The sequence below is a fragment of the Argopecten irradians genome, chromosome 9 (assembly GCF_041381155.1).
Source record: "Argopecten irradians isolate NY chromosome 9, Ai_NY, whole genome shotgun sequence".
Lineage (NCBI taxonomy): Eukaryota > Metazoa > Mollusca > Bivalvia > Pectinida > Pectinidae > Argopecten > Argopecten irradians.
Window position 1 is genome coordinate 15,610,657 of NC_091142.1, and position 253,176 is coordinate 15,863,832.

At 35.8% G+C, this 253,176-nt stretch overlaps 7 protein-coding genes and 1 pseudogene across 11 annotated transcripts; 4 read left to right on the forward strand and 4 right to left on the reverse strand.

Moving 5' to 3' along the window:
- The first annotated feature begins 17,470 nt into the window (after positions 1-17,470).
- On the forward strand, positions 17,471-23,946 carry LOC138331602 (fructose-bisphosphate aldolase-like). Its single transcript, XM_069279313.1, has 8 exons — positions 17,471-17,614; positions 19,534-19,652; positions 19,969-20,235; positions 20,922-21,082; positions 21,467-21,550; positions 21,962-22,136; positions 22,771-22,970; positions 23,402-23,946. The coding sequence occupies exons 2-8, from the start codon at positions 19,541-19,543 to the stop codon at positions 23,492-23,494; spliced, it is 1,092 nt and encodes a 363-aa protein (XP_069135414.1). The 5' UTR covers positions 17,471-17,614; positions 19,534-19,540; the 3' UTR covers positions 23,495-23,946.
- A 4,225-nt stretch (positions 23,947-28,171) lies between these two features.
- Positions 28,172-38,062, reverse strand: LOC138330557 (protein CASP-like). The gene is made up of 9 exons (XM_069278120.1): positions 38,005-38,062; positions 33,097-33,306; positions 32,508-32,614; positions 31,979-32,095; positions 30,876-30,968; positions 29,601-29,657; positions 29,215-29,295; positions 28,410-28,474; positions 28,172-28,217 (listed from the first exon to the last, which is right to left on the reverse strand). The coding sequence occupies exons 1-9, from the start codon at positions 38,060-38,062 to the stop codon at positions 28,172-28,174; spliced, it is 834 nt and encodes a 277-aa protein (XP_069134221.1).
- Positions 35,810-128,230, reverse strand: LOC138331600 (homeobox protein cut-like 1). 3 transcript variants are annotated; one of them, XM_069279307.1, is made up of 17 exons: positions 127,999-128,230; positions 98,914-99,024; positions 89,504-89,630; positions 85,871-86,008; positions 80,022-80,089; positions 75,300-75,432; positions 71,114-71,180; positions 59,643-59,691; positions 57,905-58,078; positions 57,539-57,613; positions 55,730-55,836; positions 54,835-54,980; positions 52,943-53,533; positions 51,922-52,136; positions 50,342-51,416; positions 44,877-45,314; positions 35,810-44,028 (listed from the first exon to the last, which is right to left on the reverse strand). In XM_069279307.1, exons 1-17 carry the CDS (start codon positions 128,059-128,061, stop codon positions 43,034-43,036), a joined length of 4,572 nt encoding a protein of 1,523 aa, XP_069135408.1. In that variant the 5' UTR covers positions 128,062-128,230; the 3' UTR covers positions 35,810-43,033. The 3 variants fall into 3 exon arrangements, with proteins under 3 accessions (XP_069135408.1, XP_069135409.1, XP_069135410.1); XM_069279308.1 differs by having other exon boundaries at positions 51,922-52,037; positions 127,999-128,226; XM_069279309.1 differs by lacking the exon at positions 44,877-45,314 and having other exon boundaries at positions 127,999-128,209.
- Positions 116,023-177,533, forward strand: LOC138331601 (nucleoporin 88-like). 2 transcript variants are annotated; one of them, XM_069279312.1, is made up of 15 exons: positions 116,023-116,073; positions 132,355-132,524; positions 133,168-133,293; positions 139,563-139,844; positions 140,848-141,028; positions 142,144-142,300; positions 152,542-152,640; positions 153,129-153,210; positions 153,731-153,835; positions 154,556-154,699; positions 158,794-158,916; positions 166,758-166,904; positions 167,467-167,593; positions 174,824-174,939; positions 176,241-177,533. In XM_069279312.1, exons 1-15 carry the CDS (start codon positions 116,038-116,040, stop codon positions 176,302-176,304), a joined length of 1,959 nt encoding a protein of 652 aa, XP_069135413.1. In that variant the 5' UTR covers positions 116,023-116,037; the 3' UTR covers positions 176,305-177,533. The 2 variants fall into 2 exon arrangements, with proteins under 2 accessions (XP_069135413.1, XP_069135411.1); XM_069279310.1 differs by lacking the exon at positions 116,023-116,073 and adding an exon at positions 128,287-128,543.
- Positions 177,534-178,391: 858 nt separating this feature from the next.
- On the reverse strand, positions 178,392-185,926 carry LOC138331603 (U8 snoRNA-decapping enzyme-like). The gene is made up of 4 exons (XM_069279314.1): positions 185,703-185,926; positions 182,105-182,315; positions 181,019-181,285; positions 178,392-180,415 (listed from the first exon to the last, which is right to left on the reverse strand). The coding sequence occupies exons 2-4, from the start codon at positions 182,306-182,308 to the stop codon at positions 180,200-180,202; spliced, it is 687 nt and encodes a 228-aa protein (XP_069135415.1). The 5' UTR covers positions 182,309-182,315; positions 185,703-185,926; the 3' UTR covers positions 178,392-180,199.
- Positions 185,927-195,072: 9,146 nt separating this feature from the next.
- Positions 195,073-216,008, forward strand: LOC138331604 (uncharacterized). Of its 2 annotated transcripts, none has more exons than XM_069279315.1 (16): positions 195,073-195,225; positions 198,106-198,333; positions 198,833-198,943; positions 199,200-199,322; positions 200,137-200,303; positions 200,848-201,753; positions 202,194-203,639; positions 204,186-205,341; positions 206,047-206,167; positions 206,489-206,642; positions 207,123-207,291; positions 208,095-209,425; positions 210,236-211,720; positions 212,385-213,459; positions 213,748-213,865; positions 214,132-216,008. In XM_069279315.1, exons 2-15 carry the CDS (start codon positions 198,129-198,131, stop codon positions 213,855-213,857), a joined length of 8,559 nt encoding a protein of 2,852 aa, XP_069135416.1. In that variant the 5' UTR covers positions 195,073-195,225; positions 198,106-198,128; the 3' UTR covers positions 213,858-213,865; positions 214,132-216,008. The 2 variants fall into 2 exon arrangements, with proteins under 2 accessions (XP_069135416.1, XP_069135417.1); XM_069279316.1 differs by having other exon boundaries at positions 195,106-195,211.
- Positions 216,009-217,368: 1,360 nt separating this feature from the next.
- LOC138331605 (uncharacterized) lies at positions 217,369-236,361 on the reverse strand. The gene is made up of 9 exons (XM_069279317.1): positions 236,238-236,361; positions 226,593-226,812; positions 225,909-226,009; positions 224,449-224,594; positions 223,743-223,885; positions 222,834-223,340; positions 221,159-221,260; positions 219,116-219,254; positions 217,369-218,463 (listed from the first exon to the last, which is right to left on the reverse strand). The coding sequence occupies exons 2-9, from the start codon at positions 226,678-226,680 to the stop codon at positions 218,322-218,324; spliced, it is 1,368 nt and encodes a 455-aa protein (XP_069135418.1). The 5' UTR covers positions 226,681-226,812; positions 236,238-236,361; the 3' UTR covers positions 217,369-218,321.
- Positions 236,362-246,986: 10,625 nt separating this feature from the next.
- On the forward strand, positions 246,987-248,846 carry LOC138330558 (zinc finger protein 862-like; annotated as a pseudogene).
- The last annotated feature ends 4,330 nt before the right edge of the window (positions 248,847-253,176 follow it).

The following is a 253,176-nucleotide window of genomic DNA, read 5'->3' on the forward strand; positions in this document are numbered from 1 at the left end:
AGAATATGTTTATAACTGACCTATCTCTTGATTTTGATTTTACCTTGAATTTGTTTTGGCCTTTTATTTCGGATTATTAATATACTAGCGATATACCTATCTCTGTCAGTGGGTCTCACGCCCGTCAACCCAAAAGACTCGATCGTAGGACACAGACACAGAGTTAATGTTTACATTTGACATCCATCATTTTTAACAAAAATGAAAGCGCTGCACGTCGCCCCGGTCGGGATATTTTTCCCGTTTCTTTATACAATTGTTAATTTTAAAAATGTTTGTATCATATATAAATATAAAACATATATGTATTGTTTACATTTTCCCCAAATACTATGAAAAACAGCAATATACACGTAATGTTACGTCAAAATGTAAACAAAGCCATGTGTTTCTTTAACAAGAGGCCCATGGGCCTTAACGGTCACCTGAGTTAGAATACATAATGAAACAAATTAAAGACATATAAACACTATATGCTGGGCCTTGGAAGTTGGTCAGTGATCTATAAATTTGACCTTTTTAGACTATGAAGAGTATTTGCTTCCATCAAACATGTGAACTTAGAGGTATTTTTTGAAATCTTAATCAATTTGACCCTGTTTGGTCCTGCCCCTCTGGTCCCCCAGGGGGTCATCGAGAACGGATATGGATGTTAAAATGCTATATCTTAGGCTAATAATTCTAATCAAGTTTGACTAATTTCCTACGAAAATTGGGCAAATAATGTTCACAAATATGTTTTCCTATATAAACTAAAGTAAACTTGACCCCTCCCCAGGGGGTAACGTGAGACCCCAAGATCATATAATTCACAGTTTTTATAAAACACCTGAAGACCTTTCCATCTATAATTATTTGATTCTACTATATCCAGAATTTTAGAAGATTTTTGAAGTTTTAGCCTATTTGACCCCTTTTTAGCCCCCCCCCTGCCCCCAGGGGGTCGGCCAGGACCAATGTGGATATGATATTAAAATGCTATCTCAGGCTAATAATTCTAACCAAGTTTGACTCATTTCCTATGAAAATTGAGCAAAAAATGCTCATTAATGTGTTTTTCCTATATAAACTATAGTAAACTTGACCCCCTCCCCAAGGGGAAACAGGAGACCCCAGGGTCATATAATTTACAATTTTTATAAACAAACTTTAAGACCTTTTCATATCTATAAAGTGTATTTGATTATACCATTTCCAGAATTAAAAAATAATATTTTTGAAGTTTTAGCCTATTTGACCTTTTTTGGCCCCGCCCCTCTGCCCCCAGGGGTCGGCCTGGACCAATATGGATATGATATTAAAATGCTATCTCAGGCTAATAATTCTAACCAAGTTTGACTCGTTTCCAATGAAAATTGAGCAAAAAATGCTCATAAATGTAAACTATAGTAAACTTGACCCCCTCCCCAGGGGAAAACGTGAGACCCCAGGGTCATATAATTCACAATTTTTGGTAAAGGACCTTAAGACCTTTCTATTTATGAAAAGAATTTGTTTCTACCATTTCCAGAATTTCAGAAGAAGATTTTTGAAGTTTTAGCCTATTTGACCCTTTTTTAGCCCCGCCCTTCTGTTCCCAGGGGGTCGGCCAGAACCAATGTGGATATGATATTAAAATGCTATCTCAGGCTAATAATTCTAACCAAGTTTGACTCGTTTCCAATGAAAATTGAGCAAAAAATGCTCATAAATGTGTTTTCCCAATATAAACTATTGTAAACTTGACCCCCTCCCCAGGGGGAAACGTGAGACCCCAGGGTCATATAATTCACAATTTTTGTAAAGGACCTTAAGACCTTTCTATTTATGAAAAGTATTTGATTCTACCATATCCAGAATTTCAGAAGAAGATTTTTGAAGTTTTAGCCTATTTGACCCCTTTTGACCCCGCCCCTAAGGCCCCTGGGGGTCAGTTATAGAAAATTTGTTAATAGGATTAAATGGCCATCTCATACTGATAATTCTTACAACATTCGACTCATTTCCTATTACAAATGACCAAATAATGCGCAAAAATGTGTTTTCTCAACATAAAGTATAGTAAACTTAACCCCCTCCCCAGGGGGAAACTAGAGACCCCAGGGTCATATAATTCACAATTTTTGTAAAGGACATTAAGACCTTTCTATCTATGAAGAGTATTTGATTCTACCACATCTGTGAGTAGAGAAGAAGATCTTTGAAATTTTACTCAATTTTACCCCTTTTGGCCCCTCCCACAGCCCCCTGGGGGTGGGGACCATATAATTCACAATTTTGATTGGCCTTATGCCTTAGAAGGTTTGTGCAAAATTTCATTGAAATTGCTTCAGCAGTTTTGGAGAAGAAGTCGAAAATGTAAATTGTTTACGGACATACGACGCACGACGACGGACCAAAGGCGATTAGAATAGGTCACTTGAGACTTCGTCTCAGGTGACCTAAAAAAAGTAGCCCCTTTACGTTGCATAGAATATTTTCATACGCAAGTTCAAAGTTCAATGTTACCATGCAGTTATGGTAAACAAAATCGGCTAGCACTTACGTATAGTGATCAAGCCTAGCAAGTGTAAATATAGTGTATTGTGACGACACTTTTGTAACGTTATTATTGTAGAATGAATAAACCATGAACTAACACGGCTTTGTCGAGATCTCTCACTACGCACAACAGTTCGTGCGGTGTCTTCTTATATAAAGGAACTGTTGTCCTTTTTATGGTGCTATATCACTGAAACATGCCAAGCAACGCACCCCACCCGGTCACATTAAAAAGGGAAACAGTTCTACTATACAAAGACACAACATGAATATACCGCAGTCTCCCAAGGCACGCACTTCACATGGAAGGATACAACATTCAGTCAGTTTAGTCATGTGACTTTCATCCCCACGCGACTTAATTTAGAGCACATGTGAAACAAATTGGCGGCATATTTAATGATTGAACACGGGTGGAAAATTACATATAATGATAGAACATTTAACATTAATTATCAGAACATATTGTATTAAATTTAATCTAAATATGCACGAAAATTGAATTTAGACACTTCATAGGAAATGACATGTAAATTACGGCATCAAATGGAGCTGTCGCCTAGCAGTTTAAAATAAGCGGTATCTGACGTCTCACTCACAGATATTTCATAACTTACCTTGGTGCTTTTTCCCAAAATTCAATAACAAATAAGAAACACAAAACATAACAGTTTATCTTAGTTCCGTTATCGAGCAAGTATTACCAACTATGACCGTTACCCGGACATTGGTATTCTCTGCCTATAAGTGTCACCGCCATTACGGAACGAGAGATCCCAGAGGGATCTTGGCGCCCACCAAAGAATGATCTATATCTGACAAAGGAAAGATGGATCTTTTCTCTACTTTTTAAATTTTTTCAAACATACTACATATAAAATTTGAGACAGATCGCTTCAGTACCTTTTGAGAAATAGCGGTAACAAACTTCAACTTTCAAAATCCAAGATGACTCCTTGGCGACCATCTTGTTGATCAATCGGTCCCAAATCACAATATGCACAACTAGGGCCCTAGGGGAACCTACATGTGAAATTTGAGAAAGATCCATTCAATACTTTCTGAGAAATAGCGATAACAAACTTTGAATATAACAAGAGATCCCAGAGGGATCTTGGCACCCACCAAAGAATGATCTATGTCTGACAATGGAAAAAGGGATCTTTTCCCTGCTTTTCAAACTTTTTCAAACACACTGCATATAAAATTTGAGACAGATCCCTATAGTACTTTCTAAGAAATAGTGGTAACAAACTTCAACAATGAAATCTAAGATGGCGGCCAGTTTGCCATCTTGTTTACCGATCAGTCCCGAAAGGCATTATGGATCAGTCCTTAAATGTACTATGCACAACTAGGGTACAAGGGGAAACTATGCATGGAATTTGAGAAAGATTCCTTCAGTACTTTCTGAGAAATAGCGATAACAAACTTTAACTATCAAAATCCAAGATGGCCGTCAGTTGGTCATCTTGTTTACCGATCGGTCCCAAAATGCAATATGCACAACTAGGGTCCTAGGGGAACCTGGTATGAAATTTGAGAAAGATCCCTTTAGCACTTTTTGAGAAATAGTGGTAACAAACTTTAACCATTAAAATCCAAGATGGCCGCCTGTCGGCCATCTTGTTAACCGATCCGTCCCAAAATGTAATATGCACAACTAGGGCCCTAGGGGACCCTATTTATGAAATTTGAGAAAGATCCCTTCAGTACTTTTTGAGAAATAGCGGTAACAAACTTTAACTATCAAAATCCAAGATGGCCGCCTGTCGGCCATCTTGTACATCGATCGGTCCCAAAATGTAATATGCACAACTAGGGCCCTAGGGGAACCTGTATATGAAATTTGAGAAAGATCCCTTCAGTACTTTCTGAGAAATAGCGGTAACAAGAATTGTTAACGGACGGACGGACGGACGGACGGACGGACCACGGACCACGGACGAAAGGCGATTTGAATAGCCCACCATCTGATGATGGTGGGCTAAAAATGTGCCCTAAATTTTTCGCGGTCACATGACCAAATCAACGTTTTCTACCTCCTACCCAGAAGAGTTCCTTCTATCCCGGAATCGGCATATTTTACGAAGCGACTTGGAGCAGTATCGATACGGCGGCATCCGGAAAGCTATTCGGAAATGGCAGTACAACTGTACTATCTAACTGCCACCGAAGGCAACCGACAAGAACAGCTTAGAGCGGGTGTCCATATTTCGCCGTTTTTTACCTGGTTTTCCCAGAGTAGATTTGTATTGCTTGTATAAGAGACACAATTAACAGGCTAAATGAAAGTTTCCTCATTTTCTTACAAAATATAATGACTTGCAAAGGTATGAATAATTTATATTTTTGTATGAATAGGATTACAATACCTCCCGATTTCTGGTACAATTTTCCCGTAGGGAGTCCATATTTCACCATTTTGGTAAATTAAGCCGATTCAAATCTAGATACATATATTATCATATTACAAGTAAATTTATGTCCATGCACTGTCATTTGATTATTGAATAACCCATTAATTCAACACTGCATGGAATCCGATACAAGAAACAATATTTAAACGACATTTTCTATCAAGTCAATCTCTTTAATACCTCCATAGGAAGTTGTCGCTCCTCCTAAGAACCATATTGGAAAAAGGGTCTGACTACTAATGTTTAATCGAGTATAATTGTTTGAATATTGTTATGAAGATTATCTTTATTTCTTACTGATACTCTGCTGCTCATTTAATGTTATGATCACCAAATTATCACTTGTTATTATAAAAATCACGAACTTTGGACACCCGCTATACACGCATTCTCAATAAGGAGGTGCAAGTGCTGTCCTCGCATAATTTATTAATATGTACCAGATTCAAAACTCTTTCGAAGATTAAAGATATATGTCCTCATTTAGATTAACCAGTTTTCTATGCGAGACCAACCTTAGTGCAGTTTACGAATATTTTACACAATCTGACAAATCTATTTTTAAAATGTTCGTTACTGTCGCATTTTTCATCGGTGTAAAGGAAAGTATTGTATATTTCATGAGGAATAAAATTACCAGCTCTTATTTTTGTTTTTGTTGATACGAGGTAAAAGACTTTCGTACTTTGTTATATTTGTGACAGATCAGTAATGTATATATTTATTATACGCGTTTGACATGTGTCGCCAGGGTTTAAGAAATGTACGTTACAAAAACACAAATATCGATAAAAAGATATACAAAACCAATTTAAAACCACTAAAACTGTATATTAAGCATTGAGAGTATATATTCTAACAAATGTATGTCAATAAGATTAAAAATTGTTCAATTTATAATAATACACGAACATATTTGATGACTTATAACATACCGCCAGTTGATGTTAGTGTCATTGAAGCGAAATGTTCGTGATTTTGGGTAACGAACATTTCATTATTCATTGGGATGATTTAGAAGTGATTTCTTTAAAAGTAGGCATGTTTGTGTATGATGTAGAATATTTCTGTCATTATCGTTAAACTGTTAAACAGATAAAGTATATATATTTCGAATTTATCAGTTTGTTATGTACATGTGTTTGTTTGAATTTGACATCCAACGTATTTGTTTTTCAATGCTACAACACTTTTATATCTCACAGATTTTAACGTTATACAATGAATACAAATCCTTAGGTTTCGAGATGTTACCATTGTGACAAGTTCGTGTAATTAATTTCATTTACTTTTTCTATTCTAATGCTTTATTGACAAAAGTAATAAGCTTCTTAAAATCAGTAACGTACATTTCAGTCATTGGTAACGTACATTTCAATAAGTATATTATATGTTTCAACAATGATTATATAACTACAACTATACTTACTTTAATCATTTACGTTTTTAGGATGGAAAATGGTCAAATCACGTGCAGAAATACAAAAGCACACAGAGAAAGATTGAGGAAAAGATGCGGAGGGGTATTTAAAAAGGAAAGGGAGAGAAGAAAACAAAACTATGTTCCTTCAGACCAGTTGTCATCTCTTGCGCGAATTAAGCGGAATTGGAAGCAAAATGAAGCATTAAAAAGACACACAGAAAAAAACACCAAGAAATGAAGCTAACCACACTACCGCGGAGGAAACTGCTGCCAGTGGATTAGAAACCAACGCTAACTTAGAAAGGGAAAATGATTCTGCACAGCTTGTAGTACAAATGCCGTTTGTAAATGCTGGGAGACGAAGTGGATCCCGAAAAAGGATAAGACGGGAATTATCAAAAATTGCAAGAGAACATAAAACGCCGAAGAAAAAAAATTAACACCCTTCAAACCAAATATAAAACGGCACAGCGAAAGTTGCAGCGTCTAAGAAAGAAAATTACTCCTAAATCGCCAAATACTCCTCGCAGTAAAGTTGATGCGAAACTCAGGGAAGCTGAAGTGAATTCAGAACAAGGAAAGAAAGTAAGAAAGCAGCTTCTGATGTCACATGTTCTGACAGAAGAAATAAAATCAGAGAATCAGAGAAAAAAGAAGAGAACAACTTGGCTAAACAAAGGATGTTACGTACGGTCATAGCTGGTAAAGTTGTCAAGAAATACAGGTGTTCTAGTATTGTTAGTAAAGCTATCAGTGTGTGCAGAAACCGAATCGGAAAAGTTAGTTCAAAGACCATAGATTTCGATAAGATGAAAAGAGTACAAGAAGTTAGACGGTATACTAAAGATGTCATTGCTTTTCTTGAACGTGATGACAACAGCAGGAGCCTTCCAGGCAAAGCTGACAAAATCAAAATAGCGAAGACAACAACACAAAAGAGAACGCTAACTGATTACCTCTCAAACATTCACTGTAAATTCCTTAGTGAAAACCCTGTGGTAAAGTTGTATTTGGCATCATTTTGCAGGATAAGGCCAAAGTACATTCTACCAACGTCTTTCATTTCCCGCCGTAGCTGCATCTGCACAAAGCATCAGAATATGATACTAATCTTGAAAACTATACTACGTATATATATTGATGTCCCTGTCAATCCGGAGATGTTCATAAAGGATCCAGTCATAGACAGAATAGACGAGGAGATGATAGATCAAGAGATGAAATATGAAGAGTGGAGGCGTGTTGTAGTAGAGGAAAAGGGAAAAAAGAAAATGCTAATGCGGGTTGTCTAAGTTACTGCTTCCAAAACTGATTCCGCCAATCATCTTCGACGTCAGACATCTTATTTCAATGACCACGTGTCAAGAATGAGAACACAGTATGAACAAATTCATTTACTCAAAGATAAACTCCTAGTAAACCATGCTGTTGTACACATGGATTTTGCAGAGAACTACAACTGTAAGTCGGTAGAGGAAATTCAGTCAGCGTACTGGAACCAGACGTCGGTTACTCTCCATCCGACAGTGGTTTATACCAAGAAACCTGAAGGGGACGATATCAAACATCAAAGTTTGGTTTTGGTCTCTGACGAACTTTCTCACAATGCAACTACCGTTGTTGCATTTGTAAAAGATATCGTGAAGTGTGAAAGACATTAACCCTGATGTCAAAATCATCCATTATTGGACAGACAGACCAACCAGCCAATACCGAAATAAAACAATATTCAACATGATTGCAAATCATGAAGATATTTTCGGGATCAAGACCATGTGGAACTTCTTCGAAGCCAGTCATGGAAAAGGGCCATGTGATGGCTTGGGTGGTACTACCAAAAGAATGGCTGATCTTGCAATGAAGTCGGGAAGGGCAATAATTCAGGATGCACATGATTTTTATGCATGGACAAAGTCTGAAACTTGTTCCATGCATAATGTTAAGTTTTCATTCGTCTCAAAGGATACATGTGAACAAACGGGCGACGAGCTGAAGAATTCAAAACCTATAAAAGGCACTATGAAGGTTCATGCCGTAGTTGGACTCGGCTCTAATGTCGTATGTGTCAGAGATGTAAGCTGATATTGTAACGAATGCCTGGAGTGGAATATTTACTCCTCGTGGAGGATTGAATCAACAGCGAATACGACATCACGAATATGTGACAAACCGGATGAAAATCCGACGGAAACTAGTATGAACGTTGATGTTACTGCCGATACCACTGATTCATCCATTGATCGCGTGAGCAACGACCGTAACGGCGAGGACCAGATCAACAACGATGATTTTATGGCAGCTCTGTATGACGGAAAGTTATAAGTCGGGCAAATTGTTGATCACGACCCGGAGGATGAGTAATTTCCGTAACATATTTCTTTCATGCAGAGGAAAAAAATATGTTCCAGTGGTTTGTTTGTTTATTTGTTTGATTAATTAACGTCCTATTAACAGCTAGGGTCATGTAAGGACGGCCTCCCATGCATGCGTTGTGTATTGTGTATGACATGCATGCTGCGTATTTTGGGAGACTACGGTTGTTCGTGCTGTGTCTTGTATAGTGCCCTTTTTATAGTGCTATATCACTTAAGCATGCTGCCGAAGACACCAAGCAACACACCCCACCCGGTCACATTATACTGACAACGGACGAAACAGTCGTCCTACTCCCTGTATGCTGAGCGCTAACCAGAAGCAGAAACTACCACTTTTATAGACTATGGTGTGTCTCGGAAAGGTGACAGAATCAATAGCCTTCCTCACAGGGGCGAGCGCTCTACTCAAGAACAAAAGTGAGGCGGTGTCGAAGGGAGACGATAGGAAGAATAAAGTCAGTTAGGAAGAAGAGAGAAGATAGGATTCTAAATTTAGTCGCCTATTTCTTCATGCAATAGGTGCCTTTTACGATAATCTACCGCCCTTCTTGCAGGGCCAACAACGGGCGAACCAGTCGTCTCACTCACTTTTTTGTGTACTGCTGAGCAGTAGAAGAAACTACCACTTTATAGATAATGGCGATTCCCTGCCTCCAATGCCTTGATATACATTTTTTCTGTTTGTTTTCGTTTTATGGTTTATTTGTTTCTATTAAGTACGCCATGCTATTATTTTAAGCTTCAGCAAATAATAGGCACCTTTGTATATGAATCAATACTGTCTTCTCTTTACTGGCGCAGAAAGGAGGGGCGTCTGGTGTCCGTGGCCATGACAGATAAGTATTATATTTTACAGATATCTGTGTGGTTATCATATGACATGGATGGGTGTCTTTCAGGTTGTGAGGAGTTAAACAGGAAGGTCATGTTTGTCATCGTTGTAAAATATAGCATATATGTAGATATAAAATCAGTCTTCAAAAATGCTCCTATTATATACTTTTAATAACACTTACAGGAATCGAGAAAAATGATTCAACTTCTGTATTTTGAGGGAGTTTGTGGGAAAAGACTCAAGATCTATCATTTTTTCCTTCTCACTATTCTCAAATGTCATCGTAACATTAAATAGTAACATCGATATCAATCGGAACCCCTCCATATACATTGTATGTCTTACTTACGTGATTTGCTACCGCCAATGTCACAAAGGACTAATTTAAACAGGGATGACAGGAATTATGCTGTATATCATAAATACATTGATTAAAATTGTAGTTACAACCACAGGCAAGGGGATGCAACTCTTGTAAATCTCTCAAAGTATAAACTTTCACACACGCTACTTATTACACAGAAGGGACACTGTCCTTCAATGTCCCTTACTATCATTAAGACTTTAAAGCCTGTATAACCAAACTAAGCAGCTCGTAAACATAGTACCCAAAGCCCAGTGGGTGAATAGCGTTAGTATTTTTATGATATGTAAATCGGAACATCAGCCTTTTAAAAACTAGTTAACTAATTTAAAACTTTCATTTTGCTTAAAGATGCTCCGCCGCCGACAGAGCATAAACGATACTAATCATTTGAACAATAATTGATTTTGCTTTTGGTGCATGCGCAATCAGTTAGGTTTTGCTTTTGGTGCATGCGCAATCAGTACTTCATTCCATATAAGACAAAGTGCCAGGGATTTTTTTTCGGGACGCAAAAAAATAAGTTAAACATGTATTTTCATTTCTTAGTAAAATTAGAAGCTCAAACTTTTCAATGGTGGTAATGGTGTAAAAGATTAATTAATCTTCACCTGTTTTTAATAGAGAAAAAAAATCCATTGGTCAGCAGTGAAGCATCTTTAAATCTACCTTTTATACTTCATTTTATAGCATCGATAATAAGCTCACCATCGTGATAGGTTATGTCGTTTGTCCAACCCAACGTCTGTCCTGTCACTCCGTCCGTTAACAATATTTATTTCCGCTGTTTCTCACAGAGTGCAGAAGGGATCGTTCTCTTGTATATACCAGTTTCCCTATTGGGCACGGTGCATATTTGGTCTGATGGTATAACAAGATTACCGACAAGCAGACATCTTGGATGTTTGATAGTTTGTCATCCATATTTATTAGAGTGTACTGGGAGGCTCTATGTCAAATTGTATACATATGTTCTTCTTTGTTCTAGTTGTGAATATATTGCAATTTAGGCAGGCTCCATTCGTCCGTCGACAAGATAGCTAATAGGCAGCCATCTTGGGTTTTGATAGTTTAAGTTTGTTACCACCATTTCTTAAACTGTTCCAAACATTTCGTCGTACTATTAGATTCAATGTAACTTCAGTTGAATAGATGAAATCGATTGAACTCATATGTTTTTATAGGAAACGCGTTGTTTGCATAGGTAGAGGTTAAATAAATATGATATAACCACAGGAAAGTGTGGGCTTTTTGTGTGTGCATTTATTCCAAGTCTACATTTTGTAAATGTACAAATATATATGTGTATACCATCATTCATAGATACAAATTAAAGTAACATCGAGGGTGACGGTGGTGAGGAGGTACAGAAGTCCCTCCCACACACTCTATCTCTCTCTCACTAACTCCTTCCCTCCCCCCCCTCACTTTCCGTCTGACTCATTTCCACACACTCACTCATTTTCACCCTCTCTCTGTCTCACTAACTCACCCCCTCTCTCTCTCTCCCACTCATTCGCTCGATCACACACTGATTGTCTCTCTTTCTCACTCTCTCTCTCTCTCAGTCAGTCATATATTTGGAAAGACAATATAAAGCTAAGGGAGCTATGTTTACACGTTGGTACTTTTCGCACCTGTGTTTGAATTTAAATTAATGGATCCAAAACCTGTAGAATATATCACAAATTTTATCGATCATGTAAACGATTAATATTTTTGATATATATTCATGTGTTCCTATTATACTGTAATTTTTGATAATTTTACTGGAAAGTGATTTCGTATATATGGCACTTTAAGAAATTATTTTTATGTTTTACGATAATATAAAACATTAAAGTTTAAATTAATTTCATTTTATTTTCTGTGTACAACATGGGAGGTAACTTTGACTCCTCTTTGTATACTATGAGTATGTTGATACAGCTTTGTAGACCAATTACAGTTAATCCCCTTCCGAGATTTCTACATGGTACTAATCCCTAAATATATCGTCACCGACGGATACAGTTGACTACACATATATAGGATAATCATAAAAAATGTGTTACGTAACGTGACAATAAAAAACAACTGAAGCTTTTGTTATATTTCTTCTTCCTTATCAACCTATAAAGTCCAATAGTAAAATTTTAGAAACTGATGTAGCGTGTTTCCGTCCATTTTGACCGAACAAGCATTAAATACCAGTTCCGTTGACACTGTATTGTTTTATTCCACGGGATTTTAGTGTGCTTGTCATGGTATTCTCCGCTAAAAAGCACATTTATCACAAGGAACTGTGCAAAGTTTATCTCTAAACCTAATGCATTAAGAAATCACTGAAATATGCGATATGTGTTTGTCTTCACTACTTTAGTATAAAACGTACATATCACACGGGACTGTGACATATTTTTATCTACATATATCAGAGTTAGGGAACTGTCTTAACTATCACATCCCAAACGCAAGGCAACATCAATCGGGTGTCAAGCCTGGTAATTCTACTGTGTTTCAAATTATTTAATTTATCATACTTTAGGTAGAAGTCTAAAAAAATGCTGTCGGTTATTTTTGCTGTGATATTTGTTATTTAGTATATATATAAAACTTCATTGTTGGTTTTAATATGTCCGTTATCGCCGAGAACAAAGTTTTTGTAAGAAATACATGTAGAAGTAGATTTTCCGTCAAAAGTATAAATGGTGGCGTTCTGCAAGGGTCAGTGTTGGTTCCAATACTATTTATTCTGTATCTAATATATAAACGACAAAAATTTGGCCAAAATGGATGGTATAAAACAATAACTAGTTTCCTATATTGAACATGAACATGTTATCGGTTCAGTGTTTAAGATGTTAGTGTAGAATTTGCTGATAGCCATCAAATGTATCCTTCTCCTAAAACAACGATTGGCAGGTGGTAGGAAGGCTGTATGGGTTCTGTCCCCTGGACGAGACACACCAAAGTCTATACAAGTGGTAGTTTCTGTTCCTGTTTAGCGCTCAGTATCTAGGAGTTACTCCTGACGCTACATGGACATGTCAATAAAGCAACCATTTAGACGAAATTTATACAAATGTTGAAGTGCATTTCGTAAAATGAAATGTAGTTTGATAAAGTCAATTTAAAATGTATATGACATAGATGTTGCCATTATCTAAAGTGGTGTTACGTTGTGAATGCATGTATATATATTATAATATCTCTGTGATGCAGATACAGTATACGAAAAATAACGCCATACTACTTTGGCACTTTATATTATCGATACTAGAAGTTTTCAAAGTTTTAGATGCCTCCAGCGGGTCTTACGGTAAAAAAATAATGAATTAAAGACTGAATTAGTATATATCGGTAAAGCTGAAATTTCGGGAAATGAATGTAGGATGTTTCAGTTTCAATCGTTTATAGATGTAATAAACATTATCGGTGTACATATTATTCTTCGTGATCTTGGCCCATATAAAGTATTTGCGTGTAATGAGCTTAATTGCAAAAAAGATTCCATTAATTAATAATTTTTTTACAGTTTTCATTCCCTGCCCAGTATAGAATTTATGCAATGCTCGAGACTAGACAGCCAATCACGACAGAGGACACACAGACACACATGTAGGACAAAACTAACGAGGAATGAAGTATAGATCCATACAAACGTCACAGTATAGGTACACAATACACATTGGGAAACCCTGTCCATATACATGTATACATAAATATTTGCATCCCGATACAATTATATGAAGGCATAACGAATTTTCATTGATGGCCAGGTTCAACCTTTGGGCTAAAAATCCTCCCGGGACGTGGATTTACCTCCAAAGTCGGGAACCACATGGAATTTCATAAATATATTTTTGAATTTACTTTTTGTAGTAAAAACGTAGTAAGACAAGTCACGTGTTTATACCGCATCCATGCCATTGACCGAAATATAGAAACGTAATATGGGTAACTAGTGATCACGTAATTGTGTGTTTACTTCCAAATATAGTGATAGTTTGCTGGCCATTTTTCCGGATAAAATGATTTATTTGAAAATATTCAGACTCCAAAATGTTATTATATATTGCATGCATATCATTTTGACTTGAACATATGTACTGTTTTACAATAAATAATGAACTGAAGTGAGTCATAAAGTTGTCATTTCCACGTTTATCTCTAAATGATATAATGCGAATTGACAAACTCAATCGATCTAACCGTCTAATCTAAGATCAGCGAAGATCGGCTACTCCCGGCTAAATCCGCAGAATTCTAAATTTACATTGTACATTTTTATATCTAATTTACCTCGTTCTGCTTTAGTTTTCAGAACAGATAAATATAACACACAAAAATAAGATCTCCGTAAATAAGTCAAATTATATATATTAAATACGTATACCACCTCAGAGGAATCGCTATATTTGGAAGTAAACACACAATCATGTGATCACTAGGCCTAGTTGCTCGTAACACAATTTAACGCAATTCCATATTTTCGACCAATGGCATGAATGAAGTATAAGCACGTGACTTGTTTTACTACGTTTTACTACAAGGTACCACTCTGTGGAAACCCCCCGCGGATCGTGGTTTCATTTCCAACATTTGAAATTGCGAAGCAATATTATCATATCATTTGCTTGATTAGTGTTATTAAATAGGTTGTGTAAGTCTCATGCACTGATGCCATGTCGAAATTATTACGCCCTTTTTGATGAAAAATGTTTAAAAACAACTTCATGCATTTTTCTTTCACAGAATTCCTCATTTGGGTAACTTATTGATTACTCAAAGTGGTAAATGTTACCCATATGCAGGGTTGTGCCCAACATATTAAAAGGCTAGTATACGCTTGTAGTAACGAGTATCCCGGATGTTACCAACAATTTTGAAGAATATGTGTATTGCATTTTATGGGAAACATATCGCATCCTTTATCGTATAAAATAATTACTGGTTCTCTCAAGATATGCTGTCTGCGTGGTCAGATTGTTGTGATTTTTTAAAAAGATTTTTTATTTATTCGACAAACATATTGCCAATCTATATTTTGGAATCTTTTGGATGCTGAAAACGAAATCTTTATAAATGCTGGCTAAATACAAATAAAATAGAAAATGTAGATACATTTCACCTACCAATATGTTCCGGGGTTCCTGTTCAAATCAGCCATTCTTGAAATAGTCCATGATTTAAATCCAAATATTGAGAGAGGAAAATCTAGTCCATAAAAAAGTTTACCACAATCATGGATTAAACCTGTCGAGAAACAATGCAATCCTATTTCAAATAACGATACAGAACTCTATCCTCACATTAAAACGACACAAGCACGCGACGGTTTGTTCCGTCGAGCACACGTGAAATCTACAAGGCGCTCGTGCGGCGCGCTTTCACTGAACCTGCCATTGGGTATACGTACTTGTCGGGTGTACTTTTCAAATTGTAAATGCAAGTTACTGATATCCAAGAAAGTATGTAGAGTTACATTTAAAATTATTACACAATATCATATCCATAAAAGATAAACTCTTTCGATATAATATTCAAGACTTATTCTGACCGATGTAAGGAACGATCAGGGGATGTTCAAAGTTATAGAGAAATCATGATAATGTGTTTACCCGATTTTTGCGAAGGTTGGTGTTTTGATTCTAAATTTCATAATTATTTTATTGAGAAATAAATGTAGTGCCTTACAACAGAACGACCTTCACCTATCTATATTGGGCTTTCGTCACTGTCAGAACAGTGACATCCAATGGAAGACGCACATGTATACTAAATAATAAACCTACAATGTACATTGTATACCTCTTGTCTAAACCTGTAGTTACCATTATACAGCAGAAAATATTTATCAATACATTGGAAGATAATGAACTTGTATGTCAAGGCACTCAGAAAAATATTATTGAAACAAACACATTTTCACTTTATATTTTCTTATCTCATTCATCATGTGCTTAGATAATCTATACCTATTAATCATGAAATAACTTTCCATTTCCTATGGTGACTCAAACTGAAATAAAATGTGCATACAGCCGGGAGTAGGAAGTGAACAAGTCTAAGGGCATTTGTAGTCTACAGTCTACTGGTATAGTAGGTTTGTTTGTTTGTTTGTTTGTTTGATTGATTAATTAACGTCCTAATAACAGCCAGGGTAATGTAAGGACGGCCTCCCATGTATGCAGTGTGTGTAGTGCGATGTGCGTGTTTTGGGAGATTGCGTGTTGTGTCTTCTTGTAGACTGGAACTGTTGCTCTTTTTATAGTGCTATAACACTGAAGCATGCCGCCGAAGACACCAAGCAACACACCCCACCCGGTCACATTGTCATGCTCCCTGTATGCTGAACTTAAAGCAGGAGTAGAAACTACCACATATGTAGACTTTGGTGTGTCTGGGCCAGGGAACAGAACGTAGACGCTACATATATTGTACCTCACAGGGGCGAACGCTTATCAAAACGCCAAAAGGGAGGCGTTAGGAAGAACAAAATTAGTTAGGAAGAAGAGAAAAGATAATATCCTAAATTTAGTCGCCTTTTACGATCATGCAATGGGGACAGCAGGTACATTTCTAACGCCCTATTGCTACCTGCAGGGCCAAGTATAGTATAATAGGAAGTATGAAATAGGTGGTTAGTGTTATTCTTCTGCTGTTAGTGTCATGCGGTTTATGACAGGTTCCTATTCGGACATTTGTGATGTTATGTGTTTGTTTTAATCTACTCGAACATACTTAATGTTATGTGTTTGTTTTAATCTACTCGAACATACTTAATATTCTATGTTTAGAAGTAAAATACAAAGCTTCATTTTGAATATAGGCCTACACTAGCTGTAGCGCTGTGAAATTAGCATACATGTAGGACATACTGATGTTACTAAATGTTTTTCTTTATTGACAATATATTATTCACATGTACTTGTATTTACATGTACATTTTTGTCCCCTCTCGGGCTGCATACATTGTAGTTCTCTTCTGGAAAGTTTAAAAAATCGTTTTCAGTTTAGTTGTATAATCCGATACGTGAAATAACATCAGAAATTACGTCAGATTAACTTTAAAAAAAAATGTATGATATTGATGTGCAAACTTTAGAGCTCATTGTACATCGATCTGCTTGTCTATGTTATTTATAACATTGCCATTATATCAATAGAAGAACCTCCCATATTAATTTTGACTAACTACAATGTATCTAGCTACAATCACAGGGACCTGCCACGATTAATTTTACCCAACAGTATACAGATATATATCGTAGAATTAGTAGGATACTATAAATTAATATATCTATGCACACTGTAGGTTATTTTTTGTGCCAGGTCTCTGTTGCTACAATGTTGCTTCATTTAATTTAAATCTGTTTTATATGTCTTCTTGTAACTATATAATAATGTACAATGTAAGTGTACTATGCTTTTTAGACAATTGTTTGAGCCATTAACATTTGGGACGAGTATAATTGGCATATAAATGTAAAGAATTACAGAAAATCCATGTGTCCATAAACTGGCATGGGATGACCGAACCTGTGTATTGCCAATATACACACGTGTGTCTATGTGCGCAAAAAAAACCAGAGTGAGTTCCCTTGTATATTGTGACGTCATAATAAACATTCTCGGCTACACACACGGCTGAGACCTTCCCCGCATCCAGACGGATATTCGATACAGTGAAAGGTGAGTCGAATTCTCTACGTTTCTCCTAAATTACAGCGATAACTTCTACACAGTTAAAACTTAAACATTCCCCAGAAGTATTATTTTGTGGTCACAAATGCTGATTTGAAGTTGATTTTGCATAATCGTCGGGAAATACCACCCGATTTAGTCTTGGCTAAGCTAGCAGACGATCACGCATGTACCGGCTTATGCTAGTCGGATGAAGGTCACTGTATGTTGATATGAACGACCTTGGGTAAATGTTTATTTCGTCGATAATCTTCCTTCCGATCATGTGTTGTTAGTTATTTAATAAATCGAGGTTTATTTAAACGAAAATGATAAAATTTAAGACCCATGCAGATCATTGTCACGTCCTGTGTGAGTGGACAGCATCTCGTCGTGCGATCTCCCGTATGTGACCTTGTCCCTGTCGAATGGTGTACATGACCTGGAGCTCATTCCAAATAGGATGTGAATGACAGGAAATATAAATCTAGTATTTAAGGCCTTTAAATTATATTAATGTCTACAATGTAAAACAATTATGATTGTTTAAATTTAAATCAATTAACGTGTAGATCTAATGTAAACAATATCAAATCAAATAAGGAATTCCTCTTTGATGTGAGTTCCTAATATCATAAGAGTCTAGTAATTATGCGTGTACATATGATATTGGATTCTTTCCTCTAAGTTTCATATTGATAGTGTATAGTGTCACATTTTAGTTTGCCCTTTGGCTGGTGGTCAGTGCACTATTTCCTATAATAAAATTAATAATGTGTTAATTAGTAATCTTAGATTAAACAACACAGTGACACTATCATATTTAAAAAAAAAAAAAAAAAAAAAAAAAAAAACCTTTGATCACTATCAAGAACAAAGGTAATAATTCTTAATTCCATGGTAAAGTTTTAATTTTATTTCAAAGATAATTTAACACATTTATCTCCATGAATCAGTCATCTCCAATATGATTCTGGGAAAATAATTGTTTTCGCTCAGGATCCAGCATGCATATTAGGTTAAATTGGTATATGTTGCCTTGATAGTCGACAAAGAGTGAAGGTAACTTTGAGGAATAACCTTGATGGAGACTGACAGATACTGTCTGAAACCTACATGTGTATACATACACAGTTAGGGTACAGATATTATGGTGTAGGAAGTGTTGTCTGGATGATAATGGATATAGCCAGCCTAGCCCTGACCTCAGCCACTGCCAGTAAAAACAATAATTCTACATCAACTACGGTTTTACCAAATAAATGCCCTGTCCCTTTTACCAGAAGACACAACACAAATATGATATACTGCAGCCTCCTAAAACAGACTTGCACATATGCAACACATATTGCACACATGTACATGGGAGGCCGTCCGTAAATGAATGACTGTTAATAAGACATTTATACATTAAAATGTACAATATACCAGACAAAAACAAAAAACAAAACAAAAAGGGAGAGAAAAAAAATGAAAAAGAAAAAAAAAGTTTTATTTACTGTTCACGTTAATTAAGATAAATATATTCTTATTTTATATATATATGCAAAGGGATGATGCATATTTATTATTTTATGTCATCATCTTACCCCAAGGTAGTACCTGTAGCATTGATAACAGTGATATTGAAATTTTGAATTTTACCTAAATCTGAGTGCTAACACTTTTGTTTGAGGACCATTCGATAACATTTTTACTGCTGAGTAACTGCTATGTACATGTACTTCTCCAACAATTTTACGTTACAGGTGTATAAGCTCGACGAGACACTTTTGAAACATTGTAAACGTCATGTCTAACAGTCAGCAAATAACGTCTGATCAAAAAATGGCCGACTAGTCGACTCTCATATATGCATGTTATGGGAGTAAAACATGTACATGTATAGGAAAATATTCCTGATAATGTTAGTTATTTTACCATCACAGAACCAAGATGCCAACCTTTCCACAGTACCTGAGCCCAGAACAGGAGGAGGAGCTCCGCAAAATCGCCAATGCTATAGTAGCACCTGGCAAAGGAATCCTCGCTGCTGATGAGTCTACAGGTAAGTGATTTCTGCTATACTATAAGTTTGTCTAAAGATAAAAAAAAAATCCACAACCAAATCTTCACAAAGTTTGAAATTAATTTTTGAGTTGTTTTTTTTAAGAAGCATCATATATGAAAATTGTCAAAGATAGGTTTTTGGTTGTAAACATATTTTTTCCTCAAGGACTCAAATTTGCAAATAGACATTTGACAATGCCTTACATTAAAGTAAGGAAAAGATTCTCTTTTTTTTTTACATTAAAAAAGAAATCTTTAGTACTAATAGTAGTCTAAAGATCTATTAATTCCTAAATGTGTTTTATATTGTTTAGGCTCAGTAGGGAAGAGGTTCGCCCCAATCAATGTTGAAAACACAGAGGAAAACCGTCGCCGGTACAGAGAACTATTGTTCACCACAGACAATGCTATCTCCGAAAATATCAGTGGCGTCATCATGTTCCACGAGACCTTCTACCAGAAAACAGCAGCGGGCGTACCCTTCACAAAGGTTCTTCAGGACAAAAACATCATTCCAGGCATTAAGGTGGACAAGGGTGTAGTTCCACTGGCCGGCACAGACAACGAATGTACCACACAGGGTCAGTGATTTAGCACATATCCTAACCTATATAATATACCTTTATATAGCCAGGTAGTTCTGCAGGGAGGATATTTGAATTTCGTGCTTCATCACCATGGTCTCAAATTTTTCATTTGTGAAATATTCAGAATTGGTTGAATAAGCTATTCCTCTTTGCATATTACAGAGTAAGCTCCCTGTGGGTAGGTATCGATTGTTACGTCATTATTTTCAAAAATTTTGTGAGCTGAGCACAATTCACATGACGTCACAATCAATACCTACCTGAAAGGGCAGATATCGCCAGATAATTCGTCATCATCAAATTCATGGAATTTTCATCCGTGAAATATTTGAAATTGGTTAAATTTATACGCTTGAAGCCAAACTGTGATAGTTTTATTTGCTAAAAATTGTTTTCTAGTTTTTAAGTCCAAATTGCAAATAAAATGATCAATGAAATATGAAAATAACTGGTGCTATATAGTATATAATCTATAGAATTAGAGGCTATATCTCTAACTATGATGTCTTTTTTGTGATGTTTAGTTATAACTATAAGGTTGCAGGTCATTTTTGTGCCCTTCATCATGATAAAATTTTCTGCAGTTCCAAATCCAATGTCTCATTAATCCAAACTATTAAGATTATCCTACAAGGAAACCTGATTGATTTTAGTATTATTTCCTCATATCCTGTATATAGGTCTGGATGGCTTGAGTGAGCGATGTGCCCAGTACAAAAAAGATGGCGCCCAGTTTGCCAAATGGAGATGTGTGTTGAAGATCCAGAAGGAAACCCCATCTTACCAGGCCATGCTTGAGAACGCCAACGTCCTTGCCCGCTATGCTAGTATCTGCCAGCAGGTATTGAGATTGATGATATAATTTACCATCTGTTTGATAACATTTCTAGTTGGCTACCAAAAATCAGGTTTAATATTAATTATTTTGTTAGTTCATATGAACTGTCCAGCAATATTATAATTTGTTCCATTAATATGCAAGTGTTTTATTTTCAATGTATTCATTGTTTCACTAATATTCGTAAATTATAAAACCAATGAAATATTTTGAATTTCATTGACGTACCAAAAAAGAATAGTTCAAAGAATTAATTATAGAAATTGGTGAGCCGCAAAATATCCACTAATGTATCCCGGATAGGAAACCGTGTGATATTGACCACATGAATTAAAGCTCTAGACAGTATATTATGTATTGGTACCTTATGAATGGTGTTTTATACAGAACGGCCTGGTACCCATTGTTGAACCTGAAGTCCTTCCAGACGGTGAACATGATCTGGCAACAGCAGAAAAGGCTACTGAACAGGTTTGTGGTATTCAGATATTGTAATCTAGTGACATATTGTTAACCTACTGAAGTAAAATTACCAGATCAGAAAATAATAGTCAGTATGTTTAACTGATGCTAATGCATAAATCATGTACTTAAGATTAAGTTTCTCAGGATACTCATTTTGGACATCTCTCCCCCCCCACCCCCCCACCCCCCTTTCCCTCCTCCCACCATACTGCACTAGAAATATGTATCCTACCTACCATTTTCAAAGTTTAAATGTAACTTATTTCTTAAATCTGAACTTTTATCTTAATCTTAACTTGATTACCCATGAAAATTCAAAATGAACTCTGCTAGCCTTTGAATACGAAGAGTTACATGTGGCTTCAGGGGTGAATAATTTACGCAGGTAAATGACATTGTGTTTTAATATTTGTACAGGTGCTTGCATTTACCTACAAGGCTCTGGCCGACCACCACGTTTTCCTCGAGGGTACCCTCCTCAAACCCAACATGATCACAGCTGGTATGTCATGCAGTACAAAGGGAACTCCCGAGCAGAATGCCAGGGCGACCGTTCTGTGTCTAAGTAGGACAGTACCCCCAGCTGTCGCAGGTGAGTTTTACCTACCACTTCAGCTTTCATTATACTAATTAATAATTTAATCATTGTGGAATCTTAATATTTTAATAAATAAGTCATACTGTATAATTGATAATATTTTCAGGGAATTGATATTTTTTTTTTTTAAATTCACGGTTAAGTTAATTTCTGCAAACTTAAATACCCTCAAGCTAAATGGAAATTATATCAAGTGAGATACCTTGGGATGACTTATTGTTATATATTGACAAATGCACGAAAATTTCTCCCCTCAAATTTAAAGAGATCAAAATTTTGAATCCCTGTGAAATTAGATAACTATAAAGTACTGCCATTTTATTCACTTTACCTAAAATAAGCACATAAATTGGTGGGCTATTCAAATTGTCCTCATACATTTGTTTATCTGTAATTTAAACCATTCTTAAATCACCAAAGTTATTAATTTTGATGACTTAAAAGCCATCTTTGATTATGTTTTGATTCCAATGTGTATTTTGTCAGTCAAGTGATAGTACATTCCGTTACTCAAAATGCATTTTAAGTGATGAAAATACATAGAAACAAAGGAATGCAATAGATACAAACAAGTTGTTTGATTGAATGCCTTACTACTAAGTTTGATACCTTGCGTCTATGTTTCTAGGCGTGACATTCCTTTCTGGTGGTCAGTCTGAAGAAGATGCTTCCATCAACCTAAATGCCATAAACACAGACTCCGGCCGCAAACCTTGGCCTCTGACCTTCTCCTTTGGACGTGCTCTCCAGGCTAGTGTGTTGAAGATCTGGCAAGGAAAAGATGAAAATGTGGCCGCCGCACAGAAACAACTCATCACAAGGGCTAAGGTTGGTGTCTTTGGAGTGGCAGTGTCTTGTGTGTTTCCATCTCAGAACAGCTTAACCAGATTAGTTTACATTTGCATTTAGTGTTTGGTGATTTATTTTAGTTAAAGATCAGCACCTTGAATTTTTCATTTTTAATTAAATTATTAAGTTTGACATAAGATGATCAATTTATTGTGGTTCCAGCAATATCATAGAAAAATATTGTCATAAGATTATTGTATTTTAAAATCCTTAGAGCTGAACACTACTGTAAATGAACATATTTTAACGGTGATCATACACTTGAAGCACTAGGAGTTTTGCACTAAAAATTAATATGATTGCCTGAATTTCATTTTCTGTATGACATAATGTCAACTATTGCAAAATGTGAAAGGTATCCTTCAGCTAAACAGGTTCAAAACTAACTGTATTTCTCTGTTCTATTGTAGGCCAATGGCTTGGCAGCAGTGGGTAAATATCAGGGAGACATGCAGAGTGCTGCAGCTGCTGATTCCCTCTTCGTGGCACAGCACGCATACTAGATGTCAAAAACACCTCGCTTATCTCCCCTTGTTTAATAATCCACACAGAAGTGGTGTGTGGTGTAGCCGTTTACTGAACAAAGACAGTTTTTTCACATGTATATTTTAATGAACAATGTTGTTAGATACGTCCACGCGTGCTTTTTAAGGAGATTATGTTTCATTGGAAGTCTTGATCTGCGAGGATGGATATTATGGATATTATACAGTATTTTTTAGAAAGTTTTTAATAGATACAACCATAAAAATCTCAGTTCTAGGCATAATATATATGTATATATATACCGTTTACTTCATGTTGAACTCTGTACTCTCTTTTTGTCACATATTTGTATTGTTGATGTCGGCATTTGTTATTTATTAGCGTGTAGAACCGATTATGCCTAATTGAATTTGCTATACTTTCTGTGATCCCTCTCCTTGATTGATTAAAAACCATATCATGCCTGTAACATATCTCATTGTTTCTGTCATTAATCCATAAACAGTATCAGAAATTTTTCACAAAATATACAATGTACTGGAAGCTTATTATTTTCAAAGGAATGATATTTCCACGATTATTTGCTGGACATTGCTATTGTTTAAAGATGCTCCAGCGCCGACATAGCATAAACGATATTCATCAGTTTAACAATGATTGGTGTTTAACTGTGTAAATATGTCTAATTAACACAAAAAATAATATGAAATAATTTATTTTGCTTTTGGTGCATGCGCAATCAATGCTTCATTACATATAGGACATAGTGCCACAGAATTTTTTCGCCATGCAAATTTGCTTCAATTAATTATTTTCAATATTTTTTCCTTGAAATAAAATTAGAAGCTCAAACTTTTCAATGGAGGTAATGGTGTAAAATAAGCAACTTTTGTAACTGAAGAAAAATACTAATTCATCTTTGATAGCGAAAAATTGCCATTTGTCAGCAGTGGAGCATCATTCAAGGTCACAGGGGTCAAAAAGGCTGAAATCTTTGAACGACTCAAGAACCAAAAGGCCCAGGGCACTGATATTGGGCCTGTAGCATGCTGGGATGAAGGGCTATCAAGTTTGTTCAAATGAATAACCTTGACCTTCATTTAAGGTCACAGGGGTCAAGAAGGCTTAAATCTTTAAACAACTTTTTGTAAATAACTAAGAGGCCTAGAGACCTGATATTGGGCCCTTGACATGTTGGGACGAAGGGCTATCAAGTTTGTTCTAAGGAATGACCTAGATCTTCATTCAAGGTCACAGGGGTCAAAAAAGCTAAAATCTTTTAAACGTCTTATCAAGAACCAGAAGGGCAAGGATACTCATATTGGGCCCGTAGCATGCTGGGATTAAGGGCTACCAAGTTTGTTCAAATGAATGACCTTGACCTTCATTCAATGTCACAAGGGTCAAAAAGGCTAAAATCTTTAAGCAACTTCTTTTCAAGAACCAGAAGGCCCAGTATACTCATATTGGGCCTGCAGCATGCTTGGTTGAAGGACTACCAAGTTTGTTCAAAGGAATGACATTGACCTTCATTCAATGTCACAGAGGTCAAAAAAGCTAAAATCTTTTAAACAACTTCTTCTCAAGAACCAGAAGGCCCAGGATACCCATATTGGGCCTGCAGCATGCTGGGATGAATGGCTACCAAGTTTGTTCAAATGAATGAATATGACCTTCATTCAAGGTCACAGTGGTCAAATAGGCTAAAATCTTAAACCGTCTTCTTCTCAAGGACTGAAAGGCCCAGGGCACTGATATTGGGCCTGCAGAATGCTGGAATGAAGGTCTGCCTAGTTTGTTCAAATGAATGATCTTGACGAAAAAATCTTTAAACGACTTCTTTTCAAGAACCAGAAGGCCCAGGGTACTGATATTGGGCCTGCAGCATGATGGAATGAAAGGCTACTAAGTTTATTCAAATGGGCTAAAATCCTTTAAACAACTTTTTGTCAATAACTAAGAGGCCTAGAGACCTGATATTGGGCCCTTGACATGCTGGGATGAAGGGCTACCAAGTTTGTTCAAAGGAATGACCTTGATCTTTATTCAAAGTCACAGGGGTCAAAAAAGCTAAAGTCTTTTAAATGACTTCTTCTCAAGAACCAGAAGGCCCAGGATACTCGTATTGGGCCATTGACATGCTGGGATGAAGGGCTAGCAAGTTTGTTCAAATGAATTACCTTGACCTTCATTCAAGGTCACAGGGGTCAAAATGGCTGAAATCTTTAAATAACTATGTTGTTTAGTGCCAATAGTCAGATGACCGTTCAGGCCATTGGGTCTCTTGTTTAATTATAACACAAGGATCGTTTTCGTTATTCAGAACAACCGGTTCTACCGTTTGTTATAGTAATTGGGTCTACCAATGGTGACAAAGGGGTCTGTCGGGGAATAAGATTATTTCTGGTATAAATCCTGACGACCTGCAGTTTTTTATACAGGCCTGTGAGGGCTTGGTCAAGGCTTGCCTGAAAACAATGTAAAATCACCAGATCTGTCATTCATTCAAACGAACAACAATGTCCAACCAGTCAAACCGTATCATCGAAAACGGCCAAGAGTTTTCAGAGAAAAAGTTGTCACAATCAATACATACTTACAAGGGAGATAACTCTGTGATATGCAAAGACAGAATAGGCCTGACCAGTACCAGTAATGAAGAGATGTACTTTTATAATGTATCAAAATTAAATAGTTATTAAAGTACATTTAAGAAATATTAATTCCTCACAATAAGAAGTACTGTTATAATCCAACTTATTTTTGAGTGCGTTTGAATTTCACTACCTAGGTATTTTGTAGACAATCAAAATTTATGAAAAGTTATTTAATGGCTGCAAAATTGTTTCAGTTAATCACAATTTTGTGAACAAATCACAAAATTAATTGTCATGAAAATATTTCAAGTAATTGTTGAATTAAATTGCTGCCAAAATAATTAGTTGGTTTATATAACATCCCTATAATTGATAATAATAATAAAAAAACCAAACAACAACAAAGCTTTGTAATCCTCAATATGTTTATTATTAAAAGCATATCAAAATGCAAGTTCATGATTTTTATCCCTTCAATTAAAACCTTAGGTAACTAATTATACCAATTAATTTCCAAACAGGTTTAGATAGGAAATTCTCCCTCCATATATGCTATCCCAAGTACATTTTATATACAAAGTTTATCACATGCATCCCATCATTCTATCATTATAGAGAAAAAATGAAAAAGAAACGTTTTAATATGAATTTCCTTAAAAAAAAAAAAAACATAAAAAAAAATAAGAATATTAAAAGATTATTTCCATGTCTAAAATATTTCTACAAAATAATTTAATAAGTTTAGGCAAAATACAGTATTTTTATTAGGAAAAGTTAATTTTGTCAAAAAAAAAAAATATAAAAAATAATACAATACTACTTTTCTTCAGCAAACTCAATATATACTTAAACTGATTTTCAATCTTAAGAATTGAACCAAAGCATTTATCTTAAATTGCCTAAATGATGAACAAACCTCACAATACACTACCGACAAAATGCAATACCACTACTTCATTATGCGTTTGCTGAAAATCAAATTTTGGGGTATGAAAAAACTTAGGCCTGCATTCGGTGATAATTACGATCTCTCTCCCTTAAAAATCCCAACATATATTTCTAGGAGAAGAATGCTTGCTGTCGGTAGAGTATGGTAACAAGGTTATTTATCATGAAATATCTAACATAATGAGCAGAAGATAAAACCTACGAAAAATTCTGTCTTTGATAAGGTGGGTCAAAAAGTCTAAATGAAAGAGTTGGATACAAAAAGATAAGTTAAAAGTGAATATGTTGTGTTCTGTACTGAATAGATGGGCATTGTTTGTTGGTCCCAGGAAAACAAGTCATCTTTCCAGCAGGTAACTGAATTCCTAAAGGTAGTTACTGTAAATCAATGATAATTCTCTTGTAATTTCATTTATATATAACATTACCCATCCACCTCTGAAGACACATTTAGACTCTTCTAAATCAAAGACTAGACCAGTCTATTATGAAATTTCAGGAGTGAATAAGTTAAGAATATTATCTTGTGGCCTTGTGAGATTTGTAAGAAATATTGAACAAACTAATAAAATAATTAAGTAGTATCAATTTGATTTTCTTTTATAGAATTAATAAATGGTTTATGTTCAATTTCTAACAATGAAAATTCAATTAGCATCTAAACAATATGACAAAATAAATGTAAGAAACATAATGTACTCTCTCTGTTGTTTTCATAAAATATTGAATCTACCTTTTTTTTTTACTATTACTATTCTATATTAGGCACAATTAAAAACCATTGATGACCGATGCAACCAAAATCCCATGTTTCTGAGTCATGGCCAGGTTGTTCAAAAGGTGATTGGCTTTTAATGACTTCCATTTCCCTTGATTTTAAAATTATCATTTAACTGTGATGAACATAACCATCTTTTGAACAACTGGGCCCATATCTGATGAAAATGTCACTTTTAATTTTGATTTTTATCCCATTGAAATATGATTTTTCCATATATACATATTTAGCAAGCTTTCATGGCATTAATGTTGATGCTGAACGCATCGATGGTCAAAAATTCATAACAGATGGTGATAATCTCTGATCTCCATTATCGGATGATGACTGGAGTTGTCTGCCCTTGGTCCAAGCAGGGAGAGAGCTGATTACTAATGGTCATGTTTTCCATGAACATTCAACATGTGTTCGGCAAACCTGCATAAAAAATAAGTCACATTTTTAGTTTCATTGAGTATTTAGTAATGAAAAGGTTAATGTTTGAAAAAATATTATACACAAGTCAGCCAATTTATGGGTGTCAAAATTTTATGATTTTAAGTAAAAAAGTGCAAATTAAATGTAGGTAGTTGTAATTTTTTTTTTGTAAAAGTTGTTGAAAAAGCCTACTTTTGGTGACAGTCGGCAGCAATGTCTCTCTTGCAAGACTCGGTATGAGCCACTTTGTATAGAACCTGTAATGTGATGATAATACAATTATAGAGATTGTTCAATACATGTACATGTATGTACAGCACATTAATAAATCACAGAGGACTAACTCTTTATAACTTCTATCGCTAAATTGCAATATTGAAAATGAAAAAGGTCAAATTTGTTTGGCAATACAAATTACTAGTAATTAATTGGTAAGTTATAAATTAATGTACTGAGACCATCTATCCTAAATAATATTGTGACAATTAAGTCAAACATTTTTGTGACCTCAATTTTATAAATAACCTTGACATTATGATTGCATGACTTTGACTTTATAACTGACCTTGGCTTTGACAGACCTTAACTTTGTCTGTTCTTGACTTTAATACTGACCTTGACTTTATGACAGACCTTGACTTTATGTCTGTTCTTGACTTTATGACTGTCCTTGAATTTGTGTCTGGCCCAATTGATTTTATAACCCGTTTGACATTGTGACACTGACTTTGACTTTGTTTCTTACATGTAGCTTGACTTTTAGACTGACCTTGACTTTTAGTCCGACCTTGACTTTGTGACTTTGACCTTGACTTTGTTTCTTACTGGTACCTTGACTTTTAGACTGACTTTGACTTTGTGAATTTGACATTGACTTTGTGACTTTGACATTGACTTTGTGACTTTGACATTGACTTTGTGACTGACCTTGACATTATAAACGACCTTGACTTTATAAAAGACCTTGACATTCTATCTGACCTTGACCTTTACTTACCAGGAAGACAAGGCTGTGTAGGAGGATGGTATAAAAGAAAGTCACTGTCCTTGCGGTCTTGTTTCCCATGATGAAGCGACCCTATAAAAAAAACCACATCACTTAATAAATATTCCAACATACACAAGCAATATTTCTTCACATAAATTTCTTGTGAAATTCATGTGAAGACATATTGCCTGTGTGTTTTTTATGACAGTTGTCTAGGAGGACATCAAAATAGTTTGGACACTGGTCTAAAGAGACACCAATAGCCAGGGTCATTAATATAAAAAAAAAAGTTTTGCACATGAGATTGACATTAATAAAGAAGAAGATGAATTTAACGTCAAATATTCAGATGTCACATTATTTTTACTAATAAATAAAACTGAAACAGAGGTTACCATGCTGAGAGTAATTTTATCATATGGCTTGAGATTCATGTAGCGTCGTTGTCGCTCCTGAAACAAAGGACAATGTATGTCAACAAGGTAAAAAAACATTTTGTTTAGCACCAGGCACAGGAAAATGCATATGACTTTGTATAACAAGACTGAAATACATGTATTCTATGTAGTCCTGTTCCATTCTGTTCAGGGACACAATAATGCTGTTTGGGAAAAAAATTATTCATCTTTTAGTAATAAGAATTTTAACTAAAATGTAATTGAAATTGATAAGATATATCCTCGATAGGGTTGAACTGATATATGTATCTATGACCATACTTAATGGTTCTGATACATTATAATTATAACTGGGTAAAATAGTTTGGTCCTGTTATTTATCTGTATTTCCAGATCTCAATCAAACTTGAATTATTTATTTACATAATTAATTCTTTCTAATTAAGTAACATTTCAGACAACATAAACTATACTACTGTAATAACATTAAGGAAACCTTTCCTTTTTTGTCGCTCAACCAGTTGAATCTGTCCAGGCCAGACTATTCAAACATATTGAATTTCACTTCTCTTTAAATTTTTCACACCATTTAGTAATCCCATCATGGGGTTGACTTCACAAGAAGCAGCATTTACAATGAATATGTATATATATATATATCAGCTATAAGTAATGTAAAACATAGGCTGATTATATGCTCTAAGTCTTGTATTGAAGGAGGTTAGCAGGGATCTCCATTTTCAGCATTACTATTCCCAGACTAATACAATTACCCCTGAAGGCACATTTGGACTCTTCTACTTCAAGAATCGGAACATTCCATTATGAAATTTCAGGGGTGAATAGGTTAAGGCTGTGTACCCAACACTGATGTCCTTTGGTCAGAAGTTATATTGATGAGGTAAAATTTTGAATAAAACAGGAAAATGAATTAAATTTTGCTGGCTAAAGTGAAAAGATACTGAAAGAATTATATTGAAAGATAATGCAATATATTTTCTAAAATTGAAACCTTAGTTTACATTTGAGGCCTCACAACATATCAATCAACTTTATAATCTCATCATTCCTTTGTAAGGATCCTGTGTTAACCAGAACATACCGATGATATTACTTCTTTGACCTGTAACATTCCATACAACGTATATACCAAGTATGGAAGGGATTTCAATAGGCTTGTGCTGTTAGTCGACCAATTGAAAATGTATCATCATAATTACATGTCAATAAAAAAATTTTAAATGACAGATCTGCATTACGAATATTACCAACCTTTCTGCTGAAGTTAGAAAACGGGTCGAGTTTCTCCTCATACTGAGATGAGTATCTGTTCTCTGTTTCCTCTCCAGAGTAGGGAGTCGACCCCTGTAAATGGGACACAGAAAGTTAAAACAATGTTATGATTAGCTTAATCTCCTTCTTACATCCAAGGTCATTCAAGGACATTCCAGGTTTGGATGGTGGAGGAAAGCCAGAGTACCAGGAGGAAAACAACCAAGCAGCAGTGAATTATACTACATTACTGCACATGGGATTCAATCTCACAGCCCAGAGGTTGTGGGCTTGTGGTAACATGTCGGGACATTTTAACCACTCAACCCCTGCGACCTTTACAACAGTGTTAAGACAAAAACAGATGCTAAATCCACTCAGACCACACATTTGTGACAAAAAAGTTCGTTATAGTCCAGTGGTCTTTATACAAAGGTTAATGTGATATCCAGGAAACAAATCTGATTAAGAAAGTGGTCATTACTCAGAGTTGGTGGCTAAGGCAGGTTTGAATTTATTGAACAAATCAAACATGTTCTAGTAGCAATTACATCATTTCAACTGAGTTTTTAAAATGGGACATGCATGTATACAGGTATCATATATTGATATCAATTATTATCAAACTTAAAGATGCTCCACCGCTGACAAATGGTATTTTTTCACAATCAAAAATAGCAGCAGACGATTTAATATTTTTCTTCAGTTACAAAAGTTACTTACTTTACTTTACACCATTACAATCGTTGAAAAGTTTGAGCTACTAATTTTACTTCAAGTTTAAAATATCGAAAATAATTAATTGCATCCCGAAAAAATTCTGTTGCACTATATCCTATATGAAATGATGTACTGATTGCGCATGCACCAAAGGCAAAATAAATTATTTTATATTATATTTTGTGTTAACTAGACATATATACACGATTAGACACCAATTATTGTTCAAACTATGAATATCATTTATGCTCTGTTGGCGGTGGAGCATCTTTAATTATTGTAAATTATAGAGTTACTGCCCTTTACACAGTAATTGTACATGTTAAAATTGTAAAATAAAGTTTAGAAATTACGAGCGCTTTTCATATTCATAATTAACTAACCTTGGTAGGATAGCTCTGAAGGAATCGGATCTTCTCAAACAACTTGACATTATCTGAGCGCAGTTTATCAATCTCGTTCTGCAGTAGTGTGATTTGTTGTTGTTGTCCGAGTGAATGCTGTAAACATATCAACAATCTATTGTCAAAGAACAAAGCATATTTATCCTTCTTATTCCAATGATCTAAACAAAACAAATTTTATGAGGCAGCAAGCGTAAGGTCATTAAGGCCATTTATAGTACTGTAAACCCAACATTCTTTTGTGGCTACTAAATTTCACGATATCCGTTTCAAACATTTTAACGGATACTAAGTTTCGCAGAATTAGGATTGAATGGAAATATCATTATATTATGCAAGAATTATGGAAGATATCAATTCGCCAAGATAAAAAAGTTTTTCGCAAATTTACCTTGATCACAAATTCGCAAAAATAAATCGCACACAAAAGTTTGTTTACATTCAATGAAGGCAACACAAATATCATGTTGATTTTGAGCTGTTGTATGAGGGTAGATTTTTTACTTACCGCCTCGAGTTCCTGAGCACGAAGTCGGTACCTCTCTCTCTGGCTCTGTACGATGGGTAGGAGCGAGTCAGCGGCAGATTGTCCTCCGGTTTCCATAGGAACGATCACTAAACAGACAAACAGAGGATTCCCAGCATGCTTGATTTACATGGAATAGAGTTTCAAAGGCAAGTAAAAATCACGCCAACAGGGCCACTAAACAGAACGCAATAATTATAATGAACTTGTGTGAATTAACCAGGTTACACTATTGTATGCAGTTTGTTATACATCTATTGGAAACATCTTACAGGAACCTTGACAGGGAATGACTTCGTTATAACTATGATTTCCTTGTAAGCGTGTTCACTATCAATATGTTTCATTCATATACTTTCTGAGAGCAACTGAGATCAGTCTTAAACATCTGTTGAATATATTATTCTGTACCACGATGTGACCCACTGACCTACTAAACTAAAATATCACCTTGACATTTGGAGTAGACTTAAATTTTAAACCATTGATTTATACATATGACCTTAAAACTATTAACATACTGTATTGAAATGACCATGAATTTTGGGGCTGTGATATGACCTTGACCTACCATGTTGTGACACATCCTTGACGACCTCTGCCATAACCTCTCCTTCCCCACTGCTGTGGGAGACTGGCTGCCCCTCAGCCTCGCCTCTGAACATTGAGGAAAGAGCGTTGACCTTTTGAAGGTCATCTTCAAGTTGCTTGATGAGTAATTTCTGTTCCTGGACCGTGCCAACGGCTTCCTCGTACTCCAACTGTAGAGCCTTGTACCTCTCTGTAATACCATGTTAGTCCAGGTTTAATGGAGGTTGTAAGATATACAACTATAATGATGAATACATATACTGTATTTACATATTAAAGAGTTATAATGACTTTGTAGGTAGGTATTGATTGTGACATTATGTGGTCACATCTGAATGCTTTTCAGAGAAAACAATATAAATTTAGCGCACAATATAATGATTTCCATGACAATCGATACCTTCCCCAAAGGGAGAAGACTCTATATTATTGAAAACAGAATTGCCTTGTTAATGTTGATACAAGATGTACTTAGTCTAAAAGCAAATTAAAGTTATTTATCGTGAAAACAGACGGATAATTGTAGCATTTCAAATTGCTCACACCATTAAACAATATAGAAGACACATTGTGTTAGCATGAACAATACAATTGTGCATCAAATTAAAGAAAATCTTACAGTTATTGGAATAAGTTAATAAGTTTAACTGTTTACAAAAGAATTCCTAAGAATTTACCTGTTGTACATTTACCAAAATGTTAAAATGGTATTTGTGGAGATAACAGTAAGGAATATAGCATTTTCATAGAGTATTATTATATTACTGACTGTCTCTATTATTATATTATATATGTTCAATGCAATTAATGTCATTGCGGATGACTTTTTATTTGTGTTGTGTCTCCTTGGGATAGTGGAACTAAATTAACTAATCTAAAGATTTTTTCTTTAGAGTCACAAAGTCTATGTGGTCTTGAGAGTTCCAAGAGTTTATGAATAAGAAGTTTATTTAAAGGTCTCTATACAATAATAGACATTTAAACATCCTACCTTTGTCTGCATTTTGAAATCAAATGGTTAAACAAAATGGCTGATAGGTAGATATTTTTGAGTTTCACAAATGAAGTTTGTTGGTGCTTTTTCTCAGGAGGTATTGTAAGAATCTTTCTCAAATTTCAGATCAGTTTTCTTTTGTTTCACATTTAGGAATATTGCATTTTTAGACAAATTAAAAACCGACATTGCAACTGGTGCATGGCTATCATGGATTTTGACAATCCAAAAGTCTAGTGCTATTTGCAGGAAAGTACAAATGTGATCATAATCAAATACATGTATTACAATCAGGTAATCTTTGGTTTGGCCATTGACAGATCAGTCTTCAAATGCAATACATGTACCAGTATGCATAATTATAGGGCCCACAAGGAGTGAACTCTTTGTATCTCAGTACTATTTGACAAAATTGATCCCAAAATGCAAATGCAATATGCATAACTAAAGGTACCTAGAGGAGTTTAAAACGTTCTGAGAGAAAGCGGTAACAAGCTAGCAAAATCCAAGATGTCTGTCAGCCATCCTGTTCTGATTATGTTACACTCCATACGGCTACAAAGATGGTTGATGGATTGGTTCCAAACTATGCATGACTATGGCCTTAAAGGGGAGTCTGCATACAAAATTTCAGACGATCCTTTCAGTACTTTCTGAGAAATAGTGATAAAAAGGACTGTTTATGAACAGACAATAAGCCATTTACCGTAAATAATTAAACTTATCAGATGATGGTGAACTTAAAAAGTTCTCCTACTGGATGGTCCTATTCAGTAGTGTGTCCAATATTTGGCGTATGATGGACTTTGGACTTTGAATCCATTCACTTATGTTTGAGTTTTTGTGTTTACCTCATTCATCCCTGAAATTTCATAGTGGACTGTTCGAGTTTTTGATTTGGAAGAGTCTAAGAGTGTCTTCAGGGATGAAGGAGTTAAGCCATGACGCCATTCAGTTGTTTACTTTATCCCTTCCTGTTGGTGCATGTACAGCCATATAGGATGTGTACCTGGATACAAATCCCAAGGGAGATATACAATCTAACCTGTCTATAAAGGACACAGCAAAAACATCCTTTGTAGACAGGTGTCCTTTATACATAGGCCAATTATATAGTAAATTGCACCAAATGAGGTTGTTGAGTCAGTCCTTTATATAGAGGTTTCCTTTACAACAGGTTTCAGTGTACTTATACCAGTAACGTGGTCGCTAATGCAGGTTTCGCTGTACTTATACCAGTAACTACATAAAGGTGGTCGCTAACCAAGGTTTCGCTGTACAAACCAGTAACTGCATAAAGGTGGTCGCTAAGGCAGGTACTTCAAATATGTTTAATGGCCCCATCAACTTTTGCTTAACGTGGTTTATTGACATATAGTATTCCAATAGTAACAATTTGGTTTATTATATATATGCCCTATTAACAGCCAGGGTCATTTAAAGACGACCTCTTGTGTATGTGTTATCTTACATGTGTGGAGTGTATGTTTTGGGAGCCTGCCGTATATTCATGTTGGTTTTTTGTAATAGAGGAAATGTTAATTTTTTTAGTGCTGTCCCAACGCAGCATGCCGCCGAAGACACCGAATAACACACCTCGCCGATTCACATAACATGCCACCTTATTCGATGGTAGTGGCATATAAAAAGTAGGTCACTTTTGTAAATTAGCGAGATAAAGAAAACTATAAGACATAAATGATATACAATGTTTTTTTAATTCCAGTGATGAAGCACCTAGAGTATAAATCAACTGTGTAGAAGTTGTAATTACTTATAACATTGAAAAAGTTTAAATGCGCTCATACATCCATTCAATCGGACTAGATATCTACTTAAACTGTTGTCCGATCTCTTCCTGGTATTACCAGGGGGCGCTGTTCTAACAATCAGAACCGATAAAACAAAGAGATGAGGAAAAAAAAGTCATTTCATGCACCGTTTACAAATCAAGCACAGAGCTGGCTAGAGTCAAATAGACAGATATAGAAAAATCAGATTTTGACATCAAATACAGAAAATTGGTTAACAGTATAGTTGCATTAAAAAATTGCTCTCTTATTTATCATACAATCAATAAAATGTTTTATGTTTCATAAAAACCACAATAATATGATAATTATTTCTAAATATAGCACTCCTGGTTTCTGTTGTCAACTTTGTTTTGCTATATATAGTAACAAACACAGACCTTGAAATTCACAGTGAGGCTCCGTAATCATAAAGAGATGGTTTCAATAAAGAACAAATCATGCTATTCTGTATAGATGTCGTACATTCTCCAAATTTAACCGGGTAAAATTTTTGAAGTGTGGTAAAAATATAATGCTCACATAAATTACAACCTTAATTAATCATTCAAGATTTCTCATAAACAACTTTTTAAAAACAACTCAAAAATTAAAATGAAAACAAAAAGACAACTGTTTTCTCTATAAAGTCAAATCAAAATAAGCTAGACAATACCTCATAATGTCTTAACTCTAATTTGCCTTAAAGCATTAGTAGATTTGTGTCACTTTTTCATAATAAAACTTTATGAAAATCTTTTAAAAGTAAAATGGCTATATAAAATTACTTTGTAGCAATCAAGGGTTCAAAGGTTAAAATGATATTTTCCTGTAACTCTGCTTATAGGTGAAGGCTATAGTGATGAGGTCAAATGTCAAAGGAAAACAGGTCAAAGGAAGGAAAGTCAAAGGTCATAGAAAGACTGCCAGCAGAAGATGGTCCATCCTTCTACGGCTCTTCTCATTACAAAGTTAATCTTTCTAATAGACAAGTTTCCACATAGAAGTCACTTAAGGTCTGCTCTGGAAGTATATTTTCCTGGGTTGCAAAAGTTTCAATTTTCTGAGTTTCCCACTTAAATTTTCAGATTTTGTCGCTTACAACAAAATAACTGTATCAAGCCAATTTGCATTGAAAAAAAAGATTAAATCATGGAAAAACAAGGTCATTTCTACCTTAAAATTTTCTATTATTAAGTATTTAATGTTGAAGAGCCATTGCAAGGAATAGAAGAGGAAAAATTATATGTCAGAGCAAAAGAAGTAAGAAATATTTAAGTGGGAAGACGAGCAAGCAGAACTTGATGAAATTAGAAGCAGCAATCTGCAGGCAATGGATAGAGAGAAGGAAAAGGTATGCAAACGGAAGAATAAATGACTTAGCTGGCCAGGGAAAAAGCGAAGAATGGAGGATGGAGAAACAGCTGAGTTAAGAAAGAAATAACAAAGATTCTATATTAAAACAAAAGTTTTTTGTGTCAAAGCACATCTGTAATCAACAGGTAAATTGTACAGGTGCGGGCAAATATAATACTACATTTTGTACTTTGATTATGTAATTAACATGATAGGAATTAATTGTAGAAAAATAATCATTACACAATTTTGTACTTAGTGAGTATAATCATATATATATATCTATCGTATATATACTGTACATTTCTTTGGGTTACTCTATAGATTTGAGCATATATATATAATCATTTATATATTGTTATATGGGAAATCATCAACAAGCGACAATGTTTCTGGGAGTCTTTCCTCCCCTAATCGCTCATTCATTGATTAAACATTAATAATTATAATAATTTTGTGTCTGCTTTTCTGGGATAAAATACACAAGAAATAAAGGATTTAGAAAAGATACACAGAGATTTAACATAGCGGGTCGAGGAATAAACCAAACAAATGCAGCTACATATATGATACATAACAAAAATAACAAAATGCAAATTAAATGATAATAATGAATATTTTTTTTAGTATTATGGCTTTTTTAAGCTTTAAGCTATCAAAACTTGCCTTTGGTCAACAGCATTCAGTGGTATTACTAAACTTACATAACAAGTACAGCGCCCAGATATTGACCAGGGATGGTCAGTACGACTGGACACTGATAATTGAGGGGGTAAAGTGCCCGCCTCCAATGAGGTAGCTTCCATGTAAACATGAAAACCAAAATGGCAGAATATCATTTATGTTACAAGTAAAGTTTCATATATTTTTTGGTATCTATACAATGGTATAATATTTAAAGTTTTAACATTGAAAAGTTTCTGGTTGACATCACAAAAGAACTATATGACAAAGATTACTACACTGGACAAAACCAGAGAAGATTTAAATGAAACAATAGTACCAAGAGCCCAATAGAAGAAAACAACGGGAGAGAATCAAAGGGGAGATAATTTGACATCTCTATAAAAAAACCTGGACCTGTCAGAATGAAACCAGGGAAAAAAGCAAAGGGGGATAACTCATCATCTTGGGATCATTTCACTACGATTGTCAGTAATCATTTAAAATATAGCCAGACTTAATTACACGGATTTCCAGAGTTAGTGTAAAATTAAAGCTTTAACCATTGTAATGTGGAATTAATCTACTGTTCAGCCCAGGAACCAGATCATTAGAACCATATATGGTTGGTCTGGGGTGAAACTGAAATTAGAAACAGGTGAGAGGAAAACAGGTGAGGAAAACAAGAAATCACCACAGGTGAAAATATTCAAAGGTGAAACAACATTTTAAACTGAAATTACAGAAACAAGACAGCCGTACAAAGAATGTACAATAATATACAACCATGTGTCTTAGAAGTAAATTGGATGAAGTTCTCACAAGAAAACTTTTAATAATGGATATTACCCCTGTGGTCAGTAAATATTACACATAAAAATGTACTGCAATTTTACCCAAGAAAGTTGTAGATGTTTTTCATATAACGAAGTAAAAATAACAAAAATTGTGTCGTAAAATTGATTAATTCAAGATATTTGTAAAAGAAAATATCCCATATTCTTAAACCTTGCTACAAGTACCTGACTAAACAGCGTTTGCAGCTTACAAGTCCAGAGGTTAGAATAATAGATACTTCAGCGTATCGAGACTTCTCTATACCAAACAAAACCAACCTTGTAAAGAACTATCAACTAAGAAACAATTTCAATGTTTAGTTACCATATTTAAGATGTAAAGTGTAAAATAGTTTTGTGTCCAGTTCTAACGTTTGGCAACAATGATTATAGAATCTTCTCTAAGGAAACCAAAATAAAATATACATGGCTTGACGATAATTATAAACGTCGATTGCACAAACAAACTAAATCTGACAGACTGCAGAATGATTTCGTGACATCAGGGGAGGTTACTCTACTCAAACTTAACCAAATTGCACTGTTAACATTTGAAAAACAAAATACGCAAAAATCATCAAAATCATCGTACTCAAAATATTGCAGCATAAAGGGAGGCAACTCCCATCAAACTATTTACACATAATTTTATACATATAATATTTGTATATATATATAAACTACTACATTAGACTAAAATTTCTTTGGTTAAAATTCTTATAATTACAAAATGCTAAAGTAACATGATAAAATAGGTTGTAGCTTGATTAAGGAGACGTAGATGGTTTTCCGACACCATCCCCGGACGCTATGCTTATCTAGATTGTTTTCTTCAGGACAGATTGAGGACAAATGTGTTTAATGCTCCATGATATAACAACCTTTGTAGTAAATTATACTTTAAATGTTAAAGTATTCAATTTTTGAAAATAAAATTCAAAGAAGATACAATTATCTGGATGATTTTCACAATTGTTTGAATCAAAATGAACTTGAGATTCTGAACGAAATGCTATTAATATTAACTAAAGAATATGTATAGTTTCCGAGATAACGTCTTTAAATTAGCATAGTGTCAAGGAATGGCGGAGCTCATTAACGTCAAAATTTGCATATTATATTTTAGCACTGAATAAGTGAATGTATAATAATAAGTCATGCAAATGCCTCTCGACATCTACAGACATAGGAAACAGTAAACAAACGGATACCTATTGCACATGGTGATATTTCACCGTCTTAACAAGATCGCTATATGTACAAACTCTGTATATAGGCACTGGAGAAACTCAGAGACTCTGGTTAGGTACAGGGGTGAGGGAGGGGGTCCTGGTCGAGAGAATCCTGAGGGAGGGGATCCTGGGGTAGGGGGACCTGAGGGAGGGGTTGGTGTCACTGGGGATAGGATCTGCTTAAAGGAGCCTGAGAAGGATAATTCTAATGATCAGGATTTCTAAAAACCTTTACTTTGAGAATTTATGGTCAGAAGCAAGGATTAGATCTTTTCAAAATGCTTGAAAAAACTATTCCCCCCTACCTATTTCAACATTTTACTATTAAATTTCAAGCTTATTTTTTCCAAGACTGAAGTGATAAATTTGTTTGAGAATATATCTGGCTGTGAATATGATATATTTCAATTAATTAAATTTTATTTTATTTTCAGCTAAGGTTAATTAGATAGTTATGATAACAGGGCCTGTCCCACAACTGTACCCATCAGAGTCCCCAACCTAACATATCGTCAACAAATATCATAACATTTACATTTTTGATTTATGATTTGTAGATTAACATATATATTTCATAACAGGTCATCTTAATAAAGGATCAACGTTATAATTTCCATAATCAGCTGTACATGTTTGCCTTGTACTTCATTATCTTCTGATGAAAAGAAATAAAATTAAAAGAAAATAATGTGCAGTTATTTTTCTAATCAGCAATTTAAAAAAAAAAAAACAAAAAAAACCAAAGGATTCTATTTGATTGTTTCAAGCACGTCGCATATCTAAACATCAAAAGTAACAAAATTAACAGAAATAAGTGTGCACAGCCATCAAAATTGTGAGCGGACACAGATGACCTCCTGACCTCTGCCAAAGGTCACAGCCTGTGATGACCTCTGACACAGATGGTTGGTTGACCTTAGCAGACTAGGCAGTCCATTTCAATTTGACCTCTGAAAGTGGTCATTTTAATTTGGCTGGCTTTTTAAAGTTTTGCTAATTATTTGATTACGCTCAGTATTTGTATCCATGAAACTGTAAAAATAGAACTGTCCTGATCTAACCTGCAGGCATTATAGACTGGTCCAAAACACCCCTATGGGATATAATGGATTCTTCTCAGTCTATGCAAGCAGTATAACCTAATCCAAAACACCCCAACATGCTGTAGTGGACTGTACTTGCCTGACTTTTAGACATGTTAGACTAATCCAAAACATCCCTGTATGGCATAACTGACTGTTCTTTCAAAACATCCTTACAAAAAGTTATTAGACTTAAAAGGAAGTATCTAAATGGTGAACGAGGGGGTAAAGATAATAAGGTGAAAATCCTGTCCAATACAATTAACATGAACACACTGTCTAATATCTCAATGTTTTAAAAATTACAACAAACTGACCATTAGGCAGAGTGAAATGGAAACTGACCATCGTCCACCGACGTAGGCTAAATACTGAAATTAGAATGAATGGTGACCACATGACTAATCGCCATGGTACCACCGGTAGAGCCACGCATTTACACAGACTTTGGCAAAAAATCCTAATAATATAAAAATATTTAACAAGACTTTCAAATTTTCAAATTCACAAATACATGTAATGGTTAAAATCCACTATCTTAACACAACAACAATAATTGTAAAAAAAAAAAAAAAATGAAGAAGAATATTCCAAAAATGCCTTTTTTCTTAGAAAAATCTGTGGATAAAATGCACAACTTAGCATGAGCAACTTACTATGTACAAACAGATTTTTTCGCTCTCACTCATCGGAAACAACCGAGATGTGTTACCATAGTCACGGCTCTAGCACAGTAATATGTATAAATGGTATAAGCTACTTGCTCCTTTAAATACTTTGGCTATTAGCTACAGAAATGTTGTTTGTGTGTAAGTGACACAAAGCTTGGCACTATAAACAATGGTGTCGCCACGGTAACATGTGTGTATCTCCATAGTAACACATGTACACACATATAGCACCTTCTGACCGCCATCAGCGGCCAGCGTGTAGTCCAAAGTTTCTACTCACACAAATTGAGCAAATTCCTTTTTGTTTGCAATATTGTTTTGTTTTCCATAGTACAATTTGAAACCTGTCACTGCAACCCTGAAATATTGCACTCAATTTACGCAGTTTTTACACATAACATCTGAACACGTCTCGACTAGACAACTACCGTAAACGGTGCTGAACACACTACTTGAGCCAGTCGCGAGACTCTGAACACCCTCGACTGACTGTTCATACCGTCTCAGGCCTATAGAACCAAAACTTCATAGACAACAATAGTATAATAAATGATAACATCTTTGTGTCAAAAAAAAGTAGATATATAAAAAAAGATGTAAAGCAAACAGCGAGCCCCGTATTAGGGCTTGAACACATTGTCTTGTACTGCTGGGAAACATTCCACAGCATTAAAGTGCCTTGCCACCGCAAAATATTTTTCAATATTTCCGTAGTTCTGGATGGTCTCCAGTGTCGTCTCCAACCTGAAAGCACTTCATAGCAACGTTTTCTTCTCTATATTTGCACCAAATGTCGCTGGCTCACACACTTGCACACATGCCAACTATTAAAAAGTCACAATGGGTCGACAACACCAATAAGTAACAAAAACTGTACATATCGATTTTGTAGTGAAAAGGTATAAAAAGTATCTTTGTATAAAAATAGATTAAGCTACCCTTCCGGAAATACTGATGAAGAATCACTGAGATTGGCTATATATAGCTCCATAGCTGTTTGACCTTGGCTGACCTCTATTATCCTCTTGGCTGACATCTACAGCCCTGACATCTTACAGCCCGGTCAGCCCTTTAAATCAATGTAACAAGAGCATACAATGTCTTTGGCATACCCCTGATTTAACTTCCACCCCTCAATATTTTGGGATTGAAACTGTCACTTTGTATTAAAGGTTCAAAACTTGCCGTACCCTATCCACCATTTATGCCCTATTCCATGTTGTGGTTATAACTACGTTTTTGCAACTTGACCACTGGCCAGATAGAGCTGGATGAGATTGTCTATAGTGCCCCTCAGAACTCCCAGCCCCCACCTGGGCTGTGCTGCAGATTGCTTTGGAGTTTTTCTATACTGGCCGACCGGTCAAATTCGTCCCAGTCCTCATCTGGCGATTCAATCGCCTTTTGTAACTTGTCAATTTTTGTGCATCGCTCATAACGTGGTTTTACACCACTCGAGTTGCTAACGTCTTCATTTTCCTTCTCCAAGTCCTCTTCTTCTGTTTCATCGCCATCACTCACTTCTACCCCTTCGTCGCGTGACACACTACTCTGTAGACAAGTCGTATAGCCACTTGTTGGCACTGTAGTTTTCGTTTTGTCCAGTTGTCGTCCCTCTGACACATACTGGGGATTGGAGCGTTTACGTTTGTTTACACCAACCTGGGGCAATGCCTGTAATGCTGCTTGTTTGAACTGAGAATCATCGCCCGAATGCTCCTCCTTTCCTTCGTCAGCGACTGACGACGCCTTCGAGGACAACGGCGAGGCCTTGCCTGATACACGGTCATCCTCTCCGTCTCCTTCGGTTTGCCTTTCACTATCTAGATTGCCTGATTGTTGTGCATGGACAGGTTCGAACTGCGGGAACAGCCACTGTCCTGAACCTTCGTTACCCTGAAAATTTGGGTGAAACTGATTTGCGTCGCCGGACATACTGGAGATATCGCTCTGATCAGAGTTGTCGTCTGTCGGTTCCGACTTCACCATATTTCCTGAGAAATCGTTGAAGCTAGAACCAGACGCTGGACCTACAGTGTTGCCTGCATGCTGCTGCTGTTTCGCCCGCATGCGATGATTGTGGAACCAGTTGATGACAGTCTTGACACCTACATTGAGTTCGTTTGCCAGGCCCTCAATAGTACTCTGGTTAGGGTACGGGTCTTGGTTATAAGCCATTCTTAACTTTTCTTTTTGATCCTCATTGAAGAAGACGCGAGGTCGTTTTGGAGCAGACGGCGAGTCGTAAGACCGATCATCGACACTACTGCTTCGTCTTCTTCTCTGGGCTGTAAACATAGAAACACATTCAATCATAAAGAGGCAGAATCAACAGGGACAAAATAAAACTTACAGATAAGTACATCCTGACGGAAACATCCGGTAAACCTATTCTGTAATTGAATGTCACAGAGTTATCTGTCCATGTGGGTTGCTATTGTGTATTTCTGAACGTAACATCATACTTTTCAAAGAAATATGTGAATTTTGCACACAATATCTAAATAGATACCTACCCACTGGGAAGGCAACTCTGTAATAAGCCAAAATTGCAATGATAATCTCTTTTGGATAAACTTTTGGATAAGGTATTTCACCTTGGTTAAGACTTCTTACAATCCCTAACCATTAAAGGAGTTTATAGCTTACAACAAAAGTTTGTTTACTTTAGCAAAACAGTTTTGTATACATTAAAATGTTTACCTTCATTTTTTTGTATACGATCAGTCCAAAAATATTTGTTTTCACTGATACTTGTATTGCCTATCATACCACTTTTTTTTATTTTATCAACTTTCCCACATTAAGCAACATTACTCTGTCCGATTGTCATGTTGCTCCTTATACACAATGTATAACATGAAATTTTCGTTACACAGAAAATTTTGTTTTTGTAATATTGCTATGAAACTAAGAGTATAAAAACAACAGAGATTGTTCAATACAAAACTGCAGTACGAAGACTAACCATAAATATTTTTACCCATGAAAAAATAAAAGCTCACGAAAAACTGAAATAAAGTACCACAAATATTTCATGTTATACCATATAAAGGCAGACTAGACTAAGAGAAAAATTTAACGATAACTACCCCCGAGCAGAATTCCGTTTTAGTATTTGACGTTAGTTCTGTACCTTTAATTTCGTTCTGGTAGTGCTTGAGGCGCTCTACATTGTGCGGATCACTCAACCATAGATGCATTTTAATGAAAGGCTCGCGCCCCTTGATACTGAGCATGTGCCACGGTTTGGGCTTTGACAGGAGCTCGCTAACTGAGCCCTGAGAGAGCCCAAGCACCGCCTCTCCAAACAGCTTCTGGCCCAAATTGTGAAACTGCAGAACGTCCTTGACCCTAGAGGTCAATTCCAAGGTGTCAATCTCGGAGGTCATGGCCACGACTTCCAACATGGAGGATGGATAGGAGAAGGAAGCCCAGTTGTAGTGCTGGCCAAGGATTTGGGCAGGGGAACTGTGTGCTGGGGCAAACTGGTGACGGTGTTGGTGAAGGGGATGATCGGGAGGAACTTGGGTGCTCGCGACGGCTACAGGGGTCGACTTTTCCGGGGGCGACACTAGCGTGAAGGAGAAACAAAAACTCAAGGTAGGACCATGTGGATTGGTTGACTGGTTTGTTAAACGAATGTTAGCATTAGTAGGACTCGAGGGGCTTACATACACGCAGACAGGGATTAAAGATTAGTTAAGAATATAGGTTGATATGTATAGCCGAACAGTCTGAAGCATTACTGGGGTTAGTTCAAATATTAGACGATCGATGAGGTTAAATTCGCCATCCAAACCAAGCTTTGGACTGGCCATATTGGCAAACAATATGTAGTGTTATGTGTTGTTACAAGTTACTGGTAATGGCATCATCAGTTTTTATGAATATATAACTTTTTTTTTTTTTTGCTCGGCATCTGATGAATGATGAATTTTATTGTTAAATGATATCTGTATTACAAGGACATATTATAGTTTTCACTGTTTTGTTTAGTAGCTGTGTATATTTCTGAATGTTGTGCTTTGCATTTCCTTGTTGAATAAAGACATTTTTTTGAAGAGTGTCCTATGGTTGAAGTGACATTTTATGGGCTTTTTGTCGTGCATTTCCTCTAAAGTTTTGCATTAAATCATTTGAGCTGTTAATGTTTTTGATTGTGAAAATAGGTGAAGAACAGTTCTATATGATGGCATCACTTTGGCATGACAAACATTTTGTTACCTGGCTCTCTATATAAATGTAAATGAAGTAATTTCGCCTATTGACCGGTCAATATTTTGACTGCATCACTTTGGCATGACAATACATTTTGTTCTCTATATAAATGTAAATGAATTAATTTCGCCTATTGACCGGTCAATATTTTGACTGTTGACCGGGGCGGAACGTTTGCATGCGTTTATTGTTGACGTAATATTCACAGGCGCGCCGGATCGACCCAAATACCGGTTTTTTTTCGACGAAAGTCTATCTCACCAGAAGCTCTGGTGAAGAATTAAGATTGTGGTTCAGGTAACAAAACAGTTGTTTCACACCTTTTCAGTCAAGAGTCAAAACTCTTTCCCTCAGTGTTGGGACCAACCATATAAACTGTTTCAACACCTCGGGAAAGAGTTTTGACTGTTGGCTGAAAAGGCATGAAACAACTGTATAATTTATGAATTGAGAATTCTGGAGTAGTGTAGCATCATAAGATTTTTGGAGTGGTGATTTTATGATTTAATTAGTCATTAGTGATGGTTCTAAAGTAATGTTTATATTTAATGAACAAAACTGGACCTTAGAGGTATTATTTACATTTCTGAAGTTGAGTAAATTAGTTAGATATTTTAGATTTTAGATGTTGATTTCTGAGATGCGAGTCACAATTGAAGATTAAATGGCATTGATTAATGTTTTGTAGTTGAGTTGCATCATTTACATTTCTGAAGTTGATGTAAAGGTGTATTTCTTGTTATGGAGTTGCAATCAGGAAACATTTTTTAGTTATACATTTTTGGAGTTGATGTAAGGTATGCTTTATGATTCTGAAGTTAAGAGGCAGTTTTGACATTTTTGGAGTTGATAAAAGGTATGTTTTGTAATTCTGGAGTGGTATTTTTTTGTTGTTGTCATTTTTGGAGTTGGTATTTTAAAGTTGTTGACATTTTTGGAGTTGGTATTTTATTGTTGACATTTTTGGAGTTGTTGTAAGGTATGTTTTGTAATTTTGAAGTGGTATTTTTTGTTGTTGTTGACTTTTTTTGGAGTTGGTATTTTTTGCTGCTGTTGTCATTTTTGGAGTTGGTATTTTTTGACATATTTGGAGTTATTGTAAGGAATTTTTTGTAATTCTGGAGTGGTATTTTTTTTGTTGTTGTTGACAATTTTTGAGTTGGTATTTTTGATGTTGTTGACATTTTTTGAGTTGGTATTTTTGTTGTTGTTGACATTTTTTGAGTTGGTATTTTTTTGACATTTTTTTGAGTTGCTATAAGTTATGTTTTATGATTCTAAAGTGGCAATTAGTGAAGACATATATGAAAGGATGATTGAGAGTTTATTTATATTCTATTATTAGGTGTGCTTCTTTAATATAACTTCCTGTTATGATTATAGCGTACGCTATAAAATATTTACAGCGAAATCTCATTAGCACAACATTGTCTGAATATTGTTAACAGGGAATTTGAGTGTTCGTGAATATAATATTGAAAACATTTGTCAGGACCAACAAAATAATTTGAATTATAGATAAGGTGTTGGCATTAAATTAAGTTCCAGTTCCTGAAATTCAACTTTATGGACACAACTGTATAGAGAAAACTGATGTAAATTTAGTACATTTACAAATTCATTAATGAAGTATATGATTTTCTGGAAGTTTTTCAACACTATTTCTAGGGTACTGAATTTAAAACAAGAAATTTTCATTGAATTGAGTTCCAGTTCATGAAATTCAACTTTATGTTACATAAACTTATAAAGATAAAATTTCATAAATGAAGTATGATTTTTGGGGGCGTTTTCCAAAGTATGGTAATGTAATCATTGTGACCCGTCATCGTTTACTGGCACGTGATCCGACGTTTCTTTAGCCACGAGGGCAGGTAAGTATTAGTATAGGTTGGCATTCAATGGGGGCACGGGACATTGCATACAGGAGAGTATATGATATATAAATATAGGCCTGGGGTTAAAGGGCGCCGTCTGCCATGCATCCATCCTCCATCTTGTTACGATATGTGGATAAATAGGTATATATACATAGATAGAAATGCATTTTTGTTTAATAGGACATGCACATCGTTATATATATTGGATTAGAGGCACGTTACTTTTGGTACACGCGCTGATCGCTGGCCAAAGAACCACGTCAGAGATTTCTAGACAAAGCTGTTAGGAAAACCGGCCGTATTACATGAGCAGATATAGAGAGTTATTCCCCTTTCTTACATTAACATTTAGCTCCCTTTCTTCTTTATTACACCTAAATTGAATAACATCACTAAAATATATTTTTTACTTAACTTACTAAATGTTATCAGAGATCACAATAAAATTGAAGTCTACAGATATCTAAGACTAATTAAAGACGATTAAAGATATTAAATAGATAAAAAAAAACTTAATGCTTCCAGAATAAAAATGAAAAGTGTCCTTCTTTTGTTAGCACTGAAATAACAGGTCTAGATAAAACAACGCCTATTTCCACTTAAACAATAAATCCTATCTGAATAGTGAGTTATCCCCCTTCTCACACAGATATCACATTTCTACATGTTCACATTTTTATTCCTGAATATAATCCAGAGATGAAAATGCAAAATTTTGAAAAAGGCTGAAATATATATTTTTTGGGGAAATTAAAAATATATATTCATTTAGTTTCCTTACATGTTTGGACAGAATACTTCCAGGTACATTACAGGTCAAAAAATAATAGAATGTCCAGGTAAAATAGCAAGCAATAAAGAGTTATGTCCCCTACACCAAATTTAATCACATTCACCTGATCATTTTATAAGTTTCATAAAACATTCATAGACTTATTTCTGAAAATTTCGTATCATTATAGACTACATTAACAACTAGTGGCTTCTGGTACCAATATACAAGCATATTAATGAAATTTATTTAACTTTTTTCTTATTGATTTTCAAACTGAAAAAAATTGTTATTCCATTACTTCTTGTCTCAATTCAATTCAATAAGATTTTAAGAAAGTTATCTCCCCTTTATAGACACAGCTCCGTACCACGGCTTGCTGTGTTAATTAGAGTTAACTCCTCTTTTAATCCACAGTGCAGTTCATTGACTTGCTGTGTTGCTTCCCACCTAGTCTTGCCCTAAGAGAGTTATCCCCACCTTAGTCAGCTGAACCCTAATTAGAGAGTTATCTCCCCTTTTAGTCCACAGCGCGGTACATTGACTTGCTGTGTTGCTTCCCACCTAGTCTTGCCCTAAGAGAGTTATCCCCACCTTAGTCAGCTGAACCCTAATTAGAGAGTTATCTCCCCTTTTAGTCCACAGCGCAGTACATTGACTTGCTGTGTTGCTTCCCACCTAGTCTTGCCCTAAGAGAGTTATCCCCACCTTAGTCAGCTGAACCCTAATTAGAGAGTTATCTCCCCTTTTAGTCCACAGCGCAGTACATTGGCTTGCTGTGTTGCTTCCCACCTAGTCTTGCCCTAAGAGAGTTATCCCCACCTTAGTCAGCTGAACCCTAATTAGAGAGTTATCTCCCCTTTTAGTCCACAGTGCAGTACATTGGCTTGCTGTGTTGCTTCCCACCTAGTCTTGCCCTAAGAGAGTTATCCCCACCTTAGTCAGCTGAACCCTAATTAGAGAGTTATCTCCCCTTTTAGTCCACAGTGCAGTACATTGGCTTGCTGTGTTGCTTCCCACCTAGTCTTGCCCTAAGAGAGTTATCCCCACCTTAGTCAGCTGAACCCTAATTAGAGAGTTATCTCCCCTTTTAGTCCACAGCGCAGTACATTGGCTTGCTGTGTTAGCATCATGCTTGTTAGATGCTTACTTGAGCTGTAAGTCTAGTTATCACTTGGAAAAGGAATCGTCGGCCTCCATTGTTTGTACAACACAGAACTAAATATGATCAGTTCCTAGTGGATCTCTTCTTGTATTTCGTCAATTTAAACACGAAAAATAAGTGAAATTTTTCTCAACACAAACACTGAAAGCCTAACGGTTATTCTTATCCTTGTTTGTTACCATTAAAAGTGTCGGCAATATCAATGCTGACCTGAGGTGAAATACAAAAGATGGAGTCAGGTGAGTTTCACCTCTACATCGGTCAGTTAACTGACCACTTGACCAAACATTCCTCCTCCAAGTAGACGGCCTTTTGTTACTTTCATATGAGTACAACATTATGTAATACCATTCTCATGAGTACAAGATAATTTCTAATTAGAAATAATGATATTGATTTTAACCAGTTAAGCTTATATAGAACTATATCAAAATCATTGACTTTTGAATTTGAGATTCTTTATAGACTCTTGAATTTATATATATATTTTTATTTTAAGATTTTCATGAAATTCAAACAAGTAAACAAATAACAAAACGTTCAAAACAAACAGTAGGACCTACATTGTTCCCCAGGGGCCCGAGGATTGGCCGATCTCATCAGCTTCTCTGGCGGGATGTGATACTGCGACGCCACCAGCTTTGGAATCGCCTCTGTATCCTCTAGAAAAATCTGCATTCTGATGAAGGGTTCTCTCCCTTTTTGCGTAAGCATGTGCCAAGGCTTTGGGCGTGCGAGGAGATCACTAACCGATCCCTGTGACAGGCCTAGCACACTCTCCCCAAACAATCGCTGACTGATCGAATACTGACTTAATGTCTCCTTTACTTGCTTCACTAATTCTTCCGTACCAATGTTGCCGTACTTATCAAACTGTTCCTGTGTTATAGGGGGCAGCACCGCTCTCAAGGGTTTATTTGAGGACACGCCCACATGGGGTCGTGACATCACAGAGTTAGCAATACTTTGCATGCGCTGTAGAGGTGAAATGCATTCGGCTGGGGCGTACGATCCAAATCGAGGTTTTTCAAAACCATTCTCATGACCGTTCATTTTAGGTCTAACTAAGAAAAAGGCACTACCAGCGTGATGTGATGGGTCTGAGGGCGACTTCTCGGAGCTGCCAGAGGTTGGGGTCGTCGGCGCTGAATTACTATGCTTACTCAGATCAATCGGTCCATTGGACTGAAAACCATTAAACTGAGATCCAATATCATCAGACGTACTATCTGGCGGCTCCGTTTTTACTGTTGGGTTTTCTGGTGAACTGTGTGAGCGTCGTATTTCACCCGGCTCCTGATCTTCCTTCTGCGCGTTGACAGCGAGTCTTGCCAGCTCCTGTTGGTACATTGAGCTAGCCGCCAGATTCCCTGCGCTCTCTGCAGCCTTAGCAAGCTTAAGAAGTTCCTGTCTGTAAATACGCTCGACCATTTCTTTGGAGGACACAGAATTTTCGGCGTTATCTCGATGTCGCTCTCCATCAATGCTGAATTTCCGTGAATGTGATGTGTGATGGGCGTGATTGGATGAAGATACAGAAGTTGGACTTCGCAGTGCCACCTGGTGGTCATTGACTTGTGCGAGTCGTGTCATTTCCTGCTGGTAAATACTACTGGCCATAGCCGACGCCACTTGGTGCTGAAACAAAGAATCAAACTGAAGGTCAACCCTGGGACACTATACACATGAATTTATGACTAGTTTTTTTCAGCTAACAAAAATTCACTGCTAAATAAACATACATTAACATGGATTTTTTTCTTTCTTAGAATATAATTAATTTTTTTTTTTTTTTTTAACTTTGTCTAAAACATCTAAATACTGTAATGAGAATCGGACACACATTTTCAAAATGTTACAATTATATTCTTTTAAATGTTTAAATTCTGTAAATTGACCTAAAATTTAAGTTTGACCCATTTTCTCCAAAATGACCTATATTTAACAAGTTTGACACACTTCCAACATTTTACCATTAATCTATAGTCTGGATCAATAATATTTTGAAGTGACCTTTCCCAATTATAATTGGAATAGTTTATTTGACATACACCTCGACCAACATTCCTGCCTCACACTTTCCTACTTTTTCTTTATGACCTACATTTGCTCAATCTTGACCTATATCATTGCATGTCTTTACCTGTTCCATGGCCTTTTTCATGTGCATAGCTTTTTGAGCGTCATTAAGGATTTGAGCAATGCGTTCCTCGGTGTGCGAATCATCGTGCTGTACACTAGGCACGAGGTGTTGAGAGCCTGTGAACAGCCCAGGAAGTAGAGAGTTAAACATTGATGACGAAATCCCATCACTGCCATTCGTTACTGCGGTTACTGCCGCTGTTGCTGCCTTGTTTGCTGCAATATAAATCATTGTCACGGTAACCAGGCACACCAAGTGGATTTGTAACCCATCACCATGGCATCGAGGGACTTTGAAATTCACCAGTGACCTTCAAAATCAGCAAATGACCTTGAGTCTCACATGTGACCTTCAAAGACATCACATGACCTTGAGTCTCACATGTGATCTCTAACGTTATCATCTGACCTTGAGTCTCACATGTGACCTTCAAAATCAGCATGTGACCTTGAGTCTCACATGTGACCTCTGAAGGCATCATGTGATCTTGACTTGCACATGTTACTTCCAAAGGCATCATGTGATATTGGACATCCATGAGAGCATTAGATAGCACCAGGTGACCATAAAATGTCACATTACATGATTACATATTTGGAGAGGCAGCAAACAGCGGGCAGTAAACTCGGCAGTACAACATCAGTCACAGTAATAGACATGCAATACTTACAATTTGATTCTTATATTGTAAATCAATTGATGCAAAACAAAATATTTTGAATCCTAAATGTCATCAAGTACATTAAATTTAAACAAAGAAACTAAAAGGACAGATAAGTATTTGCTTAATTTTAAACTTTTGTAAAACCATAGAATTTTACAAGTTTTAAAATAAATGATTTCAAAGCATCCAAATGTTACCCAAAACATCTTTTGTACATGAAATTCTGGTTAAAATATGCTTAAAATCATCTTAAAAGTATTTCTCTAAGAAATGATTTTTACCAAATGCAAGCATTTAGACAATTGACATTTAAGTCTGCTTTCTATAAAGGAACATGCAGAAAAGAAAACAACTCACTTTTCTTTGGTGAGATCGCCTTCAGACTTAGAATGTTGCGGTCATCTGTTGCCCACTGATACATCTTCCTATAGGACTCTCGTCCCTTCTCGGTCAGTTTGTCCCAAGACTTGGGTTTGGACAGCAGTTCGCTGACCGTGCCCTGTGAAAGCCCTAACACATGTTTGGCGAATAGGCGCTGACCTATATTATGTATGCTTAAAAGTTCACGGATTGTCTTTGCTACAAGAGAAGTGTCTAGGCCCTGTGAGTTATTGGGCTCTGATTTCACTATGCCGCCTAGCCCGTAGTTTGATATTAAAGGCCCATTTCCAAACGGGAAGAATTGTGGCGATGGTGGAGGAATTTGTGACACATCTGAACTTGGAATGCTGGGTACTCTTTCAAAAGTTCGTTTTGGCGAGGATTTTTCAGACTCTGCCCCGCCGCCACTAGAGGGCGTTGATGGGGTTGATATCCGGGAGACTGCTTCCTGTTGCTGCGACTGCTCCCGCTGTTGATCCTTCTGTTGCTGGTACGTTGCTGCAATTTCTTCGCCCAACATTGACGCGAATGCTTCGGCATTTTCGGAGAGAGCGGGGGTGGAATCGCCTGTAAGGAAGGTGAGATGTACATGAAAGCACTGTTGTCAGTTTGCCTTGTTAGAAGGGTAATACAAACATGCAGGCAGCCAGCATACTGCTTCAATGCAGTTATTGGAGGGCATTGTCTTATTTGTATTTTGTGTTTCTGTAGAAGCCAAAATGTTCAATCACTGTTGATTTTTTTCACAGGGGTTTGGTTTGTTCCCGAATTGATCAAATGCCTTTCATGACACTCTGCACCTTTCTTAGCAAGGCAGGGGAGTTCTGGGGCCCCATAAGGGGTTACTCCAGTCAGACGCAAATAGGTCACCTCTTGTGGGTCCTCTATGGAGTCCCTAAAGAGGACAAATGCAAAGGAGCTGTGGAACATTCTACCATGTTCAGGCCAAAGAAAGAAAATTCTTTGTTGATAATGGGGAACATATTCCACATAAGCTGAGAGATACATCATGCATTAATCTCCTTTGTGACCATTTGTTTAACTCAGTCACCCCTGAAGATACATTTGAACTCTTCCAATTAAAAAATTGGAATAGTTCATTATGAATTTTCAGGGATGAGCGAGTTAAAGGAGACTCAGATAGAAAGATCATTCCATTGTAGCTCAAAAGGTCGAAACCAATGAGGCCAATCAGAAGGAAACTTCATTGAGGCTCCAGATGGGGGGGCTTCATGGTTTGGCCAAAAAAGAGATGGTTAAAATGACATGATTTTTAAAATGAATCTTTGAAGAAGAATTAGAATGAGGGATCAGAAAGGGTGATGTGCTTATTTAGTGATTGCAACTCAACAAAATGTTAGTAAACTGATTCAATATGACCTCATTAGTGAACAAAAAGTGAGTGAAAAAGTGTTTTAATTATTTCACTAATAAAAAAAAACAACCTGTTTTCACTTCAGAATCACACATGCTGTTTCTTATCACATTTGTTATTTCCACCAAGTTTGTTAAAAGAAATGTGAGGAAAAAAAGAGAAATCCTTTATTTGGTTCTAAACCTGTTATAATTAGCATGGATTACACATATGCCACTGTATATTAAAGACATTGCACTAAAACTTGACACTATAGAATTTCGATATTTTAATATTTTTTTTATAATTTTTTAATAATCATTTTTCAATATAAAATATAACTTGACCTTTGAAAAATTTAGAAAGTGCTCAACACATATTTAAACAGTTTTTTTTTACAAAAAATCCATATCACTGAGTAAAATGTCAATCTATTAAAAGCATTGAAAAATATTTCTACAAGTGGCATACGAGTGATCCATGTTCCAACCTCTAGTAAAGGGAGATAACCAACCTGACACTTCGCTCTTGGCTAACTTTATGGTCGTGTTTTCCGACTGGAGACTCTTGTTTTTCTCCAATAGAAGCATCTCCAGGGATTTGGACTTGTCCTCCCCAGACTCCTCAGTTGACTGGGAAAACTCGATCGATTTGAGAACTCTGTTGGGGAGGAATAACAGCAGAGATTTATAAAAAAAATTCATAATTCTTTACATTAACATAAGGGTTACAAATACCAGCGCTTTAAAATTTTTCATTTATAATCTAAGCTATTTCATAAATAGAAAACCTAAAACAATATATATCTTTTTAGATTTAAATTTTGGCAAAAGACATTCACAGATGAAGTTTTAGAAGTTACATCTTTGCCATTAAAATGACTCTCATTACCATTAAATTTGCATTTTATGTCTTAACATTACCAATAAACTGAAACATGTCTGCATTAAGAATATTTGGTATATTTTTGTGCCTCTTAGATTTTTCAGTTGCTTTCGGAGAACAGTAATACCATAAGATTTTTTTTCTAAAATTCAGATTTTTTTTTACTTACTGTGTATTGTAAGGTGAAAATTCCTATATTCTAAATAGCACAAACTAAAAAATTAGTTACCGTATTCGACCTAATAGTAATAAGCACCCAGGTCGCTTAAAAAAATTGAAAGAATAAGAGCCGAATAGAACCAAATTTACAAAAGAAATAAGAAAAAGAAACATTGGTTTTCATACTTTCAGCCTGCATTTAATTGTAGGTCAGTGAAAACGAGGCCTCAGAAAGAGAGAACAGCACTTGTAGGGATGGAGGCATGTATTGGATCAAATACCATATGTATCGTGGGTTATAGGAATATGGTAAAGACTAATGGTAGTGGAAATAGGGTAAGAGTGGTTTTTTATGGTGTACGTACAGGAGTTCACGTTTGACCTCCTCGTAGTCCCCTTGTGACCTCATTTTCTCCTCCAACACTCGGAAAGCTTCATTCTTCTGTGTAAGCTCCTCTTCCAACTTTGACACCTGTAAACAAAATGTTATTAAAATAAATACATTCCGTAAACAATCATCCATCTACCATCAATTAAATGTTCTTCTTTCAATTAATTAATTACAAATAAAGTCTACTATTTGCAGATGTTTTTCACGAGAAGCAAATTTTTAAAATATTTTTGAAGATTTTATAAGTGTGTGACTTGTGTTTTTACACATGCGTGCCATATTACGCAGGTGTATGCATGATGTTGACAAATGATTAATGCTAACGAGAGTTTGACTGCTGCCATTTTAACTGAAGCTTAAACGAAAACTAAAAAAGCACTAGGCTTGGAGATATTCTACTGCTATCCAATCTAATTTGAGAGATTTTGAGATTGCAAATGTACGTTTTTACGGCCATTTTGGTTTGTGAACAGCACACGGTCCTAAGGGATCTCCACCTGACTTGTAAGAGCTACGACGACTTTGTCACCCTGCGGTAGCAGTAGTAGCCTATAGCTGTTATCTCTCTCAGTCTTGCCAGATAAAACATCGTGCATCACAACTATAGCAATACTCAAATGATTTCTCAGCTTTTAAAGACAATTGAATACATTGCACTTAATCTTTGGTGTGCTTATAAGTCGCATATAATATAAATCAAATAATTTTCAAAAATCTCCCCGATGAAAAAAGAAACAGGTTTTTGATTGCTATTTGTTAAAACATTGAAAGCAATAAACATTACTATCATATTGATTAGTAATATGATAAGTTTAATATGTTCTCTTATCAAAATAACGATTTCTTCCATATACAGTAACGATATAAGGACAGCTATCTGTTTTAACCATATAGATTATGTACAGTTATGTAATTTGTACTTTAAAATCAATAAATTTGACATATAATTCAGGATTTATAGATGAGTCGGAAAGAATATAAAAATCAATTAAAAATAATCCTGGTAATCTATGGCGCTGAGCAGATATTATTGATTTGCCGAATCGACTGATGCATTGGCACGGCAACAGCTGTCAATAATTGATTGCCATTCATCTCGTTGCCATGGCAACCGCTCACTTGCCAACAAAGCCTGCATCAGAAATCAATGAAGTTTTCAATAGGGAGTCGTTTGTTCGACAGGACTCGGAAATCAATACTAGATATCATTGATTCCCCCTCCTCCTCAGATCAACTTACATTACAAATACAATAAAACATTTTATCAGGGGAAATTCTTCTCGCCTGATTAAAAACAGAATTGATACGAGGCTTTACGTATATCGGGGTTCGTCACCAAACCTTCTCGCCTGCCACTGAGCTACTAGTGTCGTTATATAACAGTGTTACCATCTTTAAGTCACCAAACCTCAGCCCTAAGGTATCGCTGTAATGATGCTACATCTACAAGCCAAGCCATCACATACTTTGTCATTCTCTGTGACATATTTTACACATTTTGTTTCATTCTTTTTAATGTCCTAGCTTTCAAAAGATAAATTTGCGTGAGGATTTCCAAATTTTGTTCATGTAGGTAGGAAGGGTGAACTGCTATTTTTTTTTTTTTTTCATAGCAAACTTTTTATTAAAGCTACACATGAGCTTAACTGTTCTTTCTACTTTAAAAGCACTTTCTTTATAATTTTTGCCTATTTGCAGTAATTACTCATATGTTATCATCACATGACATCAGTTTACTCGCCTGATTGGCTATCTTACTATCACATGACATCAATGTACTCACCTGATTGGCAGAGGACTCCCTCAGTTTGTTTAGTGATGCTTGCAGTCGCTGAACATCATCCACTAACTGAGAAATCTGTAACAATATAATGCTTACATATACATATATGTACTTGTAACATCATCTTTCATTTGATAAATTCCAACTAAGCTCTCTTTTGATTACCTTATTTGACCGAACTTTAAAAAAAAAATTCAACTTGTGCTTCGCTAACTCATTACATGTTCCACAGGTGGTTTATACATAAAGAATGAGTTGTTTATTGATCAATACATTAGTAAACTCAATAAACATCCATGGCTGCAAAAAACATATGATTGGTGCTTTATCGAGGAAATACAGCAGGGATGATTTCTGAAAACCAACCTCCTTCTCCTTAGCGGCGAGTTCCACCTCAAGACTTGAGCGCTGAAGGATGTCCATGGCCTGTTCTACATTGGGCGAGGCCACGCTCTCGGCCGCACTTGTCTGGTCACGCGCCACTGCTTTCGTCAGTTGTTGCTGTAATTGCTCTACCTGTCGTTCCGTTGCTGCTGCTCGCTATAAACAACAGACAGCAACAGTTAACTTCAGAGTCGACGAGTTATAAAAATCATGTAGTGGTATTTGCATAATACAACAGAGACAACGAAGTGAAAATAATGAAATCTTGCATTGTCCCATAATGGCAACAAAACCTCTCGCCATATATGTATTCACTGATCACACTGGATGAGTGGGTTATATTGTGTGCGAGACAAGACTTCCCTAGTCAAGTATCAAACTCCATAAACAACGGCAATCAATAGATTATTGATCTGACTGGGCCTCACACGATCAATAACTGATCAATAATAACATATCATAAAGTATATATACATGTATATTTCAGCAGCTGGCCCTGCAATGAGTTCTTAATATGTCACCACATGCTGGCCCCTACCATGTATACATCACATTTTGGTGGCCCCTACCATGTATACATCACATTTTGGTGGCCTCTACAATGTATATATCACATTTTGATGGCCCCTACAATGTATATATCACATTTTGGTTGCCCCTACCATGTCCATACATTACATTTTGATGGCCCTACCATGTATACATTACATTTTGGCAGCCCCTACGATGTATATGTCACATTTTGGTTGCCCCTACCATGTACACACATTACATTTTGATGGCCCCTACCATGTATACATCACATTTTGGCTGTCCCTACCATGTATATATCACATTTTGATGGCCCCTACCATGTATATATCACATTTTGGTTGCCCCTACCATGTACATACATTACATTTTGATGGCCCCTACCATGTATACATTACATTTCGGTGGCCCCTTCCATGTATACATCACATTTTGGAGGCCCCTACCATGTATACATCACATTTTGCTTGCCCTTACCATGTATACATTACATTTGGTGGCCCTTACCATGTATACATTACATTTTGGTGGCCCCCACCATGTATATATCATATTTGGTGGCCCCTACCATGTGTATATATCACATTTTGGTGGCCCCCACCATGTATATATCATATTTGGTGGCTCCTACCATGTATATATCATATTTGGTGGCCTCTACCATGTACATACATCACATTTTGGTGGCCCCTACCATGGATACGTCATATTTCCATTACCTTTAGTTGAATGCAATAATGCATTGGTTTTACTTTTAATTATTTCCCTTAAGGTCGCATGCTACTTAAACATATTTTACATCTGATGGTTACATCCCTTAGTCAATGTTAATTTGAAGGTTTAGAACACTAGTTAACGATCTTAATTCTTTTATTCCAGTTATTTTCACGTTTTTTTGTTTGTGTTTTTTTTATTAACTTTTTGCGATTGAGCAGTTTTTTTCTCTCTCAAAATTTGTATCAATTATTCAGAACTTAATACTTTTCTTAACATGTAACTGAAGTAGGAAAATATTTATCCTTGACGTAGGAAAACCTTTATCCTTGACCTAAGAATGAATATTTTATAAATTCACCTAAGTAAAGATAAAGGACATGAAAATGAAATCTGTTTCATATTCTAACAATGAAACAGTGATATAGAAGAAACAAAAACAGATCTCTTTTGTGATGAAGGTAATAAAAGTTACCTCATTGGCACGCTCCAGGTCCGCCATCACCATCTCCATTTCATCTGACCTGAAAAATAAAAGGCTTAAATTAAAATAAATTTTGACACAAGATGGTGATTTTAGACCAAATCATTTTCACAATGATTTAAATCTGGAATGCTTGACAATCTTGCACTGTAGTAATTCAGTTATAATAACAAAACTGGTATATATTAATCAGGAGATATGTAATCACTTCATTATATATTTTTTTTTTGTTTCCAATCATTCTACTTGCCTGAGGTATTTTTATTTCTACATCTATAGATTCAATAGATCCTTTTATCTTATACATATCTTTGCAATACAAATAAATTTAAGTTGGTCCCTCTCTAGCTGACCTTGAGAAAGCAACCATCAGCTTTTCGAATTTATTACATGTGCGGAATATAATTATTTCATCGAGCATAATCTTTCCCAGGCTAAACATGGTAAGAGATACTGTTTGAATAAAATGTCACTTCTAATAAATTGTAACAAATTCATTCAATATGAAATTACGCATTAATACTAAACAGTAAAGGTGAGGGGTCAAAGGTTGAACAAAGGCCAGTCCAGGACACATATATATATATATATTGCTTGCTTGGTCGATGTTCCACCTAACATGACACTAATCTATCTGCTGGCATTAATGAATTTATTATTCAAATCGGTCGGAACACTGATTCACCCAAACAGGGCAATAACAAATTAGTCTATCCTAACATCAGGTGTACACAAGTCTTCAAATATTTTTCTGACAGAATTTGTCATTTTTTTCTGTTTGATTAAGTGCGAAAAAGACCTTCAAGGGGAAGAAAACATTTATGGACTTGGTATGAGGTGTAAACACAAATTTATGAACCTTATCGTAAAACATATATCACCCAATGCCAAGGGAAAAATAAAATTGAAAAAAAATAATTGATCAATTTATTGCAGATAAGATATCCATATAATTATTTGATATCATTTATTTCCTTATATATTGAAACGATCAAATGATAATAGCAGACCATTATGGACATAATCAGTTTTCATTAAGTTGATATTTTTTTCTCAACTTCATTTAAAGTGTAAAATTTAAAACTATCAAATATCTCCAATTTACTCTTTGATAATATACACGATTTCTTTTTAGCATTCAAAACCAACAATTATTGTAAAAATTTCTTACAAATGAGCATTGTAAGAATATCTTTTAAAGAAAAACAAAACTTTTGTCCCTACTTATCAGGTCAAGTGAGTAATCATCAAAATTTCTTTAAAAGAAAAGCTTAATTCATCCGTAAGTTTGACAAAGTGACCACCTGAGGCATTTTACTGACCAAGGGAGTGAGGGCATTTTATTTACCTGTGACGATATTGACGTTTATTCCTGATAAGTCTATAAATCAGTTATGCAAATGAGCTATCTCCACACCTGCACAGGTATGACTGTAGGGCTGTCAGAGAGGCCTAATTAATCTTACCGTATACCCTTCAGCAGTGAACATATTACTCACTTGGTTAAAACTAAAATATACACACTGATACGAAGGCTGATTAATATAACGACAGCTCGGCCGACACCGGACCAACTTAATTACATAATCAAGACAGTGAAAAAGTCTTCGCTGAATAAATACACAAAATGATTTTATTAGGACTTAAATATATAAATGGTTTGCTCTTTCATATACAGCTAGAAAATTGCAAATAAACGATATAAAGCGTCATTAAATATTAACCATATCAATGTTAAAATCTCATAAAACTCGACGTAAGATTCCTGAACATAGTACCAGTTGACATCAGTGTATTTGCCAAATAAAAATTCACCTGTTTCAAATTTTTGAAAATTTGAAACTTGTTTTATATGCAGTCAAACATGTCTATAAAGATCACCCAAGGGACAGAGGCAAAATGGTCTTTAAAGCCAGGTGGTCTCTCTACACAGGTTGATTTGTGTTGAAATTGGTCATTTTGGGACCCTAGAAAATTGGTCTTATTGAGCAGGTGGTCTTTACACAGAGGTGGGCACTACGGCATCAAGATGGTGACACAAATGTGTGAAACTGTTTTTTTCTCAGTAGAAATATGTTCAAAGGAAAGGTCTATTTCTTAAAAGCTGATAATGAACAATAAAAACATGAACCAAATTGTACAAAATTACTTTTTTTTATACAGCTCATTACTGCCAACTAACAAATTAAGATTTTTTTTCTTTAAATTCTAAACAGTACACTCCTAACCCCCCGCCCCTCCTCCATTCCTAACCCCCGTTCCATTCCTACCCTCCCCCCTTCCATTCCTAACCCCCTCCCCCTTCCATTCCGAATCCCCCTCCCCCTTGCATTCATCCAAGTTTTTATAAGGCAAATGACAAAATAAAGAAATAAATAAACATGAGAGAAACTTTCTAAAAAGATTTTACAACCTTAAGATTTCTGGCTTTATGGAAGTTAATCTATTGCATATAACAGTTTTCCTCAATGATATGGAATTAAAGGACTTTTTTTATTACATTGAAAGTAAGAAAACTGAAAATTACGTCAAGGTTAGCTGGACAGTATATATTTAAGTTATACCAGTTTATTGACTATTGCAAATTTGAAATATGGCTAGACTTTTGAAATAATTTGAATTGTGAACTGACTATCAGCTTAGGAATATACACCGAACTTCCACAACCCGAAATATCTATAAATAACCCAACAATAGTTATAGCTATCTCTAAAATATATATTTCTTACTCAAAACTTTGGCCTCAGATCAACAAGATTCGATAAGTAGAACTTGCCAATAAAAATTCTAAGACAAAGAAACGACAGTCTTGGACAAGTTAGCAGTATTTTATTCAATTTGTCTAACGACTTACACCGACTAATCACATCTACTTTCCCACCATAAAGGCTTATTAAAGAAAATAAAAGATCACACGAGTTTTTTTCCCTGAGTCGGGCATCGTTACGTTTATCAATGTAGGCATCAGTTAAACAAACGACATGCAGACACATAAATATAATCAAAACTTTGAGTTACGGATCAATGGAGGAAGAAAACGGCATAAAAACACAAGTATGTTTACAATTACTGATCGAGCATAATTGATTACTCATAGCTGATTAGTATCATGATTAGCGGGTGCTTCGACCCCCAGTTCTCTCCCCTCCCATCGTATCGTCAGCCAAAGATCAACCATGTTGATGGCTTTGTACTTGATCTTCCTTGCGTTTGACGCCTATGATTTATAGTAATATAATTTGAAATTTTCAGCCACCTATCAAGAACTGTGTTCTGTAATCATTTGCACATGTCGGTACAGAAGGAGGGGGGATGGGGGAGAACGGGACATATTTGATGAGGGTATTTTTTATAATGCTGAGGGACACATTGATGGGGAAGCTTTCACACTTTAATGCTGGGGATCAAAAATAGTATGTAAATCCCTAGGGACTTAGGCCCAAACCTTAGGGTTCAAAATAGGGGTATGGAAAGAGAGGAGTGCTAAAACTAGAAATGGAGTCCATTGAAAGAAGGCAACTTATACAAGGCCGAGGTCCTGATTTCTCGAAACAAAAATTTTGATTTTTTTGTCAAAGCTTAAGTCAAGAGTAATCTCTTCATGCAACTTAAGAAAAATTTTTAACTAAAGTTAGTATCAAGTCCCAATAAAAGAAGTGAGGAATGGGAATTAATTAACTTAAGTCTACATGGTACAAAACTTGGAAGGATATAATGCAACATAACTTGGAGCTGATAATTACATCTGGTCTAAAAGGACAAAAAGAAGCATCATTTAGGTTGTACTGAAGAAGGCCGAAAACTACAGGAGGTATCTATGTAAGGGAATAACCAAAAAAGATCAAACTAGGTCAAAGGTATAATACTTGCAGTGATAATTATTACAAATTATTCAAAAGTAAATTATGCAATATAAATCAATGCTGTATTAATCAGTGGTCATATAGGAAAGAGTCAGTTTAGATAGGGAGAGAGGAGTCGGTTTAGATAGGGAGAGAGGAGTCAGTTTAGATAGGGAGAGAGGAGTCAGTTTAGATAGAGAGAGAGGAGTCGGTTTAGATAGGGAGATAGATAGGAGAGTGTTTAGGAGAGAGAGTCGTTTAGATAGGGAGAGAGGAGTCGGTTTAGATAGGGAGAGAGGAGTCAGTTTAGATAGGGAGAGAGGAGTCAGTTTAGATAGGGAGAGAGGAGTCGGTTTAGATAGGGAGAGGATAGGAGAGGGCGTTTAGATAGAGAGGAGTCGGTTTAGATAGGGAGAGAGGAGTCGGTTTAGATAGGAGAGAGGAGGTAGATGTTTAGATAGGGAGAAGGAGTGGTTTAGATAGGGAGAGAGTCGGTTAGATAGGAACGTTTCGGTTAAGATAGGATGACGTCAAGCGACACCTGACTTTAGGAACATTATACTAGTGTATTCAGGAATTCAATAACATAATGATGTGACAGGACTCGACAATTAAACGGAGCTGCCAATTTATCACGGCTTCACCCTGCTGACCCCCACGCCGCGTGTCACTATCGGTCGGCATCTACAGGAGATCCGACCCAGGAATTAATTATATGCAAAATACCTTATCTGCTCCAATACCTGATCACTCTCATATATCACCACGCGACACTCATCTCGTCGCCATTTCTTAGAAACTTGATGATCTTAACAAGTCACAAGGTTGTATGTTTGCTACTGTAAGCATTTCAACTCGGCAAGGTTTCTCAGGATTTCCTTTTTTAAATTTATTTTGAACTTTATCAGATTCCCATTTCTAGGAATATCCGTCTTCTATGCTAATTTGTTGAATAAAGTAAATTTTGACTATATGTATAGGAAGGTATTATTTTGTGTTCTATTTATTAATAGGGTTTCATTTTATCTCACTTAATAATTTATGAAATTACTCTTTCTTACACAATTCAATCAAAATAATTAAAAAAAAAAAAACTTTTTAATACTGATGCTTTAAATAAATGGAATATTCAAATGTATTTTAGAATCATCAAAATCATCAAAACTTGAGGTATTTTCACACAAATTTGTTCTTTGAAGAAATTCTCAGAATTTATTCAAGTTTTACATTTACTATCATACATTTAAAGATATTCTATAAATCTAAAAATGTTTTCACTTCTGTAACTTTGATTAATGAGCTTGATATATAAATGCTTTTCCTCAATTATTTAATCAATAAAATGAAATTATCATGTATTCATTAACATAAAGTTTCAGAGCCCCGGGGACTTTACAGGGAACACGACACAAAGTGTATTGCTATTGGTCACATGCCCACTAAAATAGCTATTTATTTGTTTTATGTTGAAACCGAATCATAAACATTAATGTAAGCATTGTCTAATGTTTGTTTGAAATATGCCCACTGTCACGAATTAACGACTCTAGAAGTTTTGCTGGATATAAAGCCATAATTTAAACGGAGCAGTTTGGTTGCCATGGTTATGAGGTCATCCTGTATGTACATTCATCACAAATACAAATATTTCACCCCGAACTCTCCAATGTCAATGGAACCAGTAGAGAACCCTATAAACATGTGTATATATGATTATCAGAGCCATTAATAATCGGCCCCTGGGGACCTACAAGGTCCTTAGTCACAATCTACAAGGTCCTTATTGAAAATACAGACAAACACACAGGAGCTAGCATTTGTAAACTAAAACATTACCACTTTTCTTTACAATAATCAAAACTTTCAAAACTTAAATTCCAAAATCAGTTAGGATGAAAAAATCGGAAAGAAATCAAAACTACTGCAAGTATATCAGAAAATTATTTCCTGAATAGTTGGGAGAATTCAGTGTATGTGCAGAGTTAAAATTTAGACATAATCTCTCGCCTTCCTTCTTTTTGCAGAAGTTATGTAACTACTCAGTGATTTTGTTTAAACATTAGGCAATTTGAAGCCGATAAAGATTAAAGTCATTTTGCCCCCTTCTAGACTGGCCATGAGACCTTAAGATATTGATAAGATTTCTCGGCAAAATTCTTAAACTAGATTATCTCCCCCTTGTTTGATACAGAGAATCAGAAACGTTGTAAAGACAAAAATTGTCAAGTGAAATCTTGATTGTGATATTCTTCAGACTGGTGACAAGTTTAAGTCTTTAATCCAATCTCCTTTCAATTTTCGTCTGCTAGGTGAAGTATAAGTTAAATATCCCTAGCTTACAATGTTAATTTTAGTACTGTAACTTATACCAAGAAAAAACAACCTGATCATTTCCAAGACTATGTCCAAGTATACATCCCCAAACTGACTGATCTGCACCCTGTATAGTGCCCCTTTCGAAAAAACTAAAACGTTTTAACGCAAAAGTTTGTGATTAAATCATGTTAATATACATACAAAGCCTGTATCATTACATTTCAAATGTATTCAGATATCTATTTTAATAGAATATGTATTAAGTCTCGAAACAACGCCGAAACGTTACTCAATTTTATCCAACAGTTTCTGATCTAAAGCTTAATAGGTCCATGTGTTAACTTAACACCCCGCACCTGCGCTGGTGTGATAGAAAAAGGGCCTATAAATTGGTATATATACACTTCTTTTGTTTTACGAGATTTACTGAAAGTGTTTGCTGTGTGATGTTGGCCGTCCCAGCAAAGTTATAGTGTGGATATGAAGTATGAAGTATGAAATGCAAAAGAATGTTGAATCACACTTGTAATTAGACGGAAACGCCTCTCTGCTTCCCCGCAAAATTAACAAACTAATCCAATTCCGAAAACTTGATGCCGTCTTTGAGTGAATCAAATCATCAATGAAACCATGTTCTTTTATCTATACGATATTATATCAGCAAGCCTAACACATTTTGTAGCAGAAGCAATATGAGACAAGAAATCGTGAAGAAATGGTGGAACGTAAATCTTATTTCCACTAATGGCCGAAGGATAAAGTGATCATAATTTTCACAGCTACTTGGCACTAAAGTTGCCGGGGAAAATTAGCAAAACTTTTCTCCCAGTTACCAATGCTATTTCCCTGCCAACAGCCAGAATGAGGCTTGATTATCATCCCATTGTGTGGTTGGGGTGTACAATGTCCTGTGTGTCGTCATAGAAACAGAAAAGTTATAATGTCCAATGTTGTTTCTTTACAGCTTCAAGAAACCAAATAAAACGCCCTATCATCATGGTAATTAGAAGTATCTATTTTTGTGCATGAAAGACTTATTCTAGTTCTCAAGAATATCTCCATAGCCATTGTATAATAATGCAGCAAAATACCAAAAATGTTAAGTGAATGACATCTAGCAATACTTAAAGTATTAGATTTGGTCGTCATATTCTATGAAAATTTGTCAATATTAGCACAAATATTCCATCAAATATCTCAATTTAATATGTTCTACTTCTTTAAATTTTCATTACACATCATTAAAAACCTCCGGAGAGGGGAAATAATTCAAAATTTTGAAAGGATTATAATTACATACTTCTTGGAACTGTAATTTTATTTAGATGATTTTAGCTCTGAAATCTATTCCAATGAATTTCAAAAGGAAAGCTTGCTGTTAATTTATTTTAAATCGTACACAATTATTTTTCTTGTTAATGTTTATTTATTTATTTATTTATTTTTTCTTATTACAGTCAGATCTTGTCTTATCTGAACTTATCATTTTACAAAAATGTATAAATTAGGTTTAGTTTGACCTAGCAGTCAGCTTATTGTCAGTTAAACTATATTTGGTGACACATATTATTATCCATGTATGTTTTATTCATGGAATCTGATATTTATTTGTGCTCATTCGATAATGACGAGAAGTTTTTTTATAATCTGTGACTGATGAAAAGAGCACATATATAGATCTCCGAAGTGGTTTTTTTTTCTGTCTACTTCCTTGATATAACTACAGCTGTTACTTAGAAATGCATTAAGTTTTGATAGTTTAGGAGTATCTTGGAGAAAAACCATCAACCTTGGATTGTCTGTACTCCGTAAATCTGAATCCTGTAACTATTAAAAAGAATTAGATGAAATTGATTTTTTTCTTAATTGATATAAATATATTTTACCAGGCATTGCTAAGTAAATTTTCAAAAGACGCTCCAAACTTTTAAGGATTTTCTTAATGAATAAATAGCAATCTTTAACAGTCTCCGAAAACAATGACATAATATAAGCTAAACTGATTATGATTGTTCTTCTTTGTCTAATTGCATTTTTTGAAAATATTTTTTTACAAACACTGTTGTGTGTCTAGTGATCAGGGTTAACCAGAGTTGAGGTGTATGTTCTTGGCCCGGGGAAAACCTCGTTAGGGTCCAATATACCTGACGAGCTTTAACGTTTGATGAATTAATATGTCGGAACAAAGGTAAGACCAGATGTGTCGAGCCGTCTCGGAGCTTGTAGTGGATTGGAAAACATTTAGCCATACAGACAAGAAATCATTCATAGACGCAAAATTGTTTGATGTGAGTCGAGCAGGTGGGACCCTGGGGGCATCCTTGTCAGAGGGAGGGTGGGGATAGGTCTGGCGAAGATTGGAGATATATCTCTCGCTAATGACCGATTGTCATAGCCGATAGGGCCATGCTTCAATGACCGCTTCCGTAATAAGCATTTATATGTATGTAGGTATTAGCTCTATAAGAGAATAAACCGTTAAAGGGATAAAGGTGACAAAAGTAACAGGATGACAAAAATAGCTCTTTTTAAAAATATTCAGTTTGATGTAAACACTATTAATCATTCAAAATTTGATGAAACTAGAATTGTCTATAAGACTTGATCGCGCCGTCGCCACAAACCAAGTAGAATGGGGCGGGACCGAAGATGGACAAGACACTTTTTGCACAGACAAGATATAATAATCTCTCTCCACCCCCTCCCCCCCCCCAAACTATAGTTTGTACTCAGTCACATTCACTGGACATGCTAAAATTTCTCTAAATATTGTTATTAAAAGTTACTAATTTCTCGGAAAATTCTTCCAATATTTCCATGCTTGACTTTAATCATGATCATTCATGCTTGAATGATTTCCAATTGGACACCATTTATAAGAGGCTAATGTTTTACTGACTTGTAATCAATGACCCTAACAAGACAAGAACGGAATATACTAATCATGCATCACTGAACACTGACCACAGTCTGACGTTTATCAATGACCAAGAGACAGGTATCAATGACCGAGCAATAAATCACTGCAGTAAGCAGCGCCATCTAGTGTTGTTCATCCTAAAATCGCCTCTGTCCCGGAGTTTCTGACAGGGACCAAATGACAGCCGTCATTTTTCAGTACAGAAATAGCTTCATAGGACTGATCAGTTATATCAACCTTCCCTTACGGGCCGTCACCAGTCGATCGGACACGGAAAAAAATCAGGTAGCAAATACGCAGGAGCACGAACGAACAAAGAAAACCTGTCAACAAATGGCTGGAGAACATGTCATAAAAATATTTTGTTGTAAATTGATTAACTGATCTGGCAATCCTTATATACTATTTCTAGGATTTTTTACCCTTGTCATGAACTTCATATACCTTCCAACCAACAAACTCCCCACATATTCATCAAAATATTTTTCAGATCTCAAACATGAAATCAATTTAGGTATTCAAACGTAATTCTTCAAAATATGAATTTGTAAATTCATGGCTATGAAAGTTAAGTTTGTTTTTGTCATTTCAGGTAATTATTTCTTAATATCAACTAAATTTTTCTATTATCATCTTTCCAATACATACATAAATAAGTTCTACAATAAAAAAATATCTAACAAATTTTCACTCTTATTCTAACAAAATCTTTTTCTTCATGATAAAAATAACCCTGAATTTATTTCTCACAAATGCATTTTATACTGAACACAGACAGAAAACGTGCGTTAATATCTATCCTCCTTTTTTAAAAGCAATATTAATTCTCTTTTTTTTTCAAGAGCAATATTAATACTATCATTTCCAATTCAATGAAATGAAACGATGAACCCAGCCTTTTATAACCACTGAGAGTAATTCTTCCTAATCCTAAATTGATTTTACATTTTGTATCATTATTTAAATGTCACCCATCCTCGATCTCAATTGGTCTGAAAAACACTCGAGCAGTGACCTACAGAGTTTGTACCAGGAATTCCTGGACTGCCTGATCGACAGTATCGTCGCTTGTTTTACTGTCATTCTGCGATCGTTCTGACTCGAGGCTAACACAACACAAAGCTTGTGTGTGAATCGTACTAACTGTTTATATGTAAGCCAAAGGGCATGCTTAGCTCGTCATGTCCTTGTCCACACTTACAACAAAGCATCCAAGGTAATCCTTCGCAACAGAAATCTACCACATCACACAAATTTAATTCTTCTTTGATTTTTTTTTTTTTTTTCAGAAAAATATAATTTTAACCGACAATGGCTCAGCCTCCAAAAACAATGAAAAAAAAGCTAACCAAAAAAAAAAAAAAATGAAAAAAAAAATTTGTAGAAAATTTCAAAAAATCACTTTTTAATCTACAAAATATCAGTATTTATGTAAGTTCCAACTGTAATGGAAAGCTTCCCCACTAGGAAAAGGGATCCAAATTTATAGTGAATTACTGTAAACACTATTATTATCATTCTTACTATCTTTCATAAAAACCTTTTTAACAACAAATAGTTTAAGATTAATCATTTCAGATATCTAAAACAGATTTAATTATGCCAAGACTGGGGAAATTCCCGCAAATTTCGTAAATTTGACATGTGAAACTTTTCAATGTAAATGTTCTTATACAGTTAATACCAGTAATGATAAGCTCTATTACAAATGATACAAAATATTCCTTTTATGAGACATAAAGAACTTATATAAGTTGATTGTCTCGGCCAAAAATGATTTTGAGCCACATGAGATCTTACAAATTTTTCCTATATAATTTTGACAAAATGGCTACAAAGCCATCTGGATTTCATTAAGTTGAGTCTCGAGTCAAAGTACATCTGGTAAACATATCTTTGTACAACTTCGGTTTGAAAACGTCAAACATTCCATTGATATAGCTATACTGGAAAAATATATTTTTGTTTCAATGTCAAACAGATTTCTGAAAAAAGACCTCCCTCCAACACACATCACTGCCAAATTTATTGTAAGTCACATTATATTTATAGTAAAGGTAGCTCCTATATCATACCACAACATTCACAATGGTGAATTAGAATCAAAGTCATTTAAAAGATTTTGTCTCCTTTTTACAATTGAATTTTTTTTGTCTGTTTTTTTTTTTTTGTTCGACTATATTTTTATAAGGATGATGATACCAGATGTTATTGGGAAGGGGGTTTAGGGATGGGGGAGTTGGTGGGGCCAATACCAAGCATATCTTTTTAAGATTATGAAGCTTTATTATCTACTAATGTGTTCATGAAACTGATCAACAAAGATAAAGAAGTTTTTATCTGAAAACAACGACAAGATAGACAGTAAATATATTTTTACTTACTTCGCTGTAGTAGACTCATCGTACTTGGACTTAACTTCGAACAATTCCTGCTGCACATGTTCCAAAGCTGCAACGATAAACAACGATGTCTGTCAGACAATGATAAACAACAGGTGAGTGATGGACAATGAAACAGACGATGAAATTGACATCGGAACAGACGATGATATAGACAATGAAACAAACAATGAAACTGACAATAGAACAGACGATGAAACATATGATATTGATGATGAAATAGACATTGAAATTGACAATGAAATAGGTGATGATATAGATAACAGAATTGACGATGAAATTGATGATGACACAGACAATAGACTGACATTACATTCTGATTGTAGACTTCATCGGAGCTGTAGTGATCGGGTCGTCACACTGATATCATGCATGTTCATAATCGGTTCCTGTCGACCTCGCATCAAACTGAACTATTCCGCCATACCGACACAGTCTTGGTGTCACTGTTAATGTAACCAGCACTCGTATATATCCGACAGGGAACGATTCACACACAGACACACACAGTCAAACTACTAAAGCTGATTTTCAGAAATAGCCAAGATCAAAGATTCCTAAAACCCAAGCTCATTACCTCTGAACTAGATAGGCCCTGACGGTTCACAGAGTATCCGGGATGAAAGTTGAGATGAAATCGTAATATTAATCACAATTTTCGGTAGCAGTGTCCCGAGTTTTGATAATTAGCTCCAGTCTATAGATCAGTCCACATCTGCATTTAGGGATGCATTTCTTTACCAAGGCCTGTTGATAATCCAGCCCGACCCGCTGTTATGACGATGTACACACATTAATTCATTGCCCGACCATAAAATTTCTATTAGACTGTCATCGTGTCATGTCGACAGACAGGCAAAGTGACATATATATGTGTAATAAATGATTCTCCATCTCATCGCACATTGACTAGCCTATATCACTCCAAAGCCCCCACCCCAATAGTAATAATGTTCAAAAGGTATACCAGTCCTCACCCCCTAAAAAATATATGTCCCTACCCCCAAGTTTCCCCCTAACAAAACGTATATCAGTCTCCACCTTTCCTAACAAAAATATCCCTATTGTTAGTTTCTCCCGACTAAAAATCAGTCCCCAACCCTGGTCACCTCCCTACAAAATATACCACAGTTGTGACCCCCATGTCCCCTCCCTATAAAACATATCACAGTAGTTCCCACCCTTTGTCACCTCGCCACTAAATATATTACAGCCCCCACCCCCTAGTCCCCTACCCACGAAACATATCACAGTCCTCACCCCTTCAGTCCCCTACCCATAAAACATATTAGTCCCCTCCCTGAAAAATATATGACAGTCCCTACCCCCTCAGCCCCCTCCCTGAAAAATATATAGCAGTCCCCACCTCCTCAGTCCCCTCCCAACAAAACATATCACATTCCTCACCTCTTTGTCCCCTCCTTCATAAAGCATTCACCCTTAATGCCTAACTCGATTATTCCTTTTCCCCAAAACATTGCAGTCCCCTACCCCTTTTTAGTTTCTCCAAAACAAAACATTGGACTTCCTCCCTAACCCCCTTCTTACTGTGGATATAAATAGAGCTAAAATTCTTTTTAAACTCTTCCATGCCAAAAGCATCAATAACTGTCTTTAATTTCCTTAAATCCTTAGTTCTATAATAAACGTTGTTAAACAATGGAAATCCAACAAAGTTACTACAGTAACGGAACTGAATTCACCATAACCACAACAAATGATTTCTCAAGCAAGGTCCAAATATTTTCCTATTTCCTATTTATTCAAGAAATAAATAAAAATCAGGCGCTCGTTTGATTATAGACATATTATGAATGGGGCATAAACAACTAAATCTATATTCTTAAATCTAACAGACGATTATAAAATACTGGAGTCATTTTTCTGAGACAGAGAGTAATGAATTAATGTTGGACTAGAATTGAGGACCAGACAAAAGCTTAATTGTTATCAAATCCTGGGATCTTTATATCAAATAACGTTTTTTTATATGTGAAATATCGTAAACACTTGATAAAAACAACATCAGCAAAGGAACAATGATTTTGATACCATAGCAAGGCAGTCGAGTGGCAGACATAGCAACCATTAAAAGCATTGTTAGCTTAAGGTAACATAATGTAAAATTTCAAATATCTTTACGTCAACAAAAATAATCAAATCTATAAATCAATACGTATTTTTTTTTTTAATAAATACCCATTTTAACCAAAATGTAATAAAAATTATGTCTTAACTTTTAGAACTTTGTGAAACAGATCCAATTTTGTGAGACTTAGAATAAATCATAAAGCTGAATATAGTCAGGAAACGACCACACACTGCAAATTGGAAATAACTTATTTCCCCAACATGATAATGAGCTATGTGAGCCATACTAATGATTCGTTATTGAGATGAGGAAATTCCGACATCCATTTCTAAGTGCAGGTAAATTGAAACATGAAATACTTCCATCAAATCGGATGATTTTTAAAATGATTGTGTAATTTGTTTTCCAATTATCAATTTCGACAAAGGTTTGCAATCATTCAGCCTTGATGTTGTAAGTATATTACAGGAGGAATGGAGGAGCGTTTTAGTTTACCATGATGGGCGATATCGTCACAGATTCAACAGACATAGATCTACAAACTGGAGTAATGATTCGACTGAAATCCAGCTAAATGTCAGGCCCCGGCTATGCACATGATAAGTGATCTAAATTGATTTTCATAATCATCGCTAAAAACAGGCAACAGATGTGATATTGATCTATGCGGAGCAGATAAATCAAAGTCCGTACCACTAACTCTACAAACTTAATTCCTGCTCGGTATCCAGCACATCCGAGATCTCCCTCTAAATGGCCCTGTTTTAAATAGCCCTAAAGAATGCAATCTGTGGTAATTTACTAGTTTTAAGGCAGCAGAGGGCAAAAAAAATTATATTAATTTCCGCAAATCTACAAATGACATTTGATTGGGTTTAATTCTGATATCAATCATTACTGTGCCATTTATCGGAGATAAAAAGCTATCCTCGATTTCAGAAGCTCATATTCGGTGTATTATCTTTTTATTTGACAGTTAAACTGTTGTTAGGGTTTGTAATAGCGGAGTAAAAACTGGAGCACTCTGTGCTAATGTTAACGACAAAAATCAAACGGCAAAATATTCTAAATTTTGTGAAAGGAGGTATTATACACACTAATGCATCCGAAACAAAAATTTTGAGCATTTCAAATCTTTAATTATTAACGATTGATCAATTGACGAAACAAAAATTTTGAGCATTTCAAATCTTTAATCATTAACGATTGATCAATTGACATTTACATTATTATATATTAAGCTTTAAAATTCAAAATAATGCATTGAAAATATTTGTTTCTTTAGACTTAAATTTTATCTAGAATTGGTGCAGTCAGTCAAAATCATATACGGTATATTTTTTTTAAAATTCAAATAACTAATTTTTCTGTTTGCATACTAAATCTGACTTTTTGATTGCCCATTTCTTTTTTCCCAAATCTTTATGAAGAAAAAGAAATATTTGAAAATAACGCAAAAAAAGTGACATTGTTAAAAATTTATTGCAAACGTAGTGGATTTAGTTTTTTTATACCCCTATGAAATTTCAAATTAGTGACATCATCAATTCTTAATTGAAATAAGAAAGATGACTTCAACGCATCATATGCAAAGACAAGACAATTTAATGTCAAAGAAAGAATTAAGATATACAATATATACACCACCATACACAATTCATCAAAATTGAAATGTGACATATATTAGTGACAACATCTGGCATTTTTTGACACAAATTCACCTGGTATAAATATTTTGAAACAAGACACATAACATTAGCCAATTGTGGCTAAAAACTGTAGATTTCCGCAACACCTGAAGAACTCAAAAAGAAATAACTGAAGACACCTGGATGCTTGGCATTAATAATAAATTCTAAGTAGAATTTATTAAATTTAGGCCAGAAACTTTTAAACAATTTTCCATATCAGTCCCTGACCCTGAAGTGGCATTAAGTGCCCATTGACAGCCTTATATAATCTAGCCTAAAATATCACAAATATACACGGACAGACAATTACATTAGGGACCTAAAGGTAGCACCGTTATAGAAGTTATATAATGTCAATGTCTGACCCATGGAAATATTGACTTACATGCATGGAGCGTGGAAACCTTCTGTTCCGCTTCACCGAGCTTGCGTGCCACAGACAGTTGACTCTCTTGAAGTTGACGTTCCTTGTCTGCGAAGCTTCTCTGTAGTTCTCTTTCCTTCTCTTTTGTCCGTGTCTGAAACACAAACCAAATTCTTATCTCATGGCTTCTAATTACTGACATCTTCCTTTTCATCAACAGTCTTGAAACATCTTTTTTTCTTCTTGCTATGTCAATGCAGTTTCAAATCACTGTCATAATTTGCCAGTCAATTTCATCTATCCATATTTTCAATGATTAAAATAAATACCTACATTACCTAAATAACTTGAATTGTTTTTCATCAATCCTTCATCTTTTCATTGTCATCTAATACATCCTTTACACTGTCATCTCATACCATCCTCCATTTTGTCAATGAATACATACTCTATACGACTAAAGAACCAGACAGCTTAATTACTGATCCGCCGATTAACTTACGTGATATGTGTGTGAGGAAAAAAAAGAGACACAGAGGTTAAATTTAATCCCAGAAATCAATCATCACATCATCGCACTGAATGATCAAATAATAAACTAAATCCTCGCAAGAATCATTTACACTGCACTAGTTTAGAAAAGGACATCGTCTGCCACCTCAGTAAACACTGTCGTGATATCTACAATCCAACCGATCATGATCAGAGATCCGTTTAACAGCGACATATAGAGTAGGGGGAGGATGATACGGGGACAAATGTCATACTGGTGAATAGAGATGACCTGAAAACACGGTCTTATCTGAACTATCACCTATGTCATTTATATAGTGATTAAACGCCTATACCCTGTACAAAAATTGTTTAAACAGGCGTGACCATCACCGAAATCATTCAACCATACATGACCGTCACAATTGTTGATTTCATCATGGTAATCAGTTATCATTTATAAATAGACACGTCAGTGTCAGCATTGTGTTTGTTGCGGGGCTTGGCTCACCAGCTGTAAACCAATCTAGTGTTGAACGATTCGAAATAAATATCACTAAAGGGTTTCAACTGAAATTGACATTTTTTTCCCTCTCACTCTCTCTTTTATGTCTTTCTTTTCTTTTTTTCTTTCCAAATCACAAATCCAATTCTCAAATGTTGAAATAACTGTTAACAATTCAACAAATTTTATCAATTTCCAGTTCCAATGTGTGAAAATGCTTTCTAGTTTCATAAATCCATTTCTTAAAAGCTCAAGTATCTTTTAAATTATTCAGCGGTCGTTATCAATTTCCTGCGTTAATTGAGTGAAGAGCATTTTCTATTGGGGCTGTTATTTTGAGAAGTTAATTACATAAATTTGTATGTAATGTGTCTGTATATCACTACCGATTATAGGCATGCTTGAAATCAAACGACAGTGTTGATATTGAATTCGGAACAATAACCAACACCATATTGTAAATCGTGAGAATCTTGAAGCTTCTTAAGGAACAACGCTTGATTGGAAATGGGGAAAAACAGCTCTTTTGATAGTATTGATGGTGATTGGGCTCAGAGTAAAAACAAAAGGGGTGGATCCACGATCACCGAGTATGTAGACGATCGTTAGAAAGGAAGGAATCCTATCTCAGATAGACACTTCTCTACTAGATTAACTTCAAATTCTCAAGATTTACTTACAGATAGTAACAGATAAAATAACATATAAAAAATATAAAGACAATCACATTTAAAAGTACATCAAACTGAAAGCAATTTATAAATCACAATTTTGGAATGTTTGAATTTTTTTTAAGAATTTAGTAATAATAAAATGAAGATGTATAATAATATCTAGTATTTATAGCTACGATTTTCCCTCTCTTCAAACAAAAAAAAATAAAAATTAAAAACAGGAAGAGCATGTAAAATATTGATTTCAAATCATAAGTCTAAAGAAAAATTAGGCACTGTCAACTTCATAGCAACAATTTTTTTTTTAGAATTTCGAACAGCATTTTTTTTCAAAATCACTTTGCAACCAAGTACATCATTACATTGAAAGCAACAATGAAACATTAAGAAAATAGCTGCTGTCGATTTCTCACAAAAGGAATTTCTTTATGTTCCCCTAAAGAGAGCATTACACTACCATGCAACAGTAAATCCAATTTTCTAACCAAATTGATCAAAAATTGCTCTTTTAACAAGTGATAGTAAAATAAGAAACAGCTTTCGTTGCCATATCTTTTCTTTTTATTTCATCTTTATCCCTCCATCGCTTTTGTATCTTTTTTGTTTTTTGTTTTGTTTTTGTTTCAGTATTTATTGATTTTTCTTCTGTCAATCACATCAGACTAATCCTAAAAAGGATCTATTTTATGGCTGGTAAAATATAAGAGTTATCTCCCCTGTTCCACAACCTCTAGCCCAAGCTTGACTTTATGCATTTATTATTCATAATTCTTCCACATATCTCACACACTGGCATGAAAATACTGCCATAAATCTATAGAATTTTTTTAACACTCTTTTGTTTAGCTGAAAAACACAGCTCTGGGCCAATCCATCTAGCTGTTGATATAATTAATTGTTTTTAATTGCTAATCATGCAGATTAACATTTCAGGAGTCCTTCTTGATATTTTATTTTTATAAAGTCATCCAATCTAACGAATTGACCTTCAGATATACTTAATAAAAGTTTACTAATCAAGAATACTAAATATCAAAAGAATTTTTTACTTTAATATATATATATATATATATATATATATAAAAAATTAAACTACAGACAAAGATGGTTTTCTTTCATGAGACTAAAATGATTGAATGGTGTTGAAATGTTTCAAATACTATCCAGAGAGAATATATAACATTCAAACAGTATACATGTCTCTTTCAAGAATTTTCGGCCTCTTGGCCATCTTCAATTACATAGAAACACAAAGGAAAGCTAGGTGAAATTGATGCTGAACCTTTTGATATGATGCCGTAGCAGTTTTTTTGGTGTTAAAAATAACTGTTAAAAATCAGTTTAGAGTAATAACGTACTGTTGGAAACTGAAAGCATTAATCCTATTACTTTTATATGCTTTAAATGCATTCTGAAAGTTTTTCTCAGTAAAAAACATGTTCAAGATGTTTTTCATTACATCTGATACGCAGCAAGTAAATGACTTTATTACGAGAAACGATCGCGAACAATATGATTTCTGAATGTGATGGAGTGACGCCAGTTTGACTCGTCAACTACACCAGCTCCCCCTGGTGGAGACCCACGCTGGCCTCCTAGCCACCGTTTCCATCAGCGGCTTCGGGCTCCAACTTAATCAAACATTTTGATTTCTATTAGGATAAGAAAATCACCTATATACCGATTACATCCAAACCTGACGAGGGTATATTACTGTGAATATTATCGTGCAACATATTCTTAATTTTGTGATGATCACTGCCGGCTGAAATTACATCCAAGCGATTAGTTTCCATCAATATCTGGCGAAGACAATTCTGTAATGTTTCATTCTGGGCTATTTTTAACAAACTCGAAACTTTTAATGTCAATAGATCTTTTTGTCTCAACTACATCTATCAATTATATACAAGTATATATATAGGATAAAGGACAGGCAAAGGATTTAGACCATACCCAATGATTTTGAGGCCCAGAAGTATTTTTTTTTAGTTCTGAATACTCTATGTAATGATATAAACATTTTGGGGTTATATTTTACGACATAACAGCTAAATTATACAATTTACAGATCAGATCCACCAAGCCAGTACTTGACTGCGGAATGTCTCATACTTTTGTTCTACGGACTGTTATCAAACACACAAATATGCGGCGTTTTAATGTAGAATGTTAAGTTAGCGGACACTTGTACAGCTTCCTGTACAGTGATTTTAGCCACTTATTACAAACTGTAATCTTGTCCTAAAACATTGATCATTACATCTGATCATCACTAAAGGGGCTCCCTTAGGGGGAATTTTGTCTAAATATTTCTATCTAAATATAATTATTATATAAAGGGGTGGAATTTTGATTTAATATTTTTTTTGTCTGAATATATCTATTAATATTATTCAAATGGGCTCCCAAATGAAAATTTCATATTACTGTTGGTTTTAAATTTTTTTTTTATTATACATTACATCATAAACTTATGACGTGAGAAAAAGGCTTCTGGGGCCTGACGATAAGTCTAGCAAACATATTTTCAATAATCAGAAGAAAAACAAATTCTATTACATATAATATCTTCTTTTGTTCTATCTCTTATCTGGCAGATTCTTGACCCATTTATACATTATTGACTTTTAATCATAACCTAATTAAATTGCCTAGTTCAGAATTCAATAGGAAATGTTAGGTGATTTGAAAGAATTCACAAAATTTCTCATAAAAAATGTTTTGTTCCTGCAAACTTCTAAAATGTCAGATCCAACACCTAAACCTATGAGGAATCTACCATTAAAAATAAAAGACTATCAGGGGAGCTGTTCAAAGCACTAAAGTACTACAATAGGGATTAGACAAACCAGGATATAATTCTCCGTGTAGGAGATCTCTTTGCACCTAATACCAAAAGAGTACAATAAGGCCATAGGTGACAGTTCATCGACATGTGAAATCTTCTATCTATAGATACCTGGCAGATGTTATCAAAGAGATAAAGAATTTATAAAAGACAAAAGAACATATAACAATTGTATAGGTACCATGCACAATGCTAGAAAGGCATATGTATATTATACACACCTCCGCAGTGGCTTCTATTTTCTCTTCACAATCTCGAAGACGTTCCTTCAGCTGTTTGATAGTCACCTCTGGAAAAGAAACCAAAAACCATCTATTAGCCTTATATCAAAGACAGTAGGAGGAATATTGATGATGAATGTCTGTAAATTGACTCATCGAATGGCCAAACACCCTCATCAGATATATAGGCTCTCAGACTAGGAAACACAGTCACACCTGATAAATCAATTATCAGTATTCGTTTTCCAGTTTGTATACATGTTCTATATAGAAACTTACAAAACTGCCAAACCACAGAGGCGATTGGCTTTTACGATTAATGTTCTTTCATGATCAGAAGTCTAGCTTTCACTAATAATTAGTTCTATTCTCTTATGATCAGAAGATGAGTTTCCACGATGATTTCTGATCTTCTAACGACCAGAAGTATGGCCGAGGTGATTTTTAAACTGATACTTTGTGTTAGAATAGAACTTTATATATAGGTATACCTGTCTGCTGATCTAGGATCAAAGATCAATAGAAATAAAGATCGTTAAGCTCAGGTGAGACACTCTACCTATAATCCATTATAGATTTTTACCTGTCCGTTACCTTTGGATTTCTTGATTGAAAGAGATTTTACATAGTTACTTATCATTAATCAAAAACTTCATAGATTAAAGTGGCATGTTCTTTTTTCTCCCCTTTTTTCTTTTATTTTTCTTTGTTTTGCTTTTTTTGTCGGATGTTGTGTAGTGTTAATCCGTGGAGAAATAATTGCTCCATAGTACTTTAGTTAATCCAGTGTGTAAGCGCATACACAGAGTACCATACAGACAAACAATAGTAACTACTTTGTCTAGGAAGGATGTCTTGGAAAGACTTCTCGTCCTCTGCCATATTGAAATGTCTTTGAAAATAAATTCATGGCATCGGAAAATAATTGATTAATTTCATTAAAACCAGTCTCTTCATGTTATTTCCGATTTGACTACAGAAATGCAGCTACCATTGAAAGCATTTATCGATCTTCGGTAAAATCATACAAAGTAAGAAATGGAGTTTTTGGATGTTTGAAAAATCAGTGTATTAATATTGATTTGTGTAAAGTGATGTAAGAATAGCATGGCTCTTACATGTGACAATCGCTATTCTATACACCTCTATAAAACGCAAGTGCTATTGATTACCGAACCTCTTGTAACGTCGGCGGATGAATGAGGTTCGTATCAGGTCTACTTCCTGCTTTCGGCATCCGTCACCTCAGCTCGAAAACCGGCACTCACCGGGCCAAGGCTCCAAACACCATCAGCATTGATTTCTATCGTTTAGTAAAGATTCTCTAATGGATAATTGATTGGTATAATCGATATCCGAAGAAGTTTTTCTGAATTAATGTATTCATGCACAGGTTTGTTTGTCAAGCCAAATGGACAGTGTGTCAGATATATATATCCCCCGATACCAGGGTTGAACGGTATTGATCGTCGATATGAGGACACCTCGCCCCTCGTTGTTTGCCGATCACTGATTTTAGTGAGTATATTGGGAAGCTTTTTGACTGACTGCTGATATCCGTGACAAAAGTTTGATCAACTAAGCACTCTAAAAAATCAATAGGGTTAAAATCTACTGGGACTCTGTAACTGTCGTCTGCTGATCCACAGGCTTAAGTAGCAGCAGTGGGGGGCTCTATACCAAAAATATTTTCCTATCTTAAAATCAATTGATGAAAAATCAATTACTCAAATAAAACATTGTTAGCATGATAATACAATATATTGTGATTTGAAGTCAGAAATGTCTATAGTTACAATTTCATTATATTAGCTTTGATGTGTCTGATACAGGTTTAAGAAAGAAGTATTTCTATACCCTCTTAATAGCCAAGGTCATACCAGGATATGCCAGTTTGAGATGTGAAGAAAAGTTGGGAGTTCCTGAAGAAAAACTTCCAACCTACAGTCAGTACCTGACAACTGCCTGGTATTTGACACACAAAGCCCTTCAAGCACACATTAGCTACAAAACATACATAACTTAATCACCCTTTGCAATTTCATATTGGACTGGTCTAGTCTTTGATTTAGGAGAGTCTAAATGTGTCTCCAGGGATGAATGAATCACATCTTTGAATATCATAGGTAATTGACAAGGAGCTATTTGAAAAAGAAAATTTCAAAAACGCTGACCATCATATTCTGAGCAACGCATAATAAAGTGAATTGGCTTTAGAACAGCTGAACTTAAAACCTCACGATGATTTTCAGGAATGCAACATCAAATCAATGTCACGGTGAGAGTTTTATTAGAAAAGACAAGATATTGTCCTCCCTAAAATATGAGCTGCGTTACACTACTGCGACTCGACCACATCTACTGCACAAAGATGCTAATGAGAATTCTATAGCGTTATAACTGCACCTGTAAACTTATATCGCTTATATATTTCTTCTGTGTAAAATGACGGTAACATTTGGTGTTTTTATCAGCCCTCGGTAGTATCTGATTTCCCAATAAACTTGGTGACAATGGCCATGTTATTGTACGCTATATGATTACCATGGCGGTCCATTATGTGTAAATATAGACTTGATCAACTTACAATAGGAACCAGGATCGGGATCAGACAATTAATATTCAGACAAGTTTTGTCCGCGCGTGAAATAGAGCGTATCGAAGCATTTATTGGTAAGTGATACTGCCGAGCATCCTTAACTGAATGCACAATCACTATAGGGCTTTAACATCGCGACAAAACTGCTCTGTGATAGTTTCTTATCGGCTGATTGGGATGTATGAAATCAGTTTCCTGATTTGAATATGTGTTGTTCCGTGGAAATGTCACATTCCTTTACACACCATTACCAAGAATTTCTATAAATATCGAGTATTTGTTACATAAGCAGACAGTTTATTTATTTATTTTTTTTTTGAAAAGTCAAAACTTTAAATTAAACACAACTTTCATAAAATGTTTACACAATGAAGAAACATCTGAAGTCTGGTTATATTGGTGAAGATAGAAGATATCGATTCATTCTCATAATTTTTGAATAATTAAAATTCAGTTGAATAACATCCTAGAAAAAAAAAGTTTAATAAAGAAAGTGTCAACCGAGAAATACTGAGAGTACCATGAAGTTTATATTAATTAACTGTAAGTTTAAACAAAGCACAAGACAATTATCTTATTTAACATTTTCAAGTATTTTTAATGGTTCTCTAATCCTATATATGCATAATATTTCAGTATAGGTATATCTTAAGTGTATAAATGAGAAGAAATCACAAAAATTCAATTATAAAAGGATTATATGTTTCTATGTATGCCAACAATATGAATTGTCTTCATTGCTTTTGAGGCAGAAACTTCAATTTCTTCATTCTTTTTCTTTTCTTTATATTTTTTTATGCTTAAAATTAAAGGTGTGACTGGAATTTGATCATTAATTAAAATTTTCATGTCATACTGATATTTCAAATATTTTTTTCAACAGGTTTCCTTATTTCACCTGTTAAAATTCAACCTAACATTTTATTGTCATTTCACGTAGAAAGAGAACGGATGTTTTTTTGGTCCACGAGTTTCCAATTTCTTTTATTCTGAAACCTGACAAATCCGGGAAAGAGATAGTGATGCTTCGATGGGTCACGCCCCGGACACCTGATTCACAGACCGATCAAGAGTGTCGTTTTCACTTGACTGACTGATCAGCGTTAGGTATCCCACGTGGGGGGTGGGGTCAGTCGTGGTAATGGTGAGGGCGAGGCACTGTACAGGTACACCTGTAGACTTATATAATACAGGTCTTACCACACAACAAGTACAAGTCTACAGGTGTAGCCATGTAGGGGAGGGGGATATTTAATGGGGAGGGGATACCATCAAATGTAGGGTTAAGGAATCTTATATATATAGGGAAGAGGAGGAGGGGATATTATTATTTATATAGGGAGAGGAGGAGGGGATATTATTTATATAGGGGAGAGGAGAGGGGATATTATTATATAGGGGATGGAGGAGGGGATATTATTATATATAGGGGAGAGGAGGAGGGGATATTATTTATATAGGGAGGGGAGGAGGAGGGGATATTATTTATATAGGGGAGAGGAGGGAGGAGGGGATATTATTTATATAGGGGAGAGGAGGAGGGGATATTATTTATATAGGGGAGAGGAGGAGGGGATATTATTTATATAGGGGAGAGGAGGAGGGGATATTATTTATATAGGGGAGAGGAGGAGGGGATATTATTTATATAGGGGGAGGAGGAGGAGGGGATATTATTTATATAGGAGGAGGAGGGATATTATTTATATAGGAGAGAGGAGAGGGGATATTATTTATATAGGGGAGAGGAGGAGGGGATATTATTTATATAGGGGAGAGGAGGAGGGGATATTATTTATATAGGGGAGAGGAGGGAGGAGGGGATATTATTTATATAGGGGAGAGGAGGAGGGGATATTATTTATATAGGGGAGAGGAGGAGGGGATATTATTTATATAGGGGGGAGAGGAGGAGGGGATATTATTTATATAGGGGAGAGGAGGAGGAGGGGATATTATTTATATAGGGGAGAGGAGGAGGGGATATTATTTATATAGGGGAGAGGAGGAGGGGATATTATTTATATAGGGGAGAGGAGGGAGGAGGGGATATTATTTATATAGGGGAGAGGAGGAGGGGATATTATTTATATAGGGGAGAGAGGAGGAGGGGATATTATTTATATAGGGGAGAGGAGGAGGGGATATTATTTATATAGGGGAGAGGAGGAGGGGATATTATTTATATAGGGGAGAGGAGGAGGGGATATTATTTATATAGGGGGGAGAGGAGGAGAGGAGGGGATATTATTTATATAGGGGGAGAGGAGAGGAGGAGGGGATATTATTTATATAGGGGAGAGGAGGAGGGGATATTATTTATATAGGGGAGGAGGAGAGGAGGAGGGGGATATTATTTATATAGGGGAGAGGAGGAGGAGGGGATATTATTATTTATATAGGGGGAGAGGAGGAGGGGATATTATTTATATAGGGGAGAGGAGGAGGGGATATTATTTTATATAGGGGGAGAGGAGGAGGGGATATTATTTATATAGGGGAGGAGGAGGAGGGGATATTATTTATATAGGGAGAGAGGAGGAGGAGGAGGGGATATATTTATATAGGGGAGAGGAGGAGGGGATATTATTTATATAGGGGAGAGGGAGGGAGGAGGGGATATTATTTATATAGGGGAGAGGAGGAGGAGGGGATATTATTTATATAGGGGAGAGGAGGAGGGATATATTTATATAGGGAAGGAGGAGGGGATATTATTTTATATAGGGAGGGGGGAAGAGGGGAGATATTATTTAGGGGAAGGGGGATGGGGTATTATCTTTAAAGGGAGAGGAAATATTATCTATATAGGGATGTCAAGGGACACTATAAGCCACAACTGGCCCACATGGGATTCCAACTCTAGACCTAGAGGTGGAAGGTTTGTGGTAGTATGTCTGGGACATCTTCACCACTCGGCCACCACAACCTCTAAGTCTAGTTAACTGATGGCAGGGAAAAAACCAAATGTGACATCTTTCATGTTTATAACACTAGGAAGAGACAAAAGACAAAGAAGTGTTGAAGGGACAGATAATATTGATGGAGTGTAAAAGGGATAAACAAATTTGACAGATCGTAAGAGGGAAGAAGGGCACGGTCACAAAGGAGAGATGCTGTATGTGTGTAAACAAAGACATGACACACATACACATATTTCTACTCCCTTACACACATACACCACACATACATACACGACAAACACACGGCACATGCACCACACATCCTTAAAAGTCTTTAAGATAGTTACCTTGGTTTTTCACTTCAGCGAACTCGTGATTGTATTCTTCAAGTGTCTCCCGAAGCTGTTTGTTTTCGATCTCCAAATCACTGACTCGATGCGCTTTCTTCTGAAGTTGTGAGGCATATTCGAGTGTAGACACTGGATCTATCAAAAGAGGCCCAACGATTAGACTGCCGTCATTAATACATCTCCACAGGCAGACCGAGGAAAAAAATCAGTAATTGATTTTCCTTCAAATACATGTACTAGTCATAAACAAACCCTTAGCTGACGGGGGACCCAAGGGTTCAGCCCCCCTCTTGACGCTGGAGGCCCGTGGCTAATTGATAAGTTTTTTCAGATCTATATAGTTATGTTGGTTTATATGGCGAACATACTCTTATGTTTTGCTATCATCATGAGGTTCAATAAAAGCATTTAATATATATTTTTAGGGCTTACGGGGTGATTTCTTAGTTGCCGTGAGTATGGAGGGTTAATGTGAAGTCCTGTGTGGCAAAATGATAAGATGTGATCAGACACAGTGCCAAGTGGAACAAAAAACTCCTTTCAAAAACGGCAAACATATAAAGCATTAAGATCCCGACTCTGACATTAGTTATCGGAGCCGCATCATAATGCTGCTTCAACATCAAGTACTTCTGAGTTACCTGCATATCTTTGGCTTTATCACGCCATTCTAAAATCACTTGTCTCAATTTAAAACAACAAAAAATATCTGGAAACTACAAATAAGATGTTCAGTCTAAAAACTCTTCTGATGAACAATATTTATCAATACAAGTTCCCTAAGAGACTGGGTACTGTGCCTCTCAATCCATCCCTTCTCAGACACTTAAGAGAAATATCAAATTTCATTTGTCTAATTCTTTCAATCTGTGTATGACATCAAATCCAGCACTTGATCAAGGCTAAATGAGGCACAGTTGGTACTGAGACTGATGTAGTGTGTATAAGTTTTACTGTATAAATATTGAGGCTTGTGTGGTGTGTACAAGTTTTACTATATAAATATTGAGGCTTGTGTGGTGTGTACAAGTTTTACTATATAAATACCAAGGCTGATGTGGTGTAAAAAGTTTTACTATATAAATACTGAGGCTGATGTAGTGTGTACAAGTTTGACTGTATAAATACTGAGGCTGATGTAGTGTGTACAAGTTTTACTATATAAATACTGGGGCTATGCGATGTACAAGTTTTACTTTATAAATACTGAGGCTGATGTGGTGTGTACAAGTTTTACTATATAAATACTGGAGACTGATGTGGTGTACAAGTTTTACTGTATAAATACTGAGGCTGATGTAGTGTGTACAAGTTTTTACTGTATAAATACTGAGACTGATGTGGTGTACAAGTTTTACAGTATAAATACTGAGGCTGATGTGTGTGTGTTCAGTTTTACTATATAAATACTGAGGCTGTGTGGTGTACAAGTTTTACAGTATAAATACTGAGGCTGATGTTGTGTGTTCAAGTTTTACTATATAAACACTGAGGCTGATGTAGTGTGTACAAGTTTTACTGTATAAATACTGAGGCTGATGTAGTGTGTACAAGTTTTACTATATAAATACTGAGGCTATTAAGTTGAATACTGTGATGTGGTGTGTACAAGTTTTACTGTATAAATACTGAGGCTGATGTAGTGTGTACAAGTTTTACTGTATAAATACTGAGGCTGATGTGGTGTGTACAAGTTTTACTGTATAAATACTGAGGCTGATGTGGATGTACAAGTTTTACTGTATAAATACTGAGGACTGATGTGGTGTGTACAAGTTTTACTGTATAAATACTGAGTTTTACTGTATAAATACTGAGGCTGATGTGGTGTGTGTACAAGTTTTACTGTATAAATACTGAGGCTGATGTGTGTGTACAAGTTTTACTGTATAAATACTGAGGCTGATGTGGTGTGTACAAGTTTTACTGTATAAATACTGAGGCTGATGTGGTGTGTACAAGTTTTACTGTATAAATACTGAGACTGATGTGATGATGTGGTATGTACAAGTTTTACTGTATAAATACTGAGGCTGATGTGGTGTATACAAGTTTGACTGTAAAAATACTAAGACTGATATGGTGTACAAGTTTGACTGTATAAATACTGAGGCTGATGTGGTGTGTTCAAGTTTTACTGTATAAATACTGAGACCGATGTGGTGTGTACAAATTTTTCTGTAAAAACACTAAGGCTATAATGGTTTGTAAAGTTTTATTTATAAACGTTGAGGCTTGAATGGTTTGTAACATTGTACTTTTGTATGATTTGTACAAGTTTTTGTATACTAAAGACATTTGTATGGTTTGTTTTGTACAAGCTGTATAATAAAGAGTTTTGTACAAACTATACTATATACAAATTATAACTATAATCATTAAATTATGCATGTTTTTTACACAGAGGACTTTGATGTTTTGTACAAATTTTGCAGTAAACACATAAACACAAGTCGCCAACATTTTTTTCGACATAATGTCAGTCCTATCTGTTACATTAGATCTACAAGCACCACACAATACAGGTAAATAACACATATATCAGCCTCCATTTGGTGTGTAACATTATCAAACAGCTATTACTCGGCAGGAAATTAAAATTCAATCTGCATTAAAGGGTCTATGGAGAAATTCTAGCCTGATCTTTGGGTGGTAATCATAGATACAAATATACCATAACCTGCATGGAAATACGTTAAGATGCGCTCAGACCTTAAAGTAAATTACGGGCACCTGTTGAAGTCAGGTGTAGCCACCTCCGAAGACACAGGTGTAACAAAGCTACTGACCCACAGGTACATCTTCTAAATATCTACAATTACCTTATTTTTACAAATAATACCAATCCCCTGTTTATCCCATTAAAATAGCATCATACATACAAAGCACAGATTTTAATTGTCATTAAAATATTTTACAGCTTAACAGTCATTAAATTCCACACGTTTGACAAGCATGGCTAGATAATGAAAAACATCAAGGATTTTAATGATTCTATAATTTGCAGATTTAAATACTATTAAAATGTAACTTGCAATTAAAATGTTGCGTTTTTTTCAAAGATTTAAGCTTTATTTTAAGTGTACCAGAAAAATTCAGATTTAACTGCCATTAAAATGTTTGAAGATTTAATTGCCTATAAAACATTTTAAATGTTATCTTGCTTTCATATTTAAGATACACTTGAAAACAAGTCGTAATATTTTTTTATTTTTAATATTCTTTGCCATTAAATGGTATTTTTTTTTTATTAAATAATCACTACCATAAACATATAATAATTACCTAACACGAATTCAATACATTTAATGCTTATCAAATTTGTTCATTCATATAACCATGTATACACATTTTTAACTCCTTTCAGAAGGTTTTTTTTAATTCTAAGGTTAAAATCAATTGAGATAAAATTCTGAATTCCTTCTACTCATTATAATAGCAATATTAATACAACAGTAGGTATATTCAGATTTAGACATACAGAATTAAAATAAAATAACCATTTATCATCAAAATTACAAATAAACAATGCACAGGATTGTATTAACTAAAGTCACATTAAGTTGAATTATATTTCATACAATTACACCTGTATGACCTTTTGACCCCGTTTCCACGGTAACTACTTACCTGGTAAGTCTATTATCTTCTTATACACTGACAAAAAAGCTCCTTCTGCCGCCTTGCTCCTTTTGGACAGCGAGTCAACTTCAGCTTGGAAACTTTTTAATAACGGTGCCACCAGTTTACGTAATTCCTGTTGAAAGAAAAATTCATTGATAAAACTACGAAACAGAGGAAAACTACAAAACAGAGGAAAACTACGAAACTTCAATAATTCAATAATTTATGAAGGAAACAAACCACCTTATAAAAAAAATCTGATTTTAGTCATGCAATATCACTTTATACATAACAATCTTAAATTCTATTTCATAACATTGTGTTTTTAACCATTTCATAATCACACAATTACATTAGTTTTTCAACTAATAATTGTTAAATAAACACAAATTCATAAATAAAATTATACAAATCCATTAAAATTTCTACCTTAATGTATTCGACAGACAAAAACTCATTAATATCAAAGTCCATAAAATTTAAGCCACCCTATACTGTACCCCATTAAATTTTTTTACCCAATCAGTCATGTCAATTCAGAGGCCAATTTATACATATGTTTGGTCGAAGCAGCTGGGGAGAGGGTATACAGTTACTGACTTCCCTTGGAGGCAGGGTTGATAAATCAGATCAGTAATAAGACGATGATTTCCAATCGCACAATCCTAAGTAATTCCGATAAACTCGGAGCTTATCTCGGGTCACGTGTTCCTCAAAAACACAAGTTGGGCAACACTGTAAACTTGAGTTAATTAACACTGACGAAATGAGCTCAGAAAGATACTTTTTTTCCGGGGTGATATAAGATCCCCTGCTGATAACGCTGGTCTTATTTATGAGGCCAGCTACATTCTGCCTTTTTTTCACAGCAATCTAAGCTGCCGATCAAACAAATCAATAATGAGGGGAGACAACTGTGCCTCATAGCCGATTCTAACTGGGATGGATCAGCCAAGCGGGGCACCTGTGCCTTCTCCACGGCCATGATAAATACTTGTTTTATTCGGACGGACATTAATAGATGTGATCACTATTTTAGGCATGGAGAGATGTCGAACATAGGCAGTCCCTCAGCTCTCCTTTGTTTGTATGTGGTAGGTCAATATCAATCGTATTTATCTTGGGGATTACAGCCAGGGATACTAGGATTTATCTCTGGAATAACAGGTATAGATACTTGGATTTATCTCTGGGATAACAGGCAGAGTTACTAGGATTTATCTCTGGGATAACAGTCAGGGATACTAGGATTTATCTCTGGGATAACAGGCAGAGATACTAGGATTTATCTCTGGGATAGCAGTCAGGGTTACTAGGATTTATCTCTGGGATAACAGTCAGGGATACTAGGATTTATCTCTGGGATAACAGTCAGGGATACTAGGATTTATCTCTGGGATAACAGGCAGAGATACTAGGATTTATCTCAGGGATAACAGGCAGGAGTTACTAGGATTTATCTCTGGGATAACAGGTATAGATACTTGGATTTATCTCTGGGATAACAGGCAGAGATACTAGGATTTATCTCTTGGATAACAGGCAGGGATACTAGGATTTATCTCTGGGATAACAGGCAGAGATACTAGGATTTATCTCTGGGATAACAGGCAGGGATACTAGGATTTATCTCTGGGATAACAGTCAGGATACTAGGATTTATCTCTGGGATAACAGTCAGGGATACTAGGATTTATCTCTGGGATAACAGGCAGAGATACTAGGATTTATCTCTGGGATAACAGTCAGGGATACTAGGATTTATCTCTGGGATAACAGCAGGGATACTAGGATTTATCTCTGGGATAACAGGCAGAGATACTAGGATTTATCTCTGGGATAACAGTCAGAGTTACTAGGATTTATCTCTGGGATAACAGCCAAGATACTAGGATTTATCTCTGGGATAAACAGTCAGGGATACTAGGATTTATCTCTGGGATAACAGCAGGGATACTAGAATTTATCTCTGGGATAACAGGCAGAGATACTAGGATTTATCTCTGGGATAAACAGCAGAGATACTAGGATTTATCTCTGGGATAACAGGCAGAGATACTAGGATTTATCTCTGGGATAACAGTCAGGGATACTAGGATTTATCTCTGGGATAACAGCAGGGATACTAGGATTTATCTCTGGGATAACAGGCAGAGATACTAGGATTTATCTCTGGGATAACAGTCAGGGAACTAGGATTTATCTCTGGATAACAGTCAGAGATACTAGGATTTATCTCTGGGATAACAGGCAGAGATACTAGGATTTATCTCTGGATAACAGGCAGGGATACTAGGATTTATCTCTGGGATAACAGGCAGGGTACTAGGATTTATCTCTGGGATAACAGTCAGGGATACTAGGATTTATCTCTGGGATAACAGTCAGGGATACTAGGATTTATCTCTGGGATAACAGTCAGGGATACTAGGATTTATCTCTGGGATAACAGGCAGAGATACTAGGATTTATCTCTGGGATAACAGTCAGGGATACTAGGATTTATCTCTGGATAACAGCAGGGATACTAGGATTTATCTCTGGGATAACAGGCAGAGATACTAGGATTTATCTCTGGATAACAGTCAGAGTTACTAGGATTTATCTCTGGGATAACAGTCCAAGATACTAGGATTTATCTCTGGGATAACAGTCAGGATACTAGGATTTATCTCTGGGATAACAGCAGGATACTAGATTTATCTCTGGGATAACAGGCAGAGATACTAGGATTTATCTTGGGATAACAGGCAGAGATACTAGGATTTATCTCTGGGATAACAGGCAGAGATACTAGGATTTATCTCAGGGATAACAGTCAGGGATACTAGGATTTATCTCTGGGATAACAGGCAGGGATACTAGGATTTATCTCTGGGATAACAGTCAGAGATACTAGGATTTATCTCTGGGATAACAGTCAGGGATACTAGGATTTATCTCTGGGATAACAGTCAGGGATACTAGGATTTATCTCTGGGATAACAGGCAGAGATACTAGGATTTATCTCTGGGATAACAGGCAGAGATACTAGGATTTATCTCTGGGATAACAGTCAGGGATACTAGGATTTATCTCTGGGATAACAGTCAGAGATACTAGGATTTATCTCTGGGATAACAGGCAGAGATACTAGGATTTATCTCTGGGATAACAGGCAGAGATACTAGGATTTATCTCTGGGATAACAGTCAGGGATACTAGGATTTATCTCTGGGATAACAGTCAGAGATACTAGGATTTATCTCTGGGATAACAGTCAGGGATACTAGGATTTATCTCTGGGATAACAGTCAGAGATACTAGGATTTATCTCTGGGATAACAGTCAGAGATACTAGGATTTATCTCTCTGGATAACAGGCAGAGATACTAGGATTTATCTCTGGGATAACAGTCAGAGATACTAGGATTTATCTCTGGGATAACAGGCAGAGATACTAGGATTTATCTCTGGGATAACAGGCAGAGATACTAGGATTTTATCTCTGGGATAACAGTCAGAGATACTAGGATTTATCTCTGGGATAACAGGCAGAGATACTAGGATTTATCTCTGGGATAACAGTCAGGGATACTAGGATTTATCTCTGGGATAACAGCAGGGATACTAGGATTTATCTCTGGGATAACAGGTCAGAGATACTAGGATTTATCTCTGGGATAACAGGCAGAGTTACTAGGATTTATCTCTGGGATAACAGGCAGAGATACTAGGATTTATCTTTGGGATATACAGTCAGAGATACTAGGATTTATCTCTGGGATAACAGTCAGGGATACTAGGATTTATCTCTGGGATAACAGGCAGAGATTCTAGGATTTATCTCTGGGATAACAGTCAGGGATACTAGGATTTATCTCTGGGATAACAGTCAGAGTTACTAGGATTTATCTCTGGGATTACAGTCAGGGAAACTAGGATTTATCTCTGGGGTAACAGGCAGAGATACTAGGATTTATCTCAGGGATAACAGGCAGAGATACTAGGATTTATCTCTGGGATAACAGGCAGAGTTACTAGGATTTATCTCTGGGATAACAGTCAGAGATACTAGGATTTATCTCGTGGATAACAGTCAGGGATACTAGGATTTATCTCTGGGATAACAGTCAGGGATACTAGGATTTATCTCTGGGATAACAGGCAGAGATACTAGGATTTATCTCTGGGATAACAGTCAGGGATACTAGGATTTATCTCTGGGATAACAGGAATACTAAGATTTATCTCTAGGAAGGATTCTTTATCTTATGGACACCAGCCTTCGAGATGTCCTTGAGACAACTCTATATTTGATTCCCTAGCCTAGTATTCCAGGGACAATAGTCTTGTTTTCTTTATCCAATGGACAAGCATATATAGACATTCACAGACACTGGTACTGATTTTTAGATGGGTCATGAGAGGGGCATGTTTTTCACATGTAACTCAAAGACCACCCATGTTTTTTTTCTCATATTGAATATCAAACACAGTATGGTATTAATGTACTGAGAAAATCAATTTGGCTGTCGTTGCCCCCCCCCCCCTCCCCTTTCCTCCTCCTCCTCCTCCTCCATACTCCCTTCCCTCTCAACGCTCCCCCACCTCCATTATCCCTAGTCTCCAACACATCATCAACATCATCATCATCAGAAGCTGTAATGAAAGCAAAATTTATCCCTACATCTAAATACCATTACTCCACAGTTTGAATTTTGTCTTAAAATCTCCTCAGTTTAATTGGCTTCTATGTTGCACAGATCCATGAGAATGCTTACCAGTCATGAAATACAATAGCCCATGGCACACTATTACTGTCAAGCTCTATGGCTTCACTGGCAGCCATAATACATAGCTCTCTCTTACCGCCTAAGCTTCATGTTTATATCGTCAGGAAATTACCGATATTATTACCAATAACCATTAAGAAAAGGAATAGCAGTCAGGATTACTATTACATACAACATTTCGTTAAAAAAATATCTCTTAATAATTAGCCGGCTACAAGAAATACCCACAGAAAAAATCGGTCAAAGAGTCTCATTTTGATCTTGATCCTGTAATGACTATAAGCAATTTTTATAAAATTTAAATCGCATCCTCAATGATATGAGATCTAAGAAAATTTCACCAAACTTATAATTACTATCCATATCTTTAGGGTACAGTACATTCAAGTTTTAGTTCCTACCAAGAATTCACAGTAATTTTCATTGAAATATTCATACTATCCATATCTTTAGGGTACAGTACATTCAAGTTTTAGTTCCTACCAAGAATTCACAGTAATTTATTGAAATATTCATAAAGGTATCATGATTAAATCTTAATAGTCTGAATGCTTTTCTAATATTTTTTATAAAGTAGTACTAATTATTCTGAATTCATAGATATAAACATAACTACTATTATTTTTTCCCCTATTTGTTTCTTGTAAAAATTGGAATAATTACACCCTGGAATCCTTATAATTCTAATAATGGTTCAGCTGGACACCATGGGAGATAACTCTACATCAAAGGGAGATAATTTAAGAAAGGTAGCTTACATTCCTTGTTTTGTCTTGGTGTTTTTTTTTAATTTATAATTTCAGTCTAAAAATAACTTTCAGAAAAAAACAATCAGTTTTTTTTTCAAGAAATTATGTAATAATCATTCCACAAGATCAGCGAGTTCAGGAATCAATCTTCCTGACCACTTGAACTTTGATGATAAGTACTTGTACTTTGTGTTTAAAAGGAAACCACTCCCCCTCTAAAATCACTGACTAATTATTTCATTCAAGTGGTGGATCTTAAGTACCAATAATCATATTGTACTGATAATATTGTCAAGTACAAACAATACTTATTTCAATATTATCCTGATTTCAAATAAAAACTTATTGTCAAAATTTATTAAAAATTATCATTATATATCATAATTAATATCCCAATATCACTAAGTAGTAATATTAACATTATGTAAAGAAAACGAAATTGACATTGTGATAATGTATTAACAATTATTATAATATACTGATGATACAAATTATCATAATATAATGATATTATTATAATATGCGATAGTATGGATTTCAATATAATGTAATGAAAATATCATAAAAATTTACCAATGTCAGAATAATTAATACATATAAATAGATTCTATCATACTATTATAATATATTGATATTATCATAATAATAATGTTAATGAAATACAGATTCTATCAAATATTTTGAATATGATAATGAATTTTGTTGATGGACAATTAAAACATCACAAATTAAAACACAGTTTTCTAGGAATTCTAGTCCAAACAATATCATTCTTTCATATTACATACCTATTCACAAAATTAATAGCTTCCATCGAAAGAATGAGGTGTATATTAGTTTTTTTAACAAAGATCTGCGTGGTTTTGTATATTAATTTCGGAGCTAAATCATTTTGACAATACCTAGTGACTGTGAGGATTCCTCTGATATAAATCACAGCGTAACAATTGTGATTGCCGGTTATATAAGTGGAATGCGTTATATTAAATATTTCTGTTTATTGCGATGACATTTTACAGCTTGTTCTAAACCTTACAATGACAGTTTTAGTAGTCTAGATATAAACTATTACTGTAATTAATTAAATTGTCAAGTATTTTTTCTGCTTTGTTTGTACAAAATGAAGGGATGTGTCGTTAGACTACAAGCACAAGGCAACTTCTGTAACCTTTGACCCCTTCATCGCCAAAATAGCTACTTCATCAATTTTGCCTAAAGTGCACAAGCATTCTAAAATGGAGGTCACATGATCAATGATGAATATCCTGTGATGAGATTCACTAAACTTGAACTGGTTTTATGATATAAATGTCAAATTTGAAAAATTTGAATTATTCATTTTGAATTACAAATGTAAAACCAGTTTTCTGGTTCTTTATTTCACTTTCAAATTGGGTCTACAATGGATATAACAATTCTGTTCTGATAAAGCACTGTAATTTCCTTTCTTTTCATAATAACTCAATATAGTTACTTTATTTTATAACCAAATAAGTCAAATTTTCACTCAGAGCAGAAATTTTCTTTTTTTCCTCTAAAATCGTTTGCACCCTCAAACATATCTGTCTACAGTAAATGTCAATATTTGGGTTTTTTTCAAAAGCTAAAAAAAAGTTGTTTCTCTTTATTGTTGTTATCTCCCTTATGCCACAACAGTTGTCTCCCTTTCCTAATAGTAATTATCTCCCTTTTCACTCTTAACGGTAATATTCTCAATAATCACAAAATCTCTCCTAGCCATCTACCCAATGAGTTATCTCTCTTATCTTCTCAAAATTGATAGCCTCGTTAAACGTGAACAAAGAAATACTTAAATGTTCAAATATTGACAGTTGTCTCCCCTGCTACTGATAAACTATTTCCCCTACATTCTGGAAAGCATTTTGTGTATCTTTTTCAACCATACAGGAAACAAATAAATATTTGTTCTGTAGTGTCAGCATGTCACTCAAGGACCCATAACCGCCGTCCAAGCAGAAACCCAGGAGCAAACCTGCAGCCCAGTTCTGATCTCAGACATGTAAGTTTTCACAAATTACAACTATTTACATAAGCTCCCCGGCCGGCTTATGCTCGTAGCTCAATGATTAATACATCATCCCTGCTGGGTCAATTTCCTGCGTGGAACAGAAGTTCTATCACTACAAGTCACCACTGATCATTGGTATCACAGTGGGGGAAAATTATCTTCAACAAACTCCGTCCCAAAACATAAAAGCTGCCGCGGAAATCAGACGCGTAATGAACCGTGTCAGGGCAGAGAATAGCACAATATAGCTGTCCCAGGCTCGGTCTAATAGGAAACACATGTGAATTGTTCCAATAAGTCGTTAAACCAATGATATACACTTGTAGTTTTTGCTGCCTTTTTCAATTTTGCCTTTAATCAATATGGGGCCTGGGTAAGTTTTTGCCAAAGTGTTTCTTGAAGGATCACAAATTTAGTTTTTTTAATTCGTTGGGTCTTTGAGATAGCGTTATAGGGCCGTTATAGCCCATAGTATCATTCTAGTTTTAACTAAATGCACATTTTTGAAAGGAGATCAAAGAATAGCGTCGTCTAATATCGCGGTGTCCCTCTAATTCGTTAATTCCCCCGAAAGTAGCCTAGTGATAATATTGAACTCAGAGACACGGTGGAAGCCAACTGATACAGAAAGAAAAGAAGAAAAACACAACATTACCGTTCCTGTAGCATTCAGTTAATTGTCAATTAGTGATTGCTATTCGGTTCCCAGGGCCCCGCAGATCTAGCTTTCTGTATGTATTGATAGATTTGTGCATCTGGTTTGCGTTATGAAGATCGGGCGATTATTGCAAATTATATAGCAAATTATGTCTTCAGTCAGGGAGAGCTGAGTAAGTGAACTTCAAAATGACTACAGCTCCTGTCTACCAACACAGCACCCACAAGTGGGAACTTCTACAGGGTCCCATACTGTGAAACAGGGGCACAAACAAAAATGGCCGATCACACCGCACATCAATATATATCCACATCAATGGATGGTAAGACTCCCAGGCTCATAAAAAACTAAATCACATAACTTATATACTATGTAATCTTTACGTTTTGTATGTACATATCTCTATAAAAGATCATATAATCTTCAAAATTACTTAATTGTTAGACTATTCTGAAAGAATAAAATCTGAATCATCATTTTCAAATCAGACTTTGATTTCTATAAATAGAAAAGTAAAGAAGACTTTTCATTACATGACAAATCAAGAAACTCCATAAGATATCCAAATAATGTCAGATATCTTTGAGGAACATTTTGTCAGTCTTTTCACTTTTCACTGTTATTGATAATGACCTTGACATTTCTGAGAGGTTACTCTAGATAGCCTGAACCTTTCAAATGCTATTAAAAAACTATTAGAAATTCACCAGACCAAAGCAGACCTTGACCTTTAAGGTGTCATAGAGGTACAACCTTGACCTTTTGAATTTGTTTTTGATATTCAAATAATTTAATTGCAGTTAAGTAGACCATGTCACCTCATTGGTGATATTACAAACAAATATTTCCGATCAACATTTGTTAAATTTTGTCATCATTTGAGCAACCGAAAATGTCTTTGCTATCTCTTACTCAAAGAATTTTATTTTCTTATTTTAGTGATTTTGTCTTTTAAATCTATTATTTTGATTTGCTTATCATATTTGGTTCAAATATTAGTATTTTGATAAAAAATAACTCCTTCATTACTTATACGTCTTAATGTGTAAATGCAAAATTGTCAGTAGCGACTGGACACATCTTAAGTAACTCATCCACCCCTGAAATTCATAATGTACTGGTCTATTCTTTAATTAAGAAAAGCCTAAATGTATCTTCAGGGGTGAATCAGTTAATAATGAATTCTGTGATAATGAAAACTTACCTCAGGGGTATTTTTCTTAAAATCTCTACTTTGCTCTACAAGTCGTTTTCGTGAAGCGTCACTTTCGTCTTGTCTATTGGCTAATTCTGTTGCAGTTGTGTCAAGTTGTTTCTGTAGATAAAAACGAACAAAAGTAAGTTTCAGTATAGCTAAAAACTATAAAAATTTTAACTTAAACTGATCTACTGGTGCAATACAAAACATGGTATTAACACACATGCTTACAACAGATTAATGGTTACAAAACAGTTTTCATTAGTCGTTCAGGTTCCTATAAGATGTACATGTTTGCATCATATATGTGAATAAGGAAATATACTTATAACATTGTTTATCCCCAGAGGTTCATTATATTAATAACAACGTTTTACTGTATGCAAGACTGAAAAGTTTCAAGAAATTGTTTAATGCTAAATACAGGTGACATATATGATTGGGACAACAATTTTTTGTACAAAACAGGTTTTTCAGGTAAAGGAAATGGAAATTGTTGGTCAACCTAATATTTTGCCTTAGATTATGTACTTTTTTATTTACAAAGTTGTTTAATTGTTATTACCCTTATGGCAGTTATAAAGATGAAACTTTATGTGAATTTATCTGAGTTAAAATCATATATGTACAAACACATAGCACATACAACTTATCACCCTTATAATAACCAGTTACCATGTATAATAATTATCTCCCTTTTATTAATCAACAATCATATTATGCATTTAGTCAATATAGCTTTTGAAGATGACATGATCAATTGACTATTAATCAAAATTCAAAATTTGTCAAACACTTCCACTATCTACTAAAATTTTGATAACTTGAATTGTGTGTTAAACTGTTGTACAAAATGAAGAGTACACCGAGATTCAACACTGTGTCACTATAGGTTTTATTTTTAGTCAATCACATCACAAGACAAGTATTTACCAAGTCAGAAAACCTAAACAATTTCTCTGTTATAAGAACAATAACACATACTGATTACTACAGCTCTATTGATACACATGTAACATATTCTTTGTACTCTTTGTTACATCATTGTTTTTTTAAGGCCAGAGGCCATTTCGTTTCCATGACGACTTCTATGAAAACCTGCTGGCCGTTGTTGTGCTGTGTGACAGACACATCTTCCCCTACAAATCTCCCCAAACAGATAATCTACAGCAGACAGTTTAAAGTTGAGGCCAGTCCTTGGTATGCATCGTGATGAGCTTGAATGCACATGGTATATATTCATCATTAGGAGTTAGCACTTATCATTGTCACAATAACATCACCAGGTGTCTAGTCCAGGAGTTCCTCCAACATAGGATTACTGATCTCTGATCTTAGAGTTGATCCAGCTCTGATCTTTAATCATCCTGTCTTGATCTCAGATCTTAGTTTTAGTTTAAAATAAGATCCAGCTCTGATCTTTGATCATCCTGTCTTATTTCAGATTTTAAAGATCATCCAGTCCTGATCTTGGATCTTGATGATCCAGCTCTGATCTTGGATCATCCTGTCCTGTTCTTGGATTGGGTCTTTGAGTAATGATATCGGATCTGGATGATCCAGTCCTGATCTTGGATCTTGATGATCCAGCTCTGATCTTGGATCATCCTGTCCTGTTCTTGGATTGGATCTTTGAGTAATGATATCGGATCTGGATGATCCAGTCCTGATCTTGGATCTTGATGATCCAGCTCTGATCTTGGATCATCCTGTCCTGATCTTGGATTGGATCTTTGAGTAATGATATCGGATCTTGATGATCCAGTCCTGATCTTGGATCTTGATGATCCAGCTCTGATCTTGGATCAACCTATCCTGATCTTAAATCTTAGTTTTAGTTTAAAATAAGATCTTATTAAGCGGGTGTATCTCATCCATTGTGCATTCCATCAACACCATTATATTTCACCTTGCGAGCTCCACACCTTTAATTGTCTCTTTTATTTATATTTATGCACATCCATCAACATGTCAGTGAAGACACTGTAAAGTATATTTGTTTTGTTTATTTGTTTATTGAATTGTTTGTTTGTTGGTTTGGGAGGTTAATTAGCATCTTTGTAGTCCTATCATCTGATCAGAGATTTTTATATTCCACGTTTAAGGAACCTATATCTTTTAAATTAAGAAAATGTTACATTGACTTCATCCTAAAAGTATGTATCTAAGAACACTTTGTGTCAGGTAGTGTAGTAATGATAGTTTGTTTTGAGGACATTTTCCAATTTATTAACTGCATGCATAGTGCAATCCCACTGCAGCATACATATCCCTAAAATTTCATAATCAAAATGTTGTCTCTAACGATTTACAGACATAACATTAAGAGCTGAATATCAAATTCACTATCTTTAAAAGTCAAGATATTCAATATCAGAGTTTTTGTATAATCAACAATTCCAATGAAAATCGCTTTTCTTAGGAGTCAATAATTTATGAGTGATGGTTGAATTTGTACCCCATTAGACGGAGATTTCTTATCTCGTAAACACTTATAGTAAATCATTATCTATAGATGTAGCCCAGTTTGTGTCAATGCATTACCCTCGCCTCGTAAAAGGCGACAAAAAACTCGCCCATAATCATGACAATGGTGTACACTGTTAACAGAACGGCCAACATATCGAGACAATTCAATATCTCCATCGTTATCTGCTGCAGTGCTCGCACATAAAAGACATGACTTAACAAAATCAAATTGCATAAAATATGGCTATTACAATGATTCTTGTATCATTTCACTGAGATGTTTTTTAGAGGTACAGCCTCACGGTTATAAGATGCTAATAAGGTTGAGTTTGATCGCTTTTTTATGCGTATTTGCTTCAGTAATATCACATCAGAAATTCACGGTGATGGAAAAATGATCAGACGCCGCGACGAGTTTCTTTGTTGTCTGTTGATACCAACCTATGATACAGTGCATTTACTCGTATAAAAAAGCGACTAAAATTAATACTTGGTTTTATTATGATAGGATAGATTGAAAATATATACTCTATCATAACATCGTATGTAGAGATGTAATTGTAGAGGAGTTCGGAGACATTATCCGCCTCAATGAGCATGCATTGACAAAGACCCGATCATTGTGTTGATTCATATAGCAGGACGCAATATATACTAGATATCTTGGTATTGATAAGCTCCGCGACCACGGCACATTAACCACAGGCACTGTCTCTTACACAACAACATCATCCTATAGATAAATCTTACATCAGAATATTACCAGGTTAATGGTTGCTGATCAGTTATTCAACATGTGATTTATTGGCCAGCCACCTGTCTAACAACTGTAGTCTACTGTGTCTAGGTGTTATAGAGGACAAAGCCAGTCTAGACTTGAACCCTGAAACTCTGAACTTGAAGCCAGGCTGGACTTGAACCCTGAAACTCTGAACTTGAAGCCAGACTGGACTTGAACCCTGAAACTCTGAACTTGAAGCCAGACTGGACTCGAACCCTGAACCTCTGAACTTGAAGCCAGACTGGACTTGAACCCTGAACCTCTGACATTGAAGCCAGACTGGATTCCAACCCTGAATCTCTGAACTTGAAGCCAGACTGGACTTGAACCCTGAACCTCTGAACTTGAAGCCAGACTGGACTTGAACCCTGAATCTCTGAACTTGAAGCCAGACTGGACTCAAACCCTGAATCTCTGAACTTGAAGCCAGGCTGGACTCGAACCCTGAACCTCTGAACTTGAAGCCAGACTGGACTTGAACCCTGAACCTCTGACATTGAAGCCAGACTGGATTCCAACCCTGAATCTCTGAACTTGAAGCCAGACTGGACTTGAACCCTGAACCTCTGAACTTGAAGCCAGACTGGACTCAAACCCTGAATCTCTGAACTTGAAGCCAGACTGGTCTCAAACCCTGAATCTCTGAACTTGAAGCCAGACTGGACATCATTTAAGGATGTTGCGGGTTTAAATGGTGGAGGAAAACCAGAGTACCTGGAGAAAAACACCTACCAGCGGTCAGTAATTGTCAACTGCCCCATATGGGATTCAAACTCATAACCTAGTGGTGGAAAGCTTGTGGCAATGTCAGGACATCTTAACCACGTCCCTCATAAAGCCACTGTTAGAAATAAACTGGGTTGTAGAATTAATTTAAGTTAGCAGATGCACCATTACATACACATATATATTTGCAAATTTGAATTGTTCTCATTTTAATTGTATACCATATTACAAATTTTTCACCATAGAAATTAGTAATAACACATGAATAATATTCTCTCTTTTGTTATACTGTCATTATGTACATATTTGAGCTGTAATCTGAATTTTGTGCATTCCGCGCCAGAACAATTGTACTTAAACATAATCGCTTTTAAATTGCAATTGTTGATATGGCAGTTACAGTGAAACAGAAAATTCATCATCGCCATAAATTGTTTAACTCAATCACCCCTGAAGACACATTTAGACTCTCCAAAAGGAAAGATTAGAACAGTCCATTATGAAATTTCAGGGGTATATGATTTAACATTGATTTTGTACTTTAATGTTATTGCACCAGAAAATGTACGGTATAACACAATATATTGGTTAAGTAGAAATTTTCCTTGTTTTCTGTGAATGCTGTGGCACCATAAATATCTCTACACATGAAAATGCCACAAACCACCAAAATAAATTACACAAATATTTCATGTAATGCAGAATATCTGTGATGGGGTTTTTGTAAAACGTCTGTAAATCAGTTGAATAAGTAGTAGTCTAAAGACAATAATATGTAACATGTACACATGTATTTGCATTGTTTATTTGCATAAATAATTTGTTATTTATGAAACACCCTAAACCCAAAATAAAGTACTGTTTTCACACCTCAAGGAAATCCTACCGCTACACAAACACTTTATATAATTATCATCTAAATTTGATGTAGGCAACGAAATTACCATTTTACGCATGCACCACTGTTTATTGTTCCGTCGGAGAAATATTCACACACGGTTAATAGCTGCTTAATTGTGTAGTGTTACTGGCAAGATGAATACTGAATTATAGCCGGTATACTTCAAACAGCGACATGATTTTGAAATTGAACTCCTTTTAGCGAATGATGTGTTCAAAGGGTGCAAAGTCTATAAGATTGTTAAAACCCCCAGTAACTAAAGAATCTTCAAATACTCTCTTCTAATACCTAATGTATATTGCATCGTTACTTAACAGCTGTGCCAATATAGAAATGAATCTAATGACTGATTCAGGCGAGTCAGTATCAAACCTAGCTCTCACAAAAGTATTTTGATGTTTTATGATCAAATGATGAGCTCGGCTTCGGTGTGCTAATGTGTTTATTTCAGCGGAATTAAAACAGAAATAATGTGTTTAACAACAAGCTTTGGACATTTTCTTTAACGAAGTTAAGGAGATATGTCAGTGTCTTTAACTGTTGAACACTCCTACAAAGGGCGGATAACTCCCATTGGCCAGCCTTCAAGATGTTATTGACTGGAATAATAAAACAAATTCACATTCCTGGGTTATGATAAAAGGTTGTCTGTTATGCCTGCTCAGAGATTTACACTTAATTTTTTCTTCTACTTTAACTGTCAAGCAGGGTTCATTTCAGAGGAAAAAAATATTAAAAGATAAAGAGCACTGCTAATGAAATTCGGATTTTCATCTGTTAAGGAACATGAAAACTTTGTAGTTTGCGTTAATGCGTACTTGATCAAGTGTGTGAGTCTGCCAGTGTATTAACGGTAATCCCCGTAGATTTCCCATCAATCCATGAACACACAAGCTCGCTATAACACACCAGATTAACTCCTCAACGAAAAGTTTTAAAGGAAAATCGGCTCGGAATCAATAAACTTAGACAGCACACTGATAAATCGGTAAAACTATTACAACAAATCAATTTTGGTATTTTGGAAACGCCTCAAACAGAGGAATTATATACCTAGTATATATATACAGTTAAGAATAACCTAGCGCCTTATCTTGTAACTATAGTATCAATGTCATTTAAGCTTTTATCCAATCACCTGGAGTCTTTATATAAGCTGCCTATCGAAACATTCATCCCAAATTGTTACGATTGAATGAAAATTTCATCTCTTTAACAATTGAAACAATTAAAACATTCTTAATTACATGAACAAAGTCCATCATAACTAATAAATATAACTACCCGGTAATTAAAATCTTCTGATAATCTAGACAATATTCTATTAAAATCTTCTGATCATCTGGATAACATTCTATTAAAATTTTCTGATAATCTGACTGGATAATATTCTATCAATGTGTTTAGCCTTTATCCATTACCAATCAAAAATCTTTATTTAGGTTGAAAATATTACGTGACTGAAAATTTGCATTTTTTAAATACATGGCAGTATAAAGTAAGATTTTTTTTATCATCCTTATATGAAATTTTACTATCCAGTATGTTACATCATAAATACTATTTGAATTTGCTTATTACGAAAAATTTCATAAATTTCAAAATTCTATTCAATTCAGAATTTGAAGCTAGCTGTAAAGAATTTCTACGAGATATAAAATTTTATGAGAGTAGTTTGTCTGGATTCCCATTACGACAACAGTTTCAACATCAGGTATTGTAACAATACAATAGTGATGTAATAAAAGGGATTCCATTTCATATCACTATACCTATCCCGATATATATTGGTGGAGTTACATTTCACAAACGACAACCTGTATTGTATACCCTCTATATTACACCAGTGTAACAATGACTTTGTGCTATTTTCTGCAAATTTAGGTAAAATAGCTTATTTCTCATCTTCAATTCTTCTCTTTATTTTTTCAATGATTTTCTTGAATTTTCATGTCAAACATACTACAAAGTTCTCATCTTATATTCTTTTCTTTCAACGATTTTCTTGCATTATCATTTCATGCGCACCATACAGAAAAGTGACAATCGTATTGTCACAATGGAAAGAACATTTATATTTTTAGCTTCTATCTTACTTTTTTTTTTTTACCTCTAATATTATCATTTAAAATTATTATTTGTTTTATTTTCCCACATAAGCTCTTTCATTTTTATGTTAATTAATATCAAGATCTCTTATGAATGTGACTGCATCATGTAATAGTATTACTTTATATACGATATTTTCAAATTAATTTATAATTATTTTTTTCTCAAAATAATTATACATATGTACATCATTTAATCATTTTAAGCATAATTAATCAATTAAATCTCTACTAAAATTATCAACATGTCTACTTTGACATATTTCTTTAATCAAAACTATTACGCAGGATTTATTCAAAATTACGATGATGTATTCCTGATTGTGTTCAGGGTTGGATAACATTCCCTACACAGCCATGAGGTATTACAATACGAGACCACATCCTCAATCACTTTGTCCTTGGCTGATTTGTTTATTTAACGTTTTCATCAATTACCGGCTTTGATACTGACTCTGTCGAATAACTATGTACCCCGGTGATATCGTCATCTCGTCCGGGACGGGATTAAGACAGACTGATCCCAAAATCACTTGCTGTCTCCAAGCGTTTACTATGACACAGACTTCTAACGCATGATCGAGGGCTATAGATAATGATATATTCAGTAAGTAAAGACTCAGTGATCAAGCTCCATGTTCCCAGTCTTACAAATATTGACTTGGCGGCTTATCTAGGAAAACAGTTAGCTGGTGATGGCCTTGCCTTCGTCAGTGACACACAGTTCCATACAATTGTTTCTGAGTGGAAATATGATACGATTCAAGTGGCCTAATTGTTAAATGAAGAGCCTGGGTCCCTGATTTGATGTTTTATACTGAAATAGTCAATTCTATACACTCTGATCAGCAGAGATAATTGTATCTTGTGTTGCTACTTGGCACAGATTATGGAGAGGGAGGAGAGGGGATGGGGTAATTTGGAAATTGAATTTGAAATGAAACAGAGAATGATACAGTGCTTCTGTCATTGCCAGTTAGTACTTATATAAACCAGATCCGATTGGTATACATTTTATATACCTAGTAAAAAGTCTAAAGTCTGTCCGGTGGCCATGTCAAACTTTAAAACAGCATGTCAGCACAGAGGGAGATGGCTTAATGGTGGTGATTGGTAGGGGTGGGGGTGGGGAGGGGGGACCCAGAGAGTGGATAAAGGAATAAAAGAAGAAAATAATCTAAATGGAAGAGGGGGGATGGAGAAATGATATGATTTCTGATCAAAGTCTAAACAATGAAAATTAGATTCTTCACTTCTATCGATTATGGTTTGGTTTCAAAACTGTTCAAAAATGATCTGATCATATGATATTCTCTTGTCTTCATTCATTCTCGATTGTCCTTCCCTCTTCCCCTCCCTCCCACTTCTCCAGTTCCCCACTTGTCCACCAAAGTCTCCAAGACATCAAGATATGGCCCCAGTAGGGATAAAGACAGATATAAAGTGGAACAGTCATTCAATGTAGAGAATAACTGTTCTCTCAATCCCCCACCAGTCCCCTGTCGAATAATTCACAAAGAAAAGAAAGATATTTAGATGTTTTTACATAAACAGAAATATTAGGCCCATTAAATGAGAAAGAACGTCGGCAATGATATGACGGTTATTTGTTCCCAAGGAAAGCTTAATGTGTGGCAGGGTATAATTGCATGGGAAAACAATATAGTGTAGATAAGTAAATTAACCCTGTACTTAAGGAAATAGGTAGCGGACCTTGCCAAATGCACATATTCATGTATCTAGTGAATATCGGTTACCGCCCGATTGATCTGTCACGGCGGATTCCAACACCAGTGAAAGTTACCAATAGGTCGGCATTTCTCCAACGTGAATCAGAGATAAACTTCTCACATCATAGGGACGATGTTTGGGCAAAGTTAGAAATTGATTGGGCATAATTTATCGTGTTTGATAGTACCGGAGACTGGTGGTGCCGCCCTGGTGATCGGCTATGTCTAATGTCCCGTTACTGTGCAGCATCCTTCAGGCGCCTACCTGATCTTGTCCAGTGGGTGGAGCCCCGACACATTCTACTGTCGAGAATCAAAACCTGGTACCGAAATGACGTGATATGATAGATGATAGCTGGCAAGGTTTGATTGGCTAAAATCTGATTGGTTACCGTCTAGTTTACAAATCAAGCCATTGTTTTATCAGCCGGTATAAATTTGTTTGATTTTTTTTGGCAAGATTTTTCTATGAAGTTGTTCTCCTTAGTCAGAAAGGTGCACCATCATTTCCTTTTACACGGTTGCCATGGTAACGGGTACACATGTTATGTCATGGATTCTATACAGGGGCAATATAATGCTCATCGTTATCTGTCTCACTCATTGGTTTAATTTACACATTACATGAACATGAATGCCTGATTAGAAGTCTAGAAACGAGAATTTTGGTTCTCATTTTCATGAAAGTTTTAGCGACCTTTAGAGTCGAAGAATTTGTGTGAACATCCATTAGTTGATAACCTTGTGGTCAGCACAGTCAGTCAGCCGTGAAACGCGTCCATAATCTGCTGATTTAACTTACTAAATAACCATGACAATCTTTTTTCCCCTTCAATTTCACATTACATGTAGCAGATGTGCGATCACTAAAAGGTCTAATGGGCCTGTTATAACAGATTTTTATAAATTCTGCAAATTTCTGCTTTTCATCTGAAATTTTTAGAACATATATCGTATATCTCAAAACATCTTAATTTTATGTTTTTAAACTAGGACAGACAGAAGATTTGTTTCTGAATAGATATATAACTTTCAACATGACAAAAGTAATTTGATAAATGTTGTTTTTTAACGATTATTTCATGAAAGCTAAGAGCAAATTTTCGAGACATTAGCATTTCACTAAGAATAGAACCATACCTTACGACGATGAGACGAGCCTCATCACACCAGCAACGGAGGAATGCAGATGTGGCAGTATCGTTACTCAGATACATGTAATATAGTTTGGATCTAGCGCGATCGGCTGGAAGTCACTGGCAATTACATGGAACAATCGCAAACTTTCTGACATAAATTCCGACAAACAATCCCAACAATGATTGCCAAGTATCTTCATCGAGACCTCAACGCAGTTGAATATTATTTGTGACATCAACAAAAGTACAGCAAACACCTTGGCGACCAATAGGTCAAAGGTCACATGATCAAGGAATCAGTATGGTCGAGAAATTCTTATATCTCAATGTATTACAATCTGGGTCAATAGATGACAATAATAAACAGCATCTTTAAAAGTAAAAAATTGTCATAAATATAAATATATATATATTGATTTATGTTCTCGAAATATCATAATTTTTTGCAAAATGGAAAGCAGCAACATTTTGTTGAGCTAACGGGAAAGGTTTTTATCGTGTATTGGGGCTGTGAATATGTGAAGAGTAGAAAGGGGGAAATTGGTGTCAGAACGTTTTATGATGTACAGAAAAGGAATATAGCAAATTGAACAGTGATCATTTCAGGTGTTGAAGGCGTCAAGAAACTTAATACCGCGGAGAAAGTTGTTTATACATTTTGGAGATGTGCATAGAAGATTATCTTATTGGACAGAAGATGGCACTGAATCGACGGTTTACTGTGGAGGATCACAGAGAAGAAATGAAAGACGACAGATATGAGTGATTTAGCTGCGTCTGCTAGTTCAGTGCCTTCAGCACAATTGTTGTAGGCGGAAGCAATTGTGACACTAACACCATTCTAACCTGTATATGGTCGGAGCTGATGGAGATCGGGCTCTCACTGCCTACTGATCAGACACATGATAGACTCTACTACACAAATCCCCATGTCATTTTTCAGCAAAATGCAATGTTAATCAGGGTAAGTTATATCAACGATGCCGAGCGGCCACGTCAGCACCGATAGATTTACCGCCGTGTCATGTGTGATGTAAGGCTTGTGTTGGCCTATCGCAGACCAATCTCACCAGTCACCTGATCAAAGATGGAGGACTGTAACCATGGTGATCAGAACCAACAAGACAGAGAACATTTATCAGTGGATTCCTTCATTCTTACTTCATTGATAGGCCCAACAAACTATCCAGAAAATATTTACCGTCTTCCTTTGAGCCTCTCAGATTGTCTCGGCTCATGACAAAGAGAGGAAGTTTATTTTGAAATCCATCGAACATACAGTAAACATACCTATTTTAGAGATGATTACATTTGACTAAAGGAAGGTTGCCAGGTACTGATTGCTGGCAAGTGTTTTTTCTATAGGTACTCCGGATTTCCTTCGCCATCTAAATAGTGTTGGAAATTAGTTGAAATTTTATAATCGATCATCAGTGTTGTGTAATTAATTAATGATTGATTAAAATCGATTATATTTGACCATGTACGTTTTCCAGAAAAATTGTACAAACTTTCTTCTACAGGCTCACGTGTTGCCATATTCCCAGGTCGCTTATGTTTTCACAAATAAAATCATACTCCTCTGAACGTTTACATTACAACATAGTGCTTATGTGCTCTTTAATTCGTTTAAACACTTGGTATTTGAAATGATATGAGTAACAACACACATAAGAGATTGATTGCGACAAGTTTTCTATGACATTTCTTGCATGTTAATTTTACTAACCAGCTAATTATACACTCTCGTTTATCATGGTATCGGGCAATTCCGACAAAACTTGATTACATACTTCTTAATCGATTAATTGGTCAAACATTCCAAACCAACGATTCTCGATGAACATGATTAATCGGAACACCACTATATATCTAAACCTGTTCTGTCCCTAAATGACCAAGGCTGTTATACTGAACCTGTCTTAGTAACCACCTCTGTATAAAGACCACCTCTGTATAAAGACCACCTCTGTATAAAGACCACCTCTGTATAAAGACCACCTCTGTATAAAGACCACCTCTGTATAAAGACCACCTGTTTATTAAGACCACTTTCTCAGGATCCCAATTGATCAATTCATATCACATTTTGACCTGTGTGTAAAGACCACTTGGTTAGAAATCACACTTTTCCTTGTCCCTTGGGTGGTCTTTGTAGACAGGTTTGTATGTTAAACTGTAATCAAACAAAACCGAACCTTACAATAGCTTGGCAGTTCATGTTAAATAGCATGGCAGTTCATGTTAAATTCAATGTCCACAATTGAATGCCAAATTCCAGCCACAGAAAACTACAGTATACTTCTGCTAAAAATATTTCTTAATCAAGTTTTATATTGGGTATCATTGTATTAAAATCATGTACCAGTGATTGTACTTTGTTCAATACAAATTCAAAACCTCATCACCCTTTTCTCCACAAGCATTGTATGGCTTCTTTGTTCAAAATACGAGATAAACAAGAATTGACTTTGGTATTTGTCTGTACACCATGAATGTCAGAAGGAATCTAAGCTGATTTTGTCAATATAACAGAAATACGATATCTCAAGTCCGCAGGACTAGGTTTTACATTGGCCCCATACTTCACTGAAAACATGCCACGCCACAATAAGTAGATCAGACACCACACACAACAAATATATCTTAGTAACCAGAGCCGGCTAAAATGATATACATCACAATGTACACTAAATCCTATAGATCTCCTATATACCTCCACAGATCCCCCTCCCTCCCTCACAATGTTCAAACCTTAATGGTTCTCCTCCCCATCTCAATGTCTCTCCTCCACTCTATATAGGACACTTCCCAGCTTTATGTCTATAATATCACCAGCCCCCCCCCCCTACTCCACCCCTGCCTTAAATGATCCTTACTCAAGCTCAAATACCCCTCTCTTTACTTGACCCCCCCCCCCAATTCCCATTATCAAAACCTCCCACTCCTCTCAAAATGTCCCTCTCCCCTAGTTAGAATATCCCTATCAATCCTAGATCAACTTGATGCCCCTTCTCCTTGCTCAATTCATCTGGCCCCCTCATTAAAAAGCTAACATGTCTTTCCCCTCTACATGAAATAGCCTCACTCCACCCCCTTAAACATCTAATGGCAGCACTGCCACAGCCCATATCCCATATAGTATTGTCTCTTAATTGGTGGCTTTATACCCCCAGATTCCCTCAACCTAAAGAGTGTCCCCTTCAAAGTGGCTGTACCCTTGCCTCCACATTGGGATCCACCCTCACTCCTCCATTGACAATATTGCTGTCCCTTCATAAAGTGGCTTTAATCCCCTCCCCTTTTATTCAACACTGTTCCCTTCAACACTGGACATCTCATTTCCTCCACAAAAACAATTAAACAAAGTCCTATCCTACAGTAGCTGTACATGTATCCCTCCCCTCCCCCAATTAAACAAATGTCCCCTCCTAAATAGGCACACTCCAACACAGATTGTCCCCTCCTCAATTGCCTGTGGGGGGATTCCCCTCCCCTCCACAAGTGTCTGTCCCTCTCCCCTTCCACATAAATATTGCCCCTTTCCCCACCTTAAAGTGACTGTTCACCCTCCTTCATACCCCCCCATAAACATTGTCTCTCCTAAAAAGATTGTCCCCTCCCCCTCCCCCAGGGTACATGTAATGTTTGCTATGAGGATAATAGAGAGAACAACTGTCAGGGCCGGAAAGAGAGCCTTCTATACATCAAATATGACTGGCCCTGTAAATCACCAATAGTGATAGGCTAATCTACACCGCCAGACATGTGCTACCAGGGAGACATGCACATCAGCCTCGCAGCTAACCCCTCCGCTGTCTAATGGGGGCTGCATGCATCACAGTCACCATTCCTCTCAATGCCTGAGATATCATTTGTATTAGGGATATGTTAGGAACAAACACTTAACATCTATAAAATGCCCTGGCAGGTTGGATTAGAGATCAGTCTGGCCAATGTCAAAGTTTTGTAACTCGGCTAGGTCATGGGATTATCATGGAGGAGTTTCAGATTTGGAGCCTGATCAGCTGTCTAAAATATCAATTACTGACCTCATTTGTCTGCCAGCTCCGGCACTGCAGCCAAAACAAAGAAACAGAGTTGTCTCCCTTTCCAATTTTATTTTTACGCCAATTACATACTAATTTTGTTGTGAAATAGACAATAGGTTGTTTATACCATAACTATAATCATTGATTTGCTCTGTAGTTTGTGGGAATATTATGTAATATTTACATTTAAATTAAAATTTGTGAATCAAAGAAGTACACATCTCCTTGTGCAAATGGTGATAATATACCACAGTTAGGCAATAAAATCACCTCATGGTTGGGGATTAAATAAACAACAGCACAACAGTTAGGCAATGCTTCTAGATTCATTATGGAGTGCCACAGTTACATCATCCAAGTTAGGCGATTCAATAGCCATGGGGTGTTGATTAAATCCTCATAAAGTTAAGCAAATGCCCTTGGGGTGGGGTATAATACAACAAATCCCAATGGTGGGGATAGTTCAAATGGCATCACAACTGTCCTCGAATTTTAAGAAGTGAAATCAGGTGATGGAATAACTCTAAGGGGAGGAGGGAGAGGGGGAGAAAGGGGGAAAGGGGGGTTAAGGTGGGAGTATGGGTGGGAACAGACTGTCTTCAACCACATTATAATTCCCTATGGTGAGGAAAGTCACCCTTCAGTCACAGTAATTAGGAGAGGTATATTTTGTACATGGTGGGAGAGGGAGGGGGGGCTTTGGATATGGCCATAACCACAAACCAAGAATTATCAATAAAGCATCGATTGAATGTGAAGGAATATATTAGTATATCTATTATAAAACTCATAGAACATTGGAGACATTAGTGATAAAGAAAAGCTTGGTGTGGACAGATTGAATAATGACCACTGTCCAGATACAACTAGTGGTCATAGATTACTAAAAGGACATTTTTGTTAGCATGACGATTAGTCAACTTGAATCATGAATTAAAATAATCTTCAATAGTCTTTCAAAAGTTTTCTTTTGAACTTAAAACTGTTTATGTTGAATTCTACCATTATATGACAGCTGATGATGATAGGTTATCTAAATTATTAACTTTGGATCTTATCTCTCATTGTTTTTGTGCTATTTTTTCTTATTTGTTTTAATACACATAAAGCTAACAACTACATGCCAACAGATTGAACAACCCCAGAAGCTGTGACCCTTGACCTTTGCTGGGATCACTGGACTAGCCAAGCCCTCCACATCATTAGTGATTTATTTGAACGAAATTTCTGGACATTGGTCAGAGGGACAATATGAAAGAGAGCTGATCATCAATTGTCCAGTATATGCTGGACAGTGACTAGACATAGCGTTCAAGCCAGTACTGCCCCAAGGCCTGTACAATATTCTACAGGCTCACAGCAGATTATCAACGACCAATCTGCGACTTATTTATTTGATACTTCAAATAGGAATATTCTTATCATCATAATCAAATCTATATTTATCTATTCTTTTAAATTGCCGTATTTATGTGAAATTGTATGTTTCATCACTTTCACGATTTCATGCAATTTTAATGGTGATTTACCCTCGTACTGACACATATCACAGTCCCTATCGTCTGGCCGATGATTTGCCCCCGCCCCTCCTACTCTCCCTTTATAATATACCCACCAATATCTCCCTGAGCCAATTTGACCAACACTAAACATTTGTTTATAATAATTATCCACTTCCTGTCTGTCCCGGGGAAACCATCAATGTCCTCACCACCACCACGAAATGACTTACAACTCCCCACTTAACATATTTATTACACATAACCCCTTTATGTTACATTGTCTAACACCATTTTTGTTACACTATTGTTTAATGGGTTTTAAAGTCTTTTGTCTATAATTAAATGACTGGTTGCCTAGTGGTCAAAATGTCTCAATATTCTACCTTTAGCCCCTCACCTTTGGGTTATGTAAAAGTTTGTAATCAATTTGTGGAAGTTGTCCGGCTTCGGTAATGACTGTCAGTTGGGTGTTTTTTCTCCAGGTACTCTGGTTTTTCTCCACTGACATAAAATCTTTATATGGCATTATTTCAATCACCCAGCTGTCTTACTAGAATAATCCACTTGTGTTTATGACTAGAAATAAACTGTACTAGATATAAGACATCACCTGTCTAAATAGACCACTACCTGTGTAAACTGTCACCTGTCTAAATAGACCACTACCTTTGTATGCTGTCATCTGTCTAAAGAGATCACTACCTGTGAAAGCCGTCACCTGTCTAAAGAGACAACTACCTGTCTGAAATGTTACTTGTCTAAAGAGGCCCCTACCTGTGTAAATTGTCACCTTTGTAAAAACACCATTACCTGTGTAAAATGTCACCTGTTTCTGTTCAGATACCACTACCTGTGTAAACTGTCACCTGTCTAAAGTGGCCACTTCATGTGTAAACTGTCACCTGTCTAAATAGTCCACTGCCTGTTTAAACTGTCACCTGTCTAAATAGTCCACTGCCTGTTCAAATTGTCACCTGTCTATATAGACCACTGTCTGTTTAACTGTCACCTGTCTAAATAGACCACTGTCTGTTCAAATTGTCACCTGTCTATATAGACCACTGTCTGTTTAAACTGTAACCTGTCTAAATAGACCACTGTCTGTTTAAACTGTCACCTGTCTAAATAGACCACTGTCTGTTTAAACTGTCACCTGTCTAAATAGACTACTGTCTGTTTAAACTTTCACCTGTCTAAATAGACTACTAGGTATTGTCCATCATTTGACATACAACTATTCCCACTCCCCATCTACAATATATATACTATATTCTCCATCATTCAGAAACTTTCAAAACCAATTCATAAAATAGAACTGAAGGATATATACTTGAAATACAGGTAAACAGTTTAATTAACTAGGAACCTATCTCGCTTCTTAATATGACATGTTGAATGTGAAAGAACAATGTCATGGCATTGTGTTGAATTCTGAATTTGCAGCTGATGTTGAATTTTAAAGTTACTAGATATAATGTTATAGTAATAATTAGGAGAGACTTTTAAACTAATTAGTTACCTGTGTAGATATTTACCTGAGCTCTAGCTCCTCCGTCGACCTGTTCTATGTGCAGGTGTGCACACCGCCCCAGGGCCTATATAAACCAATACTTGCTGGATATTTGATTCCATCTAAATTCAAATCAGATGTGGAACAGGTATAATGTGTGATGACCCAACCAATGTCACGCCTCAGTGAACGCCAACATACTGTCAGCACAGATGCTATACACTGGTCCAGTCGGTCAGCATGATCAGGTAAGTTTACCAGTCGCGGACAAGGACAATACTACGAGTTATTGACCTTCAATTGCTTGAAGCTGAAAGGGTGTCTAGTGAGACGCCCAGAACAACAATGTATATTGTCGATAGCTCATCAAAAAGAAGTTAGACTCCAGTCCCCGATAACCAGTCAACCATGACGGGGACAAATACCTGATACCTACAAATCATAGCCATCTCAATGAAGATGCGCAGATATAAATATCGGCTACCTGTGGCTGCAGGGTGGGGTTAGGCCAGCTGTGATTTGTCCGGGCTAGGGCTAGCCTCCCCTAGGGTAGGGGAATGAGGTGTCTATCTCTTCTAATAGATTGTATGGTTACACACCTACACCCCCAATCTCAGATCTCTATTGTCACTAGGTAAGGTAATAGACGAGGAATTGTTAAAGTTGAACGCCAAATTTCAATTTCCCCTCAAAATATCAAACTCTACGATAAAGATTACAGGTATAGAATGATAAGATAAATGAACAGCTTTTAAGTGATCTCACATGCAATGTGAAGAACCTATCCATTAAGGGGTCAATATATTTAATGGCTATACTCTGGTCTACAAATTAATTAAATCTTGAAAAAGGTGTAAATTTGTCTTGGAAAATTATTCTGATGCTATCCTCTCATAACTACAGAGTTTCTAATATTACAAACTGAAAACCCTCTCCCAATATACTTTTTTCATTTTTGATAAAAAAAAATTTTCATAACTGGAACTTTACTATAACATCTAATTGAATGAACAACTAGTACCTAATTGGCTTGTAATACTGAACAACAGATTTGAAGTCATTGTTTTGGCTTTTCATCGTTCTTCTTTATTACTCAACACTGTATTACCTATACAGCTACAAACAATCATCCAAACCGCAATCCTAAAACAACCTGGCATAATTTATCGAGAGAAACACAAGGCACATGTGACTCCCAGACTGTCAATGCAACCCTATATCAGGCAGCTGATTGAAAGGTCGTCAGCCAAATACCTCTATCCTAATATGGTCGTATGATTTCTATACACCACAAGGAGGAAGCCGAAGGTTTAATTTTGGCAGTGGTCCAGCGTTTAGTGGCCTGGGATGGCCCGCTTTGCTATTAAATAGATGGCTGTATCACTGGGCTATTGTGTTCTACCTGAAAACAGTTGCAAAAGAGACGAGCTTTGATACCTGCTTGATGGAGCGTGAAAGAGACGAAGAGAGCTATCTCTCCGCATCTGGTTCTTCTGGCTCAATTTACATATTTCTTCCATTGACATGCCACACGAAACTTGTAATCAGATAAGTTTCCACTGAATAGTGTATCTAATCATTATTCGCCAATGGGCTAGGTAAAGTGTATTTTCTCCCCAAATCTATAGTACCTTTAGCGGATCATCGAAGCTTAGCTAAGGTGAAATATATCCCTTGACTATTATGAACCGATGGGCTGTTTCTTTTAAATATTATTGCTGTAATTCAAACATCGCTAAACAATTCTCTTCTTGAAAATGTGACTAGTCAATTTTTCAGGAAAGTGATGGTAGATGGTTTCACAATGGGGACCAATCGCTTTAGGTTGACTCGTTTTGTACGATCGATAGACGCTGCTCTCAGTCTTGTCACTGAGAGTAGACGGTCACGAGTATCGAACACCATCAAGTCTTTGGCTGCTTCATTGTGCATGAAATATATCTATCACTGTCTCGTTGTGTGTATATAAGTAGGCCTTGATCCATCGATACATCTTTTACCTATCTTCTTCAGATAGATTGTAGTACATAACTTAATGGGGCGTAACTCCGTCTCAGAGCTTCATTGTGCATGAAACAGTCTATCAAAGAATCACTCACTCAATTATAGCTTATAATTTACCCATTGATCTCGAATTCTTTTTCAAAAAAAAACTTATTTACAAATGAAATGTTCAAATGATTTGTTGAAAATGTATTTGAAATGATGCCCGCAGATTTCACTAAGTGTGATTCTAATGTATGCAAGATAAGAGAATCTGAAAAGCCAGTAGCTATAAAACTGTGGTTTTTACGATTTCCTGTGTTAAACTATATAGCAATTTGATATTTATCTGAATCATCTATGTAATCATGGCCAAACAAAACAGCATAGCAGACTCTCTAGACTTCCATTAACTTTCTTTGTGATTGGAAATTATTGTATACGAAGAAAAACACATACAGATTTATAGATTTCTTTAGACATTTTTAACAACTATGCATTGAACTTTAGACATTTTTAACAACTATGCATTGAACTTTAAAATTTCAGTTTTAAATATGTGAACAAATTATTGAAGTGTCAAACAGTTTTACTGATTTCTTCATCAGATGAGAAATTTCACATGGTCACGCAAAGTGAAACACAAGAATTTTGCGATATTGATGTTCACAACTATATATTTTTTATTACCTAACTAAAATATTTTTTAAAAGGGCGTTACCAGAAACACATATATTATCTTATTTAGCCTTATCAGTTGTAATGTGCAATCAGTACAACTTGGCTAAGTATTAATCTATCATCAATGTGAAAATCAATATGGACACATGTTTATATACGTAGACATATGTTTTTATTTATCAGTACAATTTTTGTGAAGATTTTTACTGTTTGATTGAGTAGTGATTTACTAACAAGGAGACAGCCCTCTCGATTTGTCTAGAAAACCGTTTAATTTCACCCATTTATCATGTATTTCTGCTGGTAATCACATCAGTTATGAAGAAAAAACGTTGAAAATCTTCTCGATATACCTACTATTACCAATGGGGCGGATTGTGATCCGTCATAGGTGAATATCCATCAAAGGCAAACAAGATCATTACACACCAAATGCAATCAGTTTGGGAATGACTGATCGGGAGAAAAACTAGTCGAAACAAAAGGATTTCCAAATTAATTTGATATGCATGTTGAGTATGCAGTATAAGAACTTCTCCATCATCAAGTGATTGAACACTAAATACTTCAGGTGATCTATGATTGGAGGCCAAAGAGAGGGGAGAGGTCATCGTTAAGAAAACAAGCTGGTTTATTGGGTATTACAAAAGCTTAATAAAGGATATCAAAATAAACATCTCACTTCACCAACACCTGTCTTCTGTGGAACTGATTCAGTACTTGTTATTTTATTTTTATTTTTAAAATATAATAAATATTTCCCCCAATGAGGGCCCCTTCCAAATGATCTGCCCAAGAATTTTGAAATTGATGACCCTGTTGTCCATCTCTATCACTACATCAGGAAACAACAGCTGAAAAATTCAGTAAAAATTGAGTAAACCATAAAATTCTTGTATACTGGAAACCTGACATGAATATTAATTACAAATAAGTGTCTTTTGATCTGAAGCAGTCAGACTAGAGCGACATCTTATATACCTTATCAATGTATCGGATCGTCACACACTGGGTAAACCCTAATAATCACTAAGTCATACTTCATTTCTAAAAGCCTCATTTCTCTGCGAACATTAGAAATTGATATCCATCTTCTATCATAACGAAACACACGTTTTCCTAATTTAGATTCACCCCATGAAGTGTGTATGATGATCAATCTATATTGGCTAATTTCAATGATGATTTTGCTCTATTACTAATACAGATCCAATCTAGACCTTTCAAGAGGTTGATATGCTGTTTTACTAACCTAAAAAATCTTATGTTATCCGAAAGTGAAGACAATGTCAGAGATATCAAATTAAAATATGGGTCAAACTATAGAAGATAAAGTTGGAAATAATGTCTAAATAGGATATTTGTTTCTTAAATATGGCTCAAAGTTCGAAATATAGGTAAAGAGCAATATTCATTATATACTAGCTATAGATTGAATGCAGTTACGGCAATAAAAGAACAGACAGAAAAATTCCTGATGCAGAAAAAGAATAAAAAATGCTCTTTCTTTCTTTTCTTCTTTCTCTACCTGGGGGACAAATATGTACTAATTATAATAGTGATCCTTTAAAGACATAAATGATGCAGATTCAGAAATTAAGTGATTTCGCGATGACCTCAGTAGGTAAACAAAGTCACAAGAAACATTGCTATTATATGGCATAGCCTAAGTCTGGTATTGTTGCTTGGTGTGATTATTGCGGTAGATCACTTCAGCCTTAGAGATGATGTCAGGCAGGCTGAGAAAAGGAAGTAGAATCAGATCCACATAAACGTTTTAACATATTGCCTTTTGTTATGTAGATTTAGCCGTATTAGACCCTTGATTGGGCCCGTTTCTTTGTTTATACCACTCTGACTGAAATTGATACTTAACAAAAACCCGTTGGATTGCAGAGGAAAAGAGCTGATAATTTGTAGACAAAGCGTTTGTCGCGCGTCGAACTCTGTTGTCTGTATTACTAGCCCCGATCTGTGAGACGTTGTTCTATAACCGATACCAACTGTAGAAATTTGATCGCAATGATTGAATGTAGGAGAGTTGGGGTCCTTAATGTGTTATCGCCCTGACCTATAACATAGCTTTTTGCTGGGAGACTGAGTGGCCTAGCTCTCTCTCGGCTCCAAATTATATGTATATATAATGTTGACTCAATGTACATACAGATAAGGCAGTGTGATGCTGTGGAACTCTGACAGAGAAAGCCAGGCCTGACTCAATGATGGCTACATCAATGGAGAATTCTTATTGTCTCCCTGACCGACCCAGACAGCTTTCACATATCTCTCATTTGATTTTAATCATTTCTCACAATCTCTCACATTAACATGTACCATCTCTCACATCAACCTGTACCATCTCTCACATTAACATGTACCATCTCTCACATTAACATGTACCATCTCTCACATCAACATGTACCATCTCTCACATCAACATGTACCATCTCTCACATTAACATGTACCATCTCTCACATTAACATGTACCATCTCTCACATTAACATGTACCATCTCTCACATTAACCTGTACCATCTCTCACATTAACCTGTACCATCTCTCACATAAACATGTACCATCTCTCACATTAACATGTACCATCTCTCACATTAACATGTACCATCATTCACATCAACCTGTACCAGCTCTCACACATTTTTTTATCATTTTTACAATACCTCTGATAATGTAACTTTTTACAAACTTATATTACTTCTCACACACACTTTTAACATCTCTCATCTTCACTTATGCCATCTCACATACTATTTTTATCATTTTCACACTTCTTATCATATTTTGATTACTACCTACAAACTTATATTAGTTCTAACACTAAGTTGTATTATCTCAATTCTCTCACACAAATTTGTATCATCTCCCACATTAACTTATACACTCGAGCTCTCTCACACACTTGTATCATCTCTCACACAAACTTGTATCATATCTCACACAAACTTGTACCATCTCTCACACAAACTTGTATCATATCTCACACACACTTGTATCATCTCTCACACAAACTTGTATCATCTCTCACACAAACTTGTATCATCTCTCACACAAACTTGTACCATCTCTCACACAAACTTGTATCATCTCTCACACACACATTTGTATCATCTCTCACACAAACTTGTATCATCTCTCACACAAGCTTGCATCATCTCTCACACAAACTTTTACCATCTCTCACACAAATTTGTATCATATCTCACACAAACTTGCATCAACTATCACACAAATTTGTATCATCTCTCACACAAACTTGTATTATCTCTCACACAAACTTGTATCATCTCTCACACAAACTTGTATCATCTCTCACACACACATTTGTATCATCTCTCACACAAACTTGTATCATCTCTCACACAAGCTTGCATCATCTCTCACACAAACTTTTACCATCTCTCACACAAATTTGTATCATATCTCACACAAACTTGTATCAACTATCACACAAATTTGTATCATCTCTCACACAAATTTGTATCATATCTAACACAAACTTATATCATCTCTCACACAAACTTGTATCATCTCTCACACAAACTTGTATCATCTCTCATATAGGTTTTTTACAATTCCTTGTACCAATGACTCTATCAAATTGTATCATGTCTCTCAAATTAGAACTTGTATTAATTATCTCTCATACAAAAAAATTACACAAACCTTAGCAGCTAATAGGCAAACTTGTATCCTCTCTCACACAAATCAATCTTGTTCTATCTCTCACATACAAACTTGTATAATACGTTACACAACAACTTGTCTTAATTATCTCTCACACAAACTTAAATCAATTCTCAGTTTTGAATATAAACTTGAATGATTTCTAAACCACAATCTTGTATTATTTGTGCCAATAAACAACAATTTTTGTATTAAGTGAGAAGTGTGATACATATATACACATCATTTTTACAGAACCCCATACATACTTGGTATCAGGTTTTAAACCAGTTTATGTTACTTACAATCTCTTGGTATATATCCTTCAGTTTACTATCTTATCTTGGATTTAACGCTCAAAATGCATTTCATGAACTTCATTGATAAAATCTTTGATTTCACAAAGTGTCAATATTAATAGTTTGTACTGAAAAACACGGCTTATATATCAGGTGTCAACATTTTTGCAGGGATGGTAACTTAGATAAGACACAATTTCATGTATAGAAAAATAGCTAAATTGATAATGTAGATCAATATTGAATATTAAGTTGTTGTTTATAGCTATTTTCATTTTACACCAATATAAAATTATATCTATCAAAATATGGTAGTAAGTTCTATGATACAACAGTTTCATATGTCTCTGATTATCTCCCCTGTCTAGACAATTATTCCATATTCAGTTATCTACCCTGTTTAATCGATTACCTTATAAGTAAAGTAACCTCCCTTAGCTAATCAATTATTCAACATTCAAAATTATCTTCAATGTCTAGACAATTATTCAGTAATTAGAGTTACCTACCAAGTAGACAATAATTAAATATTTAAAGTTATCTCCCTTGAGTTGTTAATTCAACAACTGATGTTTAGCATTATCTCCCCTTTAGTTAGTTTTGTTCTTTTCCAAAAGAATTAGATGTAGCAAGAAATCATTCTGAATTTTATTTTTTGGGTTTTTTTTTCACAATCCCTTTGGAGATTCTTTATCCTTTTGGGTAATACATTTTTTCTTCCAAATTGGATGTTTTAACACAAAAAAGTGATTATGCATTTTTGAACAAAATCTGTACTATACAGACGTTGGCAATATTTTTGAGTTTTTATTAAGATACAAATCTTGCTGATCGAGAACAGCCATCTAATCTTCGCCCCCTGCAGGAGCTAATGCATATATATTTGATACAATGTGAAATGTCCATTTAAATAATACCATTAATGCATTTGATGAAACACAGATTCTTATTTTGTGGGGGCTAAAAAAAGCAGCAAGAAAAATCAAGCAAAAGAACCAAACATCTCTAGTACACATTGTCAAATTCTTTTCCATTAATTCAAAAAAAATAAATCAAGAGAGAGAGACTGCAAGATCAAAATGGAGATAAATTTGTTCATCGGTAATATTTCTTCAGAGAACAGCATCCTATATATCTTTGACAGATATAGAAAACCATTATGTATATGTATATATCTGACTGTTGTGGTAGGTGATGTTAAACAGACAGGAAATGCTGTGTGTGTATGTTTCTGACAGTACATACAGACTGGCTCTACCCAATAGCCTTCGTCAATAAATCAATACTCGCTCTACACTTATATTTACACCAGATCCGATGATTACTCTGGAGATCAGAATAAAATCAATAGTAACCTTATTCCGGTTGTCTGACATCTATTAGCATACTGGTAACTAAAACCAGACATTTCCCAGTCTTTATGATAAAATTCACATTTTCCATTGTTTATGATAATTAAATAGTTTACATATTCCATTGTTTATGATAAATAAATAAGTTTACATTTCCCATGATAAATAAATAAGTTTACATTTCCCATTGTTTATGATAAATAAATAAGTTTACATTTCCCATTGTTTATGATAAATAAATAAGTTTACATTTCCCATTGTTTATGATAATCAAATAGTTTACATTTTCCATTGTTTATGATAATCAAATAGTTTACATTTTCCATTGTTTATGATAAATCAATAAGTTTACATTTCCCTTTTTTTATGATAAATCAATAAGTTTACATTTCCATTGTTTATGATAAATAAATAAGTTTACATTTTCCATTGTTTATGATAAATAAATAAGTTTACATTTTCCACTGTTTATGATAAATAAATAGTTTACATTTTTCATTGTTTATGATAATTAAATAGTTTACATTTTCCATTGTTTATGATAAATCAATAAGTTTACATTTCCCATTGTTTATGATAAAAAAAATAAGTTTACATTTCCAATTGTTTATGATAAATACCTATATTTACATTTTTCATTGTTTAAGATAAATACTAAGTTTGTATTTCCCATTTTTTTTAAATAAATAAGTTTTCCCAATCCTAAAAAGGACATATTAGTCCCACAATGCGCAACTTTAATGTTATGAGCTACAATTTCATCAATGACTACGACTAATTTCTTGATCATAGTTTTTTTTATATTGATGCATGAATCAATTATGCTGCAATCATGCTGTGTTGCAAATATTTTTTCTGAATTTCTTGTGAAAAATTAAATATGTATTTCCACAAATGTCCTTTGTGGAATCAGGTTGGAAGTATGCAGTAAGCAAGATTTCAAAGGTCTGTAAGACATTGCAAGTGGATTACACCCAAAATATTGTGAAATATAATCAATGCTGTGTTTTTGAAACCTTTTGTAGAAATAATTCTACAACTCATCTAAAATAACCTAGTAAAACAAATTTGATTTTTTTTTAAAATGTAATTGACAACTAATAGTGGTTAATAATGAAACATATGCTTATATTCTATAATTATCAAACTTAAAAAACTTGGATGTCATTTCTACGTATTGATCTTCTTTCTACAATTTCCAGAGAATATTGCTTAATTTTTGTCAGTGAGAAATTTTTGTTACCAGAACAAAATAATTTTTCAACTTTATTCTAAAACTTTTATTCACATTTTTGGATGTGCAGTTAGCTATAAAGATTAGAAAGGATGTCACAGACTCTGTTGTCAATGTAAGTTTGTGATCTATAATGTAAACTATTCCCAGAAAGATGCAGCAACCACGTAAAATCAATATCATAAACAGTCTATAATCAATATTCTATTATATACCGTAACATTGCCAAATCCTTCACAAAATCATGCAAATAATTACATGATTGTCGATAAAAGCTATTAAAATATGATACAATGCATAATTCTGTAAACAATAGTCACTCGTTTGGCAAGCAATTATAATCAATACCTTTAAAATTGAAAACAAAATGGTGAATAATAATAACCAAATTTAAAACAGATTTTATTGATTTTCGTATCCAAAGATCAATTCCCATTAACTATCAATCAATAATTTTCTAGTCTAATAATTTCCATTAAGTCTCTACATATGAAATTGTTTGTGTAAAATGCTTCATCAACTCTTTTTCAATTCTGAAAACTTTCTGAAAATATTTTGTAATCTAGTTACGACTAATTAGCAGATCATCTCCAAGCCCAAGACTCTCATTTAAGTGACAAAAGATTCATAATCAACTTCACATAATAAGCATCCCTCAGTGTCCCAATAAGCTGTTAGCACCTCTCCTCCTTTTGGAGATCACAATTTCACTGACCTCAAATTAAATACAGACTGAAACTAAACTGTTTAGGTGTCTCCATTTGATTTCTTCTGCAAATTGATTAATTTTGTACTTTGTGAAATATTTTTTTGAAAGGTTAGTCCTAATTTTGTCTTATTAAGTCCCCCCCCACTCGCTTATTTTAAGAGCCCTGCATGTGTGCTTATTGTGTAGAATATGGTATACAGTATGCAATACTCTGGCAGGGTATACCGTACGTTTGTATAATTCGACGAGTAGAAAAAAAAAATGCTGTCTCTTCTATCTTTCTTACTTAAGTTGGGGGGAAATGATCTTAATGACCTGTTTGAGCAACTATCGATTTTAAAATTGTGCTCATTGGATTAAAGTGCGATTTTATAAACAAAATCTCTCAACGTGTAAACTAATTATTTGTTACTGTTCACAGTAAATCTTCAATCTACAGAGAGAATAATAGAAAACAAATATATTTTTATCTTTGGCCTTAGACATATATATACATTAGACATGTTATGGATTTCTGTACTGAAATGATTTTTATAAATCAATAAATGCTGTTACATCAAAATTGTATTGGACTACTCTCAACTATGAAATAATCAGCATCAGGATTTAAATAATCAAAATCAATATAGATGCATGAAAAATCTCTATTTGCGTTCATATGGCGGGGAGTCGATCTTTCTCTGTCTTCTGATCAATACCGGGGCATATATTCTTCATAAGCAATTTGAAATTGTGGCCCCTCATGTCACAGTTCTGGATCAATACTACCGCGATCAATAATGGTAACCCAATTTGTTCTCCTAACAAATTTAGATCATGATTAATGGGAGAGAGAAAGACATTTCAAAAGAGGAATAAAATCAATAGAAGCATTGTCATAAAAAGAAAATATTGATTTTAGCATGTGAGCATGTCTGCTAAGAGACATCACTTCTGATGATGGTAGAGTATGTATAGATTGTGTATACTACAATACTGTAGTACTTAATACATACTTTCCTCAGATATAGTCATCTCTTGTTTATTCACAGCAGATCTTATTGTATATATGGTATGTTAATTTACCAAATACACAACAATAACAAATATTGAACAATACACACATTAAAATCTAAATTTAACAGATCAATATTTGATGTTAATGATTTGAAATTAAATATATTATACAAGTTTGTGAATATACTGACCATTTTCAATATTCTTAAAAATTTTAATGGAAATTTATATGAACATACAGATATTACAGAAAGAATATAATGCATTAGCTTCTATAAAATCAAAGCATAATTGATTTATTTCTTTACTTTTTTTCCTGTGAAATGATTTTTTTCTTAAATGTGAATTGTTTAATATCTTTAAAACAATAAAAAAAAATCAAGAACATTAATAATTTTTTTGAAGATCAAAAGCTTTTCTTAATTCTGAAAATAAATCTATTGTTCATCAAAAATCTTCAAGATTCAAGTAGAAACGTCTGTCCAAGAAAATGGAAGACAATTTTTGAAAATTATTTTTATTTATTTTTCATAATGAAGCAACTATAATAAAATTGTTTTTTTTAATAACAACATGTCAATCAATCCTATTATTAATACATCACAACAAACCAATAAAGCAACAAAGTTATACGTATCCACATGTATGTGTGCTACAATGTTCAATACACTAAGTTCCCATGTGTATTGTCCTCACTGTTTACATATTATTTAAAGGTCCTAAAACCCAAACAAATCGTGGCCTCATTTTACTGTCTGTAAATGACATGACTCGACCTAATCTCTGTATGTACCCATAGGCAGACTAAGTTTGGCCGTAGCTCGCTTCGCGCCCGATTAATTCCACACACCGACATCATCCTCATCACCCAATAGGCAATACATATTGTCCGACTTCAACATGTTCCAATGTTGTCAGCTGGATAAGCCATCGTCAACTCAAAACTTTTCTAACTTTTACATATAAGTGCTGTTTACGAAATAAATCGACTTATTTTATAACGAGTTTTATGGAGACAAAAGAACGTCTGCTTCAGCTGCAAAGCATGATCACTCCGCCATATTGATCTATAGCTGATAGCCTAATACACAATATTCAATATAGTCGGTAGAAACTTGGATAAAGTAGCGCACAACTTCAGATCTGAAACAAAACATGTCTTTCTAGCGTGTCTAATATACTTCTGGTGTTTGTTTGAATATGGTAATAGCAACAAATTAAAGAAAAATCAAAGTTACCTGCAGTTCTTGTAGATCGAAGTCTTTCCAATACTGACACATCGACTGCACTCCCGCAGCCATCTTGAACGGGATTATAGCCCCGATCGATTGATCACATGACTAGCCGAAATCGAAGATACTCTCTAAACCAAAACTTTAATCCTGGCTCTGTCTCTTTCTCTACATTGAGCTGTGCAGATAATTTTTAGAATAGTCCAAAGTTTATATCCATCTTTAAAGGAAAGGGAAGTTCAGCATAACATGGGAAAGTTTCAAAGCGAGAGAAACAACAAATCAGCGAGCGAATATAATCGAGGCTACGTTCCAAGATGGCGGGTGTTGACAATTGGCGCACATGTTTGAATGATCATTCGTTTTGTAAACAATTGCGCGAAAATAATGCCAAAGATTCAAAACAGAAGCGTAGCAGTGCATCGAAAGGTCTCACTGCTATTCAGGGCAGCGATTTATACATTTGGGATAGCTTCGCATCCCACCTAGTCTTCTATAATCTCAAGAATCTTTTGCCAGAATGTGTGGACCGAGAGAGGAATCGAGCCCAGGTATTCACTCCGCAGCCGTGATAGCATCATCGTAGTCGCATAATGGTCTGATCGAGACGCTCACAATGTGATGATTATTTAATAATCTTTTTGAGGGAGGATCCGTTGCACTCTTACTGGCTTATGTTTTCTAAAAAATACCATGCATTTATGCCATTACATTTCGTAAGGAAAATGAAAGTTACTGATCATGTGATCAAGAAATGAAGAAATGCTGTTTTAAAATCAAGCTTCAATATGAATTGCATTGGAAAATCAATAATAGCTAATAAACTGGTGGACTGCATAATCATAACCAGACACTTAATTAATAAACCTGTTAAGGACTTCTTTATAGATATCCAATTAATATAATTTAACATTATATGCTAACTTGAAATGGTTTATGGGCCTATGATGATATAACAGTATTAAAACTATAACTAATATGACTGAAGGAATAGCCTTAAAGGGCGCCGCCAGATGTTTCAGTTACCATTAATTATGCACTGTTAAAAGGTTCAATTTAATATGGAAATAATGGACCAGAATTCTCTGTTTATTTTTTGTTCATATATTCACACTCTATCCTTGTCCCAAAACACCCATTTGAGAAGGAAATCCACATTGGAGAAGGAAGAAAATTTTATTTCCATAACAGATATTCCGTTTTTGGTCAGCTGATTTTATTTGAAGGTGGTCTTTCATTTGAACGCTTGCAAATATTGAGAAATAGCACTGAACTTCTGCCGGATGAAGATTACGTTCGTCGGATCATAAAAGCGTTTGAAACGCTTGATTATATAATGAGCTCATTTCAAAGCATCGCATTCATGCTGATGGGATTTTTTACAGTGGGTAAAATAATGGCGGCCCCAAACTGTAGCTGTCAGTGGAAAGGATTGAATTTTGAAGATTTGATTTTTTTTTCTTATATTTTCATGTGTGTGTTACCTTAGCAGTGCTTCGCATTTCGTGCCCTTTGGGCACGAAGGGCTACGCCCTTATAAGGTATATCCACTTTATGTATCAGATTCAGGGCATTCAGTACACTATTAAGAGTATGTTTTTGACTCCCAAAAATCAGATTTGAAACTTGAATAACCAATTTGAAGCATTTGTCTTTAATAGTCTTGTTTTGACTCTCCAGATTTCTGGGAAATTGTTATTTGAATCCTAAATCTGATAAAAGTCAAAGGTCAACTGGATGCCCTGAGATTTGATTTATTTTTAATTTTCATGCACGTCATAATTCTTTCATGATCAGTTGAAAAAAAAAGATATTTACGATAATTTTCTATGATGATCCCAAATATTGTTTGCTTTGTTCATGAATCATTTGTGATATTTTCACAAAACTTTGCATATCCATGTACTGCTGTTAATTGTCTATCTACATTATTTTCGTTTAATGGAACCTTTAAAAATGTAAAACATTAGCCAGTATAAAAAAATGTAATTGTCTATTTCCCATCCTCACTTTCTTCGTTACGAGGCTAAATGCTTGTTGATGACGGCTTTAATGATATGTTGGCAGTAGTACCAAACGGTGGATTTATCTGTGGAACATTCAGTGATTCAGTGACTTCATTTGATTTATATCGTCTTGTGTGCCAAATTAATCTGGCAAACACAGCATCTATTCATCAGTTTATTATAATGAGAAATGTAAGATTTTTTTCTTCTTACATATTTCCTGGCACCTGATGTTGTTATGGAACAAGGTCAATATTTCATGTTTTTATGAAGTTTGCCATTTATAAGTTATTCATTGACAAAATGTCACAATCAGTTATCAAAATTAACATCTTTGGAGATTAAATGTTTTTAACTGGAAATTAAAGTGAACAAACAAGAAAAATTAGGCCCAATTCCCAGTGCAAAATAGTATACTATGATTTTTTACAGTTGATCAAGTTTATTTTCACAATTACTTTTGGGTGAAATAAAAAAGAAAAGAAAAGCCAAGAATTGAAAGAAAGTAAACAAAACACAAATATCAACACATAACAAGATGACTGATGTTGTGTGGACAGCTGAGAATGAGCTGCGTTTGTAATATTTTGCTTTTTCATGATTTTCACAATTCTAAAGGCCCCATCCCCATTCAGTTTCACACACAAGTAAGTGAGAAAGAACCCTGAGACTTTATTATAACAGTAGTAAATTCATAACCACAAAATTTATTTAAAGAGACATTTACCTAAATAAACCTTGAAAGTTTTAGTAAAATACACATTAACAATGTGCTAGATTACTTACTTTAATATATTACATTTATAATATATGTCAAATGAAATAATTTAAAGGAAATTCCATATTTCTATATTTTGGAATGGTCCGGTCGAGAAAAGGCTGGGTGAAATAAAAATAGTTGAACTTAATAAGAGAAAAACCTCCCTTTGCAGTGGCCTGTAAAATAAAAACATTTGTTTTGCTTTCAATTTATATAATTCTAACACGAAAAACAAATTGTTTATAACAGATACTAACAAATATGGCTTACACTTCATATATCAACAATCATAAATTTCAAAAGCTTTATAAGAATACGCCAAATGATTGTTCTTTGTCATGTCCGAAACTTTGCTGTTCATTATAGTCTTGCTTTCGTCCAACTTTCGTTTTGTATGCCAGATATAGAATATCATGATCTTTTTTTTTTTCCAAATATTTGTGGTTGCAGGTATTCATTATGTTTATTTGATGTTATATAAATAACCAATCATTTTAATGAAACCACCAATAAATATCTCAAAATTATATCTATGTGTCAGAACAACTTTGTCCCTTTAAAAAAAATTGAATTAAGTTTATATTTTAACATAACTGAATTCATAACCTTAGAATTAATTTTGAAAAAAAGTCCTAAAATTGATCCCTAATTTATAAACAGTTTAGTTGATAACATAAAAAAAAAAATAATATACAATAAAAAATCTGTTACATCATATAATTTGTGTTTGCTTTTATGCTAAATTTTACGTAGGTTCTGTAGGTATTTGTCACTCTTGTAAACTACTAAAGTTATCAAGCTCTAATTAGGATGTTGTCATTCAAATATAGTAACATAGCTTTAAACTTTACCTGAGCTCATCGATTGCCTGAGGGCTTTTGATTGTGGGCAAAGGGAGATAATTTGGTTCTTTGCAAAATTCAGCATCTCTACTTACTAGTGTTTATTGAACTAAATGTTTAATAGATTGATCTTTTTACACAAAATATAATTAAATAGTTCATTTACACACATACCAGGTATATGAATTCATTATCATTAGTCAGAACTTGGAATCTTACTACATTTTCAACCCAAAAAGTGCCCAAACATTGAGAACCGAAGGGTGCTTAATAGGACCAACTTAGTGCTGACATTTTACATAATTATTGCAACGATCAATTCACAAAGAATAATTATATAGAGAAATCCTCACAGTTTCATAGTTTCAATTTAACTTTTATCAAAGTAAAATTGATGTTGTTATATCTGAAAATGAGAAAACACTTGTAGACCACTGATTTTTAAACTGAAGGCAACAGATGAGACAGGTAGTTTAGTCCATTGATTAACATCAAAATAATTGTATAACTGTACAGTTTATGGTTTTAAGCTGGACATTGCTCTCTGTAATCTTCAAAGGAAGTGTCTGTACATACAGGCCTGTGATTGGTCAGAGGTTTTCTTTCTCCTGAACTTCTATTTTGCTATGACATAGCCCAGTGTGTATATTACGACAGTGACAGTAACTCCTGGAATGTAGAGGATGAACTAATGATTGATTATGAAATTATTACTAGTTCATAACTCTTAATAATTTACATTTTGTGTTTTTAGATCCTTCTGTGTTCCAATGCTCCAAGATTTGAAGTTGAATTTTTGACCTTTAACCCCAGTGGCAGTCTAGTCGCCTTATGGGGACAGGGTGGGATCACAGTTTTAGAGCTACCAAAACGCTGGGGCAGATATGCTGAACTGGAAGGAGGCAAACCATCCATAACCTGCAAGTAAGTATACCAGAGAGATAAAGGTAAAGCCTTTGTTGCCTACAAGTATATGTATGTATGTACACTTTCGAAGAGGCCTTTACACAAAGCTGGAAGGATACTGGGAAACCCTCCAGATTCAGAGAATGAGGCAAATCATCAATAACCTTCAATAAGCTTCAGTAGATGAAGGATAAACCCTTCATATCCTTCAAGCATGTACAGTGTACACCAAAATTGATGGGATATGGGCAAATTCTCCATATCCTGCAACTAAGTACACTGAAATTGATGGTATATGGACAAATTCCCCATATCCTGCAAGGAAGTACACCAAAGTTGATGGGATACACCGAAATTGATGGGATATGGACATATCCTGTGAGTAAATACACCAAAATTGATAGGATATGGACAAATTCTCCATATCCTGTGAGTAAGTACACCAAAATTGATAGGATATGGACAAATTCTCCATATCCTGTGAGTAAGTACATCAAAATTGATGGGATATGGACAAATTCTCCATATCCTGTGAGTAAGTACACCACAATTGATGGGATATGGACAAATTCTCCATATCCTGCAAATGAGTACACCAAATACACAATTCTATTCTATGTATTTCATTACTGCTATATAATACAATGTCTATGTGTTTCAGGTCAATTAGTGTTGCCTGTCATTTCTTTGCGAGCCACAAGGAAGCAGGACTCCAACAGGTCTTGTGGCATCCTGGCAGTGAGACAGATACACATCTGGCTTTTCTGTCCTCAAACGGTGTTCTAAGGTAGGTATCCAAAGTGTCCACAATGTGTGTCAACATGAGTATACCACAGTCTCCCCAAACACACAAACACATCACATACATGGAGCAGTTTTTGTCCTGCCTATTTATTTGGGGCCGAAATAAGGCCCCATTCCCAATTGTATTTCTTATTATTTTTTCCCAAATCTATGTCTAAATTTCCCAAATCAGTGAGTTGATGCCTATTTTGTGTGACGAAACAAAAAAATTCCAGAAATCTCAAGTTTGAACGTCGTATTTTAGTATACATTCTTATACTTTATTCTTAGAGAAGGATAATTGTTTATTTTTACCTTTTCCAAAATTTTCATAAACACAGTTAAAAATTTTCATTTCCTACTTTTATCGCACAAAATTTCCCACTTTTCACCAATGGCAATTTCCCAAAATACCCAGGAAAACACTGATGGAGGCCGTCCTTAAATGAGTCAAATAGGTAAACAAAACTCAAATCAAACTTTGAAATTATTTTTGTTTTTGATCAAGCAATTATTTTCCTAAATAGAAATTTTAAAAGAAACTGCAAAACATAAAATAAGATGAAAATTATGGAATCCAAGAATTTTGATATATCAAAAAATAAAAACACATAAACCTGCATTCTCTTGATTTTAGTGTATTATTTTCAGTTTACTTATATCTTCAGATGTCTTTATAGATATTTCTGTAGTAATATGTCTTCAGATAAAAGACTTTGTCTTAGTCGCTTTCATTGCACCTATCATAATTAAACCTGTTTAGTTTTGACATTATTAAGTGTAATAATTAACTGGTCATGAATAATTCATGAAGATAGCCGACATTTCTCTTCATGTTTCCTGTACAATCTCTGTGTTTCTGGTGCGATTTCCTCCAAAAGTAATAGATTGTTAAGAAAATGTCTCATTTTTTCTCAGTTTTGAAATCTTGAGTTTTCATAATTGTATGAAAGATCTATTAATTGTCCCAGATGGTTTTCTGTGCAATTCATTATATATCCAGGTGAGTGATATCTACAGTTAGAAAATGGACTTTAACTAGAGCACACATCCCATGAAATAACTGATTTTATGAGGAAATGTACATACAAGTCGGACATAAAATCGTAAAACAGGCTGTTTTGTGTCAAGGAAATTAATTTATCAAAAACTATTAAATATTTGAACAATGAAAATTTAGACCATATGTTTGTACTAGAAAGTGGGAAAATAGAAAAATATATGTATATTAATTCTGCAGTTGAATTGATCAGGAAAATGAGAACCATGTCTTCATATATATTGCTAAATCACAAAATTCGGATTTGATAAAATTTGAATTTTTGAATAAAATTCAAATTTTATCTTTTGAAGTTAACATTGTGAAATGTTTAACCCATAAAAATAACTGGCTCTACAACATGTGTTGTGTTGTCTAAACGAAAGCCGTTGCCTTTTTCAGTTGATAACCTCTGATCTGAAAAAAATAATATACAGGGGTTTTGAGACCCACCATTCGATGATTATAACGTCACCATTTGACGTGATTTTGTGATGTCATAATCATCGGAAGATTGGACTAATCAACGGTAAATTGTACTTTACTCACGTTGTTTTGGGATCTCAAAAACCCTGTATTCTCTAATGTTGTGTGTCTCTTCATAAGCTGTTGCCTTTTTAAGTTGATAACCACTGATCTACAGGGTTTCCACATAACCTTAAAACTGGAAAAAGTGGAGGAAATTGAAATAAAAAATCAGGATAGGGAAAACTTTGAGAAACAAGGAAAATTTGTTGAAAGACCTTGATAAAGCCTTGAATTTTATTACTTGCTTTAATTTATTAGCTCACCTGCCCCGAAGGGCCGGTGAGCTTTTGCCATGGCGCGGCGTCCGTCGTCCGTCCGTCAACATTTCCTTTAAATCACTACTTGTCCTAGAGTTCTGCATGGATTGCAACCAAATTTGGCCAGAAACTTCCTTAGGGGAAGGGGATCAGATTTTGCATAAATGGTGACCCTGACCCCCCTGGGGCAGGAGGGGCGGGGCCCAATAGGGGTAATAGAGGTAAATCCTATAAATCGCTACTTGTACTAGAGTTCTCCATGGATTGCAACCAAATTTGGCCAGAAAGTTCATTAGGGGAAAGGGATCAGATTTTGCATAAATGGTGACCCTGACCCCCCTGGGGCAGGAGGGGCGGGGCCCAATAGGGGTAATAGAGGTAAATCCTATAAATCGCTACTTGTCCTAGAGTTCTGCATGGATTGCAACCAAATTTGGCCAGAAACTTCCTTAGGGGAAGGAGATCAGATTTTGCATAAATGGTGACCCTGACCCCCCTGGGGCAGGAGGGGCGGGGCCCAATAGGGGTAATAGAGGTAAATCCTATAAATCGCTACTTGTCCTAGAGTTCTGCATGGATTGCAACCAAATTTGGCCAGAAACTTCTTTAGGGGAAGGGGATCAGATTTTGCATAAATGGTGACCCTGACCCCCCTGGGGCAGGAGGGGCGGGGCCCAATAGGGGTAATAGAGGTAAATCCTATAAATCGCTACTTGTCCTAGAGTTCTGCATGGATTGCAACCAAATTTGGCCAGAAACTTCCTTAGGGGAAGGGGATCAGATTTTGCATAAATGGTGACCCTGACCCCCCTGGGGCAGGAGGGGCGGGGCCAAATAGTGGTAATAGAGGTAAATCCTATAAATCGCTACTTGTCCTAGAGTTCTCCATGGATTGCAACCAAATTTGGCCAGAACCTTTTTAATACAACGCGACTAGCGGTTGTATTAATGCTATCCGGTTTACTATTGATGTGTAAGACTGAGTAGGACTTGCCCTACAATGACATCTAGTGGTGACCTCTTGAACCATTTCATTCATAAACTTCCATTCATAAATTCCCTATTCATTGAATAATATTCCTTTGGACCAATCAGTAGTCATGGGAAGACTGCCTACTGCTTGGTAGAATAAACAGAGTGTGTATAGAATACACAGAGTGTGTATAGAGTGTGTATAGAATACACAGAGTGTTATATAATACACAGCCCATCTAGGTCAACTGTTGCTTGCTGGTGACTCCTCTGTCCAACTTACATAATCTCTGTTAATGATAACTTACTATCTAAGGCTTATAGACATAAGAGTTTTAAAGTAAACTAATCATATGCCCTTTTTGTGTACTTTAAAATAATGTTTTTAAATGAATGTTAAACACAGATCTGAGGTAAAGGCAGAATAATGTATAAGGCTGCCCTCATATGTGCATGGTTTTACCAAAATAGGTGTATGTGCAACATAAGAAACAAAAGTATATTAAGGATAAAAACTCATTTTAATGAAGACTTTTGTTTTCTTTGTAATTTTCATGTAGGAACTTTAATGAAGAAAAATGTCAAACAAAACATGTATTTTCTGTGATCAGTTGAATGTTCTTGAAATAATTGATATCAAATTCTTTATAATATGGTTTATATATTTTGATTTTGGAAATTCATTTGATTTCATTTTATTTTTCTGTTTCTGTTGCGTTGTATTTGCAGTACTTTGAGTACTTTGATTTAGGAGAAGGGGATCAGATTTTGCATAAATGGTGACCCTGACCTCCCTGGGGCAGGAGGGGCGGGGCCCAATAGGGGTAATAGAGGTAAATCCTATAAATCGCTACTTGTCCTAGAGTTCTGCATGGATTGCAACCAAATTTGGCCAGAAACTTCCCTAGGGGAAGGGGATCAGATTTTGCATAAATGGTGACCCTGACCCCCCTGGGGCAGGAGGGGCGGGGCCCAATAGGGGTAATAGAGGTAAATCCTATAAATCGCTTCTTGTCCTAGAGTTCTGCATGAATTGCAACCAAATTTGGCTAGAAACTTCCTTAGGGGAAGGGGATCAGATTTTGGGCCCAATGGGGGTAATAGAGGTAAATCCTATAAATCGCTACTTGTCCTAGAGTTCTGCATGGATTGCAACCAAATTTGGCCAGAAATATCCTTAGGGGAAGGGGATCAGATTTTGCATAAATGGTGACCCTGACCCCCCTGGGGCAGGAGGGGCGGAGCCCAATAGGGGTAATAGAGGTAAATCCTATAAATCGCTACTTGTCCTAGAGTTCTGCATGGATTGCAACCAAATTTGGCCTGAAACATCCTTGGGGGAAGGGGAACAGATTTTGCATAAATGGTGACCCTGACCCCCCTGGGGCAGGAGGGGGGGTCCAATAGGGGTAATAGAGGTAAATCCTATAAATTGCTACTTGTCCTAGAGTTCTGCATGGATTGCAACCAAATTTGGCCAGAAACTCCTTAGGGGAAGGGGATCAGATTTTCCATAAATGGTGGCCCTGACCCCCCTGGGGCAGGAGGGGCGGGGCCCAATAGGGGTAATAGAGGTAAATCCTATAAATCGCTACTTGTCCTAGAGTTCTGCATGGATTGCAACCAAATTTGGCCAGAAACTCCCCTAGGGGAAGGGGATCAGATTTTGCATAAATGGTGACCCTGACCCCCCTGGGGCAGGAGGGGCGGGGCCAAATAGTGGTAATAGAGGTAAATCCTATAAATCGCTACTTGTCCTAGAGTTCTCCATGGATTGCAACCAAATTTGGCCAGAACCTTTTTTAGGAGAAGGGGATCAGATTTTGCATAAATGGTGACCCTGACCTCCCTGGGGCAGGAGGGGCGGGGCCCAATAGGGGTAATAGAGGTAAATCCTATAAATCGCTACTTGTCCTAGAGTTCTGCATGGATTGCAACCAAATTTGGCCAGAAACTTCCCTAGGGGAAGGGGATCAGATTTTGCATAAATGGTGACCCTGACCCCCCTGGGGCAGGAGGGGCGGGGCCCAATAGGGGTAATAGAGGTAAATCCTATAAATCGCTTCTTGTCCTAGAGTTCTGCATGAATTGCAACCAAATTTGGCTAGAAACTTCCTTAGGGGAAGGGGATCAGATTTTGGGCCCAATGGGGGTAATAGAGGTAAATCCTATAAATCGCTACTTGTCCTAGAGTTCTGCATGGATTGCAACCAAATTTGGCCAGAAATATCCTTAGGGGAAGGGGATCAGATTTTGCATAAATGGTGACCCTGACCCCCCTGGGGCAGGAGGGGCGGAGCCCAATAGGGGTAATAGAGGTAAATCCTATAAATCGCTACTTGTCCTAGAGTTCTGCATGGATTGCAACCAAATTTGGCCTGAAACATCCTTGGGGGAAGGGGAACAGATTTTGCATAAATGGTGACCCTGACCCCCCTGGGGCAGGAGGGGGGGTCCAATAGGGGTAATAGAGGTAAATCCTATAAATTGCTACTTGTCCTAGAGTTCTGCATGGATTGCAACCAAATTTGGCCAGAAACTCCTTAGGGGAAGGGGATCAGATTTTCCATAAATGGTGGCCCTGACCCCCCTGGGGCAGAAGGGGCGGGGCCCAATAGGGGTAATAGAGGTAAATCCTATAAATCGCTACTTGTCCTAGAGTTCTGCATTGATTGTAACCAAATTTGGCCACAAACATCCTTTGGGGAAGGAAAACAGAACTTGTATAAATTTTGGCTCTGACCCCCACTGGGGGCAGGAGGGGCAGGACCCAATATGGGAAATAGAGGTATATCCTAAAAATTGCTACTTGTCCTAGAGTTCTGCATGGATTGTAACCAAATTTGGCCAGAAACATCCTTGGGGTTAACAGAATTCGTATAGATTTTGGCTTTGACCCCCTGGAGCAGAAAGAGTGGGGCCCAATAGGGGAATTAGAGGTAAATATTCAAATTCCTTCAGAAAAGAAACAATGAACTTGTATTCAGAACATTACTTGGCATTACAAACCAGGTGAGCGTTACAGGCCCTCTGGGCCTCTTGTTAAACTGTGTCCAGTCAGCAACAAGCTTATTTTATTAAACTCTTAACATGAGATGCATTACGGAAGCTACACAATCAAACAAATGTAAATGTATAGTTTATTCATTGTTTTCTTTCATAATGAATGTAGTTTTATGTTAGAATAGGTCCAGTCGGCATCATTCAAGTTGCATTACTCTTAAAAAATAAGCACACAACTTGTGAAAGGTATCTGAAAGTGTGAAAACATTACTTGAATTTCACTTATTGTACTTGAAAAAACCTTGAAAAGTCTTGAATTCTGATCCAAAAAATAGTGGGAACCCTGGATCTAAAATGATCTAATTCTTTGATTTATTTCTGGGCATTTGTACTTCTGAAGAATATTTTTTTTAATTGTCAAAATATGTGACACGTTCATAAAAAATCATTATTATGAATTCCTTTCCGACACAGTGTGTACAACATACAACAGCCTGATGTACCCGTACAAGTGATCCACTTGGACAGCGGCGGACCAGAACCGTCCCAGTCCAGCAGCTGTATATCTGTAGCTACAGCTTTAGGGGAGAAAACCATGGGATTTGATTTCGGTCCTCCTATACAGCTGTCGCGTCGACCCACCTTCTCTCAGTCGTCTCAGTCGTCCCAGTCTGACAGCGTCACGGTGTGGCCTGCCTACGTAGTCAAGGGTAACGGGGATATGATGGTGGCCTACACAGATATACACGGTGGCAGGTACGAAATAGATGGTGACCGGTATAAGTATACTGTAAATGTACTTATTTTAGTGTAGTCAAATTTTAGCGCAAAAGCATAAAACTGTAAATTATGATTTATTAGTGTGGATATAAATTAGCACAATTCGGTGGTTCTATACCGGAAATGCCATTTTACAAAATTTAGCGCTGTTCATGAATTAGCACTTCAAGGATAGCGTGGCAATAAAACTACAGCTGAAATAACTTATGTTTACAGTAATTACATGTGTTGAGGACCGAATCGAAAGTTTTTAGGAAATCAAATTTCTTAAGTGTTGAAAATAACTAAATGAAGCTCACAAGATTAAAAATTACAAATTTCATTTTGAGTTATATAACTTGTACAAATCACTTCGATGGTCTGGATGTAACTTGTGATTGGTATTAGTATGGGAGGAAGCTGGAGTGCATGGAGAAAACCCACATAATCAGGCAGGTGATCCCTGACTTTTTCGGTGCCGCGGATAGAACCCCTGCCAGCTAGGTGAATAAAGGATTGCTTAACCACTACACTAAGTGATCACCCTCAAAAGATAGTTACCTATGATATGATTCAAAGCTAAGCTGTTTTGTAGTACATTGTGTCAATCTAGCTTCAAGATCAAACCAATCATTTGTCGAAGTAAAAACTATAATTATGAAAGATATAGTGATGATTCTTACACAGTTGCCGAGTGGTTAAGATGTCTCAACATGTTACCACAAACCCTTCATCTATGTGTTGCAAATTTGAATCCCATGTGAGGCAGTTGCCAGGTACTGACTGCTGATTGGTGGTTTTTTTCGGGTACTGCGGCTTTCCTTCACCAACAAACCTGGCACGTCCTTACATGAACCTGGCTGTTAATAGGACGTTAAACTAATAAAACCAAACCAAAACCAATGCAAACCACTTTTACATTTCAGTAAAACTAGAAACAGGAAATCAAGTTATCAGACAGGCAGTATTTTAACTTTACGTTGACTACTTTTCTTTACAGTTCAGTAAAACTAGCGCCCCAGGGTCCCTTACTGATGCACCCTCCAGCTGAAGATAACTACGGGGTGGATGCCTGCTCCGTGTGCTGTTTGGGTGAAGCTCCGTCCGTGCTTGTTATAGCAACATGTGAGGGTAAACTCCACCACTGTGTAGTGTTACCGTCGAGTTCTGAGGAGTCTGAGGTAATAGTTCTGTTAGTCTGTAGTAAACATTCAATATAACTATATAAATGTTATATAGTAAAGAAATAAAAACAATAACGACTGACTAGTTATGTGAGCGCTTTGTCTCTACTCAAGGGAGCTCTTCAGACGATTTATTTGAAGACATATTATGACGTCATAGATTATGACGTCATTTTTACTAACCGACAATATGCAAACACTCAATGAGGAAGAATACAGTGCAATGTCAGATTAAATGGAAGACAAAAGTAAAAATATAAAAAAATATTTGCTGTGTTTGGCAGGATTCGAACACTAGTATACATAACTGTATATCCCATAATAGAAAAATCATGAGGTTCCTCAAGAAGTGACTCATTTATCATGTTGTGCTAAACACTATAGTTAATTGTCAAAATTTCAAAAGACAGTTACTAAAGTTTTTGTCTTGTTTAAATTTGAAAATTAACTATTTCAAGACTGATAAATATGACGAACAAATCACTTGCCGGGGAAACTCTTTCTATCTCATTTCTGTGTCACTGCCTGAGAATAGTAGTTTTGTTTGTTTTAAAATATGTCTCAATATTTCATAATCTAGTCAGCTTTAGGTAATGTGGCCCCAGTTTCACAAACATTTGCGGCCCCGATTTCTCGAAACAAAAGTGCAGACTTAGGTCAAAACTTAAGTTTTTCTTCTTGTGTAACTTATATGAAAATTTATGACTTAAGTCAGTTTTTGACTTAAGTTTGTTTCAAGAAATCGGGGCCTGATCTTTACTTAAAATTTTCAATAAAAATGTTCAAACCATTACAGAAGTTAAGGAAAAAAATCTTAACTAAAGAACTTTCCTGAACTTTTGTTATTCTTTTCTATGAGGAGGGGGGGGGGAGTTTCATTGGAGAGTTAAAGAAATTTCATGAAAATGGAATTTGACTGGCTAAAATTACTTATATCACAAAAAACTTGCACAAATGTGCACTGATGTTTATCACTTAGTGTAACCTGGAATCAGATTTAAAGCTGGGATTGAATCAATCAACAGCTGTTGACAAATATGACAAATATAAGAATGTAAGGATATCAGACATCGATTATCAATTGTATTCTGTAATTTCCTCGCCAATTGCAGGTGGACAGTGATTGGTCAGCAAGCAACACCGGTCAGTTTGTTGGGGCACCTGATGTGTCGCTGTATGTGTATGAGAGTGTAGAGCTGGAGTTAATCTTGACCACAGCTGAGAGTGACACAGAGGATGAGTTTACATGTCCAATTCGACTGTTAAAAGGTGAGTAGGGAATGGGACGACTGGATTGTCTCTTCTCAGTATAATGTGACTGGGTAGGGTGTGTTGTCTAGTGCTCAGCATTATGAAATCTAATGTGGGTCTGTCAAGTGGACAGAAAGATTTTGCCTATTCACCATGAAGCTTGCCGAAGGATGGCGACTAAAATCTTTCATGAGGGCTGAGATATTCCTGTCCACATGACAGACCCATGTTTGATTATTTTTCTCGTATACATTGTTATGATCAGTATAATGTGACTGGGTGGGGGTGTACTTCAGCGGCATGCTTCAGTGAGGTAGCACTATAAAAAATAACATGGGTGTGTCAAGTGGACAGAAATTTCACAACATGAGTGGAAGATTTTGGCTAGTCACCATGAGGCTTGTCGAGTGTTGACGGCCGAAATCTTCCATTCAGGTTAAAATATCACAGTCCACTTGGCAAACCTATGTTTGATTATTTGTCTCTCATACTTAAACTGATAATGACAAATTTCTGTTTTATTGAAGCATTTTCATCACACAATCAGTCATAGGAATACGGTTATGCTATCTGCGTATGTATTGATATGGGTACATCATTGAAGTTGGTATGGTTATCTCAACCCAAGTGGTAAATAACCGGTTGTACGAGGCTTGGCTATAGAACGTATACCTGACACCAGAATCTTTCACTCCTTTTGGGATGAGACAGGAGAATCTGAACTTGAGTTGTAAGATTCTAAGTTATAAAACATGAAGCGATGCCGAGTGTTTGACAGCTTAAGAAACTTATCCTGAGGGTTGAGATCTCCTCCTCATCTAAAAGAGGTTGAATGATTCTTTTTCTCTTATCCTATGTGAGCACATGCAAAAATCTTGTGTTGCATGTCTTTACCCTAGGGTGAGGTAGAAAAAATCCCACACTGGTAAAATTGCAGACATCTCTGTCCTGGGTAAGAGAAAAGTATATCCACAAGTCTAATCATAGTAAAACTTGTCTTTATGATAATCATGTCATGATAAGTTGTCGTAAAATGTTAATAAATAACACAATGGTAAAACTATTCCATAGAATAAAATGTAAATTGTTAAGAAGCAATTTCCATGATAACGATTCCGTCAAGAAGACTTCATTATTGATGATATCACTGACAATGTGTACACATTATCGTTAAGTTGCATGCTTTGATGATGCCATGCAATTGTTAAAGATGCTCCACCGCTGACAAATGGTATTTTTTCACTGTCAAAAACAGGAGCAGACGATTTAGTATTTTTCTTCAGTCACAAAAGTTACTTACTTTACACCATCACCAGCATTAAAAAGTTCGAGCTTCTAATTTTACTTCAAGTTAAAAATATGAAAAATAATTAATTGCATCCCGAAAAAAATCTGTAGCACTATATCCTATATGGAATGAGTAGTGATTGCGCATGCACCAAAGGCAAAATAAATTCTGTTATATTATTTTTTGTGCTAATTAGACATATATATACACGATTAAACACCAAATATTGTTCAAATGATGAATATCATTATTCTCTGTCGGCGGTGGAGCATCTTTAAGCTCTTACTTTCAACTCAGAAGATGTGTGCATGCAATTTGTTGTTACCTAGAGGTTAATCAATGAATTATCCTCATACAAATTAAGTTTTGATGAAGTCATGTAATTTTTTAGCTCGTACTTCCGACACAAAAGGTGCACAATTGCAATACTTTTTAATCTAGAGGTCAACAAATAAATAATTCTCTTGTGGATTAATTTCATGACAAATCAATGAACAAAAGAAGAAATAAATTTCTTTTCTTAGCTGACTTGTCAGGATGAACTTCAAAAATATGGACATTACTTACCATATTTGTCCATATCAATGCCCCGGTTTCCCTTCCTTATCGAGGAAGAATCACCACTTTGACCCTTATTCAACTTTTGGGGGGGGGGAGGGGGGGTATTATTTGCAGTCAAATACAGTATTCTCTTGATTATATCTAAAATCATAAGTAAGTATTGTAGGCTTGTAACAATAAATCAGAAAATTGTATTTCTTCTATTTATCATAATAACAGTCAAACTTACCATAGCCGACTTGTATAAAGATAACCATACCTTTTTGATTAGGGTCACAAATGATCAATTTTGACCTGTGTGTAAAGACCAGTTCACTATTAAAGACCATTGGTCCTTTGAGTGGTCTTCATAGACAGGTTTGACTGTGTAGACTTTGGAACAAGTTCATTTTTCTTTCAGAACTTAAGTTATTATGATACACTCTCTTTTGAAAAGTTGTTTGCAGTGCCATCGCAAAATTGGTGCTAATTACAACCAACACGGTACAAAAAGACCAAACTTAGAACGGACTGGAATCAAATGGTGTTACATTAATTTGTCTATTTATAGTGACTCACATTTTTGCACTGCACAGTCACCAACGGATTGTATTAATTAATCTCATTAATTAATCTCATAAGAAATTGTTTTGCAATGAATCAAAAGTCAATGTTCACTTCTGCACCTGTTGATACCTGGATTAGATGATCAATTCATGCCACATGATGCCTAGCTGTCAATCATCCTCATATGACCTCGTATTTGTGGTGACCTTTCACCCAATCCGGACATACAATCACGATAATAAATTCTTGAAAATGAAGTTCAATTGAATAATCTGTCTAATCCGAAAATCCCTACCCATGTATGTGTGCTACAGAATGCCGGAAACAAAAACTGATTGGTGTTGACTTAATTGTTTTCTAAGTGGCCATTGATCTAGAGATGCTTCACACGAGGTTGTCTCATTATGCTAACAACACTGCTCTTCCATTGTCCTACATAAACCTCAAATCCTAAGAAATGAAAATTGAAACTTAGTCTTAGTCATTATAAAAAATGAATTAAAGATGCTCCACTGTCGACAGAGCATAAATGATACCCATAATTTGAACATTAACTGATATTTAATCGTGTATATATGTGTGTAATAAGCACAAAAATACATATGAAATAATTCATTTTGCATTTGGTATATGCGCAATCAGTACTTGATTCCGTATAGGATATAGTGTTGTGGACTTTTTTCAGGATGCAATTAATTATTTTTTGATATGTCATCTCGAATTAAAATAAAAAGCTCTTTTATAAAAACTTTTTTATGATTGTAATGGTGTAAAATAAATAACTTTGGTAACTGAAGAAAAATACTCATTCCTCTGCTTCTGCTTTTAATACAGAAAAAATATCATTTGTCGGCGGTGGAGCATCTTTAAAAAAAACGGCATTACCTTTTTCTAACAGTAAAAAAAATTAAGGTGGGTTTTTGAACAATAAATAGATTTTATGAAAATTTAAGGATGTGCGGATGATTATCATAGACCAACAAACCTGTGTGTGGTTTCTAACAGGTCTTGTTTAGCAGATTGTCGAGTTCTGTGAAAGTAAATCATGAGGTCATTTTTCATGGCAATGGGCACATAATAATAATAATTTTCTTTCACATTTGGAGAAATAGCTCTTCTGTTATATAAAATGTCTGACACTGAAATATGTGATTTGAAAATGGAACCGGAGATATCCTTTAAGTATATAATGCCTGTCAGCTCATAAAATGGCAAGTTTTGATGAGTGTGGACTCGAGTCGAGACCTAGGGCAGTAACTACTAGTGCAACTTTTGCTGTTATTAATATGATGTTAATTACAGGCCGTAAGTTAATTAGTTAACGCCAGAGCCCTCATATTCTACTTACTTTTTGTTGCCTGAGATTTCAACTTGACTATATGTGATGATCATTTCTTTTAATGGATGACTGTACTGGTGTCAGTCTTATCGTCGTTCTAATTAGGAACATTAATTTTCGTATTTGATAAAACTCTTAGGACATTCTCTGACCATTGATGTCATAAATAATACCCTAGAAGGAAGCACCTGACTGAAGCACAAGTTGGTTGATTAAGTAAAATGAACTTTAGCCGCTAAGTTTTGTAATAGTTTGTGAATAGAACAACCCAATGATGGTATACATACCAATAAACTAAATTCAAATCTGTTGAATGATACATACATTGTTTCTTTTGACTAAGTCACTAGATCATAAGACAAGATTGATATGATATTTGTTACTTCTGAAACTAAAATCTGAATTATATTAAATTAATTTTTTGTATTCTTCCAAATTTAATCTTTATCTTAGAAAAAACTTCTCTTTGAAATAAAAGTGAGGAGAAAAAAATTAAAGTTCAAGATTTATGCCATTAAATCATAAGCAGTTTTGCTGTTATTATACAATGAATATATATTTATCACTTCTTATTATAAATGTGATTCCCTCGTCATTCAACATTAAGTTTTCCAGTCAATCCAATATACGGTACAGTATAGAATCTGTATTTATACCAAAAACAATCATCATTATTTCTTGTCATGAACATCAATAAAATGGTCAAATATTGAGGCTGTAACATGCTGGGACGAAAACAGCATATGATTTATAAGTTTATGCAAACAAATAACCTTGAATATTGTTCAATGGCACAAGAGTTAAATAGAGTAAAATATCTATAGCCAATAAAAAATTTTTCAAAAAGCTTTGAAATTAGTCGAAAAATTATTAGCTAATGGAAGGTTATGGAACATACAGAACAAAAAGACTCAGATTTGGTACATACACTGGCCAAATGGCTCTTATTTCAGAAATGAAACAGTTTTGATATTTTTCGCTGTTACTTGCTACCAAGCCGTCTCAGAAGGTTTCCTAACGGATGTAAATCTGGAGGACATTGACGAAGATGGAAGCTTTCGGGGGGGAAAGTGCATGTTGATAATTGTGTGCACATGTCATATTAATTGGGAAAAAAAATTCTAGAATTATAAACTATGATCAGCTGATACGTAAGCCGTTGGCTAATCCCTCTGTACCAAGCACTGTCATCGGAGCGGGGAAATGACCCAAAGTGACCCGTCATGACTCCGCTACAGTGATCATCATTCACCGCCAACAGAGGTCGGAGGTCGGGTAAACACAGCTTACATACGTTTTATGATCTCTTGCTTGAGAGAATCCTGCCAATTTCATTTGATATAGGGAACACATGCCGTCACGGCTAACACTGTTGTTTACTGCCGGAAATCGTCCAAACATGGCGTTTGACACTATTTGAAAAATGGAATATTTTCTCAATGAGACTTGTGCCGGCGGTGGATCTGGTTTGACTGAGTTAATGTACAGGACACCTGGATACCTCAGAAACATATCTGTCTTCTCTACTCATTCTTAAATTGTCTGATCAAAGACGTGGTTAAGTTGAACGTTTCAGTTATAGACAGTTCAACCAAAGCCATGGGGTGTAGTTATAATCAATACTTCTATTATTCCTGTGCTTTCTTATCAAGGTGCATGTCTCATTGTTAAAGAAAAAAAAATTAAAAAGGGGTAAGGTTTTGAATCCCACATACATGTTAACCTTGATAATGGGAGACAACTCTTATCTAAAAGAGAAGAGTGAGAATTATTAACTTTTTACGAAAATGACAGGATTTAAAAAAAAAAAATATTTAATATTAATGATGGGAGACAACTCTAGAATTATTTACTTTTGAAGAAAATGATAGCATTTTTCTTTCCTTTCTTTTTGAAGTGATTCAGATTTGAAACTTAAAGTTTTATCTAAATCCAGTATGAGACAATTCTAATTTTTTGAAAGTGAGAATTATTTAACTTTAAACATGACAGAAAAGATTAGATCCTTGCAACAACCCTCAATCTCTGCAGTTTAGAGTTCAAATCCCTTATTTCGCAGATGCGAGGTATTGAATGTACATTGATGGTTTTATCCAGGTACTCTGGCTTTCCTCCACCAACAAACCTGACATGTCCTTAAATGGTTCTGGGTGTTTCAATAGGGCATTATACCATTCAAACCAAACAGATGGTAGGATCACACCACAACTTTGGTTATAATAGTATCAGTATTATTGCTTTATGATCGCACAACACTTAAAAAAAGTCATATTATGTCAGTATCTCTACTTCATGATGGGCACTCACACAACAGCTTAATAAAAAGTCATATTATGTCAGGATCTCTACTTAATGATGTGGGTTCTTGCAACAGCTTCAGAAAAAATCATAATACAGTGTGTCCGTATCTCTACTTCATGATGTGGGCTCATGCAACGGTTTAATAAAAATTCATATTATGTCAGTATCTCTACTTCATGATGGGGAATCGCACAACAGCTTAATAAAAAGTCATAATATGTCAGTATATCTACTTCATGATGGGACTCCCACAACAGTTCGATAAAAAGTCATATCATGTCAGTATATCTACTACATGATGGGGACTCAAACAACAGCTTAAGAAAAAATCATAATACAGTATGTCGGTATCTCTACTTCATGATGTGGGCTCATGTAACAGCTTGATAAAAAAAGTCTAATTATATCATGATCAGTATGAATATGTGGACATGGGATTCTTCGTGCCATTATTAGGTGTTTTAATGAATCTTGGATTAGTATTTCTCAAAAATGGACGCAGATCAAAAATGGACACAGATAGGATCACAGAATTTGTCATCATATAATGATATCATTTTTACATGATTTGATATTAAAAAATAAGTTATTGTTGTCTTGAATCTCTATTTGGTGTTGCTGTTGCTTCGTTGTATGTATAATTATGATGAAAGCTGCAAAAAGACAAATTAGTTATATCAACATAAGGTTCTGAAAGCTAGCACTAAATGTGTGAAAATCCATTAAAAGTAAAGTAAAGTGCTCCACAAAGCTGTTAGAGTCAACATAATTTTAATTAGGTATCCTATCAAATTAGCATAAATGTTTAATGTAGATTTGAAAACTCATGTTGAAATTAAAAACTTAATGAAGATAGAGCTATTTCAACATTATAATTGTCAAATTAATGTTAACATGTGTTGTTTGATGAAAACACACATTTTCAAAATATTTTTAACTAGTGTTTTGTCTTAGACATAATATAGCGATTATAAGAAATCCTATAAGGATTTTTCTAAAAGTTTCAGTATTTGTATTTAAAATTAACATGAACAAATATATATACCTGTTATAGAACGATATTTTTGTGAAATTTTCAGAATAATTTTTACTTATCTTCTTAAAATAATTCAGCAATGAAAAAGATATTTACATAAATAAAGCATGCAAAAATAAATGTACCTGTAATAAAATTGTCTTGTTTGTGGATAAGTATGTTTTCATGGAATGTTTGTCTAAATGAAAATTTAAAAAATGATGTAATGCTTGAGCTAGGCGTCATATAGAATGTTTTCAGCGAAGATAATTCAATGAATAATGAGACAAAATTATTGTTCCGAGACGCTCGTGTTATGACACAAGAATTATGCACAGTTGTCTCGTTTTTAATTTTTCAATTAACAGAGCAAGGTTTCACCCGAAAGCATAAGTAAATGGCTGTTGTTGGCTATAAGATTTTCGTAGTAATTAATTATATTGCAACATTTGACTTGTTTTTCAATTAGACGTTGACATCTGATCTACTGATGTATACAGTAATTATAAAGTTCAGGATAGCACTGGGCTCCCGCTAATTTATGGTGCTCAGATCGTCCGTGGATGCATATTGATGAAATTTGTATGCAGATCAGTGGGAAATGGCTACGTATGATAAATAGTCCATGTCATACGGCATCTGTGTCCTAATATTCTCCCTACACCGTCTGACAGCAGGCCGTCACGCATGATTGCATTCATGGCCGATCCCTCTGCATAGTTATGACCGTTCACCAGTGAAAGATGATCGGTCAGCTTATATCTCTAATACCTGTTGGAATCTATTGAGAATATGTCTTACACCTAATTTATTTATTAGTTTAATTATTTGAATGGTGATTTTTTTTTTCTTTACTTAAAAAATTGTGCATCAATTTGCATGAAAAAAAGATATATAGAAAGTGGCTTAAAATAATAAAAATATTACTTGTAAACAAATCAGCTAGAGTAATGAAATCACTTTTGACTTTTGTAGTATTTATACATTTTGAATGGAAGAAAATTGTCAAAATAAGAAAATAAAAAGCTTGCAGTTTATATGTCACACATTTAAATTATTAAATTTGGAAATGAAGGAAGTTATATTTGTGAGATTTTTCACCAATTCTCCAGGGAACAGATTCAGTGAGCTTTATCTTAATTTGAGGGCATGAAATTGGCCATAGGGAAAGCATTACAGAAGTTATTGAAGGTTCATTAATACATTTCTTAAGATCTTACATAATCAGTCTTATTATGGGGAAAATTAAGAGAATTAGTGAATGCATGTTCAATTCTCAATATCATCCTTAGCAATGTTACATATACATGTATATTAACAGATGTTGCAAACAGGGCATGACATGGGCCCAGTTTAATTTTCATGAACTTTTCTTACCTTAAAGAATTTCCATAAATGAAGATTCTCCATAGGAAAGCATTACTAACAGCAGTTAGGAAAAGTTTCTTAACTGAAGATTTTCTTAACTTATGTAATACATTTTTTCCAATGAAGAATTTTAAGCTATGGAGTAAGTTTAATAAGGCCAAAAAAATCATATGTCTGTTTAGGGTTACCCAACCGACCCTAATTTTTTACACCCACACTTTTCTAGGAAAAAAATTAAAAGTCAGGATTTTGATCTCAGACTCTAATTCCGACCATTATTTTAGAGTGGGGGGGGGGGGGGGGGGGAATTCCTCCTGACCTATCGACCTTCTATTTTGCCAATGTAACCCTAAACAAATATATTTTTTTTTTAGCCCACCATCATCAGATGGTGGGCTATTCAAATCGCTTTTTGTCCGTGGTCCGTCCGTCCTTCCGTCCGTCCTTCCGTCCGTCCGTCCGTTAACAATTCTTGTTATCGCTATTTCTCAGAAAGCACTGAAGGGATCTTTCTCAAATTTCATATGTAGGTTCCCCTAGGGCCCTAGTTGTGCATATTGCATTTTGGGACCAATCGGTTAACAAGATGGCCGCCAGGCAGCCATCTTGGATTTTGATACTTAAAGTTTGTTATCGCTATTTCTCAGAAAGTACTGAAGATATCTTTCTCAAATTTCATATGTAGGTTCCCCTAGGGCCCTAGTTGTGCATATTGCATTTTGGGACCAATCGGTTAACAAGATGGCCGCCAGGCAGCCATCTTGGATTTTGATACTTAAAGTTTGTTATCGCTATTTCTCAGAAAGTACTGAAGGGATCTTTCTCAAATTTCATATGTAGGTTCCCCTAGGGCCCTAGTTGTGCATATTGCATTTTGGGACCAATCGGTTAACAAGATGGCCGCCAGGCAGCCATCTTGGATTTTAATACTTAAAGTTTGTTATCGCTATTTCTCAGAAAGTACTAAAGGGATCTTTCTCAAATTTCATATGTAGGTTCCCCTAGGGCCCTAGTTGTGCATATTGCATTTTGGGACCAATCGGTTAACAAGATGGCCGGCCGCCAGGCAGCCATCTTGGATTTTAATACTTAAAGTTTGTTATCGCTATTTCTCAGAAAGTACTGAAGGGATCTTTCTCAAATTTCATATGTAGGTTCCCCTAGGGCCCTAGTTGTGCATAATGCGTTTTTGGATCGATCGGTCAACAAAATGGCCACCAGGCAGCCATCTTGGATTTTGATAGTTAAAGATTAATATCGCTATTTCTCACAAAGTACTGAAGGGATCTTTCTCATATTTCATATGTAGGTTTCCCTAGGGCTCTTGTTGTGCATAATGCGTTTTTGGATCGATCGGTCAACAAAATGGCCGCCAGGCTGCCATCTTGGAATTTGATAGTTAAAGTTTGTTATCGCTATTTCTCACAAAGTACTGAAGGGATCTTTCTCATATTTCATATGTAGGTTTCCCTAGGGCTCTTGTTGTGCATAATGCGTTTTGGGACCGATCGATTTACAAGATGGCCGCCAAGGAGCCATCTTGGATTTTGATAGTTGAAGTTTGTTACTGCTATTTCTCAGAAAGTACTGAAGCGATCTGTCTCAAATTTTATATGTAGTATGTTTGCAAAAGTTTGAAAAGCAGAGAAAAGATCCCTCTTTCCATTGTCAGACATAGATCATTCTTTGGTGGGCGCCAAGATCCCTCTGGGATCTCTTGTTGGCCGAAGCAATGTTCTTGAAACTGCCTTAGTAGACCTGAAACTGTGCCCTGTTAATATTCAAGATCGTCATACTCTTTAAGCGTCATTCTGATTCATTTGTTTATTTGTTTGTTTTAGATGCAGTCAACCCTGACTGGTACCACTGTTCACACATGGCCGGCGTACACACAGTCATATTACCCTGGCTTAGTAACCTGGAGTCCTTCTGTTTTGATGGTAACCAATTTCTCAGTTGATTGAATAATGTAAATAACCAAAATTAATATTGGCTCAGCTAACTTGAAAACTTTCACTTTGATGGTAACTAAAATTACTAAAATTTGTAGTTTTTGATGACTGAGCTAAATCAAGAATGGCTTTTATCTATTGCACCTTTTATATACGAATATAGAGGAAAACTGAGAGAAAAGGAATTTTTTGGAGAGTATTTGGAAATTATTTTCTTCAATTCCGTCTTTGCATATTATGCAACTGTTCGTTGTTATGTCATTATTTTGTGAGAGAAATTCACGTCGTTTTCTCGGAAAAGTCTGACGCTATACTCTCAAAAACATGACGTCACAATCAATACCTACTCGCAAGGCCAGATACAGTTGTAACTGCAATGTGCAAATACAGAATATGTAAAATTAGGTCTGCAGATATGAATTACTTAATTTAGCCCTATTTTGAATAATCATGTACTGTTTCGTCTTGTTCTGTAGATGGTGCAGACGTACAGGAACTTCCTGAACATCAGGAGTCTATGGTGGAACACCTGATCTGTACCAAGCCTCTACCTTCCAGGTAAATTAGATTAATGTGGAGCCGTATTTTCAGCTATGGATTTGTAGCCAGCATTTCTCTGTATATAAAAATATATGGATTAAAAAGTCTTTGTCATATTAAGTATTTTCATTCAGAGATATAAAATGAAAATATTTTGAAACACCATGCCACAGAAAGGAAAATTGGGTGTGTTTTTTTGTTGTTTTTTGTTTGTTGTTTTTCTCAAAAAAAATTTATTCGCATATACACAAAGACAAAAAAAGAAGAAGCATAATAGAAATAAAACAGAAAACTTTTATTTCTTCTAACATTAACTAAAAATTTAGTAAATTACATTTTCCATGATTTCTATTTTGAGATATTCTTGGTGTTTCTATGCCCTGCCTTCCCTATTTTGAGAGAACTTTGGTATATTTCAGTCATCTCCTTTTTGAGATAATCTTGGTATATTTCTGCCTCTCGTATTTGAGATAATCTTGGTGTACATGTGTTGCAGCCCTGCCTCCACTATTTTGAAATATTTTTTGGTGTATTTCAGCCCTGCCTCTCCTGTACTTGGAGTAGCAGTGGTCCGAGAGGCTTCCCTGGGTACATCACTGCTCGTCCTTACTAGCGACATTGACTTTGTGTCCCTACCCCTCAGGTAAGTCACCATACACGAGGGTACTGTCCCTACCCTCAAATAAGTCACCATACACAAGGGTACTGTCCCTACCCCTCACGTAAGTCGCCATACACAAGGGTACTGTCCCTACCCCTCAGGTAAGTCACCATACATGAGGGTACTTTGTGGTTCTTAGAGAGAATATTGACCAATCTTACATGGGACGGGGAAAATAACTAACACATTATTCTGTCATTGGATATCACAGAGTTATCTCCCTTGTAGACAGGTATCAATAATGACATCATTACTTTATGAGCAAAAATTACTTTGTTTTCTCTGAAAAACATATAAAGACATAACTTGACGTAACAATCAATACCTACATGCAAGGGAAGATAACTCTGTAATATGCAAATACAAAATAACACAATGTGATTAACATGCAGATCCTTATTCTCATATATTCTAACAAATATTTCAACTATACAGTATAGTAAATGAAAAAGATATAATAATTGTTATTGACAGTGACATCAAATACCAACACTGGGTTTTATACACAAGTCATTTTATACTTTCTTTAGAGAAAAATAAGTCACAATATTTTGTAGTTCTGAGTTATTTTTAATATTGCCAATTTTTAATGCACATGTCAATAGCAATACTTAAATATCAATATCTATACTATATACAGTTTGTGCTTATTGTATATTTCAGTCTACATATTTTATTATTTCAATCCTTGCTACCCTACAGCACTAGTACCAAGTATAATCCGTCCAAGGCCACAAGCTCCTCTCCAAGACTGATCCAGTCTCCTCTCCGGAATCTGACACAGGAACCGTTCCACCAGCACATTGCCAGGATTTTAGTGAGGAAATCTACAAACCCTATCCTGAAGTAAGTTATTGATGTACATCAAATACAAAATAAACCTTCTTAGGAAAAGAAATTTACATTTTATAAGCCTATTGCTCAAAAGGTGATTAGACTATCACAGTTTTACATTTTATAAGCCTATTGTTCAAAAGGTGATTAGGCTAATCACAGTTTATTGAGTTTTCAAATCAAGAAAAACTAATTTCTTTTGTAATACTAATTTTACAAAAAATTTAAAAGCAGTTTTTAGCCCACCATCATCAAACAATCCAAATCGCCTTTCGTCCGTGGTCCATGACTCCATGGTCCGTCAGTCTGTCCATTAACAATTTTTGTTACCGCTATTTCTCAGAAAGTACTAAAGGGATCATTCTCAAAATCCATATGTAGGTTCCCCTAGGGCCCTAGTTGTGCATGTTGCAATTTTGTACCGATCAGTCAACAAGATGGCCAACCTGCCAACCTGCGACATTTTGAATTTTGATACTTATTGCTGTTTGTCAGAAATTACTGAAGGGATATCTCTCATATTCAATGTGTAGGTTCTCCTTGGGATTTAGTTGTGCATAGTACCTTTGGGACTGATTGGTCAACAATATGGTCAACTGGCAGCCATCTTGGATTTCACTGCTGTTTCTCAGAAAATAATGAAGTGACCTGTCTTATATTTCATATGTTGTATGTTTGAAAAAGTTTGAAAAGCAGGGAAAAGATCCCTCTTTCCATTGTCAGACATAGATCATTCTTTGGTGGGCGCCAAGATCCCTCTGGGATCTCTTGATAGTGACACTTTTCAAATCAATAAAAAATAATTTCTTTTGTAATACTAATTTTACAAAAAATTTGAAAAGTAGTTTTTAGCGCACCATCATCAGATGGTGGGCCATTCAAATCGCTTTTCGTGCACAATTTAAAAAAAAACTGCATTCTTTATCTACTTGTTAATTTTATTGTCGATTTATTCCCAAGCAAAAACAGAAAATCAGAAACGAAAACTTTACTAATTAAGTGATAAGGCTAATCACCTTTTGAATAACCAGGCCCTGATCTATGATATGAATATATTTCTTTTAGCTGAGGTGTTCAGAATATGTTGTGGATGATGTTGAAATAGAAATATATTTGCATTATATTCATAATCGCTGCTTATTCTCAAGGATTTGTGTGTTTGTTTGTTTTTGTTTTATGTCCCATTAACAGCCAGGGTCATTTAAGGATGTCCCAGGTTTAGGAAGGGGAGGAAAGCCAGAGTACCAAAAAAAATCACTAAGCTGCTGTACCTGTCAACTGTCCTACATTGGATACAAACTCCAAACCCAGGGATGGAGTACTAGTTATGATATATCAGAACAACTTAAGTACTTGGCCACCATGGCCTCGATACCCAAAGAAGTCTAAAGAGCATTTCTTTGAAAAATTCTGCACTCGAAAAAGATACAAATTTTCGTTTTGCCATCATGCAAATTATCATTTTAGATGATTGCAAACTTTGTGATCCTTTTGTAGACATGTGCCTCAAGCTTTCATATGATGATATGAGAGACACATGAAAATTTAGGTCATTTGTAATTAACCTGAATAAAATACAGGTCCGTACTCTTACTGTTGAGAATCTGTATTTTAATCAGATTGTAAGTTGATGTCAAGTCAAAAGCTCAATTAAGTAATCTCATACTTTGCTTCAGCTAATACACCATTTAATGGGCTGCAAATTCTTTTGGCCATATTTGGGAAAATCCTTGGTTTGTGATTTTCACCAGAAATACAGACTTTCCTCAATTACCAAAATAGGCACAACCTTAATTGGCCAAAGTTGTCAATTGGAAGTTAATAAAACCATATATCTACTCAGATGATCATGTGAGTGTGGTATGGTAATGAAGGTATCTGACATTCTGTGACCACAAGCCCTCCAGCGCCACGCTAAAAGCTCTTAGTGTACAGGGGACAATTGAACGCTCGGTTGGCCTATAATTCCAATAACCTGGCACATCCTCCTAGAATGTTGAATATAAAACATCATGGAACTAAATCCCCAATAATCACCTGTAAGTTAACTGGCGATGTGATGACGGATCTCTACGTTACCTTGTCATGTTTTGACACCTGTCAATGTTGTGTATAGTTCAGGTGTGTTATGTTAATTAGGCCCAAATTATACCTTATATATGCCTGAAATAGAATCTAGGAGAGTTACAGTTTACGTTGATTTAACGAGAGTTTGACAGCTGTACAGGTGTGACTTATTTCAATTAAAATTCTTGAAGCTTGTTTCGGTTAAAAAAAAAGTTGAAATTATTAGCTCACCTGGTCGGGTGTCCGAAGGACCGAGGTGAGCTTATGGGATACCGCAGCGTCCGGCGTCCGAAGGACCGAGGTGAGCTTATGGGATACTGCAGCGTCCGGCGTCTGGCGTCCGGCGTCCGGCGTCCATCAACAATCAACTTCTTCTCCATAACCGCTGGTCGTATTTCAACAAAATTTGACTGGTAGCATCCTTATGGGCTACTAACTGAAAATTGTACAAATGATGGGGCTGATCCCCTGGGGGCCTGAGGGGCGGGGCCAAAAGGGGTCAATTTGGCTATTTCCATATAAACGACTTCTTCTATGAAAGCAAGCATGGGATAGCACCCATAATGCAATGGTAGCATCCTTATAGAGTGGGGATTCAAAATTGTACAAATGATGGGGCTGACCCCCCGGGGGCCTGAGGGGCGGGGTCAAATGGGGTCAATTTGGCTATTTCCATAAAACGACTTCTTCTCTGAAACTAAGCAAGAGATAGCACTCATAATGCAATGGTAGTATCGTTATAGGGTGGGGATTCAAAATTGTACAAATGATGGGGCTGACCCCCGGGGGGCCTGAGGGGCGGGGTCAAAAGGGGTCAATTTGGCTATTTCCATATAAACGACTTCTTCTCTGAAACCAAGCATGGGATAGCACCCATAATGCAATGGTAGCATCCTTATAGGGTGGGGATTCAAAATTGTGCAAATGATAGGGCTGACCCCCCAGGGGCCTGAGGGGCGGGTAAAAGGGGTCAATTTGGCTATTTCCATATAAATGACTTCTTCTCTGCAACTAAGCATGGTATAGCACCCATAATGCAATGGTAGCATCCTTATAGAGTGGGGATTCAAAATTGTGCAAATGATAGGGCTGACCCCGGGGGCCGGAGGGGCGGGGTCAAAAGTGGTCAATTTCCATATAAATGACTTTTTCTCTGCAACTTAACATGGGATAACGCTCATAATGCAATGGTTACATCCTTATAGGGTTTGGATTCAAAATTTTGCAAATGATGGGGCTGACCCCCCGGGGGCCTGAAGGGTGGGGTCAAAAGGGGTTAATTTAACTATTTCCATATAAACGACTTCTTCTCTGCAACTAAGAATGGAAGAGCACTTATAATGCAATGGTAGCATCCTTATAGGGTTGGGATTTGAAATTGTACAAATGATAGGGCTGACCCCCAGGGCCTTAGACGGCAATAGATGCGAGGTCAAAAAGGTCAATTAGGCTACTACTTTCATATCAATTACTTTGTCTCTGAACCTATATATTGGATAGCATATTTGTATGGTATCAATAGCATCATTGTATGGTTGTGATTCAAAATTAAACTTTGGGAGTCAATTTTGCTTATTTTTCTAATTGTCAGAGTCTTGTGATAATTACTAACAAAAAACCAGGTGAGCGATACAGGCCCTCTGGGCCTCTTGTTTAAGTTTTATATTCGAGTTTTTATGACTTTCAAATTGGTATGATAAAGCCAAGTGATTTGAACATATCAATGTTATGGTATGTTGTATTGAAATCAAAAGAGGAATCGTAACAACATTATCATAACTAACGTTTAGGGTGGCAGCGAAATTCAAAATTTCTTGAAAGGATTCTTAAGAATTCTTGACTGCCTTTAGATTGTATTTATCAGCAATATGAATGCCAACTGGATATGAAGGTACTGTACATAGAGGAAATGAAATGTTTGCAAGGTGTTTGAAAAGTTTTATAGAAGATTGCCTGAACTAATTTACAGAGAGAAATGTGGAATGGTCATGTGAGGTTTAAACCTGGTCGCGATATTACATTTCACTTGTTTGTTGCAGATCTGCTAAATCAGCATCCATGTCATCAGAGGGATGTTTCCAGCTATTGTCTCGGACAACCCAGGTGTTTAGGGAAGAGTACCTGCAGAAACAAGGACAGGCCCAACAGGAGATTCAGAAAAGGTAAGGAGGGCCTGTCATTGTCATAGCAACAGGGAATGGTCCATAGGTCTCTCATTGTCATAACAACAGGGATTGGTCCATCAGGAGATTCAGAATAGGTAAGGAAGGCCTGTTATTGTCATAGCAACAGAAAAGTCCATAGCAACAGTAAGGAAATGGTCACATCAGGTCCACAGAGATTTAGAATAGGTAAGGAAGGCCTGTTATTGTCATAGCAACAGAAAATGGTCCATCAGGAGATTCAGAATAGGTAAGGAAGGCCTGTTATTGTCATAGCAACAGGGATGGTCCATCAGGAGATTCAGAATAGGTAAGGAAGGCCTGTTATTGTCATAGCAACAGATAATGGTCCATCAGGAGATTTAGAATAGGTAAGTAAGGTCTGTCATTGTCATAGTAACAGAGAATGGTTCATCAGGAGATTCAGAAAGGTCTGTCATTGTCATAGCAACAGGGATTGGCCCAAACAGGAGATTCAGAAAGGTAAGTAAGGTCTGTCATTGTCATAGCAACAGAGGAATGGTCCATCAGAGAGATTCAGAAAAGGTAAGGAAGGCCTATAATTGTCATAGCAACAGAAAATGGCTCATCAGGAGATTCAGAATAGGTAAGGAAGGCCTGTTATTGTCATAGCAACAGATAATGGTCCATCAGGAGATTCAGAAAAGGTAAAGAAGGCCTGTTATTGTCATGGTAACAGAGAATGGTCCATCATGCAGGAGATTCAGAAATGTAAGTAAGGTCTGTCATTGTCATAGTAACAGAATGGTCCATCAGGAGATTCAGAAAGGTAAGAAAGGTCTGCCATTGTCAAAGTAACAGAGAATGGTCCATCAGGAGATTCAGAAAAGGTAAGTAAGGTCTGTCATTGTCATAGCAACAGGGATTGGCCCAACAGGAGATTCAGAAAGGGTAATTAAGGTCTGTCATTGCCATAGCAACAGGGAATGGCCCAACAGGAGATTCAGAAAAGGTAAGTAAGGTCTGTGATTATCATTGCAACAGGGAATGGTCCATTAGGAGAATCAGAAAGGTAAGTACAGTCTGTCATTGTCATAGCAACAGGGAATGGTCCATCAGGAGATTCAGAAAAGGTAAAAAAAGTCTGTCATTGTAATAGCAACAGGGAATGGCCCAACAGGAGATTCAGAAAAGGTAAGTAAGGCTTTTCAATGACAAGTAAACATGATCTGTTTCAACAAGAGAAAGAGATAAGGTTATTAGGGCCCGCCAATGTCATAATCAATGGGCCAAAGTAATGGGAACTAACACATCATGTGATGCAGAAAGGCAGATGGAGCCTGTGAATGTCATAGAAACCGTCAGCTAACTGTGAAAGCCACACTATATGAAACAATCAACAAAAAGTCAAGTTAGATTTGGCCCTGATATTGTTAGTATTTGTAGATATAGTTGAAATTATATTAAATCAAAGAATATTGATAATAATTTCTTAATAACTCTGGTACAGCAGTTGTTGAAAGTCGATACTTTTAAACATGCTAATTAAACTGTAGATGTAGTTAACCCAATGAAAAATGTCTTAACATTTGGTTTTGAGTGTGTATAAACCAATGAGAATGCACTTTACAGAATTAAACTGTAGATGTAGTTAACCCAATGAAAAATGTCTTAACATTTGATTTGAAGAATTGATAATTATAGATATAAACCAATGAAAATGTACTTTACAGAATGGAATTATAGATGTAATTTATTTTGTTATCATGCTGCTTACCTGTGTTATGTGATATTTAAAGCTCTGTCTGTGCACAGTGTCAGAAATAATAGCTAATTGCTTCCCATGTGCAGTTGGTCTTACTGACATGGAAAAGATTTTTAAGCCATAAAGTTGGAATTGAGTATGTGTTGGGACTCGACTTTTTCGATCTGTGTGTGGTACACTGCCACTAATGGAGTTGTGATGAGCACACATGTGACATTCTGACAACTGTTATAGCCCAGCAGATTGACAGCTTTACACCCTAGTCCTGACAGCTGACTATCAAAATTTAACTTCACCCTTTTTTTAACCCTTCGAATACCTGAAATGAAATGTATTAATTATGTATGATGTATATATAATGGAGTAGTTCTCATCGCTGCACCTGTCAGCGTGCGGCCATCGATGTCATCCTCGCAGAACTCTCTGTCACGCGCCATTGACGCAGAGATCCACAAATCAGCGTCAGTATAGGCTTTAACTGTCATAGGAATGGCGTGTAGATAAAATTTATGACGGTCGTTTTACATAATAATCAATTAAGTTTAAACTTATCACCTAGTCTAACTTCGGTAGTCAACCATGATATATGTCCTTCTAGGATGGAATATGTAGTTTGGCAGACTACGAAGTATATTTAATCAATTATTCAAACATGCTGGTTTTCTGTGACATGTCAGGTTTTATTAGTTGTCATGAAATTTGGGAAGAGGGCTATATTGTGTTATATATATTGTGTCAATATCTGTTCCATCGGGTCCTAGCCAGGCCGGTCCTGTCCTATCGCTTACCTACCAGATTTTGTATGGAGATGATGACATAGATATTTTACAAATATTTCTGGTTATGACCTCACCATAAAATATGGCGAAGGGGACGGGGGCATATAGTGTTACCCACATGTCCATACCATCCGTCCATATCATTTCGCATAAAATTGTTTTCTGCTTTGGTACATATGAAGACAGGCAGTCATTTCTTTATATATATTCATAGTTACAACAGTAATTGGTGTTGGTAGTAAATCTTTGTATTCCTCAAGGCAATTATGAAATAGAAGATTGGTATTTTTTAATTTTTTTTTTTTTTTTTAATTTTTTTTTTTATGACAGCTCAATTACAACTCCTCAAATAGATTGAAGGTCAAGGACTTCCATTAAGCAAGCAGAATGTCAAGGTCACTCCAAAAATAAATTTCCATTTGATAAATACGGAATCTCAGTGACATGAACAGACTATAACTTAGAAAAATAGTAATCTACACAAACTGCTTTTGCAAACCTTACCAAGGTCAAGGTCACTGGTTGTCTCTTGAGGTCATTGTGAATAAATTCTACTTCTAATCCATGCATAGCTTCAAATCAGCACCTGACATTTTTACTCAATACTAAGAAGGCCTAGAAACTTGATATTACGGCCATTTCTGGTACCAACTTGCAGTCAGTTGGTGCATACATGCAGGGATAAAGACAAAGATAAAGATAAGGGGACATGTTTAAAGTGGGCATTGAAGATCTAAAGGCATGTAGCATGCTTATATGAAGTGGTATGGAGTTTGTTCAAATGCATGACCTTGATCCAAGTCATTGTGTGAAAATCTTTTAAATAACAGCATATATCACCAAGTATATCGTATAAACTCTACAATGCTTGCAATGAAGTTTTATCACATAATCCGCCTACCGGTAATATCTACTGATTTTGGTAGGGCTCACAAAAATAAAAGCTTCTTAGACTTGTTTCATAAAATCTCAAATGAAATGAACACTCGCGTAAGATCCTATATATAATTGATGAATAGAATGTTTGTGGTATTAAAATGTAAATTATTTCTTCTTTTCAAATGTAGCTCCCCCACCACCACCAGCACACCCCCTTCATGAAGGCTAACTATTCTATTAAACAAGTATTTTTAACACTGTATTGAAATGACAAAAACAGTCCAATTAAAATCGATCAACTGTAACATAATTTTGTTTACTTAATTAGTTTTACACCTGAACGGAGGTAACAAACAAGTCACAAAGTTAACAGATGACTTTAATCAGATTTAGTGACATAACTTGAAAATAGCAATTGTCGGGACACCAGATGTATGTGTTAGAGTTAGACAAAACAGTAGAAGGGAAGTAACTCCATGATATCTGGCTCACCCTTTTTGTGTGTAAGCACTGAGATTAATTACAAACAAAAGAGTGAATTATAAATTATTGATAAGGTCTTAAAATGAATTTATATTGTTCATTTAGTTTATCATTCATTTCAGAAGTAAGTTTAAAAAATTTATAATTTTAACCCTTGTTAAGCATATATGGTCCTATTAGGCTAACAGGAAGATTGATAGGCATACAGATGTATTCAGTAACCAGTGCTCACCAATAAATATCAGGCCTTAGGGGCAGGGCCAAAAGGATATAAATAAGATGATTATTAAAATTGTACAAAATGGTCATGCATATTGTAAGTTTTCACCCTTACAAAATCCTACTTTTCAGCTAAATTTACAGAAGATATTATAGAAAACATATTTCTAAATATATTTCACAACTCGAAGGAGGGTAATTTTTGTCAAATCTTCACCCTAACAAAATCATGACATGATTTCAACGATAATTCATAAATCAATGGCTTGTCTATACCAATATTACAGACTTATGAACTTGAAGGAGGGTAAAGTTTGTACACCGTAGTCTTCACCCGCTTAAAATCACAGCATGATTCCAATAATAATTCATAAATCATAAAGTCTTGTCTATACAGATATAATAGACATACAGTATTGACATGGACATTTCTTGTCTCATTCCTAACATACCCTCAGGCACAACTGTCGACCAGACACAACTGTAGACGGTCAGTATTGGTCAGTCACTATTGATCTAATTGGGACATGTTGATTGGTTCTTTTGTCATCTGTCCACTACATATGTCCAGTGGTCACTCGTCCGTAGCCATTGACCGTTATAAAGTGACAATAATATTCAATAATAGCCTGGTTTGATATACGCTGACCAATAATTCCGGCCGGTGATATTCAATAAAACCCTTGTTAATGTCCAGCATGGTAGATTTACGCATGTCAATCATTTGTGTTCTGTCGTTAGTACGACTTTCCGTGACTCTTCTTAATTTATGATTTAGTGATCGGAAAGATGGGTCTGGAATATTGATGGAAAACGAGACACAACAAAGATAAACATTTACAAGATAATTGTCAAATATAAGTTCTGTGAAAAAATTTATTAGAACATGTTACTATTACTATTTTAGAGGTAATTCAGTTTTAGCACTACTCATGCCAGCAGTGTTGTGGTAAAAAACATTTCATGGTTAATAAAGCTATTATGGTAATTATGCGAATTCATCATTATGCTAATTACCTATTCAATTTTGTTTTTGTGTCAAAATTTGACTACGCTTAAATCAATAAATTTATAATAATTAAAGAGAATTAGTAAATTTATAATAATCAAAGAGAATTAGAATTATCATCATTGAAAATGGCTTCTTTGGCACTATAATTCAAAATTATAAATCTTTATAGATCTTATTCGATTAAGATTGCAATGATGAAATATAGTAAACCTCGTTCTCAGCAAAAGCTAGATGGCAATTTTTCAAAAAAGACATAAGCACAGTAAACATATAACTTTGGAGGTCTGGGAGTTAAAAGCATATAAATTATTATAGGATATTGGGTTAAGTTGACCATACTTATTTGACTGTGTTAATTCAAAGTTTGTCACTTTTCCTTTTGATTGCATATAGGTATGATACATTATATTTTGGTTAAGTTGACCAAACTTATTTGACTGTGTTAATTTAAAGTTTGTCACTTTTCCTGTTGATTGCATATAGGTATGATACATTATATTTTGGTTATTTGGTTAAGTTGACCATACTTATTTGACTGTGTTAATTCAAAGTTTGTCACTTTTCCTGTTGATTGCATATAGGTATGATACATTTTATTTTGGTTTTTTGGTTAAGTTGACCATACTTATTTGACTGTGTTAATTCAAAGTTTGTCACTTTTCCTGTTGATTGCATATAGGTATGATACATTTTATTTTGGATATTGGGTTAAGTTGACCATACTTATTTGACTGTGTTAATTCAAAGTTTGTCGTCACTTTTCCTGTTGATTGCATATAGGTATGATACATTATATTTTGGTTAAGTTGGTTAAGTTGATTTGACTTATTTGACTGTGTTAATTTAAAGTTTGTCACTTTTCCTGTTGATTGCATATAGGTATGATACATTATATTTTGGTTATTTGGTTAAGTTGACCATACTTATTTGACTGTGTTAATTCAAAGTTTGTCACTTTTCCTTTTCCTGTTGATTGCATATAGGTATGATTCATCACTTATTTTGGGTTATTTGGGTTAAGTTGACCATACTTATTTGACTGTGTTAATTCAAAGTTTGTCACTTTTCCTGTTGATTGCATATAGGTTGACATTTTATTTTGGATATTGTGTTAAGTTGACCAAACTTATTTGACTGTGTTAATTCAAAGTTTGTCACTTTTCCTTTTGATTGCATATAGGTATGATACATTTTATTTTGGATATTTGGTTAAGTTGACCATACTTATTTGACTGTGTTAATTCAAAGTTTGTCACTTTTCCTGTTGATTGCATATAGGTATGATACATTATATTTTGGTTATGTGGTTAAGTTGACCATACTTATTTGACTGTGTTAATTTAAAGTTTGTCACTTTTCCTGTTGATTGCATATAGGTATGATACATTATGTTTTGGTTATGTGGTTAAGTTGACCATACTTGATTGACTGTTAATTACAGCTTTTCCTGTTGGGTGTTTAATTAGAAGGTAATTACTTCCAGGTGAATGTCTATTGACATTTAATAATGAATTAAGGTTAGAACATCAAATTTCTCTCTCAAAGGTTAATAGATCGACCAGCATACCTGTCATCTCAACATTGGTAATTCAAGGATAAAAAAATCTTGGTATTTAAGCCCCTTAGGCACAAACCCCTTATGGGACATTGAAAAGTGTACACAATGAAAATCTCCTATTCGATAATGAAAAGTATATACAAGAAAAAACCCTAGCTTTAAAGGCCGAAAATTAACAATATGTCAAAATCTGTATGAACAAAGGCTCTCAAATTTAAAGACAATTCATTTTGTATACACTTGGTTAAGTGCCCTATATAAAGGAACCTGTAATAGAGATTTTTTTTCACCTTTTTTGGCAATGATGTACTGTATTATTAAACAGTGCATGAATTATTTGGACAAAGTGTCATTTCAATTGAAATTATTACATTTCTTGTTAAAATTACAATTAAAAATTTAGGACAGTAAACTTTTGTAATTCAGGGTGCATATCTGTGACATTTATAGTTCTTGTTAAAATTTACCTGAACAATTGAAAATTTAAGACAGCAATCATTTGTAATTCAGGGTGCATATCTGTGAAATTTATAGTTCTTGTTAAAATTTACCTAAACGATTGAAAATTTAAGACAGCAATCATTTGTAATTCAGGGTGCATATCTGTGAAATTTATAGTTCTTGTTAAAATTTACCTGAACGATTGAAAATTTAAGACAGCAATCATTTGTAATTCAGGGTGCATATCTGTGAAATTTATAGTTCTTGTTAAAATTTACCTAAACGATTGAAAATTTAAGACAGCAATCATTTGTAATTCAGGGTGCATATCTGTGAAATTTATAGTTCTTGTTAAAATTTACCTAAACGATTGAAAATTTAAGACAGCAGTCATTTGTAATTCAGGGTGCATATCTGTGAAATTTACAGTTCTTGTTAAAATTTACCTAAAGGATTGAAAATTTAAGACAGCAATCATTTGTAATTCAGGGTGCATATCTGTGAAATTTACAGTTCTTGTTAAAATTTACCTAAACGATTGAAAATTTAAGACAGCAATCATTTGTAATTCAGGGTGCATATCTGTGAAATTTACAGTTCTTGTTTAAATTTACCTAAACGATTGAAAATTTAAGACAATAATAATTTGTAATTCAGGGTGCATACCTGTGTGAAATTATATTTCTTGTTAAAATTTACTGTAACATTTGGAAATTTACACCTAAATTATCTTTTGTAATTCAGGGTGCGTATCCTGACAGAACTCAAAAACCAACAGCAGCGAGATTTGAGTGCCCTGGAGGCTTCCCGGGCCCAACTACACGAGTCTGCTCAAGAGTTAGCTATCCGATACGATGACTGTCAGGAGGAGCATGAGGTCATCCTACGCAGGTAAGGGCCGAGATCTGTCCCTAAAGAGACTTTATAGTCACAGGAGTCTGTGTCTTGCATTTTGAGGTGTGGTTTGAGTAGTTTAATGTCCTATTAACAACCAGGGTCATTTAAGGACGTACCGGGTTTAGATTTTGGAGGAAAGCCAGAGTACCCTAAGAAAAACCAACGACCAGTGGTCAGGATCTGGGAACTGCCACACATGGGATTTGAACTCATGATTCAGAGGTGGAGGGTTTGTATTTTGAGAAATAACAACAGGCATTCTTAATGATAAGGTCCAAGTTCTGTCCCACATAAAAAGGCTTGGTATTAACACCACAAAAAATGATGAAGTCAGATCAATCAATCAATAATTGTGTGATGAAACATATCATACTGATGATTCTCCAAAGGATCAGGGGAATCCATCTGTGGTCCTTTAAAATCATTTCATTGTAAGTGTTTTGTTTATCAACTGAAATCAGCATTACTTTATGGTTCAATGTTAATTGGGTTTACTAGATAATAGATTTGTCATGTACTGGAGGAAGGCTTTAAGTTGACAGTGATTTTGTTGTAGAATCGAGTCCGTCATGCGGCGGTTACAGGCCCGTAACCCGGTGTTGTCAGAGGCAGAACGAGGAATGAAGAAAGATTTGGAGACAATGGAGGAACAGCTGGATAACTACAGAAGGAGTCTCCATCAGGTTATCATCGAAGAGTTTTCTCCCTTTATCCTCTTTTTCTGTTTCTATTGTAAAAAAGTATACCGTATTGTAAAAAAGTATAAATGATTGAAAGATTTGATTTGATTTGAAATTACTGTCAGAAATTGGAAAGAAAAATTAAAGACATCTCTATTTGTGAAATAGTTTCCTCTATAGCTTTTAAAAAAAATTCAATAATTTAGAAAAGACATATTAATTTATGATGATTTGTTCAAAACTATTTGATTCAGATTTTGGCTCTAAATTATGTATCTTTTTAAGCAATGACTCTGATCTAACAGAAACATTGTAATTGCTTAAAATTATGCCCAACTTATTTGCACGTGCAGATTTTTCATCGAAATGACCGAGATCTAGGGACTGGGAAGCGATAGGTTTCGGCCTCAATTCAAACCTTACTTTCCAGTGTAATACTAAATATGGAGTATGTTTCTGTGTGTGTATATCACAACATTGGTTTTATTTGTGGTGAAAAGCATTGTTTATAATGAAGAATTGTATTCAATAGCAGGTATAATACTTGGTCGAAATGACCAGGAATTAGCAAAATCTGGTCGGGTGAATGTACATTACTCGTGAGTTCTTCGATTTCTCCTACAAAGCGCGGAGCAAACGCACATAAAGTTATCAAGCGATATTTTCTTGCAAAATTTCACTAATTGTTTTGTCTCATTACTTTATTGTCATTCTTGTTTGTTATTGTACAAGTTGTAATCTCCAGTCAAACGTTTTAGACATTCATAGTATGGAAGGGGGTAATCCGGAAAGTTTGACATGTATTATTTGCCCAGAATCATTGAACAATGATAGGGCAAAATTGTACAGCAAAGGTATCGATAGCTTGATACAGGCATCCCAGATCTGTGGTGACGATACACCATTATACGATTTGCAGCATGCCGTACCTGGAACCACACATGTCCACCCTGAATGCCGCAAAAAATACACTGACAAGAGAAAACTTTGTGATTTAAAGAAACAGAGTGCCTCTTGTAGCAGTGCAAAGCGGTTACGCTCGGGCGATGATTTATTCATGTGGAGACAGAATTGCTTCCTATGTGGACATGTTGCATTTGATGATCGTCATCCAAATCGTACAGAAATGTTTGAGTGTTCGAACACTCAAATTTAGAGATAGGATTCTGGCATTATGCGAGGAGAAGGAGCACCCATGGAACGATGCCGTTCGAAAACCGGATCCATGGATGCCACGATCTCGTGGCTGTGGAAGCCCGATACCATAGTCGTTGTCTAGTCTCCTTTTCACGTGATTCCCAAGAGTCTTGTTCTGGACCAGCCAATGCTGGGAGGCCGAAGGACAGCAAGAAGTATGAGCATTTTTTGAGTCTGTGTCATTGGCTAGAGACTGAAGGTGATATAGATTTGTACACAATCGACGATCTTCTAACAACCATGGGTCAATTAGCAGGAGAAAACGATATTTACTCTGCCAAGTCCCTGAGACGAGAATTGGTAAACCATTATGGTGAACACGTTTTCTTCGCACACGTTGGGGGAACACGTCAGGATGTTGTTTGTTTTAGAGACATGGCAGGCTTCATCATAAGTGAGAGATGGTACGACGAACGACTTAAAAATAAAGAACAAGAGTACCAACGTATTGTAACCACTGCTGCAAAGTTGATCCGAGAAGAGATACGGGCACATGACTATACCAAAGATGAATATCCAAACGCAGAGGATATCCACAGCATTGAGAAAGCACGGTCGTTTTTGACGCCATGTCTCTTGACATTCATAGATACTTTGATGAGCAATGACCTAAAGCGTGTTGAGATAGGGCATGTCATCGCTCAGGGTGTCAGACCGAAATCAGTAATGTCACCCATTCTTTTTGGACTAGGAGTGGAAATGGATCATGTTTTTGGATCTGAATGGCTCATTGATCAATTGAGCTCACTAGGATTTCCATCGTCCTACACGGAAATTTCTTTGTTCAAGCATTCTATCATACAGGATAAAACTGCTTCAAGTCTAGAATCTCAATCTGATTTCGTTCAGTATGCTGCTGACAATGCAGATGTGAACATTGCCACTATAGATGGGTCAGGTACCTTTCATGGCATGGGGGTTATTCGGTGGAAAAAGCGCGTATCCAGCCTGCCCCAGAGTCATGTAAAACGGGCAACTAGAATGAATGTGGATGATTTGGTGCATGACAGGGGTATCAGGATTATCCCTTATATTCAGTCTACACTGCCAGGATTAGCGTCGCATCGATTCAGTCCAATGATTACTTCTCTTCGACCATATGTTATTCCCGGGTCTTCATACTACTCCAATGTCTTATGGAAGTCAGCTCTGATGGTACAGAAAAATCTGCAACCAACACCTGATTGGACAAACTGGTCCGGTTTCATGCAAATGGCATTCAGGAATGGCGATGAAGTGAAGGTTGATGTGGTCACAATCTTGCCGCTCATCGATCTAAATCCAAGTGACTACAGCTGTTTGTTTTCAGTGATTGATTTTGTCGATAGCGAGGTGAAACGCATGGGTCTGCAAGAGACAACACTAACCTTCGACCAACCTCTCTTTATAAAAGCCGTTGACATTGTACTGTCGAAAAGAATAAAGTCAGTGGTAATCAGACTTGGTGGTTTCCACACTCTAATGAGTGCAGTCGGGAGCGCATTTCAGTTGATGAAAGGTTCTGGTATCGAAGAAGCATTGGCACAGGTATACGGCCCAAACGCAATCGTTCATATAATGAGCGGCAAGGCAATAACGCGCGCGGTACGTGCAATTCATTTACTTGATGCTGCGCTAACATCTAAACTCTTAGAACGTGTTTTCCCAGTTAAAAATCAAAGTCGCGAGCACGGAACAACAGAAGACCGAATGTCTCCTGAAGAAATTACAGACATTCAAAGGTTGCTAGAGAACATCACCTCTTCTGAATGTGATGAAAATATCTTAGGATCTGTTGCCGATTCACAGAGTCTTCAAAAGCTTGACATTCTGCTACAAGATGTCATGGCTTCACTATCATCTAAATCCCAAACTGCTAAAACTATGGGTGCAGTTCCTGTTCCATATTCATGTCATCAACGATTTTATCTTGGCAGAGCGTACAAAATCATGGGAGGGGCATCTGAATGCCAGTACAAATCTTCTGAACCTGTTTGCGGCCACTGGACATATACATTACGCCAAAAGTCTCCGGCTCTACGTTCAGATGATGCGTGCTCTCCCTGACGAACATCCGTTGCTATATCAGTTTTTCACCGATAAAGGACGTCATGCTGTACAGCGGAGCCAGCATCCACTAAATGGACTTTGGTCAGATCTAACGATCGAACAAGTCCTTATGTGTTCCCTAAAAAGCAGAGGTGGTCTCTCCCATGGACGTGGCATGACCGAAAGCGTAAGACATCAATGGGTCTTTACAATGCACCAGAGGGCAGGGATCCACGAGGCAATGACTACCCTCACCAAGCAACATCGAGAAACGTCCGACCAGCATATAGATATGAGCAAATCACGTCAACAACGTGACGCAATCGACCTTCGAAATATCCTCTCCTGGTTTGATGACCATAACCCATTTGATGATGAAATAGAAGAGCTTCGTTCCCTTTCGACTGGTTTGACGGCATCTGATGGTGATGGAATTGTCATGAAGCTGAAAAGGTTGGTGCCAGCATACAGGCCTCACTAGATGGAGTTACCTACAGTGATGCGAAGATAAAACGTTCTCAGCAAGTTCGCACATTGCAGGATCTCCAACCAAGTGTACGAATTAAAGACAAGTGTGTCTCGATAGACCCCAGCGTTTTATTTCTCAGGTGTTGTGCTATTAGTAAACGAATGGACGTAGATATCCAGAAATATATGTCCCATGAAATGTGCACAATTCCACCAGCCCTCTTCAAAGATGGATTCATGAGGAAAGCAGACAAAGCAGATCTTGCACAGGTTATACAGAAAGAAATGGGCAATTGCATTTCGCATGAACTTGATCCGCAACCCATTGTCGTAGTGGATGGCGGCTGGCTGCTACACCGGGTACGATGGAGAAAGGGCCTTACTTACGAGGAGATCGTAAACGAATATTCATCATATCTCTAGAGACAATTTGGTCTTACCACCGTTGTTTTCGATGGGTACGAAGAGTGTAACACCAAAGACCATGAGCACTCGAGACGGACCGCATCCAAAACATCAGCTACAGTCTCTCCAAGGCCTGACATGAAATCCCATGATAAGCAAGACGCCTTTCTTAACAATGCTAAAAATAAGACTGAGTTCATTAAAATGCTTGGACAGCATTTACAGCAGCGTAATCATTCTATACATATCAGTAAAGGTGATGCCGATACAATGATCGTAAACAAGGCAATCTCCTTTGCACGCAACTCACAAAGTGTGACTGTCGTTGCCGAGGACACAGACATCTTTGTTATGCTGCTTCATCATTGGGGTGATGGTATGGCTCAGGTATATCTGCGGAGAGAAGGACGGAAAGGAAAACAAGAAGCAGTGAAGTTGTATAACATACAGGAAGCTTGTGAGCACATCACACCAGCACAGAAAAAAAATACATACTGTTTATCCATGCTTGGTCAGGCTGTGACACTACATCTGCGTGCTATGGTCAAGGGAAAGTACAGTTTTTAAGACCCTTTCAAAATCTTTGGAGGTACAAAACCTAGCTCAGATCATTAGCTCACGAACAAGTACAGGGAGTGAAATTGGAGACGCAGGTGTGCGACTGTTCTGCTTTGTGTTTGATGGCGATGTCAACCAGGACTTGAGCTATCTTCGCTACATACGTCTACAAAGAATGATCGCAACTTGTTCCAAGCTGGAGCCACAAAAGTTACCACCAACATGCCGCGCTGCACATTTCCATGCGCTTCGTGTACACCTGCAGATTTCTGCATGGTCTGAGCTGGCAGACGTGCTAAATCCACTGGAGTTTGGCTGGCAAAAAGTCAAAACAGGTCTGCAACCCATCCAAACTGACCTTCCGCCAGCTCCACCGGAGATTCTGCAGTATGTTCGCTGCAAGTGCAAAAGTGCAACGAACAGATGCAGAACTAATCTGTGTTCTTGCAAGAAAAATGGACTACGGTGTGTCGAGGCATGTGGTGGATGTCGTGGCGAGGATTGCGAGAATCGAGAGCCTGTCGACATTGGCGATGATCGCGAGGACGATTCGTTCTGAAGTAGGAAGGTATTTAGAACATGCAACTTAACTGAATATTATAGACGTTTGCTAATTTGTGTTTGTCATAATTCCAAATAAGCGTAAATTGCTAAAAAAAATAGATAGTTTGCGGGATTTTATTCATAATTGTTATATTTAGCGACTCGCTCACAGTATTTCAGAATTTTGTATTTGATTTTTATTTTTGACTAACGATGATTGAATTTCTAAAACAGAATCACCTAAGAACCAGATTATTTTCTTTGAATATTGTTCTAGTATACCTTGCGCACATGTAAACAAAATTTCATCACATTTGAAGCACGGATGGCCACACGGTACTAACATATACTCCCCTACTCCCCTTTTTCTATGAAGAAATTGGTGTCAGAATTTAAAAAGCGCGGGAATTTTTTTCCCCACCACCTGGGAATGGGGATTTTTTTTCTGGGGCTCTTTAGGGTATACTGAATAAGAAAAAATCGGTCCCATCTCTTTCGGAATTTTGTCCCACTAAAACCCTACCGCTGGTAGGCTAACAGGGCTGAAGGTATCTTTATCAAATTTCATATGTAAGTTCCCCTAGGGCCCTAGTTGTGCATATTACATTTTGAGATCGATCGGTTAACAAGATGGCCGCCATCTTGGATTTTGATAGTTAAAGATTGTTACTGCTATTTCTCAGAAAGTACTGAAGGAATCTCTCTCAAATTTCATTTGTGGGTTTCCCTAGGGCCCTAGTAATGCATATCGCATTTTGGGACCAATCGGTCAACAAGACGGCCACCATGCAGCCATCTTGGAGTTTGATAGTTAAAGTTTGTTTACCGCTATTTCTCAAAAAGAAATGAAGGGATCTGTCTCAAATTTTATATGTAGGTTCCCCTATGACCTTAGTTGTTCATATTAATTATTGCATTTTGGGATCGATCGGACAACAAGATGGCTGCCAGGCAGCCATCTTGGATTTTGATAGTTAAAGTTTGTTACTGCTATTTCTCCAAAAGTACTGAAGGGATCTCTCCCAAATTTCATATGTAGGTTCCCCTAGGGCCCCAAGTTGTGCATATTGCATTTTTGGAAGGATCGGTCATCAAGATGGGCGCCAGGCAGCCATCTTGGATTTTGACAAATTGAAGTTTGTTACCGCTATTTCTCAGAAAGTACTGAAATTTCATGTGCAGGTTCCCTTAGGTCCTTACTTATACATAGTACGTTTTTGGATTGATTGGTCAACAAGATGGCCAACAGGCCATCATCTTGGATTTTGATAATTGAAGTTTGTAATTGCTATTTCTCATAAAGTACTGAAGCGATCTGTCTCAAATTTTATATGTAGGTTCCCCTAGGACCTTAGTTGTGCATATTGCATTTTTGGAGCGATCGGTCAACAAGATGGCTGACAGGTAGCCATCTTTTATTTTAATAATTGAAGTTTGTTATATATATCAGAAAGTACTGAATGGATCTTTCTCAAATTTCATATGTAGTAATATGAAGTAAAAAATTTGAAAAGCAGAGAAAAAATCCCTCTTTTCTTATGAAACGTAGATCATTCTTTGGTGGGCGCTAAGATCCCTTTGGGATCTCTTGTTGACATTTCAGATCTGATATTTATTTTCATAACATATACAATTACATTAGACAAAGCACTAAAACATACACTACAATACAGACACTATATACAATATAAAAATACTTGAGCATCACCTTTGACTGAATTGCTGTGAACATCAATAAGATTATCCTTGAATCAGTGACTAACTCATCTACAAATGTACACTTTTATTGGATAGAACTCTCCTTGTCTATCATATCCAATTTTGGTACGTGGACTGGACATTCATTTATAAAATCGCATATTTTTTTGAATGATTTTGAAGGCATGATCATTTACCATTTTTTTCCCAAAAGTGACTAGAACCAATTTATCCAAACATTGATTCCTATTCATCCAAAGACTTGTAAATCATATTCAATATTTATTTTTGTTAAATGAAGATTTAAAGGGTCTTTATATGTAATATTTCTTTCAGCTGAGAACAAAGCATGAATACCAGGCACGACAGATTAAAAAGAGTCAAGAGACGGCAGCCAGCAACGCTCTCAAAAACTCGCAAGTCTCCAAGATACGAACTGTTCTACAACAAGAGTAAGTATCGGGGGCATCATATTAGGGTTGTTAATACTTCATAGGTCCAATACTTAATCTGTTACCAGTCTCTAGAATATTGGAAAGTCCCTAAATTTTGCCTTGATTATTTTTGTCTCTACTACAGGTCCGATTTGTCAAGTTTCAAACTAGGGGGAGATAATCTAGTGAAGAACACTTATCAACAATTTAGTGCCTGGTGATCAGTCCAGAACGCTACCAATATAGAAATAATATGAGTGGGTAGAGTACCATATTTCACCGCAAATAAGAACCTTACCTATTTTGACACATTTCCAGACTTGGGGGGGTATGGGTGGGTGGGTGAGTGGGTGGGTGAGGGGGGATGTGTGAAAATAAGACGACCCTCGCCTATTTTACCACAATTTACCATAGATGACTTTACAAAAAAACATGTAAAAATCTGACACAACAATCACTGGAAGACTAATCGATGGTAAATTGGTCATTACCCACGTCATTTTGGGATCTTGAATCCTCTGTATTGGCCTCAACATTCATTTATGATCATTAAGATGTTGAACAGATCCATGAAGATACTGACAACATATTGGGGTGTCTTTCTAAACATCAATTTATTAGGTCGTTCCAATCAATGAAGAGATATCCTTGTATGTATTTCAACTTCTTGGTCCTAAGTGCTGAAAACCAACATTCTTGCCGTGTCCATTCCAAAAGTAGTTCTGCATATCTTGGAAAAAATCCAAACGCAAAATGGTGGACAGTGGCCATATTGAATTTGATTATTTAACTGTGTTGCTATGCAGACAGTATGTGAAAGTTTCCCTGTGTATTGAACAAAGGAAGAAGAAAAATATAGAAAGAAAAAACATTCTATATAGGGAATCAAGATCTGTCCGGTATCTTGTTTGTTCAACATGCAAAATGTAATATTCAAAAGTGTCATCATGTGTGTTGTTTAGGTAAATGATCATAGTACATCTATTATAAATCAAGTGTCTCTCTCTGCATGAAAATGGAGTTGTCTCCCTTAACAAAAACTGCCATCTTGATCCAGGCTTATTGACCTGTTGACAATTTGTTGTCAACTAAAGGCTGATGAAAAATATCTTATGTCTTAAGAATAAATACGGGGTTTTTAATGTCATGTGGACTGAATACAGTAAGTCCCACCTTCGGACGATTATGACATCACAAAATTGCATCAAAAGAGGATGTCACATTCACCGGATTGTGGAACTAATCAACAGTAGATTGTATGACCATCATCGTTTTGGTATACTGTTAATATACTTAAGATATTTTTTCTTCCATTATAGGGGCGAGGATCTGTCTGGCATGCTTCACATGATCAACCAACTCAAGTTGGATGTAGGGGTGTGACAGGAACTGGACAGAGTGACCGCAAATGATAAACAAGTTCATTAGGTTTCATCAGGAATGAGCTGTGAAAGTTGACCATTGTATATCTGTACAATAAAGAGATATGCCAGACGTCTAGCTGGACTGACCGATGGCTAATCGACTGTTAACTTTCCTGTGAGAAGACTGACCGATGGTTAGTCAGCTGTTAACATTTTTGTGAGAAGCCTGACTGACGGCTATTTGATTGTTAACATTCTTTGCAAAACCTGACCAATGGCTAGTCAGCTGTTCCATGTTTGTGACAGACTGACCAATGACAAGCCAGATGTAAAAAAATCTATGACAAATCTGATCACTCATGAACCAGCAAAGGACATCATAACAGGATGTGGTGACATGATTGTGATATTCTGTATTTGCATATTACAGATTTATCTGCCCTTTCAAGTAGCTATTTGATTGTGACAGCATATCTTGCAGAGAAAATTATGTGAATTTCATTTGCAAAATAATCACTTTAAATGAGGGAAGTAACTATGTACTATTTAACAACAGAATAGTAATCTATTGATGTACTGGACACTTCCCTTTATTGTCTCAAAGTAAAAGATATTCAGAATAGTTTGCTGTGATCTCTGAATTCATAATTTGGTGTCGTCTCATGTTACATGCTATATTAGTGTTCCAAATTATTCACAACAGTCAGCAAGATGAGGAGACAAATGGTAAGGTTTCATAAAGTGGCAGATATTGAGGGAAACTTTAGGTGTACAATACTAGATAGGGAAGAAATGGATTGTAGTAAAGAAAATAGCAATAAGTAGGGAAACTCTGGAGCCATGCATGACAGGAGGGAGGTAAAAGGAAGGGCTAGACTTTAATATTGAGAGAAAAAAATAAAGAGTTAAGCATATAAGTAAGGAGGGAAATTGAATGGCCAAGAATAGAAGCAGGGAGACAAGTTAAAGAATTGGTTTGGAAGCAGGGAGAAAAATGAAAGTGCTATTAATGAATGTGGAGTGAGAAATTAAGGGTTAGTTATGATAAGGGAAAAATGACAGGTAGATTAAGGAGGTACCCTAGCTAGTAATGTGTTATGGTATTGGGTGAGGGGAACACAACATTATAAAAAGTGATTGCAAAGAACGAGTGAGCTGTTTATTTATAAAAAGGAACATGTTGATGTGATTTTTTTTCATATATTTTGAAATGCTGAAGTTTTTTAAATAAAAGAAAATTTAATGTGATGTCTGAAGAATTTAGTGTTCATTTTAGACTAACATGGGACCTACTATGTGAATGTTTTAGAGATTTAGATATTGGTTAGTACACATGTACCTGATTTGATACGATAAACACCCCATTGAAGGCTGCAAATTCACTTATTTTGCAAATTCACTTACTTCAAATGTACTGTATGTAATTCTTTATTAGATTCAAAATATGAATGCTACATTTTCTTTATCTTATTTCTTTTGTGAATTGGTTTGTGGTATACAATGAGGATTATTTTGGTGAAAGGTAACTCTATAAGAGCTCTCTTGATTTTCTAAGATTTTGAATTGATTGCCTTGGAGTATTAATGGATCAAATATGGTACATATACATATGTCAGTACGTATTATATTTTTTTTTATTTTATTTTTGCAGGGATGAGATTTTCATAGAACAAGACTATGAATGAATGAATCATAAATAACATAAAAGCCAGATCATGGAAATTTAAAACTACAAAAATTCAAATTTTGTCGTTTTTGTGTCGGCTACCATAATAAAATGACTGGATACAAACCCACTCCCAACACAAGTTGGCCTGCATTCAATATCAAATGTGTAAACTACTGTGATCATGTTTGTTTAAGCCAAGTCAAATTTTAGCGCAAATACAAACATTTGTAAGCTATGATTAAGTAAAGTACTATAATAAGGTAACTGAAGTAGATACAAGTATATATACAGAATTGAGACAATGGTTTTAAATGACTGGATAGTAAGCAAAATTAAACAATTATTTATAATTCATACATTAAATAATTGAACAACTAAGTTCTTTTTCAACCGAGTAATATTTTATTAACAAAAAAGATCAAAATTGCAATTAAATATACACACTGTATACCGTATTAATGGCTCATTTGTAGTTTGGCCCTAAATGACCTTAATTAGTTGTCGATGGACCGTAAAACTCAAACAAACAAAACAAACAAACAAGTATACCGTATACATTGTATATTAAAGATGCTCCACCGCTGACAAATGGTATTTTTTCCCTATCAAAATCAGGATCAGACGATTTAGTATTTTTCTTCAGTTACAAAATTTAGTAACTGTACACCATTACCACCATTGAAAAGTTTGAGCTTCTCATTTTACTTCAAGATAAAAATATTAAGAAATGATTAATTACATCCTGCAAAAAATCCATGGCACTGTTTTGAATAGAATGAAGTTCTGACTGGGCATGCACCAAAAGCAAAATGAATTATTTTATATTATTTTTTGTGTTAATTAGACATTTATATACATGATTAAACACCAATTGTTGTTCAAATGATGAGTATCATTTATGGTCTGTAGGAGGTCAAGCATCTTTAATAAAGTCATGATTGACAAAAATGGAAACTTGTTTTCTGATAAAATGTCTTAATGACTGAATAAGAATGATGAAAATTTTTGATAATGTTTGATTAAAATTGATGTGAAAATACTGATGTAACTGATAAAAAAGGAAACAAAAACTGCTGACTAGGTGGTCTACAAATAATTTGAATTACCTCCCCTTGACATTTTAAAGTGTAATGATTAAATGAAACTAAATGAATTTGGTTTATAATACCAGGTATATAACTTTTAAACAATTGAACCATGCGATTTTTTCGGAATTTATCAATTTTTGATTACTTAAAATAGCTATAAATAATAAATATTGTAAGACTCCTTCATATATGGCTATTCGAGGGTCACAAAATGTTGTAAAACTCAAGTCTATGGATAGTTTGCACTACTGTATTGCCTGCGATTTCTTTGCTATTCACATGACCATATCCATTTTGCTAAAGATATTTACATCATTGTGAGTTTTATTTGCTATATATTTACAGAACAAGTTTACAGCAAGTTTTCGTGATTCTAATCGATCGATAAGCATTACCATACTTCATTAGAGATTGATCGTATACACAGATGGTTACGTGGGTGCATGGGCCTAACTTTTGGGTCCGGCTTATATAACGGTGCATCTTATACGTGTACAAAACCTGGAGAAAAAAACGTAAAAATGGCCTCTGCAGCTTATACACAGGTGCTGCTTATTGTCCAGAAAACACGGCAATATCTTTAGAGCATGTATCGCACCTATACTCAATTTGTGAATTTCTCTTTGAAGAAATTACAGGGCTATGGATAGGAATAATTATAAGTTATTTGCAAGCAGACTGCCATTTATCGATCAATTTATGGATAGACATTATCAGTAGTACCTTAAAATGTAAGTGGTTTGAATTTCTGTCAGATGTGGTTTGATGAAGGATATTTGCAATAGATAGAATCGTGCCTTCATTTCTATATTAAAATCAGAAAATGTGTATCACATAATGTCATCCATTTCAGATTTTGTCTACTTCTAAACAATTTTTCTTGCGTAGATTTAGAATTACAATAATTTCAAAAGCCTTTCATATATTAGTGAGTAAATACCAATTGATGGAGATAAATTTCGAGACCTTACCTTGACCTCGAAAACAAATCGAGCACAAAAGACATTTAATTTACAGAAACCTGTGCAGTTTTCGTAAGTTTTAAAATTGAAAAAAATAAGTCGGATAGCTTATTACAGAAAATATTTTGGTAGTAAACTATTTCTTTAAACATGATCATAGTTTTCCTGACATTGTGAACTATTTCTCTGATATGGTCAACTTTTTCCTTGACAGCCCTGATGCTCTGCAGCATGTTTCTCCTGAGCAGTCAGTGCAGCCTGAATCTCCTCAGCGGAATGTGTTTTAAAATGTTGTAGACCTAGCAGGAGTTCATCACGGGCATTTCCAACAAAGGTGTTGGATAGAAAAGCTGGCAGACCCCGATAGTTGTCTCCCATAGTATACAGGGGCGGGCGCAGGATCCCCAGGGTCTGTAACAAGAACATATATATAGCATCTTAATTAAGTCTTGATTTAATAGACAGTGCTCCAGATAATTTTTGGAGGGATGGGCAATTGTACTTCCACTTCTTATACAACTCTGACTTCTGTTTGAACTCAAAAGTTCTGTCCAAAAAAGTTATAGTGTAAAGTAATCGATGACACACTAGCAATGTTTCAATGTCCAAAAAGATTTAGGAAATTATTGTAATACAGTGTATCAGGTATGTTAAACCAAAATACAAATCTTTTTGAAAACCAAAATCTTTTATGCTAGCTATAATTATTAGGTTGATCTAGTCAGAAATTATACGTTACTCATTATCAGGTTCCATTGGTCCAGGTTCAATATTTAGTCAATGTCAAAAAATATTTTGCAGTAAAATTGTGATTTTATTCCAGTGGAAATTTTAGCTGTTATTAAAGTTTTTGAATACTGTATATCCGCATGCAAACATCGCAATAATTGCAAATAATAATGTAAGTATAAATACAAATATAAAAAATGGTCGCACCACAAAGAGTTTGAAACTGAATCAACGAAAATCTTCACACACCGATAAGTCTGTCTACATTGATTGAAGGAACTCTACCTCTACTCCATAGTCTGGGGCCTTTAGGTTTCGTTGCTCAATGGCACAAAATTCTTCTAGCGTGACTTCCAGTCCGAAAAAATGTAGAACTAGATTTTTTTTTGCATTAAAATAGGAAACAATGTGATTTTCTTTAGTAATGGAATGTTTTTGAAGGTCAAGTCCAATCTCTTCCACCATCTCTCGATTTGCTGCAACAACTGGGTCCTCGCCAGGATCAACCAGCCCACCAGGGAAACCTATCACACCGTCAAACCGCATCTGCATCTGAAATTACATACAGTGCTTATTTTAAAGTTGGTAATATCCATCTTTGTTAGCAATATGACAGAACACTTCGACCTTAGAAGTAAATGAACGACCTTCCTCAAAGGTGGGAGCTTGTCTCACTGGTAGTCCGAGATACTCTTGCCCTGACACCAGATTTAGACATCATGACAGATAGATGTCTGGTGTAGGGCCAGAGCGCAGTGCTATATCAAAAGGTGGAACTCGCCGACACTTGTTTGGTATCGAGCCAGGTCATCTCCGATTGAGACTGCTTACAAAATATTACCACTGAGAAGCGTCACTGAACTTGGTCTTTTCAACAAATTAATAATTTATCTACCAATAGCAATCCATTTTGTCATGCATGCTCATTCTATTATGTCAATACAGTAATTTCATTTACGCAACTTTAAATCTTCCTCCTCGCCGTTGCCATTTTCTTATAGTATGCAAATCGCCTCTAATCTTGACGGATTGCTATTATTGGGTAGATAAATTATTCATTTGTTGAAAAGACCAAGGTAAGAGGTGCTTTTCGGAGGTCAGTCTGAATTGGAGATGACCTGGCCCGATACCAAACGGTGTTGGCGAGTTCCACCTTTTGATATAGCACTATGCTCTGGCCCTACACCAGACATCTATCTGTCATAATATCTTAATCTGATGTCAGGGCCAGAGTATCAAAGGTAGGAGTTTGTCTCACTGGTAGAATGATTCTAGTCAAAGATTGTAAATCAGGGATGACCTTCCTCAAAGGTAGGAGTTTGTCTCACTGGTAGAACGATTCTAGTCAGATTGTAAATCAGCTATACCCACTAGGATAGCAGCCCTTGCAGGGTAGAGATCCCATAGCACTCTAAGGTCCCGAGCCAGAATCATGGTATGGCTGGCATGCTTGTGTGCGGCGTGGCTCTCTGACGCAGCCTCATCATACGTTATCAGCTTGAAGTCGTCCACCTGATCTACCAGGCGACCATACTTCTCGTCTGAAGCAAGATGGCCCCAGTTACCCTCAGACATCCCTTGTCTGCAAAAAAAAAAAAATAATAAATATATAAATAAATGAATAATTAGGTGTAAAAACATATTGTTTAACTAACTTGCTCTGAAGGAACAAGGTGAATTTATACCATATTTTGCAGGAGAGATGGTACAATTGAAATTTCTGGAGGCACTTTTGTATGATATTTGTATGCTATCTTATGTAAGTTAACCCAAATCAGGCGGTACCACAGCCAGGTTAAGCTGACCAAAAAAAAAAAAAAAAAAACAGGTATTGCCTGATAATGAAAGCCCTACTGTGGCATCCGTTGTCTGGTGTTTATCGCTCAACAATTTATAAAATCAATTTTTTCGTATTGACTGTTCTGAATTAAATCGACTTTGACTGACAGTTGATATCCCTATGATTGTCTTTTCAGTACAATATATTGATGTGGCAATCATATACTGGTAGGTCACACTATGCTATGGTTAAGAACACAAGACCATGCTGCAGATTTGCCCATGTGCTTTTTGAGCGATTGAAGTGATCGTGTCAATTTGTATCACCTGTTTTAACGGCATTGTCAGGACCTACGAAAAGTTTTAGCCGATTTAATTTGTCCATGGTCCGTCATCTATAGGCAATTATTGTTATCACTACTTCTCAAAACATCCTGGAGGATCGTCATAAAACTTAACAACTACCATGGAATATAGTTCCTTTTATGCCCTATTTATGCCTAATGCATTTTCAGTCTGATCTAAAAACAAGATGGCTGACAGACACCCATCTTTAATTTTGACAACTGAATTTACTGAAGGACAGGTTTTTCTCGAGCCTTATATATAAGAATGCTGATTGCATTTAACAGACTGTTCTGAAAACATCATATGCATGGTCAAAAGGCAGCAATCTTTGATTTTGACATTTGATTTTGTTATCACTGTGTCTCAGAAAGTATTGAAGGGATCTGAGCATCTCTATAAAATTTGATATTTATACATGTAGCATTTTGGGACTGATAAAAAACCCAAGATGGCTGAAAGACCTTTGATTTTGTACGATTTAGAATGGCAAAGATGAGTTTTACAATGCATTTTGTTGAATTGCAAGCGCCAAAGGCGCAAGATTTTGGTATATAGGGGGTCTGGGGGTCACCCGGGAAAAAAATTATGATTTAGAATGGCTGAGATGAGTTTTACAATGTATTTTGATAATAATAAAGTGTTCTAAACACGGTAATTTTTCGATTTAAAGTTACCTGCATTTCTAAATGATAATTGTGAGTGTTGTAATACCATTATGCAACCCAGCTCGATCTGTACATACCGGCTTCACACCATGGGCACATTGTTGTGTAACTCAAAATAATAATGAATTGATTGTCTTGCTAAGACATACTGGTAAATTAATCTTTTAAGAAGCATTTTTTTAAATAGTTCAATCCCTTGATGGACATTTTTAGTCTAGTTCGTGTGTATTGAATTTTCATTATTAAAAGTTTGTGCATTATGTGCTGAAACATTTTAGGAAAAATTTTCTAAATTGAGGTACAAAAATTGCAGAAGGACGCTTTTTTCTTTCAAATGTGCATTTTAAGAACATTTCACTTGGCGAAATTGCTAACGCGCACCAATGGATATGCTAGGACAGCCAATGTATTTTACACACCAATGCATGTCAAAAATATGACATCCAATGCTCAATAGAAAATTAGTCAAATATTGTCAGAATTATCCCTATGAGATGGCCATTGATTCCTATTAAGAAATTTTCCATGACTGACCCCTAGGGGCCTTAGGGACGTGGCCAAAAGGGTCAAATAGGCTAAAACTTCAAAAATCTTCCTCTGAAATTCTGGAACTGGTAGAATCAAATACTCTTCATTGATGGAAAGGTCTTAAGGTCCTTTGCAAAAATTGTGAATTATATGGCCTTGGGGTCCGCACGTCATTTAAAATATCTGTCCAACAAATGCAGTTTACACACCAGTAAACAACAAAAAATAAAAATAATTCCTTAAATGTGTTGGCTACAGTAACTGTACCCGTTTTATTATTTTAATTGTAACAAGTTCCTGTATGTGGGCAACCTCCATAGACCAGGGGTTCCAATCACTTATGATCTCTACACTCTTGGACTATCACATAGTAATATTGGAAGCAGCTCAGCAGGAAACATGCCTGCAAAGAATTCTTTGAAGACTACAAAAAGAGTGACGCCCAACTTCAAAGCCACTACAGTCAACCACAGTGCACCGTTATACGGCTCTTTTAATGTACATCAAACAACTAATTACTTATTCTGTTCTTTTGCCATCGATTTTTTTACTTGAGGAAGTCCTGGGGTGTAGAGATATCGCAAGTGATCGGAACCCCTGGAGAATCGAGGATGGCATTGCCAGCTGATTGTGGGGTAATAAATCATTGTAAATATGCATGCTTAAAATTTTTGTTTGTTTGTTTGATTAATTAACGTCCCATCAACAGCCATGGTCATGTAAGGACGGCCTCCCATGTATGCGGTGCGTTGTGTGTATGTTGTGCTGGGTGCATGTCTTGGGAGACTGCGGTATATTCATGTTGTGTCTTCTTGTATAGTGGAACCGTTGCCCTTTTTATAGTGCTATATCACTGAAACATGCCGCCGAAGACACCAAGCAACATACCCCACCCGGTCACATTATACTGACAACGGGTGAACCATTTGTCCCAATCCCTGTATGCTGAGCGCTAAACAGGAGCAGAAACTACCACTTTTATAGACTTTGGTGTGTCTCGGCCAGGGGACAGAAGCCTTCCTCAAAGGGGCGAATGCTCAACTCAAGGCCAAAAGTGAGGCGATGAAAAGGGAGACATTAGGAAACATAAAGTCATTTAGGAAGAATAGAAAAGATAAGATCCTAAATTTAGTCGCCTTTTACGATCATGCAATTGGGGCAGCAGGTACAATTCTAATGCCCTACCTGCATGCTTAACAGGAGGAGGAAAGATTAGAAAATCAGAATTAAAAGTTATTGCTCTTTTTTATTTAACTGACATAGATCATTCAAATGGTAGACGCCAAGAACCCTCTGATCTCTTGATTTCTCTGAAATTCTTAATTATCTTTTTTATTTTATACAAAAAAAAACATGTTTTCGATGGTGGTTGGTCATGGGCTCAACTACTCCAACAATGTTAGAGGAATAGCACGACGAGACACTATTGATCATTACGTCGTGTCTAACACCAAAAGTTTCTCAATATCGAGATCTAATATTATTGGATTAGGGCTCAACCAGAAACATACAACATATATGTTTCTGGCTCAACATAATCGCTGGACGAACAGATTTGAAGGATACATGTACTTTGACTACGACTGGAATTCGAATTCAGTTGCGTGAACGTTACATGCTAGAGGTCAATATATATAGGCAACACTCACCGTGCGATTTTACTCCTGTAACCACGTGTAACCGGAAAATCAAAATGAAAACATTAGCATCTGTGTCTGACAAGCGTTTGTATCGTTAAGCTGTCTGTGGGCTGAAACGTACACCGGATATAGGTATTTTCTGAAACGACACACACGTGGGCTGTTTTCATTATGTCGGGTATGAATGCTGACTCGTTTCATCTCAACGAAACTGCAGTGTTCAATATAGGACTGTGAGGGCTTTGTCAACGCTCGCCTGAAAAACAATATAAAATCACCATATCCGTCTTTAATTCATAAACGAGCAACTATGTCCAACCCGGAAAACCGCCGTGCACTGAGCCAATCATCCTCGATACTCCAGGGGTTCCGACCACATATGATCTCTACACCCCTGGACTATCTCATAGTAAAACTGGAGGCAAACGGACAGAACAGGTAATTTAGTCCTTTGATGTACATCAAAAGAGCTGTGAAACGGTACACTGTGGTTGGCTGTGTGGCTTTGAACTTGGGCGTCTCTCTGTCTGTAGTCTTCAAAGGAAATCTTTGCTGGTCTGTGATTGGTCAGAAATTTTCTTCTGAACTGCCTTCAGTTTTACTATGAGATAGTCCAGGGGTGCATATAACGTCAGTTATGGTAACCCCTGGAGTATCGAGGATGTGAGCCAATCTGCAATCTCTGTCAAAGTTCATTACTTATATATTGTTTTTAAGCAAACCATGACAAAGCGGCCCCAATACGATGTGCACGTACATGTATCAAATTATGCAGGTCCATGAATTAAAGAGTTTTACGTGCCGTAACGTAATCGTTTCTGGGCACGCGTACAGGTCCATCAAGATAAGTGAATATTTAATATATATAGGGGTTGAATGTATTTTTCTAATATACGACGAGAAACGAGATTAATGGAACAGCTAGATGACAAAGTCGTTCCACAACGTCGCATTTTCAAGCTTCCGCCTTCCGATCGACATTTTTTTTTTGTAAATAACAAACGATAAACAAAATACATAGATAAAATAAAGATTTGGTTGACTTATAACAGTAAATCTTAATTGATTCTAAATCAACAAATAACACATTAAAGATTATACATTAACATATTGAGGGGTACTATTTTTTTTTTTTTTTTTTTTTTACATGAAACTGGCGTGATGTTTGAAATCTGCTGATCGATGCACAGGAATCGTTGTTTTCATAGTGTTTTCATAGGCAAATAATTGTTTTCGTCAGTTGGTTGATTCATATAGTGACGAAACACTCAGAATGTATACATGTAAATATAATTATATGTTAGCTGTGATGCTTATTCGGTAAAAAATACAAATGGGGCAAAGCAGCTGCTGTCTTCGTTACAAACATATATTTCAAGGTGGCAGCGGGTGGACTCACTGGACTGCCGAGGAACACTGAAATCTGAATTTCCCTTGATTTGGTAAAGAGGTGTAGACGTCTATTTCCGATATCGGAAAATCTTAGTAATTCCTGATAACAGAAATTGAATTTCCAATATCAGAAATTCAATTCCCGATATAAGAAATTCTCTCGTATTCTGCTGCAATAGCGTACTGCTCCATGCGTTATTTGCATGGTAGAATAACTTGAATTTCCGATATCGGAAATAATACAATTTCTGATATTAGAGGAAGGATGTGAGTTTTATTATATATATTCTCTCATATATACCTACGGATGCAACACTGGCCACGGGGATTTGAGAATTAGTTACAGATTATATAATCATGGACTCACCAGAGTGCCCTAAGACCATTTTTAGACGTTTTAGAGCTCTAGAAAAAAAAAGATAAAAATCATACTCTACATGGTACTATATACGACTCGTATATAGTACCATGTAGAGTATGATTTTCATCGTTTTTTCGTCTAGAGCTCTAAACCGTCTAAAAATGGTCTTAGGACACTCTGGTGAGTCCATGATTATATAATCTGTAACTAATTCTCAGATCCCTGTGACACTGGCTGGTTCAATATAATACACACATGTCGCCTGAGGCTGTATTACATGACTACCCATGCATGCAATACAGCCTTGTGTGGTCACGCATCAACAAAATCACTATTATAAATCACTAAAATTTACTCGGTAACATTTCAACACATTTTTTATAACCTATGTTTTACTAAACGACGGGATTTGCGCCTTTTTTCGAATTTATTTCAAAATGGCTGTTTATTATATTTTTAAAATTGCAATAAAACATCGAGGTACGACAGAAAACGACTCATTCATACAGGTGGAAGCCAAGCGTTTTACAACATTTTGTGATTCTGAGGATAGAATATCACTATCATTCATATACCCGATGCGGAAATGAACTGATTGACCGTTTTCTTATCTTTCTGAACCTGTTTCGGTGTCCAAATAACCGCAGAATAAAATGAAGACCGTCAATGCGTTTTGATTTAGGCAATTCTGAACGAATTTCGTAATATATGCTCCATAATAACGTTAACACTACGCGATGTCAGAAATTGCAACTTTCGTCACCGAATCAGCGTATTCATTCGAACACAGAATTCTATATTTATTACATACCATACCATGTACTTTTTCGCCCATCTCGATAAAGAGTCGCATTTATTCCATCCTCGATACTCCAGGCTTTACTATCACTGACGTGAATATCCACCTCTGGACTATCTCATTGTAAAACTAAAGGCAGTTCTGGAGACCTAGGTAATTTGATTCTTTGATGTACATCAAAGGCATGCAGTAACGGTACCAGGCATGCAAATCTGCGTCATCATTAAATTGTAGTATATTACAACCTAATGATGACGTAGATTGGTACAACCTTATGATGACGTAGATTGGTACAACCTTATGATGACGTAGATTGGTACAATCTTATGGTGACGTAAATTGGTACAACCTTATGATGACGTAGATTGGTACAACCTTATGATGACGTAGATTGGTACAACCTTATGATGACGTAGATTGGTACAAACTTTGATGACGTAGATTGGTACAAACTTATGATGACGTAGATTGGCACACCTGGGTACACTGTGGTTGATGGTATTGCTTTAAAGTTGGACTTCGCTCTCTCTGTAATCTTCAAAGGAAGTCTCTCTATGCGAGACTGTATTTGGTCAGGGTTTTTTTCCTGAACTGCCTCCATTATGCATATAACTTTGAAATAACTTACCTTTCCTAGTGGTAGAGTTCAGCTAGCTGCGGAAAAGTAGCACTGGACGTCGGACGAACGATTTAGAACTAACAGATGGTCGTCGTCAGAACGGAGTGAAGACAGAGTATGCTGATTTGTTCTTGAGTTCAGTCTGGACAAGATGTACATACTCTCGACTTATATCCGGAATGACAATGACAGACCTTATCTTAGTCTGACCTTTGCTATTTGTATTTTGTCAACGAACTGTCAACATATTTACGAGTATTTCGAGTAATTCATCCGTACCACGCATGTCAGAGCCCGTCTCAAAAACTATCCGTCAATTAAAAAAAGTGTATACTGCTAGTGATTTAAAGGCCCATTGCCTTTCCGAACGACTTTTATTTTTTTTTAAATGGGAATGTAAAACAAGATTGATATAAAATTTTGAAGAGTCACAATTTTTTAATTTACCGTTAATATTACACTTATCATCATTTTCCAAACAATTTAATTTGAATAAGTAAAATGTTAGTTTTTATAACGCGGGTCGCCCTATGTTTCCAGCCGTCGTCCTAATTACCGCACGTTAGTTGACTTCGATTCAAACATATTTTTTATTGTCAAAAATACAATAATGGATTAGGCACAAGTTATCACAACTTAATAATGCCTTCTCCATAATACATGTATATACAATACTTTGACAGCATACAATCATATAATTATGTATATATACAGAAAATATTGAAGAAGAAATAGAAAAAAAAATCAAAATGAGTTTGTTGTTACAGACTTGACCTAAAATCTAGCACTATCTTTAATAAAGGTTTGTACCCATTGAAATATCATTTGGTTTTCCATGTTGGACAAGTGTGGAGCACCATAAAGCAAAATATTAATTGAAATATTACCATATTGTGAAACATTACGGAATAAAACATCCCTTTGCCTAGTATAAAGACTACATTAAAAAAATAATGAGTTGCATTTTCACATTGATTACCACATGCGCATGATGGGTCGTTAATTATATTTACTCTGTACAAATCATAGTTCAGACTGCTACACGAATGTCGCAATCTTGTATGTAAAATATTAAACTTCCTTTTCCCAGTAAAATAATAAACGGGTAAAGAATTTACATCAGATTGTATCAAAGTTTTGAAGGTACGAACGGATGGCTGCTCTCTGACATTGCTAGGCAAATCATTCCATAATCTAATAGAAGATGGCAAGAAAGATTCAAGTGAACATGACAAACGAACTTTCGGAATAACATAGTTTTCTCTATTTCTCATGTTGTAGGCGGATCGCTCTCCAACTTTAGGAGGAAGGATATTGGTCAGATAAGATGGGGTTAGGTTATTATGGAGTTTATACATTAGAATAAGTTTTTTTTTATTTTTTCTTCTTTTTACTAGAGGTACAAGATTGGTTTCGAAATAGAGTGAGTCTTTACTTGAGAAGGATGGCATACCCGTTATGATTATTGCCGTTTCAAGCTGCACTTGTTCGAGTTTGTTAACATCTCCCAGGGAGCAGCCATCCCATACTTCGCACGCATATTCCAACACAGGCAACACAAATGTTTTATATATCCTTAATAAAGTTTTCCTATTGAGTAAAAATTTTAACTTACGTAATGCCGAAAGTTTTTTCATACACGATTTTTGAATTTCTGAAATGTGTAACGACCACTTAGCATCTGCACTAAATGTCACACCTAAGTGCCTATGACTGTCAACGCATCTTAAAATTTCATCACCAAAAGAAAGTTGCAAGGGATGCAGGTTTTCAGAGTTGGATACTAGTAAAACGTCCGTTTTTTGATGATTAAATTTAGTGAGCCAATCTAGAGACCATCTGTTTAATCTATCTAAATCTCTATCAAGATTTAATTCAATATCATGAACAGAGGATGATGAATACATCAAAGAAATGTCGTCAGCAAATAGACGTGATACACTATCTAAATTGTCAACTATATCATTAATATATATTAAAAACAAAAGAGGACCTAACACACTTCCTTGTGGGACAACAGCATCGGTGCAACCTGTGCTGGAATATTAGTTTTTAACAATTATCTGCTGTTGTCTACCTGATATATAACTTTTCATCCAATTAAGCAAATTACCTTTTATGCCATACGCATTCAATTTAAATAACAGACCCTTATGCCATAGTTGACTACCACTGTGCCAGACGGCAAAACAGCGAAAACATTTTGTTTTGGTGTCGTAACCTCATATCTTAGGGCATCGATATACATGCATATTCATGTAATTATTGTATTTAAGAAACTTTTATTTTTTGTTTCGGAAAGGTAGTGGGCCTTTATGTCTGGTAATTAGTCATAAGATAAATTAAACAAAACATATTTTCATAAGATTTGTATCCAATGCGTAAATTGTATGCAAATAAAAAACGATAAAACATGTAATGTAAATGCACGAAAAATTAATGCGCAATATCCAATCGCATCATCTTGGAGAAAATTCCAGAAAATTGTCGGAAATTTTTCAAATGAAAATGTTGCGATTGGTCTATTTCCGAAGATTGCCGGAATTATCTCAAAGATGTTGCGATTGGTGCATACATTTCAAAAGATTGCCGGAAATTTCTACAAGATTTTGCGATTGGTGCATACATTTCAGAAGATTCTCGGAAATTTCTACAAGATGTTGCGATTGGTCCATATATTTCCAAAGATTCTCGGAAATTTCTCCAAGATGTCGGGATTGGTGCATACATTTCAAAAAATTGCCGGAAATTTCTACAAGATGTTGCAATTGGTGCATACATTTCCAAAGATTGTCGGAAATTTCCCCAAGATGTTGCGATTGGTGCATACATTTCAGAAGATTGCCGGAAATTTCTACAAGATGTTGCGATTGGTGCATACATTTCAAAAGATTGTCGGAAATTTCTACAAGATGTTGCGATTGGTGCATACATTTCAAAAGATTGCCGGAAATTTCTCCAAGATGTTGCGATTGGTGCATACATTTCAAAAGATTGCCGGAAATTTCTCCAAGATGTTGCGATTGGTGCATACATTTCAAAAGATTGCCGGAAATTTCTCCAAGATGTTGCGATTGGTGCATACATTTCAAAAGATTGCCGGAAATTTCTCCAAGATGTTGCGATTGGTGCATACATTTCAGAAGATTGCCGGAAATTTCTCCAAGATGTTGCGATTGGTGCATACATTTCAGAAGATTGCCGGAAATTTCTACAAGATGTTGCAATTGGTACATATATTTCAAAAGATTGTCGGAAATTTCTCCAAGATGTTGCAATTGGTGCATATATTTCAAAAGATTGTCGGAAATTTCTCCAAGATGTTGAGATTGGTGCATACATTTCAAAAGATTGCCGGAAATTTCTCCAAGATGTTGCGATTGGTGCATACATTTCAAAACATTGTCGGAAATTTCTCCAAGATGTTGCGATTGGTGCATACATTTCCAAAGATTGCCGGAAATTTCTCCAAGATGTTGCGATTGGTGCATACATTTCAGAAGATTGTCGGAAATTTCTCCAAGATGTTGCGGTTGGTGCATACATTTCAAAAGATTGCAGGAAATTTCTACAATATGTTGGAGTATCGAGGATGGCGACATGTACACGAACGACAGCATTTAAAAGCAGCGAACATTATCGCTAGTGTACTGATGATCATAATATGTACACGTTTGTACCTGAAGGTCACAGTGACCCTATCAATAGCAGTGACCCTATCAATAGCATAACGTTTCCGGAAAAAAATCAGTAACACTTTTAAATTTCAAAACATCTATATAATGGCCTAATATGAAGTTACGACGCCAAAAATACAAGATTCACTCTGCAAATTAATGTGAATAATTAAGGGTCAATTCGCTGGTTTGCCGCTTGGCGTACTGCGCGCGCGGCAGTCGGAAACATAAGTCGGCCCGCGGTATGGAAATGGATATTTATTTGTTAATTTAAAATTGTTTACGAAATTCTTATATGAACGGTTATATTTTGTGGCTCTACAAAATTGATATCAGCAATTTCTAAAATCCGTTTCTGTATAATGTACATTTTTTATACAAATGTATGTACCTTTCATTCAAGACTTTTATTTTGTTGAGGTTATGAGGGTATAATGATAATGGAGCACGTGTAAATTATGTAACCCCGGCGAAGCTGTATGTTACAGTGGTAGTAACCCCATGGATATCGAGGATGTTACCTTTAAACAGTTTAACTCTGACATATAATGAAGGACGAAACTGAAAAGGGGTATTAGGTTGAAAAATAACAAATCACTTTCATTCTATCGTTTCATCAACATTGTGCATTTGTTTTCTCATGTGTTTTAGCCAACACTATTTTATCCATGCAACTTTTTTTTTATAAAATCAACATTTACAATCTGTTTTTATATCTTATTTGCTTTTTCTTATCCTGATCTTTTAGATACAAACATTACTTATCTTCTGCATTGAAACTACTGCATGACTTTTTGTTTGGCCCTAAATTACCTAATTTACCTTAGTTGTCGATGGGCCGAAAATCACAAACAAACAAACTCACAAAATGCAAATGTCTTATTTCTCATGATGTAAAATATTTCATATTATTTTTATAGCGGCAAATATCCTACTTATCCCAGAGGCAGTATTATCCAAATTTTCAAAAAATCAAATGCTACGGTACTGGAAAAACTAAAGGCTAATCGCAATATAGTCAGTTGTATTGGTAAGTTGTTTCAGTTTCAAACAATTCAAAGGGATATGTCAATATACACTGTAGGTCTTCTCCCTAAGAACGGACTAAGTTGTTTACCAGTTATTTGAATGAAAGACTAACGAACCAATACGAAAATGTCAGTTTCAATACATGTTGTTCAGTCTAGGACAGTTAATTTGAATATGAACTCGATTCACATTGAAAAAATCAGCCACAAAAGTATTTATACACTGAAAAAATTATAGACTATTATAGGATTATAAAAAATCCTGTACATGTTGTTGTCATGTACATGTATGTTGTCAGAATAAATCTATGTATCTATGTATGTATGTGAAAACCAGTAAAGGATTCGTAAACATTCTCCTACAGTAGATGATACATAATTATGTAGCTTTATTCTTTACTCATTGATTGATCTGTCACAAATGACGAAAATCAAGTTGTGTTATATAATTAATATTCGTTGGCTTTGAAAAAAAAAGCCTGCGATATCGTATGACGAAAATTGGAATTTTCGGATTATTTCCCGTGGAAATGGTTTAAGACAAGGGGAAACTGTATATCCTATTTCATTTAGTTTAAATTTTAGTTTTAATTTTATGACTCGATTAGTGTGCAATGCCAATTTACACAAACTAATTTAAATGTTTAGATATTTTCATGTATCAATACCAAGAATATTCAGATGATTTGCAACTGCAATTAAATGTTTTAAACGTATACGGCACGTGGATGACCAGTTTTTGAAATGTTACATTGTAAACCAAAAATGTTAGGCTGGTCAGTCAGCTGTACAACTTTGATATATGATTTATAATGACTAAGTGTAGACAATATTACTAGTATCGATAAGCTTCGTGTGGAAATACTTTGATACAAATCCACATGTATCAGTTTGCAAACGTGTATGCAGGAATTTATTGTAATTAAAGTTATAGATCATTTACATTATGTATAAATATATATATATATATATATATATCACATCTAGCTTGTAAATCTTTGTATTGTGATCACTATTAATTGGTAAGTTGATAAAGAAAACGTAATATTAAGACATTTTGTATCAACACATACAGCGCCTTGTCATATTCGCTACCATAACGTTATTGTTAGCTTCCAAGAGTGTGTATGTGGATATCTTTTATTTAACGTTGCCAATTGATCAATGGTACTGGTTTAAGTATATTTAACATTGATAGACACATGTGATATTGTTCTTTTTAAACTATTGGCCTAAAATTTAGAGCATTCCGTGCTGTTTTAAAACTGTTTTAAAGAATTTTCTTAAGCTAACCAGTCTTTAATTGCGACCAGCTCCGTGATCTGTGACGGTGCCATCGGAACCCCTTGTGACTTAACATCAATCTTAACAATAAAGGAGAATTCCTCTGAATGTCGTATACACTGAATCGATAAAATTAGCATACGAACTCCTCCCACCGCTGCTAAAAATAACCACTGGGAAACTCGTCCAACCAGTTTTGTGTGTCTTGTTTTCAATGTGAAACAAGTTTATTTTTAGCAGACAACATATAAGCACTACACCCAACGTAAGGCAGGGAAGGGTCTTGGAGAGCCGGTACCCCTTAGATTTGTGCTGTTTAGGGTCCGTGTGGCCCCTTTCGATTTTTGAGACAGTGCAGGTGCGATAACACAGGTAAGTTAATTAATTTGCAAATTAAGAAAAACTCGTTCTGCATTATATTTTTTTCATTCATTCACTCAAAAACCGTATCGTGGTATGCTATATAGCAAGTAACTATATCATGTCGTTATTTACTTTCATAAATAAATATTAAATTAATGTTGATATGTTCTTGATATACAATACAATTAACTGCATGTTTGCTATTACAAGTGCTATCAATATAAATAAAGCTTATGCATTCCAATGTGTTGTACCCCCAGCGTGAACAATGTTGACATTCATCTATATTCTAGATCAAAATCTGAGAAAATTTCATTATCTTTCTTAAATGTCTTGAAAATTTAGAATAGAATGAAGTATGATCAAATAATTTTGTAATGAACCCCATTATTATCCTAAGCCTAAACTGTCCACGATCACTCACAATGTCATTATAGCTAAAGGCCTAATACCCCAATATGTGTGTTTCAAGATCCCAAAACGAAGTTGGTAAAGTATTAATATAACGTAGATAAGTCCAACCTTCCGGTGATTGTATTAAACGTTATATTTTAACGTGATTTTTGTGACATTATAATCACACGAAGGTGAGACTAAATAACAGCAAATCATATTTAACCAACATCATTTTGGAATTTCGAAACAGTATCCAGTTATTCACTAGCATTCCCATACCCAACTACCCCTACATAACTAACCCTAATGTCATTATAGACCTATATACCCAAATTCACTATCCCCTACCCCTACACCCCTCCATAACTAACCCCTAATGTCATTATATACCTATATAGCCCAATTCACTGTTCCCTAACCCACCCCTACATAACTAACCCTAATGTCATTATAGACCTATATACCCTAATCCACTATCCCCTACCCCACCCCACCACAACTACATAACTAACCCTAATGTCAGTATAGACTTATATACCCAAATTCACTATCCCCTACCCCACTACCCCTACATAACTAACCCTAATGTCATTATAGACCTATATACCCCAATCCACTGTCCCCTACCCCACCACCCCTACATAACTAACCCTAATGTCATTATAGACCTATATACCCTAATTCACCGTCCCCTACCCCACAACCCCTACATAACTAACCCTTATTTCATTATAGACCTATATACCCCATTTCACTATCCCCTACCCCACCACCCCTACATAACTAACCCTAATGTCATTATAGACCTATATACCCAAATTCACTATCCCCTACACCACTACACCTACATAACTAACCGTAATGTCATTATAGACCTATATACCCCAATTCACTGTCCCCTACCCAACCCCTACATAACTAATCCTAATGTCATTATAGACCTATATACCCCAATCCACTGTATAGGGCTGTAACGAGTATTCGAGTACTCGAGTATTCACGAATTATTGAGAAAGATCGGATACGAATATTCGTTACTCCTGATATTTGTGGATTGCGATCTTTCAAAAGCAAAAAATAATACCTTCTTTAATGCAGTCATAGCTCAAAAATGTGAAGGAATGTACACTAAAGTCTGAATATCATCGATGTTTTCACTTTGAAGTAGACCGGAAGTACACACGAGCTGCGTGAAGTAAAGCTAGCCACATGTTATTTGCGTACCCACGCTTCGATGTAATGTTGTGAATTCTTCATAAAATAATAATGATAAAACATAATTTTGAATTCTACAGATGTGAAAGATTATTATCGATTTCGTTTTCATTACGGGTAAGAAATATGTAAAAATACGAATATATTATATTAGTCTATTGAGTACTGTAGATGTGAACCCCATGTCAAAATGAAAGGTAGGCTAATTATGAGTGAAAATCATAAATCACCTGATTAAAAATAAAAAACTATAGGCCTAGAACCAAATTAAATTGTAACTACTGTTACAGATTTAAACATTTTTTTCTTAATCTCAATGTTTTTCTCTATAGTTGACCAAAATAAAAGTAACAATGAAAATATTCTGATATGGTGATTTATGCTTTACCATGATAATTTATATACAGTGTACCAGTTCACAGATGGTTTGACTTTGATTGATGCCGCAATTAATGTGCAGTAGTATTTTTGAGATGACGTCATTTCAAAATTCAAATGATTTGATTTTTTTACAGTTACAGTGACTGAATCCTGCTGTACTTCACCTGTAACTCTATTGCTGAATGACAAGGAATGTTAAACTGCTAAAAATGGTTTTATTATCAATCAAACATTTATCAAATATATAAGACCACTATTAATTTATCAATAAAAACAGGTTTACTGCATTTGAATCTTTTGCTTGTATCTAACTGGTGATTCGTGGTCCGATCTGTGAATCGTCAACCCTGAATCGTGGATCAGATCGGATCGCCACATGTTAGACAATTCACAGCCCTACCACTGTGCCCTACCCCACCACACCTACATAACTAACCCTAATGTCATTATAGATCTATATACGCCAATTCACTGTCTCCTACCCCACCACCCCTCCATAACTAACCCTAATGTCATTATAGATCTATATATCCCAATCCACTGTCCCCTACCCCACCACCCCTACATAACTAACCCTAATGTCATTATAGATCTATATATCCCAATCCACTGTCCCATACCTAACCACTCCTACATAACTAATCCTAATGTCATTATAGACCTATATACCCCAATTCACTGTCCCCTACCCCACTTCACTCCTACATAACTAATCCTAATGTCATTATAGACCTATATACCCCAATTCACTGTCCCCTACCCCACTTCACCTACATAACTAACCGTAATGACATTATAGACCTATATACCCCAATTCACTGTCCCCTACCCAACCACTCCTACATACAACTATAAACTCATGATATCCTTATAGTATGATTATCATTTTCATTTCAGATCATATCATACGGTCTGTGACCATGGCGATTCTCTACATCGCCACCATATTTGGTGTGTTGACACTGGCTGTCGGTCAGTCACCACAATCCATCCGTACGGAAACATGTACAGGAGACGGCCAGAGTGCAACTATCCAGCCAAATGCAGAAGCTTTCATCGGAGGTCTTGTTAGCATGAACTATGTTGGAGATCGGGGATATGGCTGCGGAAATGTATCACCTCTGGGTCAGTAAAACTCTTAGACTTGTAGTATAGTCACTTCTGGGTCAGTTAAACTGTTATTCCTGAAATTGATGCCATATCTGGGTCTTTAAATCTCTTTTTACTGAAGTTGATGTCACATCTGGGTCAGTAAAACACTTTGTACTGAAGCAGTTTCACTTATGGGTCAGCTGAACTCATTCCTGGAGTTGATCAGTCAATACTCTAATTGTACTGAAGCTTAAATGTTGAACTATTATTTCAGTTTTCTATCACAGTATAAATCCTGACTTAACATGATTGATTATAAACTATAGACTTGAATATTTTAATGTTTGTTTGTTTGTTTGATTAATTAACGTCCTATTAACAGCTATGGTCATGTAAGGACGGTCTCCCATGTATGCGGTGTGTTGCGTGTATGTTGTGCGAGGTGCATGTTTTGGGAGACTACGGTATATTCATGTTGTGTCTTCTTGTATATTTTAATGTAAAATAGCTCTTGTGTTAATTTAATTTACAGAAATGCAGTCGTATGAGGCCATACGATGGGCATTGGATCGACTCAATAAGAAGAATGAAGAATTAAACGGAGAATTTTTGAATAACAGTTACATTCCCGGAGTGGAGTTGGGTAAGTCAAACTGAATGTATAACTCCAGAGATACACTTGTTTACACTCAAGCAGATCATGATATAATGTGGCCTCTGGTTATATCACTTACTTGGGTTGATAAATCATCATATCTACGCGAAAACAGGTCAATAATTGTATGATATCTATTCACAAGGACAAATAACTCTTTGATACAGATTAAAGAAATTAACAGAATAATTTGGAGATAAGAGTAGTAACAATGTTGAGAGAATACAAGTAACTTGTTTTACAGGAATGATGGTAAACAATTACTGCGCCATGGGGACAACTGCCGTGAGCTATGCCCAGGAACTCTATCCCCAGTTCCTCTCGGAGTCACGTGACTGCACCAAGAGTTCAAATCGCCTAATACTGGGTAAGTAAGGATCCTTATATGTTATCATTGTAAGCCAAAAAATGCATGTCTTTCCTAACTAGAATGAAGGGAGATATTGTATCAATGCTGTTCCTTCTGGTTTGTCTAATTGTTCTTCTGACCATAAATTTTGAAGCTGTCTTGATGAAAATTGCAATGTTCTTGCGTCAGCTTAATTCATTGTGTATGGAAATGTAACTTAAGTCATCTGGCTCTTGACAAAGATAACAGAATGAAATCATATTTAATTTATATGAAAAAAAACCAATATAATTCTTATTTTTTTTTTCAAATTTAAAAGGAAGAAAATCCATCTGCAATATTAACTTTGATTTATTAAAATAGTCAAACCTGTCTATAAAGACAAGGAAAAATGTCTTCATTCAGACCTGTCTATAAAGGACACCAAAGGGACATAACAAACATGTTCTTTATAGTCAGGTGTCCTTTATAGAGTCATTGATACAGAGTCAATTATATAGTAAACTTCACCAATTGGGGTTGATGTGTCTGCATGCCCTTTATAGACAGATGTCCATTATATTGAGGTGTTCTTTCTGACAGGTTGCACTGTATATAGCAAATTGGTCTTTATGCATAGGTCAAGTGATGTTGCGATTATCCATTTAATACAATGGTTACTTAGGCTATGACAGATTTACTCTAGCTATTAAAGTTGCTGAAATATCTTTAAGTTGATAACTTGGTATTTGATTTGTAATCCATAATTAGTTAATAAAATAAAAATGATTTTCATTTATGATAGATGTGTGCTCATTATTATTGATAATGTGAAAATGAATGTTGATTGCAGGTCTGACAGGTGCTAGTTCCAGCACCGATACAAAAGAGGTCAACACCTTCACCGGTCAGTTTGACATTCCTCTTGTATCCTACATGTCAACCGCTCAAGAGCTGACCGCTGGAAACATGTATCCAGGTTTCATGCGAACAGTTTCCCCTGATGGGCCCCTGATGGATGTGAGTATTCTTTGCTGGGGGTTTCTTTTGTCAGTAGTCTTCAATGTGGCACCAAGCAGAACCAGCATCAACTCTTTCACCCAAAACGCATTTAGATTCTTCTAGATCAAAGGCTGGAATAGTCCATTTTGGAATTTCAGGGGTGAATGACTTTTAGTTAAGATAGAAATGTAACATTAGAGACTTTTTCAGATTTGTAGAAAATTTAAAGAAAAATATGATACAATACCACAAAGAAGATTTTTTTTGCCATTAATTTGCCGAATAGCCTAAGAGAAATTTAAACTCCAGATAATATAGTTGAATATGACCAAATTGAAATTGTAGTTACCGGTAATTACCTGGTGTACATATATACATACATGTACAGCTCTAATTTCAACCCATGCGCTTCAATGGCGAAATAAGAAGTGCCTAAAACTAAATATCTTATTTTCGGATACTGTGTAAGAATAAAGATATTTTTAGATACAAATATAAATTCTTGTGATGCGGTATTACAAAACAGATTTTGAAAACCAAATCTGTTGTTGATATGTTTCAGGCAATCATTAAAGTGATGGCAGAACTGAACTGGAAGTATGTTGTAGTTGTTTACTCTGAGAATACCTACGGCAGAGGTTCTCTGGCTGAAATTCGTCCACGACTCGTGAAAGCCGGAATATGTCTAACATTGGCTGTGCCAGTTGATCCCTCAGACACGGACAGAGCAACTATGGCAGCCATTTTGGACAAAATCCTGGCAACAGAAACTGTCGGAGTGATATATCTTGGAGGATCAGCTGTTGGCCTTGGCCTATTGGAGGAGGGAGAGACTCACACAAATGCTGGAAAACTACAGTGGATTTTCACAGATAGCCTGCCTTTGTCTATGAAATTTACGGGAAAGTATCCAAGAGGTGTTATTGCCGTGTTGTCTGGCTCAAGAAAAATTATAGAATTTGAGGATCATTGGGTGAGAATTGACGTCAATAATCCGTCGTCTGAAAACCCTTGGTTCCGGGATTGGTACATGAACGAAAACAAATGTCAGCTCTCAGGCAACACCAACCCTGCCTTTAATACCTTCCCATCATGCACCACTCAAACAGAATCCGATAGACGTAATTCATTCGTACAGGACCAATTTGTAGAGCCCGCTGTCCATGCTGTTTATGCCTACGCACATGCTCTGAAGACTGCCCATGCAGCCCTTTGTGGAGGAGTTGCTGGACTCTGTCCGCAGCTGGCGAGTCTTTCACAGCAGGATTTCTACGATAATTATTTGAAGTCGGTAAACTTCACCTACACTAAGAAGGAGAGAGTGGAAAGTTTAGCGTCAGTCGGACTCGAGCCGTACAACGCCCCTGCCCAGCTGGCTTTTGATGCTAACGGTGACATCATCAATCCGACGTATGACATCTACAATTTCAATGATTACCCTGGTGGAGCAACCTTCAAGTTCCGTAAGGTAAGATCTAGATTACAGTATAAAATGGGATATTTGTTGCTGGGACAATCTTTAGAAAATATATGTCATTATCATTGGAAAGAAATAAACCTATCAACTAAAAAGCCAAATCTTCAAATTTTAGCCATGATCCACAATTTAGTTGCTTTGAATATTGCACGTTGGTTACGTTTTTATATGATCTTATATAAATCTCTTCATGATGCATGGTAGTCTTATTTATTGACTCCAGCTAGGCTTCACTCTTGGTTAATGTGTGATGCTGCTAGGTTAATACAACATCATCTTAACCTAATCAATTGTCCATTACTGTTCATTAATTGCTCTTGAATGGTGTACGGAAAAAATAGAAACCAGTCGGGTCTTCTCCATGTCTCATCAAGCAGAAGTATGACACAAACTTTCAGCAGATTTTAATGTTCAGTTTTCTTCTGTTACAGCTGGGATCTTATCTAAATGGACGTTTGGAGATTGTGACAAGTCGAATGAGGATGTATGATGAGTCACGTGACAATGCCCTGCCATCTCTACCTGCCTCACTGTGTCCTCTCGCCGGATGTGGACCCTGTCTCGGGGACCTGGTTGAAGCAAATTACTTGTACATCCCAGGTGATATTGTTATCAATGGAATTTTCTCAGTCCATGAGAACGCTGACATGCCACTATCCTGTGGTGACTTCAATATTGACGTCCTGTCTGGGATCCAGTTCCTAGAAGGACTGGTGTATGCTCTGTCAAATATCAACAACCAGCCTTCCCAAACCTTACTTCGAGGTGTGCGTCTTGGCGCACTTGCATTTGACGACTGCATGGATGATGTTCTTGGTGGCCATTTTGTTACACAGGTTCAAACAAAAACACGCATGATAACAGACATGAATGGTGGTAATACCCTCGATCCTCGCACTGTTGAAGCCTACATGGGGGCAGACGACACCGATCTGACTTTGCCACTGGCAAAAATAATGAATATTGTCAAACGGCCCCTTCTGGGATACAATGCTATGAGCGCAGAGTTACATGACAACGACTATTACCTATACATGTCCTACAGTAACCGTTTGTATATGAAGGCATTTGTGCTCCTGTTGAAGCGTCTTGGCTGGCATTACGTACAGACTGTCAGTGCCACGACCATGGAGGCAAGGAATGCTATAGAAGAGTTCAAAATGATTGCTGCTGATCATGGAATATGTGTTGTGTCATCGTACGAGTTTTGGACACATGGAGATGTTGAGGATATCATAATGCTGTTAGAAGGACAGTCGTCTGTCACTCCAGTTCTGGTTGTCTCCCCTTCGGAATATCTTTTAGAGCTATTAAAAGAGGTTCAGAGGCAGAACAAAACCGGAAACTTTGTCTTCATGGCACCCGTTGTGAGATCTGAAAATGTGTTCCAGGGATCAGAGACGGCCGCTGAAGGCCTGATCAGCCTTGATGTTCAACGACCTGACCTGTCTGCATTCCGCGGTTATTTGAGTAATTTACGGACAGATTCATACACTACGAATCCTTGGTTCAAGGAATGGTTCGAGAACATGCATGAATGCTCCTTGGACTCAGCCAACATGAGAGACTATACAACGGTTTGTGCAGCATCCGACGTGACAAGCGGTAAAAACTTCAAACTGAACGTCAACAGTTATGCCACAATCTATGGCGCATACGCCATTGCATATGGCCTCCATTACACTTTAGAACATTATTGCGGCATCGGTTATAATGGTGTCTGCGGAACCTACATGACCGCTGCGGACAAGGGCGAGAAGTTAGTGGACATGATCAGACAGATGTCCTTCACCGTGGACGGACTGACCATTCAGTTTGAGGACGGTCAAGCAAACTTTCCCCTGGAATTCTCAAACTTCAGGTCCGGATTTAGTCCTGTAAGTACTGAATTATATAACATTTATATTCACTATTGATACCCATGCTGTTTTGTTGCTTTAGTTGAAGTATGCATCCCTTATTTGACCCAATAGATGCTCCGTCCCTATAAGAGCCCCTCCCTCTTTTCGAGGTCTCAATTTTACTCACAGTGACCTAAATACAGGCTAGAACTATGAAAACTGTGTAGGTTTCCCAATTTGATTTCTTTTGCAGATTGTTTACTCTGTTATGTTGTTAAATATTTGGTCAAAATTGTTTCTATGAAGAACCCCTTCATTTTGTAATATTTATCACCACTTTGGCCAGTTAATAGGTCGAATACGTTACATAGAATTATCAGTGCAGTAATAAATTGGAAAATATCTTTTTATATTCTTGTTTATACTTTGTAACTAGTAGCAAACAATTTGGATAATAAAACTGATTTTTTTTTGCTAAATATATAAATAGATAAAGATCATTTTCCATACAATTTGTTTTGTGGATAATTAGATTCTATAAAATGAAATTTTGTATTTTTCTTTAATTTGTTTTTTATGTAGCTTGGGACCTACAACGCCATCACAAACAGTTTTGTGCTCCAGACAGGTCAAATAAGTCTTCCCGGTGGTATTCTACTTAATTCTGTAATGCCCCAATGTAAGGGAGTCTGTACACAGTGCCTTTACATGTTCAGTAATCAGGACTACATGTATATTGATGGCGATCTGATCATACCAGGAATCTTTGATGTCCATTATCCAGGAATTACGGATTTCATGTGTGGAAGTATCCGCTCAAAGAATGGTTTCCTCAACACCGAGGCTTTTGCGTTTGCTCTTGAACAAGTGAACAGTGGCTCTACAAGTGTTAAATTGAACAATGTAAAGCTTGGAGGACTACTTTTTGATGGGTGTATGAATACACTTAGAGGTCATGTGATTGCGTCATCTGTTTATTACGGCTTGATGCCAAGAGAAGACGGATTGCCAAAATACCCAATTGACAGATTGCTGGGGTGGTTGTCCTATGATAGTGCTACTACTGTAGATATGGCAGAATCTCTCGGCCATTTTGGAATCCCTGTTGTCTCACCAGGGGCAACCACACCAGTTCTCGACAATAAAGCACGATTTGATAAATTCTTTCGCACCATTCCATCTGACGGAGTAACCACCCTTGCCATGGCCCAGGTTGCCAAGGAAATGGGATTCGAATATATTATCACTTTGAATGCTCCAGAAGAGGGCAGCCGTGATGCCATGGAACGGTTTAGACAGTATGCACGCGACAACGGTATTTGTATTGGGGCTTCATATGAATTCGTAACAGATGGACCAATGTCTACGTTGATACAGTACATCACAGAGTCATCGAGCCGTGTCGTGGCAGTGTTCAGCGACCCAGATCGATATGTAGAAGATCTTCTTATGGCTAAAAATAATAATCCAGCAGCTGGAAACATCGTGTTCATGGCCAACAGACCATGGCAGAATCCCTTCGTCAGCACCACTTCTCTGTTCTTTGCAACAAACACACTCACTTTTGGATTCAAGTTTCCAGTTCTAGCTGAGTTCCGTAATTATCTCTCCCAGAAATACCCCATCACCTACACAGATAATCCCTGGTTCAGCGAGTTTTATCAGAAATATTTCCTCTGTAATTTGGACGGTAACTGGATGTATGGACAGAACTGTGGCACATCTTCCATTGTCACGAGTAAGTACTTGTCTTTTTATTTACAAATTATATTTTTGCTTTGGCAGATTCTTTCCTATGGAGAGACCGAGGTTGTCGAGTGGTTAAGGTGTCCCGACATATAATCAGATTAGCCCTTAACCTCGGAGTAGCAAGTTCAACACTCACTTAGGGCATTTGCATGTATTGACTGCAGGTCAATGATTTTTCTCTTGGAACTCTGACCTTCCTCCACCTAAACCTAGCACATCTTTAAATAACTCTCCATGACTGTTAACAGGATATTAAACCTAACCGTTTTTGCTACAGACTGTTTGCTAGATGTGCTTTATATTCATAGAAACATATTTTTAACACATCTGCTAATTTTAGATATGTTAATTTAAAATGACACGCTTTGAAAATCTGTAATAGGTTTTCTTTTCAGCCTAAAACCTGCCAAGATAAGTTTTTTTTTTTTTCATTCAGATACGAGAATATAACTAACTATTGTGAGCAAGTTGCTTATCATTCTCATTTAATTTGTATTTTTTTTTAAGTTTGCTTTCACTGTTGTGTATATTTTATAATCTGTCATCTAATCTTTGTTTCTTATAGGTTATGCAAAAAAATAATAAACATTGGCGGGATTTTTAATGTAATATAGCCTCTGTATTATTATGCTTGAATTTTCCCCCTTGTGAAAATGTCCATGTTTAAAATGTACCTTTATTATTTTTTCTGCAGATGACTTCATTGAGGACTACGCCACTCTTCCTACTATACATGCTGTGTATGCGATGGCGGAGGGCGTCCACCGTACATTAATGGAGAAATGTGGCTCTTCCTACAGCGGCGTTTGTTCAAGGTAATTGTAGGTTACTAATTAGCATGTTATTGAACACCTTCTGCAGAGGGCACGGTGTGGGTGAGTGGTTAATTAAGGTGTCCCAACATATTACTACAAACCCCCTCCACCTCTAGGTAGCAAGTTTGAATCCCATGTGGGCATTTGCCATGTACTTTTTGTAATGTCATTTTTGATTGGCTAAGTCTAAACTTAAGAGTTTTTCATGATCTTGAGGTCAGAGGTTGGAATCAGCTTTTTGGTCTGGTTTGCCAAGCTAGATGTTAGAATTATGAGGCAATGTGTTTTATAAATGCCTGTTATGTTTTGCATTTTTTATAGCTTCCTGTCCGACACCAACACATTTGAGCGAGTGATGACACATATGGATGCTATGAATTTTACAGACATTCTTGGAAACATCTTCCACTTTGTTAAACGTGAAAGCAATATGGGTATTACTATAGACAGGATCGAGGCGGGCACAAGTCTGTTGGTAAGTTGGTCAATCTTGTGTAAAAAGGTACCAGCTGGTTATTTTCGCAAATCAAAATAATAAATAATTTTGCAATTTTATGATAGAAACTAAAAGTAAAAGATTTAATTTTAGTGAATCAAAATTTTACTATTTTGTTTCAAGGGTACTTTAAATTCGAACCTTTCTGAATATTTCACAGATCAAATTTTCACAACCATGGTGATGACTTTCGAAATTGAAAAAATATCCATACGATATCTGATTAGGTAATGAACTATTGTGAAAGAAATCTCAAATCTCCCTGAAAATGTTTCAAACAGAGGTAAGGTAAAACCAAAGATGTCTGGATCGTGAAGTTAAGTTACCACAAAAAGAAGTCAGTTTACCAATTAAGTATTCAGCAAAATTTTTTACTTAAATATTTTAAAATAAAAGTCTTTAAACATGCTGTGATTTAGAAGTATACTGAAGACTGACAATAATGATTTTGGTTTCCAGGAGGGAACGTTTAGTAACAGTGCTGGATTGTCATTACAAGACCGCAACAATCTTGCCAGTAAATACACAGGCACCCCGGCCACATGTACCGGAGACTGCGCACAGTGCTATATACTTGGTGACGGTTCTGAGAAATTCACATTCTATAGCGGAAACATCATGTTTGTTGGTAGGTATCAAGTACATATACAGGGAAACCTGTTGAAACCGACCCTTTTCTACTCCGGCTCCTTGTGTATATAGAGCAATTGTTTGGCATTTTCTTAATTTATAGTAAACTAAATAAATCCTGTATAATCCTGAATCCTGGATATACCGACCTATTATGCCGTTCCCATTGACTTTCGGTTTAGGCAAGTTACACGCATATCTTTTTGCGATTTTACTTTTAACTACCAGCTACTTTACGTCTACCGGCTACCATTGAGTATATATAGGAACATTCAATCAACTCATTACCTCTGATGAGTTTTCAATAGAAAACGAAACCGGTACACTACATACAGTGTACATAATACAAATTATGTCCAGTAACCAGCAGCTCGCAAGTGAAAACGGACTGCAGCCCAACCAGTCACTCAAATCTATAAATTTACTTTTCCTTTAATTAAATAAAGCTTCAGAGATTATAGTGTAGTAGTTATCTCCCTTTGTTAATACTGTATAGTCACTTGGTTTTATTCTCACAACATTCGCAGATTAAACATAATACTTGAAATTTAAAAAAAAAATCACGGTTTTAAAATTCCCATGAATGATGCTTTAAAGGGCTTCAAAGGTGATTCTGGAAATATACCAGCATGTATAAGTTGCATACAGTATATCCCGAAATTTTACACCCACAAAATAAACAACTGTACAGTAGCCTATTTACAGCTTTTTATAAAGAATTGGTTTAGTTTTGAACAGAACAAATAATTACAAAATAAATATAAGAAAAAGTACATATTTTTGATTTCTTAAATATTTCAGGATTGTTTGATATCCACAAGAAGGGACAGACACCATACAGTTGCGGTGAAATTAACGATGAACATGGCTTCCAACTTCTCGAGGCTTTCCACTTCGCCCTGGAGTATGCTAACAACCGTTCTGGCATATTCCGTAACATCTGGCCTGAAGTGACCTTTGGAGGCGTGGCTTTAGATGTGTGTCAAAATCCAACCCGCGCTGGGAACATGATAGCCAACATCCACTCCGGGACGCTGAAACTCACAACAATGTCCCAAAGCCAGAACATCACTATAAACCCGGACAACATTGATGTTTACATCGGTCCATTCGACAGTGAGTCAACTATCCGAGTCGCAGACATCGTGAATCCGCTTGGAATCCCGCAGATCAGCTATGCGGCCACATCTCTGGAGCTGATGGATCCGTATAAATACCGTTACTTTTTACGTACCGTCCCAGCTGACGACAAGCAGGCGAGAGCTATCATATCCTACCTGAAGAGATTCGACCTGAACAACGTCCAAGTCATCACTTCATATGACAGCATTGGCTTGCGGGGATTGGAAGAATTTGCACGTCTCGCAGTACTTAACAGAATCTGTATATCGCAGAATATTACGACAGGTGTCAGCGGTTCTATTACCCTCATTGAAGCTCAGACCGCTCTTAACAAGCTTTTCAGCTACCGTGATGCTACAGTTGTAATCATGCTTGTCCAAGACCCTGGTACACTACTACAATCAATTGAAAACAGAGACGATGTCAGAAATAACTTCACATTCATTGGCACTGACAAACTTGGTTATAACCACGAGCAGTGGAACAACGCCCGTAAACTGATGAACAGTCGGCGAGCAGTCACCTTTGATATTGAGACAGCAGATGTACCAGAGCTTGACCAATACCTGGAGTACAAGACGCCCGAAAACTACTTCTTCAACCCCTGGTTTGATGAGTATTACCAGGAATTGTTCCAGTGCAACTTCCAGGGCAGAAGTGCCAAATACCCTGAGCCTTGCCCCACACATCTAAAGGGAATTCCCCGTGCTGAGAAGTACATGCAGGACCCCTATGCCTTGTATGTTATCAATGCAGTGTTTTCTGCAGTGTTCGGTGTAGATAAGGCCCTGCGCAAGGTCTGTTCTAGTAACAGCATTGGTGTCTGTAACCTGTTCCGCACCAGCGGTGAACGACGACAGGAAATCATGACCGGTATTCAGGCAACGAGTTTTGTTGATGCCACCAATCAGCCATTTTACTATGAGGATGGCGGAGACAGTAGCCGTGGTTACCATATTTGGGAGCCCCTTCCCAGTGTCGAGGACAGCACTCAGTATTATCTTGAAGATGTAAGTAATCAAACATTATTAAACTGCAAGTACGCACAAAATTACGTTAGTATAGCACCCTCATGCTGGTGCTTGACATTGATAAAATGTTCCTAATATTGAATATCTAACCAAAGTTGTCAAAGAAAATTGAGCCTATTGCTACCTCTTCAGTGGAAGTAACTCTTTCAAGGGAAATAAGTGTTTTAGGGGAAGTAACTCTCTTTAGTAGCTCTACATTCTTAGCAACAATGTACAAATAATAGAAATGAGTAAAAAATGTACAAATAACAGAAATAGAGAATCTTACATGAGTGGCTATGAAATATGAAATTTATCAAACGAGTTCAATAATTTGATATGCCATGAGCCTTTAGACGAGTGGCATATCAAATTATTTAACAAGTTTGATAAATTTTATATTACATAGTCACAAGTGTAAAATGCTATTTATCACATAACTTTTATTAACGTAAATATAAAGGAAACTTTTAATTTTGTCTCTATATAAAACAGTAGAAATCCGGCTTAGATGTGACTTTTCCATCAACGGAGTCAATCATGTGATGTCATATAAAGATTATGACGTTATAGCGTTATTACACATGTGTCTTATGATATTTATACAGGACCGTATGACATAGACGGACCAGTTATGTGATAAATAAACATTGGTAGCTTTGAGATGCCTCTGATAAGAAATAGAGGGGACAGGGTTAAATGATATAACTTCTATCCATCTTGTCTTGTTGCATCCTGCTTTGAAATATCAAGGCATGCTTTCTGGTGTAGGCTTTTCTATTTTTTACAAGTCTCAGTTTGATTTTACAGGTTGGTGCTTACAACGATACACACTATCTGAAGATTGACGCTCGTTATGACGTAAATTGGCATTCAACATGTGACCGACCTGGCTCTTGCTCCTGCGTGTTCCCCGAGTACCAGCCATCGCGATATATGAAGAAAGACACCGACTGGGGTCTTTACATAGCATACGTATCCGATATCCATGACCGAGACCCTAACAATCCCTTCGCTTGTGGAGCCATAGACACCGTCAGTGATTTCCAGAATATGATGGCTTTCTTCTATGCCATCAATCTTGTTAACAGTGATACCAACCTCCCTGCCACCTTAAAACTTGGAGGTATTGCTTTTGATACCTGCTCCTCCTCGAATCGTATCGGACAGGACATATACAGCCTTCTAAGTGGTGAGGGAATTTGTACTGAAAACACTGGCCAAGTTATCCCTCCCTCAAATTTAGTAGCCTACCTGGCCAAAGGAAGCGAAAACGCAATAAGGGTCAGTGGAATTCTGTCGCCTCTTAAATACACTACCCTCAGTCAGAGTGCTACATCTGTAGCGCTTAGCAACAAGGACTTTCACGAGTACTTCCTGCGTACTGTACCTCCAGATAACGTCCAGGCCATCGTCATTGCTAAGGTCCTCCAAACGTTTGGCTGGGACTATGTATCAGCTGTGTACACTGATGACGCCTATGGTAATGCCGCTATTAAAACCCTGATCAGCAACACAGAGAACAGTTCTCCCCGAATCTGCACCGCTCAGACAATATCAATGTCCCAGGATGCAACATTGGATGATGCCAAAGCGATTATTGATAGGCTGAACCAGAGAGTAGGTGCCAGGGTCGTTGTTCTGTTTGTTTCTGATGTCCACGCCCGTCTCCTGTTACAAGCCACCACAGAGCGTGGCCTAACTCACAGGTTCATATGGCTTGGTAGCGACACCTGGGCAAACAGCGACTACATCGTCAGCGGATACGAGGATGCCGCAGCTGGAGCCATCACAATTCAAATTCGATCAGAAGTGGTGGAAGGATTTAAAACTTTCCTTGGCAGCTTTGATTACTCAAATAGCATGAACATGCCACGTGACTGGTTCGAAGATCTGTACCAGACCATCCATCAGTGCCGTATCCTCAACAGCGTTGTTCAGAAGGTCTACTCAAACATCTGTTCAGGTAACGAACAGATCATCGACGCCATGATTCCAAATGATCCCTACACGCTCCACACGATCATCTCCGTCTTCATGGTCGCGAACGGCCTCAACTCCATCGAGGAATGCAAGAGAACCAGTCTGAGTCTGTCAGCTTGTTTGTCCCTTCAGCAGAATTCCCGCGATCTGATTTACAACAACATCGCCGAGGCCCAGTACACTGTCCTTCCAGATGACCTTGGGTCAAAGTCGTTCAACTTCAGATACACAGAGGATGGCTATGGTGATGTTGGCTACAACATCCTCAACTTCAGACGTGACCTGACAACTGGCAATTATGCATACGCTCAGGTAAGCCTATCAAAACTAAATGCACTTATAACAGTGCTGTCAAGCGCAAACGTAAAAATAAATATAAAGTATGATTTATTAGCGCATATATTAATTAGCGTAATTCAGTGATTCAATACCAGAAATACCATTTTACAAAATATAGTGCTGTACTTGAATTAGCGCTGAAAAGTGCTTAAACAATACTATCAAAAACAGGAGCAGATGGTTTAGTATTTTTATTCAGGTACAAAAGTTTTTTACTTTACACCATTACCACCTTTGGAAAGTTTAAGCTTCTAATTTTACTTCAAATTAAAATGACAAAAAAATAATTACTTGCATCCCAAAAAAATTCCATGGAACTATATCCTATATGGAATATAGTACTGATTGCGCATACACCAAAGGCAAAATAAATTATTTGATATTATTTTTTTTGTGTTAATTTGACATATGCATACATGATTAAACATCAATTATTGTTCAAGTGATGAATATCATATATGTTCTGTCAGCGGTGGAGCATCTTTAACAAATCATTATTGGATTCCAACTTGCTTGTAAAGTGTTTTTTTGAAAATTAATTAATGACAAATGTTGTAGTAAATTAATGTAAATGGACACATGATCAAATACTTCATTGATAAAACAATGCACAATCAAATTTTATTCTCATTTTCAGATTGGAACCTACCGTAATGACCTTTCTATAAACAGAGGGCTCTACCAGGGCTTTAGTTTCATTGAGTCCCGAACCATTCCGTTGTCCATGTGTCCAGTGGGAAGTAACTGTCCATGCCTGAATAGCGATGGATCTCGATCAAGCTACAAACGCGAGGGAGTGGCTGGAATGACCTTCTATCGCCTTGACGACGGCAGCTATGTTGATACCCAGACGGGCGAGGTCATACAAGTGGAGGATGTACCACAACTCGCAGACAGATTTGCCGACATTTGGGGAATTATTGTGGCAACATTAGCAGCCATCGGAGTGTTCGCATCCCTCTGTATGTTTATCTATCTGCTTGTGATGTACCCAGTCCGTGGCGGAACCTCCATCCTTGGCTTCATGCTGTCGTTTGGAAACATTCTGTTGTTTGCACTGGTGTTTGCCTTTGTTGTACATGCCACAAGAGAAGTCTGCGGCCTGCGTCGTTTCTGTCTTGGCTTCTGCTACTCCATATGCTACAGTGCTTTATTCGTAAAGATCGTGGATTCATGGCGATCAAGAAGTAAAGAAGAGCTGTATGAAGTGAAATATGAAAAGCTTGGCCGCCCCTTGGGACTGTTTTTCTGTGCCTTACTTTTTATTCTTGTACAAGTTATTATAAACACCGAGTGGCTTATACTGGAGCCACCGGGTGTTACCACAGTGCTCTATAACAACATGTTGTGGCCTCGTTGTACACCCGACGATTTCTACGATGAAGGCCTCGTATTGTCTCTTGTATACATCATGTTTCTAGTGGTCCTGTGTATTCTGTATGGCATGTGTGCCTGGCCCAATCCTAAAAACCACCACGAGGCACGCTGGCTATTAGGAATCGTGTTGCTAGGAATCCCAGTCTGGGTGGTGTCCTGCGTACTTGCTGTCCTCGGAGAGTACAAGATGCGAGACGCGGCCATAGCCATTGGTCTGCTCATCAATGCCTACATTATGTTGCTCCTCGGCCCCATGAGGAAACTCTACCTTCTCACGAAGTTTGAGGAGCAAATTGAGGAGGAAGAACGTAAATCTGCCCTAGGCAGTGTCAAAGGTCAGTAATGGTACCTGTATCCTGAACACTCTATTGATACGATACAAGCACTCTTATTAAGTTATGTTAAAATCTTCTTTTCGACTAATGCTTTTCGTTAGGGAATTTTAAGTTCAGGATTTCCTTGAAGTTCAGAAATGTTTGTGAAACTTTCCCCCAGGTTTTTGTGCCTTGTTACAGGTGAATTTGTTTTTTCTTATTAATTGATCAACTTTGCATTTCTGATTTTGATAATTTTAAAACTCTGATTGCCACCTATACTAGTATTTATCTCTTTTTATATTTCAGGATATTCCTCTATGTATGACAATACACCCCGACTACACGAATCACAGGACTCAACTCGGGACAGTGTGTTAGGTGCCGACCCCTACGTAATACATCCAAACAGCCAATAGTCGCCATGGTAACTATAATTTTACATTCTGTTCTATGAAGAGATATAATCATCAATATGAAAATAATGCAATTAGGAAAACTCTAAAGATGTATCTTACGACAATGCATTTCAAAATGTGTTGAAAATATGGGTTTATAAATAATGTTACAATTAGGATTGGTGTAAAAACAAATACAGCATAGAAAAAAATATTAATTTGGATTGGTTATTGACAAACGTTTGGCATATTGTCTGTTTTTAAAAATTGTAGTATGTTGTCTTTCTTTTGACAGGGCAACCAGACTGAAGATAATTACTTCCCTTTGCAGGGAACCAGTCGTGGCAGAGATGATCGAGGGACATCAAACTTACGTGGACGACGAATCTCCTTACTGTGATAATCTACAACGATAGTGACTTTCCTGCTGAGCTCATGTTTGTTTGTTAAAAGTTGAAATCAGATTTTCAAAAATTAATTAGTTTTTATGCTACCGGTAAATATCAGACTGTATTTAGTGGATTCTAGCTTAAATTAGGGTCACAATGTTCAAAAATGACAAAAATCTCATTTTTGTATTATTACATAGGATAAACACCCTTTTCAATATTTCATCACTTACATTATGTTAGTTGTGTTTTTCTTAAAGGGAGATAACCCACCTCATGGAGCATACAGCCTTAAGTTGATTATAGAGAAAGGTCTTACATTGAAATATCATGATCAGTGTCCTTCAGATTACATTACACCCATTATCAATATCAACAGGAAATTCAAATAATCGTCTTCCTTTGTCACGTTGTGTTTCTGAGATATTACACATCCTGTGTTAAAAATAAAAACATCAGATATTAGCAGTCCCATTAAATATAGAAAATAATTCTGGTGTATGCGTACATACAACTGTAGATGTGAAATAAATGTCCTGTTATGACAGTAGTTTATCAAGGTTGTATGACAGAAAAGGAAAGGTCTTTATCAACATTACAGATAATACAAACGAAGTCTTGTTATTGTACCATCAGGTGCAACATTACAAATGTTAAGATTTTGTGTGTTAAGATTATACGTTATATGAAAGTTTAAAAGATGTGTGTTCGTGGGTGTGGCGAGCGTTTTGATGAAATTATAATTATATAAATTTTTATATAAAACATAATGTAGATATTTTACATAGTACTGTATGAAAGCTAGCTGTGACGTTTATGTAAGTTGCAATATATATATGAATTTGGGTTTTTAAAAACAAAGAGTGTTAAAGACCCAGTGCCCAGTGCTATCGTATCGCGACTTAATTAAGAATGCCCAGTATTGCCAAGTGGTGTGTATTTAGTAAAATAAAACGGCTGGATTTGTGTGACATTCTTCATCAAATATTTATAATGCACTCGTGTTGTAGTATGAGCTATTACGTATTAAACTACATGTATCTGTGCTGAACTTGGAGTAATTCAGAAAATCTACAAGATACAAATTATAGCGTAATTTCATGAAACTCCTAACATGAATGTGAATTCAAAATTTCAATCATTTTGCGAAAAAATTGTACACAAAATATACCTGGTATATGAATGTACAGTTATCAAGAGCCCTTGAATATGTTTTTGCAAATATGTGGAAAGTAATGAAGACGTGAAATATTGTATACGTAAATAACGATGTTTACAGTAGTTCAGTGACACTAATATTGTTAATGACAGTTTGATTGATCAATTAATTAATACTTTAAAAGTGCTCCTTTTTAATTCTATTTTAATAGCTCCACTCTCATAAATTTGAGACCAAACAAATCGATGAAGCATTCTTTATTAGTTAGGATTGAAAAAGCAATACCACTTAGCTTATCATATTATGTATTTATCAATCATAATTTTACATTTACGAGTGATTTCACATTTAAAGCAATTATTCATATTTTTCACAGAGAAAGATATACTAGTTGTTTGTATGGCAAATCGTGGGGAAGTTACCTTCTAAATCTGTCTCCATGGTAACCAAAACTAATATGTACAATATCCTGAGTATATATATATATACAATTTTATTGTGTTATTTTTTTCAGTCCTTGAAATCAACATTTTCATGGGCTCATTATATATATATACTGCGATACAATATACATTTATAGTATAAAATTTGTGAGAACTAAATAAATATTTTGTATATTTTCAAGTTGTATTATGTATTATTTATACTAAGGAATGAAGTAACTTCACTTCAAAAGAACGAGTGTTAATCCCATGTGGGGAAGTTGCTAGGTACTGACTGCAGGTCAGTGATTTTACTCTGGGTACTCCAGCTTTCCTTCATGTCTTTAAATGAGCATGGATAGGACACTCAACCTTACCAAACTAGACACAGAAAACACTTGCAAAAACCGAAATGATAATTTATTTAAAGAGTATCAACAATTATATTGAAACATATTTACAATAAATATATTTACATCAAAACATTTTCTTGAAAAAATATAACATGGATAAGTTAATTTTATTTATTGGATTTATAAATTTGAGTTACAGTAAAACACGGTTATAAGGGACATGCTTACAAAGAATTCATGGCTATAACATCGTAATTTACGTTATCCATCAAGATTATTATATTTTTATAATAGTATATAACAAGCTATGTTTATACGAAGTGATTTCGTTGGTCCCCAGAGGTTTGTTGAAAATGTGTTTTAAAGTACCATATTCGACCAAATAAAAGCCTGTAGTGTTTGAAAAATGAAAATAATAAAGGGGGTATTTAATAGAACTAAATAGACAAGGCTTTTATTAAATTATTGTACAAAGTAAGCCATAAATCAATTTACAAAAGAAATGAAATAATTTAAACAAGAAACCTAATGTTTTCATATTTTCATCTGCAATTAATCAAAATTCAATGAAACTGAGATCTCAAATGTGGGAGGGGCACGTATTTGGTAAAATAAGGTAATCAAACTTTCAAAATAGCACTAATTGTTCAACAGGGAACACAAATTAATTACAAGATTAGGATATTAATTAAGGCCATTTTACTTTTATGAAAGATAAAGTGTGTTATCACTATGCCAACAAACATTCTTGATTGACTAAGTTAATGAATACTGATTATAATGGGTACCAAGTTGAAACATCAGTATTGTCTCCCTGACGAGTCCTAGAAAGATAGAACAGCTGTATGGTGTCCCTAACATCACTGACGAGTCTAAGAAAGATAGAACAGCTGTATGGTGTCCCTCACATCACTGACAAGTCTAAGAAAGATAGAACACCTGTATGGTGTCCCTCACATCACTGACGAGTCCTAGAAAGATAGCTGTATGGTGTCCCTCACATCACTGACGAGTCCTAAGAAAGATAGAACAGCTGTATGGTGTCCCTCACATCACTGACGAGTCTAAGAAAGATAGAACAGCTGTATGGTGTCCCTCACATCACTGACGAGTCCTAGAAAGATAGAACAGCTGTATGGTGTCCCTCACATCACTGACGAGTCTAAGAAAGATAGAACAGCTGTATGGTGTCCCTCACATCACTGCCGTCCCTCACATCACTGACGAGTCTTAGAAAGATATAACAGCTGTATGGTGTCCCTCACATCACTGACAAGTCCTAGAAAGATAGAACAGCTGTACGGTGTCCCTTACATCACTGACGAGTCTAAGAAAGATATAACAGCTGTATGGTGTCCCTCACATCACTGACAAGTCTAGATTCCGGAAACTGTCCATCTCATTGTAGTTATGTTTCCAAATTCTGGAAACTGTCCATCTCCTTGTAGTTAAGTTTCCAGATTCCGGAAACTGTCCATCTCCTTGTAGTTATGTTTCCAGATTCTGGAAACTGTCCATCTCCTTGTAGTTATGTTTCCAAATTCTGGAAATTGTCCCTCATCATTGTAGTTAAGTTTCCAGATTCCGGAAACTGTCCATCTCATTGTAGTTATGTTTCCAGATTCTGGAAACTGTCCATCTCCTTGTAGTTATGTTTCCAGATTCCGGAAACTGTCCATCTCTTTGTAGTTATGTTTCTGGAAACAGTCCATCTCATTGTAGTTTTGTTTCCAGATTCTGGAAACTGTCCATCTCATTGTAGTTATGTTTCCAGATTCTGGAAACTGTCCATCTCCTTGTAGTTAAGTTTCCAGATTCCGGAAACTGTCCATCTCCTTGTAGTTATGTTTCCAGATTCTGGAAACTGTCCATCTCTTTGTAGTTAAATTTCCAGATTCCTGAAACTGTCCATCTTATTGTAGTTCAATTTCCTGATTCCGGAGACTGTCCATCTCCTTGTAGTTATGTTTCAAGATTCCGGAGACTGTCCATCTCCTTGTAGTTAAGTTTCCAGATTTTGGAGACTGTCCATCTCCTTACAGTTATATTTCAAGATTTTGGAAACTGTCCATCTCTTTGTAGTTAAGTTTCCAGATTCCGGAAACTGTCCATCTCTTTGTAGTTGAGTTTCCAGATTCCGGAGACTGTCCATTTCCTTGTAGTTAAGTTTCCAGATTTCGGAGACTGTCCATCTCTTTGGAGATGACATTTGTGACATGTATACACTTATCAGCCAGGCTCCCTCCCATCCTTTTAAGGGCAATCTCAGCCGCTTCCCTTACAGATTTTATGGGGTCATTTCTCCTAAAAAAAAAAAAAATTATTAATAGAATTTTTTTTTAATTTTATGTGTAAAATAGTCAATGTTTAGTCAATGTTTTTCCCAATTTTGTTCAACTGTACTACATATTGTTTTGTTAAATTAACTCATTCACCCCTGAAGACACATTTAGACTCTCCTAAATCAAAGACTAGACTAGTCCATTATGAAATTTCAGGGGTGAAAGAGTTAATTAGGATAAGCAGTATAATAAAAATCTTGAACAAGACTGGTATACACCTCTTGATAGCAAGTGACTGAATTGATACATCTTGTATTATACAGGGTGTCCCAAAAACATGTACCGAGATTGACACAGGAATTTGATGTCTATACCATAAGAAAGGTAATGATCTGCTCAGTACAATGATATATAACAACCTGGCAAAATATCATTTTGTTATTAATACTTATATTTAAATTCATGAGGAAGTCACATTTCAATATTTTTGCAATTTGTTCAGAAACATGATAACTTTCTGTCAAGGAATGTGTTCGATGTGTCCAATCTCCTTTTGGATGCTATGCTGAATTCTGTCCTTGGAAATTCCTCACTACCTCCCTGCATGTGTATATTTATAATGAGTAACTGAGGTGTATAATATACAACACCAGATTTTGTGATCAATATCTTACCAGCGATCAGCTACTGCAGTTTCACTCTTGCCTCCAGCCTTGAGGTAGCCCAGAGCCAGACAGGCGCTCTCTCTAACAAGTCTGTCATCATCGTCAAGCTTACTGATAATCTTATCCACTGTCAATTTCTTGGACTTCGCTGCACATGAAAACAAAAATTGTAATTTTCTGTAATTACAGTTCAAAAAAGGGGACCAATACTGTTAAACCCACCATTTAGGCACAAAAATGCAAACATTTCCTCGAAGCCAAAATATCCCAATTTACAGAAGGTCTAAATCAAGTAAACTGAAGTATCAAGTCAAATAAAAAATTCAATTATATAGACTTATACATTAAAGATGCTCCACCGCCGACAGAGCAGAAACGATACTCATCATTTGAACAATAATTGGTGTTTAATCGTGTATATGTATGTCTAATTAACAAAAAAATAATATAAAATAATTTATTTTGCTTTTAGTGCATGCACAATCAGTACTTCATTCCATACAGGATATAGTGTCACAGAATTTTTTCGGGATGCAATTAATTATTTTTTATACTTTTAACTTGAAGTAAAATTAGAAGCTCAAATTTTTCAATAGTGGTAATGGTATAAAGTAGGTAACTTTTGTAACTGAATAAAAATACTAATTTGTCTACTCCTGTTTTTGATAGCGAAAAAATACCAATTGTCAGTGGTGAAGCATCTTTAAGCGTAGCTCAGTGCGAGACCAAAGGGGCACAACTCTTTTTTTTTGGGAAAAATCTGCATGAAGAAAGCTCAAGGATATATTTTTATGTTGTCACTGAACACTAAATCTTACAACTCATTGACCCCTAAACATTCATAATGAACCCTTCCAGCTTTTGAATGAGAAGAGTCCAAGTATTTTTTTCAGGGGTGAGTGAGGTAATTTTATCTGTTTAATAATTGTCAATACTAGACTCTTGTAACAAAAGTTTATTAAATAAAGAGGGATATCTCATGCAGACAAAGTGAAACGTTTTATTTGCAAGCATCCCAAGAATCCTAAAACTTGGGTCAAGATGCCCATTTTATCGAAAATACAATGAAAGAATCTGTTACTCTCAAAATTTTTACTGATTTGTCACCAGTTTTAGCTGCTAGGTTTTTTTTGTTAACCTCATGGGTATTACTAAATACAATCTTTCCCTACCTATCATGGTGTGACAACAGAATCACAACCCGAGGGGTAATTCATTAACGTCTAACCCGAGGCTTGCAGAGGGTTTGACATTCATGAATTTCCCAGAGGGTTGTGATTTTGTCGTCACACACTCATAGGTAGGGAATGATTCTTTTTCTCCCATATACAAAATAAAAAGACAAGATAATAGGCGAAAAAGAAGCATTTTCACTGCAATTGATGACATCATCGACAATGCACGCCACTGTCACTGCATGAGTCATGATGTCATGTGATTGTCTTCTGTTTCAAAAGGTTTATCACGCGCAATCTATCATACTCTAGGGGTTGACAGAGAAATCACCCATGGCTAAAATCGGTGACAAATCAGTGAATGGTGGGAGAAATATTGCACATGCTAACCTTCAGTAGTAAACCTGAAGTTCCAGTAAATAAATACTAGGATGTGATGTCACGGTGGCATGTATTGCTAATGAAATCATCAATATTGCAGTTGACGAACCAATGTTCCCGTCACTGTGATTATGCTTCTTTCGAGACTGCTAGCTGATCCTTTTGTATGTAGGAGCAAAATAACTATATCCTACCTTGGGGGTGTGATGACAAAATCACAACCATTGGGGGAGGGGGGATTCATGAAATGAACCCTCGACAAGCCCGGATCAGGTTGGCTGTTCATGAATTACTCCTTAGTTGTGAATTCATTGTCCAATCCCTTCAACATTATTCGATTAATCCTGAATAGGCTCTGTTTTTCTCCAAACAAAATTAAGTAAAAAATGGACTTTGTCAAATTTGTTTGTACAAGTTACATAAGGAGAAAAACTTGACTTTGACTACACTTTTGTTTTGAAAAATTTGGACCAGGTCATTATAACGGTATACTTACCTGACTTGGCAAGAGCTATGGTAGCGACAGCACGAATGTTTGGATCTTCATCCTGCAGCATTTCTGTGAGTCCTTTTACCACTGCGGGGAAAGTGAAATTCCCTGTTAGAGTCAAAAAGAAGAATAGAAAGGTGAAATATTTTAAAATAATACATGTACATGCAAGTTTTGTATTGTGTGTGATTCTGTACAGTGTTGAGGCAGTTGCTAGGTAATGGAGGTAGTAAATAAATAATATATATAAAAAATAATTTGAATTAAGTTTGTTTCGGCGCCAGACTCTATCAGAAACATATACAGGTGTTGTCAAAGATTAAAATACTGTAAATCAACTTTTTTTCTCTGATATTTTACAATTTCATTTCAAAACTTGTTTGCAAAGATTAAGATTCGCTGATTGAAAAAGCCAATGAAAATTTCTATCAATAAATATGATGTAAATGGTAGTTTGCAGAGATAAATTTTTGCAAATTTACTTGGACTGCAAAATTCGTGAAAGTAAATCGCACACGAAAGAAAGTTGATTTACACAGAAACACATATACATAGAGATTGGTAACTCCGCCATAGTATGATTTTGGAAAGAAAAAGTACTATTTTAACTTATATACTAATAATTAATTTTCTCTTTGTTTCTGGCTTTCTGATTGGCCTATTCATTTTTTTCATTCCACGATGAAAAAAAAATCTGAGAATGGCACGGAAACCCGACGTTATAGTGACGTCACAATAGAAACATTGACGTAGCGTATTGATTCGGAAAAAATATTTGTTTGCAAACTTTTATGAGAATCCGCTACACAGATTCACACAGTTTGCAAACAAAATTTCTTCCATAACCTGATGAAATAAAAAAATAGTGACTTAAATACTTAAATAAAACAAAATGTACTGCCGGTTTTGAATGTCTGATTTTGGAAAAACCAGGTAAAATTGGTCATTTTCATGCTTTCAAAAATCATATTAATCGGGACAATTGGTTATATCAATCCGTGCTATAATGGTTAAACTTTGTATTGATGCAGAAATATCATGTTTGAAAGAATGTACTTAAAAGTAGTAAGCCAAGGGAAAATGCCTATAAACTGGAGGTCCCTCTGACTGTCAACAAAGACAAAGAAGGAGTTTCCAATCTCTATGTATATCCCTTAGCAAAAATAACTGAATTTCCCAGTGATATTCCGGTTAAATCCCAGTTAAAATACATTAACCATTCATTTCAAGGTTTTCTCTCCTTTAACATTTCTTCATACCAGTTTTGTGTGTACAGTTAATCAATATAAAAGACAGTTTTCTGAAAATCTTGTTTTATGTGCTGAAACATTTCCATTCAAATTGCAGTTTTTAGATAACTGGAATTTCACTGTATCAAAATACCAGTTAATTTTATTCTGAAGCAGGGCTTATAAATAACCTTTTCTGATATCTCCGCTCTGTAACCAGTCGTCAAATGCCACCATCAACAGTATTTGTGTACATAGCCACTGCAGGACATATAGGTCAAGGCAAGAGGAAAATTGTGAAAGGAGTTGGGTATTCCAAATTTGCATAAGACGGAATATCGGAGGGATGGAGTGGAGGGCAAGTTTGAGCCTCAATCTAACATATTGTCCAATCAAAAGCAACTTAATTATGTGTTTCTGGTTTACAGCAGTCTTACATGACTTGTGCTTACCAAGATTCTGTATGGTCGTAAGTCGCATGGTACTGGTCATGTTGAAAACAGCATGCATTGCGTAGTACCCCACGACGTACTGTTGAATCCTATTATAAAATCGGTGTGGGTCTGCATCAGGGTTCCCTTCACAGAAGCTGTCATACACCGATCGTTTCACAGTCTTATTCAAAGTGAAAATATCTTTATACATCAAATTCAAGAAGAATTTCAGCTTATCTTCTGAATATTTCATTATTATTTTTTCTTTATAGTCATTTTCAAATTTCTGACGAAATGTTGTCCAAGGCACTTCTGATTTTCCTTTAAAATTGCGATCCCAGAAGTCATAGCGAAGTTGTCTGCCCCTAGCACTGCGGACTGATCGCGAGGTTGCAGCAGTTGTAGGACGAGTATATTCTATCTCCTCTTCTGAAGAGCTCTCCGAGCTGCTTTCTTGGTCCGTCTCGTTACCATTGTTACTGTCAAAATTGATGTTGATGTTCATTCCATGGAACTGTAGAGTACCTGTTCAGGTGAAAAAATCACCAATTTTATTCTTTTGATTTAATACAGGAACTGAACTGAAACAGCTTAATTTTTTAAAAAACAGTAATGTAAAAAAAGTTTGGTAATTTTGTAGACACTAAAACTAGGACCTCATTATTAATACTTCATTTATTATCATCTTTCGATTTTAGTTGAAAAAAATGAAAGTGATTTCATTGCCATCTGGTCTTCATACATAGATCAAACTTAAAATTGGCCATAAATATTAAGATGCCAAGAAAATAATATCTTTACCCATACGCTGGTGGCCATACAGAAGAGTTCTTTAAGACAAGTTTCACTGTACTAACGGCAATAACCATATGAAAAATCTCAATCACATTTTGGGTCAAAATTGCTCGTGTGAAAAGTGATAAATACCGGTTTCCTCTGCTGTATTGTCCTCTAAGTGTTCTTCGTTATTAAACGACTCCTGCATTGAGGCCAAAAGGGCTGGCATGTTCATATCCCACATCTCGTCTTTAAAGAAGAATGTCCAATTTATCTTGGCCAACATCAACTTCCTATTTCATAAAATTTTTGTCATATATTAACTTATAGGGTCAAAATTCATACATTTACACATTACAGAGTTATCTTCCCTTGTGGGTGGTAAGATGTTAGATGGTGTAGTGGTTAAACCACTCGCCTTTCACCAATGCAGCTGGGGTTCAATCCCTGGCACAGACATGAAAAGGTCAGGGGTCACCTGTCCAATCCCTTTGGTTTATTTAACCCTCCCATTTTAAGACCCCTTGTGTGCTAACATCCAGGCCATGGAAAGTGATTTATATAAGTTTCGCAATTAATGTAAAATAAGTAATGCTCATTTTATTTTATTTTGACTTACTTTCCCCTTAGGCGTAGATACTGTTTATAATGTGACATTTTTATAACTCTAACACCATATTTTTCAGATATTAAAATCAACATTTTTGCTCATAATCGATGCCTTCACATAAGGGAGATAATTCTGTAATGTCCAAAGACGGAATACGAATCAATTCAGCCATCAAACATATAAATGATGTCAAGAAATTTCAATCACAGTCTGTTGAAGTTTAAACTTCTTTTCCTATATACTTACACTCCTCCGTCAAGGTGAGGGTTGATGTCCCGGAATTTACTCAATCCAATCGGAAAGATGTTAGAATTGGAGATGTAGGCGAGAGCTAACTCGTCTTGGCAGTGGGAATCTTTGGTTGTGGCTTCACTGATAACCATCGCAAATACCTACACACAGATTGTACATACTTTAGATTTTATATTAACATTTATAAACATGGTGTATATGTATTGGACAAGAAATTATGTGTGCGTATAATAAAGCCAATATCTTCTTTTTTTTCTCTGATCTACAAAATATCAAAATTTCCTTTATACAGCATAGTTTGCCAGTTCCGTATTTGCCATAATTAGCGCCCGGGGCGGTTAAATAATTATAAAAAATGGGGTGCTTATTAATGAAACCTAATGCTAGTTTGCGACGAAAAAAGTCATCCATATTTTAATTTTTTCTGTACTCATGGTACATTGTACATTAATCTGTTACAGTAAACTTGTATATGCCTTTTATCCTTTGAAACACATCATCATGTCGTGATTTACATGTAAAAGACTCCCAAGTCCATGTAATATGGGATACAATGCTGAGGCATCACATATTGCAAAGCATTGTTAAATCCATGGGATGTGGGCACTTATACAACTATTTCAACTCTTCTCCTTAAAAGGGGAGGGAGGCTTATAGGGGAAAAATTGCTAATTACGCCAAATATGGTATATAAAAGTTCTGCATTGTAAGCTTTTATTACTATTAATTAAAGAGGCAATATCGAAAGCGATCCGGATTAGAAAAGGGCCAGTTTTGATATGTTAAACTGGAATTATTCAAATTTCTATTACTCCATGATTTTCCTTTTACATTTTAAATTCAATTTCAGACATTTAACAAACCATTCAAGCATCATATTTATACCTAATACAGTAGCCTTTAAAAAAACCAACTTGATTTGAGATGGTATAAGTGATGGGAATCGGTTTAATTTACATATTCGATAATTGGAATGTCAAAATTGATCAATTATCTATTATAATCAGTTTTCAAATTCAGGAATTAATTGCTCTATTTAATGGAATTAAGCTCTATTCCGAGATTATTGCGATGTATTACTATGTTTTTAACCGGTGAGAAATACTATGAATATCACTTGAATCATGAGGTAACAGTGAGGTGAGAAAGCATGTCCACTGCGACAGACTAATGTGTCATGATGGATACTGTACTATATGGGAGCAATGTCTGTAGGGTATTAGAAATGTGCTCATTATCCAGTTGAATTATGATAAACAAAAGTATCATGACACAAATCTAAGGATTTAGGACCACTTTCGAAAAATTCCGATTAATTGGTTTTACAAATTTTTAATCGATGATCAGCTTTAATTCTTTTTTTAAATTATCAGCCAATCACTAGATGATATACTTTTGGTGTGGGAATAGTTCATTATGAATTTCATTGTATCAGGGCTGAATGGGTGACCTACCTTACAACTAAGGATTGCCTCCCCTTTCTGGCTGAGGTTAAGTTTGGCATCTTGAGCTGGATCAGCATACCACACTTTCCAGCCCTGCTCCTCAAATTTTGCTGAAAATAAAAGTTGAATTATGAAGTACAATTGACATTAATCAAATGAACAGAAGATATTTTCATGAGAAACCAAAAATATTTCAAAGTTATCTCCTCTGACACGTCATAATAAGACTTTCCTTTGAGACATCATAAAAAATACAGAAGTTATCTCCCATGAAACACCATAAACATATAGAAGTTATCTTCCCTGAGAAATCATCAACATACAGAAATTATTTCCCCTGAAGCATCATAAACATATAGAAGTTGTCTCTCCTGGGAAACCATAAACATAAAAAAGTTATGTCCCTTGGAAACCATGAATATATATAAGTCATCTCCTACAAGGTACTGTATATATATAGAAGTTATCTCCCCTGGTCCATCATAAACAAACAAAAGTTATCTCTCTTGGGACAACATACACAAACAGAGGTTATCTCCCCTTGACACTATAACTATACTGAAGTGTTATCTCACCTAAGCCACAATAAATATACTAAGTTATCAACCCTGAAACACATAATCATGCGATACATTGTATGTAAATAATTTACAATTAAGAATTTGTTGAAAAACATCTCTGTTTCATGCATACCTTTAAGCTTCCTGACGAAGTCTAAGTCCTTTATATTGTAGCTGATCATGACGTCACATGTGACTTTAGACTGGAGGTTTGCTGCCATGGTTAACGGGAACCTCTAAACTTTCAAGCTGAGATTTATTATCAGAATTATGTTTGTTTTGACGTCGTTTGCCGGAGCTCTTTCTGAATGAATCGTCAGCTTCAGGGACTCCAGTGCTTGTCGGCTCTATTACTACAAAGAGAAATGAAGATAAAAACTAGAAATGTATAGACATACATATACTGTATATACATATGACTACATGTATATAGGTCTCTGGAAGCAGAGGCCACCCCCTTCATATGCCGTAAACCAACTTAATTTCACAGAAATTTAATTTCCTATTTTAATAAATTCAATAAATTATTTAATAAATATTTTCTTCAGGATGACGTCCTATAGACATTATTCTTCTTGTAATCAACATTATTAGATTAATAACATTAGTTATATTTCTTTCACATTTGTCAAAGGAACTACGTATCTTTTATTATAAATATGAAAATTATAGACCTTTGATTTGGTCCATATGGTGTTATATTACCGAAGTAGAATCTAATATTTCTTTCTACAAGGTTGTATATCACCATTTGTACCTCAACAAAAGTCCATAATTGATTAATATCATGAAGAATTTTTCAATAACATTATACCATTGATAATAATGTTACGACCATCCTCCTGCTTGCTATATACACTGCACATTCCCATTCTGTGTGAGAAATTCTTTCCTTGAACTATCTTTTACACTAAGATGTGTTTTTCTTGGATAATTTTCTTCTTGATGTGGTTTCGTTTATATTAATGTTTAGGTAAAATCCAGGGAAATGATTTTCAAATCACGTATCTGTAATTACATCTGTCACGGCACTATATGATCCAAAGAGAAATTTTCTTTAACATCCAATATATAGTTGTGCACATTCATTTCTTGTGATGTTTGTAATTATTCCATTCATGAAATCCCGCCTCCAGTAACAGGGGAAAAGAGACAGGGGGTCTTATTGGCAGACAACTCTCACACTTCTGCAAAATTTGTATAAATAAGTGGGGGTCTTATTTGCAGGCAACCCTCCTAATTCTGAAAAAAAATATGAAAATAGGTGGTGGATGAAGTCCTTTTTATAGATAACCCTTTTAATTCTGAAAATAATTGTAAAAATAGGTGAAAGGTCCTAATTGCTGGAGAGGTCCTATTTGCAGTAAAATAAAATAAACAGCCCCAATTCAATGGAGATCGCGACAACACCATCAGGATAACTCACTGCAGAAATTGTGAAAGTCTCTATTGTAGGTGAACATATTGAATCAATATTAAGAGATCCTTAATCGATGTAGAATAAAAAATATCTACCGGTACTTAGGCGGAACATCAATACATGTACTCACAAATCTTTCATCTTAAGTAGATGTCTTAAAACATTCACAAACTCTGTACTGATAAAAAAATCTATTTGCATCGATCTGCCATCCAAGTAGATTTCATCAATCCTCAACATGAAGCAGACACATAATCTATTAATCTTCATGTTCAATATCAATATATTAATAAAACGATCGAAGCTGATAAACTCTATAAATTCTCCATTGATGTATACAAATTTTTCGTCATCAAATAATAGTTTCTTAACATTCGTTTACAACTTGTAAATAAGTCCTCCAATATATTTGAAGATGATAAAAGCAGTTGTACTCTATAAATTCAGCATTGGTACAAACAAATTTTCCCGTTGAAGCAGACGTCATCGAATAATGGTTTCTTTGCTTTCATTTACAATTTCTAACTAAGTCCTCCAATATATATGACTTTGATAGAAGCAGATTCAGTATTGGTACAAACAAATTTCTGTTGAAGCAGACGTCATTGAATATCTTCACACTTGTTTACAACTTGTAATAAAATCCTCCAATATATTAATAACAAATTTCTGTTGAAGAAGACATTGTTGAATACCTTCAAGCTTATTTACAACTTGTCATTCAAATCGTCCAATATATTTGATAACATAAGCAGATGATTTTTTTTCAACTTTCCATTGAAGCAGATGTCATAGAATATGTACACATTTTGCATGCCGTAAGCTTCCTCATCCATTGGAGAAAAGATGTCAACTAGCTAACTATGTGTTCATTTTCACAGCTGATGCCACCAAATATTTAATATTCCTTCAAAAATTGAAGCAGACAGTCCAATATCTAATCTTTTTTCAAAAATTTGAAGCAGACGTCAATCATCTATTTATATGTTCAACCATCAACAGATATTTCTCTGAACCGATGCGGAGACTGTCGAGCCTCAACCTCTATTATGAAGCCCCATCGCTATAAAATAACTTAAATCAATCCGAGTGTATTGATAACGCTGAGGATTGTTATATGTAGCTTTGTGTAGTCCAATTAGTTCACCAACAGAACACGTATAAGCATACTCTCTAGTCTCTGTCATGAGGATCTAATGATCTAAATGCCTTATCACGACATATTGGCACAAATGTAGATCATGTCCAGCCCACACAAATTTCCTTGTCTGAAAGTCTCATATTTCTACATTAGTGTCTTTCACTCTAAAATAATGGCCGGAACCGGGGTCTGATATCAAAATCCTGAATTTTTTTTTTCCGTAAAAAAGTAAAAAAAGTGGGAAAAAAAATAGGGTCGGGGATAAAAAATAAGGGTCGGTCGGGTAACACTAAACAGACATATTATTTTTTTGGCCTAATCTTCAGCTTCACCAGGATATCACTATATATATAAATAATACAAGATATAATCATGATATTTGACACGGTAATAATATATGTGATATAATGCTGAACAAAACTATATCAATACTTCAAGTATTGATCAGGAAATTGTATAATTCTAATCGGATAGCTTGATCTATATATAGATACCTATTTTCGCTCTGTTTTCAATAGTGTAACCAGACAGGTACAGACTTTGCTCTCATTACAAGGAGATTCTGGACTGGAGTTACTCTTTATCATGCTCTTAACAGCCAGGGACATTTAAGAATCTGCCAGGTTTTAGATGGTGGTAGAAATAAGTAGTTGGTTTCATGTACCAACATGGGATTTGAACTCATGACCCATCGGTGGAGGGCTTGTTGTAATATGTCAGGGCATCTTATTATAATTAACTATCAAGCCGCCACGGCCCTTCAGCAAACATGGTCATTTGGAAGAAATTCAAGGTTATTATGATAGTCCAGTTATAATACTGTATATAACACAATAAACACCAAGAATATTTACAAAAATTGAAAAAAAATATGGTAGTGCTTTTTGGAACCAAATTTTTGACTACCGGTAGTCTCTCATAAAACCATTGACCAAAGTAAGTCATAAATCAATTCGCAAATAATATAGTCAAACCTGTCTAGAAAGACCATCCAAGAGACTCAGAAAAAAATGTCTCTATAGCCAAGTAGTCTTTATACACAGGTTTCATTGTGTTGAAATTGTTACCCTGAGTAAGTGGTCTTATTAAGTAGGTGGTCGTTATGCAAAGGTGATTGCTAATTAAGGCATATATGTATATTGTATCTGTTACTATATATAAACCAGGGATAATTGTAATTACTTATATGATACACCTGTATAGAAGTGATTAACACTTGTAAATAAGACAAATCTGCGATGCCGCTTGCAGAGACTTAATGAGATCTCTCTCTACAATCGTACAAATCAACATGCTTGTTGTCTGAGACTAATCAATATTACACCTACGGCTAGCTAACATTGATGGTTAGATGCTACCCTTTTGAGACAGAGAAATTGATCGATAAGACAGTTGGTGTTACCGGGGAAACTGAGAAAAAAATACAATTAAACCAAAAACAAAAAACACACAGTTGTGTTTGATACTGGTTGATGTGAATAAATTAACTCATTTACCCCTGAAAATTCATAATGAACCCTTCCTGTCTTTGAAATAGCAGAGTTCAACTGCATAGTACATGTAAGTCTTCAGGGGTAGAGGAATTGATTAATACTGTTTGAAATAGAAATGGTATTATCAGTAATTTACTACCAATACAATGTTATAAGCCTTACATTTCCATCCCTATATGTGCCCCTCCCCATTTTTTAGGCCTCAATTTCATTTACCTTTAATTAAAGGGACAATTCACTCGGGCGAATTCTTTTACAAAACCAAGAAGCAAAATATGGCATAAATGTATTGTTCTTCATTTCTTATGAAACATATAACATAAAATATTGACAAATTCCATGTCATTGTGTAGTATTTTAATTAATATTGTGAAATATCAAATCATTGATCAATACGATTAAGCAGGTACGAAATGGACGCTGTACCCATACCCGAACCAAAGTCAGGCATGTTAAACAAATAAACAACATAACCACTGTGGAGGTGATAAAATGATTTTTAGGCAAGACAATTCACCTAATAAGGTAAACACACTTCTGTCATAGTGATTTGAGCAGTTTTAGACAAAAGTTGCATTACTTTACGAGCAAGGGACAAGGTTTGGCATACAAGAAGTTCGACCACAATGTGTAATGGCGGACTGCGAGCGAGTTTGAACATCTACACACATGTCACAACCATGGGCTTTTCAGGCATATCATAGTAAAATCGACTGGTCTAATTTCCATTAGAACTGGGTTTTTTCCCGATATATGGACAAATTGTAATGTTATCTTAGACTGAATTGTCCCTTTAAATTCAGGCTGACAAATGAAAACTGTGGATTTCTTTATCGATTCTTTTTTGTAAAATGATTTATTGTTACTTTGTGCAATATTTTTATGAAAGGCTAGTCCAAATTTGTATTCTATTAGCGCCCTTTTATTTATTTCAAATTTTGAGTGTGATGGGCACTTACAAATAAATGTATTAGGTCAAATACAGTATGTTGATATAACCAAAAAGATATACCAGGTAGCTGGCTAAATGTTTTTTTAATCTTTTTTTTTATATTTATTTTATTTTTGAAGATTTTACATATACAGATACATGGTAATCTCACTCACATCATACACACCTCCTCACATCATATTCAGCATAATTGCAATATATTACCATCTCCATGTATCAATCATCCTCAAAAATTGACCATCACATTCACATCCCTCGGCCTCATCAATGATCAGCATTCATACTCACATCGTCATTAATTAAGCATACCAATATATTATTAACTCATCCGAGATCATCATATACAATCGACCCACTCACATCCTCATTCAACATGACATGAATTTAATATTATCATCATGAGTCATCATCCTTATAACATTAATCATCATATACACTTACATCATCATTCAATATGATATCAATAAGATTATCATCCTCATCAGTGGTCAACAAACACGTCATCATTCATCATAAAATCACTGTATCATTTCTCTACTTATCATCAACACAATTACATTATTCATCCTTATCAATTCTCTATCACCTTACAAGCATACTACCATAACATTACATTTCAACATGACTTCAATATATATCATCATTATTAGCATGTCCTTATCATTATCTTACTTTTAAATGTGATCAAATAAAAAAGTCTCTGACACATCTGAACATACTTACAAAACACTGACAAGTGGGCATACAAAATGTACTTGAGACACACACGTACAAGACACACACAAATATAAAAGACACACACAATGAAAGAGAGACGGGGGGAAGAGAGAGAGAGAGAGAGAGAGAGAGAGAGACGGGGGGAAGAGAGAGAGAGAGAGAGAGAGAGAGAAAGAAAGAGGAGGGGGAGAGGTCAGACTTTCAGATCTTATGGCTCATTACTTACACAAGCAGAAGAGCTTAACTGATATTAATGATGTATGTAATTTTAGTGTATAACAAGAAAGACAGCTACTGCATGAGTTAATATTAGTCCAGTTCAACAAGTTTTATCCACTTTTTCCATTCGCTAACAAATTTTCTGTGAAAATACTCCCCTTTACTGTAAGCAATGTGTCTCTGTACTTTATAGTATTCTTGAATCAAATTAACAAAAACCATAACATTTAATGAACCATGAAATCATCTGGTTCTATATATGTAGTGTTTAATAAGAAGAATAATTTCATTGTCCATTCTGTTATATAGACCTGTAGGTTAAAATAGCCCAAATATCATTGCTTGTTTATTTAAGGCAAAGGGAATAAAAAGAACTTCTAATAAAGTTTCAAAGCTTGTCAGAAAATTTTGAACCTCATTACATTCCCATAAAATATGGATAATTGTCTCCCTTTCTATAATGCAAAAAGTACAATGTGGGTTATTTGTGAGACCAATCTTGTAAATAAAAGAGTTAGTTGATAAAATATGATGGTTTATTCGAAATTGTAACCATTGAAATTTAGTATTGAGAGTTACCTTGAATGGAAGAGAATACATTTATGTATATCTTTTTTCATGTGCCATTATTTAAGTCAAATATAGTTCCTCACTTTCTCTGAGCAGATATACTGGTGTTTTTCTATATAGATGTAATAAGCACTTTATAAAATTCTTGAGAACCTTTCTTCTTTTTCAAAATAATTTTCAAGATCTGTAGGTATAATTGGGTATGGTAAAACACTGTTTGGAATATGATGATTTTTAAGGTAATTTTTAATACTTCTCAATAGTCCATGAAACTGAAGATAGTTTGTAACATTACCATGTAACTCTCAAAATTCTTCGAAAGAGTAAAAGGAGCAAGTTGTTTTATCCTTAATTAAATCATTTATTATCGTAATACCATTATTAAACCAGTTTCGAAAAAACACAGTTTTTTTATCAACAACGATATTTTTATTATACCTCAACGGTGCTTTCAGCACAGAACAATTGTGCTTCTTGTACGGTTCTTCCTTTAACCTGAGTTTGTACCATGCATTAAAAACATCATTCCAAAAAACATTACTATTGTGAGCTTGAATTTGTTTTATGTATTTACAACCACAGTTTGCCAAAATATGAGGATTTAACCAAGTTTTTAAAATGCATAGCCATTTCCCTTCTGACCTGAAAATCCTTCTTACCCATCCAATTTTTAAAGATTCAATAAATGATACCAAATGGAACATTTTAAGTCCACCATCTATATAGTTCTGAATAATTATATTTCTCTTCATTTTGTCAGTTTTGCCATTCCATAAAAAAGAAAAAAAGAATGGAGTTTAGCTCTTTAATAAATTTATCCTCAGGATTTGGTAAAGAAATAAATAGATGATTCAACTGTGATATCAATAATGATTTGATTATACTGACTTTCCCTATTGGAGTAAGCTTTCTTTTACTCCAACTTTTAATTATATCTTTAAGTTTAATTAACTTTTTATCGAAATTCATTTCAAGAATTTTTTGCAAATCTACATGAAAATGTAAATTATTCTATATTTCTTGCTATTCTTGCTACCTATTCAAAGTACTTGAGTTTTACACTTATTAACTTTTAAACCAGAAACCTTTGCAAAAATATTCAGTTCATCAACCGCACCCTTCAGTGATTTCTCTGTTCCATCTAATATTAATGAAGTGTCATCAGCATATTGTAAATTCAGAAGGGGGTAGTTATTAACATTGATACCATTTATGTTACTATTATTTCTAAGATGTATAGCCAATATAAAAATTGCAATGAAACGTCAAGGTATGAGAGAAAAATACTCTTTCAAGCATCTGCTTTTACAACATTTTGTGACCCTCGGGTAGAATATTCCTATCCTTCATATCCACATATGAAAGAGTCTTATAGTCTTTTACATTGTACATATTACTGACTGTAACAAAATTACATGTGATTGTCAGATGTCCCGACACAACACCACAAGTCCTCCACCTCTGGTTCGCGAGTTCAAATCCCGTGTGTGGTGAAGCTTGCCATGTACTGATCATTGCTTGGTGTTTTTTCTCCAGATAGGCAGATACTCCAACTTTCCCCCACCATCTTAACCTAGCACATCCTTAAATGGCACTGACTGTTGATAAGACATTGAACTAATCAAACCAAACAGACACATTCCTGAAGTGATCACACCAGTCAAGAGTAGAATGTTAGCAAACAGAAGACCTCCTCTGACCAAATTCTCAAACTGGAGAGTTTGTGTAGTGACAAAATCTTTACCAGATAAACTTTTTGTTTATTTGTTTGTTTGATTAATTTATGTCCAATTATCAGCCAGGGTCATGTAAGGATGGCCTGTCTGAGTCCCATGTATGCGGTGTGTAGCGTGTGTGTAGTGTAAGGTGCGTGTTTAAGGAGACTGCAGTATGTTCTTGTTGTGTCTTCTTGTATAGTGGAACTCTTGCCTTTTTTATAGTGCTATATCAGAACCACTGAAGTATGCTGCTGAAGACATCAAGCAACACAAACCACCAATCATTTAAACACATGGGCAAAAACACTCTTAATGCATGTAATAATCACTGTATAGTTATACATAATGCAATTCATTGAAATTACAGGTACTGATATTTTAGCTATAACAAAAATGATGCTAAAATCATAAGAGTTATATTTTCTATGTAAAACCTACAGTATATCAGTAATAGAAATAAGATAATATGTAGGTTGGCATTTTTGTAAAACTTCGGACTTTTGAGAAACTCAGTGTGAATGACCATTTTCAAACTGGGGACTTTTTTCTTCACTTTATCCATGGAAATATATAAATCAATTTTGTGAGTCTCTAGTCCAATACGGGAAACTCAACAGGTATAAGCACAGGGACTTAGCAGCGGCCAATGTGTGTACATAATGTACATTATAATAAATATGTATTATTATTTCTCCTTAAGTTATGTATGTCTGTGTCGTTGATATACATGTATATAGCTCATTTATTTTAAGAAACATGAATTCAAAAAAATATTTCCATATTTCTCTATCACAGATTTTATACCCTTGATACTATATATTATAATTATATGTGTATACGTAACAGGAGAGGAGAAAATGTAGCGACAAGACCAGGATTTGAACCTGGGACCCTCCAAACATAAATTGAGTGCTCTCCCAACTAAGCTACATTGTACCTGGTCACCAATGATCAACCCAGTCCAATCCCACTACATATGTAATCCATACATGTAAATTGACCATTGGTTGAAATTGGTAGCCATGAGGCTACAGCACATGTACAATTACTGACTAAAAAGATATTTATTATACAGATGTATAATATGGAAAAAGGTCAGGAACAAGCCAAATTGTTTTATATGGTTTGATAATAGCTTGGTTGATAACACTTATGTTCTGTTAACAGTTGAGATCATCTGACATGTGTAAGGACATACACTAATGTATGCATTGTTAAAGGCTGTGGTATTTTATATTGTATGTACTATGTACATTGTAGTGCTCTCTATAAATTAATTAACCAATCAAAGCCAAGAAATCAAAACAAATGTACTAAACACATACTGACATGGCAGCTTGGGGCGCATTTTTTTCAATCGGAGATTGCAAAATGCTACGTTGAACATTTATCTTATCTTGTTACAACTTGAATCACAAACAAAACGAAAGTAAAAGGTGGTCGTACGCGCTCATCATTCACTTATACAGCGCACGTGTATATGAGTAGCTACTAGATGACGTCAGATATGATGAATCTACAAGAAAAGGCACAAAGATAATGTCCTACCTGATTTCGCATTGCTTTTTCCAAATTAGAATATTTCGTAATCCGAGCCATATTCATATCCAGGATAAACAAAAATGTTCGGAATAAACCAAGTTATTAATAACATCCTAACTTTCCGAATGATAGATTTCCGGTTTGTAGCGCACCTGCTTAAAGGGAAGCAATCGATACAATCAATTAGGCTGCCTTCGACTGGCAGTATGGTATGATATGCACATGTATCACAATACCCTGTAGCCTCTATAATATATTTCCATGTAAGTTGTACAAAGCACATACAAAGATGTACATGTATTAATTGATTTAAAGTGTGAACGCGTGAAAAATTAAACAAATGCCCTTTTCGACTTCTGTTTCTAAAACTACATTTACTGTTCCACGGAAATGCACATTTAAATGAATTCCGAACATTCTGATATCACAGAATGAATTCAAAATCTGATATCGCGCGGAATTACAACATAAATTAATATAAAAAAGACGCGATAAAACCAATTGTCATGGTACAGGATAAATATAATTGAGGGATTTTTGTTTTATTTTTGTTGAAACTGAGAATGATATCGTCTTAGTGACGCCATTATGAACAGTTATTTAAAATGAATTTGAAAAGGAAAATATCGCTCTTTCCAATGGTACATGTTGTACGTAGTAAACGTTTTTGTCAAGAAGCGCTAATTATATATTATATTTTATTGAAACAATATAAATGTCTCGTTCACAAATTTTCGGCCTCTTGGCCATCTAAAATATTATTCAAACAGTGATAAATGTCAGTATAAAATGTATGCTATTTTAGCCGCTATAAAGCTACATTGTAGGCGAGGTACATGTACATCTGTTCGTATATATCACACAATGAAGAATAAGAAGTTTACCGATTTTAGGTCTAGACGCCTACATCGTTCTTACTCTGGTACATGTATAGCTCCAAATTGATATAAACTACGTACTTTATAAATTGGAAGGGGGTAGGGGTAGAGGGTATTTAATTCAAAAGTATATTTTGAGAGCTTTGACATTTCAGTTCATTATCTTCAAAACATAAATAATTGCTACCGTATGATAGTCACTGCAGGTCTAAAAGTATACAAGTATTAGCTTTCCAAAAACCTACATTTTTGTAAGTGGACTACGCGGAATATTAACAATTTGGTTGGAAAGAATACGGAAATTGAACAATGATATGATAAATTGATAATATTGCTTAGAAAATTCAATTGTTGGAAATTAAACCACAATCTGTGGCTGATTTTCCCCAAAATGGCACAAAACACACGTTCTTTGTAATAAAACGTAGCAAAACAAGTCACGTGCTAATAATTATACCTCATTCATGCTATTGGCCGGAATAAATATGGAATTGTATTATAGGTAACTTGCTTACTTCCAAATACATGTACATGTATAGTAATTTCTCTGACCTGGTATTTAGTATATATAATTGCCTTTGACTAAGATCTTAATTTTCTCTGTGTTATATATATCTGATCTGAAACATATAGAAGATAATTATACATCTATATAGCTACATAAAGAATTTTGCGAATTTAGCCGGGAGTAGCCGATCTTTGCTGATCCTAGAATAGACGGTTAGACCTATTGAATTGGTCAATTCTCATTATATCATATATATATATATATATAAAAACGTGGAAAACAGTACATTTGTGCTAGACAAAATAATATGTATCCAATAATACCATCTTGGAGTCTAAATATTTTCAAATAATTCAATTTTTCAAAAAAATGGTAAGCAAACTATAACTATATTTGGAAGTAACACACAATCACGTGATCACTACCAATAATACAATGTTCTATATTTGGGCCATACAATGGTAAAACCAAATCAAATAAAGATGAAATCAATATAACGACAAATGAAAATAATATTATGAGAGCACCAAATAAAACAATGATAGATGCAAATCAAATATACATGTCACCAAATCAAATAATGGCGAAATCGATTGATATAATGGTAACAGAAAATAAAACCATGACAAATGGATACATTGGTCTAATCAAATCAAATATAGATAAAATGATACCAAATATTGATAAGATCAAATCATATAATCGTACAACCATATCATATAATGAAAATACCAATTCATATAAGTATATTTGAACCATGACGAGACATTATGAACAGTTATTTACGTTTTTAAATCCCGAGTTTGAGGTAAAATCAAAGGATTTTTAGCCCCAAAAATATCCTGTAGAAGCTTGAATGGTAAAACAGTAAAAAGTATAGTAAACGTTTTTTCAAGAAGCGCTAATTATATATTATATTTTATTGAAACAATATAAATGTCTCGTTCACAAATTTTCGGCCTCTTGGCCATCTAAAATATTATTCAAACAGTATAAGTGTCTCTTAGATAAATGTCAGTATAAAATGTATGCTATTTTAGCCGCTGTAAAGCTACATGTGTAGGCGAGGTACATGTACATCTGTTCGTATATATCACACAATGAAGAATAAGAAGTTTACCGATTTTAGGTCTAGACGCCTACATCGTTCTTACTCTGGTACATGTATAGCTCCAAATTGATATAAACTACGTACTTTATAAATTGGAAGGGGGTAGGGGTAGAGGGTATTTAATTCAAAAGTATATTTTGAGAGCTTTGACATTTCAGTTCATTATCTTCAAAACATAAATAATTGCTACCGTATGATAGTCACTGCAGGTCTAAAAGTATACAAGTATTAGCTTTCCAAAAACCTACATTTTTGTAAGTGGACTACGCGGAATATTAACAATTTGGTTGGAAAGAATACGGAAATTGAACAATGATATGATAAATTGATAATATTGCTTAGAAAATTCAATTGTTGGAAATTAAACCACAATATGTGGCTGATTTTCCCCATAATGGCACAAACACACGTTCTTTATAATAAAACGTAGCAAAACAAGTCATGTGCTTATACCTCATTCATGCTATTGGCCGGAATAAATATGGAATTGTATTATAGGTAACTTGCTTACTTCCAAATACATGTACATGTATAGTAATTTCTCTGACCTGGTATTTAGTATATATAATTTGGCCTTTGACTAAGATCTTAATTTTCTCTGTGTTATATACATCTTATCTGAAACATATAGAAGATAATTATACATCTATATAGCTACATAAAGAATTTTGCGAATTTAGCCGGGAGTAGCCGATCTTTGCTGATCCTATAATAGACGGTTAGACCTATTGAATTGGTCAATTCTCATTATATCATATATATATATATATATAAAACGTGGAAAACAGTACATTTGTGCTAGACAAAATAATATGTATCCAATAATACCATCTTGGAGTCTAAATATTTTCAAATAATTCAATTTTTCAAAAAATGGTAAGCAAACTATAACTATATTTGGAAAGTAACACACAATCACGTGATCACTACCAATAATACAATGTTCTATATTTGGGCCATACAATGGTAAAACCAAATCAAATAAAGATGAAATCAAATAATAAAACGATAAATGAAAATAATATTATGAGAACACCAAATAAAACAATGATAGATGCAAATCAAATATACATGTCACCAAATCAAATAATGGCGAAATCGATTGATATAATGGTAACAGAAAATAATACCATGACAAATGAAAATGAAACAATGGTTGAAGCAAATGATACATTGGTCTAATCAAATCAAATATAGATAAAATGATACCAAATATTGATAAGATCAAATCATATAATGATACAACCATATCATATAATGAAAATACCAATTCATATAAGTATATTTGAACCATACGAGACAGCTATGGCGTTCCATACAATGACATGAATGAGGTAACAGTATTTACTACAAAAAGTAAGATGCAGATATATATATATCCCGAGTTTGGAGGTAAAATCACGTCCTTGAAGGATTTTTAGCCCAAAAATTGATCCTGTAGAAGTTGAACGTGTAAAACAGTAAAAAGTTATCGGCTTTCCGGTAATACTTAGTTTATCATCACCTTCTGATCAACGTCATTGATATAAACAAAGCGTTTCCCGCCGTCGTGCTAATTACCACGCGTTGGATGACTATTAAGAAGTAACTGCAAGACCTAATGATAACACATGGATGAATTCAAACCTCAAAAAAAATATGAGATTACGAGATAGATTGCGTAAAATTGCTAAACGTACCAACCATCCACCGGGTATTACGAAATTCAAAAACCAGCGAAATAAAGTCAACAATATGAACAAGAGGCCACATGGGCCTTAACGGTCATCTGACCATTAATACAATATAAAGTACATGAAGAATTGAAAAACACAGTAAATTGCACGTGTAATGATTTTAGCCTTTTCGACCCCTGTGACTTTGAACAAGGTCAAGGTAATTTATTTTAACAAACTCGGTAAGCCTTCATTCTACCATGCTATAGACTTAAAATCATGCATCTAGACTTCTTAGTTATTGACAAGATGTCATTTGCAGATTTTAGCATTTTTACTCCTGTGACCTTGAATGAAGGCCATTCATTTAAACAAATTTGGTAGCACTTCATCCTAGCATGCTACATGTACAGGCGCAATATCAGTAGTCTGGGTCTTTTGGATAATGAAAAGTCATTTAAAGATTTTAGCCTCTTGACCCTGTGACATTGAATGAAGGCCAAGGCCATTCATTTGAACAGACTCGGTAGCCCTTCATCCCAGCATGCTACATGCCTAATATCAGGCTTTCGGTTAATGAGAAGAAGTCGTTTAACGATTTTTAGCCTTTTCGAGCCTCAGGACCTTGAATGAATGTAAAGACCATTTTTTCAACAAACTTGTAGCCCTTCATCCCAGCCTGCTACAGACTCAATATCAATGCTCTGGGCCTTTCGGTTATCGAGACGAAGTCGTTTGAATGAAAAGTTTACGGACGGCGCAAGGCGGAAGACGACGGACGAAGCATGATGACTATAGGTCATTCCGACCCTTCGTTTGAAAATGTTGGAAACTTTATTGACTTTTACCATTCACCAGACCCCCAAAAATATTGAGGACTTGTTAAAAAACTAACTCATGGGCAGTACTAATAATTTCACACACTATCCTATTCCGGGTCATTTGTTAGTTGATGGTAAGGAAAAACTAATATTTTGAATTCCTAATTTTGTAGTATTACATATTTAGATGATTCTAACTCTGATCTTCCTTTCATAGAAAAGAATGTAGAGGACGTTTTGGTGACACCTGTGTTAAATCCAAATGAAATAAGTCACGTATTGTTAAGCTTAAAACTTGGTAAAGCCTCAGGACGAGATGAAATCAACCAGCACATGTTGAAATTTACTGCTAATACTGTATGTACACCACGTGTATTACTTTTTAATGTTTAATATGTTCTCTTTTTTATCAGTTCCAGTCAGGTTCTATGCCTGGTCACTCAACTTTTTATCAATTAATTGAATTGTTCCATAACATTAGTATTGATTTAGAAGAAAGGAAACGTGTCTGTTTAGTTTTTTTTTGTGATATTTACAAATCAATTGATATCAAGTCTGGCTTAAAGGCTTTCTAGAAAAGTTGAAATCGTACGGTATCTCTGTAAATTTCTTGTCTAGGATTGAAAATTACCTAAGACACATTAGTCTAATTAATAACTGTTCTTCAGATTCTGGTTCTATAAAGGCTGGTGTTCCCCAGGGTTCAATTCTTGGACTTCTATTCTTTATCTATATTAACAATATTGCAGAAATGCTGATGATACACCTTGAAAAGCTTTTTCTTCTTGTCTTGAGATACAAACTGTTAAATATTGATCTTGAGGATTGGCAAATACTTGGCTTGTTACCTTAAGTCCAAATAATACTGAAATTATTTTTATTACCAATTCAAATGATATTGATGAAGATTTCGATATGTCTTTCATGGATTAGAAAAAAATCTTAGCAGTATACATAGACACATCGATGTAACTTTTAACTCTGATGCGAAATGGTTCGGTCACATAAACGAAGTCTATAAATCAGCAATGAAAAAATAAATGTTTTACGGAAGCTTTTAAAATACATGTTGAAGCATGATGATTTATTAAGGAAGTTTGGGATGGGTGTACTTTGGGTGATTCAGAAAAATTAGAAAAGGTTCAGCGTGAAAAAAAAATTAGAATAATTACAGGTCTACCATCATATGCTAGGAACGATTCATTATATATAGAAACAGGTTTTAAATGTCCTTCATCTAGAAGAGAGAGACGTAAATTGCAGTTGATTTATGAAATTGAGACACTCAATTCCAAATATTCTAATAAACTTACTTCCTACTTCTGTTGGTGTTAATAGACATGGCCTCAGAATTAATTTCAACTGTAGAATTCCTGATTTCAGATATTCAACCAGATGAAATTGCTATTACAAATCCCTGTGTTTGCAGCACGTTAGTTAAAACGGTCAAGCATCATAGTCCCATCATATTTGTCGTATAAAAAAGGACTGCCAAAGTTCCCTGTGATGGGTATATGTTTTATACCAGTATAGTGAAGGTAAACACATATAACATATTCAAGTGATTTCTCAGTGCATTAGTTGTAGAGAAAAACTTTCCCCGTGATAAATATACTTTATTTAGAATACCCTGACGAACACCACAATCCCGTGTATCAAAAAATAAAAGTGTAAACGAAACTGGTCAAAATGGAAAAAGAATCTCGCTACATTAGTTTGTAAAATTGTACTTTTGAAATTTATGATTTAATTAGAAAGAAAAATATAATAAGAGATACAATTGTTTTTTTTATTGTTATGTTACACAATACCAGCCCCTTTACAATTTTACAATAACATGAGGGTAGTCAACTGTGACCGTCGATGACGATATTTTATGGATTAGTATAATATGGATGTACCGGTATTGGATTAACTGTACATAATTGGTCTATCTGCGTGGCAAATATACTCATAGCATATAGCGAGAACTCTGAGTAATCTCCCATGTGTTTTATAGGAAATTAAATGAAATCTATTGAAATTTTTATTTTGCACATATCAATAAAGCATCAAATTAATTTCTTAATGTAGCAAACAAATTAAACAACCATTTATATTCAAATGTTTGAAAGATATTTTACGATAGAACACATGAATAAATATATAAAAAATAAAGCGTTCGATGATCGATAAAATTTATTATATATTATTTAGATTTGGCATGGTATTATTCTAAATTCAAACACAGGTACGAAAAGTACTAACGTGTAAAACATAGCTCCTTTAGCTTTATATTGGTCTTCCCACATATTTTGCGGAGTGAGAGATGGGATTAGGTGAGGGAGGGGAGCGAGAGAGAAGGTGAGGGAGGGAAGAGTTGAAAGAGAGGAGAGGGGAAATGAGATTAGGTGGGGGAGGGGAGCGAGAGAGAAGGACAGGGGAGGGAAGAGTTGAAAGAGAGGAGAGGGAGTTTGCGGTATGTTCGTGTTGTGTCTTCTTGTATAGTGAAACTGTTGCCCTTTTCATAGTGCTTTATCACCCGCAGAAGACACTAAGCAACACACCCCATCCGGCCACAATATACTGACAACGGGCGAACCAGTCGTCCCACTTTCTGTTCACTGTAAGTGTGAGAGAAGAGAGTGAATGAAAGTGACAAAGGTGTTTAATGTATTAACTTTACAATGATCACTTTGGTCGAATTGTTTGTTTTTGAATAATTAACGTCATATTAACAGCCAAGCTCATGTAAGGAGCGTGTAAGGTGCAAGGCCTGGTGCGTATTCGTAGACTGTGATAAATTCAAGTTATGTATTCTTGTATAGTGGAACTTTTGCCCTTTATTGCCGGCAACACTTTACTGCGAATCATTGCAATTGCTTATTTTTCATAGGAAATTAGTCAAACTGGGTTAGAATTTTTAGCCTGAGATAGCATCTTATCGTCATATCGATATTGGTCCTGGCCGACCCTCTGGGGCCTTAGGGGCGGGGACAGAAAGGGTCAAATAGGCTAAAACTTCAAAAATCTTCTTCTGAATTCACAGATTTGATGGAACCAGATACTCTTCATAGATTGGAAGGTCTTAAAGGCCCACTACCTTTCAGAAACGGCTTTAAATTTTTAAAATGGGAATGTAAAACAAGATCTATAATTTTGTAGAGTCGCAAAAATTATTCATTTACCGTTAATACTACATTTATCATCGCCTTCTAAACGATATGATTAAAATAAATAAAATGCTTATTTTCATAACGCGGGTCGTATTATGTTTCCCGCCGTCGTCCTAAATACCGGGCGGTAGTTGACTATCACTGCGCCAGACGGCAAAACAGCGAATTGACTCTCCACTGTTTTCATATATTACGCAGGAAATCTTGCATATGCTTGGTGTCGTAACCTTATTTTAGGTCATCGGTACGCATTTTCTGATGTTATTAATGTTTTTTATAGAAACCTTTATATTTTGCTCCGGAAAGATAATGGGCCTTTAAGGCCCTGTACAAAATTTGTGAACATTGCCTGGGATCTAAGATTTTCTTCTTGGGATGGAGGCAAATTTACTATAGTTTATATAGGGAAAACATATTTGCTTAGTTTTAATAGGAAATGAGTCAAACTGGGTTAGAATTATTAGCCGGAAATAGCATTTTAACATCATATCCATATTGGTCCTGGTTGACCCCCAGGGACCAGAGGGGCGGAGCCAAAATGGCTAAAATTTCAAAAATCTTCATCTGAATTCACAGGTTTGATGGAACCAAATAATCTTCATAGATTAAAAAGTGAAATTTATAAAATCACTGACACTTACTGACTTCTAGTTTGGTTTTGTTGTTTAACGTTGGCAAAGCAAATTGGAATTTTAAGCATAAGGTTTGGTAACATAATACACTAACTATCAAACTAAAAAAAAACCAAAAGATAAAAATTCTAATACGAAGGTTCAAGTTTATTCTAATTCGTAAATACTTTTTACAGATTTGAACCAACTTTGCTTTGCTCTTTCTGCATTAGCACTCAGGTGACCGTCAAGGCCTCTTGTTATAGTGCTACATCACTGAAGCATGCCACCGAAGACACCAAGCAACACATCCCACCCGATCACATTATACTTACAACGGGCGAACCAGTCGTCCCACTCCCTGTTTGCTGAGCGCTAAGCATGAGCAGAAACTAACACTTTTACAGACTTTGGTGTGTCTAGGCCAGGTGACAGAACCAAGAGCCTTCATCAAGTCAATCTCCTCAGCTTCTTCTTCTTCCTTCCAAGCTTACAGAGACGATACGTGAGGAAAGTGATAAAACACAGAATGTATAATATTAATATTATAAGGTAACTACATAAGTATGCCAACAGGGAAACACGTTGCAGGAGATGACCACCTGAGGCCGTAGCCAGCTGTATAGACAAACTTTACACAGATAAAATCCAAGGCCAAACCTATCACCGAGGCAGACGACCAGGTCAACTAGGATTTCTTCCAGAAGACCCAGAAGTGAGGTACACATCATTCGGGGAAATAATATCCTTTTATAAGTGTAAGTATCCAATTGTTTTGTCCTAAATGTAATGTTTTTTTTTCTTTTTGGTAAATATGGGGTTATAATAAGTGGGAAGATGGTAATACTGTACATGTTATGCAAAACAGGATGCGATCCTATAACAATATAGAAATACAAGCTAACTAAATATTTGTAATTTCATAATATTCAACAATTCAAATTGCAAATGTTAAGCTAGCTTATATTTCTCAGATAATTCTTCCGTTTATTCTCAGTGCTCAGACATAAAATATATTCCATTACATTGATCTATTAGGGAACTTCATGTAATATGTTCGCCAGTATAGTTATATCATTGCCGATATTTCGTGTACTCTAAATTATTACATCACTAATTTTTGTTCTGAGGACGGCTCCCGTCGAGTCGAAACATGTAAAAAAAGTGAGGCGGTGTCAAGGGAGAAGTTAGGAAGAATAAAGTCAGTTAGGAAAAAGTGAAAGGATAAGATACTAAATTTAGTCGCCTTTTATGATCATGCAACTATGATATATCTTCTGGATATGTAAGTCCTGTTTTCCAGAGTTTTTAATTGTGAAGAAACAAGCACTTTAAAATAGGCAAGAGTTCCACCATACAGAATACATAACATGAACATACCATAGTCTCCCAAAACACACAGCATGTTGTTCTGACCCTGGCTGTAGATAGGACGTTAATAAATCCAACAAACAAAAGATTGAATATCAATTATTTTGATAATTCAGGATCATATTGTATTTTGCCAAGATACTGTTATGTACACCTGGAAAATTTGTTCACTACCGGGGAGGTTTTGATTGTATGTTTGTTTGTTGTTTGTCATTAAACTGAAGGCCAAAAGTGAGGTGTGTCAAGGGAGAAGTTAGCAGTTTGAAAGAAAAGAAAAGAAAAGATCCTTATAATATAGGCAGCAAGTACTATTCAAACGCCCTCCCTGCATGGCCATAATTTAAACATTGAAGTAGGCCTTCATCCCAGCATGCTTCAAGACCTAATTTCAGGACACTAGGTCTACTGGAGAAGAAGTTCAATTTAAATCAAAATCAAGCACCAAACAGCAAATCAATGTACACGCACAGTCCAATGGCTCAGCCAATCATTCTGTTGTTAATATTAAAACATAGTTGTGATGTCATTTATCTTTGTTTCTGTACTTTTACTCCCGGATTATCGGACAATTACCTATAAATGTCCTATATGTTACCTTTTACTGTCAAGTATGTTACTCTAATATAAGACAGTAAAAGGTAGCATATGGACGAATTACATAATACGGATGAGTATATGTCTACGGGTAGTGCTGAAAGTGTGTACACTGCATTATTTGAGGCACAAGAATCTGTTGGGTTTACTGCTGAAACACTAAGGCCAACATCACCAAATACGCCTAGTCTTGTCTGTGCAAATTTAGATGGGGCATCCGTGAATTTTGGCTGTAAAAGTGGAGTGGCTACCCGTATCAAAGCTGTGTTGCCAGATACTATAGCCATTCACTGTGTCGCCCACAAATTAGAATTGGCAATTCTAGATGCTAATAAGTCTATCAAATACATGGCACAGTTTGAAGCCACAATAAAAGGAATGTTTTCCCTTTACCACTTTAGCCCAAAAGACGGAGGGAATTGACAGAGATAGCTGTGCTGCTCAATACCACACTTTCCCAATTGAGCAGTGTCAAGCAAGTGCGGTGGCTATCCAGCAAGTCAAGGGCTATAGAAGCAGTCCAGAAGAACCTGTGTTCCATTGTTGCGCATCTAGAGCATGATGCTGTTGCTGGTACTAGGGCTGATGACAGCAATAGAGCACGTGGTTACCTTAAGCAGATTAGTACCCTTTCTTGAGGAATCTTTTCTCTTCTTCCTAACTGACTTTATCTTTCCTAATGCCTCCCTTGGCACCGCCTCACTTTTGGCCTTGAGTTGAGCGTTCGCCCCTGTGAGGAAGGCTCTGGGTTCTGTCCCCTGGCCGAGACACACCAAAGTCTATAAAAGTGGTAGTTTCTGCTCCTGCTTAGCGTTCAGCATACAGGGAGTGGGACGACTGGTTCGCCCGTTGTCAGTATAATGTGACCGGGTGGGGTGTGTTGCTTGGTGTCTTCGGCGGCATGCTTCAGTGATTTAGCACTATAAAAAGGGCAACAGTTCCACTATACAAGAAGACACAACACGAACATACCGCAGTCTCCCAGTACACTCACCTCACACAACATACACGCAGCACACCGCATACATGGGAGGCCGTCCTTACATGACCATAGCTGTTGATAGGACGTTAATAAATCAAACAAACAAACAATTGAGGAGGCTCTACTTTTTCTTAAGATTACCTCCCTATAGTATCAGAGCTCTCCCGAGCATTTTAGACTGAGAATGTCCTTGAAATTGAGCTACCTTACCTGGTTGAAAAATCACTGGTTAAGCTTCAAGCTTTTCAGGGGCAACTGGGTAAAAATATCCAGCGGTTCAAAAGCTTGTATGACAGCAGCACAAGGATGTTCGACAGTCTGAAATCGTCCACGCCAAATTGCGAGCCATTTCGGTATACAGAGTCTGCTGACATGATTCTCTACTTAATAATACTATCACCTATATCAAGAAGAGATTCCAGGATATTCATGGAGCACCGTTTTGCTACCTCAGTGTATTTGACTTTCGGTCATGGCCTTTGGACAAAGGAGACCCGTATGCACATGACAACAATGAGCTCAAAGAACTCCATACCAGCACTCCAGTTGCACACTTTTTCTCTGACGAGGTAAAGGAATGTATACTGGAGAATGACTAGATTTCCCTGAAACTCCATTTGAGATCTTTCATGGGAAATCCTCTTCTTCAGGGTTATAATCTTGTGCTGCAGGATGCCGCCTTCAAGGAGTCGCATATAGGGAAGCCTGTCAACAAAGTGTTGACAATATTCCCTTGCACTGCAGCATGTGAAAGGGGGTTCTCCAAACTGAATTCGGTGAAGACTGCCCTTAGAGCTACTCTTACTGCAGCTAACCTTCAAACACAGCTCTTCCTCATGAATGAAGGCCCTGAGTTGCATGACTTTGACCCTTCTCCATCCATTTTGCAATGGGTGAAAATGGGAAGTGGGACACGTTGGAATTGGTGATAATGGGAAGTAGGACAAGGCATATTCAGGGCCACAACTTCATGAGGAAATATCTAACATGGCCAGCACTTCTCTTCAGGTGTCTGGAAAATAGAAGTTGTTATAATGTTAGACTGCCACTCTCTGTAAACTTCACCTACTGTGTACTAATAAAATGTATACTGTTTTAATTTCTTAACTTTTCATATCACCATCTTCATATCTCTGTTCTGTTTAGTGGGTTGTAGTGTTACACTGTAGAAAGTTACTCTTGGTTTGGTTTATTTATTTTTACGTCCTATTAACAGCCAGGGTCATATAAGGACGTGCCAGGTTTGTTGGTGGGGGAAAGCCGGAGTACCCGGAGAAAAACCACCGACCAGCGGTCAGTACCTGGCAACTGCCCCACATGGGATTCGAACCCGCATCCCAGAGGTGGAGGGCTTGTGGTAATATGTCGGGACATCTTAACCACTCGGCCACCGCGGCCCCAGTACACTGTAGAAAGTTACTCTCAAAATTGATAGTTTGTTTGTTTGATTTATTAACGTCCTATTAACAGCTATGGTCATGTAAGGACGGCCTCCCATGTATGCGGTGTGTTGCGTGTATGTTGTGCGAGGTGAGTGTACTGGGAGACTGCAGTATGTTCGTGTTGTGTCTTCTTGTATAGTGGAACTGTTGCCCTTTTTATAGTGCTATATCATTGAAGCATGCCGCCGAAGACACCAAGCAACACACCCCACCCGGTCACATTATACTGACAACGGGCGAACCAGTCGCCCCCTCTCTGTATGCTGAACCTTCCTCACAGGGGCGAACGCTCAACTCAAGGCCAAAAGTGAGGCGGTGCCAAGGGAGGCATTAGGAAAGATAAAGTCAGTTAGGAAGAAGAGAAAAGATAGGATCCTAAATTTAGTCGCCTTTTACGATCATGTAATAGGGGCAGGTACAATTCTAACGCCCCTACCTGCAGGGCCCCAAAATTGATATAGATTGATTAAAAATAATAATATAAAAAATAATTGTGTCCTCCGATAAACACGCCATGGCTCTAATGGGTGACATGTCTACTTTGACTTACACAGTATTTCATTTAAAGATTTGGGCTTAGTTACAATCTGTTTAATAAACGTTAGAGAAAATATTCCGTAAAAAAGGTAGGTATCGATTAGATTTTCTTATTTCTAAATTTGCTTTGAATATATTCACAAATGCTGTGATTGTTTGATTTATTAACGTCCTCTTAACAGCCAGGGTCATGCAAGGACGGCCTTCTATGTATGTGGTTTGTATTGTAACCGTGTGTATGTAGTGCACAGTGCGTGTTTCGGGAGAATGCGGTATGTTCATGTTTGGTCTTCTATATAAATGACGCCGAAGATACCAAGCAACACACCCATCCCGTCACGTTATACTAACAACGGGCGAATGAAGAACATGTTGAATTATTGCAACCCAAGGAAGACTGCAGAAGATGTATACGACATTACAGTAAAGATGGCAAGTCAAGCAACCCAAGGAAGAAGAAAGAACAGCATTTACTATGGAAGGAAAGAGACATCGGTTTGAGGACATGCGCCATCCTTCCCCCTGCATTAACATTGAATACGACGTGCTTCTAAATTACGATGTTGTTCTCGAAAAAATATTTACATCACCCTTTGTTTACATGGATGAGAGCTTCTGTGTGCCTCATTCAGAAGACAAAGTTGACAGAGAATATAATCCAGAAATTATGCAGGAAGGTTCCAACAACGATGTTGAAACTGAAAAATCCTGCAGGAGCAATTGTCTGGAACAATTAAAGATTACAAAGAATGGGCTATACATTCTTTCTGGTGTTCACCTTGACATACAGTAAAGATATATACGAAAATACAGTGAAAATGACAGGTCCAGTAACCCAAGGAAGGTGACAGCAGAAGATGCATACGAGATACAGTGCCGCTATTTCGAGCAGGAGATGATGAAATCCTCACTGAAGATTAAACTTTGATGATGATCATCAGGATACTGTCAGCCTTTTAGCTGCTCTACAATGTATCTCATTGGTCGAGCTAATGAAACGTACAAGGTAATATCACATATAACGAGATATTTTGCCCGATGTCAGTAAAATGTAACCGGGTGGGGTGTGTTCAGCGGCATGGTTCATTGATACAACACCAAAAAGGGCAACAGTTCCAATATACAACACGAATATACAGCAGTCTCCAAAACACACCGCACACTACATACTGCATACATGGGAGGCCGTCCTTACATGACCCGGCTGTTAATAGGACGTGTACTTATTAAACAATGATCCAAACTGACTGTATTCTTTCTAACTTCTCCCTTGACACTTCCTCACTTTGGTCTTCTAGGGCAAGAGATCCACTATACAAGAAGGCACACCACTAATACACCGCAGTCTACCAATCCATATTCGCACGTCAGACTCTGCATACATGGGAGGGGCCGGTCCTTACATGACCATGGCTGTTACAAGGACATTCTGATCACTGTTGTTGGTGATGGACAACCATGAATCTCATCTATCCATTCCTCTTCTGGAATGAAGAAGAGCCAACCAAGTCGAGTTGTACTGTCTCCCACCCCACACAACACACAAACTATAACCTCTTGATATTGCACCCTTTCGTCTAATGAAGAAAGACGTCTATAAGTCAGCAATCAGCCGAAGCTATGTCAATAAAGAATCGATCATAAAAGTACAACAACAAAATTAAAGGAATTCAAAAAAGTAGATTATGAACATTTTCTTCTAGTCATTATAAGCTGAAACTCGTTATCTGAATTATTTCAATACCATAAAACATGAATATTGATTCAATATTATTTCTATGAAGTTTTTTTTCACTTTTCTCAGAACCAAAGAAAAAGCAACATCACCCAAACTAATATAGCGATTAAAAAGGAATATTGGAACATTCGAGGTACTTATAAATCATGCATTTTTGTACTGATATTTCAAGATGGCGTCATTTAAAATATCCATTCAAAATTGCAGTTTACACACCAGTAATTGATTTTTTTATTATTATTTTAACGTCCTATTAACATATATGATCATGTAAGGACGGCCTCCCAAGTATGCGATGTGTTGCGTGTATGTTGTGAGAGGTGCGTGTTTTGGAAGACTGCGGTATATTCATGTTGTGTCTTCTTGTATAGTAGAAATAATGGCCCTTTTATAATGCTATAACACTGAAGATACACACCAGTAAACAACAAAAAATAAAAATAATTCCTTAAATTATTCCACCAGTAGAGTTCAAGAGTTGCCGACCTCTTAAGCTAAATCGATGAAAGCTCAGTACATGTTAGCTTGGAAGAAAGGGCAATCTTTTGGGTCACTTGTGAAGACTATCAATGTTCGTTTTAATAAATAAATGATTAATTAACGTCAAATGTAACAGCCAGGGTCATTCACGCAAGGCCTCCGATGTATGAGGTGTGTAGCGTGTGTGAAGTAAGGGATGCGCGTTTTGAGTACGTGATTGTATACCCGTGATGTTAACTTTGACCTTAGACCTACCCGACTTTCGACACGTTTTTTCCTTTACTTTCTATGCTCTTGTGCACTAAGCTTTTTTGCTAAATCCTTTACAGTACCCTTCTCTTTGTTTGTTTGTTTGATTAATTTACGTCCTATTAACAGCTTTGGTCATGTAAGGACGGCCTCCCATGTAAGCGGTGTGTTCTCCAGTCAATCTCCGTGAGGGGCAGTTGTCCACTCTGGAAGCTGTAGCAGCCTTTGGAGGTGTGGTTAGTATAGTGCTGGTGCGAATGGGGCGGGAGTGGGCTCGAATATTGGTGTGGACGTGTGTAAACAGGGAGAGTTTCTTAATGTCTTTTGTAATGTATATTTTGTACCGTTTTAGGTCCTTTGCTAAACTCATTAAAGTGAATAGTCGGGCAAAGGAAACCAGTCTAAATGCGTTCTTTGGCCTTCCAAAAGTCATTGTATACCATAATGATGGTCAAGTTCTGCTTACGGTGTCCAGTTTTGACCATTGAAATTTTGGGGAAGCCCCGTGTAAATTTAGCACAGTTCTAAATATAAATTCGCCAAACTCTTTGAAAACGAGGCTGCGTAGAAATGTCAACATGGACATGTGTTTCTCAGTCGTGTCGGTTTCGTTTCGTGTGATAAACCACTAATGCGGTATGCAAATTGTTGTTTTGAGATGATACATTTGATGCAAATGAAGTATTCTTACATTAATGACAATGCTTTGTAATCATTTTTCGATAAAAGCATCTTGTACATGGAAATCGACACAAATATTCGGCCGATGCAGAGATGGGGCCCCGACAAGGGGCAATATTGCAGCATCGCATT

Excerpts from the sequence above, each read along its gene's own strand:
- LOC138331605 (XM_069279317.1), bottom strand. The coding sequence starts at position 226,680 with ATGGCAGCAAACCTCCAGTCTAAAGTCACATGTGACGTCATGATCAGC. Across the intron at positions 224,595-225,908 it reads AGGCAATCCTTAGTTGTAAG|GTATTTGCGATGGTTATCAG; the intron begins GTAGGTCACCCA and ends ATCTGTGTGTAG. Across the intron at positions 218,464-219,115 it reads ACTGCAGTAGCTGATCGCTG|GAGAAATGACCCCATAAAAT; the intron begins GTAAGATATTGA and ends TTTTTTTTTTAG.
- LOC138331602 (XM_069279313.1), top strand. The coding sequence starts at position 19,541 with ATGCCAACCTTTCCACAGTACCTGAGCCCAGAACAGGAGGAGGAGCTC. Across the intron at positions 20,236-20,921 it reads CAACGAATGTACCACACAGG|GTCTGGATGGCTTGAGTGAG; the intron begins GTCAGTGATTTA and ends TCCTGTATATAG. Across the intron at positions 22,137-22,770 it reads AGTACCCCCAGCTGTCGCAG|GCGTGACATTCCTTTCTGGT; the intron begins GTGAGTTTTACC and ends CTATGTTTCTAG.
- LOC138331601 (XM_069279310.1), top strand. The coding sequence starts at position 128,310 with ATGGCGGGTGTTGACAATTGGCGCACATGTTTGAATGATCATTCGTTT. Across the intron at positions 141,029-142,143 it reads CGAGTTCTGAGGAGTCTGAG|GTGGACAGTGATTGGTCAGC; the intron begins GTAATAGTTCTG and ends CGCCAATTGCAG. Across the intron at positions 167,594-174,823 it reads ACAGAAGGAGTCTCCATCAG|CTGAGAACAAAGCATGAATA; the intron begins GTTATCATCGAA and ends TATTTCTTTCAG.
- LOC138331604 (XM_069279315.1), top strand. The coding sequence starts at position 198,129 with ATGGCGATTCTCTACATCGCCACCATATTTGGTGTGTTGACACTGGCT. Across the intron at positions 198,944-199,199 it reads CATTCCCGGAGTGGAGTTGG|GAATGATGGTAAACAATTAC; the intron begins GTAAGTCAAACT and ends CTTGTTTTACAG. Across the intron at positions 201,754-202,193 it reads CAACCTTCAAGTTCCGTAAG|CTGGGATCTTATCTAAATGG; the intron begins GTAAGATCTAGA and ends CTTCTGTTACAG.
- LOC138331603 (XM_069279314.1), bottom strand. The coding sequence starts at position 182,308 with ATGTCTGAGGGTAACTGGGGCCATCTTGCTTCAGACGAGAAGTATGGT. Across the intron at positions 181,286-182,104 it reads CTGCAAGGGCTGCTATCCTA|ATGCAGATGCGGTTTGACGG; the intron begins GTGGGTATAGCT and ends ATGTAATTTCAG. Across the intron at positions 180,416-181,018 it reads CCCCAGACTATGGAGTAGAG|ACCCTGGGGATCCTGCGCCC; the intron begins GTAGAGTTCCTT and ends TTCTTGTTACAG.
- LOC138330557 (XM_069278120.1), bottom strand. The coding sequence starts at position 38,062 with ATGGAAGCTACCTCATTGGAGGCGGGCACTTTACCCCCTCAATTATCA. Across the intron at positions 30,969-31,978 it reads TTCAGAGCTATCCTACCAAG|GGGTCGACTCCCTACTCTGG; the intron begins GTTAGTTAATTA and ends TCCCATTTACAG. Across the intron at positions 28,218-28,409 it reads GCTGCCGACTGTCACCAAAA|GTTTGCCGAACACATGTTGA; the intron begins GTAGGCTTTTTC and ends TTTTTTATGCAG.
- LOC138331600 (XM_069279307.1), bottom strand. The coding sequence starts at position 128,061 with ATGGCTGCGGGAGTGCAGTCGATGTGTCAGTATTGGAAAGACTTCGAT. Across the intron at positions 89,631-98,913 it reads TTAAGAAAAATACCCCTGAG|GAATTACGTAAACTGGTGGC; the intron begins GTAAGTTTTCAT and ends TTCTTTCAACAG. Across the intron at positions 58,079-59,642 it reads ACCTGGAGCGTGCCAATGAG|CGAGCAGCAGCAACGGAACG; the intron begins GTAACTTTTATT and ends TGTTGTTTATAG.